The sequence below is a fragment of the Phyllobates terribilis genome, unplaced genomic scaffold (genome assembly GCF_046119375.1).
Source record: "Phyllobates terribilis strain yellow unplaced genomic scaffold, ASM4611937v1 Scaffold_12__6_contigs__length_324123572, whole genome shotgun sequence".
NCBI lineage: Eukaryota > Metazoa > Chordata > Amphibia > Anura > Dendrobatidae > Phyllobates > Phyllobates terribilis.
In genome coordinates, this window is record NW_027362772.1 from 201,480,987 (window position 1) to 201,769,344 (window position 288,358).

The 288,358-nt window shown below is 46.7% G+C and overlaps 3 protein-coding genes and 1 long non-coding RNA gene across 8 annotated transcripts; 2 read left to right on the forward strand and 2 right to left on the reverse strand.

Annotated features, from left to right (window-relative positions):
• The first annotated feature begins 17,821 nt into the window (after positions 1 to 17,821).
• On the forward strand, positions 17,822 to 37,177 carry LOC141173202 (uncharacterized). Its single transcript, XR_012252609.1, has 3 exons — positions 17,822 to 17,959; positions 26,561 to 26,653; positions 37,009 to 37,177. It is a non-coding gene; the product is annotated as an uncharacterized lncRNA (long non-coding RNA).
• A 27,404-nt stretch (positions 37,178 to 64,581) lies between these two features.
• On the forward strand, positions 64,582 to 105,270 carry IFT46 (intraflagellar transport 46). Of its 2 annotated transcripts, none has more exons than XM_073656600.1 (12): positions 64,582 to 64,770; positions 68,711 to 68,807; positions 68,892 to 68,971; positions 73,315 to 73,466; positions 74,951 to 75,022; positions 75,777 to 75,870; positions 81,500 to 81,628; positions 82,341 to 82,465; positions 91,351 to 91,417; positions 91,501 to 91,561; positions 103,921 to 104,006; positions 104,460 to 105,270. In XM_073656600.1, the coding sequence occupies exons 1-12, from the start codon at positions 64,741 to 64,743 to the stop codon at positions 104,553 to 104,555; spliced, it is 1,089 nt and encodes a 362-aa protein (XP_073512701.1). In that variant the 5' UTR covers positions 64,582 to 64,740; the 3' UTR covers positions 104,556 to 105,270. The 2 variants fall into 2 exon arrangements, with proteins under 2 accessions (XP_073512701.1, XP_073512702.1); XM_073656601.1 differs by having other exon boundaries at positions 64,583 to 64,770; positions 82,344 to 82,465.
• Positions 105,271 to 112,000: 6,730 nt separating this feature from the next.
• Positions 112,001 to 211,080, reverse strand: TMEM25 (transmembrane protein 25). Of its 3 annotated transcripts, XM_073656604.1 has the most exons (10): positions 210,906 to 211,080; positions 176,293 to 176,378; positions 158,870 to 159,088; positions 158,259 to 158,492; positions 155,800 to 156,039; positions 155,588 to 155,716; positions 155,449 to 155,476; positions 151,160 to 151,260; positions 138,367 to 138,435; positions 112,001 to 121,115 (listed from the first exon to the last, which is right to left on the reverse strand). In XM_073656604.1, exons 3-10 carry the CDS (start codon positions 158,877 to 158,879, stop codon positions 121,042 to 121,044), a joined length of 885 nt encoding a protein of 294 aa, XP_073512705.1. In that variant the 5' UTR covers positions 158,880 to 159,088; positions 176,293 to 176,378; positions 210,906 to 211,080; the 3' UTR covers positions 112,001 to 121,041. The 3 variants fall into 3 exon arrangements, with proteins under 3 accessions (XP_073512705.1, XP_073512703.1, XP_073512704.1); XM_073656602.1 differs by lacking the exon at positions 158,870 to 159,088; XM_073656603.1 differs by lacking the exons at positions 112,001 to 121,115; positions 158,870 to 159,088 and adding an exon at positions 135,793 to 135,853.
• Positions 211,081 to 237,605: 26,525 nt separating this feature from the next.
• Positions 237,606 to 270,875, reverse strand: TTC36 (tetratricopeptide repeat domain 36). 2 transcript variants are annotated; one of them, XM_073656605.1, is made up of 3 exons: positions 270,682 to 270,875; positions 242,678 to 242,866; positions 237,606 to 238,274 (listed from the first exon to the last, which is right to left on the reverse strand). In XM_073656605.1, the coding sequence occupies exons 1-3, from the start codon at positions 270,791 to 270,793 to the stop codon at positions 237,994 to 237,996; spliced, it is 582 nt and encodes a 193-aa protein (XP_073512706.1). In that variant the 5' UTR covers positions 270,794 to 270,875; the 3' UTR covers positions 237,606 to 237,993. The 2 variants fall into 2 exon arrangements, with proteins under 2 accessions (XP_073512706.1, XP_073512707.1); XM_073656606.1 differs by having other exon boundaries at positions 237,606 to 238,259; positions 270,682 to 270,873.
• Positions 270,876 to 288,358: the final 17,483 nt, after the last annotated feature.

The window sequence follows — 288,358 nt, forward strand, 5'->3', positions numbered from 1 at the left end:
TCTTGTGTGGGCCCCATATAATGCTCCATCCTGTATGGGCCATATATATTGCTCCATCCTGTATGGGCCCCATAGATTGCTCCATCCTGTATGGGCCCCATAGATTGCTCCATCCTGTATGGGCCCCATAGATTGCTCCATCCTGTATGGGCCCCATAGATTGCTCCATCCTGTATGGGCCCCATAGATTGCTCCATCCTGTATGGGCCCCATAGATTGCTCCATCCTGTATGGGCCCCATAGATTGCTCCATCCTGTATGGGCCCCATAGATTGCTCCATCCTGTATGGGCCCCATAGATTGCTCCATCCTGTATGGGCCCCATAGATTGCTCCATCCTGTATGGGCCCCATAGATTGCTCCATCCTGTATGGGCCCCATAGATTGCTCCATCCTGTATGGGCCCCATTGATTTCTCCATCATGTATGGGCCCCATTGATTTCTCCATCATGTATGGGCCCCATAGATTGCTCCATCCTGTATGGGCCCCATTGATTTCTCCATCATGTATGGGCCCCATTGATTTCTCCATCATGTATGGGCCCCATTGATTTCTCCATCATGTATGGGCCCCATTGATTTCTCCATCATGTATGGGCCCCATTGATTTCTCCATCATGTATGGGCCCCATAGATTGCTCCATCCTGTATGGGCCCCATAGATTACTCCATCCAGTATGGGCCACATATAATGCCCCATGCCTCCATACATAAAAAAAATAAAAAATCAAATACTCACCTCACCTCTCCTGCTGCCGCTGCTCCTGACTCCTCAGCGTCGCCGACGTCTTCCCTCTCTCTGCACTGTGACTGCTCAGCAGAGGGCGCGCGCTGGAAAGACGTCATCGCGCCCTCTGACCGGAGACTTCACAGTCAAGAGACGGAAGAGGCCAGAGCTGCGGAGGCACGGGGAGAGGTAAGTATTGTGTCGGGGCCCTGAGCAAGCGGGGCGAATGGGAGGGCACTCGCGGGAGCTGGCACTCCTCAGCTCACGGGCCCCATAGCACGCCGGGGTGCCCGACAGCGAGTGGGCCCCCCGCCTGCTCAGGGCCCCGGCACTTGCCTGGGTGGCGACGCCGAGCCTGGTAAGTAGTATGTGCTGGCAAATACTGGCAGATATGAATTTCTTGGCTCCTCCCCAACTCTCCATTTCAGCAGAGCTGATCCAAAGTAGTGTGAAAAAGCTAAAAGATTTCAGCGAGTTCAGCTAAAAGATTTCAGCGAGTTCAGCCAACAGTCTAATCTGCATGGGCGGCTTAAGTATCTAAAAATACATTGAGATTTACATAGCATGTACACCAGACTGTGGACTGACCAGCGGCAGCATGTACACCAGACTGTGGACTGACCAGCGGCAGCATGTACACCAGACTGTGGACTGACCGGAGGCAGCTTTTAAACCAGACTTGGAACTGACCAGCGGCAGCATGTACACCAGACTGTGGACTGACCAGCGGCAGCTTGTACACCAGACTGTGGACTGACCAGCGGCAGCATGTACACCAGACTGTGGACTGACCAGCGGCAGCATGTACACCAGACTGTGGACTGACCGGAGGCAGCTTTTAAACCAGACTGTGGACTGACCAGTGGCAGCATGTACACCAGACTGTGGACTGACCGGAGGCAGCTTTTAAACCAGACTTGGAACTGACCAGCGGCAGCATGTACACCAGACTGTGGACTGACCAGTGGCAGCTTGTACACCAGACTGTGGACTGACCAGCGGCAGCATGTACACCAGACTGTGGACTGACCAGCGGCAGCATGTACACCAGACTGTGGACTGACCGGAGGCAGCTTTTAAACCAGACTGTGGACTGACCAGTGGCAGCATGTACACCAGACTGTGGACTGACCAGCGGCAGCATGTACACCAGACTGTGGACTGACCAGCGGCAGCATGTACACCAGACTGTGGACTGACTGGAGGCAGCATGTACAGCAGACTGTGAACTGACCGGCGGCAGCTTTTAAACCAGACTGTGGACTGACCAGCGGCAGCATGTACACCAGACTGTGAACTGACCGGCGGCAGCATGTACAGCAGACTGTGGACTGACCAGTTGCAGCATGTACACCAGACTGTGGACTGACCAGCGGCAGCATGTACACCAGACTGTGGACTGACCAGCGGCAGCATGTACACCAGACTGTGGACTGACCAGTGGCAACATGTACAGCAGACTGTGGACTGACCAGTGGCAGCATGTACAGCAGACTGTGGACTGACCAGTGGCAGCATGTACAGCAGACTGTGGACTGACCAGTTGCAGCATGTACAGCAAACTGTGGACTGATCAGTGGCAGCATGTACAGCAGACTGTGGACTGACCGGCGGAAGCTTTTACAGCAGACTGTGGACTGACCGGTGGCAGTTTTAAACCAGACTGTGGACTGACCAGCGGCAGCATGTACACCAGACTGTGGACTGACCAGCGGCAGCATGTACAGCAGACTATGGACTGACCGGAGGCAGCTTTTAAACCAGACTGTGGACTGACCAGTGGCAGCATGTACACCAGACTGTGGACCGACCGGAGGCAGCTTTTAAACCAGACTGTGGACTGACCAGCGGCAGCATGTACACCAGACTGTGGACCGACCAGCGGCAGCATGCACACCAGACTGTGGACTGACCAGCGGCAGCATGTACAGCAGACTGTGGACTGAACGGAGGTAGCTTTTTTAAACCAGACTGTGGACTAACCAGCGTCAGCATGTACAGCAGACTGTGGACTGACCAGCGTCAGCATGTACAGCAGACTGTGGACTGACCAGTGGCAGCATGTACAGCAGACTGTGGACTGACCAGCGGCAGCATGTACAGCAGACTGTGGACTGACCGGTGGCAGCTTTTAAACCAGACTGTGGACTGACCGGTGGCAGCATGTACAGCAGACTGTGGAACGACCAGTGGCAGCATGTACACCAGACTGTGGACTGACCAGCGGCAACATGTACACTAGACTGTGGACTGACCAGCGGCAACATGTACACTAGACTGTGGACTGACCAGCGGCAGCATGTACACCAGACTGTGGACTGACCAGCGGCAGCATGTACAGCAGACTGTGGATTGACCAGCGGCAGCATGTACACCAGACTGTGGACTGACCAGCGGCAGCATGTACACCAGACTGTGGACTGACCAGCGACAGCATGTACAGCAGACTGTGGACTGACCGGAGGCAGCTTTTAAACCAGACTGTGGACTGACCAGCAGCAGCATGTACAGCAGACTGTGGACTGACAAGCGGTAGCATGTACACCAGACTGGACTGACCAGCGGCAGCATGTACAGCACACTGTGGACTGACCAGTGGCAGCATGAACAGCAGACTGACCGGAGGAAGCATGTACACCAGACTGTGGGCTGACCAGCGGCAGCATGTACACCAGACTGGACTGACCAGCGGCAGCATGTTCCACAGACTGTGGACTGACTAGCAGCAGCATGAACAGCAGACTGACCGGAGGCAGCATGTACACCAGACTGTGGACTGACCAGTGGCAGCATGTACACCAGACTGTGGACTGACTAGCAGCAGCATGTACACCAGACTGTGGACTGACTAGCAGCAGCATGTACACCAGACTGTGGACTGACTAGCGGCAGCATGTACAGCAGACTGTGGACTGACCAGCGGCAGCATGTACAGCAGACTGTGGACCGACCAGTGGCAGCATGTACACCAGACTGTGGACTGACCAGCGGCAGCATGTACAGCAGACTGTGGACTGATCGGAGGCAGCTGTTAAACCAGACTGTGGACTGACCAGCGGCAGCATGTACACTAGACTGTGGACTGACCAGCGGCAGCATGTACACTAGACTGTGGACTGACCAGCTGCAGCATGTACACCAGACTGTGGACTGACCAGCGGCAGCATGTACACCAGACTGGACTGACCAGCGGCAGCATGTACAGCAGACTGGACTGACCGGAGGCAGCTTTTAAACCAGACTGTGGACTGACCAACGGCAGCATGTACAGCAGACTGTGGACTGACCAGTGGCAGCATGAATAGCAGAGTGACCGGATGCAGCATGTACAGCAGACTGTGGACTGATCAGCAGCAGCATGTACACCAGACTGTGGACTGACCAGCGGCAGCATGTACACCAGACTGTGGACTGACCGGAAGCAGCATGTACACCAGACTGTGGACTGACCGGAAGCAGCATGTACACCAGACTGTGGACTGACCAGCGGCAGCATGTACACCAGACTGTGGACTGATCAGCAGCCGCATGTACACCAGACTGTGGACTGACCAGCGGCAGGTTGTACACCAGACTGTGGACTGACCAGCGGCAGCATGTACACCAGACTGTGGACCGACCAGCGGCAGCATGTACACCAGACTGTGGACTGACTAGCGGCAGGTTGTACACCAGACTGTGGACGGACCAGAGGCAGCATGTACACCAGACTGTGGACTGACCGGCGGCAGCATGTACGGTGATACATTTTATTTTGCCATCAGTACGTACAACACGTATACACCACTTCACAGTTTGATGCACAGAATGTATATGAGAAATCTTTTCCCCACCATTACCAGCTGTATACAGGGGGCTCATCAGGCATTTACTAGTTTCCTACAGAACCTGATTCCGGATCTCTCAGGAGCAGCGATGCCTTAACCTTAGTTTTTCTTGCTCAGAGGTGGGTGTGCTGGTGGTTGTGCGGGCACGTGCTCAGGATGCGGGGGCCCCTGGCTCACCGCTTCTTTTTTTAATTACAGTGAAGTTGTGCAGGCCCTGAGGATGGATGGTGGGTTCACTTGCTAGTTTGCTGGCTGCATTTGCAGGGTTGGTCGTTTCCGGGGCCCACCAAGGGATTCACCGGATCTCCAGTGGGCCAGTGCAAGCATGGCCAGGAATACTATCATAAACCCCTCCATGTCCCTAAAGAACAACAGTCAGTGAAATGATTTGCTTTGTTTCACCACCCTAGACTACCTTTGGAGCTTGCTAAGGTGTCGTCCATGCTGCCATCGGAGAGATGTCACTATGGATGCAATATTCTATAAATATGTATAGTATACAGCGTATACCATAAAGATCTATGTAATCTTCTGAAAATGTAGCTACACAACTTTTTTTCATGGTCAGAAAGTAAATGTCTTTCCAGCTCCTTGGCGCTGATAATACCATATCATACAGGGTAAGATAAATTTCTAGTTTAAATATCACAAACGTGACTCATACATAACAGCACCAAATCCAATGTAATCAAGACAGGCTTCACTGCCAGGAGTAAAGGTCACAGGAGAAGTGCGCCTGTCATATTTACAGAGATATGCAGGATTCCTACACTCTGAACTACCTATTTAACCAATTCAGCGAGTAGATGGTAGGAGTGTGCAGATCCCCAAACTGTTCTGGGGCTGCAGAGCAGGCACTCTGGGAACAAAAGAGCATCTGTCCTACAGGTCAACCTTCCTAAGCCATCTACATTGGCATGCAGGTTATAGGAAGCGGAATAAAATTATATTTTGATATCTGTGATCCAATATCTTATTCCAGAGAAATCCACGGTTTTCTTAATATGTAAATTAGCTGTTAAGATGTATGAAAGAAGGCGTTACCAGTGTGAGACATATAGTAACTGACAGTCTGATGTACATTTCTCACACTGGTAATATCATCATTCATATAAAGTAATCTCTGGAGGCAGATTCCCAAATATCAAGGTATCATTTTATTCTGCCCTCATAGATGACTTAGGAGGGTTAATGGAACTGACTGATGCCCTGTAAAGAGGACTTTCACCACTTTTTACATGCTAAACTGGCCACATCTTGATTAAGTGGCTGAAGAGATTAGTTTGTAAAGTTCATCTTCAACCATAGGGGCATTAGCAGAGACTCTTCCCTTGGGGTATTTACTGGGAAAAATAATAAACGTCTGCAGAAAAGGTCAGAATCAGCTTTCTGTCTGATATGGTAAGTGTGGGTTCAAACTCTTGAATCTGTGCTTTGTGGTTGGCTTCTCTCTCTGCCGAGCCACAGTAGATATACATTTTCTCCAGGTGCTTAGTTTCTATTATCCTTGCCTCAGTCTTCTTAGAGTAAAAGGTGTTTTCATTAACTCATTTGTCTGCCCTGTCACCTTTGTGGTGCAGCTTTATATACTTTCCTGGTATTTCCTGCTGGTGATAGTCTCACACAGCTCTCCTCCTCTCCCTGTACTTATAATGTCAGTAGAGTCAGTGTAACCCAAAGAGATTGCACTGGTTAGACACATTGGTTCTACTATATTACTGTGTTGGCAGGTACATTTTTCCCTGCATGACGCTGCCCAATCATATGCAGGAGGTGTCATGCAGGGGAAAAAGTAAATGTTCCTCCAGAAGAATCTCTGGTAACACACCCTTAAATGGGCTATCCAGGTTTGGGATGAAAGTCTGCAATCACTCTATGTGACTGAAAACTGTTAGAATTGTCCAGTGCCGGCGGAGAGCGCGGGTGATCATGTGATTTGCATAATTCCAGCCACATTCCGACTAGACTTGCGTGACCTCGCTAAATAATATATGAATTGAGCGAGGCTGAGAACGTCTAGTTGACACATGACCGCATGAATGCAAATCACATAATTGCGGCCATGTGGCTGACCGTCTGCTCTGTTGACATGGGCACTGAACAATCCTGACAGCGTGCAGTGCCCGCCACACTGTAAGGAATCACATAGAATGACTGCAGACTTTCGTCTCACACCTGGACAACCCCTTTCAGTGAAAGGGAAATCTGCATATCAACTTTACAAGCTAGTATCTGCGCAACAGAGATGGGAAATAAAAAATATGTTTCATTCAGATCTTCAGCCCCATTATCATGATGTAGCCAGTCTATGGTGAAAAGTCCTCTTTTGACATTCAATCAGTTTTTCCACTACTTATAAATGATGTTGTATCAACATAAAATAATATTAAGTGCAATAAAATAATAAACATAATAATATTATAACACATTAATTATAAACATAATATTATTCTATAATAATAAATGTAATAATAATATTATAATAATAGAGATAAATATATCCTTGTTTAGGAAGATGCACCATGGTGTTTCTCTCTTAGTAATGACGTCACTTGACCTCGGATGAACCAACAGAATGAAAAGCAATCGTGCACCGTGTTAGTGCGGTCACTATGGATGATGTGTCATCAGTCACTAATTCAGGATTACTGGTAGAATGTGCAGAGTGCATGCAGGGGGCCAGCAGCCACAGAGCAGGGAGTATTGTCAGAGAGGGGGCGCTGTCTGACACTTTTTCCTGACAGCACAGTAACTTGCAACCATATTTGTTTTTTCCTATAGCGCTAAAGACCTATAATGCACAGAAAATGGCAGAAGCCTCTATTTATTGTAACAGAGTGAACTACACCATGTTACATAGTACTAATTGTACATTTTACTAATTATAGAAATGTAACATTTTTACTTTATTTGGCTATCCCCACAAGGATTTGCTATTTCATTTGGTCAGAGTTTCACTTGTAGGACCCCCTTTGATCCTAAAGGGGTTACATTCCTGCATTAGTGATGCGCGCTCCTCATCTGCTGCACAGCTCCACCTCAGCCCCTTCAATCTCAGGATATGTGGGGTCCATGCAGTCAGAAGAATCAGGCAGGTTCAAAGAATAGATTTGCACTTATATACTGTAGTATAGTAAATCTCTGCACCCTATGCTGGCAATGTAAAACTTTTACTAATACAAAAATGTAGTATGTCATATTTCTCAAGATCAGAAAATAACAGAGAGATCTAATATTTGCACTTTTTGAAATGGAGAAAGGTTTCCTCGAATTAACAACTTATACCTTTTACCTATATCTGTGTGAAAAGGCATCTGAAATAACTGCAGCCAATATCTTATAATTTTATACAAATATCTCACATTTTTTAATAGCTATAATTCAGTAACTTAGGTTTTTGTGCATTGTTCTGATCCATTTCTGATGGGCTCTCCTGGGACAGTCCAAATTTCCCAAGCTATTCAGACGTTGACTTTCTTGTGCATTTTGGATCATTGTCTTGTTCCATTAACTATTTTATAATTTAACTTTGTTTTATGAGCAGAGGCTGAAACAATCTATGTTGTCTTGTATTTTTTTATTGTGTATTCTACATTGCCTGGAAGGTGGTGGCATCTGATATTTGGAGATCAAGTAATATATTTCATTTCTTGATGGTCAACAGACTTTTCTTCATTTGGTCCCAGTTGTTCAGAATTATATATATTTTTTTCTACCTGTTGGTCAGAGGGAGCTGGATTACTTACTCTGGAGATGCAATAAGTGGAGGCTTCCGTGGTCAGGGAAGTTTATTAGTTTGGGGGTATAGTATTGTAAGGAAATGGACATACTGCCATATTCCAACTTGAAGACATCAGTGCTATGTACAATGTAATGTGTATAACATCAAGCATTGTGGTGATGGTGATGTGCAGTGTGGATTGTGATGTGGTTTTAATGTTTTGCACTGTACTGTTAAGAAGCTGAGTTCTGCCCAGCAACAGACAGTGAGTAGGGTAAAACATAGTTAAGTGTTGGAACTATCCCAGTGAGGGAGGAGCTACAGTGAGGAAAATAAGTATTTGATACACTGACAATTTTGCAAGTTTTCCCACCTATAAAGAATGGAGAGGTCTGTAATTTTTATTGTAGGTACACTTCACATGTGAGAGACAGAATATAAAAATAAAAACCAGAAAATCACATTGTATGATTTTTACATAATTAAATTGCATTTTATTGCATGAAATAAGTATTTGATTCAATAGAAAAACAGAACTTAATATTTGGTACAGAAACCTTGGTTTGCAATTACAGAGGTCAGATGTTTCCTGTAGTTCTTGACCAAGTTTGCACACACTGCAGCTTCCTAACAGTACAGTGCAAAACATTACTGCCGTGGTATGTAGCAGGATCAGAGAGGACTTCCTGGTAGTGACTCAGACAGGGCCTAACTTGCAGCGAGAGTAGACATTTTTTTCTGAGTGGTCAGCAAGGCCATATGTAGTGGGTATTCTGTGGCAAGATAAAAAGGAGACCAGGACAGAGATAGCATGACCCTGAGGAACAGAAAGAGAGTGAGAGAGAGCGTTACAGAGACGCAGAGAGAAGGACAGAAAAATGAGACCATTGGAGGCAGAAATGTGTGAAGCCAAGGAAGTAACGATACAATGTATTGAGATGCACTGTATTAATGAAGAAACATGCAAGAAATTGTGTACCCACTATCCTGTATACATAGTTGCCACGCAATGTCTGTTTAGTAAAGCTTTGCTTGTTAAGAACTGGTGGTTTCCTTTCATGAACTGGTTAACATCAGGTCCTGGCAAACCACCGTCATCAGTTATATGCGGCATGCATGGGCGTAGCGCCCCCACAGCACAAGTCCACACATCCAGCCAGGGCCCCCACCTTCAGGTAATGTGCTGGGGCGTATCTTGAAATTGTACCCAAGGATGAGACAGACTTGTGTAAGTCCACAATTCTCTTCCTGATATATTGGCTGATTTCTTTAGACTTTCCCATGATGCTACATAACGAAGCAGTGTGTTTCAGGTGTACATTAAAATACATTCACAGGTGTGTCTCTAATTACTCAGATGTTGCCAAAAAGCAAGAAGCTTCCAAACACATGACATCATCATATGGGCAGTCCAGAATTGTTTAAAGGCATAGTAATCTTACTGCAAAGTCAAAAGTTTACATACACTAAGTCCTAAAAATGCCTTAAAACATTCTCTCTCTCTCTCTCTCATTATTCTGGTATTTGGCAAATATTAAAAATTATGGTAATCCTAATTGACCTAAAACGGGAAAGGTTTATTCTGATTTCATGTCAGATATTGAGAAAGACATGCATATGTGTCTTTTTATATAGTGTAGTAAACTTCTGGTTTCAACTATAAATCTTAGAAAGGCTCAACTGGGTACATAGATAGTAATTGTTGTATTTGGAGATGAAAACGTCAATGTTTATAACATTGCAAAATACACAAACCTGCGATGCAACTATATTATTATTAATAAAGCAGTTTATTAAGTTTCATGCTTGAGTACAATAAAGTAGAAAAATGTCACTTTCATGGTTGAACAAACAAAGGAATGAATTATTGCATGCAATAAAGTATCTCAATCCATCCTCAAAAACCGCCAACGCCATGCCATATTATATTCACTTTGTCGTTCATTAAGGGGGTATCCCAACATATATTTATTTTTAAACCCAAATATATAATAATAACAATAAACAATTTACTACTAAACTATTCCGTTTGTTTGTGCCATTTCTCTACACATGAGTTCTGTACGTCCGTGCCTATAAGTGGAACAGACAAATAGAAATGTGAACGTAGGATTATGTGACGCCCCTGCGGGTTCAGTCACCACAGAGGTACTGCATCTCACCCAGAGGTGTGGTATCCCACTCTCAGATAAGGATAGAGTACTGCCCGGGACCCTAACACCAGCATTCATTACACCACACTTCAGAGGGCAGGGCGAGATTGCTCCTACGGGAGAGCACAGTCCCTGGTCCCTGGCTGGAGTGGAGGGGAACCTAGTGAGGGGGAACTATGTAGTGGGTGTGGGTGGAGGACGTAGATCAGGGGAGTACTTCAGTAGCTGTATAAAAAGGGGAGCCATCTTGAGAGAGTGTGGTCAGTCAGAGGAGGAAAGTGAGGGGAGCAGAGGCTCTGCAGGAGCTCTGCTCCAGAGGTGGGCCTAGCCAGTGAGGCCCAAGCCTGAAGAGAGAGAGAGAGAGGAGCGGGAGGAAGGCTCCAGAAGGAAGGAAGGGATCCCAGGGGTACGGGAAGTGCTGGAGGCCACCCGTACGCCTGAATCTGCCAGGCGGTGGAGGGATCAAGCCGCAGAGGGGACCGGCCCCTTAACTAGTGGAGAACTACAAGGCTCAGCTAGGAACCAGAGGCTGCTGTACTTGCAAGGTGCAGTGGCCACATCCGCAATTATATCGCCGAGAAGGTGGCTACAGAGGGTCCAGGGGACTGCAGGTCGCCCAACAAGACCCGAGGTTACCGGATTGGGACACTGATTGCGAGGCGCAGGGAAGGAGGGTGAGAGCCATCGCAGGAAGACAACTGAGGAAGGCACATAGAAAAGGGTCCTGTCAGGCACTCTTGAATTACCTGAGGGATTGCTGAACCCCTGCCTGGTGAGCGCAGTACGACGTGGGAGGTTGTAGTCCCGAACCTGTAACCTGAGGAACTTAATAACTGTGAGTAAACTTGGAAGACTGCACCCCACTGTCTCTGTGATTATTGCCTGCGCCATCACCCCCTGCATTACAACGCCCAGCATAACCCATAACATCTACACTGCCCTTGAGCTAAGTTCTATCTGTGGAGAGGCACACCATCCCTGCTGCAGTAACATCAGCTCCAGAGGACCTGCTCCGCAGCGGTGGCTCCCTTAGCCGCATACCACAGGTGGCGTCACGAACTTTGTACATAACTCCCCTGTAAATAAACCCCTTTTTATTGACCGCCCTGGGTCACGGACCGGATCACCGCCACTGTGACATCTCCCCAAGCGACGACCGGCCCTACACCGAGTACCCCACGGCCCAGGGGGCGCGTCATCTTTGGCATCACGAACAGGATATGTAACCCACCCGTTATCACTGGGTATTGTGCGCCTAGAGACTGTGTTTAAGACTGAATGTGGCGTCCGCCCCAGAAGAATGGGCGCCATTATTTGCGTGATCAAAGACAACAATACAGAACCTCTCATCGTGGGCCGGGTCCCAGAATGGCGCCAAAAGCACAACCCGCCCCCTGCAACCGTGGCCATACACATAGATGTGTCCATCAAGGTGGGGAAGACGCCCCCAGGTGTGACCGACAGCAAGCAGCCATGGGATCGCCTCAGAAAGGGGACAGGGGAAAAGAAAACTGGGAAGCAGGGTGTGGTCTCCAGCAGACCAGACAGACCGCACCCGGCAGGCAAGATGGAGGGAGGTCAGCCTGAGACCCCGGCCCGCGGCCTGCAGCCAAGTGAGACACCTCTTACCCTGGCAGAGGTGATCTACAAGTTGACCCTGGAGGATGCGGAGTTCCTCCATGCCGAGATGCGTGAGCTCAGCCGGCGGGTAGGAGAGGCCGAGAGGACAGCCATCGCCGGCTGGAAGGAGGAGGTGCTGGGGAAGATAGAGGCCAGGTGGCAGCGAGTCCCGTGTTCCACCGACAGCGCCCCAGCCCCGGCGGAGCCAAACCAGGACCAGGAGGCAGAGAGCATCCAAGGAGAGGCCGCGGGAGCAGGTAGGAAGAGTTTCCCTGTCCCGGGCGCAGACTGCGCTGACCTGCTCCTGGGCCCCCTGGCGGCGCCTCCATACCCGGGCGTGCACGCTCCCGACTTGCTCCCAGGCCCAGAATCTACTACACCGGGTGCCTGCTCCGCCGACCAGCTTCGCGATCCCCTGGCGGAATCCCCATACCACCTGACCAGCTCCGCCGATCCGCTCCTCGATCTCCTGGCGGAATCCCCATACCACCCAGGCACCTGCTCAGCTGACCTGCTCCTGGACCCCTTACCAGAGCCGCCTGCCCCCGCATCCGAGTGGGGATACGGGACCCCCTCCTTCGACTGGTCCGCCAGGAATGAAGGCCAGCAGAGGCCCCCCTGGCTCCCACACCTGCGCCACCGATTACCTGCGCAGAGGGAGAGGAGTTCCGATGGGACAACCGGGAGGGGGACCTCATCGGGTTCCCGCAGGAGACCCAGGCCCAGGCCCTCAGGCGAGAAGAGCACTGCAGGAGGGAGCTCCTGCAGCTGGAAAAGGAGCGATATGACCGGCAAGTGCGGTGGGAGCACATGGAGGCCCGGAACATGGCGGCCAAGACTCGGGCCCGCCAGGCAAGACCCACTACACCCAGTCCCCGTCTGGAGGGGATGGTGGTGAAGTTTGACCTGGACACCGGGTGGGGCTTCATCCGAGAGCCGCAGACGGATCGAGACGTCTTCGTCAACCGGCGGGACGTAGAACTCCACCTCCTCTATCCCGGTGACCTTGTCACCTTCACCCGTCACAAGGGAGAGCGCGGGTGGTATGCCATCCAAGTCTACAAGGTGGCGAAGAAGAGAAAGGACATGCCCCCGCAGAACAAAGCTGAAGAACCGGCTGGGTCAGTCGGTAAGAATCAGGAGTTCCAGCAGCAGGAACCCCACTATTGAACTACGTGTTGTGGAGACTGTATATAGTTACCTGGAAAGGTATGGCAGAGACCCTGCAAGTTGATAGAGTTTGTGTGTGTTACCCAGTTACCCTGTAAGGGTATAAAGAGATTAAGGTAGAGGACGGTGATCTCCCTGAAAACTTTCCATTGTATATAATTGCACTTTTTAAAGTGCCCCTTATTGGTTTTATGCAACAACGAGTGACCTCAGAACAAAAACCCGTTTGGCGTGGCCGAAGACGTGGTCCAACACCTGGATCATCTACGCCCTGCAGCCACGCCCAGGGCCTACGTTGAGGGTTTTCGGACGGGTCCTTCATGCTGCTCATGTTGCACCTTTACCAGTGAAAAGGACATCCGGCTATAAGTTTCACTGCGGTTGATTAAAAATGTAGTATATGAAAAATGTTTTATATGTGAAAGATGTGTTTATACAAGTGAAAAGAGTTTTACTGAAAGAGTTCTATAATGTTTTATATATGTGAAGAAAGTTTTATAATGTTTTGATGAAAGTAACCAGTAACATTTAAGAAATGTGCCTCCCATAAAGGGAAGAAAAGTTGTTTGCAAATTCTTCTATGTGATGCATCTAAAATTTGCATGTCTTTAAAATGCCCTGTTTTTACTCTGTTCCAGCCCGCGGACGTGCTGTGTTTTACCAAGGGGGTATGTGGCGCCCCAGCGGGTTCAGTCGCCACAGAGGTACTGCATCTCACCCAGAGGTGTGGTATCCCACTCTCAGGTAAGGATAGAGTACTGCCCGGAACCCTAACACCTGCATTCATTACACCACACTTCAGAGGGCAGGGCGAGATTGCTCCTACGGGAGAGCACAGTCCCTGGTCCCTGGCTGGAGTGGAGGGGAACCTAGTGAGGGGGAACCATGTAGTGGGTGTGGGTGGAGGACATGGATCAGGGGAACACTTCAGTAGCTGTATAAAAAGGGGAGCCATCTTGAGAGAGTGTGGTCAGTCAAAGGAGGAAAGTGAGGGGAGCAGAGGATATGCAGGAGCTCTGCTCCAGAGGCGGGCCTAGCCAGTGAGGCCCAAGTATGAAGAGAGAGAGGAGCGGGAGGAAGGCTCCAGAAGGAAGAAAGGGATCCCAGGGGTACGGGAAGTGCTGGAGGCCACCCGTACGCCCGAATCTGCCAGGCGGTGGAGGGATCAAGCCACAGAGGGGAACGGCCCCTTAACTAGTGGAGAACTACAAGGCTCAGCTAGGAACCGGAGGCTGCTGTACTTGCAAGGTGCAGTGGCCACATCCGCAATTATATCGCCGAGAAGGTGGCCACAGAGGGTCCAGGGGACTGCAGATCGCCTGACAAGACCCGGGGTTACCGGATTGGGACACTGATTGCGAGGCGCAGGGCAGGAGGGTGAGAGCCAGCGCAGGAAGACAACTGAGGAAGGCACATAGAAAAGGGTCCTGTCAGGCACTCTTGAATTACCTGAGGGATTGCTGAACCCCTGCCTGGTGAACGCAGCACGACGTGGGAGGTTGTAGTCCGGAACCTGTAACCTGAGGAACTTAATGACTGTGAGTAAACTTGGAAGACTGCACACCACTGTCTCTGTGAATTACTGCTGCGCCATCACCCCCTGCACTACAATGCCCAGCATAACCCATAACATCTACACTGCCCTGGAGCTAAGCTCTACCTGTGGAGAGCCACACCATCCCTGCTGGAGTAACATCAGCTCCAGAGGACCTGCTCCGCAGCTGCGGCTCCCTTAGCCGCATACCACAGGTGGCGTCACGAACTTTGTACATAACTCCCCTGTAAATAAACCCCTTTTTATTGACCGCCCTGGGTCACGGACCGGTTCACCGCCACTTTGACATCTCCCCAAGCGACGAGCGGCCCGGCACCGAGTACCCCACGGCGCAGGGGGCGCGTCAATTACTGTGCCTTTACCAGTTTTGTGTGCTTTGTTCCAAGATCTTTACTTGCTCAGCTCCATCACCTAATTAAAATAACAAGGCCCAAATCCAGTACTGCGCACTGTAGCATCGGCGTCTCTGCCCCCTGCCAGGCAGAGACGCCGTCCCTCTCACCTCCCCGCTCCCCGCGCAGCGTCCTCCTGCGCTCCTCTTCCTGCTGCTGCCGGCGCGTGCAGCTTCCCGGGCACTGTGCTTAGGGCGCATGCGCGCTCCCTCTCTCTTAAAGGGGCCGCGCGCGCCGTCCTAAGGAGTCCCCGGCCAATAGCCGAGGGTCCTCCCATATATAAGGCACCTCCTCCAAAATGGAGGTGCCCGAGCAAAAGTTGTTGCACAGCATACTTACCTCTGCTTCAGCCCTCAGGTCCAGTTGCCAGCCTGATTACTGTTCCAGTCCGCCAGTCAGACTACTCTCCAGCCCGACAGTCTGCCTTCCGTTCTACCCGCCAGTCTGTCTATGGGCAAGTCCGCCTGCTTACCAGGAAGCACCTGCCAGTTACCTGCCTGCTACCTGCCGTGCCTGCTAGCCCGCTCACCTGGGAGCACTCGCCTGTTACCTGCCTGTTACCTGCTAGCCTACGTGGAGGCTCTGCCGTCACTTGCCGTGAACACCTGATAGCCTACCTGGAGACTCCTGCTGTCACTTGCCGTGACCACCCGCCTGCTAACCTAGAGACTTCAGCCTGCTTGGCCGTCACTTGCCGTAGCCTACCTGGAGGCTCCTGCTGTAACTTGCCGTGACTACCTGTCTGTTAACCTAGAGACTTCAACTTGCTCTGCCATCACGTGCCGTGACCACCTGTCAACTATCCAGAGACTTCTGCCTGCTTGTCGTGCCTACCCGCTATAACGGTCAGTCCCAGTCATCTGACCCGTGGGAGCCACCTGCTCTCTTACAAGGTTGTCCCCAGAGTAGCACCTGGTCCTTCTGCTCGGTCCCTCCCTGGTCACGGAGTCGCTAGCCGCCGTACGACCAGGGTCGGTCTGAGTTGATACTTAGTTACGCCCCTCTGGGTCCCTCCTTTCCCCGCCGCACAGAGGTTCCACCACCCGGATCCGTAACACGCACCATATAACTACCTGCTTTCCAGCTGATGGCTGCCCTGCCTGGACGTACCCTGCACCTGTGCAGTTCTTCCTTTGTGAAGCCATGGTGCATGTGCCGGGCCACGGGTGAAAGAGTCTCATGGGCCCCTTTAACACATACCATAATTCATGATACACAGATACGGCAGAGAAATATAGGTATAGTACAATGCCAAAGATTTCACTTACTTCTTCCATTACATGAGTGACATCTATTGTAAATTCTGCAATAGCTCAGAAACCGGCGAATCCTCGCAGCGCACAGTGCATGTAATGGGGGGATTCAAAAGTTTTTATTTTAGACCGGACAGTATAGTCCTCCATACAGTATTACAGTATAATGAGCCCCAGATATTGCTCCGTACAGTATAATGAGCCCCATATATTTCTTTATGCCAAATAAAGGACCCCATATCATGCTTCATACAGAATAATGGACCCCATATATTGCTCCATACAGAATAATGGACACCATATATTGCTCCATTTAAAATAATGGACCCCATATATTGCTCCGTATAGAATAATGGGCCTCATATAATACTCCATACAGAATAATGGACCCCACATATTGCTCCATACAGAATAACGGAGCCCATATAATGCTCCATACAGAATAATGGACCCCATATATTGCTCTATACAGAGCTGCCTGAGGCTGTGTGCCCACGTAGCGTTTTTCAAGCGTTTATGCTGCGGAATTTCCGCAGCGGAAACGCTTGTAAAACGCTAGGTAATCCGCACCCCATGGTCCCCAAGGGGATTCCGCAGCACATGCTGCGGATTTTTCCGCAGCGTTTATGCTGCGTACAAAAATCCGCAGCATGTCATTTAATTTTGCGGAAGTGCAGCGGAACTCCCGCCATTGACTTGCATTGAGACGCACAGAAACCGCGACTGTACATTTTTACAAGCGGCTTCTATGCGTCTCTATGTGCGGATGGTACCCAGTTCTGGAGGAGAGGAGACTCTCATCCAGACCCGGGTACCATTGTACCTGTAAAAAAAGAATAAAATAACAAATAAAGTTTATACTCACCTGTCCGGCGTCTTCTCTCTGAATGCCAGCAGCGCTGAAGGACCTTCGGTGACGTCACAGTCATGTGACCGCAGGCCCTTCACCGCTCTGTCTCGCGATATGCCGGCAGCCGGGAACCAGCCAGGAAGCAGCACTGCAGCCATGCCGGGGCCTCGGGGGTGAGTATAGCTTTATTTGTTTTAATTTTTACGGTTCACACTGTATAAATCCATGCTGTTTGCATGGATTTATACAGTGTGACCTAGTTGTCAAGCACTTTCCAAGTGATGCTATCGCCTGGAAAGCGCTTGTCAATCTGCATGCGGAAACGCATGTGAACCCGCATGTGGATCCGCATGTATTCTGCAGGAAAAACGCATGCACAATCTGCATGCGTTTTTTTCTGCCAGGGAGATGCAGAAATGCTGCAGAAATTTTCTGCTTCATTTCTGCATCGTGGGCACATAGCCTGACACTGCTGATGTGGCACCACTCTCATTACACCTCCCAACTGCCTTGTGATACCATCTCTGGCCATAAGAGAAAGCTCTTGCTGCCAAACCTAGAGCCGCAGGGGAACGGCAAACAGGACACAAGAGGATCAGTCAGGTCACTTGTACACTGTGAAGTTCCCCAAGCTGCACCACAAACTTGGCCACAGCTGCACCTCAGGAGCAGAACTTTATCAGTTGACAGGTATGTATAAAGCTTTACATTTACCTGTAATACTAGGTGTAGCGCCTTCCTCACTGTGAGACGCCCATAGCTGTATGCATTTTGGGTTGGGGCCACGTGCAGTTTATCTGCCAAATCTGTAGCAAGCTCTGCATCTGGTACATATGAAATCTGTTTGAGATTTTACCGTTTGCATTGGAAAGGGTGAGATCCACCATGAGAACTCATTTCCACAACAAACCTATTGCAGGTCTTATTCTTCTGATCATGTCCAGAATCCTGCCCTCACCATTTCCACTACAAACACAAGCCCGGACAAAAATGTTCAGTGCACCACACTTTGGAGTAGATCTGTCACCATAATTTACAATACATCACTAAATAGCTGTTAAGCTACTGTAGCAACTCACTCAGGGAAATAGGTAAAGCTAAAAAAACTGTAACTGACCTTGCCGGTTCCTGTACAAACTAGAGATCCTGACCCCGCAGTCCCTAGTGGACCCTGTGTGAGCTGAGATAACCCTAACCACAGTCTAGAACGATGGCAACTTGGACCTATTCTGCCTGAAAGGCCATCAAGCGCTTCTCATTCCTCCTAAAGAACCGGAGGGTAGAGCAGAGTGTAAACTACCTACAAAAGGGAAAGTGTGCTGAAAAAGGGAAAGTTCCCAGAATGAGAAATATAAACCATAAAATACTAAATGAAGTATAAAGAATAAAGTACATACTGTTGAATTATACGCCGCATACTTCCTAAAAAGAGACAGAAGATAGGTGCAGGGTAAAAAATAAAAGCAGCAAAAAAGATAAACCCTAACTGGAATTTCACTGACTGGTTTTAAACAGCAGAATGGCTGGACATCCACATGAGACTATCACCAGCAGGATAATGCTGGCGCCTGTGCAGAAGAAACAAGAAGCCAATACCTATACAAGGACAGAAAAGTAATGTGAAATATCACAATTGCAGGGCGCAGGCACTGGATAACCACTAGACCACAGGGCTGTGTGATGCTGATTGGAGGCGACAGGCACTCAAATGAAGACAGGAGGCCGAGTGTCCTTCTAAAACAAAGAGAGGGTGGGGTGGAGAAGCGCTGTGCCTGTGTGAACCTGATAGATAATGGAATTGCTATGCGAATAATGGTAGGCTGCTCACCTTTGGGGGGTTGTGCAAACCGCACAACACAGGTATGGAAGCCTCTGATGTTAAAGGTAGTTGCTGCCGCATATGGTGCGTGGCCTCTGATAACCGCTGTCTGCTGCCGATCACGTGGTACCGGGTACGGATCACGTGGGCGGTGACGTCATCAAGGTCCTGGTTCCAGCGAGCGCATCCAGTTCCCTGCAGCTCCGAGCCACAAATCCCAACGGGGAATACAGAAAGTGCACAGATAGATTATGGTCAAATTCGGGCACCAGGAACTGGGAAAACTACTGCAAGGATGTTTAAAAGAAAACAAACCTCTTTATTCGACAATCTTATACCCACAACGCATTTCTGCAGCGATCTGCTGCCTTCATCAGGTGGATTTACGAGGAAAAAGATAGATTAGGGCACTTTTTATACAAAATGCAGGAACTCAGTGGGAGGATTTAGACAATCAATCAATTCACCTTAACCCCTTGATTACTATTGGACCGAAAAAAAACAGTGTGAATTAGCAATCAAGAGAACCAAAGGCCCTCTAAAAACCAACAATAATACATTATAAATCTACTAATAACAACATCAAATAATGACGATGATAACAATCATGATAAAATATAATAATAATTTACACTCAATTACAAAAATAATTAAAAATATTAAAAAGTAATAAAAGAACTCATTAATAAATTATGCATGTAAAATCCTGACAACTTCACTTATTTTGTAATGTAGAGAGTACACGTGCATCATCTGCAAACGTTGTCAATCGCTAAATTTAACCCTTCAGGATATAGTGTACCTAATTTGAAGATCCAAAAATTCTCTCTCTTCATAAGGTATATATACCGATTCACCATATTTTCAGAAATTTGTTCCAAAATTGTCACTTTCAGATCACTAGGATCCTTCTGGTGAGTAGTCAGAAAATGTTTGGATACACTATGCTGTAAATAACCATTCTTAATATTAGAACGATGTTTATTGAGGCGGGCATGCGTTCTTTTTATAGTCCGGCCCACATATTGCAAACCACATCCACATTGTAATATGTACATCACATAATCAGAAAGGCAATCCACCCTACACGAAATATAAAATTGCTCCCCCGTGGTCTGTGACGAAAAAATGGTGGCACCATTGGTGATGGCCCTACAACATAAACATCCAGGGGATCCGCAGGCCAAACAGCCTATTTCTTCCTGTTTTTGTTTCTCGGATTTTTGTGTTAAGGTTATAGGTTTCAGCATTGTGTTGCTGGGTGATATGAAAGACCTTAAATTCCGATTTTTTTCTATAAATAATTCTAGGCTTACTTGGTAGGTGCTTATGTGGGATCGGGTCACCCAACAGGACACACCAATAAAGATTTATCAATTTCTGTATGTTCATTCTAGATTTATTGAAAGTGGTCACTAGACTCCAATCTCTAAGTCGTGTGCTTGTGTTCTCACATTCCCGTTCAGAGACCCGTGCCAAACATGATTCTTGACTGAGCAGCTTAGTTCTTTTATATGCATCTCTAATCAGTTTCTTAGGGTATCCCTTCCTCAAAAATCTTTTTTGAAGAACATCAGGCTCATTGACAAAGTCACCATTATGTGTGCAGTTTTTCCGTATACGCCAATACTGGCCATACGGAATGTTCTTAATCCACCTAGGAAGGTGGCCACTGTCAAATCTGAGATAGCTATTCACGTCCACAGTTTTGAAATGAGTGGATGTGAAGAAATTCCCCATGTCATCCAGTTTCAACATAAGGTCAAGGAACTGTATGGAACTATATGACATGGATATGGAAAACTTAAGACCCCAAGGGTTGTGGTCCAAGGTAAAAAAGAAATCCCTGGCTGATTTCTCTGTACCCTCTCAAATAAAAAACAGGTCATCAATGTAACGGCGGTAGAGTAAAATATGAGCCTGGGCTAAGGGTGAAGACGTGATAAACAAGGATTCAAAAAGTCCCATGAAGAGATTCGCGTAGCTTGGAGCTACCCTCGTCCCCATGGCACAGCCCTTTATTTGCTTATAGAAATTGTCTTCGAACATAAATACATTGTTATTTAATATGAATTCTATTGATTTTAAAATGAATTCTTTTTTGGAAAGGGGGATACTATTATCCTTCATCAGGTAATGACATACTGCTCCTAAACCCAAGTCATGGGCGATGTTACTATAGAGAGCCGTAACGTCTGCTGTGATAAGAATACAATTTTTTACAGACGGTAGGCTCCTTATTGTGGTAATCAAGGAAGTGGAATCTTTGAGATAAGACTCCAATTCACACACATATTTATGGAGGAACAGGTCAATGAAGTGGGAAAGGTTGGATGTGATTGAATTAATCCCAAATATGATGGGACGTCCAGGTGGATTGCATGGATCCTTGTGCAGCTTAGGTAAGAAATAAAAAACAGGAATCCGGTAACTGGGGATATCTAAAAATTTATTTTCAGTCCTATTTAAAATGCCTTTATCATGACCCTCCTTAATCAGGTAATTATAACTTACAAAAATGGAAATAGAGGGATCACTATCCAATTTTTCATAATATTGGTCATCACTCAATATCCTGAGACCCTCGTTCTGATACCAAGATCTGTCCATGACCACAACCCCACCTCCTTTATCGGCACTTTTAATTATAATATTATTATTACTTCTCAAGGACTGTATGGCTTCCCTTTCACCTTTTCTTAGATTGTCCGACTTATCACATCGTTCAATTGAACGTAAATCTCTAAGTACCAGCTGTTGGAAGGATTCTATATGCGCACCTTTATGGTGCATCGGATAGAACTTACTAGAACCACCCCTAACTGCCATATGTTTATAATGATCAGACAGGATTACCTCCTCATCTGGTGACCTGGAGGATCCTGTAGGTGAGGTGGGGGCTGGCAATTTCTTGACATGTTCTTCTATCAAAAAATGCCGCTTGATGGTCAGTTTCCGAAAGAATTCGTTCAGATCTAAATATAGATCAAAATTGTTCAATTTAGCATCTGTGCAAAATGATAGTCCCTTCACTAACAAGGAAATCTCGCCTTCTGTTAATTCATGGCTTGAAAGATTGAATATCCCGAGGGTTCTCAAGTCATTAGTTTCTGAAATTTTTAAATTGGGTCCTAAATCACCTATACCTTTGTTTTCTTTGTCACTGTGGACTCTAATTTGGCAACGTTTGTCAGAGACTCCTCTGACTCCTCTACCTCCTCTACATGTGTCCTCTTTTTCTTTTCGGGTGGCGCCCCGGTGCCACCCGAAAAAATTGTGTGATCTTGGAGTCTTTCATTATTGATGGTGGCCTATCCTAGCCTGGTGGTGGTAAAAGTCCCACCGCTGTATTAACTGTCTCAGACATGGGTACAGTTAAGGATAAAGCAGAATTCTTAACCTCTAATAATGGTGTGCCCATAGGGATAGGAGCAATTTCCGCAATGGACTCGATCGCTTGAGTGTTACTACATCCCTATTCAAATAGCTCCTGACTCATATCTGGCCCTGATGCCATATTACAATCTTGTGAAGTGGGATGGATCATTAGAAATAGGGGGACTCCTTCGCTGTTAATATTACCCGGTACATATTCGTAACTTGGTATAGAACCCATATTCAAGCCCATTCCAGGTTCCATGGTTAAGAGAGCAGTGTTACTCACATGTAATGAAGCCACTGATTCCATGGAATTCTGTGTGGCTCCATGTATGTCACATGTGATATTTACAGTACAGACCAAAAGTTTGGACACACCTTCTCATTTAAAGATTTTTCTGTATTTTCATGACCATGAAAATTGTACATTCACACTGAAGGCATCAAAACTATGAATTAACACATGTGGAATTATATACTTAACAAAAAAGGGTGAAACAACTGAAAATATGTCTTATATTTTAGGTTCTTCAAAGTAGCCACCTTTTGCTTTGATGACTGCTTTGCATACTCTTGGCATTCTCTGGATGAGCTTCAAGAGGTAGTCACCGGAAATGGTCTTCCAACAATCTGGAAGGAGTTCCCAGAGATACTTAGCACTTGTTGGCCCTTTTGCCTTCACTCTGCGGTCCAGCTCACCCCAAACCATCTCGACTGGGTTCAGGTCTGGTGACTGTGGAGGCCAGGTCATCTGGCGTAGCACCCCATCACTCTCTCTCTTGGTCAAATAGCCCTTACACAGCCTGGAGGTGTGTTTGGGGTCATTGTCCTGTTGAAAAATAAATAATGGTCCAACTAAACGCAAACCGGATAGAATTGCATGCCGCTGCGAGATGCTGTGGTAGCCATGCTGGTTCAGTATGCCTTCAATTTTGAATAAATCCCCAACAGTGTCACTAGCAAAGCACCCCCACACCATCACACCTCCTCTGCCATGCTTCACGGGGGGAGCCAGGCAAGTAGAGTCCATCCGTTCACCTTTTCTGTGTCGCACAAAGACACGGTGGTTGGAACCAAAGATCTCAAATTTGGATTCATCAGACCAAAGCACAGATTTCCACTGGTCTAATGTCCATTCCTTGTGTTCTTTAGCCCAAACTTGTCTCTTCTGCTTGTTGCCTGTCCTTAGCAGTGGTTTCCTAGCAGCTATTTTAGCATGAAGGCCTGCTGCACAAAGTCTCCTCTTAACAGTTGTTGTAGAGATGTGTCTGCTGCTAGAACTCTGTGTGGTATTGACCTGGTCTCCAATCTGAGCTGCTGATAACCTGCGATTTCTGAGGCTGGTGACTCGGATAAACTTATCCTCAGAAGCAGAGGTGACTCTTGGTCTTCCTTTCCTGGGGCGGTCCTCATGTGAGCCAGTTTCTTTGTAGCGCTTGATGGTTTTTGCAACTGCACTTGGGGACACTTTCAAAGTTTTCCCAATTTTTCGGACTGACTGACCTTCATTTCTTAAAGTAATGATGGCCACTCGTTTTTCTTTACTTAGCTGCTTTTTTTTTGCCATAATACAAATTCTAACAGTCTATTCAGTAGGACTAGCAGCTGTGTATCCACCTGACTTCTGCACAACACAACTGATGGTCCCAACCCCATTTATAAGGCAAGAAATCCCACTTATTAAACCTGACAGGGCACACCTGTGAAGTGAAAACCATTTCCGGTGACTACCTCTTGAAGCTAATCAAGAGAATGCCAAGAGTGTGCAAAGCAGTCATCAAAGCAAAAGGTGGCTACTTTGAAGAACCTAGAATATAAGACATATTTTCAGTTGTTTCACCCTTTTTTGTTAAGTATATAATTCCACATGTGTTAATTCATAATTTCGATGCCTTCAGTGTGAATGTACAATTTTCATAGTCATGAAAATACTGAAAAATCTTTAAATGAGAAGGTGTGTCCAAACTTTTGGTCTGTACTGTACTCTACTCTCATCTGGGGTGGGGATATTAACTTTATTAGCGAGGTTACATAGGACATTTATATCATGTAACTCTGGGTTGGTTACTCCTGAGAGTGGCAAGGGTGCATTACCCATACTCAGGGGGTCTCCTGGATTACCTAGATTGACATTGTTTTTACAATAAATACCCATTAAAAAATAACCTTTAATATTGACGTTTAAAACTATTAAGAGTCTCACAACAAATACTAAGTAACAAGAAAAAGACCTAAAATATAGACATGTGATCCGAACCTGTTTATATAAATCACCCCAATCTTAATATTCACTCTGTGAGGGTGTCTTAAAAATCCATTAGTACAACCCAGGAACACCTAATAACAGAAGATTGGACGTATCCAGACAGGATCACCATAGCACAATGCATAAAGGGAATAGTACACTTTTATCCACAGAGCATAGAAAAGGACACTCTATAATAACAATGGGGCACCATAGATCCCCCAATTAAGTTGATACATCCACCTCACTAAGAGGAATTAATAATCCTAATTGGTATTTTAAAGGATATATCTCCAGGACACAGCATATAAGGCCTCACAGGGCTCCCCAATTTGGGGGCCTGACAGTATAAAGTGCATTGCAGATTCCCTTAAAGCAGCATTTTATTAGGGATAACTAACCCCCTGCAGTAATATTCCCCACAGGAATACCTATGTAGCCTTCACAATGAGCCAAGCCTTATTATAAAATACGACATATATAGACCTCCCCGGTATTTAAATCACTATTCATTAGTTCATGACATAATTTAAATCCAAAAACAATAGATGAGGAAACAACTTATCTTAATGACGTGGATCTCTGTTTCCCCATCAGGTAAAGGCTTCCAAGTGTTTAGTCAGATCAGGGATGTTTAACTCTCTCTATATTTTCTCAACGCGTTTCCCCGTTCAGTCAAAGGTTCATCAGGAGAAAAGTGTTTGCTTCAGCATGATAAGCACTGATATGATGTCCTGCTGATATATGCTGTGTCCTGGAGATATATCCTTTAAAATACCAATTAGGATTATTAATTCCTCTTAGTGAGGTGGATTTATCAACTTAATTAGGGGATCTATGGTGCCCCATTGTTATTATAGAGTGTCCTTTTCTATGCTCTGTGGATAAAAGTGTACTATTCCCTTTATGCATTGTGCTATGGTGATCCTGTCTGGATACGTCCAATCTTCTGTTATTAGGTGTTCCTGGGTTGTACTAGTGGATTTTTAAGACACCCTCACAGAGTGAATATTAAGATTGGGGTGATTTATATAAACAGGTTCGGATCACATGCCTATATTTTAGGTCTTTTTCTTGTTACTTAGTATTAGTTGTGAGACTCTTAATAGTTTTAAACGTCAATATTAAAGGTTATTTTTTAATGGGTATTTATTGTAAAAAGGTTTCTAGGCTACCCACGTTATTTATCGATTTTTGTAAATTGATTCTAGATTGACATTGCACTCAAAAACAGGAGATGGAGTCCGAGAATTTAACAAGGTAATCACTTGTGTTGTGTGGTTAATGTCCTGCGTACCATGTTTAGCTGGTATTGTTCCTAATGAGGTAAACGTTTCCATGGCCTTGATAGAAACCACATTCTTACCACGCAGCGTCTTCTTATGTTTATCATAATTGTCCCTTTGTACTTTTGTTTTAAAAGCACTAGATGAACCGGATATTGGTCTCCTTTCCTGTTTATCCTCTAATTTACTACATATATCTGCTTCCCTTGTGACATTACACACCGGGGATGTAGCCAAGGGATCAAGAGGTGTAGAGTTCTTCATTTTATCTCTCAAATATTTGGTCCCTTTTTTCCTAATAATATCATCTTCAAACTTCAACAGCCTGCATTTAAGAATGGGATCGAAATCCTGAAAATCCCTAAACTGGGAATACGATTCTAAGCTATTCCTCAAACAGCACATATCACCAATGGCCTTATCAGCTAAGGCTGTTCTTTTCTTAATCAGGAGCTTCATGAGATTCATTGAACAATCAATGAGATATTCATCCCACTGTTTAGCAAAATCTATATCTTGGGGAAAGGAGGATGGTACCTTCACCCTTAAACCCTTCCTTCTAGGCACAGCACACCCCAGAGCATGGAAGAACCTGGAAGAACACAGGATTAAAAGAAGATTTCTGAAGAACAGGACCGCAGATATGAGGCATACAGGTATGACTATTTTATGTATTTTAGAACCTGTATGAGATATTCCCTTGAAGATTAGTAGGTTGTACACAATCAAGGACAGCCTGTACCGTAACAGGATCTATCTGAAAACCTTTAGCGAAAAACAAATGACCCAAAAACTGAGTCTTCTGCACCTCAAATTGACACTTCTGTAGCTTGGAAAACAAATGATTGTCACGAAGGATCTGAAGCAACTATGGAACGTGCTCCCTCACAAGAACCTGGACACAGTATGACAGATCTAAAAGTCTTAATACTAAAAGGTCATTTTAAGGACGAGACAGAGAGAGAGAAAATTTTGGGAATTGGAACTGATAAGCATGTTCAATTCTCTGACAATAAGACTCAGTTTAACACCTGGATTTATGACTCATTACATGGACACAATTCACACCTCCACCAGACAGACTCCTGATAACTAAACATTCCCATTGCCTCTCCATTTCTCCATTTGTAAGGAAAAACCCTAATTTGATTTCCTTGGCTTATAATTAGGAGGCATCACACCTTCCACCTCATGAACAAATGTGCTGTTGTAATATCTCTTAAATGTTGTGCTCTTGTCTTATCAATTAATGTGTAAACCTGCCTGAAAAAGTAGCCCCTGTGCTCTAAAAGCTTGCAAATATATTTTTTTCTGGTTAGCCAATAAAGGTATCACTCCGAGAATATTTATGTCATTTTTGGGCATGAAAGCATTTATATCGATTTTTCTGGCTAACACAGTACCACAATATAATTTTGCATTGTACATCTGAATAAAATCTGGAAGAAGAGATCTCATATATGCCAGGGATTTAGATAAACAACTGGAAAACACATTTTTTCCCAAGATTTAACCTCGCGAGTCTCCTGATTGATGGTAGGATTGTGTTTCAGCAACCAGGGCATACCCAACACAACGTTAGCTGGCAAGGAAGGAAGCACCATGAATGGAATTGATTTTTTTTGTAACACTGCCACTCTCGTGCACTCATTCTTAACCTTAGAAGTAACATGACTTTGGGTAAGGGGAAAATTATCAATTGCAGATATCTGAATAGAATGATCAAGAGTTGAAACTGTGTACCCACACTCGATAGCAAAAATCACTGTGAATTAGATCTAAGGCAGAACCTGAGTCAATAAATGCAGAGGTTATAACTAAAGACACTTGTAAAAAACAACCAGTAGCATGCATGAGAGATAACCTCAAACTTTTAGAACCAGTGTCCTTACATATTAATGATTCTTTTCTTTCTTTGTCTTTAGTTTTAAGAAATTTATTATTGTATCTGAAACACTGAATCATTACATGACCCGTTGGACGGCAGTATAGACGGAAACGAGCAGATGTTCCAAGTTCAATTCCCTCCTTGGACTCTATGCAGGCCCCAATTTGCATCGGTTCTCCTGTCTCAAAATGATAAGCGGGAGAAATCAATAAAACACCCTCAAATGTTTTCTTATTCCTAAGACGTCTATCCAAATGCACTGCCAGTGACATGGCCTCTTCCAGGGACAACGGGGAGGGACTATAAACCATCATATCTCGTATCTGGCTAGAAAGACCCTGGCAGAATTGACTGCGGAGGGCTGGGTCATTCCAGGAGGTTTCCAATGCCCAGCGTCTGCACTGAGAGCAGTAGTCCTGCACTTGACTGCAGTATTGTAGAGGCTTCCCTCCAACTGTTCCCTCCATCTCACAACGCCACCCAGCCCCCACGGAAGCTCCACCAAATAACCACTCGTGACACCTTTTTACTTTGGATAAATTGACCAAATCGGCCTTTTATTAAACAAAACATTACAATAAATAACTTTTTAAGTAAGGAGGTTCTTGGAGCTCCAAAACCTGGCGGAAACCAGTAAATAATAATTAGACCATCCAGCATTACCTCCAGCCGCGACCACAGGCTCAGAGGTACCTTTGTTGCTGGAAAATCTTTTCCATAACACCAACTCCCAGGGACCCCACCCTGAAGAGTCCCAAAATCCACCGGGCTATTAACCAAAATCCCAACATAAAAGGGGAGGTTACCATCCACCCGATGTACAACCCTCCCCACCACAATTTTGCCACCAACTCCAAGAACCTCCTCACCACCGCACGCCGAAATGACCCAATAACATCATCATCCGACATTTTGATAATTAACCTGAATTGAACCCTCAAATTAACCCCTTTCCGACGTGGTGCGTATTAGTACGCACCACGTCGGAACCCCCGGTTCAGCGCCGTCTCCGGCGCTGAGCCCGCACTGAATCGGGCACATGACAGCTAATTTATACAGCTGACATGTGCCCGCAACAGCCGTGAGTGGAGTCGCGATCCACCCGTCGCTGTTAACCAGTTAAATGCCGCTGTCAACCTCTGACAGCGGCATTTAACTCACGCTTCCGGGAAGCGCGTCACTGACTCCGCCCATTGTGACCCCGTCACGTGATCACTGGTCACCGATGGGTTGTCATGTCTAGATTGCTATGAGCAGTGGTCGGCGCTTATAGCAAGCGAGCATTTCTGCTACATAGAGGTGATCTGCTCATTGCCTGTATGTAGCAGAGGCGATCAGATAACTGCTGCTTCTAGTCTCCCATGGAGACTATTGAAGCAAGCAGAAAGTGTAAAAAACATGTTTTTAAAAATATTTAAAAAATAAAAAAAATATAAAAGTTGAAATCACCCCCCTTTCGCCTCATTCAAAATAAAACAATAAAAAAAAACACATACACATATTTGGTATCGCCGCGTTCAGAATCGCCCGATCTATCAATATAAGAAAAGGATTAATCCGATAGGTAAACGGCGTAGTCATAAAAAAATTATATACGCCAGAATTACGTTTTTTTGGTCGGCGCAACATTGCAATAAAATGCAATGACGGGCGATCAAAACATCGAAACTACCCCAAAATGGTATCAATAAAAATGTCAGCTCGGCATGCAAAAAATAAGCCTTCACCCAGCCCCAGATCCTGAAAAATGGAGACGCTACGAGTCTTGGAAAATGGCAACTTTTTTTTTTTTTTTTTTAGCAAACTTTGGATTTTTTTTTCACCACTTAAAGAAGTTGTCCAGTACTTTAGGTTAATGCCCAATATATCCCCTCGGCGCCCCTAAGCCTTTTTGTAAATACCTTCCCTTGCAGATAATGCCTGTGAGAGGCACTATCGGTGGCCGCTCAGAGGCATCACGTGACCCCGCACTGACGTCACGACAAGTGAGGCGTGACTCTGCGCTGGGGTCCCCGCGGTGGCTGCTGGGTTGTAGGCTGGGTTACCCTCGCTTCACACCCATCCACTGTGCGCTTTCCCAATGAATGGGGAGAGGCAGAGCGCGCGGTGGATGATGGGTGTGGCGCGGGGGGGTAACCCCACCCACATCCAGGCATCCACCTGGAACCAGGTAGAAAAAGACCCTCGGCTGCTGCCAGCACTTGTTGTTACATCAGAGGATATCAGAGCCGGCTACAGCCGGGGATCACATGATGCCTGTGAGCGGCCAGTGATAGCGCCGCTCACAGGCAGTATCTGCAATGGAAGGTATTTACAAAAAGGCTTAGAGGCCCCGGGGGGATACATTGGGGGGTAATCTAAAGTAGTGGACAACCCCTTTAAATAAAAAAAGAAGCTATACATGTTTGGTGTCTACGAACTTGTATTGACCTGGAGAATAATAATGGCAGGTCAGTTTTAGCATTCAGTCAAAATGGTAAGAAAAAAAAAATACTGTGTTATTGCACTTTTTTGCAATTTCACCGCATTTGGAATTTTTTTTCCCATTTATCAGTACATGATATGGTAGAACCAGTGATGTTGTTCAAAAGTACAACTCGTTCCGCAAAAAATATGCCCTCACATGACCATATTGACAGAAAAATAAAAACGTTATGGCTCTTGGAACAAGGGGAGCAAAAAAGAAAATGCTTCGGTCATTAAGGCTGGGTGCCCACGTAGCGTTTTTCAAGCGTTTATGCTGCGGAATTTCCGCAGCGTAAACGCTTGTTAAACGCTAGGTAATCCGCACCCCATGGTCCCCAAGGGGATTCCGCATGTTCTATGCACATGCTGCAGATTTTTCCGCAGCGTTTATGCTGCGTACAAAAATCCGCAGCATGTCATTTAATTTTGCGGAAGCGCAGCGGAACTCCCGCCATTGACTTGCATTGAAACGCATAGAAACCGCGACTGTACATTTGTACAAGCGGCTTCTATGCGTCTCTATGTGCGGATGATACCCAGTTCTGGAGGAGAGGAGACTCTCCTCCAGACCTGGGTACCATTGTACCTGTAAAAAAAGAATAAAATAACAAATAAAGTTATATTCACCTGTCCGGCGGCTTCTCTCTGAATGCCGGCATCGCTTGAGGACCTGCGGTGACGTCACAGTCATGTGACCGCAGGCCCTTCACCGCTCTGTCTCGCGATATGCCGGCAGCCGGGAACCAGACAGGAACGAGCGCTGTAGCCACGCCGGGGCCTCGGGGGTGAGTATAGCTTTATTTGTTTTAATTTTTACGGTTCACACTGTATAAATCCATGCCGTTTGCATGGATTTATACAGTGTGACCTAGTTGTCAAGCACTTTCCAAGTGGTGCTATCGCCTGGAAAGTGCTTGTCAGTCCGCATGCGGAAACACATGTGAATCCACATGTGGATCCGCATGTATTCTGCAGGAAAAACGCATGCACAATATGCTTGCCCTACAAACTAAGTCATGGGTCACAGCACCCACGGCTTCGCTAAGGGCTACGTTTTTCCTTTACGATTTCCCTGAACCAACCTGCAGATCATTGATTCAGCAATGGCAATTTTATCAGGGTCATCATAAATGAGCCCCAGATCAGGGAAAAACGCATCAACTGAGGAAAACACTGGAGAATCCTCAGGCAGAGAAAATGCCTGAGGCTACGGTCACACGTTCAGTATTTAGTCAGTATTTTACATCAGTATTTATAAGCTAAAACCAGGAGTGGAACAATCAGAGGAAAAGTATGATAGAAACAAGGCTCCACTTCTGCAGTTTTGCGTCACTCCTGGTTTTGGCGTACAAATACTGATGTGAAATACTGACCAAATACTGATAGTGGGGCCGTAGCCTAAGCCTGAGAATCTCCACGGAGCAATGACAGAACAATACCCATGCGTTGACTCTCTCCTCCGGATGAGAAAGGACAGAAATGAAAATACAACTTACATGAAGAAAGAAAGATGGAAAACTTACTTTGAACCCCATCTAAGCAATCCGGTAAATTTACCTTAAGCTGAGATGACAGTTTTGGGTGCAGTAGAACCTGTGTAGCGGCGGATAACACATGCTGCTCGATATCTGCCACCTCCAACGACAAGGACCGCAATTGCGCAGTCAAGGTATCTACGGTGTCCATGATGTCTTCTCAGCACACAAAAAATTGAGTGTTTAGGGTCCACTGCGTATCTTGGGTATGAGGCCTTAGAGGGGTCCGCTACGTATCTGGGGTACGGGGCCGTAGAGGGGCCTCTGAGTACAGGACATCACTGCTGTGGTGACATAGTTACAACAGAAGAGAAAACACAGCAAAAACTGCTGATCTACACACCGACACAACCAGATCCAAGACGCCCCACAATAATCACTGGGGGCTTTCTGACACCGTTTACACCAGTCATGCAACTGATTCATTTTTTTACATTATTTCCTTAAAGGGCTCCTGTCAGCAGCATCCATGATGTGTTCTCAGCACACAAAAAATAGAGTGGGCTGGTGATAATGTTATGCTAGTGTAGCAACTCACTCAGGGAAATACAGTAGTGTTCAAAATAATAGCAGTGTGTTCAAAAACATGAGTTAAGCACAAAATCTTTATACTAGTTTTTATTTCCATGCATTGGGAACATTACACACTGTTTTCTAATTCAAAACATGAAGAGAAATGTATATACACCGCGTGCAGAATTATTAGGCAAATGAGTATTTTGATCACATGATACTTTTTATACATGTTGTTCTACTCCAAGCTGCATAGGCTTGAGAGCCAACTACCAATTAAGTAAATCTGGTGATGTGCATCTCTGTAATGAGGAGGGGTGTTGACTAATGACATCAACACCCTATATAAGGTGTGCTTAATTATTAGGCAACTTCCTTTCCTTTGGCAAAATGGGTCAGAAGAGAGATTTGACGGGCTCTGAAAAGTCCAAAATTGTGAGATGTCTTGCAGAGGGATGCAGCAGTCTTGAAATTTCCCAACTTTTGAAGCGTGATCACCGAACAATCAAGCGTTTCATGGCAAATAGCCAACAGGGTCGAAAGAAGCGTGTTGGCCAAAAAAGGAGCAAAATAACTGCCCATGAATTGAGGAAAATCAAGCGTGAAGCTGCCAAGATGCCATTCGCCACCATTTTTGCCATATTTCAGAGCTGCAACGATACTGGAGAATCAAAAAGCACACGGTGTGTGATACTCAGGGACATGGCCAAGGTAAGGAAGGCTGAAAAACGACCACCTTTGAACAAGAAACATAAGATAAAACGTCAAGAATGGGCCAAGAAATATCTTAAGACTGATTTTTCAAAGGTTTTATGGACTGATGAAATGAGAGTGACTCTTGATGGGCCAGATGGATGGGTCAGAGGATGGATCAGTAAAGGGCAGAGAGCTCCACTCCGACTCAGACGCCAGCAAGGTGGAGGTGGGGTACTGGTATGGGCTGGTATCATCAAAAATGAACTTGTGGGACCTTTTCGGGTTGAGGGTGGAGTGAAGCTCAACTCCCAGACCTACTGCCAGTTTCTGGAAGACAACTTCTTCAAGCAGTGGTACAGGAGGAAGTCGGTATCGTTCAAGAAAAACATGATTTTCATGCAGGACAATGCTCCATCACATGCATCCAACTACTCCACGGCGTGGCTCGCCAGTAAAGGTCTAAAAGAAGAAAAAATAATGACATGGCCCCCTTATTCACCTGATCTGAACCCCATAGAGAACCTGTGGTCCATCATAAAATGTGAGATCTACAGGGAGGGAAAACAGTACACCTCTCGGAACAGTGTCTGGGAGGCTGTGGTGGCTGCTGCACGCAATGTTGATCGAAAACAGATCAAGCAACTGACAGAATCTATGGATGGAAGGCTGTTGAGTGTCATCATAAAGAAAGGTGGCTATATTGATCACTAATTGGTTTGGTTTTTGTTTTTGCATGTCAGAAATGTTTATTTCTAAATTTTGTGCACTGATATTGGTTTACCTGGTGAAAATAAACAAGTGAGATGGGATTATATTTGGTTTTTATTAAGTTGCTTAATAATTCTGCACAGTAATAGTTACCTGCACAAACAGATATCCTCCTAAGATAGCCAAATCTAAAAAAAAAACACTCCAACTTCCAAAAATATTAAGCGTGGATATTTATGAGTCTTTTGGGTTGATTGAGAACATAGTTGTTGATCAATAATAAAAATAATCCTCTAAAATACAACTTGCCTAATGATTCTGCACACAGTGTAGATGTCTTCGTGTGGCCTCCTGCTGTATATAGATGGCTACGTGCGGCCTCCTGCTGTGCATAAATGGCTACGTGCGGCCTCCTGCTGTGTATAGATGGCTACGTGTGGCCTCCTGCTGTATATAGATGGCTATGTGCGGCCTCCTGCTGTGTATAGATGGCTACGTGCGGCCTCCTGCTGTGTATAGATGGCACCGTGCGGCCTCCTGCTGTGTATAGATGGCTACGTGCGGCCTCCTGCTGTGTATAGATGGCTACGTGCGGCCTCCTGCTGTGTATAGATGGCTACGTTTCAGCCTCCCACTGTATATAGATGGCTACATGCGGCCTCCTGCTGTGTATAGATGGCTACATGTTGCCTCCTGCTGTGTGTAGATGGCGCCGTGCGGCCTCCCGCTGTGTATAGATGGCTACGTGTGGCCTCCTGCTGTATATAGATGGCTATGTGCGGCCTCCTGCTGTGTATAGATGGCTACGTGCGGCCTCCTGCTGTGTATAGATGGCACCGTGCGGCCTCCTGCTGTGTATAGATGGCTACGTGCGGCCTCCTGCTGTGTATAGATGGCTACGTGCGGCCTCCTGCTGTGTATAGATGGCTACGTTTCAGCCTCCCACTGTATATAGATGGCTACATGCGGCCTCCTGCTGTGTATAGATGGCTACATGTTGCCTCCTGCTGTGTGTAGATGGCGCCGTGCGGCCTCCCGCTGTGTATAGATGGCTACGTGCGGCCTCCCGCTGTATATAGATGGCTATGTGTGGCCTCCCGCTGTGTATAGATGGTGCCGTGCGGCCTCCTGCTGTGTATAGATGGCTACGTGCGGCCTCCTGCTGTGTATAGATGGCTATGTGCGGCCTCCCGCTGTATATAGATGGCTACGTGCAGCCTCCTGCTGTGTATAGATGGCTACGTACGGCCTCCTGCTGTGTATAGATGGGTACGTGTGGCCTCCTGCTGTGTATAGATGGCTATGTGTGGCCTCCCGCTGTGTATAGATGGTGCCGTGAAGCCTCCTGCTGTGTGTAGATGGCTACGTGCGGCCTCCCGCTGTGTATAGATGGCTACGTGCGGCCTCCTGCTGTGTATAGATGGCTACGTGCGGCCTCCCGCTGTGTATAGATGGCTACGTGCGGCCTCCTGCTGTGTATAGATGGCTACGTGCGGCCTCCCGCTGTGTATAGATGGCTACGTGCGGCCTCCTGCTGTGTATAGATGGCTACGTGCGGCCTCCCGCTGTGTATAGATGGGTACGTGCGGCCGTCTGCTGTGTATTGATGGCTACGTGTGGCCTCCCGCTGTGTATAGATGGCTACGTGCGGCCTCCTGCTGTCTATAGATGGCTACGTGCGGCCTCCTGCTGTGTATTGATGGCACCGTGCGGCCTCCCGCTGTATATAGATGGCACCGTGCGGCCTCCCGCTGTGTATAGATGGCGCCGTGCGGCCTCCCGCCGTGTATAGATGGCTACGTGTGCTCAATATTGAGTCATACAATTAATGTAAGGCTATGTGCCCACGATGCAGAAATGCTCCGGATTTTTTTTGAGCGTTTCTGCATCTCCCTGGCAGAAAAAAACGCATGCGGATTTTACATGCGTTTTTCCTGCCAGGGACATGCAGAAGTGAAGCGTTCTTCACATGCATTTCCGCATGCGGGTTGACAAGCGCTTTCCAAGCGATTTTAGCATCACTTGAAAAGTGCTTGACAACTTGGTCACACTATATAAATCCATGCAACCAGCATGGATTTATATAGTGAGACCATAAAAGAATGGTAAAAAATAAAAAATAAATATATAATTACCTTCTGATCGCGTGACACGTCTCATGACTAAATGACGTCACGGCAGGCCCTTTTCAGACCATCGCGAGCAGCCGGCAAGCCAGGACGCATCAGATAAAGACACCGGGGGCCATCAGAAGGTAAGTATAATATTTATTTTTTACTTTATTCTTTTTTTACAGGTTCTATGTTACCCGTGTCGGGAGGAGAGTCTCCTCTTCTCCAAACTCGGGTACCATCCGCACATTGAAACGCATGGAATCCGCATGTACAGATCCAGTGATGCGGATGTCATGCGTTCCAAAGCAAGTCAATGGTGGCGAAAACGCCGCGCTTCCGCTAAATAATTGGTAATGCTGCGGATTTTTCTGCAATGATAATCCGCAGCGGAAATTTCCGCAGCATGTGCATAGCACATGCGGATTATCATTGGGGAACATGGCAGACCTTCTACCAAGCGTTTTTTAAGCGTTTCTGCAGCGGAAATGCATTATAATTAATATTGTGCCAAATTAATTTCACGTGAACTATCACATTATCTATCACAGGTGATCATGTGACATGTGATACATCAGGTGTGTGTGTGTGTGTGTGTGGAGCGGGGGGCGCGCCTTCTAAACTGCCTGGGGCCCTTGCTACTCTTAATCCACCTCTGGACATGCGGTAATATAATTTATTCTAAAAACAGTGATTAATGTGGTTAGTCATATTGGACGGCTATTATTTTGAACACTACTGTAGGTAAAGCTAAAAAACTGCAACTGACCCTGCCGGTTCCTATAGTGGATCCTGCATGCCCTAACCACAGTCTAGAACGATGTATAAGTATAAAGAATAAAGTACGTACTGTTAGGGAATATGTCGTCTACTTTCTAAAAAGAAACAGAAAATACGAGCAGCGTAAAGAACAGAAACAGCAAAAAGATAAATCCTAACTGGAATTTCACTGACTGGTTTTAAACTGCAGCAGAATGGCTGGACATCCGCATGAGACTATCGCCAGCAGGATAGTGCTGGCACCTGCTCAGAGGTAACGAGAAGCCAATACCTATACAAGGGCGGAAAAGTAACGTGAAATATCACAATTGCAGGGTCCAGGCGCGGGATAACCACTAGACCACAGGGCTCTGTGACACTGATGGGAGACGACAGGCACGCAAATGGAGGCCGAGTGTCCTTCTAGGCACAGCACACCCCAGAGCCTGGAAGAACGCAGGATTAAAAGATAATTTCTCAAGAACAGGACCGCAGACATGAGGTATACAGGTATGACTATTTTAAGTATTCTAGAACCTGTATGCCTATATAATTAGCTTAGGTACGTCCAAGAGGGTGAGATATTCCCTTTAAGATTAGTAGGTTGTACACAATCAAGGACAGCCTGTACTGTAACAGGATCTATCTGAAAACCATTAGCAGAACACAACTGACCCAAAAACTGAATCTGCTGCACCTCAAATTGACACGTCTCTAGCTTGGCAAACAAATGATTGTCACAAAGGACCTGAAGCATGTAGACATGCTTGCTGAAGGGTAGGACGTTGATTTATAGGGAACTACCTCCAATACGGGGCAATTGGGAGAGTTCATTTTCCCTGGAGAGGGACAATATCCTGGGAACAGCAGTGACAGAGTGTCTCTAGCTCTGGATGACCTGTCCAGTCCTGTGATACCAAAGGAGCATTAATATATAAGATAATTAATATAGCATTATATAATGTTTTTTTTTTCCTTTTTCCTATGGTGGCACTGCACGGGCATTGAACAATTACTGCCTTATTCCCCACATGTGAGATCTGATTGCTGGGAGTCCCATTACTGGAACACATCATGACCAGCTTAATGTCTACAAACCCATCAATCAAAAAAACCTACGAGAAGCAAAATGAAAATAAACCCTGCTGTACATAAATAAAAAGCAAGTGCATTTAAATAAAATAGGGTTCTTAGTAACACTGTTTTTCATCAAAAATAGTATGAAAGCTATCCCACCAGCGACAAGGTGAACCCGTTCGGGATAGAACCTACTCTGTCTAATATTAAAAACCCATCTATCAAGTAGGGATTCCCCAAAGCAGAGAATCCCTTCATGTATAGCCACTCAAAAAAAGTAAAATCATAGTTTTCAGAATTCAATAACATAGTGATATCTTTAACCACTTAAAGAGGTTGTCGAAGGTTTGTAACTAAAGTCTGCAGTCACTCTATGTGACTGCAGACTTGTGAATCCTCACTGCATGCTCAGGATTCCCCTATGCAGGGAGCGGTACGTCATGTGACTTTGCTCAATACCAGTGAATTGAGCGAGGCCGTGCACTTCTAGTCGGAATGTGGCCGGGAATATTCATATTGCACACTTGTAGTCGCATAACCGCCCGCTCCCTGCACCCAGGAATCCTGACAGCATGCACTTTACGCAAGGTGAGGATTCACAAGTCTGCAGTCACATAAAGTAACTGCAGACTTTGGTGCCAAACCTGGACAATCCCTTGATGACTGGCTATTTTAGAACAACTCTGGTAACTAAAGGGATTTTCACTACCCCTCCATAAATAAAGGAAATGTGAACTCTCCAAATCTGAATTTTCCCCTAAATTTTACATGTCTGACAAACAGCTACAATTAAAAAAAAATCTTCCTTGCCAAGAGAGATGTTAGTAAAGTAAAGTAGATGCGAGATTTCCCATCTTTTATCACGCTACTATTAACATTTTGCTCTGATAAAGATCCTATGTAAGTCTTAGTTCTCACAATGAGTACTTGGTACGTATTTCCACTGTGTATTTCCATGCTAAAAAAACCGCAGCGTTTTACAGTTACAGCAAAATGGATGGGATTTCTAGAACTCTCCTGCCCACTTTGCTGTTTTTTACGCTGCAGAAATTGATCTGATTTTGAAATTTGCTACATGTCAATTTTTCTTGTCATAAATATGTATTTTCTTTGCTGATTTTCCCCAGTGACTTAAATGAGATGAGGAAAACCTGCAGATCAAGCACATATGCATTCTTATTGTGTATCCGCAGTGGAAACGCAATAATACATGTAAGCCGTACACGGCTATATCAGTAAAGTCTTATCAAACTAAGTGACAGGAAGTTTCTAAAGTAAGACAGCTTTATATAAAGCATGACATACCAAAAAGAGACAAAAACCGCAACTGAAAAAAACATGATAAAAAGCATGTATAATATGGACTCAAAAACACAATAAAAATGCAAGTAACCTAATGTATCTAATTGGTTCAGAAATGCTGCTTATGTTAATGTCTGACAGCGGTATTTATATGGGATGAGCGTGGGTGTCCACGTGCACCAACTTCCATAGGCCCCATTCACGTGATTGTCTATGTTATTTGCTGATTTGTGATGTTTAATATTTTTTAAAAAAAGCGCAGTAAAATGACATTATTGTAATTTTTTTCATTATTTTTGGTAATTTTATAGGAAGAAAAATATCTTTATTTTATTTCTCCCTCTAGAATACAGTACAGGGATGTAGAAATACACTCCTGTGTACAGATGCATCTCCATGTATCAGTACAATCTACCTGTGGGTTGAGAGTCTTTAATGTAGCTTTAAGTATAGAAAATGCTCCTATGCTGATCACTGCAGGCTGTGGCTCTTCTCACAAGAGACAAAGTAAATTGTTTATTTAATTAATGTAAGTGTGTGCAGAGTAGAGAGAGATGCCCTCGACCCACCCACCAACCCCCGGAGGAGAGAGAGTGGAATTTGGGACAAAACCTTGACCTGTTGGGAAAGCGGGACTGGCCCCTCTTATCGGTACTGTCCCACTGAATCCGGGACGTTTGGGAGCTATGTGGGTTACTATGACAGTCAGGGGTCTGCTGGAGACCCCCTTCTCTGTAATCTTGGTCCTCCTGTGAAGCTAAGCTAATGGTCATATATGAGACTGTCAAGTTCTGGTCAGTCCGTGCTCAGACTATGATTGGATGAAACATTCCTTGCGAATGGCACGTCTGGAGAGGTGGGTTCCCGGCTCTCTCCCTAACAGGTATATGTTCTCAGCTTTATAACACTATTTTCAGCTTGTTGGTATATTATTTCTTTGCTATTTAGTTTAGGATATGGCTACATTATTTTTGTTTCCCAATGATGCATTAATTCTGTCATTATTGCTGCTAATCCTATCATCCAGATTTATGGTAATACATGCCGTATTGATATATTTATCAGGACTGTGGGAGATACATATTATGATGCTCAGGTGTCCCCACCTTCAGCCTCACTGTTTGCTGCCTCATTTTTATATGTTTTTATACACTTTATATTTGTATCAATAAAGCTTTTCTAAATGTTTGTTTTTTTGGTTTGTTCTATTGGTGGTAGTGTAATCACCAGCAGGTAGCGCTGTGAGGGAGCTATTTACAGTGTAATCACCAGCAGGTGGCGCTGTGAGGGAGCTATTTACAGTGTAATCATCAGCAGGTGGCGCTGTAACAGAGCTAGTTATCCTGCAATCACCAGCAGCTGGAGCTGTGCGGGAGCGGGTTATAGTGTAATCACCAGCAGGAGGGGCTGTGAGGGAGCTGGTTATAGTGTAATTACCAGCAGGTAGCGCTGTGAGGGAGCTGGTTATAGTATAATCACCAGCAGGTGGCGCTGTGAGGAAGCTGGTTATAGTGTAATCACCAGCAGGTGGCGCTGTGAGAGAGCTGTTTATAGTGTAATCACCAGCAGGAGGGGCTGTGAGGGAGCTGATTATAGTGTAATCACCAGCAGGAGGCGCTGTGAGGGAGCTGGTTATAGTATAATCACCAGCAGGTGGCGCTGTGAGGAAGCTGGTTATAGTGTAATCACCAGCAGGTGGCGCTGTGAGAGAGCTGTTTATAGTGTAATCACCAGCAGGAGGGGCTGTGAGGGAGCTGGTTATAGTGTAATCACCAGCAGGAGGGGCTGTGAGGGAGCTGGTTATAGTGTAATCACCAGTAGGTAGCGCTGTGAGGGAGCTGGCTATAGTGTAATCACCAGCAGGTGGAGCTGTGAGGGAGCTGGTTATAGTGTAATCACCAGCAGGAGGCGCTGTGAGGGAGCTGGTTATAGTGTAATCACCAGCAGGTGGCGCTGTGAGGGAGCTGGTTATAGTGTAATCACCAGCAGGTAGCGCTGTGAGGGGCTGGTTATAGTGTAATCACCAGCAGGTGGAGCTGTGAGGGAGCTGGTTATAGTGCAATCACCAGCAGGAGGTGCTGTGAGGGAACTGGCTATGGTGTAATCACCTGTAGATGGCGCAGTGAGGGAGATGGTTATAGTGTAATCACCAGCAGGTAGCACTGTGAGGGAGCTGGTTATAATGTAATCACCAGCATGTAGCTCTGTGAGGGAGCTGGTTATAGTGTAATCACCAGCAGGTGGAGCTGTAAGGGAGCTGATTATAGAGTAATCACGAGCAGGAGGCACTGTAAGGGAGCTGGTTATAGTGTAATCACCAGCAGGTGGAGCTGTAAGGGAGTCGGTTAGAGTGTAATCACCAGCAGGTGGTGCTGTGAGGGAGCCGGTTATAGTGTAATCACCAGCAGGTGGCACTATGAGCGAGCTGGTTATAGTGTAATCACCAGCAGGAGGGGCTGTGAGGGAGCTGATTATAGTGTAATCACCAGCAGGTAGCGCTGTGAGGGAGCTGGTTATAATGTAATCACCAGCAGGTGGAGCTGTAAGGGAGCTGGTTATAATGTAATCACGAGCAGGTGGAGCTGTGAGGGAGCTGGTTATAGAGCAATCACCAGCAGGAGGCGCTGTGAGGGAGCTGGTTATAGTGTAATCACCAGCAGGAGGGGCTGAGAGGGAGCTGGTTATAGTGTAATCACCAGCAGGTAGCGCTGTGAGGGAGCTGGTTATAGTGTAATCACCAGCAGGTGGCGCTGTGAGGGAGCTGGTTATAGTGTAATCACCAGCAGGAGGCGCTGTGAGGGAGCTGGTTATAGTGTAATCACCAGCAGGTGGCGCTGTGAGGGAGCTGGTTATAGTGTAATCACCAGCAGGTAGCGCTGTGAGGGAGCTAGTTATAGTGCAATCACCAGCAGGAGGCGCTGTGAGGGAGCTGGTTATGGTGTAATCACCTGTAGATGGTACGGTGAGGGAGATGGTTATAGTGTAATCACCAGCAGGTAGCGCTGTGAGGGAGCTGGTTATAATGTAATCACCAGCAGGTGGAGCTGTAAGGGAGCTGGTTATAGTGTAATCACGAGCAGGTGGAGCTGTGAGGGAGCTGGTTATAGAGCAATCACCAGCAGGAGGCGCTGTGAGGGAGTTGATTATAGTGTAATCACCAGCAGGTAGCGCTGTGAGGGAGCTGGTTATAATGTAATCACCAGCAGGTGGAGCTGTAAGGGAGCTGGTTATAATGTAATCACGAGCAGGTGGAGCTGTGAGGGAGCTGGTTATAGAGCAATCACCAGCAGGAGGCGCTGTGAGGGAGCTGATTATAGTGTAATCACCAAAAGGTCACGCTTTGAGGGAGCTGGTTATAGTGTAATCACCAGCAGGAGGCGCTGTGAGGGAGCTGGTTATAGTGTAATCACAAGCAGGTGGCGCTGTGAGGGAGCTGGTTATAGTGTAATCACCAGCAGGTGGCACTGTGAGGGAGCTCGTTATAGTGTAATCACCAGCAGGTGGGGCTGTGAGGGAGCTGGTTATAGTGTAATCACCAGCAGGTGGCGCTGTGAGGGAGCCGGTTATAGTGTAACCACCAGCAGGTGGCACTATGAGCGAGCTGGTTATAGTGCAATCACCAGCAGGTGATGCTGTGAGGGAGCTGGTTATAGTGTAATCACCAGCAGGTGGCGCTGTGAGGGAGCTGATTATAATGTAATCACCAGCAGGTAGGGCTGTGAGGGAGCTGGTTATGGTGTAATCACCAGCAGGTGGCACTGAGAGGGAGCTCGTTATAGTGTAATCACCAGCAGGTGGGGCTGTGAGGGAGCTTGTTATAGTGTAATCACCAGCAGGTGGTGCTGTGAGGGAGCCGGTTATAGTGTAATCACCAGCAGGTGGCACTATGAGCGAGCTGGTTATAGTGTAATCACCAGCAGGTGGAGCTGTGAGGGAGCGGGTTATAGTGTAATCACCTGTAGATGGCGCGGTGAGGGAGATGGTTATAGTGTAATCACCAGCAGGTAGCGCTGTGAGGGAGCTGGTTATAATGTAATCACGAGCAGGTAGCGCTGTGAGGGAGCTGGTTATAATGTAATCACCAGCAGATGGAGCTGCTGTAAGGGAGCTGATTATAGTGTAATCACGAGCAGGTGGAGCTGTGAGGGAGCTGGTTATAGAGCAATCACCAGCAGGAGGCGCTGTGAGGGAGCTGATTATAGTGTAATCACCAGCAGGTAGCGCTGTGAGGGAGCTGGTTATAATGTAATCACCAGCAGGTGGAGCTGTAAGGGAGCTGGTTATAATGTAATCACGAGCAGGTGGAGCTGTGAGGGAGCTGGTTATGGTGTAATCACCTGCAGGTGACGCAGTGAGGGAGTTGGTTATAGTGTAGTCACTTGCAGGTGGCGCTGTGAGGGAGCTGGTTATAGTGTAATCACCAGCAGGTGGCGCTGTGAGGGAGCTGGTTATAGTGTAATCACCAGCAGGTGATGCTGTGAGGGAGCTGGTTATAGTGTAATCACCAACAGGTGACGCTGTGTGGGAGTCGGTTATAGTGTAATCATCAGCAGGTGGCGCTGTGAGGGAGCTGGTTGTAGTATAATCACCAGCAGGTGACGCAGTGTGGGAGCTGGTTATAGTGTAATCACCAGCAGGTGGTGCTGTGAGGGAGTTGGTTATAGTGTAATCACCGACAGGAGGGGCTGTGAGGGAGCTGATTATAGTGTAATCAATAACAGGTGGCACTATGAGCGAGCTGGTTATAGTGTAATCACCAGCAGATGGTGCTGTGAGGGAGCTGGTTATAGTGTAATCACCAGCCGATGGCTCTGTGAGGGAGCTGGTTATGGTGCAATCACCTGCAGGTGGCGCGGTGAGGGAGTTGGTTATAGTGTAGTCACTTGCAGGTGGCGCTGTGAGGGAGCTGGTTATAGTGTAATCACCTGCAGATGGGGCTGTGAGGGAGCTGGTTATAGTGTAATCACCAGTGTAACGGGTCTGGGAGGCGGAACCTCTGAGCTACTATACAAGGGGGCGGTCCTTGTAAGGGAGCGGGTGGCGACCAGGCAGGCAGTCACAGCAGGTGACCGGGACAGTCTCTGGAAGAACGGGCAGGAGATCACGGCATGTGACTGGGGCAGTCTCTGGATGAACGGGCAGATGGTCACGGCAAGTGACCGGGGCAGTCTCTGGATGAACGGGCAGATGGTCACGGCAAGTGACCGGGGCAGTCTCTGGGTAAAGGGTTGGTACGACCTGTGGCGGCTGATGGTAGACGTGAGCTCCCAGGTGAGCAGGCGAGAGTCTCTGGATAAACGGGTGGTCACAGCATGTGACGGCGGAGCCTCCAGGAAGACCAACAGACAGGCGGCAGATGAGCGCTCCCAGGTGAGCGGGCAGAAGTCTCTGGACAGGCGGGTGGTCACAGCACGTGACGGCAGAGCCTCCAGGTAGGCTAGCAGGCAGGTAGCAGATGTGCGCTCCCAGGTGAGCGGGCAGGAGTCACTGGACAGGCAGGTGGTCACAGCACGTGACGGCGGAGCCTCCAGGTAGGCTAGCAGGCAGGTAGCAGATGTGCGCTCCCAGGTGAGCGGGCAAGCTGGTCCATAGACAGACTGACAGGAGTTGGAAGGCAGACCGTCGGACCTCAGGCAAGCAGGCAGGTAGCTGATGTGCGATCCCAGGTGAGCGGGCAAGCTGGTCCTTAGACAGACTGACAGGAGTTGTAAGACAGACCGTCGGACCTCAGGCTAGCAGGCAGGTAGCAGGATATCAGGCAGTAATAAGACAGCAAGCTGGCAGGAATCTGGCAGGTATCTGGCAGGTAACTGGCAACGGGACCTGAGGGCTGAAGCAGAGTAGTGAACAGTGCAACAACATTGCTCGGGCACCTCCATTTTGGAGGAGGTGCCTTATATATGGTGAAGTCCTCCGGCCATTGGCCGGGGACTCCTTAGGACGGCGCGCACGGCCCCTTTAAGAGGGAGGGAGCGCGCGCGCGCCCTAAGCACAGTGGCCGGGAAGGAGCGCGCGCTGCCAGCAGAGCGGGAGGAGGACGCCGGGCTAGGAGCAGAGAGGTGAGGGGAACAGCGTCCCTGCCTAGCAGAGGGCAGGGACGCCGGCGCTACAGTACCCCCCCTTTAGGCCCCCCCTTTTTAGGCCAGACAGAAATTTAGCTAGGATGAGAGAGGCATGGATGTTCTCCCGGGGCTCCCACGTTCTCTCCTCAGGACCAAACCCCTTCCAATCTACTAGAAAAAAGGTCTTTCCTCTTACCCTTTTGGTGGCAAGAATGTTCTCTACCTCAAACTCGTCCTCAGCAGAAACCGGAGCAGGAGGCGTACCTGTAGACTTGGAAAAAGAGTTAAGTACCACAGGTTTGAGGAGAGATACATGGAAGGAGTTAGGGATCCGTAAGTTGGCCGGGAGTTTCAATTTATAGGCCACCGGGTTGATCTGACTGATGACCTCCAGAGGACCGATGAACCGAGGCCCTAACTTGTAAGAAGGTATCTTGAGTCGGACATATTTAGATAAGAGCCAGACTTTATCTCCAGGACGAAATTGTGGAGGATCCAGGCGTTTTTTGTCAGCGTGTCTTTTCATCCGTTCGGACGACTGAAGGAGTGCGGATCGGGTACTCTCCCAAATGGAGGAAAATTTGCTAACGAGAGATTCCGCAGCCGGGTTGTCCACAGAGGTGGAGACAGGAAAAGGAATCTGAGGATGCTGACCGAAGACTACAAAAAACGGGGATTTGGAGGAGGATTCGCTCTCGTGATTGTTGTAAGAGAACTCGGCCCATGGTAGGAGATCCACCCAGTCTGAATGATGGGCATTAACGAAGTGCCGGAGGTAACTGGTCAGGTTCTGATTGATCCGCTCCACTTGACCATTGGACTGTGGGTGGTAAGCGGAAGAGAAGTCCAGGGTGACGTCTAGCAGTTTACAAGTGGCTCTCCAGAAGCGTGAGGTGAACTGTACCCCACGATCCGACACGATGTGGAGGGGCAGGCCATGAAGACGAAAGATGTGACGAATAAAGTCTTTAGCTAGCTCGGGTGCAGACGGGAGGCCTGGCAGGGGAACGAAATGAGCCATCTTGGAGAAGCGGTCAGCGACCACCCAAATGACCGTACAACCGGCAGAGACTGGGAGGTCAGTTATAAAGTCCATTGCTATATGCTGCCAGGGGGCAGCAGGTACAGAAAGCGGAAGGAGGCGACCGGCTGGCAGATGTCTCGGAACCTTGTTGCGGGCGCAGGACACACAGGCAGAAACAAAGTCTATTACGTCCTTGTGCAGGGTAGGCCACCAGTAGTGCCGGGTAATAAGCTGGAGGGTCTTTTTCTGACCGGCGTGGCAAGCCAGTTTAGACGAGTGACCCCAGTGAAGGATCTTCTCCCGATCAGGTACAGATACGAACGTCTTTCCGGGAGGGAGACGATTTAGACTCACGGGAGCCACCTGCGTTACTCTGGCGGGATCGATGATGTGTTTCGGATCTTCCTCGAGATCAGATACCAGAAAGGATCGAGACAAGGCGTCCGCCTTGACGTTTTTGTCAGCCGGGCGAAAATGAAGAACAAAATCAAAGCGAGCAAAAAACAAGGACCACCGGGCTTGGCGCGGGTTAAGTCTCTGGGCATGCTGGAGGTAAGCCAAGTTCTTGTGGTCAGTGTAAATTATTACCGGGTGAAGAGCCCCCTCGAGCAGGTAACGCCACTCCTCCAATGCCAGTTTGATGGCCAATAACTCTCGGTCTCCTATGGAATAATTGCGCTCTGAGGAGGAGAAGAGTTTAGAGAAGAAGCCGCAAGTTACCATCCTCCCGGAAGATGATTTTTGAGTAAGTACCGCTCCGGCTCCAGAGGAGGAGGCGTCAACTTCCAGGAAGAACTGCTTGTTGCCGTCCGGGCGATGCAGCACCGGGGCGGAAGAGAAGGCCTGTTTTAAGGAAAGAAAGGCCTCCTCTGCTTCGGGCGGCCACTCTTTGGGATTAGTACCCTTACGGGTGAGCGCGGAAATTGGGGCAGTCCTGGAAGAGAAGTGTGGTATGAAGAGGCGGTAGTAGTTGGCGAAGCCCAGGAATCGCTGAATGGCCTTCAACCCCTCCGGTCGAGGCCATTTCTCGATGGCAGACAGTTTCTCTGGATCCATTCGTAGGCCGGTCTGAGAAATAATGTAGCCCAAAAACGGAAGCGAGGTCTGCTCAAAGAGGCACTTCTCGTATTTAGCGAAGAGGTGATTCTGCCTGAGCCTGAGCAGGTCCTGACGAACGTCCCTCCGGTGAGTCTGGAGATCCGGAGAGAAGACCAAGATGTCGTCCAGGTACACCACTACGCAGGAGTAGAGAAGGTCCCGGAAGATGTCATTGACCAACTCTTGAAAGACGGCAGGAGCGTTACAGAGACCAAAGGGCATTACCAGATATTCATAGTGGCCGTCCCGGGTGTTGAATGCCGTCTTCCATTCATCCCCCTGACGGATACGAACCAGGTTGTACGCCCCACGGAGGTCCAGTTTGGTGAAGATTCTAGCCCCCCTCAGACGATCAAATAACTCCGGAATGAGCGGAAGGGGGTACTTATTCTTCACCGTGATCTGGTTAAGGCCTCTATAGTCTATACAGGGACGGAGAGAGCCGTCCTTCTTTTTGACGAAAAAGAAGCCTGCTCCCGCCGGGGAGGTAGATTTCCGGATGAATCCCCTGGCCAGATTCTCCTCAATATATTCGGACATCGACCGGGTCTCAGCAGCGGATAATGGATAAATACGCCCACGGGGAGGAGTAGTACCAGGTAACAGGTCGATAGGGCAGTCGTATGGTCTATGAGGGGGTAGTGTCTCTGCCTCCTTTTTATTAAAGACATCAGCATAAGACCAATAAGGAATCGGAAGTCCAGGTAGATTAGCTGGGGTAGGAGAAGGACGGACGGGATGGACGGGAACCAGACAGGTCTTATGGCAGTCCTGTCCCCAGCGGAGGACTTCTCCGGTCTGCCAGTCGAGCACGGGTGCATGTCTCTGGAGCCAAGGTAGGCCTAGCAAGAGGGCGTGAGAGAGTCCAGGCAGAACATGAAAGGAGATACTCTCAGAATGCAGCATTCCCACCTGCAGAGTAATGGATTCGGTGATGAGCTGGATGGGATGTGGTAAGAGACCCCCATCCACGGCAGCAACAGACAAGGGTACAGCCAGAGGTTTGGTGGGGATGCGGTATTTCTCTACCAGGGACTGTGAAATAAGATTCCCAGCTGCTCCAGAGTCAAGTTGGGCTAGTTCGAAATAACGGTTCTCCCCGCAGACGATTGAGACTGACAGCAGCAGAGATGGAGAGGATTTATTCTTGTCTAGGTCGACCTCTCTGAGCGAACCTAGACACAGGCGTTTCCCGACCTCTCCGGGCAGGCACGGATCCGGTGCTCCTTACTGCCACAGTAGAAGCAGCTCCCCTCGGCACGGCGTAAGTCCTGACGGGTTTTGACCATCTTGGTCTGGTCGACCTGCATAGGCTCAGGAGAGTGTGACGCGCCCCCTGGGCCATGTTCAAGGGATTACCCGGAGCCGGATCTGGATAGGGGTAGTAGTCCTTGTGGCGGTGACCCGGTCCGTGCCCAGGGTGTCAAACTAAGCGGCAGTCTAGGGCAGTAGATGTTAGAATATGTGTCGACTACGCCACCCGTTGAGTGCGGCTTTGAAGCCGCCGCTGCAGAACAGTCCGCTGAGGCGGGTGGTATGGGTGCAGCGATGATGTTATAACCCCCAACGGGAGGGGTATGGCCTCAGGGCAGCAGATGAAGATGATAGGGGTTGTGACGGTGCAGTAAGAAGAGTCAGAGTCAGGAGATGCAGTTTCAGGGGTTTTACTCACAAGTGTTCTCTCAGTCACTCTGGCCTTGAGTGACCACCCGAGCCGTGCTGCGTCCACCAGGTCCTGGACTCGGCTAACCCCCAGGCAGTTCCGGAGCGTGGTCCTGAGCTCCCTTCTCCCTCTCTGTCTCTGGCCATTCCCACCAGGGATCCACCTTTGGCCGGCTCCCTCGGGTCTCTTAGTGGTCAAACCTCCTCTGGGTTCCCTGACCCTATGCTTGGTGTGCCTTTCTGGTGGATTTGGTGAGGGTCGTGGCAAATCTTGACCACGACCTCCGGTTCCTGGCTGAGGATAAGTGGCCTCCACCAGTTTGGGTTCCGGTACCCATGTCCGCCAACCCTTCACCCTTTTTGGTCTGATTCTGGGTTCTTAGGGTTCCCTCTGATCTTCCACTCTGGGCCTTTCTTTCTCCTCTCTCCTCTGCAGGCTTGGCTCTGGAGCTGGGCCCAGCCGGAGCCACAGCTCCCTGTCAGCCCTCCTGGCTGAGCTCCCCTGCTAAAAAGACCCTGTCCTAAGATGGTGCCCACCATATATACTCCCTCTATGTGTGAGCCTAGGTGACTAGCACCCAATGAGCTCCTAGCTTTACCCAGAGTACTCCCCCTATCTGCCCCTACACTACTGGGATGTTCCACCCCCCTCCCACTCCAGCCAGGGACAGACGCTGTCGTACCTGCACATATACTTGGTGGGAGTACCGTAGTTCTGTCCCCCGGAAATGGGATGTATGTAGTGCATGCAGCCTACTGAGCTCAGTCCCACACTCCCTCCTTACCCGGGAGTGGAATACCACACCTCTGGTGTGAGGTGCAATACCCCTGTAGCAGCCGAGTCCTCAGGGTGCTACATTCCCCCCTGGTAAATCACAGCACGTCCTCGGGCTGTAAAAGAATAAAATATCCAAAAACATACAATTTTTTCCAAAACATACAAGAACATATCAAACATTAAACATTATCAATCTCTAGCAATAAAACTTCTTCATATAAATATTCTTGAGCTTCTGGCCACTGGGCACTTGTGACCAGGTAGAAGTGCAACAGTCAGTTCAAGAACAACAGTTTCCTATAAAACCAGAAGGAGGCGCTTTAGAAAGCGCAACTATATACAAGGGGAGGTGGCCGCTCATAAGGCTACCCATCCGGGCAAGTGTGCTGGGCAAACAAGTCTTCACCCAGGTGCGGCACTGTGGAGGTTGAGGGCGCGGTGGTGGTAGCGGCGCCCGGGTTCACCAGGCCTTGCGACCAGGCCTGGGGCACCCTGAAGGTGAAGGGCACCGTGAAGACGGCGGCGCCCGGGTGTACTTGACTTTGCGACCAGGCCGGTGGCTCAGTAGAGGGCGCTGTTGGTACTGCGGCGCCCGGGGGTACTCGGCCCTGCGACCAGGCCGGTGGCGTCTCCTGCTTGGCCGCGCTCAGGGTTGAGGCGCGTGATGTCACAAGAGGCGTGGCCGCGGCTCCTGCTTGAGGCCTAGTCTGGAACGGTAGCGGTGCGGCAACGGGCACGATCGGTGGGATTTCGGGCTCTGCGACGGGGAGCGGGGGTAGGCTTACGGTGGCTGGGCTTGGGGTAGTGACGTCCCCTTTACTTGCCTCCGTCTCTTCAGCTCCCTCTGCGGCGTCGTCTCCGGCCTCCGTCCCTTCTGCATCCTCTTCAGGGGCAGGCGTGCTCCTCGTTGCGGGTGGTGTGCTCCGCTGGCGGGTTCCAGCCTGCTGGGCCATCTCCCTGCTCCATTCCGTCAGCGTTTCTCGCTGCACCTGGGCCATCCTCCGTGCGAGGCCCTCCAGCGCGGTCTGTGCACGCTCCCGGTCTCGGGGGAGCTGTGCCAGGATCTCCACCAGGTCTTGTGGGGTGGTGGCTTGCATCAGGCTCCTGACCACAGGGTCGGTGCTGCCTGCCTCTCCCTCCATCTCCGGGTACGGCTCCTCCAGACTCCTCCAGGCTGCACCCATCTTCGCTCTTTTGTTCTGTCTCCGACCACACTCAGGGCGGTCCTGGGGCAACTTGGTGATTGTCAGTTCCAGGGGCAGACCCCCCACGCTGATGGACATCTCAATCATTGCAGTCTCTGCTGGTGGGGGCGGTCTTCATTTTTGGCGCCATTCTTGGTCCTGGCCCACGATGGGAGGTCGTCTCTTACCACCCTCTGGCACGCCCATAATGGCGTCCGCTCTGCCAGGGCGGGAAATCTTCTCAGATGGCGGGAATCGTCTCCCAGTGGCGGGAAACTCCGTGGATGGCGGGAAAAAGCTGCAGATGGCGGGCAACCGGCGGGAAACGACCCGTGATGGCGTCCGATGGCGGGGACCCTCCGGAATTGGCGGGAGACTTCTTTTTGAGGTAAATGTGAACTTTTCTTCAGGCACGCAGTACCCGGTGGTTGCGGGCACGTGATCCTGCCGACTACGCCAAAGTTGACGCGCCCCCTGGGCCATGTTCAAGGGATTACCCGGAGCCGGATCTGGATAGGGGTAGTAGTCCTTGTGGCGGTGACCCGGTCCGTGCCCAGGGTGTCAAACTAAGCGGCAGTCTATGGCAGTAGATGTTAGAATATGTGTCGACTACGCCACCCGTTGAGTGCGGCTTTGAAGCCGCCGCTGCAGAACAGTCCGCTGAGGCCGGTGGTATGGGTGCAGCGATGATGTTATAACCCCCAACGGGAGGGGTATGGCCTCAGGGCAGCAGATGAAGATGATAGGGGTTGTGACGGTGCAGTAAGAAGAGTCAGAGTCAGGAGATGCAGTTTCAGGGGTTTTACTCACAAGTGTTCTCCCAGTCACTCTGGCCTTGAGTGACCACCCGAGCCGTGCTGCGTCCACCAGGTCCTGGACTCGGCTAACCCCCAGGCAGTTCCGGAGCGTGGTCCTGAGCTCCCTTCTCCCTCTCTGTCTCTGGCCATTCCCACCAGGGATCCACCTTTGGCCGGCTCCCTCGGGTCTCTTAGTGGTCAAACCTCCTCTGGGTTCCCTGACCCTATGCTTGGTGTGCCTTTCTGGTGGATTTGGTGAGGGTCGTGGCAAATCTTGACCACGACCTCCGGTTCCTGGCTGAGGATAAGTGGCCTCCACCAGTTCGGGTTCCGGTACCCATGTCCGCCAACCCTTCACCCTTTTTGGTCTGATTCTGGGTTCTTAGGGTTCCCTCTGATCTTCCACTCTGGGCCTTTCTTTCTCCTCTCTCCTCTGCAGGCTTGGCACTGGAGCTGGGCCCAGCCGGAGCCACAGCTCCCTGTCAGCCCTCCTGGCTGAGCTCCCCTGCTAAAAAGACCCTGTCCTAAGATGGTGCCCACCATATATACTCCCTCTATGTGTGAGCCCAGGTGACTAGCACCCAATGAGCTCCTAGCTTTACCCAGAGTACTCCCCCTATCTGCCCCTACACTACTGGGATGTTCCACCCCCCTCCCACTCCAGCCAGGGACAGACGCTGTCGTACCTGCACATATACTTGGTGGGAGTACCGTAGTTCTGTCCCCCGGAAATGGGATGTATGTAGTGCATGCAGCCTACTGAGCTCAGTCCCACACTCCCTCCTTACCCGGGAGTGGAATACCACACCTCTGGTGTGAGGTGCAATACCCCTGTAGCAGCCGAGTCCTCAGGGTGCTACAAGTGTACCTGGGGAGAGACGGAGGGAGTGACGGGTTTCTGAAGAGTAGGAGCTAGACGTGGAAATCTCCTCTCACGGGTGACCTCTTTGGCACGCTCCTGGAACCGTAGGTCAATCCGGGTGGCAAGAGTTATTAGGTCATCGAGAGTGGTAGGAATGTCCCGACCGGCAAGTTCATCTTTAATACGGCCTGACAGACCCTCCCAGAAGACGGATACCAGAGCGTCGTTATCCCAGGCCAGCTCCGAGGCAAGGGTACGGAACCGTATGGCATATTGGCCCACGGTGAGACTTCCCTGACGGAGGCGTAGCAGTGATGATGCGGATGAGGTCTTCCGTCCGGGTTCGTCGAAGACTTTCCGGAAAGCCGTGAGAAAGGCAGGCAAGTCGGACACCAGGGGGTCTCCTCTCTCCCATAGAGGATTTAGCCAGGCCAGGGCCTCCCCGGTGAGATGGGACATGATGAAGGCAATTTTGGCCCGGTCGGAGTTAAACTGGTGGGACAATAGTTCAAAGTGCAGGGTGCACTGGTTTATGAAGCCCCTAGCTTGAGCGGGGTCGCCTCCGAAGCGTGGAGGTGTAGAAAGCCGGGGTCCGGGGCAGGATGCCATGGTATTGGTGGGCAGCGGCGCTGCCGGGCTGCGAGTCATGACACTAGCGGTGGTTGCTGGTGGAGCAGTCAGAGTGTCCAGGAAAGAGTTGACATTCCGCAGATGACTCAGGATGGACTCCTGTTGGGACCTCTAACGGGACAGTTCATGACATAGGTCCGAGAGCGAGGGAGCTTGGGTGCCACCGGGTTCCATGGCCCGAGCAAACTGTAACGGGTCTGGGAGGCGGAACCTCTGAGCTACTATACAAGGGGGCGGTCCTTGTAAGGGAGCGGGTGGCGACCAGGCAGGCAGTCACAGCAGGTGACCGGGACAGTCTCTGGAAGAACGGGCAGGAGATCACGGCAAGTGACTGGGGCAGTCTCTGGATGAACGGGCAGATGGTCACGGCAAGTGACCGGGGCAGTCTCTGGATGAACGGGCAGATGGTCACGGCAAGTGACCGGGGCAGTCTCTGGGTAAAGGGTTGGTACGACCTGTGGCGGCTGATGGTAGACGTGAGCTCCCAGGTGAGCAGGCGAGAGTCTCTGGATAAACGGGTGGTCACAGCATGTGACGGCGGAGCCTCCAGGAAGACCAACAGACAGGCGGCAGATGAGCGCTCCCAGGTGAGCGGGCAGAAGTCTCTGGACAGGCGGGTGGTCACAGCACGTGACGGCAGAGCCTCCAGGTAGGCTAGCAGGCAGGTAGCAGATGTGCGCTCCCAGGTGAGCGGGCAAGCTGGTCCATAGACAGACTGACAGGAGTTGGAAGGCAGACCGTCGGACCTCAGGCAAGCAGGCAGGTAGCTGATGTGCGCTCCCAGGTGAGCGGGCAAGCTGGTCCTTAGACAGACTGACAGGAGTTGTAAGACAGACCGTCGGACCTCAGGCTAGCAGGCAGGTAGCAGGATATCAGGCAGGAATAAGACAGCAAGCTGGCAGGAATCTGGCAGGTATCTGGCAGGTAACTGGCAACGGGACCTGAGGGCTGAAGCAGAGTAGTGAACAGTGCAACAACATTGCTCGGGCACCTCCATTTTGGAGGAGGTGCCTTATATATGGTGAAGTCCTCCGGCCATTGGCCGGGGACTCCTTAGGACGGCGCGCGCGGCCCCTTTAAGAGGGAGGGAGCGCGCGCGCGCCCTAAGCACAGTGGCCGGGAAGGAGCGCGCGCTGCCAGCAGAGCGGGAGGAGGACGCCGGGCTAGGAGCAGAGAGGTGAGGGGAACAGCGTCCCTGCCTAGCAGAGGGCAGGGACGCCGGCGCTACAACCAGCAGGTGGCGCGGTGAGGGAGTTGGTTATAGTGTAGTCACCTGCAGGTGGCACTGTGAGGGAGCTGGTTATAATGTAATCAGCAGCAGGTGGCGCTGTGAGGGAGCTGGTTATTGTGTAATCACCAGCAGGTGGCGCTATGAGGGAACTGGTTATAGTGTAATCACCAGCAGGTGGCGCTGTGAGGGAGCTGGTTATAGTGTAATCATCAACAGGTGGCGCTGTGAGGGAGCTGGTTATGGTGTAGTCACCAACAGGTGGCACTGTGAGGGAGTTGGTTATAGTGTAATCACCAGCAGGTGGCGCTGTGAGGGAGCTATGTAGTCTATACACTTTGACCTACACTCACTCTATGAATCCCTTCTCCCTCTTACAGACATAAGTTCCTTACACGATGCAGATGTTGCTGCCACTTTATACAACACCACAACAGCTGCAGCTCTCAATTTGGTCGCCCCCCTCACACATACCAAAGTTCGCACAATCAACAGACAACCCTGGCACACCAGCCTAACTAAAGAACTGCGACGGGCCTCCAGGGTTGCTGAGCGTAGATGGAAAAGGTCCCTCTCCAATGAGCACTTCATTGCATTCAAACAGTCCCTCACTAACTTCAAGTTCACGCTCACTGCAGCAAAATACACATACTTCTCATCTCTCCTATCCTCCCTGTCTCACAAACCCAAACAACTATTCAACATCTTCAATTCTCTCCTCCGCCCCCCAAAGCCTCCTCCCTCTCCTCTTATTTCAGTGAAAGACTTTGCCTCATTCTTGAAGCAGAAGATTGACACCATCAGACAAAGCTTTTGCCTAAAGTCCCCACAGCCCCTCCCCACACCTACTCAATCCTCCTCCTCCATAACCACCTTCTCCACCATTACGGAAGATCAACTTTCCTCTTTACTCTCCAAATCACACCTCACCACCTGTGAACCTGACCCAATCCCGTCCCACCTCATCCTGTTATGATCTGCAACAAGAACTAAGGAAAGATAGGGGAAAGCTGTCCCTACAGTAAGACAAAGCTGAATCCCTGCGATGTAGCGGGCTGCCTGTTCCTAGTGAACAGACCCGCCTTCGTCCTCGGCTAGTCTGAACGAAGACCTATAGATATAAGGGAGAGGTCCCTAAAAGAACTAAGGACTGGGATAAAAATGGGACACCTCTTAAACAGAAATTGTTGTAGAACACAAAAGACAAACTGACAAAAAGTACTAGAGGTCCAAGAGGACCAAGCAAACTGACAGAGATAGGCACCGAAGCAAGCAGTCAAACAACACTGAAGTCCAGCAAAGCCAGAAGGGCGGAGCTGGAATATATAGGCAGATGGTCACGTGACCGCAAAACACAAGATAGAATAAACTAACAGGAGGGTTCTAACAGTACCCCCTCTTTTATGAGGATCCTCCGGATCCTCCAGGCCCAGGCCTATGGGAAAGCTTTAACAAGCCTAGGAGCAGAGACATCATCCGTCCTTACCCAGGAGTTGTCTTCGGGACCGAAACCCTTCCAGGAGACAAGATACTGTAATCTCCCTCTATGCCATCTAGAATTCAAGATACGCGAAATTTCATATTCGCTGTCTTCCACCACAGGAGGAACTGTGACAGTGACGCCCCTATCAGATACGTCAGCCTTTTTCAACAAGGAAACATGAAACACAGGATTAATCTTCCAGGAAGTAAGGACATGCAACCTAACAGCAGACTGGTTAACAACCTGAAGCACTTTAAATGGACCCACAAACTTAGGACCCAGTTTTTTAGAGGGAATCCTCAACCGCAGGTTCTTCGAGGACAACCAAACCATGTTACCCACAGTAAACAAAACCTCTTTACGTTTCCTGTCAAAATATTTCTTGGACTTTTTGTTAGCCTCTCGAAGGTTACAACGTACATTAGTCCAAACTCTCTCCAAATCACCGGAAAAATTCTCCTCCTCGGGCACCGCCGACCCCAATTTGGAGAACGAACTAAAAGACGGATGTCTCCCAGTACAACAAAAAAAGGAAAACACCCAGCAGAGGAGGATGTATGATTGTTAAGAGCAAATTCTGCGAGAGGCAGAAACTCAGACCACACCTGTTGATTATCTTCTACAAAACAACGCAAAAACTGCTCAACATCCTGGTTCTTTCTTTCAGTCTGTCCATTAGACTCAGGATGATAACCAGACGAAAATGACAAATGGACTCCCAACCTGTCACAAAAAGCACGCCAAAAGCGAGACACCACCTGAGGTCCTCTATCAGAAACAATATCCGTGGGAACGCCATGGAGTTTGACAATCTCCTTAACAAACGCCTTAGCTAGTGTCTTGGCGCAGGGCAGCTTAATGAATGGAACCAAATGACACATCTTACTAAAACGGTCCACGACCACCCAGATGACAGTAAAACCCTCGGACACAGGAAGATCAGTAATAAAATCAATGGTGAGATGCGTCCAAGGCGCACTAGGAACCTCCAGAGGGCAAAGCAACCCCGCAGCAGGAGTATGTGAAGCCTTTGACCTAGCACACACAGTACACTGACGCACCCACTTGATGACTTCCTTCTGCCATCCAGGCCACCAAAAACTGCGACTGATCAGTCTCTTAGTCTCCGAAATTCCTGCATGACCTGCCAACAGAGACTCATGACAGTCCATAAACAAATCTATCCTAAAGGCTCTAGGCACGAACAACCTCCCATGGGGAGTGTTAGATGGAGCATCATCTTGAGCTTTCAGAATCCCATTCTCCAAAACGGAGTCCAAAGCCGCCACCACAACTCCTTTCTGTAAAATGCTCTCCTCCTCCTCGGCACCGACCATAGGAGAGAAGCTGCGAGATAAAGCATCGGCTTTAACATTCTTAGTACCAGGGATATAGGTAACAGAAAAATGAAACTGAGAAAAAAAAAGTACCCACCTAGCTTGACAGGCATTCAAGCGCTTGGCAGCATCCAGATAGATCAAATTATTATGATCTGTGAAAACCTGAATAGGAAATCTAGCGCCTTCCAAAAAATGACGCCAATGTTCAAACGCGAGTTTAATAGCCAGCAACTCCCGATTTCCAACATCATAATTCAGTTCGGTTTCCGAAAATTTTTTCGAAAAGAAGGCACAAGGATGTACTCCACCCTTGTTCTCTTGAGACAAAACTGCTCCGACCCCCACCGATGAAGCATCGACCTCGACCAAAAAACACTTGGTCTCATCAGGCTGCATAAGGATAGGGGCAGAACTGAACCCCTCTTTGAGATACTCAAAACGCTTCAAGGGCCTCAGCAGTCCACTGGGCCATATTCGCACCTTTCCTGGTGAGATAGGTTAGAGGTTTAACAATTACAGAAAAATTCTTAATGAATTTCCTGTAATAATTGGCAAAACCCAAAAATCTCTGTATAGATTTCAAACCAATAGGCCTAGGCCATTCCTGCACAGCCTGAACCTTCACAAGGTCCATCTCAAAGCCCTCGCTGGAGACAATGTAGCCCAAAAAACTAATTTTCTGCACAGCGAACTCACATTTCTCCAGCTTAGCAAAGAGTGAATTTTCACTCAATAACTGCAAAACTTCACGTACACTCTGCCAATGGGACTCCAGATCTGGTGAATAAATCAAAATGTCATCCAAATACGCAACCACATTCTTACCAATCAGAGGTCTCAGGATGTCATTAATAAGGTTCTGAAAAAATGCAGGTGCATTGGTAAGACCAAAAGGCATCACCAGACTCTCAAAATGACCTACCGGAGTGTTAACAGCAGTTTTCCATTCATCACCCTCCTTCACACATAACAAATTGTATGCCCCCCGGAGATCAATTTTGGAGAACCACTTGGCTCCTACTAACTGGTTAAACAAGTCAGGAATTAACAGCAATGGGTAGGAATTGCGTACAGTAATCTTATTAATTTCACGAAAATCCAGACATGGACGTAAACCGCCGTCCTTTTTTTTAACAAAGAAGAATCCAACTGCCACTGGCGACTTACAAGGTCTAATGTGACCAGCAGCCAGGCTAGTCTGTATGTACTCCTCCAAGGCCTTTCTTTCAGGGATAGTCAGATTAAACACGCGACTTTTGGGAAGAGTAGAACCCGGAACAAACTCAATGGCGCAATCATAATCCCTATGAGGAGGTAAAACTTGCGACTCCTCTTCCGAAAAAAACCTCCAAAAATCTTGAATAGGTACAGGTAATTCCACTTTTTCCACAGCCGCAATGCGACCATTACAACATTTATCATAGCACTTCCGACTCCAAGACTTAATCACATTAGTAGACCAGTCCAATAAAGGATTGTGCAGTTTTAACCAAGGCAATCCTAGAACAACCGGAGAGGGTAAATTATCTAAGACAACCAAGTCCAAAATTTCTTGGTGAACTCCATTGATAGTGAGAGGAAATGCAGCAGTCTTGTGAGTAATACATTTCAAAGGAGTGTTATCAATTGCAACCACAGAAATAGGTGATGACAAAGGTTTGGATTTTAATTTAAGGTTTTCCAAAAAACCTTTATCAATCACATTAAGTGTTGAACCACAATCCACAAATACCTGAAATTCAATCAAATCTCCTTGCAGAGTAGTACACCCAGAAAGAAATACTCCTGCAGAGCGTAAACAAGCTATACGGGCGTAACTGACCTTTTTTTTTTCTTTACTTAAACGACGCTCACAATACTTAATCAAATGGTCACCTTTACCACAATAAAGGCACAATCCCTCGGCGAATCTCCGGTCTTTTTCCTGAGAGCGGAGTGACATCCCCCCAACCTCCATCGGTTCCCCACCGTCAGAGCAGATTTTCTGGGGACTAGGACCTGACATTACAGGAGTCTTTACCTCATTGAGCCTGCACCTCAGTCTCCTGTCTATACGAACAGCTAACTGCATAGCTGCAGAGTCTCAGGTGCAGGGAATGCAATTAGCAAATCCTTAACCCTTTCACTCAGACCAGCAAGAAATAAACATCTCAGTGCCGAATCATTCCACTTAACTTCTGAAGCCCATCTCCTGAAGTGTGTGCAATAATTTTCAACATCATCAGACCCCTGATTCAAACGTCTAAGTTCTGATTGAGCAGATGAGATTCGATCAGGATCGTCATATAATAGCCCCATAGCAGAAAAAAATTCTTCAACAGAACTTAAACACGGATCATTAGGCTGGAGAGAAAAGGCCCAACCCTGTGGTTCTTTGCACAAAAGTGACATAATAAAACCAATGCGCTGTGATTCGTTCCCAGAGGATCTTGGTCTCAAACGAAAATATAACAAACAAGCATTTTTAAAGGAAAAAAAATCTTGCTGTTTACCATAAAAAACATCAGGCAGTCCTACCTTCGGTTCCACAAAATGCGCTCCAGGACAGCTACTCACGTGTTGCTGAAGCTCGGCCACCTCCAGAGGCAATCCCTGCAGGCGTTGAGCCAACTCCTGGACGGAAACCATACTGATCCCCGAATATCTTTCCTTTTAGTTTTTTTGAGCTGGACTTACTGTTATGATCTACAACAAGAACTAAGGAAAGATAGGGGAAAGCTGTCCCTACAGTAAGACTAAGCTGAATCCCTACGATGTAGCGGGCTGCCTGTTCCTAGAGAACAGACTCGCCTTCGTCCTCGGCTAGTCTGAACGAAGACCTATAGATATAAGGGAGGGGTCCCTAAAAGAACTAAGGACTGGGATAAAAATGGGACACCTCCTAAACAAAAATTGTTGTAGAACACAAAAGACAAACTGACAAAAAGTGCTAGAGGTCCAAGAGGACCAAGCAAACTGACAGAGATAGGCACCGAAGCACCAGGCTAGCAAAACAATCAAACAACACTGAAGTCCAGCAAAGCCAGAAGGGCGGAGCTGGAATATATAGGCAGATGGTCACGTGACCGCAAAACACAAGATAGAAAAAACTAACAGGAGGGTTCTAACACATCCCAAACCTTACCACTATCTTCATCCCAACCCTAGCCCACCTTTTCAACCTGTCACTAACAACTGGCTTCTTCCCCTTCTGCTTCAAACATGCCTCGATCACACCCATCCTCAAAAAGCCCTCCCTTGACCCATCCTCTCTGACTAGCTATCTCCCCATATCACTTCTCCGCTATGCCTCAAAACTACTGGAACAACACGTCCATTCTGAACTGTCCTCCCACCTCTCCTCCTGCTCCCTCTTTGACCGCCTACAATCTGGTTTTCAACCGCACCATTCTACTGGACCTGCACTGACTAAAGTCACCAATTACCTACTTACTGCCAAATCCAAGCGGCACTACTCTGTCCTCCTCCTCCTGGACCTGTCGTCTGCCTTCGACACAGTGGACCATTCCCTCTTACTCCAGACTCTCTCATCTCTCAGAATCACAGACTTGGCCCTATCCTGGATCTCTTTATACCTAACAGACAGTACATTCAGTGTCTCCCACTCACACACCACCTCCTCATCTCATCCCCTGTCGGTGTCCCCCAAGGTTCAGTTCTAGGACCCCTGCTCTTCTCCATCTACACCTTATGCATGGGACAGCTCATAGAGTCTCATGGCTTTCATTACCACTTCTATGCTGATGACACACAGATCTACCCCTCTGGACCCGATATCTCCTCCCTACTTACCAAAATCCCACAATGTCTGTCCGCTATTTCATCCTTCTTCTCTGCTAGATTTCTAAAACTTAACATGGACAAAACAGAATTCATCATCTTTCCACCATCTCATTCAACCCCCCCATCTCACCTGTCTATCAACATCAATGGCTGGCCACTCTCCCCAGTCCCTCAAGCTCACTGCCTTGGGGTAACCCTGGACTCTGAACTCTCCTTTAAACCTCATATCCAAGCCCTTTCCACTTCTTGCCGACTCCAACATGAAAATATCTCCCGGATCCGCACATTCCTCAACCATGAATCTGCAAAAACACTAGTGCATGCCCTCATCATCTCTGGCCTCGACTACTGCAACCTCCTGCTCTGTGGCCTCCATTCCACCACTCTCGCATCCCTCCAATCTATCCTAAACTCTGCTGCCCGACTAATCCACCTGTCCCCCTGCTATTCACCGGCCTCTCCTCTCTGTCAATCTCTTCACTGACTCCCCATTGCCCAGAGAATCCAGTTCAAAACCCTAACCAAGGCATACAAAGCCATCCACAACCAGTCTCCTCCATACATCTGTGACCTAGTCTCCCGGTACTTACAGTTATATGAAAAAGTTTGGGCACCCCTATTAATCTTAAGCTTAATGTTTTATAAAAATTGGTGTTTTTGCAACAGCTATTTCAGTTTGATATATGTAATAACTGTTGGACACAGTAATGTTTCTGCCTTGAAATGAGGTTTATTGTACTAACAGAAAATGTGCAATCTGCATTCAAACAAAATTTGACAGGTGCATAAGTATGGGCACCTCACCAGAAAAGTGACATTAATATTTAGTAGATCCTCCTTTTGCAAAAATAACAGCCTCTAGTCTCTTCCTGTAGCTTTTAATAAGTTCCTGGATCCTGGATGAAGGTATTTTTGACCATTCCTCTTTACAAAACAATTCCAGTTCAGTTAAGTTTGATGGTCGCCGAGCATGGACAGCCCTCTTCAAATGATCCCACAGATGTTCAATGATATTCAGGTCTGGGGACTGGGATGGCCATTCCAGAACATTGTAATTGTTCCTCTGCATGAATGCCTGAGTAGATTTGGAGCGGTGTTTTGGATCATTGTCTTGCTGAAAGATCCATCCCCTGAGTAACTTCAACTTTATCACTGATTCTTGAACATTATTGTCAAGAATCTGCTGATACTGAGTGGAATCCATGCGTCCCTCAATTTTAACAAGATTCCCAGTGCCGGCATTGGCCACACAGCCCCAAAGCATGATGGAACCTCCACCAAATTTTACTGTGGGTAGCAAGTGTTTTTCTTGGAATGCTGTGTTTTTTTGCCACCATGCATAACGCCTTTTTGTATGACCAAACAACTCAATCTTGGTTTCATCAGTCCACAGGACCTTCTTCCAAAAAGAAATTGGCTTCTCCAAATGTGCTTTTGCATACCTCAGCCGACTCTGTTTGTGGCGTGCTTGCAGAAACGGCTTCTTTCGCATCACTCTCCCATACAGCTTCTCCTTGTGCAAAGTGTATAGTTGACCGATGCACAGTGACACCATCTGCAGCAAGTTGATGCTGCAGCTCTCTGGAGGTGGTCTGAGGATTGTCCTTGACTGATCTCACCATTCTTCTTCTCTGCCTTTCTGATGTTTTTCTTGGCCTGCCACTTCTGGCCTTATCAAGAACTGTCCCTGTGTTCTTCCATTTCCTTACTATGTTCCTCACAGTGGAAACTGACAGGTTAAATCTCTGAGACAGCTTTTTGTATCCTTCCCCTGAACAACTATGTTGAATATTCTTTGTTTTCAGATCATTTGACAGTTGTTTTGAGGAGCCCATGATGCCACTCTTCAGAGGAGATTCAAACAGGAGAACAACTTGCAAGTGGCCACTTTAAGTAGCTTTTCTCATGATTGCATACACCTGGCTATGAAGTTCAAAGCTCAATGAGGTTACAAAACCAAAAAAAGTGCTTTAGTAAGTCAGTAAAAAGTAGTTAGGAGTATTTAAAACAAGAAAATGATAAGGGTGCCCATACTTATGCACCTGTCAAATTTTGTTTGAATGCCGATTGCACATTTTCTGTTAGTACAATAAACCTCATTTCAAGGCAGAAACATTACTGTGTCCAACAGTTATTACATATATCAAACTGAAATAGCTGTTGTAAAAACACCAATTTTTATAAAACATTAAGCTTAAGATTAATAGGGGTGCCCAAACTTTTTCATATAACTGTAACTGTACCTACACGCAACCTCTGATCCTCGCAAGATCTCCTTCTATACTCCTCTTATCTCCTCTTCCCACAGTCGTATAAAAGATTTCTCCCGTGCATCCCCCCTATTCTGAAACTCTACCCCAACACATCAGACTCTCGCCTACTGTGGAAACCTTCAAAAGGAACCTGAAGACCGACCTCTTCCGACAAGCCTACAACCTGCAGTAACCCTCGCTCCACCATACCGCTTCACGACCAGGTTTACCCTCACCTACTGTATCCTCACCCATCCCTTGTAGACTGAGCCCTCGCGGGCAGGGTCCTCTCTCCTCCTCTACCAGTCAGTGACTCGTTTTGTTCAAGATTATTGTACTTGTTGTTTACTATGTATACCCCTATCACATGTAAAGCGCCATGGAATAAATGGCGCTATAATAATAAATAATAATAATATACGCAGCCGCTATCACAGTGACCCACATGTAGCGCTGTGAGTGAGCTATGTATTCTATATGCTGCCGCTATCACAGTGACCAGCATGTGGCGCTGTGAGCGAGCTATGTATTCTATATGCTGCCGCTATCACAGTGACCAGCATGTGGCGCTGTGAGCGAGCTATGTAGTCTATATGCTGCCGCTATCACAGTGACCAGCATGTGGCGCTGTGAGCGAGCTATGTATTCTATATGCTGCCGCTATCACAGTGACCAGTATGTGGCGCTGTGAGCGAGCTATGTATTCTATATGCTGCCGCTATCACAGTGACCAGCATGTGGCGCTGTGAGCGAGCTATGTAGTCTATATGCTGCCGCTATCACAGTGACCAGCATGTGGCGCTGTGAGCGAGCTATGTAGTCTATATGCTGCCGCTATCACAGTGACCAGCATGTGGCGCTGTGAGCGAGCTATGTATTCTATATGCTGCCGCTATCACAGTGACCAGCATGTGGCGCTGTGAGCGAGCTATGTAGTCTATATGCTGCCGCTATCACAGTGACCAGCATGTGGCGCTGTGAGCGAGCTATGTATTCTATATGCTGCCGCTATCACAGTGACCAGTATGTGGCGCTGTGAGCGAGCTATGTATTCTATATGCTGCCGCTATCACAGTGACCAGCATGTGGCGCTGTGAGCGAGCTATGTATTCTATATGCTGCCGCTATCACAGTGACCAGCATGTGGCGCTGTGAGCGAGCTATGTATTCTATATGCTGCTGCTATCACAGTGACCAGCATGTGGCGCTGTGAGCGAGCTATGTATTCTATATGCTGCCGCTATCCCAGTGACCAGCATGTGGCGCTGTGAGCGAGCTAAGTAGTCTATACGCTGCCGCTATCATAGTGACCAGCAGGTGGCGCTGTCGCATCGTAGTTGGCTCTTCCATGAGCTGTGTGATTAGGCGACGCTGACGGAAGTGAGTCTCTGCCGGAAGCTGCCGCCGTCTCCATAGTGACAGAGTCGCGTACCTGAGTACAGCGTCTTCCCGGAGCGGAGGTGGCGGCCCTGTTTGGGGCCGGTGTATCTGTGTCATTAGACCGCATGGAGGAGGCGGATTCACAGAGGCTGCAGGTAACGAGTCTGAGGGAGAAAACAGATGGCGACAGCGCCAGGGGACGGCACTACAGGTGGTGGCCGTCTCCGGGGAGGTCGCTGCCCGCTCACCTCTGCCATGTCTGGGGGATTCGTCTCTTGTACCTCCGTTTAACCTCTTCCTCCCGGGGCAGATCTTGCTCCCCTGTGCTCATTGTAAGGCTAAAGCACCATACACATTGGTGTCAGCCGCACCTGCCGACATCACTGCGGCGTAGGGGGCCGACTCTCATCGTGTCTGATTTGTGATACTGGTGTTCTCCTGGAGATAATCGCCAGACTCGTCTGCCCGTAGCCTCATAGAGAGCCCAGGGGCACGCAGGCTTGGGTCTGCTGCGCACCTGGGCTACGGGGCCGTAGAGGGGTCTGCTGCGCACCTGGGCTACGGGGCCGTAGAGGGGTCCGCTGCGTACCTGGGGCACGGGGCCGTAGAGGGGTCCGCTGCGTACCTGGGGCACGGGGCCGTAGAGGGGTCCGCTGCGTACCTGGGGCACGGGGCCGTAGAGGGGTCCGCTGCGTACCTGGGGCACGGGGCCGTAGAGGGGTCCGCTGCGTACCTGGGGCACGGGGCCGTAGAGGGGTCCGCTGCGTACCTGGGGCACGGGGCCGTAGAGGGGTCCGCTGCGTACCTGGGGCACGGGGCCGTAGAGGGGTCCGCTGCGTACCTGGGGCACGGGGCCGTAGAGGGGTCCGCTGCGCACCTGGGCTACGGGGCCGTAGAGGGGTCCGCTGCATACCTGGGGCACGGGGCCGTAGAGGGGTCCGCTGCGCACCTGGGCTACGGGGCCGTAGAGGGGTCTGCTGCGCACCTGGGCTACGGGGCCGTAGAGGGGTCTGCTGCGCACCTGGGCTACGGGGCCGTAGAGGGGTCTGCTGCGCACCTGGGGCACGGGGCCGTAGAGGGGTCCGCTGCGCACCTGGGCTACGGGGCCGTAGAGGGGTCTGCTGCGCACCTGGGCTACGGGGCCGTAGAGGGGTCTGCTGCGCACCTGGGCTACGGGGCCGTAGAGGGGTCTGCTGCGCACCTGGGGCACGGGGCCGTAGAGGGGTCCGCTGCGCACCTGGGCTACGGGGCCGTAGAGGGGTCCGCTGCGTACCTGGGGCACGGGGCCGTAGAGGGGTCCGCTGCGCACCTGGGCTACGGGGCCGTAGAGGCGTCCGCTGCGCACCTGGGGCACGGGGCCGTAGAGGCGTCCGCTGCGTACCTGGGGCACGGGGCCGTAGAGGGGTCCGCTGCGTACCTGGGGCACGGGGCCGTAGAGGGGTCCGCTGTGCACCTGGGCTACGGGGCCGTAGAGGGGTCCGCTGCGTACCTGGGGCACGGGGCCGTAGAGGGGTCCGCTGCGCACCTGGGCTACGGGGCCGTAGAGGGGTCTGCTGCGCACCTGGGCTACGGGGCCGTAGAGGGGTCCGCTGCGTACCTGGGGCACGGGGCCGTAGAGGGGTCCGCTGCGCACCTGGGCTACGGGGCCGTAGAAGGGTCCGCTGCGTACCTGGGGCACGGGGCCGTAGAGGGGTCCGCTGCGTACCTGGGCTACGGGGCCGTAGAGGCGTCCGCTGCGCACCTGGGGCACGGGGCCGTAGAGGCGTCCGCTGCGTACCTGGGGCACGGGGCCGTAGAGGGGTCCGCTGCGTACCTGGGGCACGGGGCCGTAGAGGGGTCCGCTGCGTACCTGGGGCACGGGGCCGTAGAGGGGTCCGCTGCGTACCTGGGGCACGGGGCCGTAGAGGGGTCCGCTGCGTACCTGGGGCACGGGGCCGTAGAGGGGTCCGCTGCGTACCTGGGGCACGGGGCCGTAGAGGGGTCCGCTGCGTACCTGGGGCACGGGGCCGTAGAGGGTTCCGCTGCGTACCTGGGGCACGGGGCCGTAGAGGGTTCCGCTGCGTACCTGGGGCACGGGGCCGTAGAGGGTTCCGCTGCGTACCTGGGGCACGGGGCCGTAGAGGGGTCCGCTGCGTACCTGGGCTACGGGGCCGTAGAGGCGTCCGCTGCGCACCTGGGGCACGGGGCCGTAGAGGCGTCCGCTGCGTACCTGGGGCACGGGGCCGTAGAGGGGTCCGCTGCGTACCTGGGGCACGGGGCCGTAGAGGGGTCCGCTGCGTACCTGGGGCACGGGGCCGTAGAGGGGTCCGCTGCGTACCTGGGGCACGGGGCCGTAGAGGGGTCCGCTGCGTACCTGGGGCACGGGGCCGTAGAGGGGTCCGCTGCGTACCTGGGGCACGGGGCCGTAGAGGGGTCCGCTGCGTACCTGGGGCACGGGGCCGTAGAGGGTTCCGCTGCGTACCTGGGGCACGGGGCCGTAGAGGGTTCCGCTGCGTACCTGGGGCACGGGGCCGTAGAGGGTTCCGCTGCGTACCTGGGGCACGGGGCCGTAGAGGGGTCCGCTGCGTACCTGGGGCACGGGGCCGTAGAGGGGTCCGCTGCGTACCTGGGGCACGGGGCCGTAGAGGGGTCCGCTGCGTACCTGGGGCACGGGGCCGTAGAGGGGTCCGCTGCGTACCTGGGGCACGGGGCCGTAGAGGGGTCCGCTGCGTACCTGGGGCACGGGGCCGTAGAGGGGTCCGCTGCGTACCTGGGGCACGGGGCCGTAGAGGGGTCCGCTGCGTACCTGGGGCACGGGGCCGTAGAGGCTTCCGCTGCGCAACTGGGGCACGGGGCCGTAGAGGGGTCCGCTGCGCACCTGGGGCACGGGGCCGTAGAGGGGTCCTCTGCGCACCTGGGGCACGGGGCCGTAGAGGGGTCCGCTGCGCACCTGGGGCACGGGGCCGTAGAGGGGTCCGCTGCGCACCTGGGGCACGGGGCCGTAGAGGGGTCCGCTGCGCACCTGGGGCACGGGGCCGTAGAGGGGTCCGCTGCGCACCTGGGGCACGGGGCCGTAGAGGGGTCCGCTGCGCACCTGGGGCACGGGGCCGTAGAGGCGTCCGCTGCGCACCTGGGGCACGGGGCCGTAGAGGGGTCCGCTGCGCACCTGGGGCACGGGGCCGTAGAGGGGTCCGCTGCGCACCTGGGGCACGGGGCCGTAGAGGGGTCCGCTGCGTACTTGGGGCGCTTGCGCAGATTGAGCTCTTGGAAGTGTTCAGGAAAATGGTGCCGGCGCCTGCTCGTGCGTAGATTGCTCAGTGCCACCAGCGCCATCTTACTGAAGCCAACCATCAGATCAATCTGTGCATGCACCGCCTGAGCTGTTGTGTTAATCAGTATGGCAGCACCAGTATGGCCCAGTCTGTACTTTACTTAATAAATGCTGCTGACAGGTTTTTTTTAAATCTTTTTGTAGAAACAGAAGTGTGACCATGTAGGAATCACAAGTCTGCCCCAAGAGAACCGACCACAACGAAAAACATTATTTCCTCTTTATTAGGCAATAAATATAGAAAATCCCAGCAGGGCAATACAACCAAAATCCTCTGTACACAATGCAGAAAGCAGTGAGGCTGGAGAAAAATCAGCCTAGTCAGTCAGCCGAGAAGATTTATTTCTTCTCCTGTCACAACCCCCTTCTTCGGCTCCTGGAGGCACGTGTGCTTACACGTCTCGGGAGCTGTGTCTCCTCAGACTGCTGCCTGCACTGACACAGGACAAGGACAGCTGTCATTTTGAATTATGTTTTTACAATAAATCTGTATATCATTCTGTTCGGCTTCTCCTAACATGATCGGATGCGTGTACAACATGACGGGTTTCCTTTAACAGGGGATGGAATTTTAACTGCTAGGTCCACATTAATTGCTCCCACGGTATATCCCTTACAAGTACGGCTAGCGGGAGGATAATCCTGGAAAGATGTATCGGGTTTATGTGAAACATTGCACTTCGCCGTCTTCTACAGGATCTGTACATACAGACTCGTGCTGCTTTACTAGTTGCTGTTTTGTGCATGTGGTAATGGCATTCGATCTTTTCATTTTACTCCTTCAGACAAGGTTAGTGCAGAACCAGCCGTATGACGAGAGCCTTGAGATAAACGACTCCGAAGAGGTTGCCAGCATTCATTCTCCAACTCCAAGAAAGCCAGGTATGAGGAATATCATACACATAGAGGTGGTGGCATTTCTGAAATATGGAAGCATGAACACTTGATTTTCTTCTGCTCCTCCAGTTTCTTCCAAGCATTTTTCAGGTAAAGGAAAAGTCATGCCGGACCCAAATATTAGCAGTGAAGAAGAGGAAAGTAGCACGGTAAGATATTGTACATAGATGGGGTCTTTCACTGGTCTCCTCTCATACAGGCTTATATGACTAGAGCTTTGGTTTAGGGTCTGGGACTGGAAAATCTCAAAAGAGATCATACATGTAAATGTATCACAGTCAACCTGTCAAACGTTCCCGTTTTTTTCTCCAGTTCTATTTCTACTTCTTCCCTGAGCATTTTGTATTTGCTTTTTTATTTTTAAATCCTCCATCAAGTCTCAGAGGTACAGGGGTTGATTCATCAAAACTTCCACTCATCAAAACTGACAAAAAACTTGAAAATTCGCAATTTTTTGGTGAAATACCTTGTTGCCCAAAAACTTAGCAACTTGTGGTGCTTTCACGCCAGTTTGAATCAGCTTTGTTGAAATTGGCAGAGCTGGGGAGGGACGGTGCATGGCCATGTCTGTCTGTTAAATTCTTCATGTGCTGATGTTTTGTACTGACTGGAGCAGCATTTCTGGTGTGGCGCACACCACTCAGAAGAAGCGCCAATTCAATAAATGGCGCCCACCTTTTAATGAATTAGGTGCCTTCTACTCCAGCGAGACTAGCATAGGGGAACGTGCACTATGCCAGTCTTGATGAATCTGCCCCCGTGGAGTTTTTTATTTAGTCATACAATCCCTTACAAGGTTAATTTTATTTGGGTACTAAGGTCAAAAACACCCCGAAAGAAACCCTGTGTGTAGTGAAAAATCGTGTGGAAATGTGTGTCTCGATAAAAGGCTAGACACAGCCAAAAATCCAGATGACCCTATTATCCGCCTATCACCGTTACTACCTACGAGCGGAGGTTGGCACCCTAAGATACGAGATTGCCACCCCCGCTCAACAGGAAATCTCCCTTACTCCCCTGGTATGATCCTATCACTAAGGTATAGATAAGTGATGAAATAAAGGTAGAATAGGTGTACAGATTAGTAGTGGATGATAACTTCAATCAGTCTTTGTTGATAATATACCTCTACTATGCTCCAACCCACCCCATGAGCTGCTCTGTCTTCTGATAGTGGCCGGCTCAGGGTACTACACATCTGCCTCCTATTGATTTGATGTGCAGTACCAAGCCTCGGCCACTATCAGAAGATGTAGCAGCAAGTGAGTATTTCTGTCCTATGGCCCCCAACACCGATAACAGCTGATCGGCGGGGATTCCGGGAGTCAGACTCCGATTGATCAGACATTGATGACCTATCCTGAGGATAGGTCATCAATGAAAAAGTAGTGGAAAACCGCTTTAATCAAATCTGGACATGAAGTAAAATAAAAATGGTGTACTCTCACCTCCTGCAGTACTGCCACTCCAGTAATGGTGGTGCGGCTGCTTCTGGCAGTGACATTGCTGACCTTCGCTCTAATGAAATGGTAAACACCACAGCTTAAACGTGTCTGCTCATTGGCTGCAACCAGCGCATGTCACAGCAATGTCAGGTCACTACCGGGAACAACGTTGCTGGAATGGCGCAGCTGTGGGAGGTGACTGTACACTGCTTTTATTTTAATTGGGACCTGAACTGATCTGATTAAGCTGGGGTTGTCCAGTAGTAGACAACCCCTTTAATTCTAGAATACATTCAGCCCATGAAACTGGTCCAGCCTGCATTCCTCTGTTCTGCACATCTGCTCGCCTCTGACTTTTGTTGCCTGTCTGTACTGTAAAGTTTTGTTACCGTGACAGATTGTAGTGCCTGTATATGGTTAATTTTGCAGCCAGCTGGAAGGGAAATTGCCTACATTCTATCATCTTGATGCCTCTTTGCGAAGTACTTTATTTTTCAGACTAAAGGATGCACCTTATTATAATATGCACCCTAGGTTTAGATGGCTGAAAATTAGAAAACATATTTCTAATTAAGAGCTGAAAGAAGTGTAAGGTCAGTATCACTCATTTTAATACAATAAAGATGAATAGAGAGGCAATAGATCTATTGTTGGGGTTTCTGTGCTGCATTAGTATTAGGCACATATAGTTGCCCACGCACATTATATACACTACACACTCTGCAGTGCACACATATACACAACACTGCTACATGTACAGTACATGCACACTTAGCTTTGCTACATGTGCACTCGTACAGTTTTGCTACATATACATGCACACACTCAGTTTTGCTATATATATATATATATATATATATATATATATATATATATATATATATATATATATAGATAGAGAGAGATATCTTACTACATAAAAAGCTTAATTTTGAGGTGAGTCCGAGAAAAACATCAGCTGAAGTTGGAGCGATGACTCTGTTGTTGTAGATGACGACGATGAAAGGGAACATTTTCCTATTGAATTTTTAAATAGCTTAACCCCTTCAGACATGCCAAGTCATTGCCTTAGCCTTAAGGTGGGCAGCATTATGATGTTGAGAAATTTGAATACAAAACGAGGACTCTGCAATGGTACACAGTCAGTTGTAACATCATTGAATAGAAATGTTCTTGAGGCTGAGATTTTTAACAGGATCACCAGAAGGTGATAAGGCATACAGAGAGCTATCCACGCCATCTGCCCCGGGCAATTCACTTTTTGAATTGGCAAGCGTCTCTGTAATCTTCTAAATTTTATTTTATTTTGTTTTCCGTAATGCCATTTACTAATTAATTAATTATGACTATATATATATATATATATATATATATATATATATATATGTGTATGTATTAAATACACACACACACACACAGCTACCCTGCATACACACACAGTGTGTAGGCTGCAGCAGCGCTGTGTATACACTACCACATTTCCCTCCAAGCACATAACTGAGCACAAGACCTGAAAGGTCCTTCACCTCCAGTGTCGGGGAGGAGCAGAGAGCAGTGTGTTACTCTCATTGATCGGGAGGGAATATCTCTGTCAGCGTTCTCCTTGATCATAGACATGTTTTTTTTTCTAAAAAGTGCTTTTTTTATAGTACAACAAATAGGTATAAACATGCTTATGTGCTTACAAAACCAAAATCCACCAGGTGCATATTAGTCACAAAACTAAGGCCGTATAGGGACTAAAATTTGTTAGCCTCAAATGACCAAAAAAGCAACTCTATGTTTAGACATGATAACAATAATGGAGGGCAAATTGAGTTTTAGAAGGCTTTAAAAATTGACATTTTATTGATTACAAATAGAAACATCCAATAATAAAATGACAATAATACAAAACTGGCCAAGTATCTGGTACCATGTGTCATGTGAAAATCTTAATTCACAGACCCGCATAGGATAAATGACAGTCAAGACATAATAGTCCTCAGTTGCATAACAAGCGATAGCTGCAGGTAAGTTTCACATACAAGCATTACAAGATATAACATACCAGTAATGGCCAAAAAAGAGGCCAGCACAAGAGAGGACTCACAAAGGCCCTGACGCGCGTTTCGTGTGTTCACATATCACATATTACACTTCATCATGGGGGAGCCTTATACTTACATTTAAATACAAAATACATTTAGAAGGATTCTGTCCCCAGGTATTTGCCACCTAATCTGAGAGTAGCAAAATGTAACAAGAGGACCTTTATTCCAGCGATGTGTCACTTACTGGGCTACTTGCAGTAGTTTTGATAAACTCCTTCTGATAAAACTGTGATTTTATCACCAGAGGACTAGTAAACTTGCTGCCATATAATCCTCCATATTCATGAGCTCTTTATAATTCCGTCACCACCACTGACTGGCAGCTTTCTGCCTATGCACAGTGTATACAGAAATCTGCCAATCGGTGTTGTGGAGTTACACAGAGCTCAGCATTCAGAGAACTGCTAGACCTGCAGCAGACACAATAGGGATTTTATCAAAACTGCAGCAAGCAGACCAGTAAGTGAAAGATCACTGGATTCAGGGTCTCTGCCCTTACCCCATCTTAGAGCAACATAATGTAACAAAATCTTGGTGACAAATTCCCTTTAAAGGAGAGTATTTCAACCTAGACATGCGTCACTAAGTAATAAATCTTATATCAGTAGGGGTCTGACTAGTGGGACCCCCACCAAATGCTACGCTAAGGGTTTGTGGATTCCTACATCCCACTGACCTCTTCCAGTTTTCAAGTCTTTCCCAATCTAACATTAATGATCCATTAGAAAGGTGACAACCAGTGTATCTGGGACACCCATTATATAAAGATGTGAGTGAATATTAGTAATTTAGTGCCATTGACAGCAACTAATAATACACATAGGAGAGGAAGGAAATTTTTTTTGGATCTGAGGATTTGTGACTGAAAGTTCTAGCAAGTAAAACCTTCTTCTGGATTTTGTGTAAACTGTCTTGGTATTTTCTTTTTGCATTTTTCTCTTTGCGTACTTAAAGAAAAATAAAGAGCCCCGTGGTGCTCCTCGCCAGGAAATAAGTGAAGATGAAAATACAGATGATTCAGGGGATGATGACGACGACGATGATGAGGATGACGACGATGATGATGAGGATGACGATGATGAAGAAAATGGTGCTTCAAATGTAGGGTAAGTGATGCTATGCTATTTATTATACGAATACCATTTTTAGTGTATACACTATAATATGACCGTCAGCTGACATGGTATATGTGGTCATTAGGTTCCTAGCTTAGAATGTGCAACTTTTAGTGAAGACACCATGACATTAAAACTTGTGACCTTTCACTCTTCACAACTGGCAAGTCAGAGAGGGTGGGGCCAACCTGGAAGGTGGCAGCCTGGAGGGGTGGAGCCAACCTGAAAGGGTGCAAACGGGAGGGGCGGGACCAACCTGGAAGGGGGCAGCCTGGAGGGGTGGGACCAACCTGGAAGGGGGGCAGCCTGGAGGGGTGGGACCAACCTGTAAGGGGGGGCAGCCTGGAGGGGTGGGACCAACCTGTAAGGGGGGGCAGCCTGGAGGGGTGGGACCAACCTGGAAGGGGGGCAGCCTGGAGGGGTGGGACCAACCTGGAAGGGGGGCAGCCTGGAGGGGTGTGACCAACCTGGAAGGGGGGCAGCCTGGGGGGGTGGGACCAACCTGGAAGGGGGGCAGCCTGGAGGGTTGGGACCAACCTGGAAGGGGGGCAGCCTGGAGGGGTGGGACCAACCTGGAAGGGGGGCAGCCTGGAGGGGTGGGACCAACCTGGAAGGGGGGCTGCCTGGAGGGGTGGGACCAACCTGGAAGGGAGGCAGCCTGGAGGGGCGGGACCACCATGAGTTTGACTATGTTTATTATGAATTCTGATTAACTCATATTATACATTTCAATTTTCTTCCCAAGATGTGCCACGTTCATGAAGAACCTTGCAATTCTTTATAAATTTTGGCTTCTTGCTCCAGTGCACAATTTTATCACTTGTGTATGAAACACCAGTCCTGAAAGTGTGGTCTTATCTTTGCCATTTGTCATATCCTCAGGATATGCTGTAAATGTGTAGGAGATGCCGGCCCTAGCCTTGCCTGGTTTCCTGGCCACCTTAAACAGAGCAGCTGAATTTGGATCTCCCATAGGAGTGATTACAGAGCACCGCACATGAGCTGTCACTTCTCTATTCACAGCAGATGCAGCACCAGGCAAGGTGGGCATGGGGGTTTTCATGATAGACCTGTATCTCCAGAACAGGGGAATCAGACACCCCTTTAATAAATCTGTGTTTTCATAAACTATGGCATAACCCCTTCTTAAATGTCAAAGTCCGTCCCAAGTAAAATAAATAAAAAAAAAACAAATAGTCATCTCCCAGGCCGGTGCCGTTTCAGTGATGTTGTTCTATCTCTTGACATTTCTATGTCACGTGAGCGCTGCAGCCCATCAGAGGCTACTGATGAGCTGCAGCCTTCACCTGTTTGTCTGACAGACGTCTGATGGCTGTAGCGTCCAGGGATAAATGGGGGAACACAAGTTCCCTTTCACTAGTGTAGCGGTGAATAGGTAGACCAGAATACCCCTCAGGGTAGACGTATAGCAGTGTGATGCTTTAATGTTTTATTATATTTACTGTTTCCAACAGTTATGATCCTGCAGATTTTGAGCATCTTCCAGTAACGTCTGAAATTAAAGAGTTGTTCCAGTATATTACTCGGTGAGACTAATGAGTACTATTGTATTTAACCTAACGATGAAAACTCAGTTTCTTACACGGTCACCTCTGCCTATGAAACACGTTAAATGTTGTGAAAGAGTGTATGTTACACGTGGAATAAGCTTAAATGGGCACTATCTTTTTAACAATCTTTGCATAAATCAAGCAAGCAAATAAAAGAAACCTTGATATATATCTAATTAGAGAAATCTTTTTTTCTCAACTCATGAGCCACATCTTTTGCCTCCTAAACTCATCATCCACTTTGACAAATCAGTTGAAATTTGTCTTGGTCAAGACAAGATGGACTGCCAGCGCAGTGAGGGGTCAGATTGCAACTACTATTATATTGTTTAGAGGGGGAGGAGGAGTGAGGAGTAGTCAGCACAGTGAGACCAGAAAAAATGTGCTACAGCTTTGAGTAAGTGTGTGTTGACTTAAGTGCTGGATTCACAGACACAAAGCTCAGTTCTGCTGTATAATAACCTCCATGCTGCTGCTACTGTCTGTGTGCCAAAGAGAAAAGATCAGGATCCATCTCTGATTGTACTGTGTATAGGAGACATAGCAGCTAGTTTTTACCCACTAGGTGAGAGGCAACTGAAAATGAGAGAGAGCCTACAGAGAGGAAAATGGGTGGAAAAGTGCAGGACACAAGTCACATATAGGCCAGCGATGATGTTATACCCCATGACAGCCAGTTCTGAAAAGTTACCTGAAACAACAGTTACGCTTTAAACATCTTCTATTTCAGATATACGCCACATGCCATAGATTTGGACCACAAGCTTAAACCTTTTATCCCAGACTTTATTCCGGCTGTGGGTGATATTGATGCATTTCTAAAGGTATGTTTTGCGTTAATAACCAGTATATTTTAAGAAACCGGTCTATATAACTAACGAGCACATAGTGTACATGACATTAATACATTTCAAGCTGTGTTACCTTGCTTTGAGTTTGGATAGATCAATATCCGATTGGTGGGATCCAACCCTCAGTATCCTGCCAATCAGCTGATTAAATAATCCACAGCGCTGGTTCAGGCGGTGCAGCCTTACCTATGGATACATTGTGTTATATACACGCCATCTACATAAAACATAGTCACAGCTGTGCTGAGTATTGTAGTGTTGTACAATAGAAGTGACTTTGACAGGGCTGCGATCCCCTGCACCTGCGCTGCTTAGTAGATGACACAGTGTAAACACAGGAGTTGGCGGTGCTCAAGTGAGGTCTGCGCCTCTTCATCAGCTGATTGGCAAAATATAGAGGAACAGACTAAAACTGCTGTTCTATTGATGGCCTATCCTAACTATAGGCCATCAATAATATTTTTATGGAAACCCCTCTTTATGTTTGAAGAGCTGGCCAAGAATAATAGAGAGAGACATGACTAGTCCAGTACTGCCACGCTCTAGTTTGTCTGGTCTCTCCTGTGTGGCTGTTGGAAGAGACCTGTCAATCACCTAGAGCCGTGTGGGGAGACGCCAGCCAGAGGTGGTGACACTTCTTCAAACTATGGGCCTGATTCAGGAGGGCGGGTTAGGGAGCTTCAACGCTGAATCCAAACAGGGTGAAGATAGTCCACTGAAGGGTGCAGGTCCTGCTGGTGACAACAGCCATATGAGAAAATCGGCCCTCCAACAGGTAAAATCTGCTATGACTAAGGGCACAACCCTAGCGCCAGAATTTAAAATTTTTCCCCTTTTTTAAATGATCCAATAAAGATTTTTCATATTTTACCTGTTGGAGTGCCAATTTTCTCCTTTTCGTTTTCTTCATATGGGCCTGATTCATCAAACTTTTATACAAAAAAAAAAAAGTGTCATAAAAGCTTTGAAAAGTTGCAACATTTTGGTGCTACTCTGTTTGTCGAAAATATTGCAACTTTTGATGTTTTCTTGCCTGTGTTTTCCCTTTGTTTTCCCTGGGAAAGGTTTCTGCCCTTTACACCCTTTTTCAGTGCTTTTGACCTTTTACTAGCAGGTGTAGACTTCCTCTGGGGATGGCCTCTGTGCACCCCCCTACCAGTATCCTGAAACCTTGGCACCTCATTATCCTGTCCTGGTCATGCTCTGCAGTCTTCCTTTCATTCCTTGAGAATAACAATCACCCCTACTCACGTGACCTCTAAGTTAGCAGTGATCTACTGGAGATCCCCTTTCTGTGTTTCTCATCAGGACAGGGTAGTTCATCTATAATGACCTTGTCCTTCCCTCTTTGGTTCCTTCTCCTTCCCATTTTCAGGAGTGTTCCCTGCACTGTTTTGTTTAATCAGGGCTATTAGGGAATATTTCTTTTAATCAGGAGATAGGGAAGACCTTCCACAATCCGATTATTTTTTTTATGATCCCGGGGAGGCCCGGCAGGGTTCTGCCAGGGTCAGGGGAAACCTTCTTATTGTAACAGTCTGCAATTGTGAAAGCTTTTGGGTCATTGGGTAGAACGGCTCCCTAGTTTTTTTCCACTCATTCCACAAGGGCAGTCAGGCATCTGGTTACCACCTGGGCCCCGATTTGTAGCTTCAGCAAGTTCTTCAAGGTTCTCATCATGGCTTCTGCCAGTGCTAGATAGCATTTCCAGGCATTGCAAACTGTTGAGCACTGACGTTGTGCTTGGTAAGTGGTCGGTATTGCTTGCTCCCCAGCATGCAGTAACCTCATCTCTCCATGATATCCTAGTGGGGTACACTGCACAATGTTGTGCTTATAGTTTATTGAAGTACTGGTGTGCCATTGCAGTCTTTGGCCTTTGTGGCATGCTGGTACTTATAGCCCTCCAGCTGTTGGGAGAAGTATAAGTTACAGATCCCTGAGGTAAATGTACAAGGCTTATGCACTTCTAGTTATAGTATCATGCATTGCCCATGTACCTTGCTTGTTCACAGTTGATACTATGTTCATTGTCTGTGATGATTAGCAGGGATTATATACAGGGCTGCTCACCATTATTGACACCCCATCATTTTTTTCATAGACTGTACAATATCTTCAGAAATAAATTGAAATGTACCAAAGTGATATCCTCAGAATTTTTTAATTAGCGACCCAAAGTAGTACAACAATAAAAAATAATTTTTCAACTTTCATGTTGCAATTTCAAAAAAGAAACGGCATATGCGGCAATAAAGGCACCCCTAATTGAACACTTGGTTGCACACCCTTTGGCATTGATGGCAGCCTCCTTCTTGTAGCCATCTATGAGCTTCTTGCACTTATCAGCTGGAATTTTCTCCCACTCTTCCTTTGCAGTTTGTCTGAGCTCTTGAATGTTTGCAGGGTTCTTTTTCCCAATGGCAGATTTCAGCTCACCCCAAAGATTTTCAATGGGATTGAGGTCAGGACTCATTGCTGCCAATTTAAAACAGTCCATTAGTTATTTTTCAACCATTCCTGTGTACTTTGGGATGTGTGCTTTGGGTCATTGTCTTGCTGGAGGACCCATGATCTTCGACTCAAACCAAGTTTTCTTACACTGGCTAGGACATTTCGCTCTAAAATCTCTTGATAATTCTCTGATTTCATGATTCCTGTGATACTGTCAAGGCCTTTTGTACCAGACACAGCAATGTAACCCCACAGCATTATGGATACTCCACCATGCTTAACTGTTGGTAAGGTGTTCTTTTCCTTATAAGCTTCATTGCGCCATCTGTAAACAAACTGTTGCTTTGCATTACCAAAAATCTCTATTTTTGTTTCATCTGTACACAGAACATTTTCCCAGAAGGATTGGGGTTTGTCAAGGTACTCTTTGGTAGGATTAGTCATTCATTTTTATGTCTTTTTTTCAGCAATGGTTTATTAGGCTTTGTCCATAAAGCTTTGCTTGGTTTAGTGTGCGGCGTATGGTACTTGTTGAAACCATGACCACAGACTGTTCCAGGTTTTGCCTTCAGGTCTTTGGATGTTTGACGTGGTGTTTTTTCAACAATTCGCACCAACCTTCAAAGACATGTCTTGTCAATTTTCCTCTTTCCCCCACATCCAGGGAGGTTATTGACAGTTCCATGCTTGGCAAACTTCTTCATAACATTGCGAACTGTTGAAACTGAGGTACCACAGTCTTTGGGGATGGCCTTATACCCTTTGGAAGTCCTGTGTTTGTTAATACAAAAAAACAAAAAGGCAAGATAAAAGGGATATGGGGTACAATCAAGCAAAATACCAAAGAAAAAGAACAAGTAACAATTTTTTAATCACCCTTAGTCTATTCATAAAAAACAGTATATTCAACAGTCTTTCAGTAAATGTAAGGGAATAGATATCAATAATATAGATGCAATCTATATTCCCCTACATTTACTGAAAGACTGTTGAATATACCACTTTTTTCTGAATGGACTCAGTGTGGTTAAAGAATTGTTTCCACCACTGTCCGGATTATATATCTTTCGGATAATTTTTATATCGATGTATGATTGGATAGGGAGCAATAGGGTGAAAGCGGGCAAACCGCTGTGGAGTGGGGCACCAAAACCGCATCGCTAGGGTGTTAACCTTCCGCTGTTATGTACGCTACCAGTCTATTAGAGAAACATAGGGTTAGCCTGTATGTATTTTGTGCTTGAAACCTACCTTAATACCCTTACCCCAATACTTTGATACAACCCATTAAAAATAGGTATCTTCTGATATATCTATTGAAACACTTTTAGCTATATTTAATAAAAGTTAAGTTTTAAGGGGTTCCTTGTTCTTTTTCTTTGGTCTTGTGTTTGTTAATAATAGCAGTTGTGATGTTCTCAGACAGCTCCTTTGTCTCCGCCATTGTGACAAAGGAACAGGGCCTACCATGTGGCTTTTTAAAACACTGAAGTCATCATTCATTGGCTAATTCATGTCACATGGGCATCAACAATTAATCACTCTTTTTGTGATTTACCACAAGCGAGTAAAAATGTGTTTCCATACTAAATTAATGTAAAGGGTGCCAATACCAGTGACACAGCAAGCTTTAGGTATTTTTGTTTTTTCCTCCCATTGTTTTTTTGTTTTAAATTATTGTTTATCATTTGCTCTTTTGTATTTAGCACGAGTCTCTATACAAAGAACTGTTTCACTTGATTCATTTTTTTCAGGAGATATTCCACATTATGTACTTAAACTTCATGTGTGCCAATAACTATGAGCAGTACTAGGGTTTAGAGTGCAGAACTCCATGCACTGCAGTTGTAAATACCACTAGGTATGTCCACACCGGGAGAGGCGTAGAAATTATACAGAGATCTACTATAAGGGGAAGCGAGATGGTAGGAGTAGATGCCAAACATGAGTAAAGGGAAACAATCATCAGAAAATAACCTGTTGTTTAAATCGGGGTTTTTTGTTACATTTTTTTTATATCCCAATCTTTATTAAAAACCAAAATGAGTAATATTGCATTTTTCATACTGGGCACTGGAGCTTTTTAAGACTTGTACCTCCTGTCCTCTCAGGAAGAGCTTTCAGCAGTCTCATTATCAGCAGAGATAGGATCTAAATAAGAGAATAACACATCTCTTATCTGGATCCCGATCCACCAGTCGCAGAAGGAGATGGCACACCTGACCCTGCTCTCCCTTTCCACAGGCTCATTGGATGCTTCATTACAAAAGATGGAGTCGGGATCTGACCATTGTTGTATGTACATGTGTTGTGTCCTGAAACAAAAGGAAGTTGGAGTCTAAAAAAGCCCCATTGACCAGTGTGAAAATTGCAAAATTTCTATTTTTTATTTTTAATAAAGATTGGGATATAAAATAATTAAACACAAATAACTGCTTTAAACAGTGTGTCATTTTCTGATGACAGATTTCTTTTAGAGATTCCCAACATAATCACCAAACAGGATATGTAGGAATGAATTAGTCAGACAGAGGCTAGAAGAGTGCTCCTATGTCCTCCATCTGGCTTGTACCTGTCCGTAACACTGTGTCATAGACTATGCTATTCCATGGCAGTCTATGGCATCCATTAACCATATGCATGGTGAGCTGTTCAGTAGTATATTGCAGAACCATTAAACCAGGGGTGGGGAACCTCAGGCCCACGATGACCTTTTATCCGACCCTTGGGCAGATTCCTGGGCACTGCAGTACTTGGGCCGGCAGCTGTATTTTGATGGCCACCGGCCTTTTAGTTTCTTCTTGCTCTGTGAGCATGTGCAGGCAGTGTCCTGACACCAGTGCCAGCATCAGGACGTACTTTGTGGTCGGAGTTAGCACGGGATTTGTACCGCCTCCGAAGGATGGTATAACTATCCAAATGGCCCCTGGCAGAAAAAAGATTCCCCACTCCTGCATTAAACAAATACCATTTGCTATGACAAATGCCTAACATTTACATCTGTCACCCATAGCTTATAATTTTGATTTTTCTTAAATGTTCCTTTTCATATATGTTAAAGAGCCCAAAACCGTGATGTCACCTGGGCTGTACCAGTATTCAAGTAGGAATATAATCTGATTGTTGTACATCTTTCTCTTCTTTGTAGGTCCCTCGACCTGATAGTAAACCTGATAAACTTGGCCTCCTAACTCTTGACGAGCCATCTACTAAACAATCGGACCCTACAGTTATGGCGCTTTGGCTGTCAGAAAATTCCAAGCAGCACAGTGTTGCGGTGAGTTATTAATATTGTTGAAGATGATGAGGAAAGGTTTGCACAGTGTTAGTGGATTGGGAAGTAGACCCTTTTAGATGCACAGATCCACAAACCATCGCCAATGTTGCTTTACTCACACTTTATTCCAAAGAGATAAAGGATTTTGTTCAGTACTATGGCCATTTCTTGGGGCTATAAGCCTCATTAGGCCATAGTCTGCCTCGGTCACATTCCCTTACCTCTTTGGAATAAAATGTGAGTATAGTAATATTGGTAAGTGCCGCCAGGAGCGGACACAGATACGGCCCCTGTACAAGAACAGTATATGGGCCCTTTGCAGTCCAATAGCTGATCATAATGCACAATCCTACCTGCTTAGCAGATGGAAGTGGCCCCTTACCTCTTGGCCTCTGTGCGGCTACACAGGTCACACCAAAGGCATATCCACCCCTGAGTGCCGTGTTCGTTTCCCTCTGCTAGTGGGATTATTGAATTAGACTGCTGTTATACTCTTACCACTGAAGCCAGAGAGCAGCTATGCCCAGATGGAGCAGGAGGTATGGGACTTGTGGTGTAACAGGAGTAAGCTGGGCCCCTGTTTTCTTTTGTTCTTTGATTGTCAGAAACAATGGCAGCAATAAATTCCCTGGTACCACATTCTAAGATCCTGTTTTGCAAATACAGTTCTAGTCTACACAGTTCCTCCCTATTAACATCTTTCTTTCTGAAGCAGCACCAAATAAAGGTCAAGAGCTTAGAAAATGCTGAGAAGAATCACAAAGCTATTGATAATTGGATTGAAAGTATCAGCGAATTACATCGTTCAAAGCCTCCGGCCACTGTTCACTATACCAGGTAATGGGCTTTTGCCCAGTAATTATGATCATTGGGATACTGCCTTTGTTGTTTCACATAGTAATTAACCAGGATCTACCACAGAGCAATTTTATATGCTGTGTTTTGGTATAGAGCATCAAGCTGGGAAGATCCTGGTGATGCAATAGAACATTACCGGATTTACTAGATGCTGCCAGTGCTGAGTAGGGTCATTGCTAAGCCCAGTGCTGGAGAGTTCAGTCATCATAGGGATGTGAAATAGAAGGACAAGGACCACTATATAGAATCAATGAAGGCTGAGGGGGTGATTCATCAAGACTGGCATAACGCACGATTGCACTTCATCAGTCTTGATAGAGTACAAGGGGTGCCGAATTTATTAAGAGGCACATGCCACTTAATGAATTAGACAATTCTTCTGAGTGGCGTGTGCTGCACTAGAAATGTTATTCCAGTCGGGAACTGAACTGCATTTCTGCGATGCGCTGGCAGTTTTGATGAATTGGACGGCAGGGCATGGCTACACCCCAGCACTGCCTATTTCAGTGGAGCTGATTCAAGCTGGCGTGAATACAGCATAATTCTACAAACTTTTGCCACTTTTCAAAGCTTTTTCACCACTTTTGTGCCATAAAAGCTTTGATGAATTGGCCCCTCAGTCTTTTAGCACTAAACGGGCACTGTGTTATGTTGTGGACAAAGTATGGCAGTATATACGTACAGTACGTGGGCACTGTGGCTCTGTGTGGCATCTCGCGTTGTGAGAGCAATTGTTCTATCAATTGAGCTCCAATAGTCCCACCTTAATACATTTCAAGATAATGGTGTAATTTTTGGCAAAAGTATCCTTGATATAAACTTATGAACATTAAAGGGAACCTGACAGCTGATACCTGATGCTCGACCTCTGGGCAGCATGAATCAGGCACTGACTGTAGTATCCCAGCCTTGTATGTATGACTCTGAAACGCCAAGGACAGAGCCGCATTGGCCCTCTAATCGGCCATGTATCTGCTGTCAGGTTCATCTTAACATACAGTACAGACCAAAAGTTTGGACACACCTTCTCATTTAAAGATTTTTCTGTATTTTCATGACTATGAAAATTGTACATTCACACTGAAGGCATCAAAACTATGAATTAACACATGTGGAATTATATACTTAACAAAAAAGTGTGAAACAACTGAAAATATGTCTTATATTCTAGGTTCTTCAAAGTAGCCACCTTTTGCTTTGATGACTGCTTTGCACACTCTTGGCATTCTCTTGATAAGACATATTTTCATTTGTTTCACACTTTTTTGTTAAGTATATAATTCCACATGTGTTAATTCATAGTTTTGATGCCTTCAGTGTGAATGTACAATTTTCATAGTCATGAAAATACAGAAAAATCTTTAAATAAGAAGGTGTGTCCAAATTTTTGGTCTGTACTGTATATGTGTAATAGAATATACATATCCATTATTGAACTGCACAGGCTGGACATTGTGTGCACTGAAAAGAAACACTACAGTCGCACCCCATATTCTGTTAACCCCTTTTTGACGTGAGGTGTAATAATACGTCTCTGTGACCTGGGCCTTAATGACCAGGTACATATTACGCTTCACAGATCGCGCCCGCACAGAGGCTGTGTGGGCGCGATTGCCACCGGGTGTCAGCTGATTTTGACAGCTGACACCTGGTATTATGTGCCAGGAGTGGTCCCACACCGCTCCGGCACATTAACCCCTGAAATGCTGCGATCAAAGTCGATCGCAGCATTTCTGTGGCAGGCAAAGGAAGAGCGCCCCTCTTACCTTGTATTGGAGACCCCGCACTTTCAGCATGTGTACGAGCTATCTAACTTGTTTCAGCAGGGCTGCAAGGCTACTGCATCATTATGCTAAGCAAGCGATCAGCCTGTGAAAATTGAAAGTCCCATAGTGGGACAAAGTGTCAAAGTGGAAAAAAAAATTGTCAAAATATAAAAAAAATGAAAAAATAATCCAAAAAAAAAATATATATATACTGTACTCATAAATAAATATTATTATGAAAAAAAAACAATAAAAGTACACATTTGGTATCTCCACGTCCAGAACGACCTGACCTATGAAACTGTCCCACTAGTTAACCCATTTAGTGAAAAAAAAAGAAAAAAACGATTCTTTATCATCATACCACTGAACAAAAAATGGAATAAAACGCAATCAAAAAGACAAATGTAAATAAAAATGGTACCGCTGAAAACGTCATCTTGTCCCGCAAAAACAAGCCGCCATACAGCTCCATTAGCTGCAAAATAAAAAAGTTATAGCTCTCAGAATAAAGGGATGCAAAAAAATGTTTTTTTCTTAGAACATAGTTTTTATTGTGTAAAAGCGCCAAAACATAGAAAAAGATATAAATGTGGTATCGCTGTAAACGTACTGACCAAAAGAATAACGCTGCCTTATGAATTTGACCACATGCGGAACGGCATAAAAAAAAAAAAAAACAATTCCTGAATTGTTGGTTTTTGTTTATTCTGCCTCCCAAAAATCGGAATAGAAAGCGATCAAAAAATGTTATTTGCCCAAAAATGGTACCAATAAAAACGCCAACTGGTCCCGCAAAAAACAAGCCCTTACATGACTGTCGGACGAAAGATGGAAAAATGGTTGCAAAAACTAGTCTTTGCAAGAAAAAAAAAAAGCGTCTTTTAGTGTGTGACAGCTGTCAAACATATAAAACCCGATATGAAGCTGGTGTCGCTGTAATTGCACCGACATGAAGAATTAAGTCATCTAATCACTTATACCGCACAAGGAATGGCATAAAAAATAAACTCTAGGGTTGTGTTAGGGTTGGGGTTGTGTTACGGGTGGGGTTGTGTTGTAGGTGGGGTTGTGTTAGGGGTGGGGTTGTGTTAGGGGTGGGGTTGTGTTAGGGGTAGGGTTGGGGTTAGGGTTGGGTTGGGGTTGGAGTAAGGTTGGGGTTGGGGTTGGAGTAGGGTTGGGGTTGGAGTAGGGTTGGGGTTGGAGTAGGGTTGGGGTTGGAGTAGGGATAGGTTGGGTTAGGGTTGCATTATGGTTAGGGTTGTGTTAGGATTTTTTCAAAAGTTAAAGAAAAAAAAATTATGACGATATGGCGACCAGTGTTGAGCGCAAGTGCTCTCTACTTGAGTTTGCATCTGGTGCTCGGGTATGCACAAAGTATCGTGGGTGCTCGAGTGACATGCTCGAGTCTCCGCCCCATATGCTTCGCGGCCAAAAAAAAACCCATGGGGATTGCCTGCCATGCACGAGCGATCCCCGCATGTTTTTTTTTGGGGTGTCCAACAACCGTGAAACATGCGGACCTGGACGCGAGCATGTCACTTGAGCATCCGCGATACATAGTGCATACCCGAGTACCTGATGCAAACTCAAGTAGCGAGCACTTGAGCTCAAGACTAATAATAGCTTATTCAATGACCTAATGTTATCAAATTCTGTCTTGTACCTCTGGATTCAAAATGTTCACTATACCCTTTAATAAAATTCTTGAGGGGTCTAGCTTCCAAAATGCTGTCACTTGTGGGGGGTTACCACTGTTTAGGCACATCAGGGGCTCTCCAAGTGCCACATGGCGTCCGCTCTCGATTCCAGCCAATTTTGCGTTTAACCCCTTAACAACATTAGACGTACTAATACGTGTCTGTGCCCTGGGACTTAAGAGCCAGACCCATACTAGTACGTCATCGCGATCGCGCGCGCACACAGGCTGTGCGGGCGCGATCGCCACCGGGTGTCAGCTGATTGTCACAGCTGACAACCGGTACTATGTGCAGGGAGCGGTCACGCACCGCTCCCAGCACATTAACCCCCGCAATGCTGCGATCGAAGTCGATCGCAGCATTGCGGTGGCAAGGGGAGGTGATCGCAGATACTCACCTCCTCTTCCGGCCTCCAGCGCTGTCTGCCGTGGCTTCCAGGATGTTGCCATGATGACCCGATGTCGTCATGACAACATCCGGGTCACCATACAACAGGAAGATTGTTTGGACATGTGCAGTGCATCTCCAAACTATCTTCTCCCTGTCCAGCGCTGACAGCCTGCATGGCACAGGGATGGTGCTGCATTCCTGTGCCATGCAGGCGATCAGAATAAAAAAAGTGAAAGTCCCAGAGTGGGACAGAGTAAAAAAGTGTAAAAACTGTGAGAAAGTGAAAAAAAAAAAAAAAATTGTAAAAATATAATAAAAAAAATAATCCACCAAAAATAAAAATATAATGTACCCATCAATAAATATTATTTAAAAAAACAACAAAAAAAAACAATAAAAGTACACAAATTTGGTATCGCCGCGTCCGGAACAACCTGACCTATAAAACTGTCCCACTAGTTAACCCCTTCAGTGAACACGGTAAAAAAAAAAAAAAAAAAAGAAGCAAAAAACAATGCTTTATCATCATACCGCCAAACAAAAAATGGAATAACACGCGATCAAAAAGACGAATATAAATAAAAATGGTACCGCTGAAAACGACATCTCGTCCCGCAAAAAACAAGCCGCCATACAGCTCCATCAGCCGAAAAATAAAAAAGTTATAGCTCTCAGAATAAAGCTATGCTAAAAAATAATGTTTTCTATAAAATTGCTTTTATTATGTAAAAGTGCAAAACATAGAAAAACGATATAAATGTGGTACCGCTGTAAACGTACTGACCCGAAGAATAAAGCTGCCTTATCAATTTTACCACACGCGGAACAGAATAAAAAAAAACAAACAAAAAAAATTCCTGAATTGTTGGTTTTTGTTTATTCTGCCTCCCAAAAATCGGAATAGAAAGCGATCAAAAAATGTCACATGCCTGAAAATGGCACCAATAGCAACGTCAACTCATCCCCCAAAAAACAAGCCGTCACATGACTGTCTGCCAAAATCTGGAAAAATTATAGCTCTCAAAATATGGCGATGCAAAAACTAGATTTTACAAAAAATGCGTCTTTTAGTGTGTGACAGCTGTCAATCATAAAAACCCCATATGATTCTGGTATCACTGTAATCGCACCGACCCGAAGAATAAAGTCGTCTAATCACTTATACCGCACGAGGAACGGCGTAAAAAATAAACTCTCGGGTTAGGATTGGGCTAGGGTTAGGGCTGGGTTTGGGGTTAGGGTTGTGATGGGGTTGGGATTTTTTTCAAAAGTAAGAAAAAAAGATGACGATATGGCGACTAGTGTTGAGCGCAAGTGCTCGCTACTTGAGTTTGCATCGGGTGCTCGGGTATGCATTGAGTATCGTGGGTATTTGAGTGACATGCTCGAGTCTCCGCCCCATATGCTTCGCGGGCAAAAAAAACTTTGCGGGGATTGCCTGCCATGCACGAGCGATCCCCGCATGTTTTTTTTTGGGTGCCTACTAACCGTGAAACATGCGGGGCAGGGACTGGAGCATGTCACTCAAGCACGCGCAGTACATGGTGCATACCTGAGTACCCGATGCAAACTCAAGTAGCGAGCACTTGCGCTCAAGACTAATGACAACTTATTCAATATGATGACCTAATGTTATCAAATTCTGTGTCGTACCTCTGGGTTCAAAATGTTCACTATACACCTTAATAAAATCCTTGAGGGGTATAGTTTCCAAAATGGGGTCACTTGTGGGGGAGCTCCACTGTTTAGGCACATCAGGGGCTCTCCAAACGCGACATGGTGTCCGCTAACAAATTGAATGGAAAATCGGCTCAAATTGTTAGCGGACGCCATGTTGCGTTTGGAGAGCCCCTGCGTGCCTAAACATTGGAGCTCCCCCACAAGTGACCCCATTTTGGAAACTAGACCCCCCAAGGCACCTATCTAGATGCATAGTGAGCACTTGGAACCCCTAGGTGCTTCACAAATTGATTCGTAAAAATGGAAAAGTATTTTTTTTTTCCACTTTTTCATTTTTACGAATCAATTTGTGAAGCACCTGGGGGTTCCAACTGCTCACTATGCATCTAGATAGGTGCCTTGGGGGGTCTAGTTTCCAAAATGGGGTCACTTGTGGGGGAGCGCCAATGTTTGGGCACACAGGGACTCTCCAAATGCAACATGGTGTCCGCTAACAAATTGAATGGAAAATCGGCTCAAATTGTTAGCGGACACCATGTTGCGTTTGGAGAGCCCCTGTGTGCCCAAACATTGGAGCTCCCCCACAAGTGACCCCATTTTGGAAACTAGACCCCCCAAGGCACCTATCTAGATGTATAGTGAGCACTTGGAACCCCCAGGTGCTTCACAAATTGGTTCGTAAAAATGAAAAAGTGAAAAAAAAAAAAAACACTTTTTCATTTTTATGAATCAATTTGTGAAGCACCTGGGGGTTCCAAGTGCTCACTATGCATCTAGATAGGGGCCTTGGGGGGTCTAGTTTCCAAAATGGGGTCACTTGTTGGGGAGCTCCAATGTTTGGGCACACAGGGGCACTCCAAACGCAACATGGCGTCCGCTAATTATTCAAGCAAATTTTACAATCAAAAAGTCAAATGGCGCTCCTTCCCTTCCGAGCCCTGCCGTGCGCCCAAACAGTGTTTTTTCCCCACATATGGGGTATCTGCGTGCCCAGGGGAAATTGCACAACAAATTTTGGGTTCCATTTTTTCTTGTTACCCCTGTGAAAATAAAAAAAATTGGGTCTAAAGTAACATTTTTGTGAAAAAAGTTAAATGTTCATTTTTTCTTCCACATTCCAAAAATCCCTGTGAAGCACCTGAAGGGTTAATAAAGTTCTTGAATGTGGTTTTGAGCACCTTGAGGGGTGCAGTTTTTAGAATGGTGTCACTTTTGGGTATTTTCTGTCATAAAGACCTCTCAAAGTGACTTCAAATGTGATGTGGTCCCTAAAAAAATGGTTTTGTAAATTTTGTTGGAAAAATGAGAAATCGCTGGTCAACTTTTAACCCTTTTAGCTCCCTAACAAAAAAAAAAATTTGGTTCCAAAATTGTGCTGATGTAAAGTAGACATGTGGGAAATGTTATTTATTAACTATTTTGTTTGACATATCTCTCTGATTTAAGGGCAGAAAAATTCAAAGTTTGAAAATTGCAAAATGTTCAAAATTTTTGCCAAATTTCCGTTTTTTTCACAAATAAACGCAAGTGATATCGAAGAAATTTTACCACTATCATGAAGTACAATATGTCACGAAAAAACATTCTCAGAATCAGGGGGATCCGTTGAAGCGTTCCAGAGTAATTACCTCATAAAATGACAGTGGTCAGAATTGTAAAAATTGGCCTGGTCATTAACGTGCAAACCACCCTCGGGGGTTAAGGGGTTAAAAAAGTCACACAGTGCTCCTTCCCTTCTGAACCCTGCCATGCGCCCAAACAGTGTTTTTTCCCCAGATAAGCGGTATCTGCGTACTCAGGAGAATTGCATAACAGTTTTGGGGGTCCATTTTCTCTTCTTGCTCTTGTGAAAATAAACAAATTGGGGCTAAAATTATAATTTTTGTGGAAAAAGTTTGATTTTTTTTATTTTCACAGCTCTATGTTATAAACTTCTGTGAAGCACAAGATGCTCACCACACATCTAGATAAGTTCCCTGCAAGGCTGTGGAGTCAGAGTCATGGATTCGGAATTGGTGTTCATTTTGGTGGAGTCGGAATTGGAGTCGGTATAAAATGGACCGACTCCAAGTCCTAAAATGTATAACAAATTGGGTACAGTAGTTCAATGCAGTTTGTGGGGAATATTTTTTTCATAAGAATTTGGAAAAGTTATGAAATGTCTATCCTATTCCTGATCTAAGGGTCTGGACTTTTAGCTGTCGGTGTCATGGAAATTGAGGAGTTGGAGTCAGAGGTTTGGCTTACTTACTCCACAGCCCTGGTTCCCTGAGGGGTCTAGTTTCCAAAATGGGGTCACATGTGGGGGGTTTCCACTGTTTAGGCACATCAGGGGCTCCCCAAACTCGACATGGCGTCCGCTAATTATTCAAGCAAATTTTACATTCAAAAAGTCAAATGGCGCTCCTTCCCTTCCGAGCCCTGCCGTGTGCCCAAACAGTGGTTTTTCCCCCACATATGGGGTATCGGTGTGCTCAGGATAAATTGCACAATAAATTTTGGGGTCCGTTTTTTCCGGTTACCTTGCAAAAAATTTTGTGAAAAAAGTTAAATGTTCATTGTTTTCTTCCATGTTCCAAAAATTCCGTGAAGCACCTGAAGAGTTAATAAACTTCTTGAATGTGGTTTTGAGCACCTTGAGGGGTGCAGTTTTTAGAATGGTGTCACTTTTGGGTATTTTCTGTCACAAAGGCCCCTCAAAGTCACTTCAAATGTGATGTGGTCCAAAAAAAAAAATGGTTTAGTAAATTTTTGTTGGAAAAATGAGAAATCGCTGGTCAACTTTTAACCCCTATAACTTCCTAACAAAAAAAAATGTTGTTCCAAAATTGTGCTGATGTAAAGTAGACATGTGGGAAATGTTATTTATTAACTATTTTGTGTGACGTATCTCTCTGATTTAGGGGCATGAAAATTAAAATTTTGAAAATTGCTAAATTTTCCAAATTTTCGATTTTTTTCACAAATAAACGTAAGTCATATCGAAGAAATTTTACCACTAACATGAAGTACAATATGTCACGAAAAAACAGTCTCAGAATCAGCGGGATCCGTTGAAGCGTTAGTTTTATTACCTCATAAAGTGACAGTGGTCAGAATTGTAAAAATTGGCCTGGTCATTAACGTGCAAACAGCCTTCGGGGGTAAAGGGGTTAAAATGCACTTGTGTGGTTTGTTAGGATTTTCCAGGGAATTTTATAACACTTTTTTTTTAACCGTGCATCTATATATAATTCCTACCCAGGCAGTAACAGGCAAAACGTATCCATACAGGAGCATGCACATAGTTTCTTCCCGGCATAGGTCACAATCTTCATTTTTTTGATAGACCAATGCCCGAAGTGGAAACCCTGATGCAGGAATGGCCTTCGGAGTTTGAGGAACGCCTTGGAAAGGTGAGATTATGATTATTGAAATCTATCTCTGAGGATGAAAGAAACTTCTCTGCTAATCCTACGTTGTATTCTGACCTCACCAGATAAGTCTGCCAACTGCGGAGCTGGACTGTGATCTATCCACTTACATTGATATGATTCTTGGTAAGTGAAATATTCCTACATTTATAACTTAAGATCAAATTAAACTCCTCTATACTGTGGTATAACTGTTTACTCACTGAAGAAACCCCACCCAAAAATTGAAAATCTTTGGACGAAGAATAAAATCCCTGGGAGAGCTTTATATATCATGTGATCTCTGACAATTTCCATTTACAGAAAACATAATTAGTTAGGTTTATCCCATTGAGATGGTGAACAGTGCTCGTTACAGGATACATTGTTTCTATCTTTTTCAGGAAGGTTGGTTGAATTAATCTTAGAGGTTCTCACAAGATGCGTCTTCAGGAGCGCACCGCTTCCGGGCCCCGGCTTCCTATTTTGGCAGGGGCGGTGCACACCTGAAGATTGACAGTTCAGACTAGTGACACGATCGCACCGTTGATCTGATCTGAGCACTCTCCAAGGAGGCTAGTGCAGGCAGTTGTGCCGTCTCTACAGCATGGGAGAAGCACAGAGGACTGGAGCAATTTTTTATTTTTGCAATTTTAACCATTAACTGGACAACCCCTTTTAAGTTGTAGGATTGATGGATGAATTGAAACAAATGTCTGGCCTGTGATGTGTGCCAATGGTGCTTACTCATGAATCTCCTCAAAGTGCCCTAGGCCAGTGATCCCCAGCTTGTGACTCCTGAAGTGTTGCTTAAAAGGGTTGTGCCACCATCATGTACATATTTTTTTATGAAGAAATTTGAATTTAAGACCATTCTTCAATTTACTCCTAATGAATATAGTTATAAAGATATTGTTTTATCGGAAGGATGGTGCCACATAGTTACGAATATTGTCTGCCTTATGGCTCTTTGTATCTATTTATTATTGTTATTATCTTTAAGATAAATAGGATGGTGGGAGGGAACCTGTCACCATCAAAATGCCGTCCAATCTGCAGGCACGGTGTTATAGAGCAGGGGAGCGGACTGATACATAGGTGTGAGCAAAGATCCCGTATAACCTGTGATTTCATCATTCTCTGCTCTTTCTGGGATCTTTGGTCCAATGTGAGGTCCTGTCAGTGACTGACAGCTGTATCTGCATGTACACTGATACAGAGAAAGCTGTCAGTCACTTTCAAAGAGGAATTAGTAAAATGATATTTGAGTCCAGTTCTAAGACTACATGAACCTATATTCACCCCCGAGCCATTTTTCGTTTTTGTTTTTTCCTCCCCTTATTCCACGACTTTTTTATTTTTCCGTTGATATAGCCATATGAGGGCTTTTTTGTGGGACGAGTTGTACTTTTGAGTAGCACCATTGATTTTACTATGTAGTGTATTAGAAAATGGGGAAAAAATATTCCAAATGCGGTGAAATTAGAAAAAAGTGCAATTCCACAATTGTCTTTTTTTTTTTTTTTTTTTTTTTACCATGTTCACTATATGGTAAAACTGACCTTGCAATATGATTCTTCAGGTCAGTATGAGTACGCAGATACAAAACATGTATAGTTTTTTTTGTTTTTTTTTATATAAGTGGTGAAAAAATTATTCGGAAATTTGCTTAAAATTTTTTTGGGGGCTTTTGTCACAATTTTCTGAGACCAGAAACATTTTTATTTTTCAGGATTTGAGGATGGGTGAAGGCTTATTTTTTGCACCCTGAGCTGGCATTTTTACTGATTCCATTTTGGAGTAGATGTTTTGATTGCCTCTTATTTCAATTTTGCGGCTGCTAAAAAAACTTAATTCTGGCATTTTTTTCCCGTTACGCTGTTTACTGATTGGATTAATTTACTTTAGATTTTGATAGATCGCAATGCACCAATATCAAATACTTATATTTTTTTGTTTTATTTTTAATTGGGCAAAAGGGTGGTGATTTGAACTTTTTTGGGGGTCTTTATACTTTTTTTTTTTTTTCTAGATTTTTAAAACCTTTTTCTCTAATCCCCTCCACGGCAGCACCAACAGGAGGTTGCCTCCCCATCCTAATTAGGGACAGGAAACACAAGAGGTTAAATAGCCCTCCCCTTCCCTCCATCCTCAGTGTTTTCCTGTCCCTAGTGGGATGAAGAGGTTTCCTTCTTGGGGCTGTGGCCGGCGAGCAGTTCCCCCAGCTCACATACCTTAGCCAGGCAGCCGTGGAATGATCACCCTGGGTCTTCCTCCACGCTGCTTCTCCTGCTTCCCGGCGGGACCGCACCATCCTCTGGCGCTTTGGCAACGCTGGATGGTGAGGTGAGACGAGACGGCTGGGGGCCTCCAGTAGCTCCCCAGCCAGTTACAAAGCTCCCCCCCCTCTCCCTGCTACTGCTCTCCTCCGGAGTCTCGTCGGCAGCATAGAGCGCACACAGGAAGTGACGCGTGCCGGCATTGCAATGGGCGCGTCGTCACGCACCCCCATTTTGGTGGGAAATTTGAAAATTCAGAAAAAAAAGAAAAAGAGATTGGCTGCACCTGTGTCTGGGGAGGGGGAGCCTCATCCTATTGGATGGGAAAAGGTGCTGGATCTCTGTTTCCTGTACAAATAGGACCCAGATGGAAGACTCCATAAGGTAGGACTGAGGTTCTAATGATGGATTTGTCTGCCCCTAAAGCCTCTGCAGAGCCCAGTGAGTATATCTGGTAAAGGGTAGGTCCGTCTTGGTGCAGGATCCATCCTTATGTCTTCCCCTTGTCTTTTAGGGTGACAAAGATCCTGCACCAAAACCAAAAGAAAAGCCGGCAAGTTGCAAATTTGCCATTTGTAGTAAGAAGCTCCCATCCGCCCACAAAAAGGCTCTATGTCAGTCGTGTATGGAAAAAATCATCCGTGAAGAGCAAACCTCCTTAATGGATGAAGTCAGAGGATTGGTATGCCAGGATATGCAATCGTCCTTGGCCACCTTTTCACAATCCTTTTCTGGGGGTCCCTCAGTATCCAGGAAGAGGAAGTATGCCCCAGAAGATACCTCAGACTCAGAGGCAGAAAATTCAGCCCCTGAGGAATGGTTAGAGGAAGGTGAAGTCACTCCAGGCTATAATACTGATCTGGATGATAGGAAGTTTTTCTTCTCCTCGGATGACCTTGAAGAACTTCAACTCGCTGTCGGAAATACAATGGGAGTAGAAGAGGAGAAAACGTCTCGCACGGTCCAGGACGAGATGTTTGGGGGATTGAGATCAAGGAAGAAAATGGTGTTCCCTATTCATGACAACATCCAGAATCTAATTCTGGATGAATGGGAATTTCAAGAAAGGAAGCTGAACATTCCATCTGACCTAAAGGATCACTTTCCCTTAGATGAGGATGTCTCTAAATGCTGGACAGAGATACCTAAAGTTGACATCCAGGTGGCCAGAGTGGGAAAAAACTACCTTACCCTTTGAAGACTCTTCTCAGCTTAAGGATCCACTTGACCGCAAGAAGGATAGTCTACTTAGGAAGTCATGGGAGACGTCAGCTGCCGCCCTGAAGACTAGCGTCGCTTCCGCCTGCGTCACAAGAACCCTATTCCGCTGGTTACATCAGCTGGAGGATCATATCCAGGGTGGTACCTCGAGAGAAGATCTTCTTGCCTCCCTGCCCCTCTTAGAAAAGGCAGCAGGATTCCTGGCGGACGCCTCCGCTGAATCCGTCCGGATAGCAGCAAGAACTTCGGTTCTCTCCAATACCGCAAGAAGGGCACTGTAGTTAAAGGTGTGGAGCGGTGACATCCTATCTAAAACCAGATTATGCTCCATGTCCTGCAAGGGAGAATACGTCTTTGGTCCGGCACTGGATCGTTTATTGGAGAAGGTATCCGATAAAAAGAAGTCTCTCCCAGAACCAAAAACGCCCAAAAAGAGGCCATTTCGTCCTCCTCAGACACAAAACCCCTCATACAGAGGAAAGGATAAATTGGGTCACTGGAACTACCCCAGAGGAGGAAGAAGTAGAAGCATTTTCAATCCCAATGTTCTGACAGGCAATGACTCCAGACAGGTGGGAGGCAGAATCTCAGGATTCTTCAGGCAATGGCGGAGAGTAACATCAAATCGCAAGATCCTAGACTAGGTCAGATCAGGAATAAAAAAAAATTTTCTTCCTTTCCCCCTCAGAGACTGGAAGTAACATCTCTCCCATCAGCAAAACTCCAGAAGGTAATAACATCAGAACTCCAGCAGATGCTATCTTCAGCAGTAATTGTCCCAGTGCCAGAAGCAGAACAGTACAAGGGCCATTATTCAAGATTATTCCTGGTAAAAAAAAAAAAAACGGATCCCATCGGGTTATCATCAACCTGAAGCGGCTAAATCAATACATTCTTTACCAAAGATTCAAAATGTAGTCCGTAAAAACCATGTTCCCACTGATCGGAAAAAACTTTGTCATGGCTACCGTAGACCTAAAAGACGCATATTACCATGTGCCCATTCACCCAGATTACCAGCGAGGTTAGCGGTCTCACTAAATCAGACGGTATTCCATTTCCAGATCAGAGTCCTTCCCTTTGGCATCTCTTCAGCGCCCCGTACCTTTACAAAAATTATGGCGGAAGTAGTTGCATACATCAGGGGAAAAAATATCTGCATCGTACCTTACCTAGACTACTTCATCATCATGGCTCCTTCTACTACCGTCCTCAAAGAGAAACTTCAATTAGTCTTACAGACCCTGGGGTCCTTGGGCTGGATCATAAATCGGGAAAAATCAGACCTTACCCCGTCAACACGTGCCACGCCAGAGAGGCAACGGAAGATTAGGGAGATAAATAAGTGGCTCAAGAACTGGTGTAGGAAGGAGGGATTTGGGTTCCTGGAGAACTGGGCCGACTTCTCAGCTACAGATTCTACGCTAGGGAGAGGCTGCACCTCAGTGGGGAGGGTGCAGCTGTGCTGGGGGAGAAAATGGCTAGAAGGTTGGAGGAGTGTTTAAACTAGGGATTGGGGGGGAGGGTATTCATTTTATAGGTGGGGAAGATAGTGCAGATAGTGACCTGGGCACAAATAAAGAAATTAGGGGTGGGGTTAGAACAGTCAATATAGTAAGAAGGAATAGAGGTACAGAGAGATACATAAAATGCATGTAAACTAATGCCAGAAGCCTCACCAACAAAATGGAGGAATTAGAATTAATTTTGTTGGAAACTAAATATGACATGGAGGGGATATCTGAGACATGGCTGGATGAGAGCCATGACTGGGCAGTTAATTTACAGGGCTATAGTCTGTTCAGAAATTACCGTACAAACAAGCGAGGGGGGTGTGTTTTATATGTAAAATCATCCTTAAAACCCATCTTGCTGGAGAATATATGTGAATCTAATGAAAATGTAGAGTCCATGTGGGTGGAGATAAGGGGAGGGGTAAAAAATAATAAATTACTGATAGGAGTTTTTATAAGTCTTCAAAAATAATGGAAGCAGCGGAGAATATCCTCGATGAATCATAGAATCATAGAATCATAGAATGGCAGAGTTGGAAGGGACCTCCTGGGTCATCTGGTCCAACCCCCTGCTCAAAGCAGGATTCACTAAATCATCTCAGACAGATGTCTGTCCAGCCTCTGTTTGAAGACGTCCATTGAAGGGGAACTCACCACCTCTCGTGGCAGCCTGTTCCACTCATTAATCACCCTAACTGTCAAAAAGTTTTTTCTAATATCTAATCTGTGTCTCCTCCCATTTAGTTTCATCCCGTTGCTTCTAGTCTTTCCCTGTGCAAATGAGAATAAAGATGATCCTTCTACAATGTGACAGCCCTTGACATATTTGTAGACAGCTATTAAGTCTCCTCTCAGTCTTCTTTTTTGCAAGCTAAACATTCCCAAATCCTGCAACCGTTCCTCATAGGACATGGTTTGCAGACCAGTCACCATTCTGGTCGCTCTTCTCTGAACTTGTTCCAGTTTGTCTATGTCTTTTTTAAAATGTGGTGCCCAAAACTGTACACAGTATTCCAGATGAGGTCTGACCAAAGAGGAGTAAAGACCGATAATGACTTCACGTGATCTAGACTGTATGCTTCTGTTAATACATCCCAGAATTGTATTTGCCTTTTTTGCTGCTGCATCACACTGTTGACTCATGTTCAGTCTATGATCTATTAGTATACCTAAGTCTTTTTCACATGTACTGTTGCTTAGCTCTATTCCTCCCATTCTGTATATGCTTTTTTTATTTTTATTGCCCAGATGTAGTACTTTGCATTTTTCCCTGTTAAAAACCATTCTGTTGGTTGCTGCCCACTGCTCCAGTTTATTTAGGTCTTTGAAGCAGCGACTCAAGGAGAAGTCATTATTATGGGGGACTTCAACTACCCTGAAATACATTGGGGAACAGAAACCTGTAGTTCAAGCAAAGGTAATAGAGAGATGAGAGACAATTACCTTTCACAACTGGTTCAGGGCCCAACAAGAAGGGGGGCACTGCTAGACCTAATATTAACCAACAGGCCAGACCGCATATCAAATATACGAGTTGGTGGTCATTTGGGTAATAGTGATCACAAAATAATAAGTTTTCATGTATCCTTTAATAAGATGTGTAGTAGAGGGGTTACAAGGACACTAAATTTCAGGAAGACAATTTTCCAACGGTTGAGAGATGATCTTAGTGCAATAAATTGGGACGATCTCCTGAGACATAAAACTACACAAAGCAAATGGGAGACATTTATTAGCATCCTGAATAGGACCTGTGCACAATATATACCCTATGGGAATAAACATACTAGAAATAGGAGGAAACCACTATGGCTAAATAGAGCTGTAAGGGGCGCAATAAGTGACAAAAAGAAAGCATTTAGAGAACTAAAGCAAGTAGGTAGTGATGAGGCATTAAATAAATACAGAAAATTAAATAAATTCTGTAAAAACCAAATCAAGGCAGCAAAGATTGAGACAGAGAGAATCATTGCCAGAGAAAGTAAAAATAATCCCAAAATATTCTTTAACTACATAAATAGTAAGAAACTAAAAAATGATAGTGTTGGCCCTCTTAAAAATAGTCTGGGTGAAATGGTGGATGAGGATGAGTAAAAAGCCAATATGCTAAATGATTTTTTTTTTCCAACCGTAGTTACACAAGAAAATCGCATGACAGAAAACAGGATTAGTGATAACAAAAATTCTCCATTAAATGTCGCTTGCTTAACCCAGCAGGAAGTACAGCGGCGTCTAAAAATTACTAAAGTTGACAAATCCCCGGGCCCGGATGGGATAGACCCGCGAGTGCTGCAGGAATTAAGTAACGTCATAGATAGACCATTATTTTTAATCTTTAAAGATTCCATAATAACAGGGTCTGTACCACAGGACTGGCGTATAGCAAATTTGGTGCCAATATTCAAAAAGGGGACAAAAAACGAACTTTTAAATTATAGGCCGGTAAGCTTAACCTCTACTGTGGGTAAAATCCTGGAGGGTTTCCTAAGAGATGCTATACTAGAGTATCTGAAGAAGAATAACCTCATGACCCAATATCAACATGGGTTTTCGAGGGACCGTTCCTGTCAAACTAATTTGATCAGCTTCTATGAGGAGGCAAGTTCCGGACTGGACCAAAGAAATGCAGTGGATGTTGTGTATATGGACTTTTCAAAAGCTTTTGATACGGTTCCACACAAAAGTTTGATACATAAAATGAGAACAATGGGGGTAGGGTAAAATATATATATATGGGTTAAGAATTGGCTCAGTGATAGGAAACAAAGGGTGGTTATTAATGGCAAACACTCAGACTGGGTCTCAGTTAACAGTGGGGTACCACAGGGGTCAGTATTGGGCCCTCTTCTTTTTAACATATTTATTAATGACCTTGTAGGGGGCATACAGAGTAATATTTCAATATTTGCAGATTACACTAAACTCTGCAGGGTAATCAATACAGAGGAGGACAATTTTATTACAGGAGGATCTATGTAAACTAGAAGCTTGGGCTGATAAATGGCAAATGAGCTTTAATGGGGATAAATGTAAGGTAATGCACTTGGGCAGAGGAAATAAAATGTATAATTATATGCTTAATTGTAAAACACTGGGCAAAACTGTAACCGAAAAAGACCTGGGTGTATTGGTGGACGACAAGCTCACGTTTGGTGGCTAGTGTCAGGCAGCTGCTGCAAAGGCAAATAAAATAATGGGATGCATTAAAAGAGGCATAGATGCTCATGAGGAGAACATAATTTTACCTCTTTACAAGTCACTAGTGCGACCACACTTAGAATACTGTGTACAGTTCTGGTCTCCGGTGTATAAGAAAGACATAGCTGAACTAGAGAGGGTGCAGAGAAGAGCGACCAAGGTTATTAGAGGACTGGGGGGTCTGTAATACCAAGACAGGTTATTACACTTGGGGTTATTTACTGTGGAAAAACGAAGGCTTAGGGGTGATCTTATTATTATGTACAAGTATATGAGGGGACAGTGCAAAGACCTTTCTACTGATCTTTTTACTCTGAGGCCAGAGACGTGGACAAGGCGGCATCTTCTACGTCTGGAGGAAAGAAGGTTTAATCATAATCACAGATGGGGATTCTTTACTGTAAGAGCAGTGAGACTATGGAACGCTTTGCCGCATGATGTTGTAATGAGTGATTCACTACTAAAATTTAAGAAGGGCATGGATGCCTTTCTTGAAAAGTATAATATTACAGGTTATATATACTAGATTCCTTGATAGGGCGTTGATCCAGGGAACTAGTCTGATTGTCGTATGGAGTCGGGAAGGAATTTTTCCCCAATGTGTAGCTTAGTGTTTGCTACATGTTTTTTTTTTGCCTTCCTCTGGATCAACATGTTAGGCTATGGGTTGAACTAGATGGACTTAGTCTTCCTTCAACCTTAAAAACTATGTTACTATGTAACACAAAAGGTCTTCTTAGGTTAGGTTCTCTTAGGTTCTCAAGATCAGAGGTCCTTGCTACCAACATCCAAACAATTAAATGTGAGATCAAGGATCCAGATACTAAAGAACCAAAAGACGGTATCCATAAGGTTCGCCATGTCGGTTCTAGGATCAATGACCGCATGTATCCAGGCGGTCCCCTGGGCCCAGGCTCACGCAAGAATCCTTCAGAACTTCATCCTCTCTCACTGGGACAAATCTCCAGAGATGCTGAACTCAAAAATATTTCTTCCCCAGCATGTGAAAGTATCTCTCAACTGGTGGCTCAAACCGGAAAATTTCACCAAGGTATTTTGTGGATTCAGCATCTAATCTCTTCTCTAACAGATGCCAGCAAAAGAGATTGCAGAGCAGTCATATCCCGGAAGATCTTCCAGGGCATCTGGCCCAAAGAGATGGACGACCAATCCTCAAATTTCAGAGAACTGAGAGCGGTAGAGGAGGCCCTGAAGACAGTAGGTCCCATTCTCCAGTGAACTCACGTCATGATTTTTTCCGACAACATGACAACGGTGGCCCATCTTTGTCATCAGGGCAGTCCAAGGTTCAGAAGCCTATGAGAAGTCTCGGCAAGAATTTTCTTCTGGGCAGAACATCATCTCCTGTCTCTATCAGCCCTTCATCTGAGAGGATCCGACAATATTCAGGCAGACTTCCTAAGCAGAACGCAAATAAATCCGGGAAAATGGAGCCTTAGTTCAAAGATGTTTCAGCTAATAACCAGGAAATGGGGTCACCCAGAGGTAGACCTGTTTGCAAGTCGACAGAATACAAAGGTGAATCAATATTTCTCCATGGACCCCAGAGAGACCCATTCAAGGATAGATGCGTTCTCTCACCCATGGAACTTCGGGTTGGCCTACGCTTTCCCTCCAATTCCATTGCTACCGAGGACCTTACAAAAAATCAGAGTGGACAGAGTCAGGACCATTCTGATCGCCCCTGTATGGCCAAAGAGAGGTTGGTTTGGGGCTCTGTACCTCCTAAACCCAGAGGGCCCTCTTATCCTGCCTCTGGACCTCGATCTACTCCGTCAAGGTCCATTATTTCATCCAGCTCCCCACAGCTTATGCTTGGCAGCCTGGCTTCTTAGGCCTTAATCCTGAAGGCCAAAGGTCTCTCGGATGTTGTAATAAACACCCAACAAAAAAGCAGGAAGCAGGTCACTTATGCCATTTATTTAAAAATATGGATGACCTTCTCCACATGGTATGGATCTTCTCCCATCGATCCCTTTCATCCTGATATTGCCAGGATATTGGACTTTTTACAGGACGGTCTATCTAAAGGATTAAAACACAGTACTCTGAAAGTCAAGGTCTCTGCTCTAAGCTCATTCTTTGACCAAAACTTGGCTGACCACCGTTGGATAAAGAGGTTCATGACAGCAGCCTCTAAAATATGTCCAAGAAGGCCCATCATGGTTCCAACCTGCGACCTGAATATAGTCCAAAAGGGTCTAACTATCCCGCCCTTCGAACCTATGTCTCAAACTCAGATGGACTAATTATCTTGGAAGGCAGCTCTATTAGTAGCCATCACAACGGCAAGAAGAGTCGGCGAGATCCAGGCCCTTTCCATCAGGGATCCTTATCTGAGAATCCTAGATGACAGAATAATCCTGCGCCTAGACCCTTCTTTTCTCCTGAAAGTATCTTCTCATTTTCACATGTCCCTGGAGATAATTCTCCCATCGTTTTGTCAGAATCCAAAAGACAACAGAGAATCTGAATTACATTCTCTTGTTGTCCGAAGAATCATCCTTTACTACCTACAACAGACGGAGCCTTGGAGAAAAGATCAGAACCTTTTTGTCCATTACTGGGGACCAAACAAAGGGAAGAAAGCCTCCAAGAGTTCTCTAGCTAACTGGATCAAAAAAGCAATCACAGAGGCATATAAAAGTCAAGATCTGCCTCCTCCTGTGTTGCTAAAAGCTCATTCCACCAGAGCCATATCAGCCTCATGGGCCGAAAGGGCCAGCGCTTCCATCGAGCAGATCTGCAAAGCTGCAACCTGATCCTCGGTCCATACCTTTACCAAGCATTACAGATTAGATTTGATGTCTGCAAAAGATTTAGCCTTTGGCAGAAAAGTTCTGCAGGCTATAGTCCCTCTCTAATGATATTCTTTGGCATTATTCCTCTTGGTGCTGTCGTGGAGGGGATTAGAGAAAAAAAGAATTAGACTTGCTGGCAATTCGGTTTCTAAGACCCTCCACGACAGCACTGGTAGTTTCCCCCCCATGAATCTTTATGTTCATTTAAAATTCCTTGGTGTTAATAAATAACTCAAGCATTCATACTGTGTGGTCCTTGGAAAACACTGGGGATGAAGGGAAGGGGAGGGCTATTTAACCTCTTGTGTTTCCTGTCCCTAATTAGGATGGGGAGGCAACCTCCCGTTGGTGCTTTCGTGGAGGGGATTACAAACTGAATTACCGGTAAGTCTAAGTCTATTTTTTTTTTTTCATTTTTAACTCTGTTTAATAGTTCTCTTGGGGGACTTGAAACTGCGATTGTCTGATCGCTTGTGCTGTACATAGCAGTGCACACCAAGCCCTGCTATGTATAGATAAAACCACGATCTCCTATGCAAGCCAGCTAAATGCTGGCTTTCACCTGAGGATCGTAATGACACACAGGGGTCATCAGCAGACCCCTGGCTGTCATGATAACCCATCAGTACCCCACGATCACGTCATGGGAGCGTGTAATGAAGCGCCCGCCTGCCGGTGTGTGTTAAATGCCGCTGTCCGTGATTGACAGAGGGATTCAAGCAGAACTTCACTCCACCCGAAGCTGTTAGTTACATGATGGCTGATTAAATCAGCCATCATGTGCAGGGAAAGATGCAGGCTCGGTGTGCAAACCTGCATCAAAGGCAGGGACACTACTTTTGACATATATACAGTGGTGTGAAAAAGTGTTTGCCCCCTTCCTGATTTCTCATTCTTTTGCATGTTTGTCCCACTTAAATGTTTCAGATCACAAAACAAATTTAAATAATAGAAAAAGATAACACAAGTAAACACAAAATGCAGTTTTTAAATGAAGGTCTTTTATTAAGGGAAAAAGAAATCCAAACCTTACAGGACCCTGTGTGAAAAAGTGATTGCCCCCCTACCTTAGAGCATAAAATAACTGTGGTTTATTACATCTTTGGGAAGAGAGTTCAATTTCCCTAGCCACGCACAGGCCTGATTACGGTCACGCCTGTTCTCAATCAAGAAATCACTTAAATAGGACCTGCCTGACAAAGTGAAGCAGACCAAAAGATCCTCTCTGCCCACGGCTTTTCTTTTCCTTGAGTCTCTTGAATAATACTTTCTTGTATAGAAATATATAGTAGAAGTGATTTCTCTCCGTTCCGCTCATTCCTTCTTACCTGTAAGTTTTGTGCAGTCTGCAGTGCTTTTAGAATTATGAATGTTTACATTGAAATTCTCCATTTTCTGGATGATCTCACCTGTTGCACCACGCCCCGAGTGATACTTTATGATGTTTTATCTGTCCCCATCCTCTCTTTTAGCTATGCTGGACATCCCGGTCTACAAGAGTCGAATCCAGTCATTACATGTTCTGTTTTCCCTCTATTCGGAGTTTAGGAACTCCCAGGTAAGTACATGAATTCACTACTGATTCTGCAGATGCCACACAGACATATCTGTATCTGGATGGCAGCTGTGGTTAGTTTCTTCTAAAGACCTCAAAGCGATTCTACATGGAAACGTCTTGATCATTTGTTCTTTTCCAATCATTTTCTTTACTTCAAGAAATATTTTACTTTAGAAATTATGCTGCTTGTAGAAGCATTTCTGGTGGAGACGCACATCTGTTGTAAGATTCTAATTCATTGCGTGACGTGTACCTCTTAATGGATTTGGCGCACCTTACTCCAGCGGTTCCTTTATGAACAGTGGCATGAAAAGTGTTAATGAATTGGACCCAAAGAGTAAAACAGTCCCTGCAATGCTTCAGTACTTCCTGTGATCTTACAGCCTGTACATTAATATATCCTTGCTACCATAATGCAGTAATATGGTACTGACAGCATATTGTTCTTGACAGCATTTTAAAGCTTTAGCAGAGGGAAAGAAAGAGAGAAGCTCATCTGGGAAGACTGCGTCACCAAGTGCTGATACGGAAGGCGTAAACTACAGCTAAGAGCTTCTTGCTCCGGACCTCATCCAGATCATAGAGAAACCGAAACCAGAAAAAATGTGCTGGGACCGAAAATATTCACACAAGAATGTGATAAAAAAATGAATGATCTTTATTAAACACAAATTAAAAATCCATAAAACGTACATAAAAAACATTCCCAGATACAGACACAAAGACAATACTGGTGGGTGAGCGCCGTGGGAAGCCCTGATAGTAAATAAATATAAATAAATACATGGAAATATACATATATCAACTCCACAAATCACATATGTGTAATATATAAATATAAGTAATAGTGGATAGTTACAAAGATATCCCACTTCTACAGGTCACTTTATATACCTGGGGTAATGAAACAGCCCACAGCTAGATATAATAAATATCATGTAGACAGTGCTATACATAGCTATACTCACTCACCAACACCCAACGCACGTTTCACAAATGCTTCGTCAGGGGTCATTGGTGACATATCATCCAGATCATCTACTACCTGCACGTCGCACACCACTGGCTGCTATTACTGTGTAGCTGGGTACTGATAAAGACAAGCCAGGTCTATCATTTTTGAGATGATGCTTTCCTGGATTACTATGAAGTAGAAGATTTGTAACCATAAATGTAACTATCTGCATGGTTCTGTATATATTCATAGATTTCTGTGCAATGTAATATAATTCACATTTAATAAACATTTTTACATAATTGATAAGCCTTTTCAAGCAAGTTTTAATTTCTGGTAGTTGTCATGTATAACTGCAATAATCTTCCTCTCAGCAAGTGTTACTTTCCATGCAATCAAATCTTAAAGGTATTCCGATTTAAAGCAGTTCTGGCATATTCACATCCTTTCTGAAAATCTACTTAATGATGTCCCAAGAATAATCACCCCAGTGAAGTCACAGGCCCTGCACAATGATGCCCCCAAAAGGGATAATAAACAGTGAAATCCACACATGGAGTCTGTTTTTTGTTGCAGAATCCACACCTACATCCATACAGAATGGTAAATGGGGGCACTTACTGCCTTATTCACCTCCTTCCCGCCCATCCCCCAAAAATAAACACCTGCCCAAGAAAACCACTACACCACAGATTGTCTATACATGCTTATTGTCAATGTGGATTCTGCACTAGAAAGCTGCTACTTGGCAGCAGATTATCCTTAGAGGGGATAACTACCTGCCTGTTGTGCCCATTGCTGATCTCTGCCGGGCACAGAGTGATCGTGGAAGCTCCTGCTGGCGATTCTGTGGCCATCGGTGACGTCACGTCTCTTCCGCTTTGCTCTGACGGGGAATCACTGCCGATGTCATGATGATCAACCGCTGGATCGCGGCTGCACAACTGCAGGGCGCCGGCTGTCAATCAGCATGACGTTGGCTGGCACGCCCGTCAACAGAGCAGCCTGGAAGAGGAAGAGCTGCTCTGTTGACATGAAGCAGCAGAATTGCCGGCAGGATCGCTCCAAGCCTGAGCCAGGTAGAACAGGCAGCTATTTAGTAACTACCTGCCTGTCAGTTCCCAGTCCAATACAAAAAAAGATAGTCCCCCTGTAAAAGCCATTGAAGATTTATCTAGTGCAGATCCTCCCAGTGGGAAGTGGGAATGTGGCCGTTATTACACCTGCACGGTCACATCACTGTGTTTATAATGTCACACAAGTATTAATAATAATTACATCATGTAACCATACAGGGGGTATAAAAAGTGATATCTCTGCACAGGGATAATGAAAATAGTGATGTCCCAGCACAAATGAAATCACTTAAGGGACAGCACAGGCGTTCTAGTGATCATGGGCGTTATACGGCTACAATGTGCAGAGTGAGGCTGGAATAATAAATGCAGTAGTGTTACAGTATGTGGATAGTGAACTCGTAGGAAATGGTTATTCATTCCCAGTAAACTGTATGAGCATAATGAGCAGAGGACGGGGAAATAAGTGATTTCACAGATCATTTCCAAGGACGTCAGTGATGTCACAGCACAGGCATCATAAAAACAGGCGCTAATATAATAATGCATTAAATATAGAGCTAATATTCATTCTGAAAAAGCAAAATAATCATGCTTAGCTACAGTCCTGCTCATCGTTATTGGCACCCATGAAGTTTAAGTACATAATGTGGAATATCTCCTGAAAAAAATGAATCAAGTGAAAGTTTTCTTTGTATAGAGACTCGTGCTAAATACAAAAGAATAAATGAAAAATAATAATTTAAAACAAAAAACAATGAAAGGGAAAAATAGAAAAACTTAAAGCTTGCTGTGAAACTGGTATTGGCACCCTTTACATTAAAAAAGTTTTCCACTACTTTCACATCAATGTCTGATTGGCCCGCACCCGGCACCCCCACTGATCAGCTGTTATCGGTGCCGGCGGCCTGAAGTACTTACTTGCGGTGCTGGCCGTCTAGCTGCAGTGGCCACCGTGGGGTACTGCACATCCACCTCCCATTGAATTGAATTGGAGGCGGATGTGCAGTACCCCGCGGTGGCCACTACAGCTAGACGGCCAAGCACCGCAAGTAAGTACTTCCGGCCAGCACCGATAACAACTGATCAGTGGGAGTGCCAGGTTGTAGTGAACAACGTCTTTAATTTAGTATGGAAACACATTTTTACTCACCTGTGGTAAATCACAAAAGAGATTCTCCTGTGATTAATTGTCACTGCACATGTGGCATGAATTAGCCAATGAATGATGACTTCAGTGTTTTAAAAAGCCACATGGTAGGCCCTGTTCCTTTGTCACAATGGTGAAGACAAACAAGCTGTCTGAGGACATCAGAACTGCTCTTATTAGCAAACAAAAGACTTCCAAAGGGTATAAGGCCATCTCCAAAGACCGTGGTATCACAGATTCAACAGTGAGCAAAGTTATTAAGAAATTTGCCAAGCATGGATCCGTCAAGAACCTCCCTGGAAAGAGGAAATTTGACAACAGATGTCTTCAAATGTTGGTGCGAATTGTGAAAAAAACAGCACGTCTTTACATGCAGGAGCTCAAAGATTACAGTGAGGAAAATAAGTATTTGATACACTGCTGACTTTGCAAGTTTCCCCACCTACAAATAATGGAGAGGTATGTAATTTTTATCGTAGGTACACTTCACCTGTGAGAGACAGAATCTAAAAAAAATACAGAAAATCACATTGTATGATTTTTACATAATTAGCATTTTATTACATGAAATAAGTATTTGATACAATAGAAAAACAGAACTTAATATTTGGTACAGAAACCTTTGTTTGCAATTACAGAGGTCAGACGTTTCTATAGTTCTTGGCCAAGTTTGCACACACTGCAGCAGGGATTTTGGCCCACTCCTCCATACAAATCTCCAGATCTTCCAAATTTGTGGGGCTGTCACTGGGCAACATTGAATTTCAGCTCCCTCCAAAGAATTTCTACTGGGTTCAGTTAAAGGAGGCTAGGCCACTCCAGGACCTTGAAATGATTCTTATGAGGCCACTCCTTAGTTGCCCTGACTGTGTGTTTTGGGTCATTGTCATGCAGGAAGACAAAGCCACGATCCATCTCCAATTCTCTTACTAAGGGAAGGAGATTGTTGGCCAAAATCTCGCAAAACATGACCCCATCCATCCTCCTTTCAATATGGTTCAGTCATTATGTCCCCTTTGCAGAAAAGCACCCCCAAAGTATGATGTTTCCCCCACCATGCTTCATGGTTGGGACGGTGTTCTTGATTGTACTTATCCTTCTTCCTCCTCCAAACACAGCAAGTGGAGTTGATACCAAAAAGTTCTTCTTTGGTCTCATCTGACCACATGACCTTCTCCCGTGCCTCCTCTGGATCACCAGATGGTCGTTGGCAAACTTCAAACGGGCCTGGACATGTGCTGGCATGAGCAGGGAAACATTGCGTGCCCTGTAGGATTTTAATCCATGACGGCGTAGTATGTTACTAACGGTAATGTGTGAGACTGTGGTCCCAGCTTTCTTAAGTTCATAGACCAGAACTTCACGGGAGGACCTGGTCAGATTCCTAATCTTTCTCAGAACCATCCTTACCCCACGAGGTGAGATATTGCATGGAGCCCCAGACCGAGGATGATTGACACTCATCTTGTGTTTTTTTCCATTTTCTAATAATTGTGCCAACAGTTGTTGCCTTCTCACTAAGCTGCTTGCCTATTGTCCTGTAGCCCATCCCAGCCTTGTGCAGGTCTAAAATTTTGTCCCTGGTGTCCTTAGACAGCTCTTTGGTCTTGGCCATGGTAGAGAGTGTAGCGTCGGCGTCCCTGCCTCCTGCTAGGCAGGGACGCCGCTTCCTCCCGCTCTGCTGGCAGCGCGCGCTGCTTCCCGGCCTCTGTGCTTAGGGCGCGCGCGCTCCCCCTCTCTTAAAGGGGCCGCGCGCGCCGTCCTAAGGAGTCCCCGGCCAATGGCCGGAGGACCTCTCCATATATAAGGCACCTCCTCCAAAATGGAGGGGCCCGAGCAATGTTGTTGCAAAGCCTTCACTCTGCTTCAGCCCTCAGGTCCCGTTGCCAGTCACCTGCCAGTCACCTGCCTGATTCCTGCCTGTTACCTGCCAGTCATCTGCCAGATTCCTGCTTGATACCTGCCTGATATCCGCTTACCAGCTTGCAAGCCTGCGGTCCGACGGTCTGCTCTCCGACTCCTGTCAGTCTGTCTATGGACCAGCCTGCCCGCTCACCTGGGAGCGCTCACCTGTTACTTGCCTGCTAGCCTACCTGGAGGCTCTGCCGCCACTTGCCGTGACCACCTGCCTGTCCAGAGACTCTTGCCCACTCACCTGGGAGCGCTCACCTGCTACCTGCCTGCTAGCCTACCTGGAGGCTCTGCCGTCACTTGCCGTGACCACCTGCCTGTCCAGAGACTCTTGCCCGCTCACCTGGGAGCGTCCACCCGCTACCTGTCTGCTAGTCTACCTGGAGGTTCTGCCGTCACTTGCTGTGACCACCTGCCTGTCCAGAGACTCTCGCCCGCTCACCTGGGAGCGCTCACCAGCCACCAGCCCGCTGCCCTTCTACCCAGAGACTGTCCCTGTCACTTGCAGTGACTACCTGCCCTTCTACCCAGAGACTGTCCCTGTCACTTGCCGTGACTACCTGCCCCTCTACCCAGAGACTGTCCCTGTCACTTGCCGTGACTACCTGCCCGTCTTCCCTGGGAGCCACCCGCTTCCTTACAAGGACTGCCCCCTTGTATAGTTGCACAGAGGTTCCACCTCCCAGACCCGTTACAGAGAGGTTGGAGTGTGATTGATTGAGTGTGTGGACAGGTGTCTTTTATACAGGTAATGAGTTCAAACAGGTGCAATTAATACAGGTAATGAGTGCAGAGTAGGAGGGCTTCTTAAAGAAAAACTAACAGGTTTGTGAAAGCCAGAATTCTTGCTGGTTGGTTGGTGATCAAATACTTATTTCATGCAATAAAATGCAATTCAATTATTTAAAAATTGTACAATGTGATTTTCTGGTTTTTATTTTTAGATTCTGTTTCTCAGGTGAAGTGTACCTACAATAAAAAGTACAGACCTCTCCATTCTTTGTAGGTGGGAAAACTTGGAATATCGGCAGTGTATGAAATACTTATTTTTCCCATAGTATGTCTACGCCTTCACTTCCATTGTAGTTTGAGAGATTTGTGCATTTAAAGTAAGTTATAACATAGTGATTCTTCAAGAAATATGAGGTTGCTTAACACCTTCTCCGACATCAACAGTGAAAGCTGGCGCACGGGGGTCTGCTTGCTTCAGCATGCTTACAACTAAGAAACGTTAGTGATGCCATCCGTGTAAAGACATGGACCTGTCAGCCACATCTCCCAACCATCAGTTATAAACCTGCCAGAAGACCTGCGAAGCAGCATTATTGGGGTAACCTTTTTAATTGTGATTTACAGAGGCAAGGTGCTTCTGTAAGGTTAAAAGGTTGCCAGTGGCTTGATTTGACAGCGTGAGTAGGTCACCGATGAAAGTAGGGCACAATAAGCTAAAAGAGTTCTCCAGGCTTAAAGGGTACTTTTGTTTTCTTTTTTTTTTGTTAACATCTTTACCCTAACTTGTTCTGTAGATTGGTGGGGGACCCAGGTCATGAGACTCATCAAAAATCAACTCTAAAGAATGGACTTATAGACTTTCTATCGAGCCAGCACTCCATTCTGTGTTCCTGATCATGCAGACAGTGAGACATTATCAGAGGGCTGTGTGACAGGAGCTGCTCTTTACTGTTCACCCTTCCCGGGTGTGACGTTACAGCAGTGTGCAGCTTCATGCTGTTACTATCAGCCAGTCTCCTGATAATATTTGTAAGGCTGTGTGCCCACGATGCGTTTTTTAAGTGTTTCCGCAGCGGCAAAAACGCTGCAGAAACGCTTAAAAAACGCTTGGTAGAAGGCCTGCCATGTTCCCCAATGATAATCCGCATGTGCTTTGCGGAAGCGCTGCGTTTTCGCCGCCATTGACTTGCATTAGATCGCATGGATTACGCATCACTGGATCTGTACATGCGGATTCCATGCGTTTCAATGTGCGGATGGTACCCGGGTCTAGAGGAGAGGAGACTCTCCTCCGGACCCGGGTACCATAGAAAACAAAAACAAAAAAACAAAAACAAAAAAAAAGAATAAAATAAAAAAGAAATATATACTTACCTTCTGGCGGCCAGCGGTGCGCTCCTCCTCGCATGCCGACAGTTCGCGATGTACTGAAAGACCTGCGCTGACGTCATAGTCATGTGACGGGTCACGCGACGCTGACGTCGGCAGGTCCTTCAGTGTACCGCTGCCGGCAGCCAGGACGGTGAAGCAAGACTCCGGGGGCCATCGGAAGGTAAGTATAGATTTATTTTTTACCATTCTTTTACGGTCACACTATATAAATCCATGCCGTTTGCATGGATTTATATAGTGTGACCAAGTTGACAAGCACTTTCCAAGTGATGCTAAAATCGCCTGGAAAGCGCTTGTCAATCCGCATGCGGAAATGCATGTGAAGAACGCTTCATATCCGCGTGTCCCTGGCAGGAAAAATGCATGTACAATCCGCATGTACAATCCGCATGCGTTTTTTTCTGCCAGGGAGATGCAGAAACGCTCAGGAAAAAATCCGGAGCATTTCTGCATCGTGGGCCCATAGTCTAATGCTGCATAGAACCCCCTGTGTGGCCACGCTCCCTCTTCTGGATGGCTGTTACTCACAGGGGGCAGCTGCACAATGACGTGTGACATAATGTCCCAGACGGGAGGGGGGAGCAGATCCTGTCACACAGAATTACAAGGGATATAAAGACAATTAAAGTGCAATGGGCATCTCATCTTTATAGTTTGTGAGGGCAGGGACAGTACCATTTTTTTATCTCACCAGAGTACCTCTTTAAGGCAAAGATGTTGTAAGTACAAAATGTAAGTACAAAATGTAACCACAAAATAAAATTCACACAGGATTCAATCACGTGTATGGTATAAGTTTATTCTCTATATAGAACTATCTATACAATTTTTCATTGAATTAAACATTGTACATAAATGTCCTACTATTGTCTCTCATGCATCCTGCTGAGCGCTTTCATCTCAGCCCCAAGAGCTTGCACTCTATTGAGTTTTTAGTTTGTTGTTCACTTTGCTTCCCCCATGTTTTACAAGCTCTACCTATGGTACTCAGCAAACAATTAATTGTCTTATTATTCAGGGCTGTCTTGCCCCTCTTGTGAGTGCATTTGTTATATAGACCGTGGAGCAGGAGAATTTTACTATAGATTTCTATAATTTTTTTCACCATAAAACCACCTGCGTAATATCGCGTAGTCCGCCTTTGTGCCACCAAAGCAGCAGACTTTGTGAGGCATGAACTCCACAAAACCTCTAAAGGTGTATTGCGGTATGCTCACACCAATAGATTAGAAGCAGATCATTTAAATGGAATGTATCATCAGAAAATTATTCAGTTTTATTGTAATTGCATTTTTTTGGGGAAAAAATGTTTAGAATTTTTGTTTAATTTCCCAAATTGTGATTTTTAACCCCTTTACGACATGGTACGTAATAGTACGCCGAGCCCGCACTGAACCGGTCACATGTCAGCTGATTCTTACAGCTGACGTGACTGCAACAGCTGCGGGTGGAATTGCGATCCACCAGCGGCTGTTAACCAGTTAAATGCCGCTGTCAATCTCTGACGGCGGCATTTATCATCGCTGCATCGGAAGTGCGGCATTAGCTCCGCCCATCGGTCACCCTGTCACGTGATCGTGGGTCACCGATGCGTGGGCATGACAACCCGGGGTCTGCAGCAGACCCCTGTGGTTATCATGTCTCGATTGCTATGAGCACCACCTAGTGGTCGGCGCTCATAGCACATGAGCATTTCTGCTGCATACTGGCGATCGGCTCATCGCCTGTATGTAGCAGAGGCAATCAGACTGCTGCTGCTTCTAGTCTCCTATGGAGACTATTGAAGCAAGCAGAAAGTAAAAAAAAAAAATGTTTAAAAATATTAAAAAAATATCTAAAAGTTTAAATCACCCCCCTTTTGCCCCATTCAAAATAAAATAATAAAAAAAAGCCCCACATACACATATTTGGTATCGGCACGTTCAGAATCGTCCGATCTATCACAATAAAAAAAGAATTAATCCGATCGGTAAACGGCGTAACGAGAAAAAAATTAGAAACACCAGAATTACGTTTTTTGGGTTGTCGTAACATTGCAATAAAATGCAATAACGGGCGATCAAAACATAGGATCTACCCCAAAATGGTATCAATAAAAACATCAGCTCGATGCGCAAAAAATAAGCCCTCACCCGGCCCCAGATCTTGAAAAATGAGACGCTACAGGTCTCGGAAAATGGCGCCATTTTTTTATTTTTTTTATTTTTTTTTTTTTTAGCAAACTTTGGATTTTTTTTCACCACTAAAATAAAAAAGAACCTATACATGTTTGGTATCCACGAACTCGTAATGACCTGGAGAATAATAATGGAAGGTCAGTTTTAGCACTTAGTGAACGTGGTAAAAAAATAAAAAAACAACCGTGGAATTGCATTTTTTTTGCAATTTCACCACACTTGGAATTTTTTTCCTGTTTTCCAGTACAAGATATAGTAAAACCAGTAAAGGTATTTAAAAGTACAACTTGTCCCGCAAAAAATAAGCCCTCACATGGCCATATTGACTGAAAAATAAAAAGGCTAAGGCTCTGGGAAGAAGGGGGCAAAAAATGAAAACACAAAAACAGAATATGCTCCGGTCATTAAAATCTTGCTGTTTTCACACTGTCCAATAGGCCTAATGTTAGACTCTTATTTACTCTTCTTTTCAGTAGCCACATGGATACAAACAAAGAAAGTTAAAGCTGGCACCAAAAGCCTGTGTGTTTCCTTATACAATTGTATTTAGACAGAGCAATCACGCCTAGATGTACCGATGCTCACCTGATAAAGATCAAGAAAATTGCAAAAAAAAAAAGAAAAACATAGTGGCACTCACCGGTCCTATTAAAATCCAATGTTTATATTCTAGACATCGCATTAAAACTGGCTGCAGGGGAGAGTGAAGCACATGGGACTGACGACGGCTGTTTCGCGCCTATCTGCGCTTCAACGGGTCCTGGAGTCACATGGATACAGGCAGCCTGGCTGACACTGATTGACTTGAATAGGGAGGTTTTCTGGGCATGCTCTGATCTGAGGAAAGGTCAGTGTGAATGGAGTGATAGGAGGTGAGCTGTGACATCACCTAGTGTGAATGGTGGATCCTGTGTTATCTACTGTGTCTAGAGGTGTTCTCAGTCATTGTACAGGAGGAGGAGGTGGTGAGCTGTGACATCACCTATTGTAAATGGTGGATCATGTGTTATCTACTGTATATAGAGGTGTTATCAGCCATTGTACAGGAGGGGGAGGAGGGGAGCTGTAACATCACCTATTGTGAATGGTGGATTCTGTGTTATCTACTGTATGCAGAGGTGTTATCAGCCATTGTAATCCAGTCTCCAATGATAACTGCTGAAAAGTCATCTGTACTAAACAGGAAATATGAATCTAGTATGGGATTTAGTGGACAGTGTGAAATTGCAAGATTTATGATGTTAGTTGTTTTTTTTATAGTAATATGGAAAATGAAACAAATGTATTTAACATAAAATTTTGATTGAAAGGCAACCTTACTTGAGATTCATGCTGCCGAAACACAGGCAATGTAAATAAGACATGGGCTGAGTTATTGCAGTCTTCCTCTGAAACGTTGTGGGGTTTCAAAGAGAACATACCTTGCTGGCTACTACACATCTCAGCTAGTCTGAAACAGATCCCCAGGGCTTCTCCTTGCCCTGCTCCCCTTCTGAGACAGGTCCCCTGCAGCTTCTGAAAGTCCTGCTCCTGTTTCACACAGGTCCCCTGCTGCTTCTCCCCGCCCTGTTCCTGTCTGAGGCAGGTCACCCACGGCTTCTCCCCGTCCTGTTCCTGTGTGAGACAGGTCCCCTGTGACTTCTCCCCATCCTGCTCCTGTCTGTGGCAGGTCCCTTGTGGCTTCTCCCCACCCTGCTCCTGTCTGAGACAGGTCCCCTGTGGCTTCTCCCCACCCTGCTCCTGTCTGAGACAGGTCCCCTGTGGCTTCTCCCCACCCTGCTCCTGTCTGTGGCTTTTCCCCCTGCTCCTGTCTGAGACAGGTTTCCTGTGGCTTCTCCCCACCCTGCTCCTGTCTGTGGCTTTTCCCCCCTTCTCTGAGACAGGTCACCCAAGGCTTCTCCCTGCCCTGTTCTTGTCTGAGGCAGATCCCCTGTGGCTTCTCCCCGCTCTGTTCCTATCTGAGACAGGTCCCCTGTGGCTTCTCCCCGCCCTGTTCCTGTCTGAGGCAGGTCCCCTGTGGCTTCTCCCCGCCCTGTTCCTGTCTGAGGCAGGTCCCCTGTGGCTTCTCCCCGCCCTGTTCCTGTCTGAGGCAGGTCCCCTGTGGCTTCTCCCCGCCATGTTACTGTCTGAGGCAGGTCCCCTGTGGCTTCTCCCCGCCCTGTTCCTGTCTGAGGCAGATCCCCTGTGGCTTCTCCCCGCCCTGTTCCTGTCTGAGGCAGGTCCCCTGTGGCTTCTCCCTGCCCTGTTCCTGTCTGAGGCAGGTCCCCTGTGGCTTCTCCCCGCCCTGTTACTATCTGAGGCAGGTCCCCTGTGGCTTCTCCCCGTCCTGTTCCTGTCTGAGACAGATCCCCTGTGGCTTCTTCCCGCCCTGTTCCTGTCTGAGGCAGGTCCCCTATGGCTTCTCCCCGCCCTGTTCCTGTCTGAGGCAGGTCCCCTGTGGCTTCTCCCCGCCCTGTTCCTGTCTGAGGCAGGTCTCCTGTGGCTTCTCCCTGCCCTGTTCCTGTCTGAGGCAGATCCCCTGTGGCTTCTCCCCACTTGCTCACCTAGACTGACAATGACACAGTGTCTGACTCATGATGCCTGTGTTTTGGGCAGCATGGATCTTATGACAGGTTCTCTTTAATCAGTAGGTGATTTTCTGATTGCACATTCCCTTCCCACATCCCACAGAGGCTTGAACATATTGAGACCTGAGAAATTTGAAGTTAGAATCAACACCTTAAATTCTTTGTTATGTTCTTCATATCATTTCTGAAATATTTTTGTAGCGTAGCACAGCAAATTACCTTGATAAAATTGGGCACTGCCTTTAGGGAATGCCATTGCCATGAAGTAGGGCACAGGGTCTGAAACATTGTTTATGTGTGTAGTATATATCACAGTATGGTCTTATTCACACTTTACCTTTAGCATGTATGGCAGGAAGGCTCCCAGCATATGTGCTAAACTTAATATACCTACAGAAGACTACACAACAATAATATATTTTAATAAAATAATTATTTGTTAGTAATAAGATTAAAATCAAATAAGGAGTAAAAACAAGCCTTGGGACCAGGCTGCGTGGACACCACTTTACCTACTGCTGTGGTATGCAAGTTATTCTTTTTTGTTCATGATCTTGTTATTATGCACTGTCACTTTAGCAGTGCACTGCCACTTTAGCCAGTACCCTATTTGCCTCACCTTCTGATTCCATCTACCTCTCCTTAATACTCTTTTGTACTATGCACTGTCACTTTATCTAACACATGATTTGCCTTATCAAGTTCTTCTTACTTTGCAGTCACTTTATCTTTATCAGCAGTGCACTGATATATGTTAAGCCCCCGTCTCACATAGCGAGATCGCTAGCGAGATCGCTGCTGTGTCACGGTTTTGGTGACGCAACAGCGACCTCACCAGCGATGTCGCTATGTGTGACACTTTGCAGCGATCAGGCCCCTGCTGTGAGGTCTCTGATCGCTGCAAAGTGTCCTGGACCATTTTTTGGTCTTTGCCCTCCTGCTGGTCAGCACACATCGCTGTGTGTGACCAGCGGGAGCAGCGATCAGGCTGGTAACCATGGTAAACATCGGGTTACTAGGGGCACACGCGCACCTAGTAACCCGCTGTTTATCATGGTTACGAGCCTGCTAAAGTGAGCGGTAACCTCCCGCTCACCGTAGCACAGTGGTAACCATGATAAACAGCGGGTTACTAGGTGCGCGTGTGCCCCTAGTAACCCAATGTTTACCATGGTTACCAGCCTGCTCCTGCTTCAGCAGGCTGGTAACCAGGAGCAGGACATCGTGGAAAGATTCTTTCCACGATGTCGCTGCTCCCCTGATTGTTGGTGAGCCTGCCTGTATGACAGCTCACCAGTGATCACATAGCAACGCAGCAACGATCCCTGACAGGTCGTATCGTTGTCGAGATCGTTGCAGCGTCGCTAAGTGTGACGGGGCCTTTACACTGTGGATTATATACATAGTATCTATTTACTGAGGCACTGCCATTTTATATATCTTTTCATCTACGTAATCTACTTACCACATTGTATCTTTCACCAGGGGTTATATTTATGGACTGTAGTTATGCATTTTTTCTCTTGTATTTATTTAGCTGAAGTGTAATATTGCCACACATTGTATTTTTTGCACATCTTCCCGCAACCAGTATTGTGGTATATACCATCTGTCCACTGCCTTGTTTTTCCACCTGTTGTTTTTACTCCTTATTTGATTTTAATCTTATTACTAAGAAATAATTATTTTATACAAATATATTATTGTTATGTAGTCTTCTGTAGGTATATTTTGTAATTCATGGTTACACAACAGTCATGCACATCTCCTATTTGAATTAATATGCGCTAAACTTGTCAATAGTGTTAAGATGCCAAAAGAATGTCCTTTTATCCTCTTTTTGGAATACATCAATGTGATGAAAAAAAAGGTATATAAAAGCATAGTAGATAATGCTATTCTCTATTCTATACAATACTATTCAGAAAAAATGTTTGCCAATTACATTTTTTACAGTGGGGCCTAATGGGTGATGGATGCTCCAGGGATATAACTGTTCCTATATGGAGAGTTACCATACTTGGTCACTTAGGTCACAGGACGTCTCTAGGCAGTGTATGTTGTGACAGGGTGAAGGGGATGTATGGGTGACATATCCCACCATACAGTGAAATATATTGCAAGGTCTTCTAGTGGAGGTATATGTCCAGCAGAACATTGCCGAGAACATCATACTGTCTCTTTCCTTTATCCCATATTGCATCCTGGTGCCATCTCTTCCCCAAGTAAGTAACACAACCGCACCTGGACATCCACATGATGTAAAGGAAAATGTAATTAAGAAATGTGATCAGACCAGGCCAAGTATTTTTATTGCTCTCTAGTCATGCTCTGGAGCTCATGTGCCTGTTAAAGATGCTTTCGGCATGGACAGGGAACAGCGTGGGCACCCTGGTCTGACTGGTCTTTGGTTATTCAGCAGATAGCAATACCCTGTGTGATCGAACACCTTTCTATCATAGATAGCTTACCATCGTCCTCTATGGTTAGAGAATGATTTATTCCTAAGGGAATAACCCTGTAAAGTCAATCAGATCATGTTGATTTGAAATTGTCTGCAGTCCACATTCTGCTAATTTTCCGTAAGACTAAGGATATGTGCAGGGGATTCTACTCTCAAACCGCCTGAAATAGCGATACCTAAATGCTCAAAAGATGAATATATGCATTCCTATGTTAAAAAAGTGACTTGCTTGTTCATATGTTCAGTCTTTTGAGCATTGTTTAAAGTGGTCCAAAATGTGGTCAGACCAGGCCAAGTACAGAAGTGTTCAAAATAATAGCAGTGTGTTCAAAAACATGAGTTAAGCACAAAATCTTAAAAACTAGTATAATTTACATGTATCGGGAACATTGCACACTGTTTTCTAATCAAAAATGAAGAAATGTATATAATTTTTAACTACTTTACAGAAAATAAAAAATGAACATTAGGCTGTTCTAAAAAATAGCAGTGTCTTCATTTGTCTTTACAAACTCACAATATGTTTAGCATTCCTGTGAATCACTAATCTAATATTTAGTTGTGTACCCACAGTATTTTAGAACTGCTTCACATCTATGTTGCATAAAGTCAACTAACTTCTGGCACCTGTCAACTGTTATTTCAGCCCAGGATGCTTTGACTACATCTCACAATTTTTTGGCATTTGTTGGCTTTGCCTCAGCAACTGCATTTTTTATGTCACCCACAAGTGTTTTATCTGATTAAGGTCCGGGAATTGGCCTGGCCACTCTATAACCTCAATTTTGTTGGACCAGGATTTTGCTCCTTTACTGGTGTGTTTAGCGTCGTTGTCTTGTTGAAACGCCCATTTCAAGGGCATATCCTCTTCAGCGTAAGGCAACATAACCTCTTCAAGTATTTTAATATATGCAAACTGGTCCATAATGCCTGGTATGCGGTAAATGAGTCCGGCACCATAGTAAGAGAAACATGCCCATATCATGGGGCTTGCACCACCATGCTTCACCGTCTTCAGAGTGTACTGTGGCTTGAATGCAGAGTTTGGGGGTTGCCTGACAAACTGTCTCCAGCCCTTGGACCCAAGAAGAATAATTTAACTTTCATCAGTCCACAAAATGTTTCTCCATTTCTCTTTAGGCCAGTTGATTTGTTCTTTGGCAAATTGTATCTGCTTCAGTACACGTCTTTTTTTTAACAGTGCGACTTTGCGGGGACTTCTTGCTAAAAGATTAGATTCACACAGGCGTCTTCTATCTGTCACAGTACTCACAGGAAACTTGAGACTGTCTTTTATGTTCCTGGAGCTGATCATTGGCTGAGCCTTTGCCATTCTGGCTATTCTTTGATCCATTCGAATGGTAGTCTTATCATATCTTCCACATCTCTCTGGTTTTGCTTTCCATTTTAAAGCATTGGAGATCATTTTAGCTGAACAGCCTATCATTATCTGCACTTATTTATAAGATGTATCCTCTCCAATCAACTTTTTAATCAAAGTACGCTGTTCTTTTGAACAATGTCTCAAACGACCCATATTTCTCAGGCTTTCAAGGGGAAATGCATGTACAACATGTGCTGGCTTCACCCTTAAATAAGGGCCACCTGATTCACACCTGTTTCTTCACAGAATGATTGACGTCACTAATTGAACTCCACACTGCTATTATTTTGAACACCCCCCTTTCAATTAATTGAAATACACAGACTTAAAAACCTGCAGATCATGAATGCTGAGTATGTTGATTTTCTTAGAATCTACTGCACTAACTGGTAAATTGTTTGACATGTGGTAATATAATTTATACCAAAAACAGTGATTAATCTGGTTAGTCATATTGGACTGCTATTATATTGAACACTACTATACTTTTATTGCTTCAGTATCCAGTTCTGGAGATCACGTGCCTGTTAAAAATGCTTTCGGCACAGTCAGGGCACAGCGTGGGCACCAAAAACCACCTGAAAAAGGGCTACCTAAATGCTCAATAGAAAATACATATGAATTTCTAACTAAAAACAACTTGCTGTTCATATGTTCAGTCTTTTGAGCATCTTTTAAAGTTTCCAAAGTTGCCAAGTGGCTAAAAGAAGTGAGCTGATCATTCTTCATTCGTTTAGAAAGGTTCAAAAGATAACCGGGAGTCTTTTTGAGCATCTTGCCAGCGTTCTCCCACTCGAAATGCTTGTTGGGTTCACCTGCCTGAAAAAACATTACGTGCACATACTCTAAAGGAGACTGTCTTGGCATAGGTCTTCCCTACAGACATCTATGGATACTGTACAGTGTGCATTCATACAGTTTTTGGTGTACTGAAAACTGAGTATAAAAAGCAAAATGAAGCCAAGAGGCAATTACAGTAGCAATAACTGTACACAGAGCCATCCTTTTCTATGTAGTAAGCCTTTGAAATTACATTACTATGGGGTAGGTTTCATTGGCGTACATAGCTGGGGGCCAGTTTAGGAAATGCATTATTAAAGTGCCTAAGAATAGATTTTAGGCTAAATGGTTGATACAATGTATTGTCCAGTGTTTGGTCAAACATCCGGCATAGGAAAGTTCCTCTAACACTTAGAAGTATGGTAAGTCTGTTCATAGAACAGGTAATTACAGCCAGATCTCATCACTGCTTACACTTGATGCTTTATAGATGTAGCCAACAAGGGGAAATCGGTCAAACCCTGTAGAGACGAGAGAGAAAACAAGAAATGCAGCTTATTCTAAAGGATTAAGAGGTTTTACCAAATTTTAATAAAGATTAAATGGGTTATAGCTGCTTCAGCTGTCTGTAAAAATGAGTGCGGACTACAAAGCAGAGACTGGCCGAAAGAGTGTGACAGCTTCATATATGTGCAACGCGCTGCAATGCTCAGATCAGGAGAGCAACAGCCAGTCTGTACATTGTAGTCCATGCTTGGACCCATTTATACAGACGTCTGAAGCAGCCCTTATCTGTATGAAAAACTACTGAAATACCTTCAAATCTCCTTTTAATATGCCCCTGGCTGGACTGCACAAGAGCACTGCTGAAAGCAGGAGATTCCACAAGAAAATTGTATCAGACCCTTCCATCTGAACCAGACATTGCAGTGCTTGCTGCATAGATTCTTGTAGAGTCCGTTTGTGAAGGTGGTGGGTATGGACCCACTGCGCCACGGGCCGGGCTTACCTTGGAGTGGCGTAACTAAGCGGCTACTCGGTTTTCACTAGAGCATCTGATGGTGAGGTTAGGCTTAGCTGCAGGTAGTTGCCAGATGTTACTCCAGGGCAGTCCCTGGACCTGCAGCAGCTGACCCACGGGTCAAAGCAGGAAAGCGGAGCACAGAGGGGTGAAGACAGAAGTGTAGTCAGATGGTCCAAGTTCGCGGGGAGCACGGGTTCACAATACAAGCCGAGGTCAGCAGTGGAGGGATCAGACAGAACAGGTTAACTAGCCGGGTCAGTAACAGGGGAGACTAAACAAAATAACACACAGACTGAATGCTGGAGATGGACAGGAACAGGAAACTAAGTTCAGGCAGGGAACCGGAGGAGGAGCAGCCTAATATATTCCCTGCTGGCAGGAGATATGCTGGGGAAGCCAAACCCTGCACGACATAGCAGGGTTAAATTCCTGCAGGATCTGGCTGTGCCTCCCTATAGGCAGATGGAGACAGCAGGGAAGTGTTGCATGAGGTAACTCAGTTTAACGCCCTGACATGGGGAGAATCAGAGCAGCGAATGCAATGAGTAGCACGGCGCTGGGAACGTGTGCGAATTACCGCCGTGACACTGTTTTTTAGTGACTCTTCTTGTTTATCTGTTATTACACCAGGACCAATGTTAATTACAGTTACCATAATTTCCATGACTCCAGCACACACAACAATTCTTTTCTTGATAAATCGGGCCCTTTAACTTTACAGCACTTCCTGGTTGGCTCATTTTAGACCAATTTTTGGTAACATTTGATGCATTAAAAAGGGGTTGTCCAGTCTCAGAAGAATAGTTTTCAGTCATTCTATATGACTGCAAACTGACAAATTGTGACAGCGTGTGGTGTGCTTACTGTGACCATTCCCCTGTATTCCCCGTGTGGGTGGGCAGCCACGTGATTACATATGTGATTTGCATACTTGCGGTCATATGCCAACTAATCTCACCCTTCTTCTCTCAATATTCTTCTATTTTGATTGCAGACTTTTCTTCTGAGACTGGACATCCCCTTTAAGACAAGTTGGGTCGGTTGAATCATAAGGTGTCTAAAACACTAAATAAATGTGACAAGAAATGGGCACCAGAATTCTGGTGCATTTTGAACTGTATATGTGTTACGAATCGTGGTTCTGTGCTTTGGAAATGGAGCAGGTCTAGTGTTACGCTACTCCGGTTGCAAGCACCACCACTGTCCTGACCCTGCAGGCGGAGCTAATATGCTTGCAGGAAACGGTCCCAATCTTGTGGAGCATCGCGTTAGGGTGTTGTGGGATGTGTGAGGACGCAGGATGCCGTTATGTCTGGTACTGAGCAGTGGTGGGATTATGTTCAGTCTGCTGCTGAAGCTAGCAGAGAGTCGCTGTCTGGGGATGATTGGGAGGTATTCAACACCTGATCATTAGGCGGGCTAATTAACCCTGCTCCCTGTTCAGTCCTTTGCTGTTTATTGCAGTTTGCAGTTCCCTATGTGCTTGGTGGTGAGTGGGGCTAGCATTAGGTTTTGCTATCTTTTCAGGGGTTTTCTCATTTTCTCTTCTGGTTACACTTCCTGGAGGTCTTGCAGAGGTACTCACCTGGTCCTCGACTAGGCAACAGATATCAGCTATCCGGATACAGCGGGCATGGGAGGGGCACTGCCAAAGTCCCCCTTCCATTTACTAGGTGCTAGGTGAAGAGTATTCCCGGCCTTCAAGGGCTCACCTAGCTGGGTAGCTTGTGTCAAGCAGCTTACAGACCAGATGCAGGGTCTTGTGGGAATGTTCTAACTCCAGTCCTACAGCAGGGGTCATTCCCATAAAACCTAAAGGTGCCCCTTCCTGATTTTTTGGGGGGAGATCAGAAACAGTTTAATAATTTTAAGGAGGGGTGCAAATTATATTTCCAACTTCGCCCTGTTTCCTCCGGGAATGAAGGTACTTGTGTGGGTCTTGTTATTTCCCTGCTTAGAGGGGATCCCCAGTCTTGCGCATTTCACCTATACTCTCGTCAGTGGATGGAATTTTTAAGGCTATTGGGCAGATTTATGATGAACCGGACCGGGTGGCTTTAGCTGAATCCCATCTTAAGGCATTGTGCTAGCGGGACCTTACTGCAGAGGACTACTGCTCCCAGTTTCATAGAAGGGCCATAGAGACTGGTTGAAACGATACCGCTCTTCGTAGTACTTTCCTGTCTGGGCTTAATGAACATACTAAAGATATGCTAGTGCACCACTCTCCTCCCTGGTCTTTGGAGCCCGCCATGACTTTAGCTGTGTGACTTGATCGGAGAAGACAAGAGAGATGTCGGGAAAAATTGTCCCTCGGGCGGCGTTCATCCATACCCTCTGCCTGTCCTGAGGCTGTGGGAGAACCCATGCAGCTTGGTGGAATTGGTACCTCACAGAAGTCAAGGCAGCAAAGATAGCATTGGCGACAGTGTCTTTTATGCGGTTCCTCGCGCCATCTGGTTCGTGAATGTCCACGTCTGGAGCCGGCGGGAAATGGCCGCACCTAGCTGGGTTTGGGGAACACCAGTTAGGCACTCAGGTACCCCTAGCAAAGAAATTAATTTTACCCATTGTTATGGCGTTTAGCGGTAAGAGTGTGGAGGGTTATGCTTTTGTTGATTGAGGAGTTGAGATAAGTTTTTTAAATACTGCCGTGGCAAAGGAGTTGGAGGTTCCTCTTATCTCATTGGAAGCTTCTATAACATTATGTTGTCTTGATAATTCTCCCCTTGCCCAGAGTATTGGGTATCGCACCGCTGAACCAGTATCTATCACCACAGGTTGTCTGCATAAGGAAGAGGCATGCGTTTTTATTTTACAGGATCTTCCTACTGTTGTGGTGTTATGTCTCCCTTGGCTTCGCACTCATAACCCTATTATTGACTGGCAAAGGGGAGATGTTGTTAAGTGGTCCTCCACATAGGCGGATTATAATGAGGGCAATCTGGGCTACCGCCCGGGGCCCGAGGCCCCAGGGGGGCCCATGGCCAGACTGCCCTCACTATAATGTTTTGTGCGCCATCATTGTTGGTACAAGTGGTGTCGTGCCTCAGCCCCGGATCTCCTGTTACTACCCCACTTAACTGTGTCGGCATTGGGTCAACATGACCAGAGGAGGGCTGCGCTGGTCCCCGATCAACTGTTGAAGGGTCTGCAGTCTTAGAGCAGCCGCCGGCCGGCACTGTACTGCTTCGTGCTGCTGTGCCCCGCCGGCGGCATCACTGTATAGCAGACGCGGCTACGTCATGCACCACGCTATGCGCAACCGCCAGCCTTCATGACACAGAGCACGGGAGATCCAAAGAAGGGCCCTGTCTGCAGCGCTGTGGCGGGCGGCGGAGGGCCCTGTCTGCGGCGCTGTGGCGGGCGGCGGAGGGCTCTGTCTGCAGCGCTGTGGCGGGGGCGGCGGAGGGCCCCGTCTGCGGCGCTGTGGCGGGCGGCGGTGGGCCCTGTCTGCGGCACTGTGGCGGGGGCGGCGGAGGGCCCCATCTGCGGCGCTGTGGCGGGCAGCGGAGGGCCCTGTCTGTGGTGGGCGCCAGAGGGCCCTGTCTGCGGCGCTGTGGCGGGCGGCGGAGGGCTCGGCATTAAACGCTACTCACCTGAGTCCTGACCAATCCCAGGGATCCACTAATGCACACCTGGAGCTCGTCATCCTCCTTCATCTCAGGGATCTGGTGAGTGAGTCCCAACATGAACTTTTTTAATGTGTATATACAGCAGTTGCTGTATATTCAATATATAGATGATACTGCTTTATATATATATATATATATTATGTATGTGATACTGCAACAGTATCACCTATATATTGTATATACAGCAGTCTATATACATTATATTGGTGATACTGTGATTGCAGTATATATATTACATAGTTGATACTGCTGTATATATGTTATATAGGTGATACTGTGATTGCTGTGTATAATGGCAATATCACCTATATAATGTATTCACGGCACTAGCACTATCACATACATAATGTATATAGAGCAGTATGTATACTATATATAGGTGATAATGTGACTGCTGTGTATACATTATATACGTGATACTGCTGCATATATGTTACAAAGGTGATGGTGCAATTATACACAGCAAACACAGTATCACTTATATATTATATAGGTGATAGTGAGACTGCAGTATATACAGTGTATACACAGCAGTCACAGTGTCACCTATATAATGTATATACAACAGTATATACACTGCTCAAAAAAATAAAGGGAACATTTAAACAACAGAATATCCAACTCCAAGTACATCAAACTTCTGTGAAACAAACTGTTCACTTAGGAAGCAACACTGATTGACAATCAATTTCACATGCTGTTGTGCAAATGGAATAGACCAGGGGGATTCCTGCTTGGGGCATTATAATGAGGAGGGGTGACAGCCTGCATGGGGCATTATAAGGTGGGGACCAGCCTGCATGGGGCATTATAAAGAGGGGGGGATTCCTGCTTGGGGCATTATAATGAGGAGGGGTGACAGTCTGCATGGGGCATTATAAGGTGGGGACCAGCCTGCATGGGGCATTATAAGGTGGGGAACAACCTGCACGGGGCATTATAAAGAGAGGGGGGGACATCCTGCATGGGGCAGTATAAAGAGGAGGGGTGACAGCCTGCATGGGGCAGTATAAAGAGGAGGGGTGACAGCCTGCATGGGGCAGTATAAAGAGGAGGGGTGACAGCCTGCATGGAGCATTATAAAGAGGAGGGGTGACAGCCTGCATGGGGCATTATAAAGAGGGGGGGTGACAGCCTGCATGGGGCAGTATAAAGAGGAGGGGTGACAGCCTGCATGGGGCAGTATAAAGAGGAGGGGTGACAGCCTGCATGGGGCATTATAAAGAGGAGGGGTGACAGCCTGCATGGGGCATTATAAAGAGGGGGGGCAGCCTGTATGGGGCATTATGTGGGGGGTAACAGCCTGCATGGAGCATTAAAAGGGGGGGGCCTGTATGGGGCATTATGTGGGGGGGAACAGCCTGCATGGAGCATTATAAGGGGGGGGGGCAGCCTGTATGGGGCATTATGTGGGGGTAACAGCCTGCATGGAGCATTAAAAGGGAGGGGCCTGTATGGGGCATTATGTGGGGGGTAACAGCCTGCATGGAGCATTATAAGGGGGGGACAGCCTGTATGGGGCATTATGTGGGGGGTAACAGCCTGCATGCAGCATTATATGGGGACCGGTATCCTGTATAGAGCGTTATATGGGGGCCAGTATTCTGTATGGGGTCTTATATGGGGGCCAGTATTCCGTATGGGGTCTTATATGGGGGCCAGTATTCCGTATGGGGCCTTATATGGGGGCAAGTATTCCGTATGGGGCCTTATATGGGGGCAAGTATTCCGTATGGGGCCTTATATGGGGGCAAGTATTCCGTATGGGGCCTTATATGGGGGCAAGTATTCCGTATGAAGCGTTATATGGGGGCCAGTATTCCGTATGGGCGTTATATGGGGACCAGTATTCCGTATGGAGCCTTATATGGGGGCCACTATTCTGTGTGGAGCGATTCACCGGTTTCTGAGCTATTGTAGAATTTACAATAGATATCACTCATGAAGTGAAATCTTTGCATTGTACTATATATATATATTTCTCCGCCGTATCTCTGCATCATGAATCGTGGTATGTGTTAAAGGGGCCCACTGAGACTCTTTCGCCCGGGGCCCAGAAAAACCTGGAGCCGGCCCTGCCGCTGACAGCTAGCTCCGCGGCCCTGCGCCTGGTCAGAACTCGCTCTGTGTGGATTTATAATGTTTTCTGCCATAGCCGTGACAGCTCGCAGCTCCCGGCAGAGAACATTATGCAGGACGGGGTGGGGCGTCGGGCGGGTCTTAGTGACGCAGCCCTCCACAGCACAGCATGGTACCTGTTGTACGTCACGGGGCGGGTCTTAGTGACGCGGCCCTCCTGCACAGCATGGTGTGTTCCTGACGGGGTGGGGCGGCAGGCTCTCCTCACTGACACGCCCCCGGCAGAACATGTTATGTGGGGCGTGCTGGGGCAGCAGACTGGCTTCAGTGACGCGGCTCCCGGTACCGGTGTTCAGTGTGTAGCGCTGCTAAGCAGCAGCGCTGTATACACTGACGCTCAATGTACAATGCTGCTACTTAGCAGCGCTGTACACCGAGGTCCCGCCAGCATCCTCCCCATACAGCTCCACCCCTCCATAACCCCACCCCCATATGACCAAAGCCCCGCCCCCACCCCCACCGGGCCATGGAAAACTGGTCTTGCTTAAAGCCGGTCCCTGGTGCAAAAAAGGTTGGGGACCTCTGGAATAGACAATAGATGGAAATTATTGGCAATTATCAAGACACCCTCAATAAAGGAGTGGTTCTGCATGTGGGGACCACAGACCACATCTCAGTACCAATGCTTTCTGGCTGATGTTTTGGTCACTTTTGAATGTTGGTTGTGCTTTCACACTCGTGGTAGAATGAGACGGACTCTACAACCCACAGAAGTTGCTCAGGTAGTGCAGCTCATCCAGGATGGCACATCAATGCGAGCTATGGCAAGAAGGTTTGTTGTGTCTGTCAGCATAGTGTCCAGAGGCTGGAGGCGCTACCAGGAGACAGGCCAGTATACCCGGAGACATGGAGGGGGCCGTAGGAGGGCATCAACCCAGCAGCAGGACCGCTACCTCCGCCTATGTGCAAGGAGGAACAGGAGGAGCATGGCCAGAGCCCTGCAAAATGACCTCCAGCAGGCCACAAATGTGCATGTGTTTGCACAAACTGTTAGAAACCGACTCCATGAGGGTGGTATGAGGGCCCGACGTCCACAGATTGGGGTTGTGCTCACAGCCCAACACAGTGCAGGACGCTTTGCATTTGCCACAGAACACCAGGATTGGCAAAGTCGCCACTGGCGCCCTGTGCTCTTCACAGATGAAAGCAGGTTCACACTGAGCACATGTGACAGACGTGACAGAGTCTGGAGACGCCGTGGAGAGCGATCTGCTGCCTGCAACATCCTTCAGCATGACCGGTTTGGCAGTGGGTCAGTAATGGTGTGGGGTGACATTTCTTTGGAGGGCCGCACAGCCCTCCATGTGCTCGCCAGAGGTAGCCTGACTGCCATTAGGTACAGAGATGAGATCCTCAGACCCCTTGTGAGACCATATGCTGGTGCGGTTGGCCCTGGGTTCCTCCTAATGCAGGACAATGCCAGACCTCATGTGGCTGGAGTGTGTCTGCAGTTCCTGCAAGATGAAGGCATTGAAGCTATGGACTGACCCGCCCGTTCCCCAGACCTGAATCCGATTGATCACATCTGGGACATCATGTCTCGCTCCATCCACCAACTTCACTTTGCACCACAGACTGTCCAGGAGTTGGCGGATGCTTTAGTCCAGGTCTGAGAGGAGATCCCACAGGAGACCATCCGCCACCTCATCAGGAGCATGCCCAGGCATTTTAGGGAGGTCATACAGGCATGTGGAGGCCACACACAATACTGAGCCTCATTTTGCCTTCTTTTAAGGACATTACATCAAAGTTGGATCAGCCTGTAGTGTGTTTTTCCACTTTAATTTTGGGGGTGACTCCAAATCCAGGCCTCCATTGGTTAATAAATTTGATTTCCATTGATGATTCTTGTGTGATTTTGTTGTCAGCACATTCAACTTTGTACAGAACAAAGTATTTAATGAGAATATTTCATTCATTCAGATCTAGGATGTGTTATTTTAGTGTTCCCTTTATTTTTTTGAGCAGTGTAGATTATATTGGTGATACTTCGACTGCTATATATATACACAATATATAAGTGATACTGCAACTGTGTATAGCTGCAGTATCACCTATATAATATGCATGCAGCAGTCTCTGTGATATATATTTAGCAGTCGTGGTATCTCCTACGTGATGTATAGTATATAGTATAATGCGGTCTTAATTAAAACGTAGAGTTGTATATATATAGTGTAGAGATGTTTATATAGTATGATGCTATATATATATATATACACTATAGTATATAGTGTGGGATCCCCACTATGTACACTGGCACATCTCTACACTATATACTATGTAGTATACACACAGCTCCACTCTATATTCTTTTGTACAGTATATATTTATATGTATATAATTGATTGTAGTATATACTGTGGAGCTGTGTATACTTCTCCTGTCCTGTATACTTGGGATAATTCTCAGTATCTGCTCTTATGTATGTAGATATATATATATAAGCACTCCGATTAATTGTCAAAAAACTGGAGGACTCCTTATTAGCCCATGTGATAATGTTTTGGATCCACAACAGAACATTGTATATATAATGTAACTGCACAGCACCACTCCTCCTGTCCTGTATATATACACTGCACCACTCCTCCTGTCCTGAATATATACACTGCACCACTCCTCCTGTCCTGTATATATACACTCCACCACTCCTCCTGTCCTGAATATATACACTGCACCACTCCTCCTGTCCTGTATATATACACTGCACCACTCCTCCTGTCCTGAATATATACACTGCACCACTCCTCCTGTCCTGTATATATACACTGCACCACTCCTCCTGTCCTGTATATATACACTGCACCACTCCTCCTGTCCTGTATATATACACTGCACCACTCCTCCTGTCCTGAATATATACACTGCACCACTCCTCCTGTCCTGTATATATACACTGCACCACTCCTCCTGTCCTGTATATATACACTGCACCACTCCTCCTGTCCTGTATATATACACTGCACCACTCCTCCTGTCCTGAATATATACACTGCACCACTCCTCCTGTCCTGTATATATACACTGCACCACTCCTCCTGTCCTGTATATATACACTGCACAGTACCACTCCTTCTGTATATATACACTGCACAGTACCACTTCTCCTGTCCTGTATATATACACTGCACAGCACCACTCCTCCTGTACTGTATATATACACTGCACCACTCCTCCTGTCCTGTATATATACACTGCACCACTCCTCCTGTCCTGTATATATACACTGCACCACTCCTCCTGTCCTGTATATATACACTGCACCACTCCTCCTGTCCTGTATATATACACTGCACCACTCCTCCTGTCCTGTATATATACACTGCACAGTACCACTCCTTCTGTATATATACACTGCACAGTACCACTTCTCCTGTCCTGTATATATACACTGCACAGCACCACTCCTCCTGTACTGTATATATACACTGCACAGTACCACTCCTCCTGTTCTGTATATATACACTGCACAGTATCACTTCTCCTGTCCTGTATATATACACTGCACAGCACCACTCCTCCTGTACTGTATATATACACTGCACAGTACCACTCCTCCTGTTCTGTATATATACACTGCACGGTACCACTCCTCCTGTATATATATACACTGCACAGTACCACTCCTCCTGTCCTGTATATATACATTGCACAGCACCACTCCTCCTGTCCTGTATATATACACTGCACCACTCCTCCTGTCCTGTATATATACACTGCACAGTACCACTCCTTCTGTATATATACACTGCACAGTACCACTTCTCCTGTCCTGTATATATACACTGCACAGTACCACTCCTCCTGTATATATACACTGCACAGTACCACTCCTCCTATATATATACACTGCACAGTACCACTTCTCCTGTCCTGTATATACACACTGCACAGCACCACTCCTCCTGTCCTGTATATATACACTGCACAGTACCACTCCTCCTGTCCTGTATATATACACTGCACGGTACCACTCCTCCTGTATATATATACACTGCACAGTACCACTCCTCCTGTCCTGTATATATGCACTGCACAGTACCACTCCTCCTGTCCTGTATATATATACACTATACAGCGCCACTCCTCCTGTCCTGTATATATACACTGCACAGTACCACTCCTCCTGTGTATATATATATATACACTGCACAGTGTCACTCCTCCGGTCCGGTATATATACATTGCACAGGGCCACTCCTCTTGTCCTGTATATATACACTGCACAGTACCACTTCTCCTGTCCTGTATATATACACTGCACAGTGCCACTCCTCCTATCCTATATATATACACTGCACAGTGCCACTTCTCCTGTATATATACACAGCACAGTGCCACTTCTCCTGTACATGTTTTGTTCAAACCAAGTCTAAGAGAGCAGGTAGCGCTCAAACATGTCTAGTGATGAGACCCCCAAGTTCCCCCCTCACATCTTAGATTTTTGGTATGCATTTCTTCATCTTTTTGTAAAATATTTCTAACTTTTTGCCAATATACAGAACAGCCCAAAAGTTTGGACACACCTTCTCATTTAAAGATTTTTCTGTATTTTCATGACTATGGAAATTGTACATTCACACTGAAGGCATCAAAACTATGAATTAACACATGTGGAATTATATACTTAACAAAAAAGTGTGAAACAACTGAAAATATGTCTTATATTCTAGGTTCTTCAAAGTAGCCACCTTTTGCTTTGATGACTGCTTTGCACACTCTTGGCATTCTCTTGATGAGCTTCAAGAGGTAGTCACCGGAAATGGTCTTCCAACAATCTTGAAGGAGTTCCCAGAGATGCTTAGCACTTGTTAGCCCTTTTGCCTTCACTCTGCGGTCCAGCTCACCCCAAACCATCTTGATTGGGTTCAGGTCTGGTGACTATGGAGGCCAGGTCATCTGGCGTAGCACCCCATCACTCTCCTTCTTGGTCAAATAGCCCTTACACAGCCTGGAGGTGTGTTTGGGGTCATTGTCCTGTTGAAAAATAAATGATGGTCCAACTAAACACAAACCGGATGGAATAGCATGCCGCTGCAAGATGCTGTGGTAGCCATGCTGGTTCAGTATGCCTTCAATTTTGAATAAATCCCCAACAGTGTCACCAGCAAAGCACCCCCACACCATCACACCTCCTCCTCCATGCTTCACGGTGGGAACCAGGCATGTACAGTCCATCCGTTCACCTTTTCTGCGTCGCACAAAGACACGGTGGTTGAAACCAAAGATCTCAAATTTGGACTCCTCAGACCAAAGCACAGATTTCCACTGGTCTAATGTCCATTCATTGAGTTCTTTAGCCCAAACAAGTCTCTTCTGCTTGTTGCCTGTCCTTAGCAGTGGTTTCCTAGCAGCTATTTTACCATGAAGGCCTGCTGCACAAAGTCTCCTCTTAACAGTTGTTGAAGAGATGTGTCTGCTGCTAGAACTCTGTGTGGCATTGACCTGGTCTCTAATCTGAGCTGCTGTTAACCTGCGATTTCTGAGGCGGGAGACTCGGATAAACTTATCCTCAGAAACAGAGGTGACTCTTGGTCTTCCTTTCCTGGGGCGTTCCTCATGTGAGCCAGTTTCCTTGTAGCGCTTGATGGTTTTTGCAACTGCACTTGGGGACACTTTCAAAGTTTTCCCAATTTTTCGGACTGACTGACCTTCATTTCTTAAAGTAATGATGGCCACTCATTTTTCTTTACTTAGCTGCTTTTTTCTTGCCATAATACAAATTCTAACAGTCTATTCAGTAGGACTATCAGCTGTGTATCCACCTGACTTCTGCACAACACAACTGATGGTCCCAACCCCATTTATAAGGCAAGAAATCCCACTTATTAAACCTGACAGGGCACACCTGTGAAGTGAAAACCATTTCCGGTGACTACCTCTTGAAGCTCATCAAGAGAATGCCAAGAGTGTGCAAAGAAGTCATCAAAGCAAAAGGTGGCTACTTTGAAGAACCTAGAATATAAGACATATTTTCAGTTGTTTCACACTTTTTTGTTAAGTATATAATTCCACATGTGTTAATTCATAGTTTTGATGCCTTCAGTGTGAATGTACAATTTTCAAAGTCATGAAAATACAGAAAAATCTTTAAATGAGAAGGTGTGTCCAAACTTTTGGTCTGTACTGTACTTGGATCGGAAGCCGGATCCTTCCAACCTCTCATGAATATTAATATTGAGCAGAATTAATTTCGGCCTATTGGTTCGGCCTCCACAACAGTCACGGTCTCTCATGTGGCCCCTTGGGAAAATGAATCTCTTCCCCGCTCTATTATGTATAGTGCTCTACACAAGGGAAAATGTGCAAAGAGCGCACAGCACGGCAATACCTATCTTTTTCCATCTACAGATGTACACCAGATCACCTGTGTATTACTCACATGACCTATCACATGATCTATCAAAGGGGATCGCGTGACAGGTCACATGATACATCGGGTACCTGGGAAGTGGGGGGGCCATGCCATCTAAACTGCCCGGGGCCCTGGCTATTCTTAATCCACCCCTGGTCCTCCAACTGCCAATCCCTTTGTATTATCATTCCTCCTAAGGTAGTAGGTTCCACCTCCCAGGTCCCGTGGTATGTGGCCAATGTCAGACTGAAGAACATTTGTCCCATTTGTCCCATCAGAGGATTTGATTCTGAGGGCCTACCTTTCTTCCCCACTCAAGAGCCTAATAGCAGCTGCAGGGTTTGTGCTATGAACCCTCCTGAAGAAGAAGCCAGGGCCCACCGGAGGAGTCTCTGGTTCTCTGGTGGGCCTGTCCAACCCTGTATGTGGCAGAGTTCCCACACGTGTTCTCCGAAGAGGTCTCCCAGAAATTACCTCCACATAGAACTTATGACTGTTCCATCCAACTCATTGAGGGGGCAAAGTTACTTAAGGGCAGAATTTTTAACCTGTCAGAACCCGAGAGGCATGCCATGAGGGATACATTCAGGAAAATTTTAAAAATAGGTTTATCCACCCTTCTAAATCCCCGGTTGGAGCAGGGTTCTTTTTTGTGGCCAAAAAGGAGGGGGTGCTTTGAGACTGTGTATTGACTATCATGAGTTCAATCGCATAACAGTACATAATCAGTAGCCTCTTCCACTCATACCTGACCTCTTTAACCAACTGCTGGGGGCAAGTTGGTTTACTAAGCTGGATCTCCGGGGGACTTATAATCTTGTTCGCATCAAGGAGGAGGATGAATGGAAAACGGCCTTCAATACCCCCCATGAGTCATTATGAGTATTGTGTCATGCCCTTTGGGCAGCTGTGTTTCAAGCACTTGTAAATTATATTTTCCGTGATCTTTTGGGTATTTGTGTTATTGTTTACATCAATGATATCCTCATCTTCTCCAGGGACTTGGCAGCACATAGGGACCATGAGCGCACCGTCCTGAAAAGATTGGAGGATCATTTTCTTTATGTCAAAAACAAAAATGTGTTTTCGAAGTGCAGGATTTGGGGTTCCTGGGACTTATTCTGTCCCCCACGGGGTTTCAGAAGGACCCTGAGAAAGTGAAGGCGGTGTTGGATTGGCACAACCGGTTAACCTCAAGGGATTGCAGCGTTTCTTGGGTTTTGCCAATTATGACCGGAGGCTTATCAAGGGTTTTTCCAAGGTGGTGAAACCTCTCACTGATCTTACCCATAAGGGGGCAGACATGTCTAATTTGGGACCAGAGGCCATTAAAGGAGTTTTCCACTACTTTTACATTGATGCCCCATCTGTAGGATAGGGCATCAATGTCTGATCAGCCAGGGTCCGCACCCAGCACCACCGCCGATCAGCTGTTATCAGTGCCAGCGGTGGCAGCCTCCGGCCGTAAGTACTTACTTGCAGTGATTGGCCGTCTAGCTGTAGTGGCCGCTGCGGGGTACTACAGATCCGCCTCCCATTGAACTGAATAGGAGGTGGATGTGCAGTACCCCGCTGTGGACACTACAGCTAGACGGCCAAGCACCGCAAGTAAGTGCTTCCGGCCGGAGGCACCAATAACAGTTGATCGGGAATGGATGGGGCATCAATCTAAAAGTAGTGGTCAACTTCTTTAAGGCCTTTAATACACTTAAGGCCTTTTCCTCCGCTCCAGTCTTGGTCCAGCCTTATCTCAATAAGCCTTTGTGGCGGAGGTTGATGCCTCCGAGGTAGGGGGTTGGTTGCTTTTTTTCTCAGAAATTCCTCCACAGCTTATTTATAACATCGGCAATCTCTCCTCCACAGCTTAATTATACCATCGGCAATTCTTGCCATAAAGTTAGCTCTGGAGGATTGGAGGCATCTCCTTGTGGGAGCTGGGCACCCATTTACTGACCATATGAATCTGTTTTTTTTAGAGGCTGAACTCGAGAAAAGCCTGATGGGCCTTGTTTTTTACCAGATTAAATTTTTGGATCTCTTACCTCCCTGGGACCAAGACTGTTCAGGCAGATGCCCTCTCTCGGAGTCTTTGTCCTAGGGAGTCTGAAATTACAGAACTTGATTTAATTCTTCCAAAGGGCATTGTAGTCTCTTCTGTCAATTTAGGTTGGGAGGTGGTTAAGGCTCAGGGGATGGCTCCGTTCAGCACACCTCATGATAAATTATTCGTTCCAGTGCAGTTACGGTTGGGTTTACTCAGAGAGTTTCATGACTCGGTAACAGCGGGCCACCCGGGCATTAAGGAGACCTGTCACCTGTTGAGCAGAAAGTATTGGTGGCCATCCTGGGGTAAGGATGTTGAAGCTTATGTTAAGGCATGTGAGATCTGTGCCAGGAACAAGGTGCCTCGCGTCGCCCGACAGGGAAACTTCTCCCTTTGCCCATTCCTGTACGTCCTTGGTCTCACATATCCATGGACTTCATTACTGATCTCTCTGACTCCAAAAGTATTACTGTGGTGTGGGTTATTGCGGACCAATTTTCTAAACAATGCCATTTGGTTCCTTTGGCTCAGTTGCCCAGTGCGCAGAACTTGGTAGATTTGTTCCTTGTTCAGGTGGTAAGAATATATGGTATTGTCTCCGATCGTGGGTCCCAGTTTTTCTCCAGATTCTGGAGGGCTTTCTGTAAACGCTTCGGGTCGGGACTCTCATTTTCATCTGCATACCATCCTCAAACTAATGGGCAAACGGCGCCAACCAACCAGTGTCTTGAGTCCTATCTAAGATGTTTTTGCTCCCATACTTAGCATGATTGGCAATCATACTTAGCCTTGGCTGAGTTCACCCTAAACAATAAACACCATGAGGGTTTGGGGACGTCTCCCTTCTTCTGTAATCTAGGATTCCATCCTAGGTCCCCTTGTTTTGAGGGAGGAGATGATGTCTTCCCGGCGGTCTCTGCTACTATCCACCACCTCCAGAAGGTTTGGGGGGAAGCCTGTATCCATCTCAAGAAAGCAGGGGTTAGCATGAAGAGGCAGGCCGATAAGCGCCGTCAACAAGATTGCAAACTCAGAGTGGGGGACAGAGTTTGGGTGTCTACTAAGAATCTCAAGATTAAGGTACCTTCTCCTAAGCTCGCACCCAGGTTTATAGGACCATTTCCCATTATCGAGGCTGTCAATAAAGTGGCTTTTCAGGTAGGTCTGCCTTCGTCTATGCGGGTTCCCAATGTTTTTCACAAGACATTATTAAAGAAGATGGTTACTCCGCTTGTGACCCAGGGTCTTTCTCCTCCTATTCTGGTTGATAATACTGAAGAATTTGAGATAGAGAGTATTGTGGACTCTCGTAGAGTTCAGAACTACATTCAGTATTTGATTCATTGGAAGAGGTACGGTCCTGAGGAGAGGTCCTGGGTCTCGAGAGGTAATATACATGCCAATCGACTCATCACTAAGTTCCAAAGGTTTCCGGACAAGGTGGGTGGTGAGAGCTCAGAGGTCTCTCCTAGGGAGAGGGGTACTGTTACGAATCGTAGTTCTGTGCTCCCACCTGGGAATGGAGCAGGTCCGGTGCTATGCTACTCCGGCCGCAAGCGCCGCCATTGTCCTGACCGTGGAGGCGGAGCTACTATGCGCGCAGGGAAATGGTCCCAATCTTGTGGAGCGTCGCGTTCTGGTGTTGTGGGATGTGTGAGGACGCAGGATGCTGTTGTGTTTGGTACTGAGCAGTGGTGGGATTATGTTCAGTCTGCTGCTGAAGCTAGCAGGGAGTGGCTGTCTGGGGATGATTGGGAGGTAATCAACACCTGATCATTAGGCGGGTTATTTAGCCCTGCACTCTGCTCAGTCCTTTGCTGTTTATTGCAGTTCCATATGTTCTTGGTGATGAGTGGTACTAGCATTAGGTTTTGCTATCTTTTCAGGGGTTTTCTCATTTTCTCCTCTGGTTTCACTTCCTGGGGTTCTTGCAGAAGTACTCACCTGGTTCTCGACTAGCCGCTTCACCAGACGTCAAATGTCCGGTGACAGCGGGCCTGGGAAGGGCTCTGCCAAAGTCCCCCTGCCATTTACTGGGAGCTGGTTGAAGAGTATTCACGGCCCTCAAGGGCTCGCCTAGCTGGGCAGCTTGTGCCAAGTGTGTCTGTGGCTGCGCCTTTGCTGGTTTGGTGCCAGTCTTGCTGGGTCCCTTTGCGAAGTGCATAACAATTTGTGCCCAATTGTCTCTAATCACAGCTGCTTGCATGCCCCTCTATTACTTGTTGCAAGGTGGTAAGGACTATGAATTTGAGACACAAATATAGTAAGGCTATGTTCACTCTGGCATTTAGACTTCTGTTTTTTTGTTTCCTCATAGAAACGGCACCAGGTGGACCCTGTCAACTATAATGGACTATATTTGGCCTTTTTTTACATTGTTAGTCACTTTAACGGACAAAATCGTGGAACTCGCAACTCAAGTGTGAACCTAGCCTAACAAACAGAAGGCACCATATGCTTAGTTGAAAGCCGGCTGCATATACACAATAAAACAGTAAGAAAACAGTTGATTTTTACTTTCTTAAGTGTTGAACTTTGTATTTCTCATATATACATTTACTTTCTTACTTACATGACTCAGTAGCTGTCCCACTGGGCGCGGACACGTCCTCCTGTGTGTCGCAGGCAGAGTTTCCGGACCCTGAGGCACAGACAATATTAAATATAACAGAAGAGTCAAAAATTTCTACTTACAGTGTTTTTTGTTCGCTTCCATAGAAAAAGAAAACCATTCTTGAAAGCTGTAAGAAATAAAAAAATGTGGGGAACTATCAAGGCGCTGCTGATACAGCCGAGGCAACATAAGATAAGGTACAAAATAACTTTAAACCCTTAACGACCGCCGTAACGTATTTTTACGGCAGTCATTAAGGGTACTTATTCCACAGCGCCGTTAAAATGCTTCGCTGTGGAACAAGTGAATAGCGGTCTCGATGCCGATCGGGGTCGATTAACCCCTTAAATACTGCTGTCAATCATGGCTGCGGTATTTAAGTGCTTACCAAGGGGTCTTGCGACCCCCTTAGTAACCATCGGACCCCCCGCGATGAGAATTGCGGGTCCCGATGGTTACCATGTGATCATGTGATGATCCCAGGGTATGGTGGCCTGTGAGATACAGGAGATACAGCAATAAGCTGGATCTCACAGGCAGAGTCAGTGAGTCAGACATGACTCACTGACAGGTCTCATACACAGAGTACTGCAGTGTATGAGATCAGCATTCAAAGTAACAATCACACATGTTCCACAGTGGGACTTAGTGAAAAAGTTTAAAAAAAAGTTAAAAAAAATGTGTAAAAAAGAAAAAAAACACACAAAAAGAGCACACAAATCACTAAAATCCGTTTCGCCGCTCAAAATGCAGCATTTGTGATAAAACAAAAATAAACGAAAAAACGTACACATAAATGGTATCAACCTGCTCTATAAAACTGTCATGTTATTCAGTCCATTTGGCGAATGCCGTAAAAAAAATTAAAAAAAATGCCAAAAATGATGCCTTTTCATCATACTAACTCGCAAAAAAGTGAATAAAAAGCAATCAAAAAGTCGTATGTAAAAAAAATATATATAAATAAAAACACCAACCCGTCCCGCAAAAAAACAAGCCATAATATGGCTCATTCAGCAAAAAAAAGTTACAGCTCTCAGAATGCGACGATGCAAAATCAAATTATTATTTATAAAATACTGTTTTTAGTGTGTAAAAATAGCAAAGCATAAAAAAAAATCTATATAAATCTGGTATCGCTGTAATCGTACCAACCCGGAGGACAAATCAGTTTTATCACTTTTACCACAAGGCAAAAGGCACAAAAAATAAAAACAATAACTGAATTGCTGGGTTTTGTTCATTCTGTGTCTGAAAAATCTGAATAAAAATCGATCAAAAATTACTATGTGCCCCAAAATGGTACCAAAAAAATCTGCAACTCGTCCCGCAAAAAATAAGCCATCATACAGCTCTGTTCACCAAAAAATAAAAAAGTTAAAGCTCTCAGAATATGGTAACGAAAATTACTACTTTTTATATATATAAAAAAAGCATTTTTACTATGTGTTAGCAACAAAACCTTAAAAAAAAACATATAATCACATCGACCCAAAGAATAAATCCGCCTTATCACTTATACCGCACTGTGAACAGCGAAAAAATAAAAATAAGATCTATTCTGGTACTACTGTCTATTTCTTCATTCTGACTCCAAAAAAATCAGTATAAGGCTTGGGTCACGTTTATCCTACGCTCTCCGCTGAGCGCTTACGTTGGTATTTCTGTGTAAATTCAACAAAACCGCAATTCAGACAGAAAACCCAGATGGAGTCACTCAATTCTGAGGCTGGTGGAGTTCCTTTGGACTGTTCTCTGTTCCGGCAGCGTACCATCATTTTAGGCTTTTTTTTAGCGCACAAGTGTGGACGACCACAGATCTGTGTTCACCTAAAAAGATAAGGACCACCGGAGCAGACGTCAAATGGGCTCCAAAGTGTCACCATCTGACTCTTTGTGGTGAGTGGTTTTCGTTGGGAGTTTCGTCTGAATTGCATTTTTGTGTGATTTACACAGAAACCCCGTCGTAAGTAGAGATGAGCGGTGTTCGACTCGAACTGTTCGCCAATCTCAAATTCAAGCTGTTTTGAGCGGTGTTCGAGCCGTTCGGTGAACACGAACGATTTGAAAAAAATCCGGCTGTTCGACGTTATGTTCGATAACTGTTCGTGCACCAAAATCATAACTGGATTTTTTTCACAGTAATGCTGATAATCAATGTTAATACGCAGTTTGAGTGTACAACGGGGCGGGGGGAGGGGCAGGGGATGGATCTCTGCATAAATAATGAAGATCTCCATTTTTTTTTCTCTTTCCCGCATTTACAGTGGGGAGGTGCAATCTGTCAGCCTATCAGCAGCGCACACACGGAGCGAAGTGCTTTTTTTCACACAAGCAAGGGCATGTGTCATTGGCTGTGTATGTCACATGTCCTTGCCCTATAAGATCTAGCCATTTTTCCCCGTCGCCACCATTTTCTCACTGCTGCAGCTGCGTTTTAGATGGCACCGCTGTTGCTGTGTGCGCTATACTTTCAGTGTTAATTTCAAGCCAATTTTCTCTGAAATATACAGATAGCTTGGGAGTAGGGAATAGTTGTGATTGCAGTCCTTTTGAGGACTAGGTTACAGCATTTCCTACGACTTTTAACAGGCAGGTCTGTGCTCTTAAATAGATAGGTTGGGAGTAGGGTCTACTTGTAATTGCAGTCCTTTTGAGGACTAGGTTACAGCATTTCCTAGGACTTTTTACCAGGCAGGTCTGTGCCAGTGCTGTGCAAGTGTTTTTCACAGCATTTGGCTAAATCTAGCTAAGCAAATCCTTTTTGGCCTCTTGCAGTGTGTGTTAGTCAGTGGAGTAGCGTATCTGTGTTGCAAGCTACACCACCTGTGTATAGAATACAATTTTTTTTTACTGCACCTAGCCAAGTAAAACCTTTTGGGCATAGCATCATTCTATTAGGCCATCTATACTAAGCTCCACCAGCTTGCAAATTACAAATAATTTTTATCTGCATCTAGCTCGGAAAATAATTTTGGGCTAGTAGCAGTGTGTGGGACTTATTCTATTAGTCTATCTATACTAAGCTTCACCAGCTTGAAAATTACAAATAATTTTTAGCTGCATCTAGCTCGGAAAATAATTTTGGGCTTAGTAGCAGTGTGTGGTACTCATTCTATTAGGCCATCTATACTAAGCTCCACCAGCTTGCAAATTACAAATAATTTTTATCTGCATCTAGCTCGGAAAATAATTTTGGGCTTGTAGCAGTTTGTGGGACTCATTCCATTAGTCCATCTATACTAAGCTCCACCAGCTTGCAAATTACAAATAATTTTTAGCTGCATCTTGTCTGGAAAATAATTTTGGGCATAGTAGCAGTGTGTGGGACTCATTCTATTAGGCCATCTATACTAAGCTCCACCAGCTTGCAAATTACCAATAATTTTTATCTGCATCTAGCTTGGAAAATAATTTTGGGCTTGTAGCAGTGTGTGGGACTTATTCTATTAGTCCATCTATACTAAGCTCCACCAGCTTGCAAATTACAAATAATTTTTAGCTGCATCTAGCTCGGAAAATAATTTTGGGCTTGTAGCAGTGTGTGGGACTTATTCTATTAGTCCATCTATACTAAGCTCCACCAGCTTGAAAATTACAAATAATTTTTAGCTGCATCTTGTCTGGAACATAATTTTGGGCATAGTAGCAGTGTGTGGTACTCATCCTATTAGGCCATCTATACTAAGCTCCACCAGCTTGCAAATTACAAATAATTTTTATCTGCATCTAGCTCGGAAAATAATTTTGGGCTTGTAGCAGTGTGTGGGACTCATTCTATTAGTCCATCTATACTAAGCTCCACCACCTGTGTATGTAATAAAATTGTTTTACTGCATCTAACCCAGCCAATCCTTTTGGGCTAATACCACAGTTTGGCCACTCAGCTCTGCTTGGTTCCCATCCATCGTTTTTTTGTACAAACAACTCCAGAGTTGTCAATTAGTTAACCACCAAAATGAGTGGAAAAAGGCCTGCTGCTGGTGCAAAGGGGAATAGGCGTGTTGGGAAGGGAAAAAAAGGTTGTGTCCGTGGGGTAGGTGTTAAAGCAATAGTAACATTTGCAGAAGAAAGACCATCTTCCAGCCAAACTAAGATGTCTACTTCTTTTAGCGGACAATGTGATACGATCCCTTTCTTACGGTCATGCCAATCGCTACAAATTCCAGATGAGGCACAAAAACAGCAGGTGCTTCAACGGATATCAAGTGCTCCTTTAAGTGGGCTCTCTTCCACCTCAACTTCAACATCACAAATACTCCACTCCTCAGAGGTGTCACCCCAATCACACTTGCTTCCTCACAGCTCCCAAGTCTCCAGCTGCCCATCTGAGTATGGGGTAGAACAGATGGTTGAGTCTGCAGAGCTGTTTACTCATAATATAGCCTGGGAATCAGAGGTCGGCTCCAGAGCTTCTGTGAATCCAGACGAGGAAATGATCTGCACTGATGCCCAGAATCTTTATGAGTCAGATCCAGGACCAGACGCAGAAGGTTCTGACCATAATGTAGACCCTCATTCCCAAACTGTAACTCCTGTTGGTGGGGACAATGAGGAAGACGATGATGAGACTCAAATACCTGATTGGAGCGACAACTTGAGTTTTTTGTCAGGGCAGGAAGAGGTTGGCTCTGAGGATGACGGGTGTGAGAACACACAGGGTGATGATGACGAGGTTGCAGATCCCACTTACTGTCAACCCACAGTCAGCCAGTCGATGAGGTCAGCAGAGGAGGTGGAGGAGGATGCTAGTGACGATGAGATCAGGTTGCGCCTTCCTGGACAGAGACGTAGTACTGGAAGCACGTCAACAACTGCATTCTCAAACACAACTCTGCCTCTGACCACAAGTCGTGGTGGCTCTTCAGGTCGCATGGGTGCTAAGCCTTGCATAGCCTGGGCATTTTTTCAGATCGATAAGGATGACCCAACTCGTGTTATCTGTAACATTTGTCACCAAAAGCTAAGTAGAGGCCAAAAAATCCATAGTTTGAGTACTTCATGCATGAACCGTCACATGGATATGAAGCATAAGTTGCAGTGCGAAGCTCACTGTGCTACAATGCGGCCTAGCGGGCCGGGACAACCACCATCTGCCCCACCTGTGTCATCCTGGGGAGACTAAAAGCTACTGTGTAGTCTTTTCCAAAAATTTGAGGGAATTACCACGGGAATGGTTTGGAAGAGGTATAAGAGTTTAGGTAGGACGTTCATTTTTAGTATACTTATTCTGCCGAACCAGGAAAAATCCTTCACCGTCCAAAAAGTAAGATCTTTATGGAGTTGTTCAATAAAGGGCCCAAAATTAAGATAAAATAGACAGGAGAGGTCTCTATGAATACAAATTCCTAAGTATTTGATACCCTGTGAAGGCCAGGCAAAGGGAGAGTTGGACTGGATGGAATCCTGTATGGATTTGGGGAGGGAGACATCGAGGGCCTCAGACTTCGCTGCATTGATTTTAAAATTTGACCATGTAACAAAGTGATCTATTTCAGCCATAACAGCAGGGATGGATATATGTGGTTGAGTGATATATACTAGGACATCATCAGCAAAAGCAGAGCACTTGTATTCGGTGCCTCCCACCTCAATCCACCTAATATTGGGGTTATCGCGAATTGATGAGAGCAGGTGCTCCATCACTAGGATGTATAAGAGAGGGGACAGAGGACATCCCTGCCTTGTCCCATTGGTGATTATGAAAGGTGATGAAAATGTTCCATTTATCTTCAGCCTAGCTGACGGATTGCGATACAGGGCCATGATTTTGGCTATAAAAGGGTCCCCTAGACCCCTACCCCAAGCTTTTTAAGAGAATAATATATGGCGTGCCAGGAGACTCTATGGAATGCTTTCTCAGCATCCAACGAGAGTATCTAATCACAAATTTTTAACTGCATCTAGCCCAGGCAATACTTTGGGCCTAGTAGCAGTGTCTGCTAGTCAGCGGAGTAGCCACTGCCTGTAGATCTAATTAAAAATTTTTAACTGCATCTAGCCCAGGAAATACTTTGGACCTAGTAGAAGTGTCTGCTAGTCAGTGGATTATCCCACCTGTTAAGCAAGCTACACCACCTGTAGTTTGGACACTTAATTTTTCCAAAGGAAATGCTTCGGGCCCCCGGGACACTCAGTGAAGAGCATCGGGGAGGCACCCCAAGGCACAGGGGCTGGGACTGGCGGTAGGACGCCTTGCGGTGGACCGCCAAGCTCGATCCTTATAAAAGCTTTTTAACTGAAGCAGCTTTAGTGGACGCTACTGGAGCTGGAATTCCCGCGGCTGCTGGCATCAGACTTGCCCTCCAATAGATCCTTGTAAAAGGATTTAAAGTGTACTCATTCAAATTACAGAGACAATTTAAATTAAAAAGCTTAGACCTGCCTCCACTGCAGGAGGGCTCGCTTGACCCACCAGCGGACAGGCACCAGTATTGGGCGAGGGGGGCTGGCCGCCAGGGTCCACCGCAGCTCCGGCACAAACCCGGCGACACTGAGGTCGCACGGGCAGGAACGGACTGGCCGTGTCAGCTTCGCACTTTTTTGGCTTTAGAAGGGCATGACATGCCTATATCTGTGTCTCCCCCTCCTTTTACTACCCCACCTCTTTTCTTTTCGCATGACTATATGTACTTGTCACTTTTCCATGTGTTAGTTGTGTCTTCTGAGCAGTTTGTCAGGTTTTGGACACCTTTGAAGGTGTTTTCTAAGTGTTTCTATGTGTTTTTGTTTGCCTGCCATTGGTTTTAACGGTGTTCGACGGTGTTCGACGAACAGTTCGGCGAACATACGGGTGTTCGACGAACCGAACCGAACTCGAACACTACGGGGGTGGCTCAACTTTAGCCGTAAGTGCTCAGCGTAGACTGGCGATCCAGTCTTATTCTGGAAGCAATCAAAAATGATGTACCCCAAAATGTTACCAATAAAACCCCTAATTTAACCCACACAAAACTAGCCCCCTCTCATCTGTCACTGGGACTATAGGGGCTCCCACATTACTGGTAGAACAAAGACTCTGGAAAAGCGACAGCTCCCATCCCCTCAAATAAAATCCAGTGAATTCTGCGCTCCCAAATCCAAAATCCAAATGCCTCCTCCTTCCGAGCCCCACTGTGCCTAAACCACAGTAAGCGGACACATGTTTGGCATTATTGTAGCGGGGAGAGCATTTAATTTACGGGGTGTGTGTCAGCAGGAGAAATGTATGGGGGCACTACACTTTATGGGGACACAAAGTATGGGCACTAAACTGGCATATTTGGAATTCTCCAGAATAAAGCCTGGCATGGATGTTACATAATAGTTACTGCAGCAGTAGATGAATTCATTGAGATGTGTAATTTTTACAATGGAGTCATTTTTGGGGGGTTTTCTGCTGTACTGGCACCTTAGGGGCTTCGCAAACTATTCTACCAAAATCTATGCTCCAAAAGCCAAATAGTGCTCCTTCCTTCTCAGCCCTGACGTGTGGCCTAACAGTAATTTTTGATGATATATGGGGCTTCATCGCGTTCGGGAGAAATAGCATAACAAATTATGGAGTCCGTTTTCTTCTGTTATCCACTGAAAAAATTACAAATTTGGGGCTAAAACTACATTTTTGTGAAAAAAATGAAAATTTTCAGTATGACGACCTAATGTTAACAAATTCTGTGTAGTACCTGTGGGTTCAAAATGCTCACTATACCCCTGGATAAAATCCTTGAGGGGTGTAGTTTCCAAAGTAGGGTAACTGGTCAGGGTTTTCCACTGTTTAGGCAACATGACACCTGCAGACCATACCATCAAAGTCTGCATTCCAAACGTCACTTCCTTTCCAAGCCCTGCCGTGCGCCCATACAATAGTTTTCCCCTACATAGTGGGAAATGTTATTTATTAACTATTTTGTGTGATATATCTGTCTGATTTAAGAGCATGAAAATTCAAAGTTTGAAAATTGCTAAATTTTCACCAAATTTTGGTTTTTTTCACAAGTACACACAAGTCTTATCGAAGACATTTTACCAGTATCATGAAGTACAATATGTGATGAAAAAATAGTCTCAGAATCAGCGGGATCCGTTGAAGCATTAAAGAGTTATTACCTCATAAAGTGACACTGGTCAGAATTGTAAAATTTGGCCCGGTCATTAATCCGTCCTTAAGGGGTTAAGGGATTTTCCAGTACTGGACAACTTCTGCTTAAAAAAAATGTCACTTTCAGAAAAGTGGACCCAAAACACTCTAAAATACCTATCTCTCTGTATATGTAATTTTATGATAGTGACCGATCACAACAGTCTTAGCTAGTTACATCAGGTGGTCAACGACAATAGTAAACTGTTGCGGTGGAGTCTAGCAGTATGACTTCACTGTCCAGCACAAGTGATCATGGGAACACAGATGGGCTATCTGGAAGAAACTGGTGAGATGAGCTTGGGAGACAATTTGTGAATCAATCTCCCATGCTATCTCTAAAAGGGGGAGGTGTCATGGTGGCAGCATCTCACAGTTTCTGAAAGGGCAAACTTTGACTGTGCACATCCTCATTAGCAAAGAGGTTGTGGAGACATGAGAGTCTCCCATGGGCATAATACTACTCAGACAACAAAGGGTGAGGGTAAAACAATAACATATAGAACAGTCCCAGCAAAATACCCAAGATGGTGCAAAATTACAGAGTCTCACCCTCCCACTGACTCGCCCGGATTAGAGAAGCTGCGACTCCGTAGCTTCCAGGGCCGACTACTGCCACCAGTAGCACCCCGCTTTTAGCGGGCACCCACAGAGAGAAGATAACGACAAGCTTAGGAAGAAGACAGTCCATTGAGGCAGGTGACCAGATGGTCCCAACATGGCTTCTCCAAACGTCTCCATGGGTTCCAGAAGACCAGATGGTCCCAACCTGACTTCTCTGAACATATCCATGGGGCCAGGTGACCGGAGAGTCCCAACCTGGCTACGTCAAACGTATCCCTGGGGTCAGATGACAGGAGGGTCACAATCCTAGATTTCCCAAATGTATCCATAGGTTCAGTGATATGCAATGGAGCAGATCTGTGTTCTTCCAGCTGGGGCCAGTGTCCCCTAAGCGGACATCCTGTAGAGTCACATCTGTGTCCCTCTTGATGGAGCCATGTTGTCCTAGCTATTGCTCTGTCAGTTCACTCTGATTCTTCTTGCAGAATAATAGAAATCCATTTTCATATCCACATCTGTGACTCAGGTCATCATCCACAGGTCAAGGGGGAGATGGGAGGAGTTTAACTCTCAATGTTTGAGCATTTAATCGATCTGCATAGTTCATCATTCTCTGTTTTGCGGGTCAACAAGCCAGAGGTCGCACACAATGGTAAATTAACATATTTAGCAAACATCCATTGTTCAATGACCCAGCATCCATGTCTTGCACAGTTAGCAGACAATAAGTTGCAGTAAATATCAACTCAAATGTCAACATCCAGGCTTATACAAATAATAGTCTGTTTCTTGACCAATGAAAGAAAAACACATAAATTCAATAGTCAACAAAGATAATAGCGTATGTTTCCTGACCTACTGAATTTATGTTTGGATAATTAAGATTAAATCCTGTGTCGTCACAGAGGTGCTAATAAATGTAAGATGAGATAATTGCCCTTAAGCATGGCACTAATGGAAATGTAATATTTTCCATGCCATTTATACAATAATCAGATGTCAAAACTAAGCATGATATATTTGTGTTCGGGGAACCTAATGGCTTCTGTTGCTGCAAATGCAATGTTTTTCACCGGAATGCATATCAGCCCAAATTATGGAAATATCATAGGCATGTTTGGTGTGTGTAGGCTAGTAAAAATATGCTGAGAAACATGGCGGTCATATTATTCCACTAGGAGGTTCCTGTGGGAAAATATGACCTAAAGTAGAATTAGATCCTAAACTGGGTCTTTGCATATGATTAGTCATCTTCCTTCTGCCTCAGTAAAGGGAGTGGTGAGGGGTTTGGATAAGGCCCTATATAACACCTGATCAAGATAAACCCATGGTCAGTGCCTAGGAGAAGCAACATGTATTTTTGCAAAGTCTCTTCTGCAAAGGTACGCTCACTGACCTAATCATACATTTCTTTATTTATCCCTTTTATTTATCATTTTATAAGTACTGTACCTTTTTTTCATATTTTACATTTAATACGTTTGTTCCTTGCTGCTCTAAACGTACCCACAACCCTGAAGAGGGAAAGTACAGCCTGGTTGTGTTACCCTGTTTAAGAAGAGTACCTGTCAGGTGCTTGGGATAGCTGGGTGGCATGTGTGCTAGTGAATTACCCAGTGCAGGCGTCACGCTTGCCTAGTAAAACAGTGGCAGCAAAATATGTGGTATGGATATGTGTACATGCTGTGGGATGAGCTTAGCTCATTTTTAGCCTATGCAATAAGTGAGTGGAAGTGGAGTATCCATTTACAGTTGCATACAAGTCACTCCTTCAGCGAGTGGGTGTTGTACGTGAAACCCCACTTTTTTTTTTATTTTAAAATTTCTACAAATTGTTTGACTAGATATTTGCCCATCAATCCTGATTAAACTGACAGCAGCAGCTGAGACTTTAATTATTATACACCTTAAATAGTGTTGTGCCTGCAAGTTGCAACTTCAGATTATTACTACTCCCATCAACAAACTCTAGGAGTTGGGAAGTTGAAGAGTTGAAGCTTCAATCCTCCAACTCCCCGTGTGGACCTGCCGTGCTCATCGGCTGGCGCTCCTTTTTTGTTTGTTTTAACATACGGCACCTGATTAGGATGTCCGGACTTTGTAGCAGCAGGCTGATTGAGTTGTAACAAAGTTGTCCACATTCAATATATTTATCTGGTGTGTTTTGTTGGTTTTTCTTCCCCTTCTCTCTCCTCAGAAGCGATACTTTTCAGCCTTTTTTCTTGTATCATCACACTCTAGTAATGTACAGTACAGACCAAAAGTTTGGACACACCTTCTCATTTAAAGATTTTTCTGTATTTTCATGACTTTGAAAATTGTACATTCACACTGAAGGCATCAAAACTATGAATTAACACATGTGGAATTATATACTTAACAAAAAAGTGTGAAACAACTGAAAATATGTCTTATATTCTAAGTTCTTCAAAGTAGTCACCGGAAATGGTTTTCACTTCACAGGTGTGCCCTGTCAGGTTTAATAAGTGGGATTTCTTGCCTTATAAATGGGGTTGGGACCATCAGTTGTGTTGTGCAGAAGTCAGGTGGATACACAGCTGATAGTCCTACTGAATAGACTGTTAGAATTTGTATTCTGGCAAGAAAAAAGCAGCTAAGTAAGGAAAAATGAGTGTCCATCATTACTTTAAGAAATGAAAGTCAGTCTGAAAAATTGGGCAAACTTTGAATGTGTCCCCAAGTGCAGTTGCAAAAACCATCAAGCGCTACAAAGAAACTGGCTCACATGAGGACCGCCCTAGGAAAGGAAGACCAAGAGTCACCTCTGCTTCTGAGGATAAGTTTATCCGAGTCACCAGCCTCAGAAATCGCAGGTTAACAGCAGCTCAGATTAGAGACCCGGTCAATGCCACACAGTGTTCTAGCAGCAGACACATCTCTACAACAACTGTTAAGAGGAGACTTTGTGCAGCAGGCCTTCATGGTAAAATAGCTGATAGGAAACCACTGCTAAGGACAGGCAACAAGCAGAAGAGACAAGTTTGGGCTAAAGAACACAAGGAATGGACATTAGACCTGTGTAAATCTGTGCTTTGGTCTGATGAGTCCAAATTTGAGATCTTTGGTTCCAACCACCGTGTCTTTGTGCGACGCAGAAAAGGTGAACGGATGGACTCTACATGCCTGGATACCACCGTGAAGCATGGAGGAGGAGGTGTGATGGTGTGGGGGTGCTTTGCTGGTGACACTGTTGGGGATTTATTCAAAATTGAAGGCATACTGAACCAGCATGGCTACCACAGCATCTTGCAGCGGCATGCTATTCCATCCGGTTTGCGTTTAGTTGGACCATCATTTATTTTTCAACAGGACAATGACCCCAAACACACCTCCAGGCTGTGTAAGGGCTATTTGACCAAGAAGAAGAGTGATGGGGTGCTACGCCAGATGACCTGGCCTCCACAGTCACCAGACCTGAACCCAATCGAGATGGTTTGGGGTGAGCTGGACCGCAGAGTGAAGGCAAAAGGGCCAACAAGTGCTAAGCATCTCTGGGAACTCCTTCAAGATTGTTGGAAGACCATTTCCGGTGACTACCTCTTGAAGCTCATCAAGAGAATGCCAAGAGTGTGCAAAGCAGTCATCAAAGCAAAAGGTGGCTACTTTGAAGAACCTAGAATATAAGACATATTTTCTGTTGTTTCACACCTTTTTGTTAAGTATATAATTCCACATGTGTTAATTCATAGTTTTGATGCCTTCAGTGTGAATGTACAATTTTCAAAGTCATGAAAATACAGAAAAATCTTTAAATGAGGTGTGTCCAAACTTTTGGTCTGTACTGTATATCGCTACACTATGTAAGGCCCTGTTGTTTTTATCTTTTTATAAGTTTTATTTCTAACCTTTGATGGTGACAACCCTATAAATCATCTTTTAACCCTTTACTGAGTCATAGTGGAGAGCTTGTAAAGGCTGACTTATGGGTTCGTTTGCTTCATTATGGGGACTTTTTCTCTTCCAACTGTTTGGAATGCTTGTAATCTAGAATTTCTAAGACAAATTACTGGATTGCATCATTGAACAAAATTAGACATAGGTACTTACTTTTTGTCTGAGGTCGGAGGTCATTGAGTTGCAAGTTGGATGGCAAGGACATGTGCTCCCGGGGCAGGCAGCTGTTATTGAGCTTCATGTTATTAGAAGTGCTGTAAAATATGTAAAGAAAGAACATTGATAATCTAAAAGTGTGCTCTCCACCAACAATAGTAATAAACAGATGAAGCTTTGTATGATTAATATCCTCATCATAGGAAGAGCCGTCTATAGCTACAGGCATATACTGTAAATACATACCTATATAGCTACCTGACTATTTATGCAACCCAAAAATGTTTCATTTTCACAAGGGTAACAGGAGAAAACGAATGGTACAATTTGTTGCACAATTTCTCCTGAGTACACCAATATGTGGTCAAAAACTACTTTTGAAGCACAGTGTAAAGCTCAGAAGGGAAGGAGCACCATATTATAGTGCAGATCTTGCTGTTATGGTTTGCGGGTGCCATGTCACAGTGGCAGAGCCCCTGAGGTGCCAGAACAGCAGAAACCCTTGCAAAAGTGAAGTCATTTTACAAACTACACCTCTCAATTAATTCATCTAGGGGTGCAGTGATCATATTGACACCATAAGTGTGTCACAGATTTTTTTACCATTGGGTGGTGAAGAAAAAAATAATTATATTATTACCACAAAAATTTTGTTTTACCTCAGATTTTACATTTTCACACTGGGAAATCAGTAAAAATGGCACCAAAATGTGTCTCACAATTTCTGCTGAATGTGGCAATACCCCATATGTGTCTGTACAGTACTGTTTAGCCACACAGCGAGACTCGGGAAGGACGGGGCGCTATTTGCTTCCTGGTGTGCAGATTTTCCTAGAATAGTTTGTTGGCTCCATGTACAGAGACCCTAAGTTCCAGAATTTATCTACAGGTGTAGTGACAATTTTGACTCCATGGGTGTTTTCCAGAAACAAACCGCAGAAGTTGCTGAGTGAAAATTGAAAAATCTACAAGTGTAGTGCCCAGTACGTTGTAGTGCCCAATACATTGCAATGCCCGTATATTGTGCACAGCTCGTGCTTATGGAGATACGCAACCGTAAATTAGGCAGGCTCTCACCGTTACAGAAATGGCAAACATGTGGACGCAAAATGTGGTTTAGGCACACTGGCGCTCAGAAGGGAGGGGGGCATTTGGATTTGAGAGTGCAGAATTCGCTGGATTTCTTTTGGGGGGCGATGAGCCATTTTGCTTTTCCAGAGCCTTTGTACTACCAGTAACGTGGAAGCCCCCTATATTTCTGTTAACAGATGATGGACCTGAGTGGGAACTTCCTTTTTTTGTTGATTGAGTTGAAGCTTTTATTGGGAACATTTTACATAACATTTTGGATCACATTTATCCTGCGCTCTATGCTGAGCACTTACAACGGGGTTTCCATCTAACTCTCTGAATGATGTGATTCAGATGGACCCCCGAGGGATCCGTTCACTATAATGAGGCAGCAGAGATACACAGGACTCCTTCTGGCCCCTGTTCAGTGGTGTCCTTCTTTTCAGAGAGGCACAAAACTGTGTCCGACCGTGCTTTTATACACACTTAAAAAAAACAGACTCTACTACGTGTGGGAGTCTGTCTCCAGTAAGCATATACGTCCAAAAATGATGCACATCAGAACATATGTTCACTCTCTCTGCACCATTATAGTCTACTAGATGGTGGCCCGATTCTAACGCATCGGGTATTCTAGAATATGTATGCGGCCGACGGGGCGCAATCAGCAGAGTGGTGTTTAAATTTGGCGCCAAAATCGCTGATTGGTCGCGGCCGGCAACCGCGACCAATCAGCAAAGCGGTGTTTAAATTTAGCGCCTATATCGCTGATTGGTCACGGCCGGCGGTCGGGACTAATCAGCAGAGCGGGGTTTAAATTTGGCACCAATAATGCTGATTGGTCACGTTTGCTGGCCGCGACCAATCAGCATTATTGGCGCCAAATTTAAACCCCGCTCTGCTGATTAGTCCCGACCGCCGGCCGTGACCAATCAGCGATATAGGCGCTAAATTTAAACACCGCTTTGCTGATTGGTCGCGGTTGCCGGCTGCGACCAATCAGCGGTTATGGTGCCAAATTTAAACACGCTCTCCAGTCCTCACTAACACGGTTAGCTGATTGGTCGCGGCGGCCGCCCGCGACCAATCACCGATATTGCCGCCAAATTTAAACACCGCTTTGCTGATTGGTCGCGGTTGCCAGCCGCGACCAATCAGCAGTATTGGCGCCAAATTTAAACCTCGCTCAGCTGATTAGTCGCGACCGCCGCCCGTGACCAATCAGCGATATTGGCACCAAATTTAAACACCGCTTTGCTGATTGGTCACGACCGCCGGCCGCAACCAATCAGCATTATTGGCACCAAATTTAAACCCCGCTCTGCTGATTGGTCGCGGCCAGCAAACGTGACCAATCAGCAGAGCGGGGTTTAAATTTGGCGCCAATAATGCTGATTGGTTGCGGCCGGCAGTCGCGACCAATCAGCAAAGCGGTGTTTAAATTTGGTGCCAATATCGCTGATTGGTCACGGCCGGCAACCGCGACCAATCAGCAGAGCGGGGTTTAAATTTGGCGCCAAAATCGCTGATTGGTCGCGGCTGGCGGTCGCGACCAATCAGCAGAGTTGGGTTTAAATTTGGCGCCAATAATGCTGATTAGTCACGGCAGGCGACCGCGACCAATCAGCAGAGCGGGGTTTAAATTTGGCGCCAAAATCGCTGATTGGTCGCGGCCGGCGGTTGCGACCAATCAGCAGAGCGGGGTTTAAATTTGGCGCCAATAATGCTGATTGGTCGCGGCCGGCGGCTGCAGCCAATCAGCGACCGGTGTTACTGAGAATGGGGAGTGGCGTTGATGTGCAGGTACTTTCGGTGTGAGTAGCCGGGAGATGAACGGCTAGCGCCGGTCATCTCCCGGCTGCATCGCCGCTGACTTCCATGCGGCTACCGTCGGGAGATCAGCGGCTAGTGCCGCTGATCTCCCGACGGTGGCCTGCGTGTTTAAAATCCGGCGCCAATTCGCGGCCGTGCTGCAGCAGTCGCTGACTGATCGGGGCCGGCTGGGCGCGACCAATCAGAGAAGCGGGGTTTTAAATTTCACGCCAATTTTGCTGATTTGTCGCGGCCGCGACCAATCCGCACAGCGGTGTTTAAATTTGGCGCCAAGATCGCTGATTGGTCGCGGGCAGCGGCCGCGACCAATCCGCACAGCGGTGTTTAAACTTGGCGCCAATATCGCTGATTGGTGAGGACCGGGGAGCGGGAGCAGCTGGGAGATGAGCGGCTGCTCGCAGCAGAAGCACCCGGTTCTCCGTTCACACTTGCCGTCGGGAGATCAGCAGGCCAAGCCGCTGATCTCCCGACGTTAGCCGCATGGAGGTCAGCGCTGCTGCCAGTTGGTGTAGTTCTGCTGCTAGCGCCGCTCATCTCCTGGCTGCATCGCCGCTGACCTGCGTGTGGCAGATGAGCAGCTAACGGCCGCCATCTTTTTTCTGAAATCCCGCGTCGCTGATTGGCCGCGGCCGGACCAATGAGCGACACGGGATTTCCTGGACAGACAGCGGCCGGACCAATGAGCGACGCGGGATTTCCTGGACAGACAGACAGACAGAAAGACAGACAGACTGGATAAGACAATTATATATATAGATGGCCCCATCGGCGCATACGCCTGAATTCCGTTTGCAAGGGGATTTCGAACGTAAGCCTTGACTGGACCAATGAACGGGTGCAAAAACACAGTGTGAAAGCACCCTAAGGTTTATCTGTGCTTCTACCTGCTGAAGTGGCTTCAAGTAAGGAACCTGTTTGTTAGTAGGTGTAATGAGAGACCTGCATCTCCTGGTTATGCAAATGTCCAATGCAAGTACTATGCAAGGCACAATGGGTTGTTCAGCAGTTAAAAAATGTTTTTAAAAGGCCTCAGATTTAAAAAAACAAAAAAACTCTCTTGTCCCAGATCTTATTTACTCTTTTTCCGCTGGTATCTACTTCCTTGGTCTCATCTTGATATACCAGAAATTGCCTCTCAGCCAGTCACTGGCCACTCAACTAGTGATTGCCTGCTGGGCATTTACAGCCATTTCCAGATTGTTGAGACCAGACCATGATGCTGAGAATCGGATAAGCATCAAAATGGGAGGGTGAAGATTTACTTTTTTTATTATTTTAAGCCACCTTCAAAAATAATTTTAATTTGCTGGACAACACCTTCAAGTAATAGACAGTCCCTGCATAAAGTAAGTGTAGCTAGATGTGATCAGCTCGTTTCTCACCTTAGTGTTAGTTGGTTTCCCATATGATCTAAAAAAGAAAGATTATTGGTAAATTTGGTAAGAGGTGCATTCCCACCTTCATGCCACCTCCCGACAATGTTTCCTTATCCTACTAGGACAATTTCTTGTTACCACTCACATTTGATTCTTTTCCTTTTCAGCACAAGGCAACAGACGAGGATATTAACCATAAGAATCCCAGCAATCAGTGCAGACCCTGCCCCAATCAGTAGCACCAGTGGGAGCTCTACCCTGACTGACAGCAGGTCTGTGATTTAGAGAAAGAGTGGAATTATTCTTCAGACTCATACTAGTATCATAGATGTACTGCCGCAGGTTCAGATAACTCACCTCCTGGAGTAACTGACGTATGACTGACTTCACTCTGCTTGGTGTTAACTTTTACCCTCAGGCTACCATTGCCATCTATACTGCGAGTGTCCAACAGAAGAAAGCGAGAAGAATTGGTGAAGAATCTTCCATCTTGATCTCGTAGGGGGAAGCCAGATGGAGGCTGATTCTGGATCACTAGTAGAAGTAGGAGGGATAATCCAGAGACATGGGGTGTACTAACTGGAGATTCTGGTGGAACTGAGAGGTAGAAAAATACACCTTATTTATCACAGATTATAATTATGCACTATATAGACATTTTTTGCCCTCACATTATGAGTTTCCTTTATACACTGCAAGGATCTAAGTGTCTAGTTCTATGGGGACTAAACTATACCCAAGGACAACTACACAAAGGTTTGGTCCTATGGAATCGTTCTATAGATGACAATGTTTTTATTTAGAAGGAATCTCATAAGGCCTTATCTAACTTCCTGACAGAACTGAACCATAACAATTTTGGGTTATTTTTTACCCCTATGATCAGTTACACAAGCATCAATTTTTTGGACCTAACAATCTGAGTGGATCAAGGCAAGCTGATCACAAAACATTTCCGTAAGGCAGTAGATTCAAACAGCTATATACCCATCATGAGCTGTCACCTCTCATCATGGCTATTAAACATTCCAAAGGGCCAATTTACCTGTATTTGGAGAAATTGCACAAAAATTACTACGTAGAAGAAGCCCAATTTCTAAAAAGCCAATTTATAAGTAAAGGTTAAAAGGTTGATGCCTTAGAAGCTTCCTTAAAGGAAGTACAAGATACTACGAGATCACAGCTGATCCATACTAGAAGGCCTTTAACAGAGCCTCCGAACTTACAGGAACAAATCCAAAAAGTGTCCATTATCACTCAATATCATGCTAACAATGAGGCCTTTAAGAGGATTAATAATAAATATTGGCACATCCTCAAACAAGACAACGTCATTGAGGATTTTTTGCCTCTACATCCGAAATTCATTTACAGACGTGCACCAACCTTGGGCCTAAAAGTTGCTCCTACCAGTAAGGGCATCGATATGCCCATAAACAAAGGAGTACACCAGTCACAAAATCAAGGTGTTTTTTTTTCCAATGCGGCTTTTGTACCTGCTGTAGACGATGTTCAATGACAAGATCGGGGAGGATAAATTGTAATGACTCAGAAGGCACAGAAACTCATACTATCAAGGATAATATCAGATGTTCCACAATGTGGGTCATATATATCACTGAGTGCCCATGCAAAAAAATGTATGTGGGGATGACCAAAAGGAAAGGTTTTATTGGCCATCCATTGTCGAGACATTTTAAAGACACACCTTTATAGGATTGGTTGTGGGTTCTTTGGCATCCAAACTATTCCTAAACATCGGACAGGCAGAGATTATATTGGCCAGATGTCCAGGGCAGAGTCAAAATGTTTTTTTTTTTACTAAATAGTCCGGCACCAAAAGGTCTAAATTTCGACATAGAATTACATGCCTTTTAATGCCACTCAGTCTTATACAGTTGTTATGGTTTCCCATGGCACCTCCCATAACACTCTCTATTAGTATTGTTATTTCTTCCCTCTCCTACCATTAGGCAAGAATTTTTAACATTTTTACATAAATTAATCCGGTCTTTCTTTTAATAACAGTTTATCTTATGACCCCCCCTTGACTACATAGTCCTGAAATCAATTGGACTATAAATTCTCTAATTTACCATGTGCCTTATAGATCACGGTGAGGAAAGAGGAGAGAGGGGGATTTTAGGAACTCGTGGTGAGAGACAAACACTTTGGTTCTGTTAGGAGTCCATCTGGGAGGTGCCGTACCTGCCGTTGATTGCAGCCATATGAAGAAAGGGAAAAACGTAATTCATTGGCACATCCATCCAGAAGGTAAAATGGAAAAATCTTTATTAGGTTACATATTAAAAAATGAAAACCGAAACTTCAGACCTGACGCGTTTCTGGTGTACGACGACACCCTTATTCATAGGATAGTATGAGGAAAGTGAATGAGTGGGTATATATACCACACACCATTAACTAATGACCATAATTAATTGAAAGAACAGCTGCGTTTGTCCCTAGACACCCCATAGGAATACACATATGTAATGAAGATATTAATATTACCATATAAATGCTGGAAAATTAAAATAATTAACAAGAAGAATACAGACTTGCATGATATAATATAGATAAGACGCATAAATCAAAATGAATATATAAAAAATAAATCATTCCTAGAATTCATTCTCTGGAATAATTGGTATCAAGTTGCAAGATCCAAAAAGCCTTCCTTGTATTGGTTAATACTATCTTTTCAGTGTTACATGCAAGATTTTATCTTAAATGCAAATGTTAAAAAAATTCCTGCACCAGCTACCTGCCAAGACAAGATGAGGTCACTTCTCAGGTAGACCCCCAGTACTTACAATGAATGCTCAGCAACTCTTCATCTTTGCCTTTTGTACCATTACAGTTTTCTCCAATAATCTCTGCAAGGGACAGGCTGCTTGAACTACCAGGGGTTACTGGTAGCATAAATGGGGGCTCTCTACCAAGCCCTCCCTCTTGCTTTACACCATTCAAGTACCAAGTAAGGGTAGAACCACTGGCCTCACACGACGCTCCATGAACTTCATTTTTTAAATTTGGCTTCCCAAGAGCTGAAATAAGCATGAAAATGAGAAATATTATTGGAATACATATAATTAACAAATGCAGTATTTAGATATTTGGAATATTAATAGTGTAGTGAGCTGGCAGGCTCTGGCTGTTCTGTGATTATTGATATAGAGTCTGTTACAGAAGTGATCACACAGGCTGATGTTGCCACCTTGTGGCCAGAGGTTGCACCTGCGCAGGGTGTGATGACAGAGAAAAAGACTGAGCCTCCTGTGTCCGGCCCTAGAGAGTCACGTGACCAAAGTGGGAAGCAGAAAAAAGCGCGAAAAGAGTTTGCTGTGGTCTGTGAAAAGAGCCAGGACAGTGTGCAGGCCCTCGTGCGTGGCGCAGGAGAGACTCTCAACGGGATTTCTGTTACCTGACACCATATCCTCGGAGCCTTCCCCAGCTTCTGCACCGCTGAAGGATACAGCTATTACACTCCCTGCTACTGGAGTGTGGACTACATAAGGGATCCACAAAAGCTGCTATCCGGATCAGAGAGACTGTAAGCGGGTCCTCTGGCGAGAGGCCTAAGTATTCCCTCCTTTCAGCGTAATTTGTTGTTCCTGTTCTTTTTTCCGGCTGGGACGCCCTCCTGCAAAGACAGACAGGCTTGCGACGGGGGACACATCCTTCTGGAGTAAAGGACTGGTAACGTGTGAGTAGGGACAGTGAGGGTCAGCTTATCACTACACGTTATTACTGTGCATATTTACGGTTGTCATTTATTGTTTTTCTTTGCTGTTAAAAATGTATACGAGTAAAGATACGGTTATCAAGATGGAGTCTGTGTGTGGGGATCTTGCTGGGCCAGATTATAGATACCAATGCGCGGCCTTGCCCGCGGTCACTTCATCTGGCGTAGTCGGCAGGATCTGTGACCAACAAGATTCCCACCCAGGCCATGTGTACAGTCAGAAACCCCCGCCGGTGTCTATTGTGAATCAGGTCAGGAAATTTGGCGGACGAAACTACCCTGTACCAGAGTGGGCGGAACAGGTCCGGATACTGGGGGAAATGTATAATATTGACCCTAAGACCTTGGCAGAAATGGCGGTACTGACGCTAGAGGGGGAGGCATGGACGACAGTCAGACTGGAGACGGTCAGGGGCCAGCGTACAGTAGATGATTTGGTGCGGGTGCTGGAGAACACCTATGGGCCGACCACATATCAGGGAACACTGCGACACATGTTCTTTAGACGGATGCAGCTTGAATGGGAGGATATTCCCCAATATGCGAACGCCCTTCAGGTACTCCTTGAACAAACCTGTGGAAAAGGGGAGCAACTAGCTGGCATGGCTCCTCGTGACCTGGTACTGAGAGACCAATTTGTAATAGGACTGAGAGACTAGTATCTTAACCGCACGTTACAGGACTTGATCCGGATGATGCCGGCTCTTACTTTTGCTGAAGTCAAACAGGAAGCCATAGAACGTTCAAGGGGACCCGTCATGGATGTGGGGATTCAAGGTGCTGCGTGCAGATCCATATCTGACATTAAAAATCCGAACAGTGACACGGAAGACCTGAAACAGATGGTAGCAGACTTACAGAGACAGATATTACAGTTAACATTAGACCGACAGGGAGACCAGCGAAGACAGCCTAGTCGTCCCGTGGGACAGTGTTGGTCATGCGGTGATCCTCGCCATAGGGCAAATCGTTGTCCTCAACACTTCCCTCCGCAAAAATCTCCGTCGCACCAACGAACAAACCCTCAGTCACCCCAGCGAAGGGAATTTCGATCAGACCAGCGAATGGAACCCCAGCCATATCCACAAGCAGAGCTACCACGCCGGGCCTCACCACAATGGCCGCCGTTAAACTAGACACCCCTGCAGCTGAGGCTCGCGCAGCAGGGGAGGCCAAGGAGAGGGGTGTGGAAAAACAGAGCCGATGGCGGAGTGCTCTTGCCTCGAATAGCCCGACACTTGAAGTTGTCCTGGAAGGAATTGCCGTACAGGGACTGATGGACACCGGGTCACAAGTGACCACGATCTCTGAACAGTTTTACGAAAATTACCTCAAACCAAGAACTGCTCGTGACCCAGACACCGCCATTAAGATTATTGCGGCTAATAATCTACCCATTCCGGTGACCGGAGTTGCTTGGATGGACACAAAGGCCTGCGGACAGGACTTAGGGAAACTAGGGATCGTCATCGTCAAGGAAGGTTTCGGCTCCGAGACCCCAGTGATAGTGGGAATGAACATCTTGAAAGACCTGGATCTTATGCTGTTGACAAGAAAAGGACCCAAATATTGGCAGAAAGTCACCAAACATAAGCCGACTCGTCTGGCATTCCAGCGCGTAATCCGGACCGTTGGACTTCAACAGATGGCAGAGGAACAACTACCCCTAGCCGCCATTACGGTGCCACGCCGTACCCGGATTACTTTGCCCGCTGAAAAAGAGACAGTCATTTCCTTACCCCTTAACACCCACCGACAACTTGAGGGGGTTGAAGTGTTGATCGAGCCGAGGACCCCAAGTGGGGGTAAGCTAAACCCACTAGTTGCTCGCACTCTAGCTGTCGTGAGGAACGGGAGAGTCCCTGTCAGGCTAAACAACACCGCAGACGTAGGCCTAGCCCTTGAAGCCGGCACTCAACTTGCCCGGGTATATGCTCTACCCACGGAAGTGAATCCCATTGGACCCCTAGAATTCACCCCGTCTACAGAAGGCGACTGGACGGTAACCGTCTCAGCCATAAACGCTCAAGTAGACGATGAAGACATTGGGCGAAAACTACGGGAAAAAGTGCAGCTAGACACGTCTCAGTACACCAAACAAGAAGTGTTTCAAGTGGAGGAACTCCTGCGGGAACACCAAGACTCCTTTGCAAAGCATGACACAGACTTTGGGTGTACCACCAGTATCCAGCACGAGATACCCACGGGCGATACCCCCCTATCCGTGAGAGGTACCGGCAGATACCACCTCAGCAATACCAGGAGGTGAAAAGCCTGTTAGAATCCATGCTACGCGCCGGAGTGGTACGTGAAAGCCAGAGCCCGTGGGCTGCACCCGTGGTGATAGTCAAGAAGAAAGATGGTTCCCTAAGGTTTTGCGTGGACTACCGTAGGCTGAACGCTTGCACTATCCGGGACTCATATCCACTTCCTCGGATCGAAGAGTCACTGACCGCCCTGAAGAAGGCCAAATATTTTTCGTCCCTAGACCTGGCCAGTGGATATTGGCAGGTTCCAATGAGTGAGAAGGACAGGGAAAAGACCGCCTTCATCCTTCCCATGGGCCTGTATGAGTTCGACCGGATGCCGTTCGGCTTGAATAACGCACCGGGGACCTTTCAGAGACTAATGGAACGCTGTCTGGGAGACTTCAACTTTGAGTTTACGCTGATATACCTTGACGACATCGTGGTATATTCTGCCACCTTTGAGGATCATCTTCATAAGCTTGGCCAAGTGTTCCAGCGCTTGAGGAGACACGGCTTGAAGTTGAAGCCCAGCAAGTGCCGTCTGTTCCAGCAGAAAATCGACTACTTGGGCCACCGGATCTCGGCCGAAGGTGTCCAGCCCTCTCCGGAGAAGATAGCAACCGTTCAAGAGTGGCCGCAGCCAACTACCGTCAAAGAAGTCCGGGCTTTTCTGGGGCTGGCAGGCTACTACCGTCGGTTTGTCAAGGACTTTGCTCGGCTTGCTGAACCACTGCATGAGGTTCTCCGAGGGACCGCGAACAGCCCCAGAGGACGACGCATCAGTTGGGGGCCTGACCAAGAAAAATCCTTTCAGGCACTTAAGGCTGCTCTAACATCACCCCCTGTTCTGGCATATGCAGACTACACATTACCGTTTCAGTTGCACACCGACGCCAGCCTTCAAGGTCTAGGGGCGGTCCTCTCTCAAGTTCAAGATAATAAAGAACGCGTGATAGCCTATGCCAGTAGGTCTCTCCGTGACACCGAAAAGAATCCCGTCAACTACAGCTCCTTCCGCTTGGAACTCTTGGCTCTGACTTGGGCTATGACAGAGAAATTTGCCGGCTATCTGACAGGAGCGGAGGTGCTGGTCATGACGGACAACAATCCTCTTGCCCACCTAGAGAATGCCAAACTAGGGGCAATGGAACAGCGCTGGATGGCCAGGCTCTCTAGATTCCAGTACAAAATTAAATACAGAGCGGGGAACGAGAATCAGAATGCTGACAGCCTGTCTAGAGTGACATCATCCCCGCCAGTGGGGGACCGGGATGAAGAGTTGGAGGAAGATGAGATGCCTGACTTTGCCCGGCTCGCAAAGCAAATAGAAGATAGCCGCCAGTATGCTGTAGGAGGGATTGAAGCCGTAGTGGGATCTCCCCTGTCCCAGCAAGAATGGGCGAAGCTTCAAGATCGAGATCCCGAGCACGTCTTACTGAAACAGTATGTGAATAAACAAGAGAAACCGCCCTCCGAAGTGAGAGCCCGACTATCGACCGGAGCCTTGGATCTGCTTGCCCAGTGGGATCGGCTGATCGTGAAAGATGGCGTCCTGTGTCGCAGGGCCCTTTTATCCCATATGCTGGAGGAGTGTTTGCAGATTGTCGTCCCGGTGCAGTTGGCCCATGAGATGGTGGGCGAAGCTCACAGGAGGAACGGCCACTTCGGCATAGACAAGACCCTCCGGTGGACCCAGCAGTTAATTTTTTGTCCGGGGCTCCGTAAGTTGGTTGAAAACGTCTGTCAAGCATGCCGTACCTGTGAATTCCACAAGTCCGCGGAGCAGCGTGCCCCCGTCCAGACTATTAAGACGTCGAGGCCCCTCGAGCTGTTGATGGTGGACTATCTGTTGATCGGAATGGCGAATAGTGGCTACCAGTACTGTCTGGTGATGGTGGACCACTTCACGAAATTCGCTGTCGCTGTTGCTACCAAGGATCAGACTGCTGAATCAGCTGCACAGGCCATCTGTCAGCAATTCGTTCGGGTCTACGGGTGTCCGGAGCGGCTACACTCTGATCAGGGGGCTTGTTTCGAAGGGCGAGTCATTGAAGAACTCCAACGGATGTATGGAATCAAGAAGTCCAGGACCACCCCTTACCATCCACAAGGGAATGGCACGTGTGAACGCTTTAACCGGACCCTCTTACAACTGATCCGGACTTTGGCTGAAGACAAAAAGCCTGACTGGCCTCGATTCCTCCCGGAACTGCTGTGGGCCTATAATAATCAGGTCCATTCCGTCACCGGATACACCCCATACACCCTTCTCTTTGGCCGTCCAGGCAAAGACATCCATGAGTTGCAACTGTCTAGCTCCAAAGAAGATACCTGTGGTACCTATCCTTCCTGGCTACAAACACACCGCCAGAGAATGGAGACTGTCTACCGGCTAGTAGGCCGACAAATTCAGGATCAAGTACACGCTGACCCACTTCCGGTACAAGAAGACCCACTGAATGTAGGTCAACTGGTCCTAGTCCGAATAAAGAAGCCGCAAGGGAAACTCCGGCCCAAGTGGGAGACCGAAGTCTATCGAGTAATTGGACAGCCGTACCCCGGTGGCCCCGTCTATCGAGTGCAGGGCGAAGACAGCGGCAGCATCTGAACTTTGCACCGTAATATGTTGCGCCCCTGCCGTTCCCAGCCTGACTCCCCTACTGTGATACCTAGAGAGATGGATATCACTAATACTGTCGGAGACACTGACCCCGGGGATGTAGAGACTGAATGCATGCCTACCCCTGTCCGTCCGACTGACGCACTTGAACAGATTACCTCCTCTACTGACATGTCGACTGGGAAAGAGAGTGGGGTGACTGATAGGAGAGAGGGGATCCAACCCGTTAGGCGGACAACGAGGACCACTGCAGGGGTACCTCCAGGACAGTCCTACAGAGACCAATATGTGTGGCCCTCTTCCCAGCCGCCCCCTGTCACATCCACAGCCATCGCCGCCCTGGAGCCGGTTGTTGACAGGGACTGCCAACCTTTGAGTGGGGGGGCGTGTAGTGAGCTGGCCGACTCTGGCTGTTCTGTGATTATTGATATAGAGTCTGTTACAGAAGTGATTACACAGGATGATGTTGCCACCTTGTGGCCAGAGGTTGCACCTGCGCAGGGTGTGATGACAGAGAAAAAGACTGAGCCTCCTGTGTCCGGCCCTAGAGAGTCACGTGACCAAAGTGGGAAGCAGAAAAAAGCGCGCGAGGAGTTTGCCGTGGGCTGTGAAAAGAGCCAGGACGGTGTGCAGGCCCTCGTGCGTGGCGCAGGAGAGACTCTCAACGGGATTTCTTTTACCTGACACCATATCCTCGGGGCCTTCCCCAGCTTCTTCACTGCTGAGGGATACAGCTATTACACTCCCTGCTACTGGAGTGTGGACTACATAAGGGATCCACCAAAGCTGCTATCCGGATCAGAGAGACTGTAAGCGGGTCCTCTGGCAAGAGGCCGAAGTATTCCCTCCTTTCAGCGTAATTTGTTGTTCCTGTTTTTTTTCTCCGGCTGGGACGCCCTCCTGCAAAGACAGACAGGCCTGCGACGGGGGACACATCCTTCTGGAGTAAAGGACTGGTAACGTGTGAGTAGGGACAGTGAGGGTCAGCTTAGCAGTACACGTTATTACTGTGCATATTTACGGTTGTCATTTATTGTTTTTCTTTGCTGTTAAAAATGTATACGAGTAAAGATACGGTTATCAAGATAGAGTCTGTGTGTGGGGATCTTGCTGGGCCAGATTATAGATACCAATGCGCGGCCTTGCCTGCGGTCACTTCAATAGTAATACTTCTCAACACTGAAATTGCAACACCAAAAAAAAGTCTCAGAATTGCAGGAATCACAGGATGGATAAACATATTAATGATAAGCAAATTTAAAAAAAAAGTAGACACAAAATTTTTAAAACCTCTCAATGTATTCAATATCGAGTATGAAATACTTACACGCTATTGCAGCTATCAATGAGGTTAATAATGGTTGTCTGAGGAATGTTCTGCCATGCTGAATGCACTTGGGTAAATCATCAAAATCCGCTGCTGGCAGCTCCCTTTGTAACTGCCGACCCAGGTGTGCTTCATCTGAGACAAGTCCAGAGACACTGCAGGCCATTGTAACACATTTAAGCCACACAGGCTGCTCACTGCAGCAAGAGCAACATACTGTATGACCTGGTGAAGGAGTGTTGAAAAATAGCTCCTGGGACACTTTTAATGTTCCCTCGCGAAGGATTCTTCACTGCGTTGCTCACATAGTTTCCAGATCAATCTCCAGCTAGCACTGCATCCAAAACAAAAGGTCGACTCATTGCTGAAGAAGATAAGACATCCATTCTAGCCTCCATTGCTGTTTTGCTTTGCACAATGAAAGGTTTTGAGAGCAGTGGGATGAGGTCAGTGGACCACCTGTACCTGGATGCCTGGCTCATGGACTAATGTTGAGCTAATGCCTTCTGATGGTTTGTGTAGACACTGTTTGGAGGCTTAGGCTTGGTTTGTGACATCTAATTTCACTTGCAGTACAGAATGCATCTCCACGCATAATTCATTGACTCTGACAAGCAACGCCATGAAGAGGCCTTCATAAGGAAACGTCACTCCTACTTCCAGGATTATGGCATGTGGAGGCAAAATGTACGGCAGTTGGACCCCTCTAGTCTTCATTCCAAATAAACCAACAGCTCAGTGCTACATTAATTTGGTCATGGAACCAGTAGTTCAGCCATTTCTCCAAGGTGTTTTAGTAGCTGTTTTTTAATGCACCGGGCGGCATGTCGCTCATGCCACTGTGACTAGCTTGTTAGGCATAAACGTGCTACCATGGTCTGCAGCGTCTCCGGATGTCATTGGTCAGCAATTGCACAGAGCTGCCAGCAGCGGATCCTGAAGATCTACCCATGTGCGTTCAGAGTTAATAACCTCATTGACACCAGCCAAGGCTGTAAGTGTGGGGATTTCAGCACATGGCGCTCATACCTAATATTAAATAAATCAAGATGTTTTCAAAATGTTGTTTCCATTTTCTCATTATTTGCAGATCAGTAACTTGTCTGTCATCCTGTGATTTATATAACTCCATGACTTTGCCTTCTTGGTATTGCTATTTCAATATTGAGGAGTGTAGTACTAATAATAATATTTAGATTGTGAGTCCCAATTTTGACGATGATGATATCTGTAAAGTGCAGTGTTAATAATGGCGCTATATAAGAGAGTAACATAAATAATATCCAATGCCGCGAAATGGCTGGAACTATGATGACAACATGTACTTTATGAAACAACTTTACCTTGCAAGTCTGAAATATACAATTCTTAGTAAAAGCAAGTAAAGCCTTATGTAAATGGTTGTATTTCTGCTTTATTTATAAGCTTTTTTGTGAAAGGTTGTCCCAATATTCCTATAAATAAATGGCTCCATCCTGCACCCGTAAGACAGCATTAAGACTAAACTGTACAATCAGAAATGGAAAGTGAATAAAAAAATGTCTGATCCAAAATTCAGATGTAAACTATTCCACATATTTCAGAGCCACCTCCAAATGTATTCTAAGCTAAACTCCCTCTTTTCAAATTCTGTACAGTCTATTTGTATTAAAATACATTTATTGGAGGCTGAAGGATATTTTTTACCAAATTTTCAATGATTAACTTCTTCTTTTAGTTAATCCAATTTCTGAAGTTACGCATTAATGATTAAGAAAACTGCCATGAACACAGGAATCATCAAAAGTATCCGAACATATAAAATATTGTCCATTTCTCCATGACCGTGATAAGATAAGCCATCAGTCACAATGCCGCATGTGCAAAACAAAAAAATAAAAAACATCTTGCTTTTACAGGTACTAATAAATGGGTTGTAATTATAAAGTCATTTCCCATTTTTGTACAATTGATGCTTTATCCCAATAGACATCAATTCATCCCATTTTCAAAATGACACCAAATAAAACCCTGGCCTCTGCCACCCCAGCATGGCAGGTTCTTCTCATTGGACATCATGTTAAACTTCTTCCTCCCACATGTACCAAGTAAATTACCCCCAGACACCAATCAAACATCCAACGTCTCCCCCCACCACACATGATTAAATATACAGCACTCCATGTGCCATGCTGGAGGCTGCAGTGAGCACTGTGTGTCTGTATAGACTGGATGGATACTTACTTTATAGCACAATGGACACAGCTGACGTAAGGAAGTTTTCCTGGTAGCAGCAAGTCCCCAGTTATCCTTGGGCGGCGAATCAATAGATTAGATCAGTAGTGACAGGATGATGATGTGTATGAAATTCTAGAGTTTTATCTTGTAATGGATCATATAATTGGATCAGGGATGATTGCAGCCTGGTATGTGAGTCCTCGCTGATCTATAACATTACTGCTAGGAGATATTGATCCCGGCTGAGAGCCCAGGGGAGGATAATAATATCTTGTTCTGTGTTGTGTCTGCCTTCTTAGCTGTGGACTGTATGATTATCTTCCCACGCTATTCCTCACAACTCAGGGGAGAGTCGGGAAGCCCCCATACACATTAGACTGTCGGACGATCCCACTGATATCATCTCGTCCATGACCTTCTAAGAAGTTCCAAGGATTCGAACACGTTTCTTTATTACTACTTTTATTTAGTCGTGTACATATATTTTGTCAATAGGTTTCCGGGGAATTCATTGGTTTTCCGAGCACATTGATGTCTTCTCCTGTACTGATCGGGATTTTCAGAATTATTGATAACTCAGATTGACAAATAAAATGGCTGGTTGTTTGGGATGCGGTAGGGGTTAACTAAGGGCTTTTTGAACTCTAAGAAATATACAGTGAGCGCCCCCTAATGGCAGCAGAATTGTTGACTATCAGCCTCTCATAAAGGGTTTAGGTACCTTTGGCCCCCTTCCCTCATGTTCCTGTATGCATGACATTGGCATCAATACTTCAAAGCTTTTACCCCACAAAAGTGTAGTAGAAGCTTTGAAAAGTTGCAAAATATTTGCACAGGGTGTATTTGCACAAAAATGTTGTGACTTTTGGCGTTTCCACACCAGTTTTAATCAGCTCCGTTGGAATGGGTGGAGCTGGGACTGGGTGTGACCATGCCCCCATAAAACAATTCATGAAAATTCTGCAATTTTGTATGCCAGAAAAGCTTCTCCAGCCCTTGACTGTAGTAGCATTTCTACACAGCCCAAAGAGGACCTGTCACCTGCTAAAACAAAATTGTGTTAAATGCACTGTAAAAATCTCAATGCTCCCCTGATTCTGCTACTCTTTGCCATCTTGCGCTGCATCACTCACTTGTGGAGATATTCACATTTGTTGTTTTTGAAGTGCAGTATGTGAAATCTCTGAAGAAATGTCCAGTTGGACTGCACGTAGAGTCTTCTCCGCGGTTGTGCACTTTCATGCCTCCCTCCCAGGTGCTGCCAATTACAGCTTAGCAGCAACTGAGTCTGCTAGATCAGATGCTGAGCTATTGGCAGCATCTGGCAAGAACAGGTGACAGCGCATGCCCCCAGAGAAGACTATGAAGAAATGTACAGTTGCACTGCAATCAGAGATTTCACATGCTGTGCCCCAGAAGCAACACATGTGAATATCTCTGCAATGGAGAGACACCGTTCAAAACAGAAAAGAGCAGCAGAATCAGGGAACTCAGAGATTTTTTACAAGGTATTTAAAGCATTGTTTTTGAGCAAATGACAAAAATGGCAAAAATTGATGCATTTAGGTCCGACGCAATGGAAAGGTTTGAGGATTGATTTTTAAGTCATTCCTAACTTACAATTTTATGTGCTTTAAAATGAAAGACCTTGGTTTTCTGACACTTGATTATACTGGCATTTGCCTTTTTGGAGTGTACTATTCACTTGAGTGATGGGGTTGTCCAAATAAGATATTTTTTTCTAAAATTTGGGAATGTTATAAATGATAAAAGAATGTATAGTCGCTCACCAGCCCTAACCCCAGCTTCTGCTGGGAGCAATGAGGCCTATGATTGGTTGAAGAAGTCACATGACTAGGATGGGAATTTTGGTGGAGTGCTGCTAGAAAGAGCTGGTTTATTTCTTCATTAGTGATAGATTATTAACAATCTACGCTCCCTTCTGCTTCCACTTTTACTTTTGAATTTGCTGCCTCCATATTGTGAATTCAATGTTTCTTGCTGTAGTTTAGATATTTTACACCATAGAGAATTCTTAAAATTAAAAATACTGGACTACAAGTCACTAAAGACCTTTTGCACATCCAGGTGTCATCAAAAAAGATCACCAGAAACTAGACCCCTGACTGTATCATTGGGGCACGTGTTACCCATACGATGAGAGTATAGCTAAATATCAAGGTCCAGAAACAGCTAACTGTAAAAATGCCCTCAGAGACACTGACTATGCCAATAAGTGCAGAGACCATCATCTGGGCAGTACTGGTCTCAGGGGCCCCAGCAAATAAAGGGCCCAAACTCATCAGCGGTTTACCCCCTCCGCTTCACTATCTGCTAGTTGGGAACTATAAAGTTTCACAATTATAGGGCCATAGAAAAGAAGCAACGTTGTGCAAAACTGATCCCAAAAACACCGCAAATCATTTCACATAGAAGCCCCAATTACAGTTCTGTGCCTCATTCCCCCCACTAATCCTGTAGATGGCAATAGGCTTAAAAATCTGCATAACGAACATCATTTCCTTTCACTTGAACATTGGGTCACTATGCTAGGAAAGAAGTACAACACCTCAGGCATCCACTAAGTATAGGCAATGGACCTTTAGGTATTTTATGGGCAGACCTGACTGGGGTCTATAGACTGTACCACTAACTATGTGACCATATATATATATATATATATATATATATATATATATATACATATATATATACATATACATACCACACTAGACAAGCAAGTTTCTAATGTAGAGGAAGGCTGTAGACATATTGAAAATAGATTCACGTACAGGGTAATCCTTTTGTTCTTGCCAGCATAAAACCAAGGCACCTGTGTGACAGTAGTATCAGTGGCATACCACTAATGGCAGCAGACCACACAGCCACTATGAGTTACTAAAGGGCTCTTTGTTTCATGATTTATCCTGTGCGTCTGAGCCTTCAGCACCGCAGGAGCGATGACATCACTAAATGTCACCGGCAACACGGAACCTCAGTTCACAAGCTACAAAAAGCGGAGCAGCACATTCGGGGTATGGGGCTAGGTGAATGAACAGTATTTATATCTTTATCAGTCAGTAGTTATAGAGGCTATTGTGCCTTGTAATGTGGGGAGAAAGGGCTGATGAGGCAGCATTATGCTGAGTGTGCAGGGGAAGGTGTGGGGACATCATACTGTGCTGGGGGGCATCATACTGTGCTGGGGGCACTGTAGGAACATCATACACTATGGGAGCTAGCCTTGAAAGGGGTATTGTAGAGTTTCATTACACTGAGGTACACTAAGGGGCTGCAATAGGGGCAAAATGAATGTGCAAATGCCGCAATACATGTCCCTCTTCATGTGACCACAAATATTCTGCTGATTTCTTTTTGTGGGGGAGAGGAGGGCCCCAATAAGGACTTCAGCCATGGGTCCTGTTAATTTCTGTGTACACCTCTGTCTAGTATGTTTGATATCTTGCTATTTGGCATTAATGTATGACACTATAAGGTAATTTTATTCTGTCATATGGCAGAACAGCAGTGATTATTAATTTTTTAGCAGATACTAGGAATGTGACTAAATACAGTGGGAGAAAAAAAGTATTGAACACCTCACCAATTTTCTAAGTAAATATATTTCTAAAGGTGCTATTAACATTAAAATTATCACCAGATGTCGGTAACAACCCATCCAATACACACAGGCAAATAAATCAAACCACAGAGGTCCATAAATTAAGTTATGTGTAATAATGAGAAATGACACCGGGAAAAATTATTGAACACATGAAGAAAGAGGAGTGCAAAAAGCCATGGGAAGTCATTATACCAGCTTAAATCTATGAGTAATTAGAAAGCAATCCTGAAACTTAGTGAAAAATAATCTCAGCTGGTTTAACTGATGGCCTATAAAAAGGTGTCTCATTATCAAGGTGCCACACAAGAAACATCTCATGATGGGTAAAACCAGTCAGCTGTCTCAAGACCTTTGTAACCTTGTTGTTGCAAAACATACTGATGCAATTGGTTACAGAAGAATTTCGAATCTACTGAAAGCTTCCAGTTGCCACTGTTGGGGCCATAATCCAGAAGTGGAAAGAACATCATTTCACTATAAACTTGCTACAACCAGGTGCTTTCTGCAAGATTTCAGACAGAGGAGTGAAAAGAATTATCAGAAGAGTTCTATCCAAGAGCCAAAAAGAGCTACAAAAAGACCTGGAATCAACAGGTACAATTGTTTCAAAGAAATATATAAGTAATGCACTCAACCTCCATGGCCTGTATGCATGTTTATCACGCAATACTATTGCTTAACAAAAAGCATGTTCAAGCGCGTTTAAAGTTTGCTCAACAGCATTTAGACACACCTGTAAAATACTGGGAGAATATAGTCTGGTCAGATGAGATCAAAATTTAACTCTTTGGATGCCATAATACACACACTGCATATCACCCCAAAAACACCATACCAACAGTGAAGTTTGGAGGTGGGAACATCATGGTGTGGGGCTTTTTTTCAGCATACGGCACTGACAAACTTCATATAATTGAAGAAAAGATTAATGGACAAATGTACCGAGACATTCTTGATAAAAATCTGCTTCTATCTACCAGGATGATGATGATGAAGAACGAATGAGGGTGGACATTTCAGCATAACAATTATCCCAAACACACAGCCAAGGAAACTCTCAATTGGTTTCAGAGAAAGAAAATAAGGCTACTACAATGGTCTAGCCAATCACCTGACCTGAATCCAATAGAAAATTTATAGTGGATTAAATAAAAAGCGGTCTATGGAGCGCTAAAAAATAAACACTGAAGATAACAGATTGGGGCTAAAAAATAAAATCTAATGAGCCTTTCCACAACGCGTTTCGATAGTGAACTATCTTCCTCAGGTGGTACAAGGGTATAAATACAACATAAGACATATATAGACAAAACTTCACAGTAATTGGTTAATACTAATTAGTTAACCTGGGTCCAATTAAAAAGACCCTTCGTGTGCTGATGCATGGTGCCTCTATTGGTTTCACATGAGTCACCTTCACATGGATAAAAACTCAAGAACATATTGGATAAGGTATGAAATATAGCAATACATATTAGTAAACAATTATACATCGAAAAATTCCATCAATCATAAAAATTTATAAATAAAAATGTTAGACATATATTCACCATTATAAACATATACACCACAAAAGCGAAGTACAAAAACGTTGCTATATAATGACGAATTGCAAATTGGTGATAAGAAAAAGAGAAAAGATTTGTTTAAAAGATGACCTTGAGAACTGGTTACATTTTAAGAACTGGTTACATTTTCATGAGCTAGATTCAGGGTATGTGCACACGATGCAGAAATGAAGCAGAAAATTTCTGCATCATTTCTGCATCTCCCTGGCAGAAAAAACGCATGCGGATTGTACATGCGTTTTTCCTGCGGAATACATGCGGATTCACATGCGTTTCGGCATGCGGATTGACAAGCGCTTTCCAGGCGATTTTAGCATCACTTGGAAAGTGCTTGACAACTTGGTCACACTATACAAATCCATGCAAAAGCATGGATTTATATAGTGTGACCGTATAAGAATCTTTAAAAATAAAAAAATAAAGCTATACTTACCCTCTGATGCCCCGGTATGTGCTGCCGCGTTCGTTCCTGGCTTGTTCCTGGCTGCCGGGATATCGCGAGACACTGCGCTGAAGGGCCTGCGGTCACATGACTGTGACGTCACCGAAGGTCCTTCAGTCTTGCACGCGAGCAGAGGGAAGGAGACCGGGGGCCGTCAGAAGGTGAATATATCTTTATTTTTTATTTTATTCTTGTTTTACAGCTTTTTAAATGGTACCTGGGTGTGGAGGAGACTCTCATCTTCTCCACACTCGGGTACCATCCGCATATTAGAACGCGCCAATAACGCAAGTACAAATGCAGTCTTGCGGAATTGGCGCGTTCTAATGCAAGTCAATGGCGGCGAAAACGCCGCGTTTCCCCAAAATTAATTGACGTGCTGCGGATTTTTGAGCGCAGCGTTTACGCTGCGGAAAAATCCGCATCATGGGCACAGCACATGCGGATTTCAATTGGGGAACATTGCTGCCCTTCTACCATGCGTTTTTAATGCGTTTCCGTGACGTTTACGCAGCTGCAAAAACGCCGCGGAAACGCATTAAAAACGCATCGTGTGAACTCAGCCTTAGACCTTCAGGGGCTAAAGTTCCCAATTTGAAGATCCAAAAGCTCTCTTTATTAATCAAATTCGCCAGTCGGTTAGGGACAGTATCGGGTATATGGTCAATAATAGTAAGCCGCATATCTCCTGGATCTTTTTGGTGGACAATACTAAAGTGTTTGAATACACTGTGTAATTGATAACCTATCCGAATGTTGTGTCTATGTTTATTTAGACGTGCGTGCATGGTTTGTATTGTTCGACCCACGTACTGGAGGTTACAAGTGCATTCAAGTAAATAAATCACATGCGTCGATTGGCAATTCACATTATGTTTGATGGAAAAAAAAATTCCTGTAGTGTATGATGAAAAATTCTTTTGATTACCATTTTGAATGACTTTACAACATAAACATTTAGGTCTATTGCATGGAAGACACCCCAAACACATGCCCTCTTGCAAAGGTTGTGTTTTAGACCTCAAGGATGTACTACTTGGTGCTATTAAGCTTCACAAGTTTTTGTTCTTCCTATAAATAATACTTGGCTTATTGGGTATGAAGGGTCCTAAAATTGGGTCACCCTTCAAAATAAACCAAAATGTATTCAAAATTTTTTGAATGGTAACCCTAGATTGGCTGAATGTAGTGACCATGCTCCATTTGGTCAAGTCCGATGACACTTTATTCCTACCCTTATTTTTATCAGTGGAACTCAATCCTATCAAGGGTAAGGGTCCTAGTTTTGGAAAAGGCATCCATCAATAATTTTTTGGGGATAGCCTTTCTGTAAAAATCGTTTTCTTAATATTTTTGATTCCACTAAAAATTCAGAGTCCCTGGTGCAGTTTTTCCGGATCCTCCAATATTGCCCATAAGGGACATTGGTGATCCATTTCGGGAGATGTCTGCTATCAAACCTTAGATAGCTGTTGACATCCACAGGTTTAAAAAAGGTTGATGTGAATAATCTTCCCATCGAATTAAACTGCACCATAAGATCCAAGAATTGTAAAGCAGTTTTAGAAAAGGCCGCTGTGAAGGATAAACCCCATGAGTTGGAGTTGAGAATTTTTCGATGTATAATTGTTTACTAATATGTATTGCTATATTTCATACCTTATCCAATATGTTCTTGAGTTTTTATCCATGTGAAGGTGACTCATGTGAAACCAATAGAGGCACCATGCATCAGCACGCGAAGGGTCTTTTTAATTGGACCCAGGTTAACTAATTAGTATTAACCAATTACTGTGAAGTTTTGTCTATATATGTCTTATGTTGTATTTATACTCTTGTACCACCTGAGAAGATAGTTCACTATCGAAACGCGTTGTGAAAGGGCTCATTACATTTTATTTTTTAGCCCCAATCTGTTATCTTCAGTGTTTATTTTTTAGCGCTCCATAGACCGCTTTTTATTTAATCCACTATATCTTCATTCCCCCTTTGGGGGTTAGTGGCAGGAGCAGCTTCCATACAATTAGTGTTTTAAAACTCCCCCTCTGTAAATACCCCTCCGTTTGCTTAAATTGAGGACCTGCGGTCAGGGGGCCGCATCCTTTCAACTAACAGGACCTGTGATGACGCGCGCCTGATCCCAAGTCACGTGGTCTGTGGGCGGTCAAGTGGTCCGCAACTTGGAACCCGGAAACGGTGAACACGAACGGCGGTTTGCAACACACTGGCCTGCCCAGCCACCCGCACCGCACGGTGAGACTTGCCTGCTCCCTCCATCTTCACATTACCACCGGGGTTGTGCAGGGGTGCACAACTCCAATAGGTGAGTGGCTTCTTGGCTAGTTTTGCCATATCAATCTATCAGGTCCTTCACATAGCGCACTCTTCTTCTTTTCTCCCCCAATAGAAAATTTATGGAAGGAACTAAAGCTCAGAGTTCATAGAAGGAGCCACGGAACCTTCAGGTTGTGAAGAGTGTTTGTGTGGAAGAATGGGCCAAAATCACACCTGAGCAATGCATGCGACTAGTTTATCCATACAGGAGGTGTCTTGAAGTTATCATCACCAACAAAGGCTTTTGTACAAAGTATTAAATAAATGTCAGTAAGTGTGTTAAATACTTTTTCCCTGTGTAATTTCTCATTATTACACATATCTTAATTTATGGACATCTCTGGTTTTATTTCACTGCCTATGTGGATTGGATGGGTTGTTACTGACATCTGGTGAGATTTTCATGTGAATAGCACCTTTAGAAATATATTTACTTAGAAAACTGGTGACGTGTTCAATACTTATTTCACCCATTGTACATAGTAAATGCATAGAGTACTTGGGTGGCTGTTCCTGGTCCTGCAGTTCAGGAGAATGGGGCTGAGCTGTAGGATCAGGCACAGCTTAAAAGGTTCTATGAGGCAGACTCACACAGATAAAACATTTATGTCTTTCCTGACATATATATAGTTTTCCAGAGTTTACTTGCAGGAAAATTTATACACGCACCTTCAAGTGCTACATAAGCACTCTATAGTTTGTTAGTCCGTCATCACTTACCTCTCAGGGAGAATTGCTGGGTCAGCAAAAGAGAAATGCTTAACAACATTTTGCAAAAAAACAGATTAATCAAGGATCCTTCATTCCTATAGAGAGAAAAATATTAAATGAAAAACAAACTTTAATGCATCTTATCACTCCTCCTTGTCAATCAGACAATCAGTACATGCTCTCTGAGTGTCACATATGGGGGTCTAACGTATCCAAAGTAGTCTGTTTATTGATTCCATTCCCCAGACATTTACCAGTCTTCAGATCCTGTCCATACTAAAATATTAGCAAAAATCCACCGATCCCCTCTCTAGCTATATCCATTACATGCTACAATGATAATGATTAAACAGGTGTTCCGAAACTAACATTTATTTTAATCTTAAATGCCTATCTAATGTAAATATCAAATTTCTTTTTTAATATACTTTAAATAAAAAAATCCCTATTGTTCCCTCACTACACTAACTGCTTTATTTTAGTTTTAGTTTTTACCTACTTACTGTTTGATGTGACGATTCTGCTTGCCCAGTTTTCTCCTTACAATGCACACCGACAGTGCGCTCTCAGTGTGAGGGAGCGCACTGTCACTGTACATTAAAAAGAATATTGTACAGTTACAAGATCTTACTTAGCATCCGTTGGAATTGACAACCAATGCATGCTCAGTAGAGCAAGGACTAGCAAGCCCCTGAAATGAACATCTCTGATGACACTTAGTTTCAGAGGCTCTGCCCCTGATGACGTCTCATTTGATTATCCCAGCATGCACTGGGAATTCTCAAACAAAGAGTCATCAAGCAGAAAGTAGGTAAAAAATAAAAAAGCAGTTAGTGTAGTGAAGGAACGATAGGGATTTTTTAAATTAAAGTACCACAGCAACTTGAAGCGGCATGCTATTCCATCCGGTTTGCGTTTAGTTGGACCATCATTTATTTTTCAACAGGACAATGACCCCAAACACACCTCCAGGCTGTGTAAGGGCTATTTGACCAAGAGTGAGAGTGATGGGGTGCTACACCAGATAACCTGGCCGCAACAGTCACCAGACCTGAACCCAGTCGAGATGGTTTGGGGTGAGCTGGACCACAGAGTGAAGGCAAAAGGGCCAACAAGTGCTAAGCATCTCTGGGAACTCCTTCAAGATTGTTGGAAAACCATTTCCGGTGACTACCTCTTGAAGCCCATCAAGAGAATGCCAAGAGTGTGCAAAGCAGTCATCAAAGCAAAAGGTGGCTACTTTGAAGAACCTAGAATATAAGACATATTTTCAGTGGTTTCACACTTTTTTGTTAAGTATATAATTCCACATGTGTTAATTCATAGTTTTGATGCCTTCAGTGTGAATGTACAATTTTCATGGTCGTGAAAATACAGAAAAATCTTTAAATGAGAAGGTGTGTCCAAACTTTTGGTATGTACTGTATATTAGAAAAGAGATTACATTATTACATTAAATAGACATTTAAGATTCAAATAAATGTTAGTTTCGGATCACCCCTTTAACATTAGAGAAACATTTCTAATATAGAGATTAAATTTCTATTACTCACAAATAATGCTTCCACCCAATGCTGCTAGAAGTGATTGCTTACAATAAGATTCACAAAAAATGATGATTTTATCTAAAAAATTACATTTAGGGATTTGTGTGAATGGACAAGAGTTCATATATATATATATATATATATATATATATAAGATAGGAATTTATCTAGATATATACGTAAAATATTTGCACGTAAATATCTGTTGGCACAATCTTGTGACTTTGGTATTTCTTTAACACATGAAACAGTAAATGTAAATGAGTATAATATGTAGTACCAATTGCTCACATTACATTTAATAATAATTTTATTTCTATAGCGCCAACATATTCCGCAGCACTTTACATTTTAGAGGGGACTTGTACAGACAATAAAAGACATTACAGAATAACAATAATCACATAAATCAACAGATACCAAGAGGAGTGAGGGTCCTGCTCACAAGCTTACAATGCATTTTTGTTGTAGAGTACCCTTGATAAAGGGCGATGCTTAAATTAAGTGTTGTAGTAGCAAGATTGAATTTTGTGTGTATTTTTTACTTTTATTCAGTTATTGTTTGATGCCAAATTGCTTGTAGGTAGGTGTGTGTAGAATATATTAAAGGGGTTTTCTCAAATGGGTAAAACTGCAAAGTACTTAGAAAACTTTACTTATTAAAAATCCTCTCTGTTTTCAAGAACGGAGCAATAATTAATATTATAGTTTACTGCTCGTTGCCTAGGTTACCGGTCACCTCTGAAATCTATTAGCAATTGCCAATCTTCAGGCAAGCAGTGCAGCACTTACAAACTCTTGTTTTTTATCGACCTTGTAAGTGCTGCTGAGAAAGTGGTCGCATTGCTGGATCCAGCCAGCTTCTGTCCTGCTGCACTCCTCTGATGCTGCAGAAGCAAAGACGATTTTGTTTACAGCATCAGAGAGCAAACAGTTCGGGCCGGTGGCGTAACCATGCTGCTAGTCCGAACTGACAATCAGGAGTGTACATTCCTCCATCAAGAAGGAAGCCAGCAGGCAGGGGAGTCGGTAGGAAGGGGAGTCGGTAGGAAGGGAGCGGTGAAAGGGAGTTGGTAGGCAGGGGAGGCGGTAGGCAGGGGAGCAGTGCAGGGGAATTGGTGCAGGGGAATTGGTAAGCAGGGGAGTGGTACCGGGGAGTCGGTTGGCAGAGGAGCAGTGCATGGGAGTCAGTAGGCAGGGGGAGCAGTGCATGGGAGTCAGTAGGCAGGGGGAGCGGTGCATGGGAGTCAGTAGGCAGGGGGAGCGGTGCATGGGAGTCAGTAGGCAGGAGGAGCCATGCATGGGAGTCAGTAGACAGGGGGAGCGGGGCAGGGAAATCGGTAAGCAGGGGAGTGGGGCAGGGGAGTCGGTAGGCAGGGGAGCGGTGCAAGGGAGTCAATAGGCAGGGGGAGCGGTGAATGGGAGTCAATAGGCAAAGGGAGCGGTGCATGGGAGTCAATAGGCAGGGGGAGCGGTGCATGGGAGTCAGTAGGCAGGGGAGAGGTGCATGGGAGTCAGTAGGCAGGGGGAGCAGTGCATGTGAGTCAGTAGTCAGGGGGAGTGGTGCATGGGAGTCAGTAGGCATGGGGAGAGGTGTAGGGGAGTCGGTAGGCAGGGGAGCGGTACATGGGAGTCAGTAGGCAGTGGAGCGCTGCAGGAGAGTCGGTAGGCTGGGGGAGCGGTGTAGAGGAGTCGGTAGGAAGGGAGCGGTGAAAGGGAGTTGGTAGCAAGGGAGGCAGTAGGCAGGGGAGCGGTGCAGGGGAATTGGTGCAGGGGAGTCATAGAATCATAGAATGGTTGAGTTGGAAGGGACCTCCTGGGTCATCTGGTCCAACCCCCTGCTCAAAGCAGGATTCACTAGATCATCTCAGACAGATGTCTGTCCAGCCTCTGTTTGAAGACGTCCATTGAAGGGGAACTCACCACCTCTCGTGGCAGCCTGTTCCACTCATTAATCACCCTAACTGTCAAAAAGTTTTTTCTAATATCTAATCTGTGTCTCCTCCCATTTAGTTTCATCCCATTGCTTCAAGTCTTTCCTTGTGCAAATGAGAATAAAGATGATCCTTCTAAAATGTGACAGCCCTTGACATATTTGTAGACAGCTATTAAGTCTCCTCTCAGTCTTCTTTTTTGCAAGCTAAACATTCCCAAATCCTGCAACCGTTCCTCATAGGACATGGTTTGCAGACCAGTCACCATTCTGGTCGCTCTTCTCTGAACTTGCTCCAGTTTGTCTATGTCTTTTTTAAAATGTGGTGCCCAAAACTGTACACAGTATTCCAGATGAGGTCTGACCAAAGAGGAGTAAAGACCGATAATGACTTCACGTGATCTAGACTGTATGCTTCTGTTAATACATCCCAGAATTGTATTTGCCTTTTTTGCTGCTGCATCACACTGTTGACTCATGTTTAGTCTATGATCTATTAGTATACCTAAGTCTTTTTCACATGTACTGTTGCTTAGCTCTATTCCTCCCATACTGTATATGCTTTTTTCATTTTTATTGCCCAGATGTAGTACTTTGCATTTTTCCCTGTTAAAAACCATTCTGTTGGTTGCTGCCCACTGCTCCAGTTTATTTAGGTCTTTTTGAATCCTCTCTCTCTCTTCTCTAGTATTAGCTATCCCTCCTAGCTTTGTGTCATCAGCAAATTTAATCAGTTTACCCTCAATTCCTTCATCTAAATCATTGATAAAGATGTTGAACAATACAGGTCCCAGGACGGAGCCCTGTGGTACCCCACTTGAGACATTCATCCAGCTGGATGTGAAGCCATTTACAACCACCCTTTGAGTCCGATCACTAAGCCAGTTATGAATCCACCTAACAGTTGCCTGGTCCATTGCATACTTGGTAAATTTTTCAATAAGGATGGTGTGAGATACTTTGTCAAATGCTTTGCTGAAGTCAAGATATACTATATCTACAGCATTTCCCTGATCCACCCAGTCAGTGATTCTGTCATAGAAGGAAATTAAGTTAGTCTGACATGACTTGTTAGTTACAAACCCATGCTGACTCTGGTTAATCACTTCATTCTTATCCATGTACTTACATACATGTTGTTTAATAATTTGTTCAAAGATCTTTCCTGGTATAGAAGTCAGACTCACCGGCCTATAGTTCCCTGGGTCCACCTTCTTCCCCTTTTTGAAGATAGGAACAACATTTGCTCTTCTCCAGGCAGGAGATTGGTGAAGGGGAGTCAGCAGGCAGGAGAGCAGGGCAGGGGAGTCGGTAGGCAGGAGAGTGGTGCAGGGGAATTGGTAGGCAGTGGAGTGGTGCTGGGGAGTCGGTTGGCAGTGGAGCGGTGCAGGGGAGTCGGTAGGCAGGGGAGTCGGTAGGAAGGGAGCGGTGAAAGGGAGTTGGTAGGCAGGAGAGCGGAGCAGGGGAATTGGTGCAGGGGAGTCAGTAGGCAGGAGAGCGGTGCAGGGGAATTGGTAGGCAGGGGAGTGGTGCCGGGGAGTCGGTTGGCAGGGGAGCGGTGCAGGGGAGTTGGTATGCAGGGGAGGCTGTAGGCAGGGGAGTTGGCAGGCAAGGAAGCGGTGCAGGGGAGGCGGTAGGTGGGGAGAGCGGTGCAGGGGAGTCGGTAGGCAGGGGAGCAAAGCAGGGGAGTTGATAGGCAGGGCAGCGGTGCAGGGGAGTCGGTAGGCAGGGGTGCGGTGCAAGGGAGTCGGTAGGCAGGGGGAGCGGTGTAGGGCAGTCGTTAGGCAGGGGAGCAGTGCATGGGAGTCAGTAGGCAGGGGGAGCGGTGTATGGGAGTCGGTAGGCAGGGGAGCGGTGCATGGGAGTCAGTAGGCAAGGGAGCGGTGAATGGGAGTCAGTAGGCAGGGGAGCGGTGCATGGCAGTCAGTAGGCAGGGGGAGCTGTGCAGGGGAGTCAGTAGGCAGGGGAGCGGTGCATGGGAGTCAGTAGGCAGGGGGAGCTGTGTAGGGGAGTTGGTAGGCCGGGGAGCAGTACACTCATGCACAATGATGTTGAGACAATTCATTAGGCTGCATTTTTACTTACAGTATGCTGTGCGCTTTCTCAAATAATGTAGAAGTTGCTAGCATAGTAGCTGATAGTATGCAAAAAAATATGCAGTGCACAATCTATTATTTTTCATTGTTTTTGTGTGCACGTCTCTGATTGGATGTATATTTTAATTAAAAATGTAAGATTTAATGGGTTCTTTATATTTTTGTTTCAAAGTATTGAGTGTTGTGCAGGAGATGTCTAGTTGCAGAAAATATATAAGAATGAGGGCTTAATATTTTTTTATTTTATAATACAGTGTTTTTTTTGTACATGTCAAAAGTGTAAAAAGTGCCCTAAAGTCAGGGTGCAAATTGTATAGAAATGCCTGGCAGCAAAAGGGTTATGATGATCTAGATCAGGAATGTCAAACTCAAACACACAGAGGGCCGAAATGAAAAATTTGGACAAAGTCGCGGGACAACCAGTATACAGTATAATGGGCCCCACATAGTCCTCCATACAGAATAATAGCCCCACATAGTCCTCCATACAGTATAATGGCCCCACATAGTCCTCCATACAGAATAATGGGCCCCACACATTCCTCTTCAGTATAATTGGCGCCACATATTACTCCATACAGTATAATGTAATGGGCCCCACATAGTCCTCCATACAGTATAATGTGTCCCACATAGTCCTCCATACAGTATAATGGGCCCCACATAGTCCTCCATACAGTATAATGGGTCCCACATAGTCCTCCATACAGTATAATGGGCCCCACATAGTCCTCCATACAGTATAATGGGCCACACATAGTGCTCCATACAGTATAATGGGCCCCACATAGTCCTCTATACAAAATAATGGGCCCCACATAGTCCTCCATACAGAATAATGGCCCACATAGTCCTCTATACTGTATAATGGGTCCCACATAGTCCTTCATACAATGTAATGGGCCCTACATAGTCCTCCTTACAGAATAATGGGCCCCACATAGTCCTCCATACAGTATAATGGCTCCCCATAGTCTTCCTTATAGTATTATGGGCCCCCTATAATCCTCCATACAGAATAATGGCCCCACATAGTGGTGGCAGTTCTGGTGTCTAGGGTCAAATATAACCACCCAGAGGGCCGGATTTGGCCCACAAGCCAAAGTTTGACATTGTATGATCTAGAGCAGTGATTTTCAACCAGTGTTCCGCGGCACACTAGTGTGCGCGACACATGGTCGGGTGTGCCGCGGGGAAAGTTCCCCAAACTATGGTGCCCCCTGTGTTTTGTTTCCCGGCAATGCGCTCGATGCGCAGTCACGCCTTCTTACAATGTAGGAGACGTGTACAATAACACATGCGCAAGCTTTGAACCTCGCGCGACTTAATGACGTCACCGAGGCCGGCGCGTCATCCTGAGAGCGGAGAGACTCTCGCATTTGCCCGCCGCCAAGGTAATGCCCGCCAATAATGCTGACTATATGAGCTTTTGCCTGAGTATATGAACTGTTGGCAGAATACTCAGCATATGAGCTGGTACTTTTAGTACTCCAGCAGTATACTGCATATAACAATGAGAAATGTAAAATGAGAAATACTATAGTCATGAGGCTGGAGTACTACAAGTACCAGCTCATATGCTGAGTATATGAGCTGACACTTGTACTCTGGCCTCATGGCCATAGTACTTCTCATTGTACCCCTTTATATTGCAGTATATGAGCCACATAATAATCAGCACCATATACTGTGGCGCTGTACAGTGCACATCACCACAGTATATGATGCTGATAATCATGTGCTCATATACGTGGGACTGTATTTATGAGGTTACATGGGATTGAATATATGAGGGGGTTATCCTTTTTTATTTCACTTTTTTAAAATAAATAATTTATTGAAAGGACCTCTGCCAGGCATATTTCACTCTTGAGGGCTAAAAAAGTAGCTCTTGTGGTGGTAAGAAGCTGATTTAAAACCCCCAAGAGTGAACTCCGTGAGAGTTGTATGTATGGAATAATAAATTATATTAGTACCGTTCTTCAGCAGTCATGTCCTGCTTGAATTGACTCTAGTGGCGTAGCACTTGGCAGCCGGCTCTATTCTACTTATAGAGAAAGCTGAGTGCTACGTCACTAGTGTCAATTCAAGCAGGAAATGCAGACCGTAGTAATATAAGTTATTATCACACACATACAGCTCTCGCGAAGTTCACTCTTGGGGGGTTTAAATCAGCTTCTTGTCACCACGAGAGCTGCTTTTTAAGCCCTCAGGAATGAAATATGCCTAGCAGAGGTCCTTTAAGTGTGGCAGATAATGTAATACTCTTCTATTTTAGTGTGTGGCTGCGCACACTATCTCAGCAGTGATGGAGAAGTATTTGAGAATGGAAAAGGCAAATGCCGAACAGGACCATGGACACAATTCTAACCTAAATGAAGGCCCTAGTATGAGAGTTCGACAAAAGAAAAAAGACAAGACGGTGAGCTCAAGGCAATACAGTTAAAGCTATCTTTCATTTGGATTTACTTCCACTGGGGATGCGACAGCACCAACACCACTGTGCTTGGTGTGTGGTGAGAAGCTTTCCAATAGCGCTATGGTGCCAAGCAAACTTAAACGCCATCTCCAAACGAAACACCCTTCCGTTCAAAATAAACCGATGGCAACTTTTTTGAGAAAAAGCACAAAGGTAAATGAGAGAGCCCTCAAAGCTAGCTACCTTGTTGCTGAACTCATAGCTAAATCAAAAAAGTCCCACACTGTGGCAGAAACATTAATACTACCAGCTTGTAAAGCTATTCTAAATGAGATGCTTGGCCCTGAAGCAGCTAAAGAGATGGCTAAAGTGCCTCTCTCTGATAACACAATTGCCAGACGGATTGATGACTTGTCTGCGGACATTGAAACAGTTGTTTTGGAAAAGGTGCACATCAGTAAGAAATTTGCCTTGCAACTTGATGAGTCGACGGATATCAGTGGACATTGTCAGTTGTTGACCAATGTGCGTTTTGTGGATGGTGAAGCCATTAGAGAAAACTTCCTATTTTGCAAGGCACTGACAGAAAAATCAACAGGAGAGGCAATATTCCAAGTCACATCGGAATATCTTGATAAAAGTGGACTTACATGGGAAAACTGCACAGGTGTCTGCACTGATGGAGCCGCAGCCATGGTCGGGCGCATCAAAGGCTTTGTAAGTAGGGTTAAAGAAAGAAACCCAGATGTTCTTGCTACCCACTGTTTCTTGCACCGTGAGGCCCTCGTTGCAAAGACCTTACCAGCAGATCTAGCTCCTGTGTTGGATGATGTTGTGCGCATAGTGAACTTTGTGAAGACGCGACCTTTGAGATGTCGCTTATTTGCGTCTTTGTGTACAGAAATGGGAGCGGAACATAAAATCTTATTGCTCCACACGGAGGTCAGGTGGCTGTCACGCGGCAAAGTGCTGGCCCGTGTGTATGAGTTGCGAGAGGAACTTAAAATATTTCTTACAAACGAGAGGTCCGATTATTCAAAGCTGCTTGCAAGTGATGAGTGGTGTGCAAAGCTGGCATACCTGGCTGATATATTTCAATATCTGAATGAACTAAACACACGGATGCAAGGTCGAAATTAAAACCTGCTTACAAGCACTGATAAAATGAACGGATTCCGTTTAAAGGTGCAGCTCTGGCAACAACATGTGCAGGGTGGCAACCTTCAGATGTTCCCACTCACCGAGAAACTGCATGATGACAATACTGCTGCAATGTGCGAAGCGATTTGCAGACATTTGAAAACTCTTGAGGAGAAGTTATCGTTCTATTTCTCTTCAGCCTTCACAGAATGCCTTGACTGGGTTAGGGACCCATACAGCTCATTATCCGTTGCTGGAAAGGACATGACTTTAAAGGAGCAAGAGGAACTCGTTGAACTGAAGCAAGATCGCGGTTTAAAGCTAAAGTTTGCTGATCTTCCTTTGGACAGTTTTTGGTTATCTGTTGCCAAGGAGTTCCCCATTCTGGCCAACAAAGCTATTTTGACATTGCTCCCATTTTCAACCACATATCTATGTGAGCTGGGCTTCTCAAGCTTGACTGCGATAAAAACTAAAAACAGGGAGAAACTGAGAACTGTTGAGGAAGAGCTTCGTGTGTGTCTTTCCACCATTCCTGCCAGGATATCCCTTTTGTGTTTATCGAAACAGGGCCAGGTTTCACATTGAGTGAGTAAAATAAATTTAGAATCTATATTATTAACTATATGTATAATATGACTGTTTTAGTGTCATTTTGTGCTATTTTGGTTGGTGGTGTGCCCCAGGATTTTCTAAGTATAAAAAGTGTGCCGCGGCTCAAAAAAGGTTGAAAATCACTGATCTAGAGGGACCCCTGGACAGTAGATAGATATTCATTATTGCTTACTTTCTAAAACAACAACTCACAATTGTATGTAATTGTTATGATCTGCAACATGTACTAAGGAAAGAAGGGGGAAAGCTGTCCCTACAGTAAGACTAAGCTGAATCCCTACGATGTAGCAGGCTGCCTGTTCCTTGCGAATGGACCCGCATTAGTCCTCGGCTAGTCTGAACGAAGACCTATAGAATAAAGGAAGGAGTCCCTAAAAGAACTAAGGACTGGAACAAAAATGGGACACCTCCTGAACAGAGAAAGTTGTTGCAGAACACAAAAAGACAAACTGACAAAAAGGTACTAGAGGTCCCAGAAGGACCAAGCAAACTGACAGAGATAGGCACCGAAGCACCTGTCTAGAAAAACAGTCAAAAAACACAGAAGTCCAGCAAATCCAAAAGGGCGGAGCTGGAATATAAAGGCAGGTGGTCACGTGACCGCAAAACACAAGATGGAAAAAACAAACAGGAGGGTTCTAACAGTACCCCCTCTTTTATGAGGATCCTCCAGGCCCAAGCCTATCCGGAAACCTCTTGTGGAAAGCTGTAACAAGCCTAGGAGCAGAGACATCATCTGCCCTTACCCAGGAGTTATCTTCGGAACCGAAACCCTTCCAGGAGACAAGATGCTGTACTCTCCCTCTATGCCATCCAGAATTCAAGATACGAGAAATTTCATATTCGCCGTCTTCCACCACAGGAGGAACTGTGACAGTGGCATCCCTATCTGATACATCAGCCTTTTTCAACAAGGAAACATGAAACACAGGATTAATCTTCCAGGAAGTAGGGACATCCAACTTAACCGCAGACGGGTTAACAACCTGAAACACTTTAAATGGACCCACAAACTTAGGACCCAGTTTTTTAGAGGGAATCCTCAACCGCAGGTTCTTTGAGGACAACAAAACCATGTCACCCACAGTAAACAAAACCTCCTTACGTTTCCTGTCAAAATACTTCTTGGACTTCTTGTCAGCCTATTGAAGGTTGCAACATACATTAGTCCAAACTCTCTCCAAATCACCGGAAAAATTCTCCTCCTCCAGCACCGCCAACCCCAATTTCGAGAACGAACCAAAAGACGGATGTCTCCCAGTACAACAAAAAAAAGAACACCCAGCAGAGGAGGATGTATGATTGTTAAGAGCAAATTCTGCGAGAGGCAGAAACTCAGACCACACCTCTTGATTGTCCGCCACAAAACAACGCAAAAATTGTTCTACATGCTGGTTCTTTCTTTCAGTCTGTCCATTAGACTCAGGATGATACCCAGACAAAAATGACAAATGGACTCCCAACCTGTCACAAAAAGCACGCCAAAAGTGAGCCACAAACTGAGGTCCTCTATCAGAAACAATATCCGTGGGAACGCCATGAAGCTTGACAATCTCCTTAACAAAGTGAGTGTCTTGGCGCAGGGCAACTTAATGAATAGAACCAAATGACACATCTTACTAAAACGGTCCACGACCATCCAGATGACAGTAAAACCCTCGGACACAGGAAGATCAGTAGTAAAATCTATTGTGAGATGCGTCCAAGTCGCACTAGGAACCTCCAGAGGGCAAAGCAACCCCGCAGCAGGAGTATGTGAAGCCTTTGACCTAGCACACACCGTACATTGACGCCCCCACTTGATGACTTCTTTTTGCCATCCAGGCCACCAAAAACTGCAACTGATAAGTCTCCGAAATTCCTGGATGACCTGCCAACCGAGACTCATGACACTCCACAAACAAATCTCTCCTAAAGGTTCTAGGCACGAGCAACCTCCCATGGGGAGGGTTAGATGGAGCATCATCTTGAGCTTTCAGAATCCCATTCTCTAAAACGGAGTCCAATGCCGCCACCACAACTCCTTTCTGTAAAATGCTCTCCTCCTCCTCGGCACCGACCATAGAAGAGAAGCTGCGAGATAAAGTATAGGCTTTAACATTCTTAGTACCAGGGATATAGGTAACAGAAAAATGAAACCGAGAAAAAAAAAGTGCCCACCTAGCTTGACGGGCATTGAAGCGCTTGGCAGCATCCAGATAGAATCAAATTCTTATGATCTGTGAAAACCTGAATAGGAAATCTAGCCCATTCCAAAAAATGATGCCAATGTTCAAATGCGAGTTTAATAGCCAGCAACTCCCGATTTCCAACATCATAATTCAGTTCGGGTTCCGAAATTTTTTTCGAAAAAAGTCACAAGGATGTACTCCATCTCCTGAGACAAAACTGCTCCGACCCAACTGTGTCTCTATCTACCCTCTGTTGCCTTCACCTGCCCATATTATGTCTGATAATATATGGAATCATACAATGTGTGTCTTTTTAAATATATTAAATATGTTTAATAAAATACTTATTTTTTAGTCATCACATTGTCTCTTAACTATATTGTACCCTGGGGTTTTTTGAAACACTTATGGTCTATTTCTCTTTGCTCAATTGGTATTTAGTGGTATGCCCCTCATTATTTATGAGGTCTTGTTCTCCATTGTTATTTTCTTGCATTACTGTTATGATCTGCAACATGTACTAAGGAAAGAAGGGGGAAAGCTGTCCCTACAGTAAGACTAAGCTGAATCCCTACGATGTAGTAGGCTGCCTGTTCCTTGCGAACGGTCCCGCCTTAGTCCTAGGCTAGTCTGAACGAAGACCTATAGAATAAAGGAAGGAGTCCCTAAAAGAACTAAGGACTGGAACAAAAATGGGACACCTCCTGAACAGAGAAAGTTGCTGCAGAACACAAAAAGACAAACTGACAAAAAGGTACTAGAGGTCCCAGAAGGACCGAGCAAACTGACAGAGATAGGCACCGAAGCACCTGGCTAGCAAAACAGTCAAACAACACTTAAGTCCAGCACAGCCAAAAGGGCGGAGCTGGAATATAAAGGCTGGTGGTCACGTGACCGCAAAACACAAGATGGAAAAAACAAACAGGAGGGTTCTAACAGTAATGCTCCCAGCTATTTGGGACATATACTGTAGCAATTCTAATCCTGATTCAACCAGACAATTTACTAATATATCATTTTTTATTTACTAATTGTGCCCGGGGCCACCTCATCTACAACCGACATGGCCATTTAAAGTTTTCCAGTCACAGTGATGTCTTGCCCACGGTGATGTTACATTTGTCAGTTACTTACGCACATTTACGCTATGAGGGAATGACAAAAGGATTTGAGTAAGTGGGAGATCTTTAGCTAGAGCACTGTATACGGGGCACGATTTAAGCCCCCGTCTCACATAGCCTGATCGCTAGCGAGATCGCTGCTGTGTCACGGTTTTGGTGACGCAACAGCGACCTCACCAGCGAGGTCGCTATGTGTGACACTTTGCAATGATCAGGCCCCTGCTGTGAGGTCGCTGATCGCTGCAAAGTGTCCTGGACCATTTTTTGGTCTTTGCCCTCCCGCTGGTCAGCACACATCGCTGTGTGTGACCAGCGGGAGCAGCGATCAGGCTGGTAACCATGATAAACAGCGGGTTACTAGGGGCACACGCGCACTTAGTAACCCGCTGTTTATCATGGTTACCACTCTGCTACGGTGAGCAGTAACCTCCCGCTCACCGTAGCAGGCTCGTAACCATGATAAACATCGGGTTACTAGGGGCACACGCACACTTAGTAACCCGCTGTTTATCATGGTTATGAGCCTGCTAAAGTGAGCGGTAACCTCCCGCTCACCGTAGCAGAGTGGTAACCATGATAAACAGCGGGTTACTAGGTGCGCGTGTGCCCCTAGTAACCCGATGTTTACCATGGTTACCAGCCTGCTCCTGCTTCAGCAGGCTGGTAACCAGGAGCAGGACATCGTGGAAAGATTCTTTCCACGATGTCGCTGCTCCCCTGATCGTTGGTGAGCCGGCCTGTTTGACAGCTCACCAGCGACCACATAGCGACGCAGCAACGATCCCTGACAGGTCGTATCGTTGTCGGGATCGTTGCTGCGTCGCTAAGTGTGACGGGCCTTTAGCCAGTGCAATCTCTGGCTGGAGCACTGTATAGGGCCACCCTTTAACAACACCTGCGTATGGAAGTAAAACAGCAAGGACAACTAGATGCTGATTATTTTTCAAGTATTGCAAATATGAGGGGAGGGCACAATTTAAAAACTGTTTTGTCAGTACAAAATCACTGTGGTTTTTCAGTTAACTCATTCTGCACCCAGCAATAGACTTGATTGCAGAAAATTATTTTTAGCTGAAAATACATGTATAGTAGTGGGGAAGGAAGTAGCTTCTCTCTGGCACTAAAAGGGTTAAAGAGAATGCTCCCGACTGTTAGATCTCTCTGGGCTGCAGTTAGGTCCAGTTAAGGGGTTAGCTGTGATAATCCAGCCCAGTAGAGGAAAGGGGAACCCAGTGCTGTGGTTGAGCATAGAATGTGAATAAGGCTAATATGTTTCCTTGTGGGCTGTGGTATTGGTAACCAGCCACAAGATGCCACAGGTTAAGTCTGCAAGTAGTATTGCAGACATTTAGGAGGGGGTTAATTGTGTGTGAGGACAGCTCATAGAAGGTGGGCACATTAGGAAAATCTCAGGTTAGTTTCCAGGAGCAGGAAGTGAGTGTGCACTGTGCAGAGTGAGATAGTACTTGGGACAGTACAGGCAGCCTCGGTATATTGGCTGCTATGGCAAACGTGGGCCCCGTACCCCAGACAGTAGGATCAACAGAGTGAAGATTCTCTCCACAAGAGTCCCTTTAGCCGGCTGGAGAAACTCAAGAGAGCCATTGAGGACCCGGGGGCACATTCTGTCTGTAGAAGAAGCTAGGACTCAAGTCTAGGACGTGGGGAGAACTAGGATCCGGATACATTGTCATTGGTGAGGAAAATTCTCTAGGGCTAGAAAATAAGGCAACAGAGATGCTTCACCTAGATCGGGAACCAGGTCTGAAGTTGTGTCAAGTACCAGTGGGAAAGATTACAACCCGTTGGGCCTTATCCATTATATCTGCCTGTAAATATTGTACATATTCCTCTTCCCCAAGTAAAGTCCCAGTTATGGTTATGAACCTTGTGTCCTATGAGTTTATTGTTGCCCTGGTTCCAGAAGAGAAATGCCTGGAGACAGACGCGACCGGCTGGTCAGAAGTGGAAAGCACCACATACACTACAGCACATCAGAGAGAGGACAGACCTTGTCTGTAGGATGCCAGAGCGAGCAGGGGCCATTTTGCTGGAGGAAAAAGAAATTTGCCTGCAGCAATATGGTACCACGCATGCGCAGTAGCATATCTCTGCAACCGAGAGATGGTACTGCGCAAGCGCGGGCGGAAGGGACCATATTGCTGCAGGCAAATTTCTTTTTCCTCCAGCAAAATGGCGTCTGCGAGTGCATAGTAGCATCTCTCGGCAAACGAGAAATGTTACTGCGCATGCGCGGGCGGCGGCCATTTTGGGGTATGTAAATTTTACTTTGTCACAGGAATTAAAAAGTCAGTATTTAAAATAGTAGGCAGGTCACTGAAAGCACAGTGACCTGTCAGAGGCCAGAGATAGCAATTCATAATGAGAGCACCAGTTACAGACGCTCCCCAAAGGCCGTTCCGAATCTCATTATGGCAGAAATGAAAATAAAGATTATAAAAGAACCACTGGACGGATTTCATCAACAAAGGTATCATTTTACTCAGTGTAATGGCACCCATCTGACAGTGTATGTGGGTAACTGAGCACAATCCTGCTGACAGGTGCGCTTTAACTACTTGTCTAGCAATGTCTTAAACACTGAGATCTTGCAGCTGCAGGAGCAGGAAGTCAGCTGTTAGAGACGGGTGGAATACGTATGCAGAAGGCAGAGATTATTACCATCTTTGCATTTCTGATAGCTGTAAGGGAGGAAAAGAAAAGGGAAGGGAATGAGCAAGGAAGGCCCGATATATAACAATATTTCTAATGAAAATGGAAACATAATTTAAAATGTGTTTTTGTGGCCCTTTGTGGTCTTGAAAAAATGTGAAAGGAAATCCTTAGGGAGATGCCGATATCAAAGTGGATGAAGAATGATCTGAGGAGGATAGGAGTGCTACTTCACTACATTTGATAGACATTGGGGCCCAGTGGGCTGTCCTGTAGAGTGGAGGAACATGGTGAAGTGTATAGACCTGCAGACGAAGGAGGTAAATGCAGAGCCTGAGCACATCCGTTCCGAGAATAGGTACAGCTCAATCCCGTGCCCCTGAAACCAGCAGGTACAACTCAGTCCCGTGCCATTGTAACCAGCAGGTACGGCTCAGTCCCCTGCCACTGTAACCAGCAGGTACGGCTCAGTCCCGTGCCCCTGTAACCAGCAGGCACGGCTCAGTCCCGTGCCCCTGTAACCAGCAGGTACGGCTCAGTCCCGTGCCCCTGTAACCAGCAGGTACAGCTCAGTCCCGTGCCCCTTTAACCAGCAGGTATGGCTCAGTCCTGTGCTACTGTAACCAGCGGGTACAGCTCAGTCCCGTGCCCCTGTAACCAGCAGGTACGGCTCAGTCCCGTGCCCCTGTAACCAGCGGGTACGGCTCAGTCCCGTGCCCCTGTAACCAGCGGGTACGGCTCAGTCCCGTGCCCCTGTAACCAGCGGGTACGGCTCAGTCCTGTAGCCCTGTAACCAGCGGGTACGGCTCAGTCCTGTAGCCCTGTAACCAGCAGGTACGGCTCAGTCCGGTGCCCCTGTAACAAGCAGGAGATAAGCTTTGTGCTCTACAAGAAGCAGACGTGAGTTCTGACTTATCTGCTCCCTGGACTTTTTTAACACATCTGCAAAGATCTTTCTAATGCATCATTATTACCACTGACCACTGATCAGATCACGCAGAATAAATGTATGGAGACCAAGCTTCCCTCGGTCTGTGTGGCCATTTCATCTGACTGATGATTATGAGTTTGTTCTTAGAAGCCCAGGCAGAGGCTGCTCTGTTCTTCAATCTCCCTTATAAATGGTTAATGAGTCTTCAGGTTGCCGGTCAAGGATATAAAAGATATTCAGAGGTCAGGAGAGGTATACCACAGAAAACAGATTGTTACTGTGCTTGGAGTGGGGTTATCAGCCTCACTAATATACAGTATAGGGTCCATTGTGTCCCCCCACAATATGTCATACTGTGCTGCTGCCATTAGGTCTGCAGAATTCATGTGCTGTCTATCAGAGATTAAAAATTATTTTACAGAGTTATACAAAAGAAAACTAATATAAATAAAGACAGTATGACACATAAAACACACACATATATAAGGTAGATACAGGTGCATCTCACTAAATTAGAATATCATCAAAAAGTTAATTTATTTCAGTTCTTCAATACAAAAAGTGAAACTCATATATTATATAGAGTCATTACAAACAGAGTGATCTATTTCACGTGTTTATTTCTGTTAATGTTGATGATTACGGCTTGAAAACACAAAAGTCATTATCTCAGTAAATTAAAATAATTAACAAAAAACACCTGCAAAGGCTTCCTAAGCGTTTAAAAAGGTCCCTTAGTCTGTTTTAGTAGGCTCCACAATCATGGGGAAGACTGCTGACTTTTTTCATTTGGAAATCAAGGTCCCAGAGTCTGGAGGAAGAGTGGAGAGGCCACAATCCAAGCTGCTTGAGGTCTAGCGTGAAGTTTCCACAATCAGTGATGGTTTGGGGAGCCATGTCATCTGCTGGTGTAGGTCCACTGTGTTTTATCAAGACCAAAGTCAGCACAGCCGTCTACCAGGAAATTTTAGAGCACTTCATGCTTTCCTCTGCCGACAAGCTTTTTGGAGATGGAAATTTCATTCTCCAGCAGGACTTGGCACCTGTCCACACTGCCAAAAGTACCAATACCTGGTTTACAAACAACAGTATCACTGTGCTTGACTGGCCAGCAAACTCGCTTGATCTATTGTCAAGAGGAAGATGAGAGATACCAGACCCAACAATGCAGACGAGCTGAAGGCAGCTATCAAAGCAACCTGGGCTTCCATAACACCTCAGCAGTGCCACAGGCTGATCGCATCCATGCCACGCCGCATTGATGCAGTAATTGATGCAAAAGGAGCCCTGACCAAGTACTGAGTGCATTTACTGAACATACATTTCAGTAGGCCAACGTTTCGGATTTTAAAAACATTTTTAAAGCTGTTGTTATAAAGTATTCTAATTTACTGAGATAATGACTTTTGTGTTTTCATTGGCTGTAAGCCATAATCATCAACATTAACAGAAATAAACACTTGAAATAGATCACTCTGTAATGACTATATAATATATGAGTTTCACTTTTTGTATTGAAGAACTGAAATAAATTAACTTTTTGATGATATTCTAATTTAGTGAGATGCACCTGTATATATATATATATATATAGAGAGAGAGAGAGAGAGCACAATGTACACATATTACACAACTTTATGTTATCTGTAGCTCACATATCAGCTTTGCTGTCTAGACCAAGTCAACAGAGTAATTTCATTTTCATTATATCACAGATTTAAAGGGCATCTGTCATTATCAAACTGCTATTTACCTGCAGACATAGGCGGATTATAATGAGGGCAATCCGGGCTACCGCCCGGGGCCCCGAGCCTGCAGGGGGCCTGCGGCTCCGGGCGGGGTGTCTAATGCCGGATTGCCCTCATCATATGTGCGGGCCGCCGCGGCACATACCGGTAGCAGTGGCGGGAGGGGGGGCCCCGGACCGCTCCCCCAGCAGCGGCCGCCGCTACTTCTTCATCGGCCGCCGCTACTTCTTCATCAGCCGGGCCAGCACTGCAGCAGTTAACTTCCTGTTCTGGCCCGGCCGCGTCACTGCTAGGCCTAGATAAGGCAGGATACTGGCACATAGGCACTGGTACCAATATGAAATCTTTACAATATATCATCGGTCGCTCCTAATGTGAGGCAGGACTACTACTACTGTCACCGAAGATTGCTAACGTTCTTCTTCACTGTCATGAAGCTGTGAACAACAAATTATTCCTTCAACGACTGGGCGTATACCACAGTCCTACTCTATGGGCACCGCCATGCTTTGATTAGTCAGCATCAGAGCAGAAAAAGCAAACACCGGTTATATGCTGTTACCCCGCAGGTGGCGCACGTGGTTCGTGGATCCACTGTGCTACGGGGACGGGCTTACCTAGGAGGAGCATAGCTAAGCGTCTACCTGGTGTTCACTGGAGCTCCTGATAGTGGAGTCAGGATTGAGCTGCAGGTAGCCGCCAGGTACTACTCCTAGGCAGTCCCCGGTACTGCACCAGTTTACCCCAGGAGTCAGGGACACAGATAGGACTAGGACTCCGTTCAGACTAATATGTTCTGGATCCTCTACAGAATGGTTACTGACACGGAGACTGGTTGTAGCTGTCCAGATATACGGGGTACTCGGATAGGCACATGTTCAGATACATGGGTCTTGGATACTGATTCAGGGACTGACCGCATAAGAACCAGGGACTTTGGGTTCACGACTGGTCGCACAAGGACCAGGGACTTCAGGTTCAGGACACTGGCCACTCCTGAACCAGGGGTCCTCCCAACTCACTGGGAGACCAGCTCGCTAATGCTTCATGGTTGCCTGGCACCCCCCTATAGGGGAGGGTGCCTTATATACAAGATGCCTCCCAGCTATTGGCTGGGAGCCATCTTGCAGGTGTACACTGTTACTAAATGCCTGCCAGCCATTGGCTGGGGGCATTTAACTGTGTGCATGTTGCCCCTTTAAAAGCATAGGAGGATGCGCGCACTACAGTTGGAGACAGGGAGCACATCGTGAACCGCACCGCGTGTCCGGGGTGGTAAGTATGCCGGCCTCCCGTTGTGTATAGATGGGTACGTGCGGCCTCCCGCTGTGTATAGATGGCTACGTGCGGCCTCCCGCTGTGTATAGATGGCACCGTGCAGCCTCCCGCTGTGTATAGATGGCTACGTGTGCTCAATATTGAATCATACAATTAATGTAAGGCTATGTGCCCACGATACAGAAATGTTCCGGATTTTTTTTGAGCGTTTCTGCATCTCCCTGGCAGAAAAAATGCATGCGGATTTTACATGCGAATGTACATGCTTATTTTACATGCGGATTGTACATGCGTTTTCCTGCCAGGGACATGCGGATGTGAAGCGTTCTTCACTTGCATTTCCGCATGCGGGTTGACAAGCGCTTTCCAAGCGATTTTAGCATCACTTGGAAAGTGCTTGACAACTTGGTTACACTATATAAATCCATGCAACCAGCATGGATTTATATAGTGTGACCGTAAAAGAATGGTAAAAAATAAATATATAATTACCTTCTGATGGCCTGCCGACATCAGCGGTCGCGTGACCCGTCACATGACTAAATGACGTCACGGCAGGTCCTTTTCAGACCATCGCGAGCTGCCGGCAAGCCAGGACGCATCGGATAAAGACACCGGGGGCCATCAGAAGGTAAGTATAATATTTATTTTTTATTTTATTCTTTTTTTACAGGTTTTATGGTACCCGGGTCCGGAGGAGAGTCTCCTGTCCTCCACACCCGGGTACCATCCGCACATTGAAACGTATGGATTCCGCATCTACTGATGCAGGGATGCGGATTCCATGCGTTCTAATGCAAGTCAATGGCCGCGCTTCCGCAAAATAATTGGTAATGCTGCGGATTTTTACGCAATGATAATCCGCAGCGGAAATTTCCGCAGCATGTACACAGCACATGCTGCGGAAATTTCCGCAGCATGTACACAGCACATGCGGATTATCATTGGGGAACATGGCAGACCTTCTACCAAGCGTTTTTTAAGCGTTTCTGCAGCGGAATTGCCGCTGCAGAAACGCTTAAAAAACGCATAGTGGGCACACAGCCTAAAAAAAAATATTATAATTAATATTGTGGCGAATTAATTTCACGTGAACTATCACATGATCTATCACAGGGGATCATGTGACATGTCACGTGATAAATCAGGTGTGTGTATGTGTGGGGGGGCCCGCGCCTTCTAAACTGCCCGGGGCCCTTGCTGCTCTTAATCCACCCCTGCTTGCAGATATAGGGCTGACCTGCAGGTAAATAGCGTTACAAAGCTGCCCGGCCTCTTACTGAAAGCGCGACTGACGGGAGGAATGAACTTCTTATCCTCCCTGTAGCTGCTCGCCTTCAGTCATCGGGGCAGTGCAGGGAGCGGCTACAGTCAATATGTTGTGAGCGCAGCTGTGATCACTCCCTCACACATTGATTGACAGCCTGCTTTGCACACATATGTCGCAGAAGAGGCCATCATCAAAGTGCTGGGAAGTGATTGCTGCTGCGTTCACTATATAGTGAGTTGTGACTGTAGCCACTCCCTGCACCGCCCTGATGACTGAATGCGAGCGGTGCCCAGGAGAATATAAGTTCATTCCTCCCATTAGCCATGTTTTCAGTATTGCGGCCAGGTAGCCTTCTATCACTATTTACCTGCCTGCAGATTAACCCTATATCTGCAAGTAAATAGCGTTTTTGCATGTGACAGTTTCCCTTTATTGACAGCTGTATAATGGCGCTGGAGGCCTAGATAAGGCAGGATACTGGCACATAGGCACTGGTACCAATATGAAATCTTTACAATATATCATCGGTCGCTCCTAATGTGAGGCAGGACTACTACTACTGTCACCGAAGATTGCTAACGTTCTTCTTCACTGTCATGAAGCTGTGAACAACAAATTATTTCTTCAATGACTGGGCGTATACCACAGTCCTACTCTATGGGCACCGCCATGCTTTGATTAGTCAGCATCAGAGCAGAAAAAGCAAACACCGGTTATATGCTGTTACCCCGCAGGTGGCGCACGTGGTTCGTGGATCCACTGTGCTACGGGGACGGGCTTACCTAGGAGGAGCATAGCTAAGCGTCTACCTGGTGTTCACTGGAGCTCCTGATAGTGGAGTCAGGCTTGAGCTGCAGGTAGCCGCCAGGTACCACTCCTAGGCAGTCCCCGGTACTGCACCAGTTTACCCCAGGAGTCAGGGACACAGATAGGACTAGGACTCCGTTCAGACTAATATGTTCTGGATCCTCTACAGAATGTTTACTGACACGGAGACTGGTTGTACTGACCGCATAAGAACCAGGGACTTTGGGTTCACGACTGGTCGCACAAGGACCAGGGACTTCAGGTTCAGGACACTGGCCACTCCTGAACCAGGGGTCCTCCCAACTCACTAGGAGACCAGCTCGCTAATGCTTCATGGTTGCCTGGCACCCCCCTATAGGGGAGGGTGCCTTATATACAAGATGCCTCCCAGCTATTGGCTGGGAGCCATCTTGCAGGTGTACACTGTTACTAAATGCCTGCCAGCCATTGGCTGGGGGCATTTAACTGTGTGCATGTTGCCCCTTTAAAAGCATAGGAGGATGCGCGCACTACAGTTGGAGACAGGGAGCACATCGTGAACCGCACCGCGTGTCCGGGGTGGTAAGTATGCCGGCATCCCTGCATGGAAGAGGAACTATGCAGAAGCGCCGGCAATAGCGTTACAAATGTCCAGCTGGTTCAAGGGAAATTTCCATCTTTATTAGTGAGGGTCATACCTTTGGAACGCAGGGGCACAGAAGAAAAAGAAAAAGTGTTCCAAAATCAGTGAAGGAGGGCCTCAGTTTAAATAAAAAAATTCAGTAAGATGTCCCCTCTAACAATGTAATGCAGTCTGCTGTTATACTACTTGTGGCACCTCCTGGTGTTTTTATTTCTATTTTAATAAGTTGCAGTTTACATGCCAATTTTTATTAGCTGGTCTGTACAATAGCAGACATCATTTCATTGCCAGCGCTACCGAGGGCCTGAGCGGTGGGATTGAGCTACTGGGTAACATGTCCATTGATGCTGAACATGAACACAAGGGAGTGCCATAACCAGTACAGATACAGCAGATTTAGACATAAGACCATTTTTTAAAATGGTTCTGATTGAAAAATGTAGTATTTAACCCCTTCACGCATGTCGGCATAACTGTCCATCTGTCTGCACTGGGCTGACCGATTGCTTGTGGAGGGATCTCAGGAGCTGAACTCCCTCTACATGTGGCTGATGCTGGCTATATTACACCAGGACCACACCTCCCTAAAGAAAATCTTATCCTATCAAAGCAGTTTATGGGCCCAAATATGATGTAATTGAAAATGTCAGCTCTCCACACAAATAGCAAGTCTTCACACAGCTCCACTGATGGAAAAGTAACAATGGTACAGGTCTCAGAAAATTGTGACACAAACCAATTTGCTTTTGTTTTTTTTACAAACTTTTGAATTTTTTTCACCACATAAATAAAAACTAAAATATGTAAAAGTTTGGTATCGCTGTCATTGTGCTGACCTGTAGGATAAGGCTTTCGTGTAATTTTTACAGCACAATAAATGCGGTAAAAACAAAACCTAAAAAACAAATGTCAAAATTGTATGTTTTTCACCATTTTATTGCACTGGGGATTTTTTTCCCATTATTTAGTACATGATACGGAAAATGAATGGTGCTAGTAGGATCTCATACTTCTATTTTGATGGAAAAATGTAAAAGTTATAGCTTTTCAAAAAAGAGTAGGAAAACATGAAAAATTGCCAGGATCTAAAAGGGTTAATCATGGGGTAGCCAATCCCTCTAATAGTTTTCAAAAATCATTAGTCCATATAAATCCATGAAAAGCTTGATAATGTCTTAATAATTCGAGGCCAGTGGCAGCTTCTTCATTATCTGCAGCCTGCAGTGCCTTCTTCTGCCTCCTGGCACTAATGGTCAGAAACTTTAAAGCGAGAGGTGCGGCTGTAACCAATCAGTCAGCGTATGGTGCAACCTGACTGGGTTAGGGCCGTGGGGGCAACAAAGGGAGACGTCTGATTGGGAGAAACACGAGAAACTGTCCATTTCCTGAAGTCAGGAGGAGAAGGGACAGGCTGCCCAATCTGCTGGTCAGGGCACTCATCTCATGCACAGCTGCCCCATCTACTGGTCAGGGAGTTCATGTCGTGCACAGCTGCCCAATCTACTGGTCAGGGAGCTCATCTCATGCACAGCTGCCCAATCTGCTGGTCAGGGTGCTCATCTCATGCACAGCTGCCCAATCTACTGGTCAGGGAGCTCATGTCATGCACAGCTGCCCAATCTGCTGGTCAGGGAGCTCATCTCATGCACAGCTGCCCAATCTGCTGGTCAGGGCGCTCATCTCATGCACAGTGTAACATACCTGGCGGCGTCCTTGCATAGTGGTCCATCTCCCACTGTGCAAGAGAGCGCACTTGATCTCCAGTCCAGTTTGCTAGCCTGGCTTCCCTCCATGCTGTCTGTTTGCCTCTGTGTCTGCTACTTAAGGGCGACGCCCGATCACTTCCTGCTTTTTGTACCTGCTGCAGACACACCCCTTGTGCGTCCTCAGCCTATTGCTGTCTGCCATCTAGTATTTAACCCAGCTGCTCCAATGAATCCCTGCCTGAGCATTGTGTTCTGTCAGTTGGCCTTTGGTCACTGATATGCCAGGTCCCGTTTATGTTTCCTGCCTTCGGTATCAGTTCCCGTGTCTGAACTGTGTCCTGTCTGTATTATCTTCTAGCCTGTTGTCTTCTGCCTATCCCGGAGGCTGTATATCCAGGCCTGTGTGAACCCGCTCCTGTATCTTGCTGCTGTGTCTGTTCTTGTCTGAATACTCTCCTAGCCTGTTTTGTTTTTCTCTATGTCCGTACTTTCCCTTTTTCTGCAGAGTCTGAACTCGTACCTAACTCCTGCTCGTTGTCACTGTACTTCCGTTTGTGAGTTTGTAGTCCACTCGCTACTTCTCTGCAAGTACCCTGTGGGTATCTGGTTCTGCCTTTCCCTTCTAGTCTGTTCCGTGTGTACAGAGCTCTGTCCACCACGTCTGCGGTTTTCGCTTTGCTCAGCTCTGTCCACCGCGTCTGCGGTTTTCGCTTTGCTCAGCTCTGTCCACCGCGTCTGCGGTTTTCGCTTGGCTCAGCTCTGTCCACCGCGTCTGCGGTTTTCGCTTGGCTCAGCTCTGTCCACCGCGTCTGCGGTTTTCGCTTGGCTCAGCTCTGTCCACCGCGTCTGCGGTTTTCGCTTGGCTCAGGTCTGTCCACCGCGTCTGCGGTTTTCGCTTTGCTCAGCTCTGTCCACCGCGTCTGCGGTTTTCGCTTTGCTCAGCTCTGTCCACCGCGTCTGCGGTTTTCGCTTTGCTCAGCTCTGTCCACCGCGTCTGCGGTTTTCGCTTTGCTCAGCTCTGTCCACCGCGTCTGCAGTTTTCGCTTTGCTCAGCTCTGTCCACCGCGTCTGCGTTTTTCGCTTTGCTCAGCTCTGTCCACCGCGTCTGCAGTTTTCGCTTTGCTCAGCTCTGTCCACCGCGTTTGCGGTTTTCGCTTTGCTCAGCTCTGTCCACCGCGTTTGCGGTTTTCGCTTTGCTCAGCTCTGTCCACCGCGTCTGCGGTTTTCGCTTTGCTCAGCTCTGTCCGCCGCGTCTGCGGTTTTCGCTTTGCTCAGCTCTGTCCGCCGCGTCTGCGGTTTTCGCTTTGCTCAGCTCTGTCCGCCGCGTCTGCAGTTTTCGCTTTGCTCAGCTCTGTCCGCCGCGTCTGCGGTTTTCGCTTTGCTCAGCTCTGTCCGCCGCGTCTGCGGTTTTCGCTTTGCTCAGCTCTGTCCGCCGCGTCTGCGGTTTTTGTTTTGCTCATCTCTGTCCACCGCGTCTGTGGTTTTCGCTTTGCTGTGCCTTGTCCACCGCGTCTGCGGTTTCGAATTTGTCTCCCAGTCTGTACTGGACCTTACCCAGCCTGCGCTCTAGTCTGCCTGTTCCTGTATTCCCCGGTGTGGGTCAACAGCCGTGTCCGGAGTCTGACCTGGAGTAGACCCTGGTTCCTCTGCTCGGTTCCTCCCTGGTGCACTGGCGTCGTATGCCGTCGTGCGACCTTGGTCGGATCGGGCAGATACTTAGTTACGCCCCTCCAGGCACTCTCCGGTTCATTGCACAGTGGAATCACTACATAAACACGCACACGCCAGTCAGTCCGGGCGTGTGCATTACAGCATGCTCAGGCCATGGTTCCCGTTGAGCCCCACGGCCTTCGCTCTCTGAGACGTTTTCCAGCGAATACGTGCATTAAAAATAAATAAATAAAACATTTTTTTTTTTTCTTTAGCTGAGTTCCAGGCGAATTACGCACCCGTCTAGATGGATCTTTCTGCACTCGTTCCTGCGGATCCGCCACGTTACTATGGGGATCCAAGACAGAGTCGTGCATTTGTGGAGCAATGCATGCTACACTTCAAGTTCTACCCTCTATGTTTTCCCACAGATCGGGCTAAGGTGGGATTCATGATGTCTTACCTAGCGGGTGATGCCTTGAATTGGATCACCCCCCTATGGGACGCACAGGATCCTATCGTCCTGGACATAATGGCCTTCCTGGTGGCCTTTCTAATGGTCTTCGATGATCCTAACCCGGAGGCTCCTGTTGAAGCTTCACTTCCCAATATCCCGGAGCAGCCCCGATGGGTAATGTGTGTGGGCAGCGCAATAGTCCTCCTGCCCAATGAGACTACTGCCCACCCAGAATCCTCACAGGGTGACTACACTCTTCGGAATACTTCTCCCAACCTCAAGAGGCAGTCCAGACGTGCTAGACGTAGAGGCAAGCCGTCACGCCAGGGTCTGTCCTCCCTGAGACCTCCTGACCCGAACCTTGAAGTCCCTACTGAAGCTTCATCTCCCTGTATCCCGGAGAAGCCCCAACGGGTAATGTGCGTGGGTAGTGCACCAGTTCTCCTGCCCGAAGAGACTGCTGCCCACCCAGAATCCACACCGGAGGACCCCCTGTTGCCTCCTGAATCCCCCGGGATACCACTTGATGACTATTGGAGAGAGACTTCCCTATACTCTGCACCTGTTACCTCGCCTGCTTCGTCCAGCGAGTCCGACCTAGTGTTCTCCGAAGCAGAGGTTACCCCCACGTCTCTACACCCCTCCGATCAGGCGGAGGATCTCCAGTTGTCTCTTGAACTCTTCGGGGTGCTACCTGGTAGCGAATGGACAGAGACTTTCCTATACTCGGTACCTGATACCTCAGCTGCTTCATCCAGTGAGTCCGACCTAGTGTACTCCAAAGCAGAGGTTACCCATGAGTCTCTTCACCCCTCCGACCTGGCGGAGGACCTCCAGTTGTCTCCTGAGCCCTTTGGGGTGCTACCTGGTAGCGAAAGGACAGAGACTCTCCTATACTCTGTACCTGATACCTTGCTCGCTTCGTCCAGTGAATCCAACCTAGTGTACTCCGAAGCAGAGGTTACTCCCGAGTCTCTACACCCCTCCGACCAGGCGGAGTACCTCCAGTTGTCTCCAGAACCCTTCGGGGTGCCACCTGGTGGTGAATGGACAGAGACTTTCCTATATCCTGGATCTGATACCTCGCCTGCTTCATTCAGTGAGTCCGACCTAGTGTACTCCGAAGCAGAGGTTACCCCCGAGTCTCTACACCCCTCCGACCAGGCGGAGGACCTCCAGTTGTCTCCTGAACCCTTCGGGGTGCTACCTGATAGCGAATGGACAGAGACTCTCCTATACTCGGTACCTGATACCTCGTCTGCTTCATCCAGTGAGTCTGAACAAGTGTACTCCGAAGCAGAGGTCATCCCCGAGTCTCTACACCCCTCCGACCAGGCGGAGGACCTCCAGTTGTCTCCTGAACCCTTCGGGGTGCTACCTGATAGCGAATGGATAGAGACTCTCCTATACTCGGTACCTGATACCTCGCCCGCTTCTTCTAGTGAGTCCGACCTAGTGTACTCCGAAGCAGAGGTTATCCCCGAGTCTCTACACCCCTCCGACCAGGCGGAGGACCTCCAGTTGTCTCCTGAACCCTTCGGGGTGCTACCTGATAGCGAATGGACAGAGACTCTCCTATACTCGGTACCTGATACCTCGCCCGCTTCTTCCAGTGAGTCCGACCTAGTGTACTCCGAAGCAGAGGTTACCCCCGAGTCTCTGCACTCTTCCGACCAGGCGGAGGACCCCCAGTTGTTTCCTGAATCCTCCGGGGTACCACCTGATAACAAAGAGACAGTGACTTTTCTACACCTTGTACCTGATACCTCGCCCATTTCAACCTGTGAGCTTGAGAAGATGTACCCCGAAGCAGAGGTTACCCTCGAGTCTCTGCACCCCTCCAACCCGTCGGAGGGCTTTCAGTTGTCTACTGAACCCTCTGGGGTGCTACCTGATAATAAGTGGAGAGAGACTCCTTTGTGTGCTATTCCTGGTACTCCACCCATTTCGTCTGTTGCTGAGGATGGCTGGATAGGAGGTAGCATACTAGCTAACCAGAGGAGACCAGTTTTTCCGGTGGACAGTGGAAGTGATCTCCTTGAAGTAAAGGATTGGCCCTCGAATTCCCTGCGGAACATTCTGGCAGGCCTGAAGAAGAGGGGGCGTAAGGGGGGGGGGGTACTGTAACATACCTGGCGGCATCCTTGCATAGTGGTCCATCTCCCACTGTGCAAGAGCGCGCACTTGATCTCCAGTCCAGTTTTCTAGCCTGGCTTCCCTCCATGCTGTCTGTTTGCCTCTGTGTCTGCTGCTTAAGGGCGACGCCCGATCACTTCCTGCTATTTGTACCTGCTGCAGACACACCCCTTGTGCGTCCTCAGCCTATTGCTGTCTGCCATCTGGTATTTAACCCAGCTGCTCCAATGAATCCCTGCCTGAGCATTGTGTTCTGTCAGTTGGCCTTTGGTCACTGATATGCCAGGTCCCGTTTATGTTTCCTGCCTTCGGTATCAGTTCCCGTGTCTGAACTGTGTCCTGTCTGTATTATCTTCTAGCCTGTTGTCTTCTGCCTATCCTGGAGGCTGTATTTCCAGGCCTGTGTGAACCCGCTCCTGTATCTTGCTGCTGTGTCTGTTCTTGTCTGAATACTCTCCTAGCCTGTTTTGTTTTTCTCTATGTCCGTACTTTCCCTTTTTCTGCAGAGTCTGAACTCGTACCTAACTCCTGCTCGTTGTCACTGTACTTCCGTTTGTGAGTTTGTGGTCCACTCGCTACTTCTCTGCAAGTACCCTGTGGGTATCTGGTTCTGCCTTTCCCTTCTAGTCTGTTCCGTGTGTAGAGAGCTCTGTCCACCGTGTCTGCGGTTTTCGCTTTGCTCAGCTCTGTCCACCGCGTCTGCGGTTTTCGCTTGGCTCAGCTCTGTCCACCGCGTCTGCGGTTTTCGCTTGGCTCAGCTCTGTCCACCGCGTCTGCGGTTTTCGCTTGGCTCAGCTCTGTCCACCGCGTCTGCGGTTTTCGCTTGGCTCAGCTCTGTCCACCGCGTCTGCGGTTTTCGCTTGGCTCAGCTCTGTCCACCGCGTCTGCGGTTTTCGCTTTGCTCAGCTCTGTCCACCGCGTCTGTGGTTTTCGCTTTGCTCAGCTCTGTCCACCGCGTCTGCGGTTTTCGCTTTGCTCAGCTCTGTCCACCGCGTCTGCGGTTTTCGCTTTGCTCAGCTCTGTCCACCGCGTCTGCGGTTTTCGCTTTGCTCAGCTCTGTCCGCCGCGTCTGCGGTTTTCGCTTTGCTCAGCTCTGTCCGCCGCGTCTGCGGTTTTCGCTTTGCTCAGCTCTGTCCGCCGCATCTGCGGTTTTCGCTTTGCTCAGCTCTGTCCGCCGCGTCTGCGGTTTTCGCTTTGCTCAGCTCTGTCCGCCGCGTCTGCGGTTTTCGCAGCTCTGTCCGCCGCGTCTGCGGTTTTCGCTTTGCTCAGCTCTGTCCGCCGCGTCTGCGGTTTTCGCTTTGCTCAGCTCTGTCCGCCGCGTCTGCGGTTTTCGTTTTGCTCAGCTCTGTCCACCGCGTCTGCGGTTTTCGCTTTGCTGTGCCCTGTCCACCGCGTCTGCGGTTTCGAATTTGTCTCCCAGTCTGTACTGGACCCTACCCAGCCTGCGCTCTAGTCTGCCTGTTCCTGTATTCCCCGGTGTGGGTCAACAGCTGTGTCCGGAGTCTGACCTGGAGTAGACCCTGGTTCCTCTGCTCGGTTCCTCCCTGGTGCACTGGCGTCGTATGCCGTCGTGCGACCTTGGTCGGATCGGGCAGATACTTAGTTACGCCCCTCCAGGCACTCTCCGGTTCATTGCACAGTGGAATCACTACATAAACACGCACACGCCAGTCAGTCCGGGCGTGTGCATTACACACAGCTGCCCAATCTACTGGTCAGGGAGCTCATCTCATGCACAGCCACCCAATCTGCTGGTCAGGGCGCTCATCTCATGCACAGCTTCCCAATCTACTGGTCAGGGAGCTCATCTCATGCACAGCCACCCAATCTGCTGGTCAGGGCGCTCATCTCATGCACAGCTGCCCAATCTGCTGGTCAGGGCACTCATCTCATGCACAGCTGCCCCATCTACTGGTCAGGGAGTTCATGTCGTGCACAGCTGCCCAATCTACTGGTCAGGGAGCTCATGTCATGCACAGCTGCCCAATCTGCTGGTCAGGGGCTCATCTCATGCACAGCTGCCCAATCTGCTGGTCAGGGAGCTCATCTCATGCACAGCCGCCCAATCTGCTGGTCAGGGAGCTCATCTCATGCACAGCCGCCCAATCTGCTGGTCAGGGCACTCATCTCATGCACAGCTGCCCAATCTGCTGGTCAGGGCGCTCATCTCATGCACAGCTGCCCAATCTGCTGGTCAGGGCACTCATCTTATGCACAGCTGCCCCATCTACTGGTCAGGGAGTTCATGTCGTGCACAGCTGCCCAATCTACTGGTCAGGGAGCTCATGTCATTCACAGCTGCCCAATCTGCTGGTCAGGGGCTCATCTCATGCACAGCTGCCCAATCTGCTGGTCAGGGAGCTCATCTCATGCACAGCCGCCCAATCTGCTGGTCAGGGCGCTCATCTCATGCACAGCTGCCCAATCTGCTGGTCAGGGCGCTCATCTCATGCACAGCTGCCCCATCTACTGGTCAGGGAGTTCATGTCGTGCACAGCAGCCCAATCTGCTGGTCAGGGCGCTCATCTCATGCACAGCAGCCCAATCTGCTGGTCAGGGCACTCATCTCATGCACAGCTGCCCCATCTACTGGTCAGGGAGTTCATGTCGTGCACAGCTGCCCAATCTACTGGTCAGGGAGCTCATGTCATGCACAGCTGCCCAATCTGCTGGTCAGGGGCTCATCTCATGCACAGCTGCCCAATCTACTGGTCAGGGAGCTCATCTCATGCACAGCTGCCCAATCTGCTGGTCAGGGCGCTCATGTCATGCACAGCTGCCCAATCTGCTGGTCAGGGCGCTCATGTCATGCACAGCTGCCCAATCTGCTGGTCAGGGCGCTCATGTCATGCACAGCTGCCCAATCTGCTGGTCAGGGCGCTCATGTCATGCACAGCTGCCCAATCTGTTGGTCAGGGCGCTCATGTCATGCACAGCTGCCCAATCTGCTGGTCAGGGGCTCATGTCATGCACAGCTGCCCAATCTGCTGGTCAGGGGCTCATATCATGCACAGCTGCCCAATCTGCTGGTCAGGGGCTCATGTCATGCACAGCTGCCCAATCTGCTGGTCAGGGGCTCATCTCATGCACAGCTGCCCAATCTACTGGTCAGGGAGCTCATCTCATGCACAGTTGCCTAATCTGCTGGTCAGGGCGCTCATGTCATGCACAGCTGCCCAATCTGCTGGTCAGGGCGCTCATGTCATGCACAGCTGCCCAATCTGCTGGTCAGGGCGCTCATGTCATGCACAGCTGCCCAATCTGCTGGTCAGGGCGCTCATGTCATGCACAGCTGCCCAATCTGCTGGTCAGGGCGCTCATGTCATGCACAGCTGCCCAATCTGCTGGTCAGGGGCTCATGTCATGCACAGCTGCCCAATCTGCTGGTCAGGGGCTCATGTCATGCACAGCTGCCCAATCTGCTGGTCAGGGGCTCATGTCATGCACAGCTGCCCAATCTACTGGTCAGGGTGCTCATCTCATGCACAGCTGCCCAATCTGCTGGTCAGGGTGCTCATCTCATGCAGAGCTGCCCAATCTGCTGGTCAGGGGCTCATCTCATGCACAGCTGGCCAATCTGCTGGTCAGGGTGCTCATCTCATGCACAGCTGGCCAATCTGCTGGTCATGGGCTCATCTCATGCACAGCTGGCCAATCTGCTGGTCAGGGGCTCATGTCATGCACAGCTGCCCAATCTGCTGGTCAGGGGCTCATGTCATGCACAGCTGCCCAATCTGCAGGCCAGGGAGCTCATGTCATGCACAGCTGCCCAATCTGCTGGTCTGGGGCTCATCTCATGCACAGCTGCCCAATCTGCTGGTCAGGGCGCTCATCTCATGCACAGCTGGCCAATCTGCTGGTCAGGAGCTCATCTCATGCACAGCTGGCCAATCTGCTGGTCAGGGGCTCATCTCATGCACAGCTGCCCAATCTGCTGGTCAGGGTGCTCATCTCATGCACAGCTGGCCAATCTGTTGGTCAGGGTGCTCATCTCATGCACAGCTGCCCAATCTGCTGGTCAGGGCGCTCATCTCATGCACAGCTGCCCAATCTGCTGGTCAGGGGCTCATCTCATGCACAGCTGGCCAATCTGCTGGTCAGGGGCTCATTTCATGCACAGCTGCCCAATCTGCTGGTCACGGCGCTCATCTCATGCACAGCTGCCCAATCTGCTGGTCAGGGGCTCATCTCATGCACAGCTGGCCAATCTGCTGGTCAGGGGCTCATTTCATGCACAGCTGCCCAATCTGCTGGTCAGGGCGCTCATCTCATGCACAGCTGGCCAATCTGCTGGTCAGGAGCTCATCTCATGCACAGCTGGCCAATCTGCTGGTCAGGGGCTCATCTCATGCACAGCTGCCCAATCTGCTGGTCAGGGTGCTCATCTCATGCACAGCTGGCCAATCTGTTGGTCAGGGTGCTCATCTCATGCACAGCTGCCCAATCTGCTGGTCAGGGCGCTCATCTCATGCACAGCTGCCCAATCTGCTGGTCAGGGGCTCATCTCATGCACAGCTGGCCAATCTGCTGGTCAGGGGCTCATTTCATGCACAGCTGCCCAATCTGCTGGTCACGGCGCTCATCTCATGCACAGCTGCCCAATCTGCTGGTCAGGGTCTCATCTCATGCACAGCTGCCCAATCTGCTGGTCAGGGTGCTCATCTCATGCACAGCTGCCCAATCTGCTGGTCAGGGGCTCATCTCATGCACAGCTGGCCAATCTGCTGGTCAGGGTCTCATCTCATGCACAGCTGCCCAATCTGCTGGTCAGGGTCTCATCTCATGCACAGCTGCCCAATCTGCTGGTCAGGGTCTCATCTCATGCACAGCTGCCCAATCTGCTGGTCAGGGTGCTCATCTCATGCACAGCTGCCCAATCTGCTGGTCAGGGGCTCATCTCATGCACAGCTGGCCAATCTGCTGGTCAGGGGCTCATCTCATGCACAGCTGCCCAATCTGCTGGTCAGGGGCTCATCTCATGCACAGCTGCCCAATCTGCTGGTCAGGGGGCTCATCTCATGCACAGCTGCCCAATCTGCTGGTCAGGGGCTCATCTCATGTACAGCTGCCCAATCTACTGGTCAGGCAGCTCATGTCATACATAGCTGCCCAATCTACTGGTCAGGCAGCTCATGTCATACATAGCTGCCCAATCTGCTGGTCAGGGGCTCATCTCATGCACAGCTGCCCAATCTGCTGGTCAGGGGGCTCATCTCATGCACAGCTGCCCAATCTGCTGGTCAGGGGCTCATCTCATGTACAGCTGCCCAATCTACTGGTCAGGCAGCTCATGTCATACATAGCTGCCCAATCTACTGGTCAGGCAGCTCATGTCATACATAGCTGCCCAATCTACTGGTCAGGCAGCTCATGTCATACATAGCTGCCCAATCTGCTGGTCAGGGGCTCATCTCATGCACAGCTGCCCAATCTGCTGGTCAGGGGGCTCATCTCATGCACAGCTGCCCAATCTGCTGGTCAGGGGCTCATCTCATGTACAGCTGCCCAATCTACTGGTCAGGCAGCTCATGTCATACATAGCTGCCCAATCTACTGGTCAGGCAGCTCATGTCATACATAGCTGCCCAATCTACTGGTCAGGCAGCTCATGTCATACATAGCTGCCCAATCTGCTGGTCAGGGGCTCATCTCATGCACAGCTGCCAAGTAGAAATTTGTGAGATTTGGTTTTTAACAATAAGTAGACTTTCTGAAGAAACTTGTGAATTAAACAGGTATGTCCAGTCTCCAAATCCAAGGAGGAAGATTTTACTAAAATCTGTAAGAGGCGTCTTTTCTGTACAATAAATTATAAATAATAACAATAATAATAATAAATAAATAAATAATAATCTATCACGGTCTGTCAGGTAGGGAGTGATTCACTGTAGGGTTAATAAGAAAATCAAATAATACTAATAATAAAGCCTTCCCGTATAAGCTCTGCTATGTGTCACGCTGGTTCTGATGCCCAGTAATATTACACATATCTGCTCCAGGTACAGACTTACCATGTCTGACGTCTGCAGCAGTGCACTTCAGATGTCCCTTTACATGTGCTAGCCCAGCTGATAGTCACTGTAGTTTTGGCTGAGTGATCCTTATTTTGGCTATAAGCCTTGCTATATCGCTTTGCTCGGTTACAAGTTAAAAAAACGATTCGCTCACTATTTTTAAAGGCGTAACAATTTATAAGAATAAAAAAACAAACAATTTCTATCTTGACCTTGGGAATATGAAGCAATCCCATTAGGTATTAATTATTTATCCTTTTTCTCCTGGAGCACATCAGGTCCACTCACCTATGTGGTGTCAGTCCCAGCCTGCAGATATCACAGAGCCCACCTCATTCTCTGGAGTCCTCATTCATGGGGGATCTGCACCCCCTCGGTGCACCTGCAGTATCAGCAGCTTCCTGGCCTGTCCAACCACTGCAGTATTATTCCAAGTGGCACTCATCCAACAGCACAGTGCACTGTCACCATGTGGCCAGCAGAGGGCACCACTTCCACACCATTGCTCGGTGCTAGTATTTGCAGAACATGAATGGGAATTTAAAGGGATTTCACATGTAACTTTCCTTCCTTGTTACATTATCATTTTACAGTTCTCCAGCTTTAATTTAAAAAAAATAACAGTTACTAATTATGGTTTAAAGAAACAGGTAAGAACAAACATTTCCTGTTACTAAATATGCCATTATTTACCAGGAGTAAAATTCGCTGATCTCTTTTCCTGTATTTGGTGATGATTTTTTTTTTTTTCCCCTGAGATAAGACCTTGCTTTTCTCTTTCTTTTGTATATAAATCTAATTTTGTTAACTAACTGGGTGTGATCCTAAAGAAACTTTCCAAACAGAACTACTGAAGACCACACCCACTTGGCTAAAAGGGCTAGATTTATATACAGGGAAGAGGGGGCCATATCTCAGGAACAGAGAGGCGAAGGATCAAAAGAAAAGCAACATCAGATTTAGGAGAACAGCGCATTACAAATTATTTTTTATCTGGTTTGAAAAATAACATTTATAGCAAGTGATGCAGTGTGTATGGCATGTGATACTATGGTACATCATTGCTGCAGTGATGTACAGAGACTGGTGGTACCATAGAAAAAAAACATATAGGTGCACATAGGAGAGTGCGAGAAGATACGGGGGAGGGGTGAATGTGAGAGTGAGTGTAGGCGCTCACCTTATAGAGCTGTGTTATGGTGATCACGATTCCACTGACGGTCAGATCAAATCTCTATTGTTCTGCCTCTGGCCTCATCCCACAGCTGAGCAATGCTAAGCAGGTTATAACTCCTGGAGTACCAGTATTTCTCCAAAGTAGTGGACAGTATTGGGCACAAAATATGGATGAGATCCGGAATAATGATTGAAAAAATGTATATTTAAAACATCTCTAAATCACAACGCATTTCAAGGCTCCAGGCCCCTTTTCTCAAGTGGCAGAGATAGGCAGGACATAGACTGATCACTGTGACTTAAATACCAGAGGAGAGGGCAGGGAGGCAATTTAGCTGAAAGGTTCCACACTCTTATCAATTAGTGGTTCCAAATATAGCGTAGAGCAGGGTTCCCCAACTCCAGTTCTCAAGGCCCACCAACAGGCCATGCTTTCAGGATTTCCTTAGTATTGCACAGGTGATGTAATTATTGCCTGTGCAGGTGATGTAATTATCACCTGTGCAATACTAAGGAAATCCTGAAAACATGACCTGTTGGTGGGCCTTGAGGACTGGAGTTGGGGAACCCTGGCGTAGAGGATGCCCTTTAAAACATAACCTTTAATCATACCATTAAAATCTAATCATGAAGTCCTATTTTCCTGTGGGAAAAAGACATACCTAGGGTGAAAAACTCTCCTCAACACCCTTTAGGTGTCCTAATCTATGAACCCCTATACATGGAGGATTCACAAGTCTACAGACACATAGAATGACTGCACACTTGTCATTTTAGAATGGACAACTCTTGTAAGGTAACAGTAACCTTTTCCACACATATATCCACAAATGGTCATAAAATGACAAAAATAAAAATTTTATTCATAAAAGTTTCAGGCATAATAACCAGAAATGTATATCTGCACATGTGTTAAAATGATTTTGTCATAGTGACGAGACCCTTGTGTAAGACTCACCGAGGTGTATCAACCCACAATGAGTGTGATCCAATAGCGTAGCTACTGTGGGAAAGAGTGTGGCGGCGCCCTGGGCCCCTCGCTCAGAGAGGCCACCCGGAGCTACCACTATCCTTAACTGTATTGGTGTGCACAGTACGCTGATATAGCTAAACTCTACAGCAGTCACAGAGTAGGGACAATTGGGCTCCCTGCACTGCCGCTTTCCATTATATAGGTCGCAGGTCTCATTAGGCCTGCAGCCTGGCAGAACAACGGGTCTGGGGCAGAGTAACGCAATGATGTCATCGTGCTGCGACATGTCAGAGTCCCGGCTCTATGCTGTCAACCCGTCAGTCTGCCCAGGACCTGCCACTGTCTTCTGCTGGACTCGGTAAGGTTAGTATATGATGTTTCTTTTTTTGTTAATATTGTGTGATGGCCATTATTTGTGGGGGCTATTAAGTGGGCTTGCATAATTAGTGGAGGCCACTAAGGGGCCTGTATAAATAGTGGGTGCTATTATGGGCCTGCATAAATAGTGGGGGCTATTATGGGGCCCTCATATGTAGTGGGGGCTACTAAGGGGGCCCTCATATATAGTGGGGGCTACTAATCGGGCCCTCAAATAGTAAGGGCTATTAAGGGGGCCATAAATAGTGGGGGCTTCTAAGGGGACCATTAGACTGTGGGGGCTACTAAGAGGGTCATGATACAGAATGGGGGCTACTAAGGCAGCCAGAATACAGTGCGTGGGCTACTAAGGGGGCAATGATACAATGTGGGGACTACTAAGGGGGCCATGATGCATTCTGAGGGCTACTAAATGGGCTATGACACAGTGTGGGGGCAATCATACAGTGTGGGGGATACAGTGGGGCAGTCGTACAGTGTGGGGGCCATTATACATTGTTGGGGCTACTAAGGGGGCATCATACAATTTGCCGGGCATTATACTATGTATAGGGGAGCTGTGGGCCCATCATATTGTATATAGAGGAGCTGTGGGCCCATCATATTGTATATAGGGGGAGCTATACAGGGGGAGACTAGGAACATTATTAAATGTTAAGTAGACACTTATTGTTATAGGGGCACTCAGGGTATTGGGTCTGTCAAAGGGGCACACAGGGGGCATTATTACTTACTACGGGGCAAACTGGCTTTAATATATTCTAGAGGATTGTTTTACCATCTAGAAGGTAAAAAGGAGGCATTATTACTATGTAAGGTGCACAGTAGTGGACATTACCATGTGAGGTAGTAAGCACTGTTTTTGTGCCAAACAGTAGGTGCATTAATAGGAACACATACGGTAGCAGCTCAGCATTGGGGTATCAGCAAGATGAGGAGTTTGTGCGGATTCCGGATAGATGGAGACGGTGCTGGAAATATAAGAAGTCAAATGTGTCTTTGTTGTAATCTCTGCAGATGAGTTATGGCGGGAGAAATTGTCATGCCCGTCTGGGCCAGATAGAAAAGATGGGAAAAGTGAGCGACTCTATCAGAAAGGACGTCAGCTGTAAGTCACTATCTGAAACTGTACTATAAACTCTTATATGTTCTGCAGGACTGGTACCTACCACTATATGGTCACCATATGGCGGTAATAGTGGTCTTTGTGTAGAGATTTATTTTCAGTAGCAGCACAGTCATCTGCTGAGGTTCCCATATACCCACTATTAGAGTGCGCCACCATAGTTGTAAATTGGTTACCTGGTTAGGGGCCCACACATTAGGATCCCCCCCACACACACACACCTCAAGCCAAACTTCTAGTGTCAGGGATTCCAACACCAGGACGACACCGGGGAGATCGCGCAATATCTCACCGTGCTGTCACACTGTCAGTATTTCGTCCGGAATTGCGAGCACGCAGATATCGGCAAACGACCAGTGAGAGTATGGGGTCACACCTCTGGGTTCCAAAGCATGGAATCCGTGTTTACGCCCACAGAAGCGTGCAAATGACGCCATATTTTCCCTTATGATTTTATCTTCAGTTAGAGACCACACATCGCATAGTTGCAGTCAGCTATTCTGGTGTTTTTGCGTTACAGCTCTATGTAGCATTTTTCAGCGGCAGAAAAAATATCCCTATCATTCCCTCACTAATTTTACATCTAAAAATATAGGTCCCGTTATTGCCGAACGTATGGAACTCACAATATTTCATATTTCATTTTGGAGTCGGCGCGGCTGGAAATTTCTGTTAAACTCTATTTGAAGCTTGGGAAAGCAACTTTCCCAGTTACACATGAATTAGTGCAACCCTGCCAGTAATTACCCCCCTGCGTGTGCCAGGGACAAGATGCTTGCTTCTAAATGAAGTTATATCACTCCTTGGCTGCCATTTGTTTGTGTAAGCTATTTCACAGGCGTGTGTTAATTGAGGCTTTTGTGCTGAGCAGAAGGGGAATAAGGGAGGGGTGAACATCTATGTCAGTCAAATATAGAAGAACATTTTCCTGACATTAATATTTCCCTGACATCTCCCCCTCTTTGAGGTGGCGTAAGGGATGATTTACAGATCGCCCCTTTAAGCCCACCTCCTGGCCCACCCTTCCTGCTGATCCGACAAGCCGCAGATCCACTTGCCCACCAACCAACTTGCCCAGGGTCCAGCTTTCCAATCACCCTGACCGGTTTGGAATACATTTTCCCCACACCTCTGACAGGCTATGGGCACCTTCCTCCCATACTCCTGACAGACAGGGGAACACACTTTCCTGTTACCTTGTCTGGCTATGGGGTCTACCTTTTTACCTGTCATAATTTTTACCTTGGGAGCTGGGTTTCCTAAGGGGGAGCTACACCCGGCCATGTCACAGTCCGTCGTGACACTGGTCGGCGGCACGGGACTACTTTCTCTATGATCCCCGTGCTTCCCCCCATTCTTCCTCATCACCTCTGGAGCTGTGCTAGTCATGGGGCAGCTACCATTGACCATGCCACTATCTGGCATGACACTGGTCACCTGCACGGGACGGCCTGCTTCCTGGTGTCCGAGCCTGCTCCCCTTGCCCCTAGCACTTATGCTAGCTCGCTTTAATGGGCCCTCAGCAGCGTTACCCCGCGAGGTGAGGTTGCTAAGTTCTACTTTACCACAACACACATTTTTATTATACATCACATTAACATTTTTGACCGTTGCATTACATGACAGATCAGATCTGGGAGGGTTCTCAGGAATGTATCGGGCAACCAACCGTCCCAGATCAGTTCCCAATAGCACATTAGTGGGGAGATTCTCCGACACCCCCACTTCCCTTAACACCCTCCCCGCACCCCAGTCCAGGAAAACTCGGTCCATTGGTATGGGACGGTGAACACCCCCAAACCTGGTGACAGTCAGGGTCTTCCCAGGAATGAGTTCCTCTGGCAACACAAACTCAGGGCGGATCAGGGTGCGTTCTGCGCCAGTGTCCTTAAGGCCGACAGTGACCTTGTTGCCCACAGTAACGGGTTGTAAGTTCTCCCGGGCCCGGCCAATCGCCACACCCACAAAAAGAATGGTTGCAGTAGGCCCTGGGGCCTCAGGTGTGGCGTTCATCTTCTGCCTCTTCGGGCAGACAAGGCTGACGTGACCCGTTTGGTCACAAATATAACATTCACGGGAGTCAAAGGCAGGCCATGAGCTGGAAGATGGGGCAGAACCCACTGAGGGCCGGCTGGCTGGAACACTGGGGCTAGTTGTAGACTTGCCCACTTTCCAGCTGGCGATGGCTGACTTCCGCACCTCTAATGTGCGGTTGGCCTAATAGGTATCTGCGATCTGGGCTGCTTTGGCTGCTTCCTTTGGCTCCCGGTCCAGCACAAACTGTCGCACTTCCACTGGGCAAAGATGAAGAAACTGGTCCTTCACCATCAGATCCTTCAGGTCCTCGAAGGTGGTAACGCACAGTCCTTGGACCCACTGCTCAAAGTTGGTTTTGAGCCCATCCTCCAAATCTCTGCAGCTATCATGAGGTCCACGTTTTCCGGTAAACCTCCGGAGTCAGCTGGTACGTTCTTATCAGGGCCTGCTTGACGGCCTTATAGTCTCCATCTTGTTCTCGAGGGAGAGAGGCAAACACCTCCAGAGCTTTTCCTCGGAGCCCTGGAGTTAAGTACCTTGATCACTGGTTCTTGGGCAGCTGATACTGCCTGCAGGCCTTTTCAAAGCCTCGCAGAAATGTGTCCAAGTCCCCATCCTTTTCCATCACAAGGAAATGCTCAGGATCGGGTTTAAAGCTGTTGGTGCTGTTGGACTTACGGTTTTGCATGGTGGAGGTCTGCAGCTGGATCTGGGCTAGCTCCAGCTGGCACTGTCGCTGCTGCTCAGCAGCCTGTCGGTCAGCTTGGTCCTGGCGCTCAGCAGTCTCTTGTTGCTCTGCTCACTCTTGTCAGTCAGCTTTGGCCTGTTGCCGTGCTTGCTCCTGGAACTTCAGGATCAGCTACAGTCGTCCGTCATGATCATCTTGCTCCAGGGCCATCTGCAAGCGGGGGTCCACACTATCCTGGCTGCGGGTATGGATGGCAGTCACAGGTGGGACCGCCTTGGCTGGCCGCCCCATCATCAGGGCTCGGCTGTCGGATGGGCTCTGCTGCACACTGCAACAGTTCAGCAATCATTTGGGCCTTGGTTTTGCCTGTGGGGTCAATATGCCTCAGCTCACAGAGGGCAGTGATAGTGGTCTTCTCCTGCTGGTGATACCAGGGCTCTCCATGTGTACCCATTATTGCCAAATAAAAGATAGGACAGAAAAACAAGAGAAGGGAAGGGGATGCAACTGCTACACGTATAGTAATGTCCCAGATAAAAAATATTAAAACACTGAGTCTGATTCCTTTGCACAGAATTCTTTCAAGAACCCTGCAAGTTTTCAGTGACAGGAATGATTGCTCAATCCAGCCACTGATGTTCTGTAATATCCCACCGTTTGCCATCAATCAGGGATTCCAACACAGGGACGACACCGGGGAGATCACGCGATATCTCACCGTGCCGTCATGCTGTCAGTATTTCGTCCGTAATCGTGAGCACGCGATCCAGACTACTCGCTACGTGGATATCGGTAAGCGACCAGTGAGAGTATGGCGTTACATTTCTGGGTTCCAAAGCATGGAATCCGTGTTTACGCCCTCCACATCGTCACTGTCAGCTTCACGATAGCCTGATGATTATTATTCTCTGCCACCACCGGCCGAGTTTGAAATATAATACAGGCCTGGCCGGACGCCTGCATTTTGGTAGCGAAACAGAACTATTAAATTTTATATTTAATCCAAAGGGGAGGCAGTGTTTAGGAAAAATATATACAAGGAGGTTACAAAGGAGACATTAAAAATACATAAGCAGTTACATAAAATAAACAGGATAAAAGAAGAAAAACTTACACTATACGATCGCGGAGACGATTCAATATAGGTGGAGGAGGGGCTCTCCAGTTTGATTATGCTGTTATCGAACAGGACCCGTTGCTTATAATTCTTATTGCCCCCTGGCAATGAGTGCTTCTGTACGGTCCATGAGTTCTCTTATATCTAAGGGGAGATCTGTCCACACGCCCCTTGTGGTGACATCATGTGGGCCGGTCTCCAACATTTTTATTAAAAAACGCTAACTTCTACGATAACTCATCGCTCGTTGAGCGCAGAAGCGTGCAAACGACGCCATTTTTCCCTTATGATTTTATCTTCAGTTAGGGACCAAACATCGCATAGTTGCAGTCTCCTATTTTGGTGTTTTTGCACTACAGCTCTATGTAGCATTTTTCAGCAGCAGAAAAAATATCCCTATCATTCCCTCGCTGATTTTACCTCTAAAAATATAGGTCACGTTATTGCCGGACGTATGGAACTCACAATATTTCAGATTTCATTTTGAATTAGTGCAAGCCTGCCAGTATTTACCCCCCCTGCGTGTGCCAGGGACAAGATGCTTGCTTCTAAATGAAGTTATAACACTCCTTGACTGGCATTTGTTTGTGTAAGCTATTTCTCAGGTGTGTGTTAATTGGGGCTTTTGTGCTGAGCAGAATTGGAATAATGGAGGGGGGGGTGAATATCTATGTCAGGCAAATATGGAAGAACATTTTCCTGACATTAATATTTCCCTGACACCTAGCTATGCCTCTGAGTTGAAAGAGGACGAGGGGCGTATAATGTGGGCAGTATGTTAGCCCTGCGTTTGTAAAAATTGTCCTATCGGCTACAAACATTCACTAATACTAATACAGGGGACACGTTCATCATCTCCACTTTCCTTAACTGCTTCACTTCTAACGTTATTTATCTCTTGGAGTGATGATATAGGTGTGAAAATGGTTACTATTACCTTCATTACCTTGCCGTAATTCATGTAACTTACTCCACTGAACGCAATGCTTGTGACGCGCCCCCTGGGCCGTGGGGTACCCGGTGCCGGGCCGCTAGATGCTGGGGGATGTCACAGTGGCGGTGACCCGGTCCGTGACCCAGGGCGGTCAATAAAAGGGGTTATTGATAGGGGATTTATAGTGATTGTATAAAGTTCGTGACGCCACCTGTGGTATGCGGCTAAGGGAGCCGCCACCGCGGAGCAGGTCCTCTGGAGCTGATGTTACTGCGGCAGGGATGGTGTGGCTCTCCACAGGTAGAGCTTAGCTCCAGGGCAGTGTAGATGTTATGGGTTATGCTGCGCGTTGTAGTGCAGGGGTTGATGGCGCAGCAATAATCAGTCCACGACTTAATGGCGGTTTCCTCTTATCTTTACTGGTGGTGATTAGACAAGCCGGGACTAGGGTACTGGCTAGAAGTGGAAGTCCGGGCAGCCTGGAAGCAAGTAAAGAATCCTTCTTGCCAGGTGAAGTTGGAGGCCTTCCCTTTCCACTAAACTCTTTGGCCCTGCTGCTTGTAGCTGTGCGGTGGCCCTCGTCCCTGAGTGCAACATTTCTGTGCTCACCCGTATGGCAGGCAGCTCGGGCCTTGCTGGTGCGTCGCTCCCACGTGACGGCGCTGGACCCTGCGGTGCTGCTGAGCCTCCGGGCGTCTGATGGGGCCAGGAGACCTGCAGTCTCCTGCCCTCCGGTTTCTACTGTTGGGCCTTCGGTGCCCCACAGCCTCGGACTCCCGTGTCCGGTTCTTCTGTGCTGGTTCTTCTGGGGTGAGCTGCCGTGCAGCTCCAGTCCCCAGCTCCTCTCTCCTCGACGTCCTGACTTCAACTCCTCACACTAAAACTAACTAACCCCTCCCCCAGATCCCAGTTGCCAAGGGGAGGAACTCCCCTTGCTGGTCTGGAGCCAGGAAAGTGTTGCATGCTTAGTGAAACCTGATTAGCGGACCCCTGCTTGCTTCCAGGCATGGCATCACCTCTTGTGAGGGAGGCAATGCCACTGTGGCAACCGGACCCCTGGGGTGCCACATTCCCCCCTAGTTAACTTCAGTACTCCCGGACTGAGGATACCTTTTAAAATTAACAATTAACAATAACAATTCACATTACAAACAGGTTACAAAGTCAAAAATTACAAAAACCCAACAAAAATTGAAAGCAGTCACTGCGGCGCTTAGTCCTTACGCCATAATCCTGGTAACTGTAATTTGGCTGGTGGGAACCGCATGAACCCACTTTGTATATCGTCCCTGGGCGTGGCTTCAGGGCACTCTTTCGTTGGGCCTGGTCTTCAGCCACACCTGCGGTTTATTTTCTAGGCCTATTAGTAACTATTTTCAATATTGTCCTGACCACACCTTGTCCTGTGGCCCAATTGTCCATAAATTCAACAAATATACAGTACAGACCAAAAGTTTGGACACACCCTCTCATTTAAATATTTTTCTGTATTTTCATGACTATGAAAATTGTACATTCACACTGAAGGCATCAAAACTATGAATTAACACATGTGGAATTATATACTTAACAAAAAAGTGTGAAACAACTGAAAATATGTCTTATATTCTAGGTTCTTCAAAGTAAACACCTTTTGCTTTGATGACTGCTTTGCACACTCTTGCACTCTTGGAATTCTCTTGATGAGCTTCAAGAGGTAGTCACCGGAAATGGTCTTCCAAGAATCTTGAAGGAGTTCCCAGAGATGCTTAGCACTTGTTGGCCCCTTTGCCTTCACTCTGCGTTCCAGCTCACCCCAAACCATCTCAATTGGGTTCAGGTCTGGTGACTGTGGAGGCCAGGTCATCTAGCGTAGCACCCCATCACTCTCCCTCTTGGTCAAATAGCCCTTACACAGCCTGGAGGTGTGTTTGGGGTCATTGTCCTGTTGAAAAATAAATGATGGTCCAACTAAACGCAAACCGGATGGAATAGCATGCCGCTGCAAGATGCTGTGGTAGCCATTCTGGTTCAGTATGCCTTCAATTTTGAATAAATCCCCAACAGTGTCACCCGCAAAGCACCCCCAGACCATCACACCTCCTCTCCATGCTTCACGGTGGGAACCAGGCATGTAGAGTCCATCCGCTCACCTTTTCTGCGTCGCGCAAAGACACGGTGGTTGGAACCAAAGATCTCAAATTTGGACTCATCAGACCAAAGCACAGATTTCCTCTGGTCTAATGTCCATTCCTTGTGTTCTTTAGCCCAAACAAGTCTCTTCTGCTTGTTGCCTGTCCTTAGCAGTGGTTTCCTAGCAGCTATTTTACCATGAAGGCCTGCTGCACAAAGTCTCCTCTTAACAGTTGTTGAAGAGATGTGTCTGCTGCTAGAACTCTGTGTGGCATTGACCTGGTCTCTAATGTGAGCTGCTGTTAACCTGCGATTTCTGAGGCTGGTGACTCGGATAAACTTATCCTCAGAAGCAGAGGTGACTCTTGGTCTTCCTTTCCTGGGGCGGTCGTCATGTGAGCCAGTTTCTTTGTAGCGCGTGATGGTTTTTGCAACTGCACTTTGGGATACTTTCAAAGTTTGCCCAATTTTTCGGACTGACTGACTTTCATTTCTTAAAGTAATGATGGCCACTCGTTTTTCTTTACTTAGCTGCTTTTTTGTTCCATAATACAAATTCTAACAGTCTATTCAGTAGGACTATCAGCTGTGTATCCACCAGACTTCTGCACAACACAACTGATGGTCCCAACCCCATTTATAAGGCAAAAAATCCCACTTATTAAACCTGACAGGGCACACCTGTGAAGTGAAAACCATTTCCGGTGACTACCTCTTGAAGCTCATCAAGAGAATGCCACGAGTGTGCAAAGCAGTCATCAAAGCAAAAGGTGGCTACTTTGAAGAACCTAGAATATAAGACATATTTTCAGTTGTTTTACACTTTTTTAAGTATATAATTCCACATGTGTTAATTCATAGTTTTGATGCCTTCAGTGTGAATGTACAATTTTCAAAGTCATGAAAATACAGAAAAATCTTTAAATGAGAAGGTGTGTCCAAACTTTTGGTCTGTACTGTACATATCCAAGATTATTTAACGGGCACAACTATATACAACATACACTTTAATTCTCTTATACTTTATACTTTAGATTCTCCAGCGGGCAGGAAGCTGACCTTTTGTACTCCTGGTCGATCTACGTAGTACGTTAGTTGTCACTGTCCTACCCTGGTCCCTAGTGTCTACATCTGGTGTGGTGGGTTCAGTGTGAACTACACTACAGGTAGTTTGAGGTAACACTGGTAAGCTGGGTAATCTCCTACGAATTCTTTGGCTCACCCTGGGTATGACAGGTTCACTGCTAGCAGAGGGTAGATTCTCCTGATCTGCTGATGATGAAGCATCTGTCTCTGGGGCCGACTGGTCTTACAGATGTTCTGGAGCCTCTGCAGCTTCCGGTGAGGCCGCTTGGAGAAAGGTCAGGACCGGTACTACAATTGCTCTGTTCACCTGCGTCCAAGACCGGGGAAATTCTCCGAGGACTGTCTGGACCGTTTATTACACCTCTTCTGTGGGCTGAGGGCTGTCTTGGTCTTCTTCTTTGTGTTTCAGCTGTTCAGGACATATCTTCAAGTGGTCTCTTGAGACTGCCGCTGAAGTTTCCCCTCCATCTTTGCTGATGAGGCACACCTTGGTGTTATCGTAATTTGAGGGTAGGACGGTGTATGGCTCAACCTCCCACTGGTCATCTAATTTATGGACTCGCCTCTTCCTCTTAAGTACCTGTTCTGCAGGCGATAAGGGAACGGCAGGTGCGCGCTGATTGTAAGTTTTCTCTTGCTTCTGTCTTGCCTGGGACAAACTTCTTTCAACACACTCTTGCACTTTGCGGTATTGTTGCTGCCGCTCGGTATCCCAATCTGCATCTGGTTAAGTCGTCTCTGGTGTTAGGACTCCCATGTCCAAGTCGATGGGTAGTTTACCAGGTCTTGCTCTCATCAGGTAAGCGGGTGTACAGTTGGTGGAGTTCACCGGGATGTGGTTATATAGGTCCACCAAATCTGGTAACTCCTCTGGTCACAGGATACGTTCTTCAAGGGGCAACGTCTTCAACAGGTCTATTACCACCTGGTTCATCTTTTCACACAACCCGTTGGTCTGGGGATGATACGGCGTCGTCCTGATTTTCTTGCAGCCGTACAAGTTACAGAATTCCTGGAACACCTCTGCTTCAAAGGCTTGACCTTGGTCGGTAAGCACTCGTTCAGGGTAACCGTGCGGGCGACAAAAGTGTTGTTGGAACGCTTTGGCAGCCGTCTGGTCTTTTACTGGCACTACTACCAGGAACCGGGAGTAGTGGTCTACTATGGTTAGAGCGTAGACATAGCCTGACCTGCTTGGGGCTAGCTTCACGTGGTCCAAGGCTACCAGTTCTACTGGCTGTTTGGTGATGATGGGCTGCAGGGGAGCCCTCTGGCTGTCACGGTATTTTCGTCTCAGGTTGCATGGACCACATTCTCGACACCATCTCTCGATTGCTTTCCTCATGCCAGCCCAGTAGAATCGCTCACGTAGCAGGACTTCCAACTTCTTCCACCCGAAGTGTCCTGCTCCATTGTGGTACGCTTCTAAGACCATTGACGCATCCCGCCTCAGGACTACCACCTGCGAGACCAGTTCATGTGTCCGGGAGTTGATGTTTCTTCGACACAGCTTTCCTTTGCAGATGAACAGTTTGCCCTTCTCCTTCCACAACTATTGGGTCTCCTGTGGAGCATCTGGATCAGGGTACGAGTCAGCTTGCGTCAGCAACTCCTTGACTAGGCGGACAGCCGGGTCGCTATGCTGCCTTTCTGCCCATCCATGGTGGGGCAATGGGTTGAACATGGCCTCTCTGTTGGAGCGCTTGTCCCTTACACAGTGGGAGCACTGGGTCACCCCATGACAATGGAAAGCGGGTATCTCTATCTCTTCCAGCTCTTCCGGGTTTTCTCCCCTATCTGGCAAGTTGGGCATTCTGGACAGCGCATCAGCATTTGCATTTTTATGCCCCGCCTGATACTTGATGGTAAACTCGTAGTTAGACAGTCGGGCCATCCATCGTTGCTCTAGGGCACCAAGTTTCACAGTCTCCAGGAGCATCAGCGGGTTGTTATCTGTGAAGACTGTAAATTTGGAGGAGGCGAGATAGTGCTTGAAGCGCTCTGTTACAGCCCAGACTATGGCGAGAAACTCCAACTTGAAGGAACTGTAGTTGTGGGGGTTCCTTTCCGTGGGCCGAAGCTTCCTGTTGGCGTAGGCAATCACTCTCTCTCTACCTTGCTGTACCTGGGACAGCACCGCTCCCAATCCCACGTTGCTGGCATCTGTATGAAGTATAAAGGGTTGGCCATAGTCGGGGTAGGCCAGAACTTCATCTCCGGTAAGAGCCATTTTCAGTCGGGTGAAAGATTCGTCTTCTGGCTTACCCCATTTCAACGGAGGTTTTGGGTTCTTGGCCTTCTTGGACTGGCCTACCAGGAGGTCCTGCATGGGTGCTGCTATCTTGGTGAAACCCTTGATAAATCTCCTGTAGTAGCCAACCAGCCCGAGAAACTGCCGCACTTCCTTGATAGTGGAGGGTCTTGGCCAGTCCTTGATTACGGTGACTTTTTCAGGGTCTGGCGCTACACCTTCGGCGCTTACCACATGACCTAGGTACTGCACCTTGGGCTTCAACATGTGGCATTTGGACGGTTTTACCTTCAGGCCAAAACCAGATAGGGCTTCAAACACCTCGGCCAGGTGCTCCAGGTGGTCTTCATATGTCTTTGAGTATACAATTACGTCGTCCAGGTACAGCAGGACAGTTTTGAAGTTCTTGTGTCCTTGGCAGCACTCCCTTAACCGCTGGAAGGTTCCTGGGGCGTTGCAGAGCCCGAATGGCATGCAGTTGAACTCGCTGAGGCCCATTGGTGTTGTAAGCGCGGTCTTTTCTTTGTCCGCCTCTGCCACAGGAACCTGCCAGTACCCACTGGTGAGATCCAAAGTGAAGAAATAATTAGCAGATCTTAGTGCAGCTAATGACTCCTCAATTCTGGGTAATGGGTAGGCATCCTTATGTGTAATGCGGTTAATTTGCCTGTAATCAACACACATCCTCATTGTACCATCCTTCTTTTTAACGAGAACTAATGGAGCTGCCCAGGGGCTACAACTATCTCTTATCACCCCAGCCTCCTTCATCTCCCGTAACATTCCTTTGGCACATTGATAGTGAGCTGGGGGTACAGGCCGGTACCTCTCTTTAATGGGTGGATGATATCCCGTGGAGATATGATGTTGGACCCATTTTACCTGCCCAAAGTCTAATGGGTGTTTACTGAAGACCCGCTCATATTCTTGGACCACCCGGTATATGACGCGCCCCCTGGGACATATTCCTTTTTGAGGGGAATACCCGGCACCGGATCAGATGGGGGGTTGTAGTCTCCGAGCGGCTGTGACCCGGCCCCGTGCCCAGGGCGTCAAGCTCAGTGTTATGTGGCAGTCCTACAGATGTTATAAGTTCTTTGTTTGTCGACTACGCCACCCGTTGTGTTGCGGTCACTATGGCCGCCGCTGCAGCAGGGTCCGCTGAGGCTGATGGTGTAGGGGCAGCTTGTGATGGTATAACCCCCAACGGGTGGGGTATAGCCTCAGGGAGGACAGGTGCAGAGGATGGGGGTTGTGGTGGTGCAGTGCAGACAGCAATGAAGACAGAGTCGGGTTGTGCAGTTAAGGGTGTTTACTTACTGCATATGTTGTACTGGTCACTCCAGCTCCGAGTGACCACCCGAGCCGTGCTGCGTCCACCAGGTCCTGGATCCAGCCAACCCCCAAACAAGTCCGGAGCGTGGCCCTGAGCTCTCCTTCTGTCCCGTTCTCTGGCCGTCCCCACCAGTGATCCACCTAGGTCCAGCTCCCTCGGGCCTTCTGTTGGGACACCCTTGGCCTTGGGTTCCCTGACCCTTCATGTGGTGTGCCTTCGGGGTGGATGTGATGGGTGGCCGTGGCAGATGCTGCCCACGGCCTCCGGTCTCTGGCTAGGGTGTGTTTTCTGCCCCCACCAGCTTGGGTTCCGGTACCCTGTGCCGACTCCTCACCCGGTGCTTTAATTTGGGTTCTTGGGTCCTCTCTGTTCTCCCCTCTGGGTACTCCTTCTCTGCTCCTCTCTCGCTCAGGGTCTCTCTTCTCCCTTGCTGCAGGCTGACTTCCTCTCTGCTTGCTGTCTGCTCCTCTGCAGCTGTCTTGCTGTCTCCAACTGACTTGTTCTCTGCATCTGACCCTGATCTTAGTTGGTGCCCACCTTATATACACCCTCTATGTGTGAGCTCAGGTGACCAGCACCCAATGAGCTCCTATCTTTACCCAGGCTGCTCCCCCTATCTGCCCCTACACTACTTGGGATGTACCACCCCCCTCCCACTCCAGCCAGGAACAGACTCGGTCGTACCTGCACATTTCTAAGTGGGAGTACCGTCGGCCTGTTCCTCGGAAATGGGATGTATGTAGTGCATGCAGCCTACCGAGCTCAGGTCCACACTCCATCCTTACCCGGGAGTGGAATATCACACCTCTGGGTTGAGGTGCAATACCCCTGTAGCAGCCGAATCCTCAGGGTGCTACATTCCCCCCTGGTAAATCACAGCACGTCCTCGGGCTGTAAGACATAAACACCAAACATACAAATTTTTATAAACATATAAAACATATAAAACATTATATATATAAAAACTTTTCATATAAACATTCTCGTCGTCTCTTGTTTCAGGTTCCTCCTCCGGACACTGTGCAACGTGTGTCCGGGAAAAGTGCGACAGTCTCTTAGAAAAACTGGTTTTCCTATAAAACCGGTAGGGTGCGCTTTAGGAAGCGCAACTATATACAGGGATTATGGCCGCTCTCAGTCCTCGGCCAGGTATGGGGAAGGAATGACCGCTCTCAGTCCTCGGTCAGTGGGAATTAAGGGATAAACGGGTAACAGTTCACACTTGCTGGTCCCAACGGGGACTATATTAGCAGCAGTAACAGTTTCTTTGGTACCCGGTCGGGTAACTATTTACATCACTTGCTCTGCCGCACTCAACGGCGTCTTCCTCCTGCTCTTTGCTTACAGCTGGTTGTTACTTCAGACCCGTCCGGGTCCTCTTGCTCCTCCTCCTCGCACCGCAACTCCTCCTCCGTCAGGCGGTGTACGTGGAGGGCATAAGGTCCTTTGGCACACTTGTGCCGGGTGAAGGTGACCTCGTCTCCGATGTAGAGGTCACGACCTCTGTGCCCCTCCGGCAGATGGGACTCCACGTCTCTGCGCGTGACAAAGACGTCGCCGGGGGTGTTGTTGTCTCGAATGAAGCCCCACCCATGCTGCTGGTTGAACTTGATTACAGTCCCGGTGGTACGGGGACTGTGCGCTGCACGGGGGTCCCTCCTGGTCCGGCTCTTTTGCTCGGCGCTCCTTATTTGGGCCTGTTGTTCCCGGACCCGCCTCTCTCTCCGCTCCCTCGCAAACTCCTCGAGCTGTTGGCGGCAGCACTCCGCACGCTCTGCTGCAGCTGCCCTAGTTTCCTGAGTGAACCCCATTAGATCTTCTCCGGTGGGGTCCCACTCAAACTGTGCTTCCGCTAGCGGGGGCGAGATCCTTATTACGGGCTTCGGAGCCGGAATCAGGGGTGCACACATGGCCCCAACCCTCCTCTGGTGCTCCAGTTCGTAATACTTCTGGGGCCAGATGAAAGGCTGCCCGTCCGGCCACGTGTGCTGGGCAAACAAGTCCTCTCCCAGACGCGGCACCCTTGGTTTTACGGGTGCGGGCGCGGTGGTGGTGGCGCCCGGGTTGCCCAGGCCTTGCGGCCAGGCCTGGGGCACCTGGAAGGTGAAGGGCACCGTTAGGACGGCGGCGCCCTGGGCTACCTGGCCTTGCGGCCAGGCCGGAGGCTCCGCGGAGGTAGGGGGCGCTGTTGGTGATTCGGCGCCCGGGGGTACTAGGCCTTGCGACCAGGCTGGTGGTATTTCCTGCTTTGTCACGCCCCGGGTCGAGGCGCGTGACGTCACAGGGGTCGCGGCGGCGGCTTCCGGTTGGGGCCTAGTCTGCGTCGGTGACATGGCGTTTTCGGGCACAGCAGGGGGACTTTCGGGCTCTGCGACGGGGAGCTGGGGCAGGTAAGCGGTGTCACGGCTTGGGGTATAGGCATCCCCTTTACCTGCCTCCATGCGTTCGGCTCCCTCCTCGGCGCCGTCTCCGGCCTTGGGTCCTCCCGCGCCATCCTCAGAGGCGGTCTCCTTCCTCATCTCGGCTGGCGTGCTCCGGGTCTTGGTTTCAGCTTGCTGGGCCATCTCCCGGCTCCATTCCGCCAATATCTCGCGCTGTACCCGGGCCATCCTCCGTGCGAGGCCCTCCAGGGCAGTCTGCGCACACTCCCGGTCTCGGGGGAGCTGTGCAAGGACCTCCACTAGGCCTAGTGGGGTCGTGGTGTCCAGCAGGCTCCTGACCAACGGGTCGGTGCTGCTCTGCTCTTCTTCCAGCAGGCTCCTGGCCAGCGGGCCGGTGCTGCTCTGCTCTCTGGACATCTCCGGGTGAGCTTTTCTGCTGCTCCTCTCCAGGCTTCCTGCCTCCGGGTGCGCTCGCTCCAGACTGCTCCAGGCGGCACCCATCTTCGCTCTTTTCTTTCGTCTCCTCCCACTTCGAGGGCGGTCCCGGGGCAACTCGGTGACTGTCAGCTCCAGGGGTAGTTCTTTCACGCTGACAGACACCTCCAGCATCACAGTCTCTGTTGGTGGGGGCGGTTTCCACTTTTGGCGCCATTTTCTGTCCTGGCCCACGATGGGAGGCAGCCTCTTGCCCTCCTTTGGCACGCCCATAATGGCGTCCGCTGCTCTTCCAAGGCGGGAAATCTGCGGTTTTGGCGGGAAGCGTCGCCCAGTGGCGGGAAACTCTGCAGATGGCGGGAACAAGTTGGAAATGGCGGACAATCGGCGGGAAACGACTGGTGATGGAGTCCGATGGCGTGGACCCTCCGGAACCGGCGGGAGACTTCTTTCTGAGGTAAACTTGCACTTTTCTTCAGGCACGCAGTACCCGGGTGTTGCGGGCACGTAATCCTGCCGACTACGCCAAAGTTGACGCGCCCCCTGGGACATATTCCTTTTTGAGGGGAATACCCGGCACCGGATCAGATGGGGGGTTGTAGTCTCCGAGCGGCTGTGACCCGGCCCCGTGCCCAGGGCGTCAAGCTCAGTGTTATGTGGCAGTCCTACAGATGTTATAAGTTCTTTGTCGACTACGCCACCCGTTGTGTTGCGGTCACTATGGCCGCCGCTGCAGCAGGGTCCGCTGAGGCTGATGGTGTAGGGGCAGCTTGTGATGGTATAACCCCCAACGGGTGGGGTATAGCCTCAGGGAGGACAGGTGCAGAGGATGGGGGTTGTGGTGGTGCAGTGCAGACAGCAATGAAGACAGAGTCGGGTTGTGCAGTTAAGGGTGTTTACTTACTGCAGATGTTGTACTGGTCACTCCAGCTCCGAGTGACCACCCGAGCCGTGCTGCGTCCACCAGGTCCTGGATCCAGCCAACCCCCAAACAAGTCCGGAGCGTGGCCCTGAGCTCTCCTTCTGTCCCGTTCTCTGGCCGTCCCCACCAGTGATCCACCTAGGTCCAGCTCCCTCGGGCCTTCTGTTGGGACACCCTTGGCCTTGGGTTCCCTGACCCTTCATGTGGTGTGCCTTCGGGGTGGATGTGATGGGTGGCCGTGGCAGATGCTGCCCACGGCCTCCGGTCTCTGGCTAGGGTGTGTTTTCTGCCCCCACCAGCTTGGGTTCCGGTACCCTGTGCCGACTCCTCACCCGGTGCTTTAATTTGGGTTCTTGGGTCCTCTCTGTTCTCCCCTCTGGGTACTCCTTCTCTGCTCCTCTCTCGCTCAGGGTCTCTCTTCTCCCTTGCTGCAGGCTGACTTCCTCTCTGCTTGCTGTCTGCTCCTCTGCAGCTGTCTTGCTGTCTCCAACTGACTTGTTCTCTGCATCTGACCCTGATCTTAGTTGGTGCCCACCTTATATACACCCTCTATGTGTGAGCTCAGGTGACCAGCACCCAATGAGCTCCTATCTTTACCCAGGCTGCTCCCCCTATCTGCCCCTACACTACTTGGGATGTACCACCCCCCTCCCACTCCAGCCAGGAACAGACTCGGTCGTACCTGCACATTTCTAAGTGGGAGTACCGTCGGCCTGTTCCTCGGAAATGGGATGTATGTAGTGCATGCAGCCTACCGAGCTCAGGTCCACACTCCATCCTTACCCGGGAGTGGAATATCACACCTCTGGGTTGAGGTGCAATACCCCTGTAGCAGCCGAATCCTCAGGGTGCTACATATACTCTATGCTTTTGGTGCAAAGGGGTGGAGTCTGTGTCCACTTGTAGCTTCTGACACCAATCCTCCATCTGTCCCTTGGAACCATTATCCTCCGCCGGTTTGGATGGAGGCAAGGGTTCCACTGTCTTTATTGAGTTGTTACTGACAGTGAATAGCTTAGCAAGGGTAGCATACCGGGGTAAATGGACCTTTTTCTCTTCACAATTCAGGATGCGTACTCTCCTCTTGCGGACATCGACTACCCCCCTGGTTGTCAAGATGGTGGGCCTACTGTCAGAGTATACGGGTTCTACCAGGGCCTGATAATATGGTGTCGGGCAGCAATTGGTCTCAGGGGTCAAGATTAACATTTCGCTCCTAGGGGGCATTGCAATGGGGAATGGATCACTCATCCTGACACAGCCAATTTCCCCTCCAGACAGCTCTACCTGTTGTCTTTTCATCAGGGCTCTGATCTCCTTCTGCAGAACTCGCTGCTGACTGGAACTGGCAGTCTCTGCGATCTGTTGCAACAAAACAATAATTTTTCCAAGACAATTTTCTATCACATTGGTGCCTAAGGTTATCATGGGATGACTTTCTCGGCGATCAATATCAACAATAATCATTCCTTGTGATAGCAATTCTACTTTGCCAACTTTTATGGTCACCTCCTTATACCCCACCTGAGGCCAGGGCTGACCATTGCTGGAATAGATACGAAGATGTTCATCTGGACGGCGGGTAGTGTCTGAATCAGTCCAGTATTGCTTATAAAGGATATATGGCATCGTGGTCACCTGGGACCCAGTGTCTAGTAACGCGTTCGTTGGGATGCCATCAAGCACGACAGGTAGGACCGGCTGTCCTCCCACGTACTTGTCTCGCCAGCTTTGCGGGCCTTTTCGTCTTACTCCTGGGGGTTGGCCCTCTGCCCCAGGTGTTGCTCGTTTAAACTGCAGAATCTTGTGTAGTGTCCCGCCTTTTGACAGCGGCGGCAGATGGGTTGTCCGTCCTGGTCGTAGCGATCGCTGTTCCTCCCTCTGATCGGTGGAATTCTTTTCTGTCGTCGCCATGGGAAGTCATCTGGACTGGAAGCCAGCTGGATCTTTTCCTTGGGGGACACTTGAATGGCCTGCACGGTTTTGGTTAACGCAGCCACACTTTTGGTCAGCTCCTGGACCTGAAGACGCAGGTCTGCAGACGGGTCATTGTCCAGAGTCTGCGTGTCAGCCTCCACAGGTTCTGGGGAAAAGGATGCCACCTCCTGGTGGTAGGTGATAGCTGGGCGCTGGTGGGATGCAGCGCCCCCTGGTGTTGATTCCCGCAGCACCCAGATGGCTCTGTCTTTAAATTGCGCAAAGTCCAGATCAGGGTTTTGCAGAGCCATAATGCGCAGCTGTGTCCTGTGAGCGCTAGACAGGAGCCCCTCAATAAACTGCTCAGTTAGCAATCTGTCCTCATCATGCACACTGTCAGGGTCTACCTGTTTGATGGCCCGCAGCGCCTCCTGCAGGTTTAGAGTATAGTCCCGTACACTGTCCTGCACCCTTTGTTTGCACCCGTAAAACTTCATTTTAATTTCTGCTGCGGTGCGGGTGTCAAAGGTATCCTTCAATCGGGCCAGTATGTCTTTTACAGTGCCTTTGTCTCTGCCCGGCCAGGACTTCACCTCTCTCTGGGCTGCACCGATTAGCTGGCCTATGAGGATGCTGACTTTTTGCTCCTCAGACAGGGGGTATACTTTAAACAAACTGCGCAGTCTCTCCTCAAAGTCGTTCAGGGTGTGCGACTACCCTGAGTACTGGGACAACCATGCCGCCCCTGGTATATATGGCATTGATAACGGCATTACAGTGGCGGCGGCCGCGCCCGCGGCTAAATCCTCTCCCATGTTGGGCATCTTCCTCCCCCTTAGTGAACCTCAGCCAGGTCCTGGGCGTCTCCTGACGTACCCGTATGCTGCTCTGCAGGCGGAAGGATCTCTTACCCGTCGGTTCTGGATCGGGGCTTCTTTCTTCCTCTTCGGCGGGCGGCAAACCACGTGATAGCACAGTTCAATAAAGCCTATGGCACACAGGATCCGGTTATACCGGGCTTCGTGAATCCTGTTCGTGACGGCAAGTTGACGCACCCCCTGGGCCGTGGGGTACCCGGTGCCGGTAGATGCTGGGGGATGTCACAGTGGCGGTGACCCGGTCCGTGACCCAGGGCGGTCAATAAAAGGGGTTATTGATAGGGGATTTATAGTGATTGCATAAAGTTCGTGACGCCACCTGTGGTATGCGGCTAAGGGAGCCGCCGCTGTGGAGCAGGTCCTCTGGAGCTGATGTTACTGCAGCAGGGATGGTGTGGCTCTCCACAGGTAGAGCTTAGCTCCAGGGCAGTGTAGATGTTATGGGTTATGCTGGGCATTGTAGTGCAGGGGTTGATGGCGCAGCAATAATCAGTCCACGACTTAATGGCGGTTTCCTCTTATCTTTACTGGTGGTGATTAGACAAGCCGGGACTAGGGTACTGGCTAGAAGTGGAAGTCCAGGCAGCCTGGAAGCAAGTAAAGAATCCTTCTTGCCAGGTGAAGTTGGAGGCCTTCCATTTCCACTAAACTCTTTGGCCCTGCTGCTTGTAGCTGTGCGGTGGCCCTCGTCCATGAGTGCAACGTCTTTGTGCTCACCCGTATGGCAGGCAGCTCAGGCCACGTGGCGGTGCTGGACCTTGCGGTGCTGCTGAGCCTCCGGGCGTCTGATGGGGCCAGGAGACCTGCAGTCTCCTGCCCTCCGGTTTCTACTGCTGGGCCTTCGGTGCCCCACAGCCTCGGACTCCTGTGTCCGGTTCTTCTGTGCTGGTTCTTCTGGGGTGAGCTGCTCCTCTCTCCTCGACGTCCTGACTTCAACTCCTCACACTAAGACTAACTAACCCCGCCCCCAGATCCCAGTTGCCAAGGGGAGGAAATCCCCTTGTTGGTCTGGAGCCAGGAAAGTGTTGCATGCTTAGTAAAACCTGATTAGGGGACCCCTGCTTGCTTTCAGGCATGGCATCACCTCTTGTGAGGGAGGCAATGCCCCTGGGGTGCCACATTTGCAATATAAAATGCAAACTGCCACTTCAGAGAAAAAAGAGGACTTGAACTCTATAGCGCCACCTATTGGTAGCAGCAATCCTACAAGTCAAAATCAACCCTTTAACAAGTCGTGCAATATGACTTAGGATAAAAGCCAAATCAGAATCTCAATTTGCAGACATGGTGTTTCAGGCTATTGGCCCTCGTCAGGGCAAAGTATGAGAACTGATTTGGCTAAGTGAGAGGCTCTGGACTGAGGTCTAAGGGGTAACGTTTCTCCTTGTGGAGAGTGACACACCGGCTCTGGCATGCCAAGATAAGGAGGCTTATTTGCCACGCAATGCTCCTCTGGGAAATTTATGCAAATTTGCAATGTAAAATACGTTGGATGTGCCTGTTGGAATTTTTTTAAAAAAAGTATAGCGGAACATCTTTACAATACCGCACATAAGAATAGAACTTATTCAGGTGCCGTGAAACATTTTTCAGACAAACACATTGGTAACACCAGCAGTTTCAGGAATTTTTTTTTGCAATGAAAGGGTTAAATCCTTTTCATTAATTGTATAATTGTAACATGTTTTACATGATTGGTGGATGTTGCTTTTACATTTGTCCTCCCATGGTGCTGTGTTATACTCTATTACTGTGGGTGCTAAAAACGTCAGAAACGCAGAGTGGGTTTTTTTCACCATCAGCATGTGGATATTTTAATTTTCATGGAATAATGCTTGAAAAAATGTAAATCTTGGATGTGCTGATCTTGCTGTTTTGCACATGAATCAAGTTACTCTTATTAGTAAACTATTGTCATGCACTTGTTGAAAGGTCGTGCAAACTAAAAACAGCGCCCATTGTAAACGCAAGTACATCCAAATCCTCATATACACAATATATGTATTGTATACAATAACGAGCATCCTAAATGGCAAAGACAAATGACATCAAAAGGGTTTAAAACGGCAGAAGAAGGAGAAAGTACAAAGAAACAGAGAGATTCGTAATGTATGGAGGCAGGAGAGAACTCATGGGAGAGCATAAGGCGTATAAAGTAGCTACTACCAATAGACTGGATATCAAATAAAGCAAGTATAGGTCAAATTCTTATCGATCCCATTGGAAAACTCCATTTGTATTCTTTTTGGAGAAGGAGTCTATTTTAATTACCTCCATTCATCAGTGGTCCAAAATTTGATATGCAGCGAATAGATTTGGTGCAAATCTCCATACTGCAAAGCCTATAATTGACTAGAAAAGATGTATACAATACTCTGAGTTCTCCTAGATGTGTATTGAACTCCTTTTGAACTCTTTTATGCAAACACAGCCTAAGTAATATTTAAGTGACCTCAACCAATCTGACTATGGAAAAACGGATGATAACCCGTAGTTAAATGCAGGCTATTTAACAATACATTGCAGATTCAGACTTGTTAGGCTACTTGAATTGTAAAAACATTACAAAAATTATCCCTTTTGTGGGGCAGATGAGCATAACGCGCCCCCTGGGCCGTGCGATACTCGGTAGCTGGGCCGGTCGGTGCTGGGGGATGTCACAGTGGCAGTGACCCGGTCCGTGACCCAGGGTGGTCAATAAAAGGGGTTTAGTAAAAGGGGAATAAAGTTTTTAAAGATAATGTCCGTGACGCCACCTGTGGTATGCGGCTATATGGGGCCGCCGCTGCGCTGCGGTGCAGGTCCTCTAGAGTTGATGGTGATGCAGCAGAGTTGGTTCAGCTCTCCATAGGCAGAGCTTAGCTCCAGGGCAGGATATAGTGATGTTATGAGGTAGATGTTGCGGGTGCTGTGTAATGCAGGGTTGGTGATGGCGCAGCAAAAATTATAGGACACAGTGGGGTGCAGTCTTCAAGGTTTTACTCACAGTTTTTCAAGACTCCAGGTTACCAGCGCCAGTGTGTAACCTCCCACGTCGTCCTGCGTTCACTAAGGAAGGGGTTCCGCAATCCCTCAGGTAATTCAGGAGTACTTAACGGGACCCCGTTCTGTGCGCCTTCTTCGGTCATCTTCCTGCGCTAGCTCTCACCTTCCTGGCCTGCGCCTCACAATCAGTGTCCCAAGCCAGTAGCCTCGGATCTTGTCGGGCGACATGCAGTCCCCTGGATCCTATGCGGCCACCTTTTCGGCGATATAATCGTGGTAGTGGGCAGCTGCACCTTGAAAGTACAGTAGCCTCTGGTTTTCTAGCTGAGCCTTGTAGTTCTCCACTAGTTAGGGGCCGGTCCCCTTCTGCGAACTGATCCCTCCACGTCCTGGTAGATTCAGGCGCACAGGTGGCTTCCGCACTCGCCGTGCCCCTGGGATCCCCTCTGTTCCTCTTGGAGCCTTCCCTCTGCTCCCGTCCTCTCTACACAGTCTGTTCTCCTGGGCCTCCCAGACCAGGCCCGCTCCTTCCTCCTCTCCTCCTGAGCAGAGCTCCTACAGAGCTCCTGCTCCAGCTCTCTCTCCTCACACTGAACTGACTGAACTCTCTTCTTCTAGATGGTTCCCTGCTTTCTTATTCTCTTCCTGACGGTGCTCCCCTGAACTGCTTCCTCCGACCACACCCACTACATGGTTCCCCCTCACTCGGTTCCCCACACTTCCAACCAAGGACAGGGCTCAGCACTGTACGCATGCATCTTGCCCCGCCTGCTGGTCTGGAATGGTGTAGTGTTGGATGCAGGTGGGTGGGTCCCGGGCAGTACTCCCTCCTTACCTGAGAGTAGGGCACCACACCGCTGGGTGAGATGCAGTACCTCTGTGGCGACTGAACCAGCAGGGGCGCCACACATGCCTTGTTGATGTGTATACACAGGTGTTGGAACAAATGGAACAACTTCGTGGTGCAAAAATTATTATTGGGGGAGTATCAAGAGTTTTGTTCTTTGCTTAATACTGTATGTTCTGTATTGAAAGTGAAGAAATAATGGTGTCTCAACTAGGAGTGAAACAATGCTCCCCTTCTTGGGATTAGCAAGAGGTCTACTATTCTCCAAATGACTTAATTACAATTTATTTTTCTCAAGCTGTCCAAAAACTATCCTTTTTGTAGGGAACTGGAAAAGGTTAGCTGTTTTTAAAGTTAAAAAGCAATGGCTTGTGAACATTCTGTGAAAAAATTAGTCTATTTTGGGAGCGAAACATAAAAACGGACGGAAGTCAAAAAGCCGTCAACATCTATAAAATTAATTCAATCTTTATTAGCATCAAAAAGAGTAAAATCACTTAAAAAAGAGAAATAACTACAACCCCTGGCAAAAATTATGGAGTCACCGGGCTTGGAGGATGTTCATTCAGTTGTTTAATGTTGTTGAAAAAAAGCAGATCACAGACATGGCACAAAACTAAAGTCATTTCAAATGGCAACTTTAGGGCTTTAAGAAATACTAAAAGAAATCAAGATTAAAAATGTGGTACTCCAGTAAGGGTAATTTTTTTCAGACCAAGCAGAGGGAAAAAATTATGGAATCACTCAATTGTGTACAAACCCATGGGCTATTGCGCTGGTACACTGCTCTCTGAGCGCAGCTCATTTAGGATCATTCATTATCAAAATTCACAATTCTCAGGTAAAATCTGTATTCAGTGAAGGCATGTTCCCATTACTGAGATAGGAGATGGCAGTTGCTATGGATAGAATTCTGTGTACACGGGAGGAGCTAGAGACAAAGCTCCTCCTCCTCACCCCCTCTTTTCTAAATAGAATCTCAGCAGTAGCAGCCGCCATTCCCTATCTCAGTAATGGCAGAGTGTCTTCACTGAATACAGATTTTACCTCAGAACTGAAAATTTTGATAATGATTGATCAGTTCTGGCAGAGAAAGAAGCAGATCTCTCTGATAAGCCTCTTATTTTCATGGGTACTATCGATTTATGAAATAAAAATATAAACGACGGTTACTCTTTAGCAGGTTTTTAGACCAATAATGTCATCTATGTAAAGTCCCTATAATGTTGATTACGTCCATAGCTTTGTTTTATATGTTTATGCCCCTGCCCATTTAAATGAGCCGCAAGTGCAAGGGGTTTGTTCCTGCACCTACAGCTTTCTGGCCTAGCTCCCTCTTTCCCTGCCTGCTGCCGGCATCCTGTCAGTGACTGACAGGTCAGTCTTCTCTATCATCTATTCCCCGCCCAAGATCTAACGCAAGCGCCCTCATTCCTGTGGACGGCACATTTGCAGTGAGGTCTGGATCATGTTGCGAGAGCTGGACTATCAATCCGCACGCACCTCTGGGAATGACTGTTCTTGAGCAAAATCTTGGGCAGGTCAGAGGACCGGGTGACTGAAGATTGAGCTGTCAGGAGGCCAGGGAAAGAGGAAGGGAGGCCAGAGAGCAGGACAAAGCCCCGACATTTGTGGCTCATTTGCATAGAAATTTGCAGATGAATTTCTATAAGATGGAGACTCAGACTTTTAAAACAAAGATATGGACATAATCAACATTATAGGGACAATACCTGGATGACGTTAGTTTGGGATCTAAGAACCTGATCACAGGTTCCCTTTAAACCCAAGTGACTGTTAGCACTCCTGGATGTCCGGCTCCTGCAGTTTCTGCACCATGTCCCTTAACATGCGGTTACAGAGAGCAGCATATGGGTTTAGTAGAACTAACTGCTGTCTGGCAAAGTCACTTCCTAGCTGTGCAGCTTTCTGGAAGTCATCTCTGGCGGCTTCGTGTTTTCCTTTTAGACGTAATATTAGTCCTCTTTGAACCAGCGCTTGACGTCCTGCGATCCCCATTCCTTTACTCAATTCTACTGCATGGTTCAGGTCTTGCAGTGCCCCTAGTGGAAAAAAAACTAATGTTTGAATTATTATGTTTATACTTTTTTTGGTAAATATGTTGGTATACAAGGTTAATAAATGTTTTAATATGCTTATTAGAATGTAGATTTTAGTTCTTTATTTCTCCAATTCCTTATGGTGTAACAAATCAATATAACTCCTCTTGTTTCCTTATCCATTCTGATAAATAAAAAAATTGTGATTTCCTACATTATACAAAATACAATTTCTGTGCAAAGATAACCGCATCGTGCCCCTGTACATTTGATACTTTTGAACAGCACAACAGATGTCTAATAAAATATGCTTCACATTTTTTTTCCAAAGAAAGTTAAATATTTACTAAAGCAGTAATATCAGGAGGGAAAACTAATAAATTCTAAGCATAAATAATCAAAATTGTCAACAAGGTTTTAAATCTGTCTGATTGATTAGCTTATATCTACTGAACAATTATAATAATTGTCATAATTTAAAGGAAATCTGTCAGTAGAATTAACCCTCCTAAGCCATGTACAGTACAGACCAAAAGTTTGGACACACCTTCTCATTTAAAGATTTTTCTGTATTTTCATGACTTTGAAAATTGTACATTCACACTGAAGGCATCAAAACTATGAATTAACACATGTGGAATTATATACTTAACAAAAAAGTGTGAAACAACTGAAAATATGTCTTATATTCTAGGTTCTTCAAAGTAGCCACCTTTTTCTTTGATGACTGCTTTGCACACTCTTTGCATTCTCTTGATGAGCTTCAAGAGGTAGTCACCGGAAATGGTTTTCACTTCACAGGTGTGCCCTCTCAGGTTTAATAAGTGGGATTTCTTGCCTTATAAATGGGGTTGGGACCATCAGTTGTGTTGTGCAGAAGTCTGGTGGATACACAGCTGATAGTCCTCCTGAATAGACTGTTAGAATTTGTATTATGGCAAGAAAAAAGCAGCTAAGTAAAGAAAAATGAGAGGCCATCATTACTTTAAGAAATGAAGGTCAGTCAATGCGAAAAATTGGGAAAACTTTGAAAGTGTCCCCAAGTGCAGTTGCAAAAACCATAAATCACTACAAAGAAACTGGCTCACTTGAGGACCGCCCCAGGAAAAGAGGACCAAGAGTCACCTCTGCTTCTGAGGATAAGATTATCCGAGTCACCAGCCTCAGAAATCGCAGGTTAAGCGCAGCTCAGATTAGAGACCAGGTCAATGTCACACAGAGTTCTAGCAGCAGACACATCTCTTCAACAACTGTTAAGAGGAGACTTTGTGCAGCAGGCCTTCATGGTAAAATAGCTGCTAGGAAACCACTGCTAAGGACAGGCAACAAGCAGAAGAGACTTGTTTGGGCTAAAGAACACAAGGAATGGACATTAGACCAGTGGAAATCTGTGCTTTGGTCTGATGAGTCCAAATTTGAGATCTTTGGTTTCAACCACCGTGTCTTTGTACGACGCAGAAAAGGTGAACGGATGGACTCTACATGCCTGGTTTCCACCGTGAAGCATGGAGGAGCTGGTGTGATGGTGTGGGGGTGCTTTGCTGGTGACACTGTTGGGGATTTATTCAAAATTGAAGGCATACTGAACCAGCATGGCTACCACAGCATCTTGCAGCGGCATGCTATTCCATCCGGTTTGCATTTAGTTGGACCATCATTTATTTTTCAACAGGACAATGACCCCAAACACACCTCCAGGCTGTGTAAGGGCTATTTGACCAAGAAGGAGAGTGATGGAGTGCTACACCAAATGACCTGGCCTCCACAGTCACCAGACCTGAACCCAATTGAGATGGTTTGGGGTGAGCTGGACCTCAGAGTGAAGGCAAAAGGGCCAACAAGTGCTAAGCATCTCTGGGAACTCCTTCAAGATTGTTGGAAGACCATTTCCGGTGACTACCTCTTGAAGCTCATCAAGAGAATGCCAAGAGTGTGCAAAGCAATCAGCAAAGCAAAAGGTGGTTACTTTGAAGAACCTAGAATATAAGACATATTTTCAGTTGTTTCACACTTTTTTGTTAAGTATATAATTCCACGTGTGTTAATTCATAGTTTTGATGCCTTCAGTGTGAATGTACAATTTTAGTAGTCATGAAAATACAGAAAAATCTTTAAATGAGAAGGAGTGTCCAAACTTTTGGTCTGTACTGTATATGGGCATGTAGGTCATAGGAGGATGAATAAAATGATACCTTGATATCTGTGATCTGATTTCTTATTGTGAGCTGTTAAGATCTATGGGCCGGACATAGATTTCCCTCAGACTCCGCCTCCAGTTAAATGAAAGGGGAGTTACCAGTGTGAGACCTGTACAGCAGAGAGGCCATTACACATCACACTGGTAATGCCCCCTTTCATTTAACTCTTTTACGACCTATGACGTATATATATGTCATAGGTCGACTCCCTCTTTTTGGTGCGGGCTCCGGCGATGATCCCGCACCTTTTCAGGCACATAACAGCCCATCAGCGCGCCCTGTCACATGATTGTGGGGCACCAATGGGTTGGCATGACAACCCGGGGTCTGATGAAGACTCTTGTGGTTGTCAGTGCCAAACTGCTATTAGCGCCGCGAAGTGGCAGTAGCTCATAGCAGATGAGCATTTTTGTTACACAGCAGGGCTGAAGCCCTGCTGTGTGTAGCACAGGCGATCGGTTGATGATCGCGGCTTCAAGTCTCCTACCGAGACTATTGAAACAGGTAAAAAGTATATAAAAAAAGGTTTTAAAAATGTAAAAAAAATATATAAAAGTTCAAATCACCCCCCATTCAAAATAAAACAGTAAAAAAACAAAACAAAAATACACATATTTGGTATCGCCGTGTTCAGAATCTGTCAATATAAAACAATAATTAATCTGATTGGTAAACAGCACAGCAAGAAAAAAAATCAAAATGCCAGAATTACGTTTTTTTTTTGTCGCAGCAACAGTGCAATAACAAGTGATCAAAACATCGCATCTGTCCCAAAATTGTATCAATAAAAATGTCAACTTGGTGCGCAAAAAATAAGTCCTCACCCAGCCCCAGATCCTGAAAAACAGAGAAGCTACGGGTCTCAGATAATGGTGCCTTTTTTTTTTTTTTTTTTTTTTTTTATACAAACTTTGGATTTTTTTTCACCACATAAATAAAAAAGAACATATACATGTTTGGGGTCTGCAAACTTGTAATGACCTGGAGAATCACAATGGCAGGTCAGTTTTAGCATTTAGTGAATATGGTAAAAAAATTGTGGAATTGCACTTTTTTGCAAAGTTACCACACTTGGATTTTTTTTCCCCATTTTCCAGTACACGATATGGTAAAATCAATGGTGTCGTACAAAAGTACAACTCATGAAGGGGTTAAAAGATAAACTCAAACTCTGGAGGCAGAATCACAGAGATCTATGTCCGGCCCATAGATCTCAACAGCTTTACGAAAAATGTGGATTTTTCTAGAATAAAACATCGGATCGTAGATATCAAGGTATCATTTTATTCAGCTCCCTATGACCTACATGCCTGTATAGACGTATTGGGAGGGTTGATCCTACTGACCGATGACCTTTAAGAAAAACCTGTGTAAATAAGTTCTTAGATGCAATAAAGCTTTGGGCTAAGTTCACACAATGAGTTTTTGATGTTGCAGACTTTCTATATCAATCAGCTATATTCGGTTACTTTTTTTCATTGTGTTTTTTTACATACATTTTCTTCCGCATTGTTGTCTCTTTTTAATATGTTATGTTTTTCCTGCTTGCTGAGCTTTGATAAAACGTTATTGATAAAGTCATGCTCGGATTACATGCCTTTTTATTGCGTTTTTGCTGCAGAAATGTAATAAAAACAAATCTTTTTTTAGCTGCAGTTTTTCCTCATCTCATTCAAATCTATGGGAAAATCCACAAATAAAACACATTTACCGCAATAGAAGCTGACATGTTGCTATTTTCAAAATTGCACCGTAGGTCAATTTCCACAGCGTGAAATAAAGCACAGTAGGTGTGAGATTTATACTAATCTCCCATATACTTTCATGGGGATGCATTTTTTTGCTCACAGAAATATGCAGTGGAATTAACTCTCCAAATACTCATTATGGGAACTTACCATAGACTTCACTTCAGACTATGTGACTAAACCATATTATTTTTATTTTATATGGACCAGCATACAAAAAAAGATTATTGCTTTACTTATTTACTTTAAATTTTCAGTTCATTTCCAATTTAAAGATGATTGTTCTGAAGAATAACCTGACATAATCAGATCACCAATGGGAGTCTGGCGATGGTCCAATGTAGGGCATGTGGTTGTCTCAAAGTCTATAGTGTGTTTGCTAGAGTTCTGGTGGCCGCCTGCTCCTGTCTGTACAGGGGGCTCCCGATCCCCCATGGTATGTTACATGTAGCCAATAGTAAGTGTAGCCTCTCACCTGTCACATCTCCCTGAAGCCGCAGAGCCTGAGCGCGGTTGTTGTATGCAGATGGCCAATCAGGAAGAAGTGATATCGCTGCACCAAACTTCTGTATGGCCGTCTTCACATCTCCAGATTCTGCCGCTTTCACTCCACTCAGCTCTAGTCTAAGAGCCTCTTCCAAAAGATCAGGTGGGAATCTGCTGTCTACAAGAAAAGTGCAAAGACAAGCTTTTTAAATAGTAGTACCGCCCGACCTAAGGGGCTTTGCATAACAACATTTTTTTTTTTTATTTCTTTATGTGGAACATGAAGCAGGTAATCTTCATCAACAATTTCCTACAGGTTTGTGTCTACAGCTCTGATCCAGATCAATGCATATCCATGGTAACCGACCATAAACAAACCCTGTGTAGTCTTATGCTGTATGCAAACTCCCATCCATTTACTACAAATTTTGGCCACGCCCCTGGTCACACCACAATCCACGCCCATTTACCATTTCTTTCTCCCCTGGCAGGAAGAGTTGTCAGAGGGGCGCTGGTAATGAGGGGCATTCAGCAGACGGCCCTCATCCCCCATTCCTAGTATGCATGGCCTCCTCATCCCCGATCCTGGTATGCATGGCCTCCTCATCCCCGATCCTGGTATGCATGGCCCCCTCATCCCCGACCCTGGTATGCATGGCCTTCTCATCCCCCAATCCTGGTATGCATGACCCCCTCAGACCCGATCCTGGAATGCATGACCCCCTCAGACCCAATCCTGGTATGCATGGCCCCCTCAGACCCAATCCTGGTATGCATGGCCCCCTCAGACCCAATCCTGGTATGCATGTGTGGCGCCCCTGAGGGTTCAGATGACACAGAGGTACTGCACCTCACCCAGAGGTGTGGCATCTCCTTCTCTCAGGTAAGAATGGTGTACTGCCCGGGACCCTAACACCTGCACTCAACACTACACTACTCCAGGCCGGCTGGAAGGGCATTATGCTCTTCTTTTGCTGCCCAGTCCCTTGCTGGAGTGGGGGGGAACCAAAAGTGAGGGGGAACCAAGTAGTGGGTGGAGGACGCAGGACAGGGGAACACTTGAATATAATTATATATATATATATATATATATATATATATATATATAGGGAAGCCATCTTTGAGGAGTAGTCAGTAAGAGAGGAGAAGAAGTGAAAGGAGCAGAGGCTCTACAGGAGCTCTGCTCGGGAGGCAGGCTCGGCCTGTCATGCCCAAGGCTGAGAGAGGAGTGGGAGCAAGGGAGGAAGGCTCCAGTAACAGAAGGGATCCCAGGGGGTACGGTGAGTGCAGGACGGCACCCGTACGCCCGAATCTGCCAGGCGTCAGAGGGATCAGGCTGCAAGAAGGGAACCGGTCCCTGGACTAGCCGAGTTACTTTATGTCTCAGCTAGAAAACCGGAGGCTTCTGCACTTTCAAGGTGCAGTTGCCACATTCGCACCTAAGCCGCCGAAAAAGGCACTAAGCCAGGTCCGGGAACTTCAAGTTGCCCAGGGGGATCTCAAGGTACCCGATCGGGACTTTGTGTGGCGGGGCGCAGGGCAGGAGGGAGAGACCCAGCGCGGGAAGCCGTCTAAGAAAGGAACATACAGAGAGGGGTGCCGTTAAGTGCTCTTGAGAAACTTGAGGGAGTGCTGAACCCCTGCCTGGTAAACACAGCACGACGTGGGAGACTGTCAGCTGTATAGTGCTACCTGAGGAACCTAAATAACTGTGAGTAAACGCAGATGACTGCACCCCACTGCTTCTGTCAGTTATTTCTACCACGCTATCGCTCCTGCACTACAACGCCCAGCATCACCACCTGCACCTACACTGCCCTGGAGCTGTGCTCTGCCTGTGGAGAGCCGCACCAACTCAGCTGCCCTAACATCTGCTCCAGAGGTCTGCAGCAGCGCTGGTACCCATTACCGGGAACCACAGGTGGCGTCACGAGACAAAACTGTTATTCATCCCTTCAAGTAACAAACCCCTTTTTAAGAGTGACCCCAGGGTGCGGGCCCGGGAGCCAACCGCCGTGACATCCCAAGAAGGTAAAGGCCCGGGTACCGAGTCCCCTATATCCCCCCTGGGTGAGTCACATGGCCCCCTCAGACCCAATCCTGGTATGCATGGCCCCCTCAGACCCAATCCTGATATGCTTTGACCCTCTCAGACCCAATCCTACTATGCATGGTGGAGAGGAGTGACTAGTCATTCTCCTTAATAGCGAACATTGTCAGCAGCGGCCACGCTTCTCTGTGCCCGCTACTAAAGAGAATGAATATTCACTCTTCTTCACTCCCAGATAAGTGGAGAAGAGTGAATATTCATTCTCTCTAATAGCGGGCACACAGGATTGCGGAGTCGCAGCAGGAGCCAGCAGCTGCTGCTGACAGTGTGCGCTATTAAGGAGAATGAATATTCACTCCTCTCCACTCCCATGGGTGTGAAGAGGAGTGAATATTCACTTTCTTTAGTAGCGGGCACACGTGGTAGCTGCAGCTGCCGGCTACTACCTGTGCCCGCTGCTCCGCCGCCGCAACCCGCCCCACCACCCTCAATAGCCGGGAGAACAGCTGAGCCGTGACGTGGGACTGAGCCCTCAAAGAGGGACAGTCCCGCGGAAACCGGATCGGTTGGGAGCTATGGTTACCATGCTTTACTGTTATTGGTGCAACAGCCTAAAGGGCCCTGCTATTGTCCCTCCTCCCTATGCTTCTCCTCCTTAATCAAATAGGATGCCTCAGGGGGATAGTGGAATTCACACGTTCAGTATTTGTAAGACAAAACCAGGAGTGGGTGAAAAATGCAAAGGTGGTGGCGTATTTCTATTAGATTTTTCCACTGATTGTTCCACTGCTGGTTTTGGCTACAAATACGGTTATAAAATACTGACCAAATACTGAACGTGTGAACGTGATTCACCATTTACTTACTATTCCACTATCCCCCTGAGGAATCCTGTTTCATTAAAGGGGTTTTCTGTTGGCAGCGGATCATTCAGGATACTCTCAAAGAGTGTTGACAACAGAACAAAGCTATAAACAGGTACAGATATAATAATAATAATTTTCATTTATATAGCGCCAACATATTCCGCACCACTTTACAATTAAGCGGGGACATGTACAAACAATAAATTCAATACAAGGTGAGACACTTTAAACAGTTACATCAGGAGTGAGGTCCCTGCTCGCAAGCTTACATTCTACAAGGAAATGGGGGGACACAATAGGTGGAAAGTGCTTGTTATTTCAGGTCAGGCAATTATAATAAGTCGGGATTATCATATAAAGCTGTATGATCCGGTCATCAGACTGTATGTTCAAGTGCAATACTCAATTACCGAGTGCAGTTATCGTGTGCATGGAGGGTGTAGAAACAGATGAACAGTAGGGGGCAGATTCTGAATAGTATTTAGGAGGGAACAGGGGAAAGTTAGTTTACTGGATATTTGAGATGGTAGGCTTGTTTAAAGAGATGGGTTTTTAAAGCGCGCTTGAAGACATCAGGGCTAGGCATCAATCGGATCGTCTGGGGTAGAGCATTCCAGAGAACTGGCGCAGCACGAGAGAAGTCTTGGAGATGGAGGTGCGAGGTTCGGATTATGGGGGATGTTAGCCTTAGGTCATTTGTGGAACGGAGGGCACGTGTAGGACGATAGACTGAGATGAGAGAGGAGATATAAGGTGGTGCAGAACTGTGGAGAGCTTTGTGGGCGAGAGCAATGAGTTTATATTGGACCCTGTAGTGAATGGGTAACCAGTGTAATGACTGGCACAAGGTGGAGGCATCGGTGAAGCGGCTGGACAGAAATACGACCCTGGCTGCCGCATTCAGGACAAATTGGAGAGGGGAAATTTTGGTAAGAGGGAGACCGATCAGAAGAGAGTTGCAGTAGTCCAGATGAGAGTGAATAAGAGCGACAGTAAGAGTTTTAGCAGTTTCCAAAGTGAGAAAAGATCAGATTCTGGAGATGTTTTTAAGATGCAGGTGACAAGAGCGAGTGAGTGATCGGATATAGGGAGTAAAGGAAAGGTTAGTGTCGAATAAGACCCCAAGGCAGCGGGCGTGCTGCTTGGGAGTTATGGTTGACCCCTCCAAGGTAATTTCGATGTTAGGTAGAGTTAGGTTAGTAGAGGGGGGAAACACAAGAAGTTCAGTTCTGGAGAGATTCAGTTTGAGATAGAGGGAGGACGTGATGCTAGACACAACAGACAAACAATCCTTGGTATTTTGTATTAGGGTAGGGGTGATGTCAGGGGAAGAAGTGTATAATTGGGTGTCATCAGCATAGAGATGATACTGGAACCCAAATCTGCTGATTGTTTGTCCAATAGGGGCAGTGTATAGAGAGATCAGGAGGGGGCCTAGGACTGAGCCCTGCGGAACCCCGATAGTAAGGGGATGAGGAGGGGAAGAGGAGCCGGCAAAAGATACAGTGAAGAAGCGGTTAGAGAGGTAGGAGGAGAACCAGGAGAGAACGGTTTCCTTGAGGCCTATAGAGCGGAGCATGGTGAGGAGGAGCTGGTGATCCACAGTGTCAAATGCTGCAGAGAGATCCAGGAGAATCCGCAGGGAGCAGTTGTAATGACCGGAGGTCCGAGAGAGATCCAGTGAGTCACAAACTGAGACAGAGACAGAAATAAACAACACTTTCTTTACTAAAACAGAGATTAGACTAAAATTCAGTATTGGATGAATCAGTCTCAGGTTCTGCCTGGGACACTACCTCTACTAGATACACACAATCAGCAAAAGCTGAAATCAATGTGCCAATCTCAAGGTTTCCAGCTCATGTAAATTATTCTAAAGATCTGGGACAATTTTACCTAAAAACAGTGTCAGACTAGTGAGGGCGGTATATGGGGACCCCCTGAGATGGCACACTGCATACAATCCTACCACTATAAACAATAATAATGCATGAAACTATATCAATTGCTCTTATTATTAGGATATCCGGATATCTTAAAGTTATGGTACCGTTAACCTCGGATGCAGTCTATCACAGGCCTGTGAATCGCGGTGGCTGCAGCTAGTCCCGGAAAACTTTGGCGCCAAAACAAAAACAGAGTTCACAAAACAGCAAAAATTCCTTGTCTTGTCGGCCGAGGCCGAGCCCACACGCCGGGGACTTAAGTCCTGTAGCCTCAGATTAAGGTCTGGGAAGATCTCTTCACAAAGTCTTGTCAATATCCTCTCAGTGGAACTAGCACCAGAAATAGTCTTTCCTCCCGAAGTCTCTCACTGTTATCCAGTACACCATACATGTGTTCAGTCACAGAGATGGATTGCTCAGCCTCTTCATCACCCGACAGTGACTCCCCAAGCACAGTCTATAATCCACTCAGCATGGACTTTCACAAAACTCCACAGAGTCACACAGCTTCCCCAGCTCAGCACTTGTCCTTAAACAGGGATAGGGGTCAACAAACTCCACACAGAAGAGAGTAAAGACAGCGTCTTCTTGCAGCTCCTTCTCTCAGACTTCTTGTCTAGACTCAAACATCAGACTCTGAGCCCAGCCATGCAAAAGTCACAGGGTCCTAGAGCTCTCCAGCTGTTATCACATTTCACACTCTCACACAGTGACCATTAGATTTAGCTGTTAGTAGATCATTAAAGACTTTAGTGAGGGCAGTTTCAGTGGAGTGGAAGGAGCGGAAACCAGATTGTAGAGGGTCAAGGAGAGAGTTATCTGAGAGATAGCGGATTAGACGGGAGTGGACCAAGCGTTCCAGGAGTTTAGAGATAAAAGGAAGATTAGAGACAGGTCTGTAGTTAGCAGTGAAGTTCTGGTCCAGGGATGGCTTTTTAAGTAAAGGGGTTATGATGGCATGTTTAAATGAGGAGGGAAAGATACCTGAAGAAAGAGAGAGGTTAAATATTTTAGTCAGGTGAGTGGTGACCACTGGTGAGAGGGACTGCAGGAGATGTGAAGGAATGGGGTCACTGTTGTAGGCCGAGAAGAAGCGAGGAGCTGGGTAACTTCTTCTTCTGTGACAGGCTCAAAGATGGCTAGTGAGCTTGAAGTGCGGCAGGGAAGGGGATCCAGGCACTGAGAAGATTGGGCTGAGATGTCCTGATGGATGTGGTTGATTTTTTCCAAGAAATAAGTGGCCAGATCCTCCCCACTGAGGTTGGTGGTGGGGGCCTGTGCTTTAGGTTTCAGGAGGGAGTTTAAGGTTTCGAAAAGTCGTTTTGGATTGTTGGACATTGAAGTGATGAGGGTGGTGAAGTAGGATTGTTTGGCCAGATGAAGGGCAGAGTTATAGGTTTTGAGCATGAATTTATAGTGGATGAAGTCCTCTGCTAAAAGAGATTTTCTCCACTGACGCTCAGCACACCTTGAGCAACGTTGAAGAAAATGTGTTTGCATCGTGTGCCAGGGCTGCCGTTGTCTATGTCGGATCTTTCTGCGAGTAGAAGGAGCTGCTTCATCTAGGGCACTCTTCAGTGTATTATTGTAGTGTGACAATGCTAAGTCTGGACAGGAGAGGGAGAATATGGGGGCTAAAGCTGTGTGGAGATTGTCCATAAGCTGCTGGGTATTAATGGCACGTGTATTCCTATAAGTGTGGTAAGTGGGGGTGTCCCGGGTGAGGAGACGATTCTTATCAGAGAAGGAAAGAAGGTTGTGGTCCGAGAGCAGGAGAGGGGAGTTGGTAAAGTCATCCAGCAAGCAGAGACTGGAAAAAAACAGGTCCAGAGTATTCCCGTCTTCATGGGTAGGAGAATTAGTAAACTGTGAGAGACGGAATGAAGAGGTTAGAGAAAGTAGATGAGAGGCATATTGGGAGAGGGGATCATCGATGGGGATGTTAAAGTCGCCCATGATGAGGGTGGGGATGTCACAGGATAGAAAGTGAGGAAGCCAGGTGGCAAAGTGATTCAAGAACTGGCGGGGGGAGCCTGGAGGGCGATACACGACTGCCACTCGCAGGGAGAAGGGTTTAAAGAGTCTGATGGTGTGGACTTCAAAGGAAGGAAACATAAGTGAGGGAACCGGGGGGATGACCTGGAAAGCACATTGTGAGGAAAGGAGCAGACCAACACCTCCACCCTGTCTGTTGCCAGGTCTGGCGGTATGTGAAAATTTCAGCCCACCAAACGAGAGAGCAGCAGCAGCAGTGGTGTCTGGCTGCTGAATCCAGGTTTCTGTGATAGCCAGAAGGTTAAGAGAATTAGAGAGAAAAAAACCATGGATGTAAGTTAGTTTGTTACACACAGACCGTGCGTTCCAGAGAGCGCAATGGAAATCGATAGGAGAGGGCATGCACTAAACGTTAATAAGATTAGCAGGGTTTCTATATGCAGCTGGAGGAGAGTGGTGTATGCTAGTGGAGGGGGGCCCAGGGTTGGGGGAGATGTCGCCTGCGACTAGTAAAAGGAGAAAGAAGAGAAAGAGCAGGTGGTCTAATGATTTGTATGAACGTTTTGAGTGCTGTATGGAGGTAGAGGATGGTTTGCAGTGGGTGAGGAATGTCAGTAGAGCCTCAGAGTTATACATGGGAGAGGGGAGCAGGGAGAGGCTGATATAGAGTGAGTGCACAGAATGTGTTAAAGGGCGGGTGAGTTGTGAGAAAGCAGAAGTAAAAACAAATAAAAAGCAGATTGATAAGACTAATGCAAAATGCGGTATTAGTGACCGAGAAGCATGTTTGTATGAATATCTTATGCACCTTACCTGTCTCCTGCCCAACTGCCATTGTCTAACTGCACTTGTAATTATTGCACTTAAAATCTATTGCACGCGTGACCCAGCACGCGTGCTATTCCCAGCCAGAGCTGAATATATATGAAATGAAATGTCTGCTAGAGGCCAGCACCAGTTGGTCAAACTGAGTAATTAGCCAATTAGCACAGGGCTAGAGCAGGCAATGCTATGCAAGATAAACACAGAGGCCATAAACCAGTGAAAGAGAAGGCTTTGAACATTTTAAAATAGAAACAAAACAAAAACAAAAAAGACAAAAAGACGCAGGACCAAGGAATTAAATACCATGGAAAAATGTTGCTAGAGAATATGACTCTGTTCACACTTATCAGACAGCACACAAACGGATGGATGGATTAAATACCATGGAAAAATGGATATGATAGGCTTTGTGGAATCAGGAATATACATATCTTCAGTGTCTCTGTGCAGCATCAGCAGGCTGCTTCTACTCTCATACACAGACACAGGAAACTGGACACAGACACATGGTCTTTTCTGTGTGTGAACCTCTGGGAGTTTTTTTTTTTTTAACTTTATAGACAATACACAAACCTAGCAATAGAACATTTACATACACAGGAATGGAGTTGTTGCACTAAACATATTCCAACATTTTCCCACGAACAAAAGTTCATTTTAATAATTGTCTGTATCTGACCGTGTACAGAACATACCACATCTCCTGAACAGGGGAGGAAGGAAAAGATAGTACAGACATTACAGCAGGGGATCGCAGAGGATTCTTTCTGTGAGGTAAAACATTTCTCTGCCTGTTTTTAAACAATATTTTACCTCACAAAATGAATCCTCTGTGATCCCCTGCTGTAATGTCTGTATTGTCTTTTGCTTCCCCCCTACCCAGGAGCTGTAGTTCAGTACACGGTCAGACACAGACAATTATTTAAAATGAACTTTTGTTGGTTGGTAAACCCCTTTAAGGAGGAGACGCATAGGGAGGAGGGACAATAGCAGGGTGCTTTAGGCTGTTGCACCAATAACGGTAAAGCAAGATAACAGGGCTCCCATTCTTTGCCACCTCCTTCCCAGACTGTCTCACCCAAAATAATATGATTTACCGGCCTGGATGATGGCAAGATCAGCTCAATTTATTCCTAATTTGTGAAATCCTGTGTATATGGGTATAGAAAGTTTGTAGATTTCCTGTTATGGTGTATGGTTGTGGAGCAGAATATGTGACCCAAAGGCCACATGCAGTCTGCAGTGCCACGTTCAGTGGCCCTCAACCACCTGGACACACAAATGCTTGTCAGTATGTGGCTGGTCACAAGTAATTTCCATGTCAGAAGTGAAGTTGCACACAGCTCAGGAGCGAGGACTGACCAGTTCTAATAATGCCCAGGGTGGCCAATTTGAATTTTTGTTTTTTTTTCCTGCACAGCTTCTCAAAAAGTCACAGACAAAAGTGCTAAACATCTACAGGCCATTATTTCTGTGCAGTCAGCAACCTTAACGGTGCACTGGGCAGCCATCTCAGGGCCCGATGTATCAGGAGAACCTATATGTTGGAGCAGTTTATGAGCAGTCACGTTCCCACAATGAGCTTTTGCTGAGTATTTGATGTTGCAGGTTTTCTGCACCTATTAGGTAAATTACATTACTTGCATTATTATTACATTTTTTACTTGTGCTTTTATCACTTTTTTTGCCTTGTATTGGTATGTATTGCTTTAAATTAAACTGCTTTGTTTTTTATACTTCCTTGTATTTGACTTTGACAAAACCTTATTGATGCAGTCATATGGGGATTACATGTGTGGCACCCCAGGGGTCTGGTTTTCCACAGTAATGTAATGTTATGTCTGAGAGCAGGTGGGAGGTCCTTTGGTCAGGGATCCTGTGCATGCCACACCTCCTGCCCAGTCTTGGGAGGGGAAGAACTTCCCCTGTATAAACCCGGGGCTGAGGCAGGGTGAGTCAGACAAGGAGAGTGGAGACAAGAAGCAGCATAGGAAACAGGAGAGTTCCAAGGAGTCAGGGGCTGGCAGCTGCAGCGCTCGCCCTGACTAAGAAGATTCTTTACCGGACCCGGAGTCCGAGGCTGTGGGGACTAACTTCTACCCAGCAGCAGAATCCGTCAGGCAGGGGATTTCAGGTCCTCTGGCCCAGAAGCCCGAAGGCACGGTCACACGCGTGGGACCAGCACCGCCATCGTGGAGCGGAAGCCATTAGAAGGCCCCGAGTCACCGGCCATACGGGTGAGCACCACACGGTACACTCAGGGACGTGGGCTACTTACATCAGCTTCTAGCAAGGTAGCCAGAAGAGTACAGTCAGTTTGTGAGGCCTACAACTACGCCTGGCCAGGGGAGATCCCATCTGCTCAAAGACTGACCAGGCCCCGTTTGCTAGCAAGTACTCCGGGAGGGTCTATCGTTGTTACCAGTAAAGACCCTGAACTACACCGTACCGTCTCTGAGTGGTTCCTGCTACCCCCATCATCCACGTCGGCTGCCCTGAGGCCATACCCCTCCCGTTGGGGGTTATACTATCACGCTGCACAATCCTACCACCGGCCTCAGCGGTCTGCCCTGCAGCAGCAGCTCCCTGGCTGCACTCAACGGGTGGCGTAGTCATCAACTGTTTACTACTAATAGACTGCCGTCTAGTTTGACTCCCTGGGCACGGACCGGGTCACCGCCACGAGACTACAACCCTCCACTGATCCGGCTCCGGGTAGGCTCCCGCATGCGCAACGCAGCGCGACACAGGCCCAGGGGCGCGTCAACTTTGGCGTAGTCGGCAGGATTTCGTGCCCGCAACCACCGGGTACTGCGTGCCTGAAAAGCAAAGACTGTTCAAACTTACCAGTGGTGAAGATTCCCGCTATCCGTGGAGGTTTCCCGCCATCCGGCGCCATCTTCTACCTTCTTCCCACCATCGGTGAAGTTTCCCGCCATCCGGCGCCATCTTCGGCCTTCTTCCCGCCATCCGTGGAGTTTTCCCGCCGTTGGACGCCATCTTGGGGACGCCGCGCGGGAAGAAGAGGGGCGTGGACTCCGAAAGCGCGCGAGAACTGAAGCCCCGCCTCACGTCCGGACGTTGCGTAAGGTCCTGGAAGGAGCCCAGCAGACGCCGACGTCACAGGAGCGCGACGGAAGGTCCTCAACCCTGACGATCCACTGCGGAGCCGCGGCCTACGGAAGAGGATCATCGCAAGGTAGGCCACGGTCCACTAGGGGGGAGGAAGATGTCGGATACGGAGGAGAGCTTCACTGCCCCAACCCCCGCCAGCGCTACCGCTGCTGCAGTTATGCCCTTCACCATGCCCTATATCCCGGGAGCAGCTTGGCTACCCCAGTACTCAGGGGAGTCACATACCCTGCATGACTTTAGAGAAAAGCTGGATAGCCTCTTCCAGGTGTACCCCCTCACAGAAGAGCAAAAAGTGAGCATCCTGGTGGCCCAACTAACCGGGGCAGCCAAAAGGGAAGTAAAATCCTGGCCACCTGGGAGGAAGACTGTCACAGGGATACTAACCCGGCTGAAGGACACCTTTGATACCCGCACCTCAGCCGAGATTAAGCTTAGATTCTACGGGTGCAAGCAGCGAGCGCATGAGAGTATAAGGGACTATGCACTAAACCTACAAGAGGCCCTGAGGGCCATAAAGCAGACCGACCCTGATGGGGTGGGAAACGAGGACAGGCTGTTGACTGAACAATTTATAGAGGGTTTATATTGCAATGCCCACCGAACCCAGTTGCGGGCAATGGCCTTACAGGATCCCCATCTGGACTTTGCACAGTTCAAGGACAGAGCCATCCGGGTGCTCCGAGAACCGGCACCAGGTGGCGTTGTGACCCACAGACGCCCCACTACCACTTACTACCAGGAGGCGGCGCCCTTGTCAGCAGGGCCTGTGGGAGCTGATGCGCAGGCTTTGGACAATGACCCGGCTCCAGACCTACACCATCAGGTCCAAGAGCTAGCTAAGAGCGTTGCTGCGCTAACCCGAACTGTGCAGTCTTTACAGGTTTCCACCCCAGGGAAGATCCAGCTGGCATCCGGACCGGAGGACATCCCGTGGCGTCGACCAAGGAGGACCCCACTGGCCAGAGGAAGACCCAGTGACCGATACAGCGAGGACGGACGACCCATCTGCCGCCGCTGCAATCAACCCGGACATATGGAAAGGTACTGTTCTTTAAACGGGCACAACCTGGGGTAGAGGGCCAACCCCCAGGAAAAAGATCACCAGGCCCATCGAACTGGCGCGACAGATATGTGGGAGGACGTCCAGTCTTGCCTGTGGTACTGGATGGCATTCCCATGAGTGCCCTACTGGATACCGGGTCACAGGTCACCACCATCCCGTACGTGCTCTTCAAGCAGTACTGGAATGACTCGGATATTACCCACTACCCTGACGACGACTTGAGTATCATCGCCAGCAATGGCCAGCCCGTGCCACAGATCGGATTTAAGGAGGTGGCCCTCAAAATCGGTAGAGTCGAACTGGCCGCACAGGGACTGATCATTGTAGATATTGATAAACATGAGAGTCACCCAAAAATAACTCTAGGAACTAACGTAATTGAAAATTGTCTTGCAGAGGTGATTTTCCTTTTACAGCAGGTTGCCAAGAACGCCAGCTCCGGCGAGCAGCGGGTGCTCCAGAAAGAGATCCGGGCACTGATGCAACGGCAACAAGTGGAACTCTCCGGCGGTGAGATTGGTAGCGTAAGAATGTGTGACCCTTTTCCTATTGCCATGCCCCCAAAAAGTGAAATGATGATTTGGTGCCGGGCAGCTATTGGTCTGAGAGGAAGAGATTACCAGGCAATGGTAGAACCAGTTTACTCAGACAGTAGGCCCACCATTTTGACAGCACGGGGGGTGGTCAATGTACGCCATGGGAGGGTGCCCATTCGCATAATAAATATCGGGGAGAGGGAAGTGTACCTGCCCCGGTATGCCACGCTAGCCAAATTATATACCACTAATCAAAATTCTATACAATCTGTGGAACCCTTGCCTCCATCTCACCCGGAGGAAGGTAACGGCTCTAAGAAAGACATGGAGGACTGGTGTCAGCAACTACATCTGGGTACTGACTCCACTCCCTCACATCAGAAACAAGGAGTCTATCGGGTGGTTCAAGAGTATGAGAGAGTGTTTAGTAAACACCCGTTAGACTTCGGGCGAGTCAAGGGGGTAGAACACCGCATCCCCACGGGAGATCATCCTCCCATAAAAGAGAGGTATCGACCCGTACCCCCTGCACATTACCAACACGCCAAGGGGATGCTTAGAGACATGAAGGAGGCTGGGGTAATCCGGGATAGCTGTAGCCCCTGGGCAGCCCCACTAGTCTTAGTCAAAAAGAAAGACAACACCATGAGGATGTGTGTAGATTACCGGAAAATCAACCGTATCACACACAAGGATGCGTACCCCTTACCAAGGATAGAGGAGTCATTGGCTGCTTTAAGATCTGCTAACTTCTTCTCTACCTTGGATCTCACTAGCGGGTACTGGCAGGTTCCTGTAGCAGAGGCGGACCGGGAGAAGACCGCATTCACCACCCCGATGGGACTTAGTGAGTTCACCTGCATGCCGTTCGGACTCTGCAACGCCCCAGGAACCTTCCAACGATTAATGGAGTGCTGTCTGGGCCACAGAAACTTCGAGACGGTCCTGTTGTACCTGGACGATGTCATCGTATACTCCAAAACTTATGAGGACCACCTGAAACACCTGGCGGAGGTGTTCGAAGCTCTGGCGAGTTACGGCCTAAAGGTGAAACCCTCCAAGTGTCACCTCCTGAAACCAAAGGTGCAATACCTGGGACACGTGGTGAGCGCTGACGGAGTGGCTCCCGACCCCGATAAGATCACCGCAATTAAGGGATGGCCAAGCCCCTCCAGCGTAAAAGAAGTGCGGCAGTTCCTAGGGTTGGTAGGCTACTACCGAAGGTTTATTCCCGGTTTCACCAAAAAGGCAGCGCCTATGCAGGACCTCCTGATAGGCCAGTCCCGGAAGGCCAAGAACCAGAAGCCGCCCTTCAAATGGGAAGAGCTAGAAGAAGAGTCCTTCCGCCAGCTGAAGATGGCCCTCACGGGGGATGAAATCTTGGCGTACCCAGACTATAGCCAGCCCTTCATCCTCTACACCGACGCCAGTAACATCGGGCTAGGAGCCGTACTATCCCAGATTCAGCAGGGGAGAGAACGAGTGATCTCCTATGCCAGCCGAAAACTGCGACCCACCGAAAGGAACCCCGAGAATTACAGCTCATTTAAGCTAGAGTTCCTGGCCGTGGTATGGGCAGTCACCGAGCGCTTTAGGCATTACCTCGCTTCTTCCCGGTTCACCGTATACACGGATAACAACCCGTTGATACACCTGGACACGGCAAGACTCGGTGCCCTGGAGCAGAGGTGGATGGCCCGTCTGTCCAACTACGAGTTCACAATCAAATACCGGGCAGGACGCTCCAATACTAACGCGGATGCCCTGTCCAGGATGCCCAACCTGCCGGACGAAGGAGAAGATCCGGAGGGACTGGAAGAAGTTGAACTCCCTGCGTTCCACCGTCATGGGACTATCCAGTATTCCCACCGGGTAAGGGGTAAACAGGCTGCTACGTTGAACCCCTTACCCCACTACAACTGGGCGGAAACGCAAGACAGCGACCCTGCCGTCCGACTGGTGAAGGAGATGCTGACTCGGCCGGAGGCTCGACTTGAACCAGACGCTCCGGAGGAAGCCAAACAACTATGGGCGGAGAAGAGTCGACTATTCCTTTACAAGGGGAAGTTGTGCCGCAGAATGGTCAACTCCCGGACGCATGAACTACTCTGGCAAGTAGTGGTGCCACGAAGAGACGCAGCCATGGTGATGGAGGCATACCACGACGGAGCTGGACACTTCGGGTGGAAAAAGCTGGAGTTCCTGCTGCGCGAGCGGTTCCACTGGGTAGGCATGAGGGGAACCATCGAGAAGTGGTGCAGAGACTGTGGCCCGTGCAATCTGAGAAGGAAGGACCGGGCCAGCCAGAAGACTCCCCTGCAGTCCATCGTCACCCGGCAACCGTTGGAACTGGTAGCCTTGGATCATGTAAAACTGACCCCAAGCAGAAGTGGCTACGTCTACGCGTTAACCATCGTGGATCATTACTCCCGGTTCTTGGTTGTCGTCCCCGTCAAGGACTTAACGGCTCAAACAGCAGCTAGAGCCTTCCAGCAGCACTTCTGCCGTCCACACGGGTACCCGGACCAAGTGCTGACGGACCAGGGACCTGCCTTTGAAGCGGAGGTCTTCCAGGAATTCTGCAATCTGTATGGCTGCCGGAAGATAAGGACGACACCCTACCATCCGCAAACTAATGGACTTTGTGAAAAAATGAACCAGGTGGTAATGGATCTGCTAAAAACATTGCCCCTGGAAGAACGCAGTCTGTGGCCTGAGAAGTTGCCCGATCTGGTGGACCTATACAACCACATCCCGGTAGGTTCCACCAACTGTACCCCGGCTTACCTAATGAGGGCGAGACCTGGTAAGTTACCTGTTGACCTGGAAATGGGAGTCCTGACACCTGAGGACACTTCACCAGAAACAGACTGGGACACAGAGAGGCAGCAGCAGTACCGGAGAGTACAAGAGAGCGTGGAGCGAAGTCTCTGTCAGGCTAGGGAAAGACAAGAGAAGACTTACAACCAGTATGCTCCCGCTGTTCCCCTGGTACCCGGAGAGCAGGTCTTGAAGAGGAAAAGACGGCTCCACAAGTTGGATGACCAGTGGGAGGAGGACCCGTACACCGTACTGCCCTCAAGCCACGAGAACCCGAAGGTCTGTACCATCAGTAAAGACGGAGGGGAAACCACAGCCATTGTATCCCGGGACCACCTGAAGAAGTGTCCCGAACAACTGAGGAACCCTGAAGAGGAACAAGAAGACCATCGACCCGTGGAAGAAAGGGAAGATATGGTTAGTACCGTGCTCGGGGACTTCCCTCAGTCTTGGACTCAAGTCAATGGTGCAGTTGTGGTACCCGTACTCACCTTCCTCCAACCATCATCCCAAGAACCTACGGAGCAACGGGTAGAGCTGGAAGAACAGCCGGTCCAGGAGGCAGAAGACTCCACACAAGCAGAACAGGAGAATCAACCCTCTGCTTATAGTGAGCCTGCCGTACCCCTAGTGAGACAAAGAGCCGGTAGACAGCTGCCCAGTTTACCCTTGACAGCTCCTACACCCTGTAGTTCAGGGCCAGACAGTCAGCTCCGTAGGTCCACTCGGGCCACTAGAGGCCAGTTACCCGCACGCTGGAGAATTTAAAGTGTATAAATTGTTTTATTTATGTTTTTCTGTGTATTGTTGCTTGTGAATAATTTTGTGTTTCCAGTTGTTTTTAGGAAACCTTGGTGGATTTACCGGGAATCCTTGTATATAGTTGGAGCGTAACCCAGGATGGACTAGAGACTGTTAAGGACTCGGGGTAGGACAGACCCCTACCTGGTTACGTCTCCCTGTGTTGGTGAAATGGACACCTTTGCTTTTCTTCAAAGACTGCACCCGGTTGCGGACACGCCGCAACCATCTTATGTGTTTTTCTTATTGTGTTGTTATTGTTATACTTTGTTATGTTTTTCTAAATGTGTTTAGTCCCGGAGTACTAAATTTCACTAGGGGGGAATGTGGCACCCCAGGGGTCTGGTTTTCCACAGTAATGTAATGTTATGTCTGAGAGCAGGTGGGAGGTCCTTTGGTCAGGGATCCTGTGCATGCCACACCTCCTGCCCAGTCTTGGGAGGGGAAGAACTTCCCCTGTATAAACCCGGGGCTGAGGCAGGGTGAGTCAGACAAGGAGAGTGGAGACAAGAAGCAGCATAGGAAACAGGAGAGTTCCAAGGAGTCAGGGGCTGGCAGCTGCAGCGCTCGCCCTGACTAAGAAGATTCTTTACCGGACCCGGAGTCCGAGGCTGTGGGGACTAACTTCTACCCAGCAGCAGAATCCGTCAGGCAGGGGATTTCAGGTCCTCTGGCCCAGAAGCCCGAAGGCACGGTCACACGCGTGGGACCAGCACCGCCATCGTGGAGCGGAAGCCATTAGAAGGCCCCGAGTCACCGGCCATACGGGTGAGCACCACACGGTACACTCAGGGACGTGGGCTACTTACATCAGCTTCTAGCAAGGTAGCCAGAAGAGTACAGTCAGTTTGTGAGGCCTACAACTACGCCTGGCCAGGGGAGATCCCATCTGCTCAAAGACTGACCAGGCCCCGTTTGCTAGCAAGTACTCCGGGAGGGTCTATCGTTGTTACCAGTAAAGACCCTGAACTACACCGTACCGTCTCTGAGTGGTTCCTGCTACCCCCATCATCCACGTCGGCTGCCCTGAGGCCATACCCCTCCCGTTGGGGGTTATACTATCACGCTGCACAATCCTACCACCGGCCTCAGCGGTCTGCCCTGCAGCAGCAGCTCCCTGGCTGCACTCAACGGGTGGCGTAGTCATCAACTGTTTACTACTAATAGACTGCCGTCTAGTTTGACTCCCTGGGCACGGACCGGGTCACCGCCACGAGACTACAACCCTCCACTGATCCGGCTCCGGGTAGGCTCCCGCATGCGCAACGCAGCGCGACACAGGCCCAGGGGCGCGTCACATGCATTGTTAGTGCTGCATATGACGCGCTCCCAGGGCCATGGGGTACTCGTCAGCCAGGCCTCCGGTTGCCGGGGGATATCACGGTGGCTGGCCCGGTCCGTGCCCAGGGCGGTCACTCAAAAGGGGAATATGAATGTATGGGGGATTTGGGGAAGTTCGTGATGCCACCTGTGGTGCCTGGTGAGGATCACCAGCGCTGCAACAGTCCTCTGAGGCAGATGTTAGGGCAGCTTATGATGGGACAGCTCCCCACAGGTGGAGCAGTCCTCAGGGCAGTGTAGTAGTAGAGAGTTGGTTGCGCTGGGCGTTGTAGTGCAGGGGGAACGATAGCGCCGATGAAGAATGGACGGAGGCAGTGCAGTGCAGTCATCCAAGATTTTACTCACAGTTCTTAAGACACTTCACAGGTGCACTATACAGGTAAAGGCCTCCCGCGTCGCACTGCGTTCACCGGGCAGGGGTTCAATCCTTCCTCAGGAAACTTGGGAATACTTGGCAGAACCCCACTTTCTCGTGTTCCTATTTTGACCGCCTTCACTCTGGTCCTTCTCCCTCCTGCTCTGCGCTGCCCACTCTCAATCTCACTCGGGTGCTCTGAAGTCCTTCCTGTACGTCGGATCCGGGACCTACTTGACCCTCCTGGGGATTAGAATGCTGCAGCGATCCCTCTGTCTTCTGACAGATGCGGGGCGTACTGGTGCTGTCCTGCACGCGCCGTACACCCTGGGATCCTTTCTGTAAAACGGAACCTACTCCCTGCTCCCCTCCGGGGCCTTCTGACCTGGCCCTACTTGTGGAGCAGATCTCCTAATGAGACTCTGCTCCCGGACTGTTCTTCTGAACTGTCCCGAGCTGTTCTTCTGAACTGCTCCCTAGAACTGACCTGCCACCGTAAGATGGCTTCCCTATTTATACTCCTACTTAAGTGCTCCCTCTCACTACTTCCTCCACCCACACCCACTACTGGTTCCCCCTACCTTTGGGTTCCCCCCACTCCAGCCAGGGTCAGGGCTCAGCAGCTGCGCTCTGCAGGTTGCCCCTCCAGCCGGCCTGGAGCAGTGTAGTGTTGGATGCAGGTGTTTTGGGGTTCCGTGCAGCACTCCCTTCTTACCTGAGAGAAAGGAGACACCACACCTCTGGGTGAGGTGCAGTACCTCTGTGGCGACTGAACCCTCAGGGGCGCCACACATACACACACTAGAAATCTGCACATGACCACATCATGTTTTTTTGTCAAAACTATGAAAGACCGGAAGTAACCTAGTTTACTTAAAAGGTGCACAAATGCTGCAGAAAATCTACAACATCAAAAATGTACAAAATACTCATTATGGGAATGTAGCCTCAAAGGAGGCCCTCCATGCATTCTGCTCGCCCCATTGTGGTTTGTAGGATTAGGGTAACAGATTAGAATTTTACAACACCCATAATCTAAAATTGAGAGAGACACATTCATGCAGAGTCTCCTCCTCAATGTAGTACTGGGGGAGCAAGGAGCCCCCGTAATTCTGCTGATGGTGAACATTCTGGAAGAGGATCAGTACCCATCAACCATGTATGGTATATATTTTCAATAAGTCAAATGCCTTTTATTTTTATTGCAGCTATTGCTAGTGGTTCAACATGACAATGTGCCCTCAGACAAGAGACGGCTGTGCATCGCAGGTCAGTTCAAAACATGTTTGATCTGGTAAATTGTTTTTTAATCTTTAAATGATACCTGTTACAATTACATTATGAGGATATATAGTGGTGATAGTCTATATATGAACTGGTCTTTGAGTTGTCACTGTTACTGATTAAATGACAGGTGTCATGACATTATTTGCTTTACTTGACCTTTGCACATAGCTTGCCTTGTCATTTTGCAATCTTAAGCGTGTATTCTTACCCCAGTTAATATATAATAATTTGATATAGGGAAAACTATTATGTGGATATGTTAATAATGTCTAAGATGGGAAAACCATTGACTATGTTATCAGGCATGCAGAATATCTGTATTTGTGACTGAAGCTCAACACCACTAGAGAAGCTATTGGGGAAAATAGTGATTGTGGTCTTCGCAGGCCCACTGAAACAGTGGGGCCCACTCGGAGTGTTTAATGGCCCATTTAAATGTGCCCATGATCGGTGAACGAACATTCATAGCAATGATCTAAACAGGCTGGAAAACATCTGACAAACAAGCCAAAAGCTTCAAAGCCAGGTGAACCGATTACTAATCTGCCTAAGAAATAACCGCTATTGGCATAATCCTGTGTAAACAGGTAATGTGCTAACAGTAAAGTAATACTTTTAATGCACTGAATAATCATATTAGCAACTGTTCTATACACCCAAAAATGAGGTCGGTGTGCACAACATATGCCAGCACGGTTAAACTCTGCGGTAGAGCAGGGAACCATGGTCTTTCTACCTCACGGCTCTCCATTTTGAAGTTGGCAAGTTGCTCTGCAGCATATAAAAAGGCAGGGACATGCAATTCCTGCATAGGTGACGCGATGACATCACCGTGTCACTCCTCCTTCGCCAGAACACTGTCAGTGGTAGACTCACCAGGATCCAGGGGTGAGATGAATATAAAATGTGTATTTTTTATTTTATCCATCAGTACTTGTAGGGGGCATCAAACTGTGTGTTCGGTAGGGGCTGTGTGGGACAACATACTGTGTGTAGGGGAGCAAAAAAAGGGCTCATCATGAAGTGCGGGGAAGCTTTGTGGGCCCACCATCAAACTGTGTATGTGGGGGAGGGAATCTATATATTTCTTAATTTTATGGTGTACTATTACTTGAACTAGGTGCATTAGTAGTATATGTGGGGGGGACTATAGGGCCATTATTAGTATATGTGTGGGGGACTCTTGAGCCATTATTATTGTATGTATGGGGATGGGGGCTATTGCTACTCTGTGTGGGGGAACAATGTGGCCATTACTACTGTATGTGTGAGGGAAACTATGGAGCCATTATTACTATATGTGGGGGAACTCAAGGGCCATTATTACTGTATGGATGGGGCCATTATTACTGTATGGATGGGGCCATTATTACTGTAGGTGTGGGGGAACTATGAGGCCATTATGACTATGTGGGGGGACTCAAAGTCCCCCTCTTTCCTCATAGATTGTAAACTTGCGAGCAGGGTCCTCACTCCTGTTGGTATCTGTTGATTAATGTGATTATTGTTATTCTGTAATGTATTTTATTGTCTGTACAAGTCCCTCTAAAATGTAAAGTGCTGCGGAATATGTTAGCGCCATAGAAATAAAAATTATTATTATTACTGTATGTGGGTAACTGAAGGGCCACTATGACTGTATGTGGATGGATTAATGGGCCATTAATGTTATATAATTACAGTATTACAGCATGGGGGGATCAGGGGGTCAATAATACTATACATGGGGACTCTGGGGACATTATTACTTTCGTGGAGGCACTTAGGGCATTATTGCTAAGGTGACACTCATGTCACATTAGTGTTTAGGGGCACTTAGAGTACAATTTTAAATGTAAAGTTGGCACTTAAGAGGCCTTACTACATTATAATTACACTCCGGGTGTTGTAAGCATCAAAGGTGCATACAGGAGGAATTATTACTTTCTATTCGGCAAAATGTGAGTACTGTTATTTTCTAGGGCACTCACAAAGGGCATTAATATTTTCAAGGGGGTAATTTTACCATCAAAAGTACACAAAAGGGACACCGAAAGGGTGCACTTTACAATGTAAGAAACACAGTGGTGGGCCTTATTACGTTCTAAGGTTAAGTGCCCACATAGCGTTTTTGTAGCGTTTTTGCGGCATTTTTACGGCTGCGAAAACGCTTGTAAAACAGTCTGCCATGCAAAGCAATGTGAATTCGGATGTGCTGTGCACATGATGCGCTAATTTGTGCGCCGAATTCGCATTGCGTTGCAAAACGCAGCATGACTATTTCTACCGCGATTACGCTGCAAATTCGCGGCCATTGAGGAACATTGAAACGCAGCAAACCCGCAGGTATATGTGGATTTGCTGCGTTTCAATTAAATTCAATGGGCGCGAATTTGCAGCGTAATCGCGGTGCGTGTGGTACCCGGGATGAAGAGGAGACTACAACTCCTCTTCATCCCGGCTACCACGCGGTGAAAAAAAGAAATAAAAAAGTTAAAAATAAACAAAACCTGTATATTCACCTCTCCGGCGGCCCCCGGTCCGCTCTCCGGTCTCCTCCAGTCTGTTCCCGGCCACGTCCTCTCTCCTTGGCGTCCTGCGATGTACTGTCAGGTCCTGCGGTGACGTCATTTAGTCACCTGATGGTCACGCGACCGCTGACGTCGGCGGTCAGTTGATGGTCGCGTGACCATCAGCTGACTAAATGACGTCACCGCAGGTCCTGACAGTACATCGCGGGACGCCAAGGAGAGAGGACGTGACCGGAGAGGTGAGTATACAGTTTTTTTTTTATTTTTAGGCTGTGTGCCCACGTAGCATTTTTCAAGCGTATATGCTGCGGAATTTCCGCAGCGTAAACGCTTGAAAAACGCATGTATATCCGCACCCCATGTTCCCCAATGGGATTCCGCAAGTTCTATGCACATGCTGCGGATTTTTCCGCAGCGTTTATGCCGCGTTCAAAAATCCGCAGCATGTCATTTAATTTTGCGTTTCCGCAAGCGGAATTGCCTTTGTCCAATGCATAAAAAACGCAAGGCAATTCCGCATGTGGAAAACGCGTGATAAACGCGCGGAAAATGCGCGATAAACGCGTGCGGAATTCCGCATGCGTTTTTCCGGGAGAGGACTTGCATTTATGCAGCAGAAATTTTCTGCTTCATAAATGCAACGTGGGCACATAGCCTTAACGTTTTAATTCTTTTTTTTTTACTATAGATGCTGCATTTAAAGCATCAGTTGTTCACACATTATAAATCCATGTCGGTTGCATGGATTTATATTGTGTGACCAACTTGTCAAGCACTTTTCCAAGTGATGCTCAAAATCGCTTGGAAAACTGCTTGAAAAAACGCATGCGAAAACGCATGTAAAAACGCTGAAAAAACGCTTCTCTCTGGCAGAAAAAAACGCATGTAAATCTGCATGCGTTTTTTTCTGCCAGAGAGAGGCAAAAAAGCTCTGCATCAAATCCGCTACGTGGACACATAGCCTAAGGCTGTGTGCCCACGTAGCATTTTTCAAGCGTATATGCTGCGGAATTTCCGCAGCGTAAACGCTTGAAAAACGCATGTATATCCGCACCCCATGGTCCCCAATGGGATTCCGCAAGTTCTATGCACATGCTGCGGATTTTTCCGCAGCGTTTATGCCGCGTTCAAAAATCCGCAGCATGTCATTTAATTTTGCGTTTCCGCAAGCGGAATTGCCTTTGTCCAATGCATAAAAAACGCAAGGCAATTCCGCATGTGGAAAACGCGTGATAAACGCGCGAAAAATGCGCGATAAACGCGTGCGGAATTCCGCATGCGTTTTTCCGGGAGAGGACTTGCATTTATGCAGCAGAAATTTTCTGCTTCATAAATGCAACGTGGGCCTAAGGCTATGTGCCCACGTTGCATTTATGAAGCAGAAAATTTCTGCTGCATAAATGCAAGTCCTCTCCCGGAAAAACGCATGCGGAATTCCGCACGCGTTTATCGCGCATTTTTCGCGCGTTTATCACGCGTTTTCCACATGCGGAATTGCCTTGCGTTTTTTATGCATTGGACAAAGGCAATTCCGCTTGCGGAAACGCAAAATTAAATGACATGCTGCGGATTTTTGAACGCGGCATAAACGCTGCGGAAAAATCCGCAGCATGTGCATAGAACTTGCGGAATCCCATTGGGGACCATGGGGTGCGGATATACATGCGTTTTTCAAGCCTTTACGCTGCGGAAATTCCGCAGCATATACGCTTGAAAAATGCTACGTGGGCACACAGCCTAAGAGGAGGACTGTTACCATGTCACATAGCAGGTGCAGTAAGGCTAAGTGCACACGATGCGTATTTGAAGCGGAAATTTCCGCTTCATTTCCGCATGTCCTTTTTCCTGGAAAACGCATGCGGAATTTGTCATGCGTTTTTCGCGCGTAATTCGCGCGTTTTGCACACGCGGAATTGCCTTGCGTTTTCTACTGCATTGTAGATGGCAATTCCGCATGCGTAAACGCACAAAGAATTGACATGCTGCGGAATTTTCCGCACAACAAAACGCTGCGGAAAATTCCGCATCGTGGGCATTACAATTGCGGAATGCCATAGGGGACCATGGCAGAAGGCTAACATGCGTAATTCATGCGTTTACGCTGCGGAATTTTCCGCACAAAATACGCATGAAATACGCATCGTGTGCACATAGCCTAAGAGGGATACACACAGCAGCAGCGGCTTAGCATTGGGGTTATCAGCAGGACAGGGAATTTGTGCAGGTTGGGGATAGATGGGGACGGTGCTGGAATGGGAGAAGTCAAATGTGTCTTTGTTGTAAACTCTCGAGACTGGTCGTGGCTGGAAGAAGTTATGTCAGCCCAGGCCTGATTGATTTTGCACAGCCCTTACAAAGTAATTTTGTCCCTATTGAAGCCCCCTTAGTGTTCCCACACACTGATACGCATTTTATTCTCCCCATAAAGTATGTTGCCAACAAATGTGCTCCCCAAACACAGTAAGATACCATAACAGTGAATTCTGCCACAGTACCCTCCACACACAGTATGTTGACCCAATAGTACCCCCCCTTCTCTGCACAGTATGATACCCCCCATAGTCTCCTAATATTAGTGCCCCAACACAGCCCCCCATATAATATGATTGCCCTCCACACAGTATGATGGCTCCCGCACAACCCTCAACACTGTATAATGGCCTGCACACATTATAGTGGCCCCACCAGCCCACCAAACAGTATAATGGCCCCACCAGCCCCCCCCCCAAACAGTATAATGGCCCCACACAGCCCTCCAAATAAAATAATGGCCCCACAGTGCTTCAAATAGTATGATGGCTCCCCAAATAGTCCCTTAAAGGGTTTTTCCCAAGAACAAAAGTTGATTTTAATCAATAGATCTTGGAATGATAATAATTTCCACAATTGGATGTATTTAAATAAAATGTTCCTGTGCTGAGATAATCTTATAAATGTTCCCCTGCTGTGTACTGTGTAATGGCCGTGTCTGCCCGTACAGGAACATGGTCTGATCATACCACATCTCCTGGGCAGGGGAGGAAGGAAGAAAGTATACAGACAGGACAGCAGGGGATCACAGCTGATTCTTTTTGTGAGGTAAAACATTTCCCTGCCTGTTTTTAAACAATGTTTTACTTCAAAGAAAGAATCATTTGTGATCCCGTGCTGTAATGTCTGTATACTTTTTTTCTCCTCCCATGCCTAGGAGCTGTGGTATGATCAGACCATGTTCCTGTACGGTCAGACACAGACATTACACAGTACACAGCAGGGGCACATTTATAAGATTATCTCAGCACAGGGACATTTTATTTAAACACATCCAAGATTAAAATCGACTTTTGTTCGTTGGACAACCCCTTTAAATAGTATGATGACCATCAAGTAGCCCTCCAAATATATGATGCCGCCCACAAATTACGCATTGATTAAAAAAAAAAAAAAATACTCACCCCTCCCCATTCCCCCGCTGCTCCAGCCTCTGCAGCATGTGGTCTGAAGCTCTGCTCTGCTCGTTTTATGACTGCCAAAGCATATTCACATGGATATCCTACAAACTAGGGAGACAAATACATGAACATGACAGGTCCCTGTTCAGACTAGGAAAAGCCCTTCCCTGCCCGTGGTGTGTCTCTATAGATAAGGAGAAAACTGAGTTATATTGGTATAAGAATTCATATTTTATCGAAAATAAAATAACATTCATTTAAAATATGTCCTACAACATACACATAAGTGGTGGCATGACAAAAAGACATATGTCCACAACAACCAGCCATAACTTCCCCAAGGAATGCCTATATTGTCAATCTCAAACAAAGTGCAGTGCAGGCAATTTAAGAAGAAAAACCCACCTGCTATACATGAAACCTGGACTGTAAGTGTCAATAATACGAGTTCTAATCAACTTCTATAGTGCCAGGGATACAAACAGGAGGAGGTGATCTTACCAGGGTTTTAGGCAGGTAGTGGTGGACCAGAGTGGCGGTGAAAGAACCCCATGGTCTGTCCCTGCCTGACTGCGGAGGTGGGCACCATAAGATAACGCAATGGCACCCCAACTCGACAGCGACTTTCCCTGAGTGTCCTTAGCAGCTCCTAGGATCGTTAGAGTAGCTGTTCCGTCCTAAGAAGTAAAGGAATCACACACAAAACGACTGCAACCAACACAAACTACAGAACAGTGAATGAATCCAACAAAGTCTATCACCAGCAGGAAACACCAGTAGGGGAAAGTATTTAAAGCTGCACCCGAAAGGTGAAAGGACAGACAAACAAGAGTAAATGAAAATTACCTGTTACCCAAAACCAACAGAAACAAAGATAACAGAACTAAAACACCCAAAGAAAAGGTGTATCTGTTGTGGCTCAGCGGAAAAAGACGTCAACTACAGAACACAGAATCAAGGGTTTGAATCCAGAAGCATGACAGCTCGGCACAGCTGTCATGTTATGTAGTGATATCATCATGCCCGCTGTGCTGAGATATTAGACACACAGGGAGAATGATGGAGGAGGGAGATGACAGCTCCCTGTTCCATCATGAATGTAGTGGAAATTGCTTTGTGAACTCAGCCTTAAACAATGTTGAGTTTTTAGAGAGGAAGACCCCACATAGCCTCCAATAAATAATATGAGACCCCACAAAGCCTCCAATAAATGAGACCCCACATAGCCCCCTGTATACAGTATGAGCCTCCATTTAGACCCTCCATTTACAGTATGAGCCACCACATAGCTTCTCTATATACAGTATGAGTCCGCACATAGCCTCTCTATATACAGTATGAGCCCCCACATAGCCTCCTACATACATGCAAACATCCCAGACACATATGAAAAAAAAAAATAAAAAAAAGGAACTCATAGTCACTTGCTCCTGTTCCCCCTGCATTCTACTCCTGTCTCCAGCACTGACTCTCTATACAGCAAATGCGATGAAGTGACGTTATTGCGTCTCCAGTCTCAGTCGCACATACAGTACTGATTGTTGGAAGAAGGAGCTGGTGGTTCTATCCTCCACAAATGTACTCACTGCTGCCTGCATCCCGAGGACGCAGATAGTGGGGACGGAGGCGGTGGACGGTGGGCGAGGGCATAATGCTGCCCGTGGGCCACTGTTTCAGCCCTTCGGCTGTCTCAGTCCACACTGGAACCGCCTGAGAGCCATATAGGGTCTGCGGGCCACACTTTGCCCAGCTCTGGTATATAGAGTGTATAAGAATAGAGCGTCTTATGAGCAGAACAAGAAAGGTTAGCTCACTTCTTTCAGACACTTGGTGTCTTTTCAAACCTGAAATGGTTAAAATACACTCAAAAGCCTGGACATATGCATAGCAAGTCATTAATATGTTTATTCTTTTCAGCATTTTATGAGTGTTGTTGTTTTTTTTTTGCCTGATAAAGACATTGTGTGCGCATGCCCTTAAGCTAAGAAATGGAATGAAAAAGTCACTGCGGCAGATTAACTTTATTGTCTATAATGGGGTCTGTTTGGTTTCTATTAAGGTGCCTGTCACTTCAATAGGAAAGAAAAACTAAGCATGCTCCATTGGAAGTTTGAACCTACACTTACCACTGTAGGGAGAGGGGAGAATTAATCTAACCTGGAATTTCATATACCAGACTTCTTCAAATCCCACTAGAGTTAAATGTACTAAATTCATTAATAGGCAAACGCCTCTTGGTGATTTGGACGCATATTTCAGGCTGCCTGTGCCTCAGAGTTAAAAAAATAAATAAATGTCTAATTCTGCTATAATCTGCCCCACCTTTAGTATAAATCATAGTGAATCTGTGGGGTTGTACTAGGCAGGAGCCCCTCTTGCTAAGCTCTGCCTAATAACATGTTAGGCCAAAAGATTGCGAGTTTTATATATTAGTTTTTTGGTGTTAACTAAATAATAAATCCCCCATAGTTTTTCTTTACCTTCAAGGGGTTGACACATTTAAAATATTTTCAGCCCAGTGACACATGAAATAACATTGTTGGTTGGCTGCAGCGGTGACGTCACAAATACAGTCAGTCAATCACTGAGCTCTGGAGCGCAGATGATATAGGTAAAATGATACCCTGAACGCAGTGATTGACTGCAGCGTCAACCCTGCTGTAGCCAGTCAACAAACACGGTAGTAGAAATGGAAAGTCGGCGCTGGCCTCGGAGAGAGTAAGTGAAGCCATGCTGGTGAAAACTTCTGAGTCTATGGGCTGAAAATATTTCAAATGGGACGACCCCTATAAGCATAAAGTCATTCTCTTCTTATAGCAAGTTCAAGCTACTTTGTTTTAATACTAAATCTTTTCATTGAAAGTGATTGTTTTTCAAATTGCAAAGAAATGAAAAAGAAATGTTTAGCTGTGTGTAGGGAAATAAGTCACAATGCAATCACACTGATGTCAATTACCTTTGCACTACAACATGCAAACACTGAAATATTTTTACGTATGTCATCTGCATGTCTTGCATATTAAAGAGCTCACCTAGATCCTTGTCTTCTGCTATGTCGTTGTCTTCATCCTCACAAATATCACCGAATGGAGCATTAGGATTAAATATGGCATGCAGGACGGCTGAATCATTTGGGGTGCACATTGTCCAATGGCAGGTACAACACTGTCAGCTGCTATCACAGGACTGCTAGTGAGTGACCTATGGGGGCTGTTATCTCTCAGTTTAGGGAGTAACTGCAGCACCCAATCAATGAGAGGGGTGGAGGTGGCTTTCGTCCAGATGCTGTTCACATCTGTTAGTAGTAAAAGAAATAATTGAGCTTTATAGAGTGCAGATGCCTCTAGTGCTTCATTAGGGGATTGTCTTCATGACCAAATGCGAGACAGGCACCACACAGCTGTCAAAAGAAATTGATATTTTTTCACAGTAAATATGGAGTAAGTCTACAGAATTTTAGCATATTTAAAAATTGTGTTTATTTTAGAATGCCCCTTCCTACGCTCATTGAGGAAATGTATATCTAATAGAGGGGGTCCTCAGCTAGTACATGTCCATCTTAAACTGGGGAAAATTAGTATTTGATACACTGCCAATTTTGCAAGTTTTTCCACCTACAAAGAATGGAGAGGTCTGTAATTTTTATCGAAGGTACACTTCACCTGTAAGAGACAGAATCTTAAAAAAAATCCACAAAATTTTACATAATTAATTTTCATTTTATTGCATGAAATAAGTATTTGATAGAATAGAAAAAAACAGAACTTAATATTTGGTACAGAAACCTTGGTTTGCAATTACAGAGGTCAGACGTTTCCTGTAGCTCTTGACCAAGTTTGCACACACTGCAGCAGGGATTTTGGCCCATTCCTCCATACTGATTTTCTCCAGATCTTTTAGGTTTCGGGGTTGTCGCTGGGCAACATTGAGTTTCAGCTCCCTCCAAAGATTTTCTATTGGGTACAGGTCTGGAGACTGGCTAGGCCACTGCAGGACCTTGAAATGCTTCTTACTGAGCCATTACTTAGTTGCCCTGGTTGTGTGTTTCGGGTTATTTTTATGCTGGAAAACCCTGCCACAACCCATCTTCAATACTCTTACTGAGGGAAGTAGGTTGTTGGCCAAAATCTCGCAGTACATGACCCCATCCATCCTCCCTTCCATACGGCGCAGTCGTCTTGTCCCCTTAGCAGAAAATCACCACCAAAGTATTATGTTTCCACCACCATGCTTCACGGTTGGGACGGTGTTCTTGGGGTTGTACTCCTCCTTCTTCTTCCTCCAAACACAGCAAGTGGAGTTGATACCAAAAAGTTTTATTTTGGTTTCATCTGACCACATGACCTTCTCCCATCCCTCATCTGGATCATCCAGATGGTCATTGGCAAACTTCAAATGGGCCTGGACATGTGCTGGCGTGAGCAGGGAAACCTTGCATGCCCTGCAGTATTTTAATCCATGACGGTGTAGTGTGTTACTAATGGTAATGTTTGAGACTGTGGCCCCAGCTCTCTTCAGGTCATTGGCCAGGTCCTCTCCTGTAGTTCTGGGCTGATTCCTGACCTTTCTCAGAATCATCCTTACCCCACGAGGCAAAATCTTGCATGGAGCCCCAGACCGAGGAAAATTGACAGTCATCTTGTATTTCTTCCATTTTCTTATAATTGTGCCAACAGTTGTTGCCTTCTCACCAAGCTGCTTGCCTATTGTCCTGTAGCCCATCCCAGCCTTGAGCAGGTCTAAAATTTTGTCCCTGGTGTCCTTAGACAGCTATTTGGTCTTGTCCATGGTGGAGAGGTTGGAGTGTGATTGATTGTTTGGACAGGTGCCTTGTATACAGATAACGAGTTCAAACAAGTGCAATTAATACAGGTAATGAGTGCAGAGTAGGAGCGCTTCTTAAGGAAAAACTAACAGGTCTGTGAGAGCCAGCATTCTTGCTGTTTGGGAGGTGATCAAATACTTATTTCATGCAATAAAATGCAAATTAATTATTTAAAAATCATACAATGTGATTTTCTGTTTTTTATTTTTAGATTCTGTCAATCACAGTTGAAGGGTACCTATGATAAAAATTACAGAGCTCTCCATTCTTTGTAGGTAGGAAAACTTGCAAAATTGGCAGTGTATCAAATACTTATTTTCCCCACTGTATATAGAGTACAGAACTAACAGGCACACAGTTTTTTGAGGAGTTTTTTAGCGGATACTCCTCCTCAAAAACTCTTGGAAAACTTTTCCAATTCATGTGTGTGTGAAATCCACTTTGCTGTTCATTTGGGAAGTTTTTTGAGCTTTTTTTCTGGGGGCAGGTGGGGCATTTGCTGCAGAAGCCGCCAGCGTGGTGCACCATTGGGCTGCCTAATCCAGCAGTTCGAGCTGTATCCCAGGCAGCGACATTCTGTCATTCCCCCAGAAGTGGGTTTCGGACATTGTCTGAGCCGTTAGTTACAGAGACAGCCGGCTCAGAGAACATGTAAGATGCTAGCTCCATGCATTCAATTGCATTCACATATTTCAAGCGCAGGTCCAGGTCAGAGTGACAGCAGAGTGATCAGGTAATCTGATCACGCTGATGATGACGTCACTCCTGCACCGTAGAAGATGGTGATAAGGTAAACATTCCAATGGAGCTGAAAAAAGAAACATTTTATTGGGGGTGAGGTGGGGATCTTGTGTATGGGGGGGACTTTGAGTGGACAGTATGGAGAAAAGTGTGAGGAGACAGTATTGGGAAACGTGTGAGGGGATAGTATGCTTAGAGAAAAGTGTCAGAACAGTATGGAAAAAAGTGTGAGGGGACAAAATTTGGGTGAGAATATGGGAGGATAGAACAGGGAAAAAAAGTGTGAGGGGGTAGTATGGGGGGAGGGTAAGGAGACAATATGGAGAGAAAAGTGTGAAGGGAACAGATTGGGGGAATGTGACTGTATGGGGTGGGGAAAGTGTGAGGGGACAGTATGTGGGGAGTTAGCATGGGGAAACTAAGGTGACAGTATGGGGGGGATAGTGAGAAGGAACAATATGTAGGGGAATGTGAAAGGGGAGTGTGAGGGGACTGTATGAGGGGTAATATGTGAGAAGATAGTATTGGGGGAGAAAAGTATGAAGAGAAAGTGTAGAGAGAGTGTTGTGTGTGTCAGAGGCAGTATGGGAGGAGGAAGTGTGAAAAGACTGTATGGGGAGAAAACTAAGGGGAACGTATGGGGGAATATTGTGAGGGGACAGTGGGGGGGAATGTTGGGCGATTGTATGGGAAGGAGTTTGAGGTGAAGTATGGGGGGTGGAATGTGGGGAGACAGTATAAGAGAAATGCGTGAAGGGACATTGTATTGTGGGAATAGGTGAGGGGACAGTATGAGGTGGGGAAAAGTGTGAGAGGACAGTATGGGAAGAGAAAAGTATGATGAAAACCATATGGATAAAAGTGTAAGGGCAGTATGAGGGGAGAAGAGTGAGGAGACAGTATGGGACTGAAAACTGTGTGAGTCAGCATGAGTGGAAATAAAGTGTGAGGTGATAGTAGTGGGGATAATAATGTGAGGGGACAGTATGGGAGAAGAGGTGTAAAGGGAGAGTAATGTGTGAGGGAACAGAATGGGAAGAAAAGTATGAAGGAACAGTGTAAGGGAAAAGTGTGAGGAAACGTTGGGGGGGGGGGGGGAGTGTAAGGCGACAGTATGAAGTGGGGAAAATGTAAGTCGACATTATGGGAAAAAAGTACGGGGGACATTATGGGGGAATGTGAGAGGACAGTGACTCGCCCCCTGGGCCGTGGGGCACCTGGAACCGGGCTTCGGTGCAATGTTGGGGGTAGTAGTGGCAACCCGATCCCGTGGCTCAGGGTGGTCAGACCAAATGCTGTGGCAGTCTATTTGTAGGGTTTTGAATGTCTGACTACGCCACCCGTGGATTGCGGTCAGGGATAACCGCCGCTGCAAGGCAGACCGCTGAGGCTGATGTTGGTGTGCAGCAGAGGGATAGGACAACTCCCCACGGGAAGAGTATAGCCTCAGGGCAGTGTAAGTGGATGCTGGGGGTGATGGTGCAGGCGCAGCATAAATATCACAGAGTCCAATGATGCAGTCCAGGGTTTTTACTCACAGTTGTTATCCATGTCACTTCTGTCAGCAATGACTGCCCAAGCCGTGCTGCGTCCACCAGGTGAGGGGCTCAGTCAACCCCCAGGCAATTCAGGAGTATGGCACAGGACCCCCTTCTGTCCTTTCTCTGGCCTCTCGTGCCCCACCAGTGACCAAACTTCTGTCCAGCTGCCGCGGATCTTTGCGGGCAAACGTTGGCCCCTTTTCCCGCTATCCTATAAGGTGCCTTCCTAGCAGGTTTGGCGGGAGGTCGCACCAATAGATGATCATGACCTCCGGTTTTTGGCTGAGGGATAATTTACCTCCACCAACTTGGGAATCCGGTACCCTTCCACGACCTGACCCTTCACCCGATATCACGCGGGTTTGCAACGGTTACTGTCCGTTCTGCTCTCTCTCTTAGGGTCCCTTCTGCCTCCTTGTTTCTGGAGCCTTTCTACTCCTCTGTCTCTCCTCTTTCCTTCCTTCTCCTTCTACACTTCTCCTCTCTGGCCCCGGCCTCTTCTCTAGGCCTGCCTCGTGGAGCTGAGCTCAGGCTGAGCCACAGCTCCCTGTCAGCTCTCTCTGGCTGAACTACTTCTCTGACCACTGACTAAAGATGGCTCCCACCTTTTATCTGCTTCTCTGTGTGAGCCCAGGTGACAAGCACCCAATGAGCTCCTTCCTATGCTCCAGAAACCGTCCCCTCTGCTCCTACATCACTGGGTTCTCTCCCCCCTCCCCACTCCAGCCAGGGACATGGTCAGTTGTGCCTGCAATAAATGGGAGCACCGTTGAGCTGTCCCCCATAAATGGGGTGAGTGTGTGTATGCAGCTACTGAGCCCTGGTCCATACTCCATCCTTAAGTGGGAGTGGAATATCACACCTCTGGTTGAGGTGCAATACCCCTGTAGCAACCAAACCCTCGGGGCGCTACAACAGTATAGAGGGAGAAAATTGTTATTAGACTGTATGAGGGAGAAAAGCACAAGGGGAAGTATGGGGGGTTTGAGGAGACATTATGAGGGGAAAAGTGTGGACAGCATGTGTGGGGAAAAGTATAAGGGGAAATTATTGGAGGAAAAATGTGTGAGGAGACAGTATGGGGGAAAGGTGTGAGGGGAAAAGTATAGAGACAGGGCAGTTTAGGGTGGATAGTATAGTGAAGGGGTAGTGTGGGAGGACATTGTGAAACCACAGCAAGGAGGGGACAGTATTCAAAGGGGAAGGGAGAGGAGGGTCTGCATAGAGAATGGGCAGTATAGGGGGACATAGTGTGAGGGAACCATCTGAAGATGAGGCTTAGGCCTCACTATCAGTATTTGGTCAGTATATGGTCATGTAGCTACTACTTGTATATAGGATATTAATTCCAAGAACAAGAAAAATGAGTAAATAGGATCATAAAATGTAACTTTTATTACATAAAGTCACAGCACAAAAAAAAGTTAAAACAACATCAGTAACTTCATAACATGGGTATCATCGGAAAAAGACATAGAAGATATAGATGTATGCAAGGGTAGACATAAGATCCTGATGGTTATGACATACCAGTACAAGTACCTAGAGCTACACAGCAATCTAAAAAAGTAAAGCTGGTGCTATTAAATCAAACCCAGGATCTGATAAAAGCCCAATCTGCATATAAACACATGTGTGTACGCCATGGTCTCCATTACCTGATGAGATGGGGAAATAAACAAAAGGGACGACCCGCCACTCCGACGCGCGTTTCGTCAGCCTTCTTCAGGGAGCGCAGTGTGTAATGTGTCGTGTCCATTATATATAGGGGTAATGATCATTAAAATAACATGCTCAGCTGTTCGATACACGGCCGCCTACCGGAAGTCCGATGTTGTTCGGCGCGCATGTCAGATGACGACTTCCTGTTAAGGCGGACTTCCGTTCATGGTCCGTGACCCGCAAGCGCTGGGATGCGTAGCAACACTGACGCTAGCGGTCACATTGCCCATGTCAGGAAGAACCTGGAAGTAAGTCCGTCCCACATGCGCGCGCCCATCTGCGCTAATGAAGATGTATGGAGAAATCAATACTGAACAAAATATGCCCAGACAAATAAGTAAAATTGTAAATGTTGCAGATCTAAAGCAATTTTAATACTAAAGATTGTTGTTATGTGTTTACTAATAAATGCATCAAAAGGTTCTTATACTGTATGGAGAGTCATACATACGGAGAGTTACATATGAAGCATGAAAATGTTGGATACAACATGTAAATAACAATAAACATACAATAAATATAATAAGCCCACATAATGTACATGAAAATAAAAAATAATAATGAATATGAAAATAAAATAACAAAAACCGAACGAGTGCCACATGCTAGAAAAATAATACAATATAAACTGTGCTTCAAATTATTATGCAAATATTTTCTCAGATTTTCCCAAATTACCTATATGAATTGCAGTCATTGTAATTTTCCAGTCAAATAACTATTAGAGTACAATTGAAAGGTTTTTGTACAAACTGCCTATGATAACAGTTTTCAACTCAAAACTTTATTCTAGGTGATGTTACATTTGCACATAGGACCGCTTGTACGAAAGGAGCTTCTGAACTCTCTCGTCCATTGAATTTGTCAGGTTTTGGATGGTTTCTGCTTCAATTGTATTGCATGAGGACAGAATACCCTCCCAGAGCTGTTGCTGATGTGAACTGCCTCCCGCCATCATAGACACTCCTTTTGATGATGCTCCAGAGGTTCTCAATGGGGTTGAAGTCAGGGGAGCATGGGTGCCACACCATAAGTTTGTCCCCGTTTATGCCCATAGCAGCCAGAGATGCAGATGTGTTATGTGCAGCATGAGACAGGGCATTATCATGCATGAAAATGATCTTGCTGCGGAATGCACGGTTCTTCTTCTTGAACCATGGAAGGAAGTGCTGTTTGAGAAACTCAACATACATTATGGAGTTCATCTTTACCCCTTCAGGGATCCTAAAAGGGCCGACAATCTCTCTCCCCATGATTCCAGCCCAAAACATTACTCCACCTCCTCCTTGTTAGCGCCGTAGCCGTGTTTGCATGGGGTGTCCATCAACCAGCCATCCTCCACTCCATCCATCTGGACCATCGAGATCATTTCATGCATGATAATGCCCCGTCTCATGCTGCACATAACACATCTGCATCTCTGGCTGCTATGCGCATAAAAGGGGACAAACTTATGGTGTGGCACCCATGCTCCCCTGACCTCAACCCCATTGAGAACCTCTGGAGCATCATCAAAAGGAGTGTCTATGATGGCGGGAGGCAGTTCACATCTAAGCAACAGCTCTGGGAGGGTATTCTGTCCTCATGCAAAACAATTGAAGCAGAAACCATCCAAAACCTGACAAATTCAATGGACGAGAGAGTTCAGAAGCTCCTTTCGAACAAGGGGTCCTATGTGCAAATGTAACATCACCTAGAATAAAGTTTTGAGTTGAAAACTGTTTGATTTCAGTTTGTAATAACCTGCTAATGCTTATAATTTCAAAAATGACCATTTTTTTGTTCTTTATTAAAATGAAAAGGTTGAAAACTCTGCTGTGCATAATAATTTGGAACATGCATTTTGAGTGCAGTTTGAGTTTTTTATTTTTTTAAAAATATACTGTTATCATAGGCAGTTTGTACAAAAACCTTTCAATTGTACTCTAATAGTTATTTGACTGGAAAATTACAATGACTGCAATTCATATAGGTAATTTGGGAAAATCTGAGAAAATATTTGCATAATAATTTGAAGCACAGTTTATATTGTATTATTTTTCTAGCATGTGGCACTCGTTCGGTTTTTGTTATTTTATTTTCATATTCATTATTATTTTTTATTTTCATGTACATTATGTGGGCTTATTATATTTATTGTATGTTTATTGTTATTTACATGTTGTATCCAACATTTTCATGTTTCATATGTAACTCTCCGTATGTATGACTCTCCATACAGTATAAGAACCTTTTGATGCATTTATTAGTAAACACATAACAATCTTTAGTATTAAAATTGCTTTAGATCTGCAACATTTACAACTTTACTTATTTGTCTGGGCATATTTTGTTCAGTATTGATTTCTCCATACATCTTCATTAGCGCAGATGGGCGCGCGCATGTGGGACGGACTTACTTCCAGGTTCTTCCTGACATGGGCAATATGACCGCTAGCGTCAGTGTTGCTACGCAACCCAGCGCTTGTGGGTCACGGACCATGAACGGAAGTCCGCCTTAACAGGAAGTCGTCATCTGACATGCGCGCCGAACAACATCTGACTTCCGGTAGGCGGCCGTGTATCGAACAGCTGAGCATGTTATTTTAACGATCATTACCCCTATATATAATGGACACGACACATTACACACTGCGCTCCCTGAAGAAGGCTGACGAAACGCACGTCGGAGCAGCGGGTTGTCCCTTTTGTTTATTTCCCCATCTCATCAGGTAATGGAGACCATGGCGTACACACATGTGTTTATATGCAGATTGGGCTTATATCAGATCCTGGGTTCGATTTAATAGCACCAGCTTTACTTTTTTAGATTGCTGTGTAGCCCTAGGTACTTGTACTGATATGTCATAACCATCAGGATCTTATGTCTACCCTTGCATACGTCTATATCTTCTAATTTTGTTATCATTATTGCCTTATGATTAATATATATGGGAAATACATTATTTTATGTCTTTTTACGACGATACCCATGTTATGAAGTTACTGATGTTGTTTTAACTATTTTTTTAATGCTGTGACTTCATGTAATAAAAGTTAAATTTTAGGATCCTATTTACTCATTTTTCTTGTTCTTGGGATTAATATCCTATATACAAGTAGTTGCTACATATCGTTAGAGTTTTTGTGATCAATATCACTTTACATATGGCATTCCATTGTGGGACTTTTATAAGGCAGTATTCGGTCAGTATTTTTTCTCATGAGTGGGAACCTAAACCAGGTGAGGAACAGCCAGAGAAAAGGTATAATAGAAACAAGTCACCAATTTTACATTTATCACCCCCTCCTGGTTTTGGCTTCCACTCCTGAGATAAAATACTGACCAAATACTGATAGTAGGGCCATAGCCTAAGTATGTAAAAGGGGCAGCAAGATGTGGTAGACTTAAGATAGGGACAAGATTGGTGGTTATAGCTGATCAAAGCTGACAGTGTGGCGGTTGTAGCTAATAAAAGGTGGACAGTTAATAAGGGTGCACAGTAATTGTTAAGCAATGTTCACACTGTGCATTTTTTATGCGTTTTCATTGCGCACGGAAATGCACCAAAAACGCTAGGTAATCCGTGTGCCAGCTAATTCAATGACAATCCTGAAGTGCGGTTTACATGATCAGGAATTTTCCTGTCAGGATTGTCATTACGTTTAAATCTGCAGCATGTCAATTCTTTGTGTGTTTCTGTAGTGTTTTTCACCCACAGACTTGAATTGAGTCAGTCAAATCTGCAGCAAAAAGGCAGGTATAAAAATATTTGGGGATTTGCTGTGGATGTTTGCTGCGTATTTGACTGACTCAATTAAAGTCAATGAGTCAAAAACTCGGCAAAAATGCACAAACAATTGCCCGCAGGAGACTACTACTCCCATCATTCGATGGCCCGCTCCGGCTGACAATAGTGAGAGCAGGCGCAGGTGAAGGGAGAAGTAGTCTCCTTAGCTGGCATCTGTGCGCTGTGTAAAAAAAAAATAAATAAAAATAAATCGATAATAAAATAAAAAACACATTATTCTTACCTGTCCGCTGTCATCTTGATGTCCCACGGCGATCCGATCACCCTGTAGCCGGCAATTCACTGACGGTAGCGTGATGGCTACCAGCACTATACATCGCTGCGCTGCTGGGACTGAGTTCACCGGAGTTCATCAGCTGAAGAGCTCCGGAGACCTCAGGGCATCAGTACTGCGTGAGAATTTTCTCACGCAACACTGACGCAGTAAGTGAGGTCACCAGAGCTAATCAGCTGATCTTCACCTGATGAACTCAAGTGACCTCACGCCTGCAGCACAGCGCTATACACTGACAGGAGTGATTACACTCCTGTCAGTGTATACAGTGCTGTCTTCTACAACAGTCACATCAGTGATTGCTGATGTGACTGCTGTAGAAGTGACCCGGATCGTCGTGGGAGACTGTGGATTATGTCATCACGGCAGACAGGTGAGGGATATGGTTGTTTTTTATTTTTGGTTTCTTACTGAAGAAAATGGCTTGACAGATTGGGCATTAGGTGAGTATATGGTGTTTTTATTTCTAAATAAAAGATTATAACCGTGTGTAAGTTTATTTAAAATAAAAGACTTTATTCTCGCCATGTCTTTATTTAAAAAAAGTCAAAAACCTTACTACGGTGTTAGTAATGGAGGTGTCTTATAGACGCCATCCATTACTAACCTGGGCTTCATGTCATCTGCCAATACAAGGCTGACATGAACCCCAACCCTATTACCCAACTTGCCGCCGCACTAGGCCAAGTGGGAAGAGCGGAGGCTAAGCACCAGATTTGGCGCATCTTATGTGTTATGTTCTGCTACCAGAGCTAAGGAAAGAGAGGACATCTGTCCCTACGATAGAACTCAGCTGAATCCCTACGATGTAACAGGGAACCTGATCCTGCGATCAGACCTGCTAAAGTCCTAAGCTAGTCTGTACGGAGACCTATAGATGTGGGGAAGGAATCCCTACAAGTACTAAGGACTGGGAGGAATATGGGACACCTCCTAACAGAAATAGTAGCAGACAGACGAACAAACAAAACATATAGAACATAGAGGTCCGTAGACCAAGCAAACTTAACAGAGTAAGATACAGAGCACAGGCTAGCTAGAAAGTAGTTATACAATGAAGTCCAGCAAAGCCAGAAGGGCGGAGCAGGCTTAAATAGGCCAACAAGGTCATGTGACCAGCAAAGGAAAAAAAACCTAAGAGCAAGGTTCTAACAGTACCCCCCCTTCTACGAGGATCCTCCGGATCCCCTAGGACCAGGCTTATCAGGAAATCTCCTGTGAAACGCTCTGATAAGTCTGGACGCGGAAACATCATCCGACCTCACCCAAGAGTTATCCTCGGGTCCGAAACCTTTCCAGGCCACAAGATACTGCAAACTACCTCTATACAGTCTAGAGTTAAGGATGCGAGAAATTTCATATTCCCCGTCCTCCACCACCGGAGGAACAGAGACAGAGGCGTCACAATCCGATACAACAGCTTTTTTCAACAGAGAGACATGAAATACCGGATTAATTCTCCAGGAGGTAGGAACCTCCAACCTAACAGCAGATTGGTTGACAACCTGAAGCACCTTAAAGGGCCCTACAAACTTGGGACCCAATTTCTTAGAAGGAATCCTCAACCGCAGATTCCTAGAGGACAACCAAACCATGTCACCAACAGCGAACAAAACCTCCTGTCGTTTCCTATCAAAGTAGTCCTTAGATTTTCTGTTGGCTTCCTGAAGATTACCACGCACATCCGTCCAAACTCTCTCCAAATCACCGGAAAAATTCTCCTCCTCAGGCACGGCAGATCCCAACTTGGAGAACGACCCAAACGACGGATGTCTCCCAGAACAACAAAAAAAAGGCGAACAACCAGCAGAAGAAGATGTATGATTATTCAGAGCAAATTCAGCAAGTGGCAGAAACTCAGACCACCCCTCTTGATTGTCTGCCACAAAACAACGCAAGAACTGCTCAACATCCTGGTTTTTCCTTTCTGTCTGGCCATTAGATTCAGGATGATATCCGGACGAGAACGACAAATGAACTCCCAACCTGTCACAAAAGGCACGCCAAAAACGAGCCACGAACTGAGGACCCCTATCAGAAACAATGTCAGTAGGAACGCCATGAAGTCTGACAATTTCCTTGACAAAGGCCTTAGCGAGAGTTTTAGCGCAGGGCAGTTTGACAAAGGGAACCAAGTGACACATCTTACTAAAACGGTCCACGACCACCCAGATGACAGTAAAACCCTCAGAGGAGGGAAGGTCAGTTATAAAGTCCATAGCCAAATGTGTCCAAGGAGCACTGGGAACCTCCAAAGGACAAAGCAACCCCGCAGCAGGAGTATGAGAGGACTTAGATCTAGCACATATAGTACATTGACGCACCCACTTAATGACTTCCCTCTGCCATCCAGGCCACCAAAAACTGCGACCCACCAGTCTCTTGGTCTCAGAGATTCCGGGATGACCTGCCAACCGAGATTCATGACACTCAACAAATAAATCTCTCCTAAAGGTCCCAGGCACAAACAACCTCCCATGGGGAGTGTTAGATGGGGCATTCTCCTGTGCTTTAAGAATCTCATCTTCCAAAACGGAGTCCAAAGCAGCTATCACAACACCTTCTTGTAAAATGTTCTCCTCTTTCTCAGCACCGACTATGGGAGAAAAACTGCGAGACAAGGCATCCGCCTTAACATTCTTAGTACCAGGGATGTAAGTAACGGAGAAATTAAACCGCGAGAAAAACAGTGCCCACCTAGCCTGACGGGCATTCAGGCGCTTGGCAGCATCAAGATATATCAGATTTTTATGATCCGTAAGAACCTGAACGGGAAATTCCGCACCTTCCAAGAAGTGACGCCAGTGTTCAAATGCGAGTTTAATAGCCAATAATTCCCGATTACCAATATCGTAATTCAGTTCAGTCTCCGAAAATTTTTTTGAAAAAAAGGCACAGGGATGTAATCCATCCCCGTTATCCTGAGACAATACTGCGCCAACCCCCACAGAGGAAGCATCAACCTCAACCAAAAACGGCTTAGTCACATCAGGCTGCATAAGGATGGGAGCAGAGGTGAACCTCTCCTTGAGATACACAAAAGCTTCAATGGCCTCAGAAGACCACTGAACCGCATCAGCACCTTTCCTGGTGAGATCGGTCAGAGGTTTGACAATACTAGAAATTTTTTTTATGAATTTTCTGTAATAATTGGCGAAACCTAAAAACCTCTGTATCGATTTCAAACCAATAGGCCTAGGCCATTCCTGTACAGCTTGGACTTTAACCGGGTCCATCTCAAAACCTTCGCTGGAGATAATGTAACCCAAAAAACTAATTCTCTGTACAGCGAACTCACATTTCTCCAGCTTAGCAAAAAGCGAATTGTCCATTAACAACTGTAATACCTCACGTACGCTCCGCCAATGAGACTCCAGATCCGGCGAATAAATCAAAATGTCATCCAAATACACAACCACATTTTTGCCGATCAAAGGTCTCAGGATGTCATTAATAAGATTCTGAAAAAATGCAGGAGCATTAGTAAGACCAAAAGGCATAATCAGATTCTCAAATGACCCACAGGAGTGTTAAAAGCAGTCTTCCATTCATCACCCTCCTTCATGCGCAACAGATTGTATGCCCCCTTAAGGTCAATTTTAGAGAACCACTTGGCCCCCATTAACTGGTTAAACAGATCAGGAATCAATGGCAGTGGGTAAGGATTGCGTACAGTAATTTTGTTAATCTCACGAAAATCCAGACAAGGACGTAAACCGCCGGCCTTTTTTTTTACAAAAAAAAATCCAACCGCCACAGGAGACTTAGAGGGCCTAATGTGACCGGCGGCCAAACTTGTCTGTATGTATTCCTCCAAAGCTTTCCTCTCAGGAATAGTAAGGTTAAATAAACGACTTTTAGGAAGAGTCGCTCCAGGGACAAATTCAATAGAACAATCATAGTCTCTATGGGGAGGCAAAACCTGCGATTCCTTCTCAGAAAAAACTCTCCAAAAATAGGAACAGGCAATTCTCCCCTATCCAAAGCTGCAATACGCCCGTTACAACACTTGTCATAACATTTATGGCTCCAGGATTTAATTTCATTGGTAGACCAATCCAGTACAGGATTGTGAAATTTTAACCAGGGCAATCCCAATATTACTGGAGAAGGCAAGTTATTCAAAACTACCAAATCCAATTTCTCATGGTGAACACCATTAATAGTGAGAGGAAATTCACAGACCTTGAGAGTAATATTCTTCAAAGGGGAACCATCCACAGAAACCACAGCAATGGGGGATCATAAAGGTTCGGGTTTTAAATTGAGTCTTTCCAAGAATCCCCCATCAATTACATTCAGAGTAGACCCACAATCGACAAACACCCGAAATTCCATTAATTTTTCCTGAGCAATCGTGGAAGCAGCTAAAAATACACCCTTGGAATTTAAACAGGCAATACGGGCATGACTGACCTTTTTTTTTTCTTTCTTCATACGAAGCTCACAGCCTTTAATCAAATGACCAGATTTTCCGCAATAGAAACACAAGCCTTCAGAAAATCGACGGTCTTTTTCTTGAGAGCGAGGTGCCACCGATCCAATCTCCATCGGTTCACCACTGTTAGTACACACATTCTCATAACCAGAAACTGACATAGCAGAGGATTTGCTCTCATTAACCCTAGCACGCAGTCTCCTATCCACCCGTATGGCTAATTGCATAGCCTGTTGCAAATCTTCAGGTGTAGGATAAGCAATTAGCAGGTCTTTAACCCTTTCACTGAGCCCAGCAAGAAATAGACTTTTCAGAGCAGAACCGTTCCACCCTATTTGAGTAGACCAACGACTGAAATGAGTACAATATTTTTCCACATTACCTGATCCCTGTTTCAAACGTCTCAACTCAGTCTCAGCTGATGCAACACGGTCAGGATCATCATATAATAGTCCCAAAGCAGAAAAAAAACTATCCACTGATCTGAAGCATGTATCACTAGGTTGCAAAGAAAAGGCCCACTCTTGAGGCTCTTTGCGCAAAAGTGACATCATGAACCCTATGCGCTGGGATTCATCCCCAGAGGACTTGGGTCTCAAACGAAAATACAATAAGCAAGCATTTTTAAATGAAAAAAATTCTCGATGTTCACCAAAAAATAAATCCGGCAAACATACCTTAGGCTCCAAGAAATGTGCTCCAGGACAGTTACTCACGTGCTGACGGAGCTCGGCCACCTCCAGAGAGAGTCCCTGCAGGCGATGAGCCAAATCCTGAACCGACACCATGATGGAACAGAAAAATCTTTTCCTTAGAGAATTTGCAGGCTGGACTTACTGTTATGTTCTGCTACCAGAGCTAAGGAAAGAGAGGAGATCTGTCCCTACGATAGAACTCAGCTGAATCCCTACGATGTAACAGGGAACCTGATCCTGCGATCAGACCTGCTAAAGTCCTAAGCTAGTCTGTACGGAGACCTATAGATGTGGGGAAGGAATCCCTACAAGTACTAAGGACTGGGAGGAATATGGGACACCTCCTAACAGAAATAGTAGCAGACAGACGAACAAACAAAACATATAGAACATAGAGGTCCGTAGACCAAGCAAACTTAACAGAGTAAGATACAGAGCACAGGCTAGCTAGAAAGTAGTTATACAATGAAGTCCAGCAAAGCCAGAAGGGCGGAGCAGGCTTAAATAGGCCAACAAGGTCATGTGACCAGCAAAGGAAAAAAAACCTAAGAGCAAGGTTCTAACATTATGGATGTGCCAGTTCTGGGGTTGCTGAGAGCTGATATTATTAGCCTCGGAGGGGGGATAGTATCCATGGCTCCTTCTCTGGCTATTAATATCAGCTCACAGCTGTCTGCCTAGCTTTTGATTGTTAGATTTTATGGGGGGTCTCTACGTCAATTTTTTTTCTGGGATCCCCCTGTAATCTAGCCAGTAAAGGCTAAGCAAACACCTGTGGGCTGTTATTAATAGCCAGGGAACATTTTGGGCTAATGGCCCCTTCCTCAGCTAGTAATATCAGCCTCTAGTGGTTGGCTTTCCCTCTACCTTTTTGAAGTGCATTGAGCTGTAGGTTGAATTGCTGCTAAAAGGGAAAAAAGCAAAAAAACTCTTTAAATCTTCTTCCATAGCGAGTGTGAACGAGCTGAGTGTGACCGGAGCGTAAGTGCAAACGGAAATAAGTGTGTGACTTGTTTTTCAGTGACTTGGATTCAGGGAGTTTGGAAGGGAGGATTTTGGACTGAATTGCAGTCTGCATTTTATTAATTACATTTCTTGTTACTTAACATTGCTGTCTAGTGCAATCCCCATTAGGAAATGATCTCTATTATTGACAATGCTATCCAGTGTACATCTTGCCACACGTATGCAATCCTTGAACAGCCAGTCGTGGGTGCATACTGCTGTGCGAAATGTGTGCACGTTGTGCATTTGGAAGCCAAAGTATTGGATCTAAATGAGCAGCTGGCAACACTGAGATTCATTGACAATATGGAAAGGAGTCTGCTGCTCACTGAGCAGCTGCTCACTGGGGTAGATGTGGGGGATGGTGGTAGTAGGGAGCTGCAGGACAGTGAGGCAGCTAGCTGGGTCACAGTTAGAAGGGGGGGTAGAGGGAAGAGTGCCAGGGAGGCTAGTCCTGATCTGGCACACCCCAATAAGTTTGCAAAGTTGGCAGATGAGGGGGGTGTCGGTACAAGGGTAGCACTGCTGCAGCAAGGCATGTCCACTGAAAGCCGGAGGAGTGTCAGCTCCAGTAAGGGGGTAAATAGGAGAGCAGGGCAGCCCAGGCAGGTGCTGGTAGTGGGGGACTCAATTATTAGGGGAACAGATAGGGCAATCTGTGACAAAGACAGGGATCGTTGAACAGTGTGCTGCCTACCTGGCGCTCGAGTCCGGCACATCGCTGATCGGGTTGACAGATTACTGGGAGGGGCTGGTGAGGACCCAGCGGTCATGGTGCACATTGGCACAAATGACAAAGTTAGAGGTAGGTGGAAGGTCCTTAAAGATAATTTTGGGGAATTAGGCTGCAAGCTTAAAGCAAGGACCTCCAAGGTGGTGTTCTCGGAAATACTGCCTGTACCACGTGCCACGCCAGAGAGGCAATTGGAGATTAGGAAGATAAATAAGTGGCTCAGGAATTGGTGTAGGAAGGAGGGGTTTGGGTTCCTGGAGAACTGGGCCAACTTCTCAGTTGACTACAGGTTCTACGTGTCACGGGTGTGTCGCCACGAAGATCGTCACGATTACACAACCTGACTTCTCGCAGCTGACTTTTTGGTGCTTTGTGTTTTCGGCAGTGAGGGAGTTAATTCTCTCTCTCTCTCTGTGCTAGACGAGGTCCAGCCTCGCCCAGCTGCAATCAATGCTGCTGTAGTGAGACTCCTTCAAATGCCTGCTGGTCTGTTTGGGAAGTGTCGGTGAAAGCATTTCATACAGGCTAACAGAGCGGATCGTGGTGTTTGGAGTTTCTGAGATAAGTGTATTTGGAGTGTTTTTTCCCTTCCTCGCTTTATCATTTATCTCCTTTCCCGTTGGTGTTCCCTCTGTTGTAGTTGTGTAGTTGTTGTATGCAAGGTGGTTTTGGTTTTTCCCTTGTACTGTCTCGTTCGTCTAAGTACTGTGTGTGGGCATATTATTACTTGTCCTCTTTTGTTGTGATCGGGGTCCTTCTCAGGACTAGATTACTTAGGTGCAGGGATCCTCAGGAGGTAGGGGTTACGCTGGCGGCCTGGACCTCTGTACCTTTAACAGTACCTCCAGGTTGAGGGATTAGTCAGGGCCCCAGCTTAGGGTCAGCTTAGGCCCCCTACCTCCAGTATACAGAGACAGCGTGACACTACGCTAGGGATGGGCTGC

What these genes read in the sequence shown, in the direction of transcription:
- IFT46 (XM_073656600.1), top strand. Translation starts at nt 64,741, where the DNA reads ATGGAGGAGGCGGATTCACAGAGGCTGCAG. An exon ending in TTGTTCCAGTATATTACTCG is followed by an intron (nt 75,023 to 75,776) that starts GTGAGACTAATG and finishes CTTCTATTTCAG; the next exon opens with ATATACGCCACATGCCATAG. An exon ending in TTGAGGAACGCCTTGGAAAG is followed by an intron (nt 91,418 to 91,500) that starts GTGAGATTATGA and finishes TGACCTCACCAG; the next exon opens with ATAAGTCTGCCAACTGCGGA.
- TMEM25 (XM_073656602.1), bottom strand. Translation starts at nt 176,341, where the DNA reads ATGTTGTTAAGCATTTCTCTTTTGCTGACCCAGCAATTCTCCCTGAGA. An exon ending in CCTCCGACCTCAGACAAAAA is followed by an intron (nt 138,436 to 151,159) that starts GTAAGTACCTAT and finishes TCTGTGCCTCAG; the next exon opens with GGTCCGGAAACTCTGCCTGC. An exon ending in TGGGACAGCTACTGAGTCAT is followed by an intron (nt 121,116 to 138,366) that starts GTAAGTAAGAAA and finishes TCGTCTCTACAG; the next exon opens with GGTTTGACCGATTTCCCCTT.
- TTC36 (XM_073656605.1), bottom strand. Translation starts at nt 270,793, where the DNA reads ATGTGCACCCCAAATGATTCAGCCGTCCTGCATGCCATATTTAATCCT. An exon ending in AGCAGAAGACAAGGATCTAG is followed by an intron (nt 242,867 to 270,681) that starts GTGAGCTCTTTA and finishes CTTTTCTTGTAG; the next exon opens with ACAGCAGATTCCCACCTGAT. An exon ending in GCTTCAGGGAGATGTGACAG is followed by an intron (nt 238,275 to 242,677) that starts GTGAGAGGCTAC and finishes TTCAAACATTAG; the next exon opens with TTTTTTTTCCACTAGGGGCA.